At 41.3% G+C, this 288,358-nt stretch overlaps 5 protein-coding genes, 2 non-coding genes, 1 pseudogene and 1 gene segment (V, D, J or C); 5 read left to right on the top strand and 4 right to left on the bottom strand.

Moving 5' to 3' along the window:
* Positions 1 to 10,925: 10,925 nt before the first annotated feature.
* LOC126015719 (immunoglobulin heavy variable 1-3-like) lies at positions 10,926 to 11,384 on the bottom strand. The segment is given in 2 exon segments: positions 10,926 to 11,242; positions 11,321 to 11,384. Coding segments are annotated over 2 exon segments (363 nt in total).
* A 21,941-nt stretch (positions 11,385 to 33,325) lies between these two features.
* Positions 33,326 to 64,989, top strand: LOC126015903 (histone-lysine N-methyltransferase PRDM9-like). The gene is made up of 9 exons (XM_049778447.1): positions 33,326 to 33,385; positions 35,266 to 35,392; positions 43,508 to 43,588; positions 59,695 to 59,963; positions 60,364 to 60,431; positions 61,209 to 61,402; positions 63,318 to 63,762; positions 63,850 to 64,800; positions 64,884 to 64,989. The coding sequence occupies exons 1-9, from the start codon at positions 33,326 to 33,328 to the stop codon at positions 64,987 to 64,989; spliced, it is 2,301 nt and encodes a 766-aa protein (XP_049634404.1).
* Positions 64,990 to 81,114: 16,125 nt separating this feature from the next.
* LOC126016874 (U6 spliceosomal RNA) lies at positions 81,115 to 81,221 on the top strand. The gene has a single exon (XR_007498559.1). It is a non-coding gene; the product is annotated as a U6 spliceosomal RNA (small nuclear RNA).
* Positions 81,222 to 82,918: 1,697 nt separating this feature from the next.
* On the top strand, positions 82,919 to 216,343 carry IFT88 (intraflagellar transport 88). The gene is made up of 26 exons (XM_049778222.1): positions 82,919 to 83,000; positions 83,880 to 83,975; positions 86,228 to 86,290; positions 90,739 to 90,795; positions 92,398 to 92,451; positions 92,632 to 92,695; positions 95,177 to 95,246; positions 98,520 to 98,610; positions 100,832 to 100,936; positions 102,892 to 102,994; positions 103,843 to 103,957; positions 116,654 to 116,885; positions 118,679 to 118,749; positions 121,884 to 121,970; positions 126,165 to 126,264; positions 142,701 to 142,787; positions 147,287 to 147,473; positions 159,095 to 159,203; positions 161,064 to 161,214; positions 162,548 to 162,663; positions 180,076 to 180,128; positions 183,543 to 183,608; positions 186,630 to 186,736; positions 195,927 to 195,993; positions 215,765 to 215,875; positions 216,094 to 216,343. Exons 2-26 carry the CDS (start codon positions 83,886 to 83,888, stop codon positions 216,213 to 216,215), a joined length of 2,478 nt encoding a protein of 825 aa, XP_049634179.1. The 5' UTR covers positions 82,919 to 83,000; positions 83,880 to 83,885; the 3' UTR covers positions 216,216 to 216,343.
* LOC126017086 (U6 spliceosomal RNA) lies at positions 106,750 to 106,856 on the bottom strand. Its single transcript, XR_007498760.1, has one exon. It is a non-coding gene; the product is annotated as a U6 spliceosomal RNA (small nuclear RNA).
* Positions 216,344 to 229,039: 12,696 nt separating the features above from the next.
* Positions 229,040 to 243,032, top strand: IL17D (interleukin 17D). The gene is made up of 3 exons (XM_049778323.1): positions 229,040 to 229,054; positions 229,386 to 229,678; positions 242,619 to 243,032. Exons 1-3 carry the CDS (start codon positions 229,040 to 229,042, stop codon positions 242,929 to 242,931), a joined length of 621 nt encoding a protein of 206 aa, XP_049634280.1. The 3' UTR covers positions 242,932 to 243,032.
* Positions 243,033 to 255,169: 12,137 nt separating this feature from the next.
* EEF1AKMT1 (EEF1A lysine methyltransferase 1) lies at positions 255,170 to 261,618 on the bottom strand. Its single transcript, XM_049778318.1, has 4 exons — positions 261,397 to 261,618; positions 259,354 to 259,436; positions 258,211 to 258,491; positions 255,170 to 255,444 (listed from the first exon to the last, which is right to left on the bottom strand). The coding sequence occupies exons 1-4, from the start codon at positions 261,595 to 261,597 to the stop codon at positions 255,308 to 255,310; spliced, it is 702 nt and encodes a 233-aa protein (XP_049634275.1). The 5' UTR covers positions 261,598 to 261,618; the 3' UTR covers positions 255,170 to 255,307.
* Positions 261,619 to 268,529: 6,911 nt separating this feature from the next.
* LOC126015709 (60S ribosomal protein L21-like) lies at positions 268,530 to 269,009 on the top strand (annotated as a pseudogene).
* Positions 269,010 to 279,321: 10,312 nt separating this feature from the next.
* The window catches only part of XPO4 (exportin 4), a 107,244-nt gene continuing 98,207 nt past the window's right edge, over positions 279,322 to 288,358 (bottom strand). Inside the window, exons 19-23 of the mRNA XM_049778218.1 lie at positions 286,995 to 287,113; positions 285,520 to 285,651; positions 284,882 to 284,998; positions 283,000 to 283,092; positions 279,322 to 279,716 (exon numbers count right to left, since the gene is read on the bottom strand). Coding sequence (XP_049634175.1) covers positions 279,519 to 279,716; positions 283,000 to 283,092; positions 284,882 to 284,998; positions 285,520 to 285,651; positions 286,995 to 287,113 — 659 coding nt within the window. The 3' untranslated portion in view covers positions 279,322 to 279,518. The remainder of the gene's footprint in view (positions 279,717 to 282,999; positions 283,093 to 284,881; positions 284,999 to 285,519; positions 285,652 to 286,994; positions 287,114 to 288,358) is intronic.

Below are 288,358 nucleotides of genomic sequence, written 5' to 3' on the forward strand. Positions count from 1 at the left end.
GGACACCTTGCAAAGTGTGATTTTTCTCCACCTCCATTGTTGTGGAAGGATTCAATATCAAGAATACAGATTTAAAAAGGGGGGGAATGTGGATCACACCACAGTCACTTAAAATTTGAGTGGAAATAAAATAAATCATCAGAATTAAAAACCAAACCCAGAGTCAATGACAACAGAATCAATCCCCAATTTACGACAAGCTGTACACAAAGAGAACCAATTACCATAGCAGTTCAGGGGGCAAAGGGAGGAAGTATCATATGCATGCTGGTAACAGCATGGAGGGAGGACAAAACTGGTGGTGGAAATAACCCTGATATTGTCACTATGTTCCTTAAAAATAATGTGAAAGACTTGTAATTCACATTGGTCACAAAAAAAATTATAAAAATGGGGGGTGGCTGGAATGGTGGCGCAAGTGGTAAGGCATCTGTCTTGCCAGTCCTGGCCTGTGACAGATTGACATTCAATCCCCTGGTGTCTCAGATGTTCCGCCAGGCCAGGGGAGATTTCATAGTGCATAGCTAGGAATAACCCCTGAGCATCACCAAGTATAGTACAAAAACAAAAAACATTTATGAAAAAAGAAAAGAATATGGATAAAAAAAAAACATACGAAGTCATTTTAATTTATATCAGAAACTTCCTGGCAGATTGGATCTAGTAATGCTTTCAGCAGCCTAAGAAATCCAGCACTCTCAAACCCCTAAATGCAAAATTCAGTGCAGAAGCTAAAGAAGATATCTACTATAGGGGATATGGAGAGAAATTCTGGCAAATATCCAAGTCTACCTAAAACCCTAACCCTTATACATGTGGACCTAAAATCAACATTTAATAGTTTAGCGATGGAAATCAAGGAGTCACTAACTTGAGAAATAAAAAAATCTATAGAGGGCCCCGCAAGGTGGCGCTAGAGGTAAGGTGCCTTGCAAGCACTAGCCAAGGATCAGGACCATGGTTCGATCCCTCAGCTTCCCATAAGGTCCCCCCAAGCCAGGGGCAATTTCTGAGTGCTTAGGCAGGAGTATCCCCTGAGCATCAAACGGGTGTGGCCCAAAAAAAAAATCTATAGATGAGCTATTCAACCAGCACAAATAAGAACTCTTTCAGAAGATGAAATAATCTATAAAAATGGAACTGAAGGAACTAAAAAGACAAACTTGAAGACATGAAAAGCCAGTCAGGATAAAGAAGTCAAAAAATAAGGAGAGGCAAAACACTGGCAGAAAATGTAAAGTACTTAATGAACAAAGACAAGAGAAATAATCTCCAAATTATAAGAATTCCCAAAGGGGAAGAAAATGTAAAGGAGAAGAACAAATAGTGAGGGTGATAATATAGCATTTTTCCACCTGTGGGAAAGAAGTTTCTCTACAAATCCAAGACGTAAAAAGAGTGCAAAACAAAATAGATCCTAACAGAAAAACACCAAGACATTTAATAATCCAAATGGCAAAAATAAAAGTGGGAGAGAGAGAGAGAGATTAACTCTTTAAAGCAGAACAGAGAAAAAAAACCTCAAGTTTTTTCCTATATAGGAAACAAGGTAAGAATGAAACCAGATCATCCATTTGAAACATTCCAGGCAAGAAAAGAGTGTAATGGCATATTTAAACTACTGAATGAAAGAAACTTTGAACCTAGAATCCACTACCCAGAGAAACTCTCATTTATATGAGAGGGTGGATTAAAACATTCTCAGACGAAAAAGAAGTCGCAATATTTGTGCTAACCAAACCAACCCTAAATGAGCTACTCAAAGAGCAATTACACAAAACAAATAACTAATTGGAACAGCACAACCTTACACAATATAATGCACAACAGCCCTTTCTGTCGATAGTTTCCTTAATGTCAATGGATTAAACTCTCTAATCAAGAATAGATTTGTCTCTTTGGTTAAACAGGTGTGCAATCACCTAATCTTTATAGATAACTATAATATTGTTCTAATGCTTTCATCCACAGAAAACCCTGCAAAATGCGTTTGGAAGCCATGAACTCCCACTAAAGTTCTCACTGTAAGTAGTTTTAATGTCTTAATTTTACTATATTTCTAACTCCTTGATCTTTTTGTCCACAGTGATACATGGAGATATAGGTTGGTCACCCAAGTTCCAAATCGCAGTGCTATAATAGATTAGACTCAGAAGATAGGGCTCATTAGAATGTCATGACAAAAATTCTAATCTATTTTTATACTTTATTAAGCTGTTCATATCATCTAATGTTTATGTCCACAGACACCAATGGAATATGCAACAGCATGCCATGAACTCCTATTAAAGATATCATTCATTGAATGTTATTGTAATCTGTCCATTTTCAATTGTAGGTAGTTTACCATTATACCATAATGCTTGTAATTTTAGATTACTTTTCGGAAAGAAAACTGGATGCTCAAGACGAGCTACACAATATTTCATGCTATAGATTCCTCTCATAGTACTCATCACCATACCACTTAATTTTATAGACTTGAAAATTGATGGTTTTAAGAATGCTCCGTACACAATCTAACCCATGAAGCCTTTCTTCAATGAGGTTTACAATCACCAATCAGGATTGACCTAGAAAATAAAAAACCTTTACATCTGATTTGCCACCTTTATATTTTGTTAGCATTCAGTCCCATTTCACTGGGTCAGCCTTTTAACTATAACCCAGGGATCAACCTCAGTGTCTGTCTCTGTGTGCACATGAGTGTATGTGTTGGCCATCTCAATGTCTGTCTAATGTCCATCTGTAACATATATAACGTCTATATTATATATTGTCCTTCCCCTGCCATATATAACCCCTCCTTCCCCCTCTTTGCTTACCACCTTACAAATTCTTTTCTAGCCCTTTACTTTCTCACACCCCATCTGCTATTTCCCTAAATGTAAACATTTGTACTCTCAGTTCTTAACTCTTCATGAAGCAGAACAGTCCCCCACTCCAACCAGCTGCCAACGAGCTACAAAAAAGAAAACATAGGTTCTCGGCCTAAAAAGAAGGTGATACTCTACTGCTACTGTTTTGCTCTCCTAGTCTCCTTTGCTCCCACCTCCCTTCACTGTAGACTTTTCCTTACTACTAGAGTCTGATTCTGAGAAGCCCCCAGCTGGAAGACATTTCCTGATATATGACTGCTGGGAGCCATATTTTAGACTCCACGAAACAAAAATCACAGATTTTCAAGCACAGATTGAAGCTCTGATCTGCTTTTACTGCCCCCGGGCTATTTCAAAAGGCTTAAATGGTACATGTATATCTCCTTTGCATATGTCTTTAGATGTATTTTCTTAATAGCTTTAATGTTTATTGAATATCTATGTAGTGTCAATTCTCCCGATTTTCGGGGATCTGTTTAATAGGGAATTCTAGTTGTTAAGTTTCTCTAGTGTTTAGAGCTCATGTTAAAAACAGGTACTGGGGTTTGTTGGGATGGTTACATCTGCCCCGCATATGCAGTAATACTTTCTGGGATCTACCTTTTTGCATAGGCACATTAAAATAGGAAAATCTTACATGTGCAAACAAGTTCTTATCTAATAGAGATAGGAACACATGAATTTTATATTGCAGTGGGGCCTTACAGCCTGAACACTTGCCATAGTAATTGGCTTAGACTTCAGAAGACTGGACATTGACTATTCACCCCTGAACAATGGATAACATCTATGGAAAAATCACGGTTTTCTTTTTTTTAATATAATAATAATTTTTATTTTGACCAAAGTGTATTACATACCTTTCACAGTAATATTTTAGTTACATATTGACATTGAATCCAGGAATTCCCACCACCAAAGTTGTCCTCCCTCTACCCCCGTTCCCAGTATGCATCCCATATCCTCCTTACCCCCCCACCCCAAGCTGCTAGTATAAGTGGTCCCCTCTGTGTCTAGCTTGTTGTAGATTGAGTATTGATTCTGTTGTCATTGGCTTTGGATTTGGTGTTTAAGTCCGATCTTTCTTTTTTTTTTTCAAGTTATGTGGTTTTATTTGAAGAAGAGAAAAGTAATAAACTGGGGTAAAAGTCTAATATGCCGAAAATGGGGGGAATCCTTCTAGAGGCTCTCATCGTCGATTTGAGAGATGAAGGAGAAAAAGAAGGTGAAACACCCCAACAGGAACAAAAAGAAGAGTCAAATATCCAGTGAGCACTTCAGTGATAACGATAGGCACCACAAAAAAAGTCATGGTCTTGAGTTAAAAAACATGGCTGAGCACCTAAAGAAAGAAAAGAAAAGAAGAAAAAAAACAATATAAATATAAATGGGGACAACAACTTCAATAACCACACCAAAACAAAGAAATCGACATAAAGTAGATAGGTAAATAATAATAATAATAATAATAATAATAATAATAAATGAAGAAAAAAATAATACATAAAAGATAAAAATGTTTTGGGCTTTTTGCCTTTTTTTTTCCTCCTGCACTGGCACAGTAAATATTGGGGTCATTCGAAAAGGAATTCACTTGACCTTAGCGCTATGGGGTTTCTCCACCCTGGGGGTATAGACTCCATTCAGGTTCATTTACTCTACCCGTGGTGCTTTCGTGGTGTTTGGAAACAATCACGGTTTTCTACACCATCAGCAGGAATCGAACTTCTTTCAGGGAAGGACCTACTGCTGCCCTGACATCGACTTACTCCAAAGAGGGTTCTTATGAGACCCTGACGACTTATTAACAGCAACAACCTTCTTACAGGAAAGGGTTTTCTGCATTGCCACCTAATGGTGAGATGAAACCAGAAGATACTTCAAGTTATTCTATTTTTGACAAGGTTACTGTAACGAAACCAGGATATCTAGCTACAGAATCCTGACAATAACAACTGTGATTGTGAAAACCTTTTACTGGGACCTCTGAGAAAGACCTTGGGGTTGGACAATCTACTATGCCTGGAGCCTGGATTTGGTCTTATGCCAGAATACTTCATGGATAAAATCTTCCTCTTTTTGGGCCAAAGATTTTTTCTTTCTATTTCTCCCATATTTAGCTGTGCCTATGCAAACAAACACCAGTTTATTGTCTTTTTCAAATCTCTTATCTTAAAAAAAGAGCTTACTAACCCTTCTGCTATTGTGTTAATGAGTTAATGAGTTGTGTTAATATGTTAACTTTATTGGAGGTACAATAATTTTTTTTGTTTTTGTTTTTGGGCCACACCCGGCGGTGCTCAGGGGTTACTCCTGGCTGTCTGCTCAGAAATAGCTCCTGGCAGGCACGGGGGACCATATGGGACACCGGGATTCGAACCAACCATCTTTGGTCCTGGATCGGCTGCTTGCAAGGCAAACACTGCTGTGCTATCTCTCCAGGCCCCTCGTCATTCTTTATACAATTAGTTCAGCAGATCACTTTCTTTCTTTCTTTCTTTCTTTTTTTTTTGTGGGGGGGGGGCATGCCCGGCAGTGCTCAGGGGTTACTCCTGGCTGTCTGCTCAGAAATAGCTCCTGGCAGGCACGGGGGACCATATGGGACACCGGGATTCGAACCACCCACCTTTGGTCCTGGATCAGCTGCTTGCAAGGCAAACGCCGCTGTGCTATCTCTCCGGGCCCAAATACTTCTTTCTGACTAAAATATAAAAAAAAATGCTTTAGCTAAATGACCATTAGATACATACATACCAGGTTGTTCATGATTGAGTTTCAGTCATACTATGTCAACATCCATGTATTTACCAATACACATTTCCTGCCAACCAAGTTCTGAGTTCCTCCCATCTGCCCCTATGGCAAAAATTTGCCTTCTCCTCCTATTTTTTCCAATTTATTTTATTAGTATATTTATTTAAACACCTATATTACAATTATGATTGTACTTGGGTATCAATCATGTAAAGAGCACCCCCCTTCACCAATGCAACATTCCACCATCAATGTCCCAAATATTCCTCCTTCCAACCCCACTCCCACCTGTATTCTAGACAGGCTTTCCACTTTCATTCACATTCTTATGATAGTTCTCAGTGTAGTTATTTCTATAACTGCACTCACCAATCTTTGTGGTGAGCTTCATGTCATGAGCTGGACCTTTCAGCCCTTCTCTCTTTGTCTCTGAAAATTATTGCAAAAATGTCTTTTATTTTTCTTAAAGCCCATAGATGGATGAGACTATTCTGTATCTATCTCTTTCCCTCTGACTTATTTCACTCAGCATAATAGATTCCATGGATATCTATGTATAGGAAAATTTCATGACTTTACCTCTCATGAAGGCTGCATTATATTCCATTGTGTATATGTACCACGGTTCTTTAGCCATTCATCTGTTGAAAGGCATCTTGGTTGTTTCTAGAGTCTGGCTATTGTAAATACCACTGCAATGAATAGAGGTGTGAAGAAGGGATTTTTTTATTGTATTTTTGTGTTCTTAGGGTATATTCCTAGTAGTGGTATAGCTGGATCGTATGGGAGCTCAATTTCTAGGAATTGGAGGAATATCCATATAGCTTTCCATAAAGGTTTAACTAGATGCCATTCCCAGCAGCAGCAAATAAGAGTCCCTTTCTCTCCACATCCCTGCCAACACTGCCTGTTCTTATTCTTTGTGATGTGTGCCTATATCTGCGGTGTGAAATGGTACCTCATAGTTGTTTTGATTTGCATCACCCTGATGAATAGAGATGTGGAGCATTTTTTTCATGTGCCGTTTGGCCGTTTGTATTTCTTCTTTATCAAAGTGTCTTTTCATTTCTTATGCCCATTTCTTGATGGGATTAGATTTTTTTGGTAAAGTTCTATCAGTGCCTTGTATATTTTGGATATTAGCCCCTTATCTGATGGGTATTGATTAATTTCTCCCACTCAGTGGATGTCTCTTGTATCCTGGGCACTATTTCCATTGAGGTGCAGAAGCTTCTCCGCTTAATATATTCCCATCTGTGTATCTTTGCTTCCACTTGTTTGGAGAATGCTGTTTCCTCCTTTAAGATGCCTTTAGTCTCAATGTCATGGAGTGTCTTACCTGCATGATGTTCTATATACCTTGTTTCAGGTCTGATATCGAGATCTTTAATCTACTTGGATTTTACCTTCATACATGGTGTTAGCTGGGGGTCTGAGTTTGCTTTTATGCAAGTGGCTAAGCAGTTGTGCCAACACCACCTTTTGAGGAGGCTTTCCTTGCTCCATTTAGGATTTCTTGCTCCTTTGTCAAAAATTAGGTGATTGTATGTGTGGGGAGCATTTTCTGAGTATTCAAGCCTATTCCACTGATCTGAGGGGTCTGTCTTTATTTCATACCATGCTGTTTTGATAACTACTGCTTTGCAATACAGTTTAAAGTTGGGAAAAGTAATGCCTCCCATATTTCTTTTCCCAAGGAGTGCTTTAGCTATTCAAGGGTGTTTATTGTTCCAAATAAATTTCAGAAGTGTTTGATCCATTTCTTTGAAGAATTTCATGGATATCTTTAGAGAAATCACATTAAATCTGTACAATGCTTTGGGGAGTATTGTCATTTTAATTATGTTAATCCTGCCAATTCGTGAGCAGGGTATGTGTTTCCATTTCTAGCCCTTTCTCTTCCTCATTTCCTTTTAATCTCTGTGGTTTACATTATTGTTATGAAGAAGTACCTTCCAGCATCCAGTTCAGTGGGATCAATTTAGCACCTTGCAGCTTCCAGTTTAGTGGAATCAATTTCAACTATCACCCTCATAATAACATCTTATCTGCAACCTCTGCACTTCCCTGTTCTTTTTTGGCAAGCTTCCTACTATGAATGAGTCCTCCTAGCCCTGATAATTAGTCCTTGGGAATTATTATAGTAACTAATATTTGTGGGCATTGATTAAAAGTGCAGTTAAATAGTAATCGAGTACATCAGGCACAAAAGATTTATTTATTATTTGTTTTTTGCTTTTGTTTTTACACAACAGTTGTTAGCACTTATGAGTTACTCCTGGTTTTACACTCAAAAAATACTTTAGTCTCGTGGGACCATATGGAATGTCAGGTTCAAACCCAGATTGGCCAGGCATTGCCATACTACTGTGCTATTGCTCTGGTCCATTAGATTTATTTCCAAGAATACAATTTTCATAGTTTTTGATGGATTATGCCCTTGGACAGGGGCTAAACCCATATGAGTGACATGAAAGGAAGCCTGCCACCGATTTGCTGCAATTCCAATATTTGAACACTTTAATACAAGGTTTATCATCTGTGTTTAGTAACAAAAAAAACATATAAAGTATGTTATATATAAGTGGTATATTATAGACACTACACATAATCTTTATTTTAAAATTATTTTTTCCTAGGGAAGATATTTTATATTTCAATTTTTAATTGAATTACTATGAGATAATTACATGTTGCTGATTTTCAGTCATATAGTGTTCAAACATACATCCATTCATCAGTAAACATTTCTCATTTTATCTTCCATACAATAAAATATCTCAGTTTCCTTCATCTCATCCCAATTTCTCCCACATCAGACTACATCTAGGGTACAAATGTTTCTGTTATATCTCTCTCAATCTCTCTCAATTTCTTTTTATCTCTATCTCTTACTTGTCCTCATATTATTTTAGCACTTTACATTTAAAGTTGTTTCTGATCATGGAATTAATTACTTCAGAGTGAAGCCACTGAATCAGATTCCAATGTTCCATCTTATCAAAGGGACCAATTAACCTAATTGTCTGAAAGACAATCACTTTTATCAGGCAGAAAACTTTCCAAAGTTCATATTGATCCAGGCTGGTGCCACACTTGTGTACATTCCACATCATGTTCCAACTTCTGTGCCTGAATCTGGGTAATTAACTCAGCATGGGTCAGATCTCTGTGTCTCACAGATTGAAGACACTAACCAATTCTTAAACACTTAGACTGGAAATGTGGCTGACAACTTTGAAAAAAAGTCACATCTTCTCCACCTCCACTGTCTAGTGGTAGAAATTAAGAATATGGGGATGTATATATTCATGTGGAATCATGTTGCACAGAAAATCTGGGAGTTTATCTTATCAATACATGGATATCATATCTGAGAAAATGCTTCCTTACTAATATACATATATTTAAATGCATAGATTGACATTTGAATTCAAATCTGTGTAAATATTGATGATCACAAGGGTGTCACTAAGCATAAATTTTAGAACTAATAATACAGACTTGGACAATACTGATCACTGGAACATGAGGACAGATCTGTTGCATGATAAGGATGCTCAGAGGAGATTGACTTTTAACAAAGCTGAGAGCAGAAATCAACAAAGTGGAAACCCAAAAACAATCCGAAAGATCAACGAAAGCAGAAGTTGGTTTTCGGAAAAAATAAACAAGATTGATAGACCACCGGCAAAACTAACAGAGAGAGAGTGAGAGAGAGAGAGAGAGAGACTCGTATTAGGAATGAAAAAGGAGAGATCACTACTGATATGGCAGAGATTCAAAGCGTAATCAGAAACTACTTTGAAAAACTCTACGCCACTAAAAATGAGAACCTGGAAGAAATGGATAAATTCTTGGACTCTTATAATGTTCCACGGTTGAAGCAAGAGGATGTAGTATATCTAAGCACCCCCATCACTATTGATGAAATTAAAACGGTAATCAAATGTCTGCCCAAAAACAAAAGCCCAGGCCCATATGGATTCACTAATGAATTCTTTCAAACTTTCCAAGAGGAACTACTACCAATCCAGGAAAGACTCTTTCATGAAATTGAACAAACGGAAACACTTCCAAATAGCTTTTTTTTTGTTTGTTTTTGAAAAATAATATTACTATCAAACAAAACAGGGGGTCCAATATACATAGGGGAGGGGTTTCTCTCCTCCGCCCACCCACCCCTTCCCCCCCCCTCCCGAGTTGCCAGGGCTGGCCATGAAGACCCGCCTGGCGTGGGCGGTCCCAGTCTCCTGGACCAAGTGTTTAGTCCAGGAGATCTGTGGCCCGATGTCCGACCAAAGACCCTAACATATCAGAAAAAAAGAGGGACATCTTTCCTGGACTGCTGGGTCCAACTGCGAGCTCCCTCTCCAGTGTGAAAATTGAAAGGGGGGTGATGTTCTTTACATGACTTAAACCCAAACACAATCATGTATGTAATCAAGGTGTTTAAATAAAATATTAAAAAAATATATAAATTTTTCTTTCTTTTATTCATATTTTATTATATGTTTTATTTTTTCTATTTTCTCTATTTTTAATAACTTCACTTTCTGTCATCCTGAAACAAATGTATTATGATCAGTTATGACAACTATGTGATACATTTTCTTTAAATAAATTAATCTAAAAAACAATATCCTTATTTAAACACTATGATTACATACATGTTTGCCATTCAGTTTCAGTTATAAAAAAAAGAATACCCCTTCTTCATCAGAGCAACCTTCCCACCAACAATCCCCTCATCTCTCCTCTAAAGAAATATCTACAGGACAATGAACCTGCTATAAAAACAGCACATGCTTATGAGTGGTTACTTTGCTAAAATATAGGAAGTTCCAGTGCACAGTACAAGAAAGTATGAAAGAAAACATGTGATCTAGGTAAAGGTTATTGTTATCTTGGCTATTGCTGAAATATTGAGAGATATACTATCATTTTTCATCAAAAAGAGGATGAGCATATTTCAGAGTATGGGTAAAACACTTGCCTTGAACATTGCCAGCACAGGATCAATCCCCAGAACCTATATAGATTCCCAAGTCAGCTAGGAGTTATACCTGAGTGAAGAGTCAGGAGTAAACCTGAGATCACCTGATGTGGCCTAATAAAAAACAAAAATAAATAAATGAAAGTTCATTAAAATCCTTCAGCTAGAGAAGTCCTGCCAATGTCTCAGACCCTGACTCTGCTGGAGGAAGTCAGCAGTATTAGCTTCCCCGTCATCTCCTTGCCCAGAACAGCTGCATCTCCCTTGAGTTTCTGACATGCTCAGGATATGAATTGTCACATTGTGTCTCTCGTACAGTAGTAAGTGGCAGTGTCCTCAGATCTCAGATTGCTCAGTTCCATGTGGGCTGTGCTGGTGGACTTGTCTGCGGTGAGGGTGACTCTGCCCTGGAACTTCGGTGCATAGCTTGTACCACCACTGTTGGTGTTTACATATCCTATCCACTCAAACCCTTGTCCAGGACGCTGCTGCATCCAGTGCATCCCATAACTGGTGAAAGTGTATCCAGATGCCTTGCAGGAGATCTTCACTGATGTCCCAGGTTTCCTCACCTCAGCCCCAGACTGCACCAGCTGCCCCTGGGAGTAAACACCTGTGGACAGACACAGGAGTCAAAGGACTTCCTTGACTGGGCTTAGTTCCCTTCTTAGTTCAGGGACTGTGCACTTACCTGTGGCCACTGTGACCAGGAAGAGGATTTTCCATGTCCAGTTCATGCTGAGGGCCACTTGAGTGAAGAGACCAGTACACTTGTGATGTCCTCAGATACAAATGTTTCCATACTTTATTAAGTACACCAGCTTGTTTGCATATTCATGAGGGAGGTGAACTTATAGATGAAGTTCATCACCACATGAAGAAGAACCACATAGAATGCTCAGGAATAATTCTCACGTGTCTTAGAACTCAAGTCTCAGGTGTCATGAGCCCATATTCTGATCTTGGACTCTGTGGTAGAAAATCTCCCACTGGAAGACAAGGTTGACAAGAACAAGCTACTCCCAAAGAATACTCTGACAGGGCCTGATGTCAGAGGCCTTTATATGAAGTTTTTTTGTTTGTTTGTTTTGTTTTCTGGGCCACACCCGGCGGTGCTCAAGGGTTACTCCTGACTGTCTGCTCAGAAATAGCTCCTGGCAGACACGGGGGACCATATGGGACACCGGGATTCGAACCAACCACCTTTGGTCCTGGATCGGCTGCTTGCAAGGCAAACGCCACTCTGCTATCTCTCCGGGCCCGATATGAAGTTTTATATCAGGAATTTGATATCAGATGTTTGGTGTGAGGGCTAAGTGAGAACACAGTGGAAGTGTGTTTGTCTTGCATGCAGCCAACAAGGGAAGAACCCGGGTTTGACCCCCTGTATCCCACATAGTCCCTTCAGCCTGCCAGGAATGATTTCTGAGTGCAGAATCAGGAGTAACCTTTGAGCACCCCCAGGTATGTCTCAAACACAAAAATAATACAATAAAAATAAAGAAGTTTGATGTGAAACTTGTTGAATTAAATAACTACATGTTTTCATATGGGCATAGTAAAAAGGGGGAAACCATAGACACAGAAACAAGATCGTCTCTTCTAGGGATAAGAACTCACACTTTTTATAACACAGGGTGCCTCCCATCCTGGACATGTGTCATGTGGATACAACTCAGTCTCCAAGAGATTGGACAGTGTTACTTCAATCCCAAACCCCAGATCCCAGCTTAGAACTGATACAGCTCCAGGCAACAAAACCAGGAACTAAGCTCCATTGGGAGATTTATAACATCGCTCTGGCAGCAACTTGTACCAGTTTTGATATGACAACGAGGAAATGACAACTTGACCTAAGACCAGGTTGTCCTATCATATCACCTAACACTAAATGGAAATCAGAAGATGTATCATCCTTTGAACTGTGAGAAATAAGAGCACCAACTACAGAAAACTGACTTTGACAACCATGACTGGGCAAAACTTACCTTGGGATCAATAAGGAAAGCCCTACCCTAGGCTGTAGCCCAGGTCTCTTATAAAAAAAAATAATAATAACTACATGTTTTCGATTATTCCATGAAATTTGTCAAACCTGTTATAATTTTCCTTGCTTTTAAGATTACCAGAAATTCTACAAACAATATCTTAATGATTTTCATTATCTTATTTTGTTGAGTAAACTCACCAGTAAAATAAAATATTGGCAAACTACTTAGCAGACCAACAAAGAAGTCCTCTCCTGGGTGCTTTTATCGGACATTATTCTTTGTAAAACAGGAAACCCCAGAACTTATTCAAACCCAGTTCTCTGAACTTGTATGAGTGGAGTAGGTGGGCCTTCAGCGCCCCCTGCTGACCAAATCTGACCTGAAGTGAGAATCCTGTTTGGGTCCAGAGCTGCCATCCACAGCTCCTTAGCAATGACCTGTTGTGAGTCTGAGCCCTGAGTAGCATAATGACCTAAATTCAGAATGTTGCTTCACACGCGCACTTCCCCTGAATTATAGCTAAAGTGACTTTTGGTATTCGCCTGTTTTCACTTGGCCTAGTCCCTGCTTTTGGAGGTGGGCTTTGTTTTCCCAATAAAAACTGCCGAAAAAGCCCGGAACGAGGATATCTTGGCTCACCATTTCAACTGGTGAAGCAATTGGCTTATGGGTGAACAGCTTTTTGTGTGGATTCCTTGTCTGCTATTCTTTCCCAATCGTGTGTGATTATTTCCTGCAAGAGCTGCCACACTTGCCTCTCTTGTCCTACCCAGATTGGAAGGTGGGAATCTCTCTCCCTTGCTGGGGTTTGTGGAACACTCATCATATGATTTCACTAGTGACATTTTTCTAAAAGTGTCAAATTATGGTCCTGAGTACATGCATCTACCAAATGCAGCCTGTAATCCAACACAGAATTCTACTCTTCACCTTCACTACTAGGGAATATCCATTTTGTAATCATTTACACTACTAGGTTATAATCAGTGTCGTAGTCGATATTCAATGACATGTTATCATGTAATACGGTATTTCCATGTATTGTTTTTAAAACTCTTTTTATTACACTTGAGTGAAATCTTACATATTGGAATTTTTCAGTGACTAGTTTGCCTAACATGACATGATCATCTAAAAATATTAAAGAGAATACAGTGAGTAGTGTGATTAAAAAGCAAACAGACTAGTTAAGTTTAATTCCTGGCACCTAATATGGTTACACTGAGCCCCAAAAGGATATACTCAGAAGAGCATATACCCAGGAGCATATAACCTGGAGAAAGCCATGAGCAGTATCAATTTGTGACAAAACAAAAACAAATCGGTTATCCAATGAAAATTTCATTGAGTTGCCATGAACTACATGATATAATTTTTTCTTCTATCCTTGTAATTTTGAATCAGGTTTATGGCTAGAACATTTCCATGCATTCTTCTGCTTCATACCCTCAATATTATTTTAATCAAAAACGTAGTTGTGAAGCAGAACTGCTAGAACCACAAAGAATGACTTCATCATAAGCTCCATTCCTTGAGCTGTACAGACACCAAGACTCTAGATATAGAGATCTAATTTTACCATACATGATGAAGCAGAAGTCTTCCATACACCACAAAAGCACAGAGGGGAGAGTAAATGAGCATGCAAGGAGTCTATAGTTAATCCCATGACATATACTTCAGTGGTGGAGAAACCTTGAATCTCCTAGGCCAAAGGAATTCCCTATTTATTATGTAGGGAATATATTATATAGTATATGATATCCCCAATAGTTAGTATGCCTATGCAGGGGGGAAAAATTAAAAAATAATCATTTTATCCACATATATATTTATTGATTTATTTATTTTTTAGACCTCTTTATTTTGGTGTAGATATTGAAGTTGATGTCTCCAATTTTATTTTATTTTATTTTATTTTATCTTTCTCTTTCTTTTTGCACTCCAGCATGGTTTGATTTCAGAACTGAGACTATTGTGTGGTGCTTGTCTTTATTGCTGTAGTGCTCACTGGATATTTAATTTGATATTTCTTTCTGTATTGTTGTGGTATTTCAATTACCTTTTTCATGCCCTCTCTCAAACTGAGGTTGAAAGTCTCTAGAAGATCTCTGCCCATTTTCAGCTTATTTGATTTTTCTTTTATTTTTTTAATTTATTTTTTTACCCCATTCTATTGATTTTCTTTACTTCAAACAAAACCACATAACTCAAATTATCTAGCTCCACCACTCAAATAGAGGGGGAAACAAGGGAGGGTACCAGGACCAAACAAATATATGATCACTAATAGTAAGCTAGATGAAAAGGGGACCACCTACTCTAGCAGCCCGGGGGGTAATGGTGGAGAATATGGGTTGCAGGAAAGGAAGGGGAAGGACAAATTTGGTGATGGGTAATCCCCTGATTCAATGTTAATATGTACCTAAAATACTACTGTGAGAGATATGTAAGCCAATATGATCAAAATAAAAATTGAAAATGTAGTTGTGTGTGATTATTCTAATTTTTATTAATGTGTAGTTATTGGCAATGCTTGTGGAGTGTTTGATGCATAAGTATGCTATAGACACACATCCCACTTTCAATTTCAACTTCTCTCGATCAATGACACAAAATTCTCATGATGTCCTCTACGTATGCTGGTAACAAATTTATGAATTGATACTTCTCTAGTTTAAGATTCTATTCCTAGGTATCTGTCCTGTACATCAAAAAAACAAGTGGTTGTGTGAACATGGACACTTGCAAAGTGTGATTTTCTCCAACTCCATTGTCTAGTGGCAGAATTCATACTCAAGAATATAGATTTAAAAAAAAAAAGAAGGGGACAAATGTGAATGATACCACAGTCACTTGACATTTGAGTGGAAATAAAAATAAATGATCAGACCTAAACACCAAACCCAAAGTCAATAACAACAGAATCAATACCCAATCTACAACAAGCTGTACATAAAGAGGACCAGTTACCCAAGCAGTCCAAAGGGCAAAGCAAGGACTTATCAGATGCATGCTGGTAACAGCATGGAGGGAGGACAACATTGGTGGTGGGAATAACCCTGATTTATTGTCACCATATATCTTAAATATAATGTGAAAGATTTGTAATTCACATTGGTCACAATAAAAATTACAAAAAGAGGGTGGCGCAAAAAAAATTGGTGGCACAAGTGGTAAGGCATCTGCCTTGCTGGCGCTAGCCTAGGACAGACTGCAGTTCGATCCCTGGTGTCCCAGATGGTCCTCCAGGCCAGGGACGATTTCAGAGCATATGGCCAGGAGTAACCCTGAGCATCACCAGGTGTGCCCAAAAAAAAACAAAAAAAAAATTACAAAAGAAAAGGAATATGGAAAAAACCCATACGAAATCATTTCAATTTATATCAGAAATTTCCTGGAAGATTGTATCTAGCAATTCTTTCAACAGCCTAAGAAATCCAGTACTCGGGGCCCAAAGAGATAGCACGGTGGTGTTTGTCTTGCAAGCAGCCGATCCAGAACCTAAGGTGGTTGGTTCGAATCCCGGTGTCCCATATGGTCCCCGTGCCTGCCAAGAGCTATTTCTGAGCAGACAGCCAGGAGTAACCCCTGAGTACTGCCGGGTGTGACCCAAAAACCAAAAAAAAAAAAAAAAAAAAAAAAGAAATCCAGTATTCCAAACCACTAAATGCAAAGTTCAGTGCAGAAGATAAAGAAGATATCTACTATAGGGGATATGGAGAGAAATTCTGGAAAATCTCCAAGTCTACCTAAATGACCTAAAATCAACACTTAGTAGTTTAGCAATGGAAATCAAGGAGTCACTAGCTTGAGAAATAAAAAAAAAAAAATCTATAGATGAGCAATTCAACCAGCTCAAAGCACTCTTTCAGAAGATGAGAGAATCTATACAAATGGAACTGAAGGAACTAAAAGTTATCCTCCTTCCTTCCCCATTCCCATCTTGCATTTCATATCACCCAATTTTACCCCCAGGCGCTAGTAGAAGTGGTCTCCTCTATGTCTAGATTACTAATTAGTGATCATACAACTGTTTGGTGTTGGTACCCTCTATTATTGTAATCTGTTTTCAATTGTAGGTAGTTTATCTTTATATCATAATGTTTGTAATTTTAGATTGCTTTATGGAAAGAAAACTGGATGTTCAAGCTACACAATATTTCATGGTGTAAATTCCTCTTTTACTGCTCATTACCATACCACTTAGTTTCTAGACTTGAAAATTGATTGTTTTTAAGAATGCTCTGTACACAATCTAACCCATAAAGCCTTTCTTCAGTAAGATTTACAATCACCAATCAGGATTGGCCTAGAAAATAAAAAAACCTTTACATCTGATTTCCGAGCTTGACAATTTTTTAAGCATTCTATCCCATTTAACTGGGTCAGGTTTTTAACTGTAACCCATGGATCAATCTCAGTGTCTGTCTCTGTGAGCACATGAGTGTATGTGTTGGCAATCTCAATGTCTATCTAATGTCAGTCAGTAATATATCCACTACCATACATAACCCCTCCTTCCCCCTCTTTGCTTACCACCTTACAAGTTCTTTCCTAGCCCTTACATTCTCACCCCCCCATCTGCTATTTCCCTCCATGTAACAATTGTACTCTCGTTCTTAACTCTTCATGAAACAGATCAGCCCCCCCCCCACTCCAGCCAGCTGCCAACTAGCTCCAAACGTGAAAACATAGATTCTCAGCCTAAAAAGAAAGTGATACTCTACTGCTACTGATTTGCTCTCCGAGTCTTCTTTTCCCCCACCTCCCTTCAATGTAGACTTTTCCTTACTACTAGAGTCTATTTCTGAGAAGACCCCAGCTGGAAGAATTTCCTGATATATTAATGCTGGGAGCCACATTTTAGACTCCACAGACAAAAATCACAGATTTTCAAGCATAGATTGAAGCTGTGCTCTGGTTTTACTACCCCCGGGCTATTTCAAAAGACTAAAAGGGGTACATGTATATCTCCTTTGCATATTTCTTTAGATGTATTTTCTTAATAGCTTTAACCCTTTTTGACTATCTATGTAGTGGCAAGTCTCCCCATTTGGGGGCATCTGTTTAGTAGGGAATTATAGTAGGTAAGATTCTCTAGTGTTTAGTGCTCATGTTAGAACCAGGTTCTATGGATTTGTGGTATGGTTACATCTGCCCCATATGTACTAGTAATACTTTTTGGGATTGTTCCTTTTTGCATAGGCACATTAAAATGGGAAAATCGTACATGTGCAAACAAGTTCTTATCTAATAGCGATAAGAGCACATGAATTTTATAATGCAGTGGGGCCTTACAGCCTAAACACTTGACATAGTAACTTGGCTTAGGCTTCAGAAGATTGGACATTGACCATTCACCCCTGAACCTTCGATACCATCTATGAAAACAACCACGGTTTTCTACACGATCAACAGGAATCAAAATTCTTCCAGGGAAGGACCTACTGCTGCCCTGACATCAACTTCCTCCAAAGAGGGTTCTTATGAGACCCTGACGACTTACTAACAGCAACAACCTTCTTACAGAAAAGGGTTTTCTGCTTTGTCACCTAATGGTGACTTCAAACCAAAAGATACTTCAAGTTATTCTATTTTTGACATTGTTTCTGTACAGAAAACAGGATCTCTAGCTACAGTAACCTGGCAGCAAACAACAGTGATTGTGAAGAGGTTTTACTGGGACCACCAAGAAAGACTTTGGGGTTGGACAATCTAGTATGCCCGAAGCCTGGATTTGGTCTTATGCCAGAATACTTTATGGGTAAATTCTCCCTGTTTTTAGGCCAAAGGCTTTTCCTTTCTATTTCTCCTATATTTAGCTGTGCCTTTGCAAACAACTGCCCCCACACACCATTTTATTGTCTTTTTTAATCTCTTACCTTAAAAAAGGGGCTTACTAACACTTCTGCTATTGTGTTAATGAGTTAATGAGTTGTGTTAATGTGTTAACTTTTTTGGAGGTACAATAATTTTAAGCTGTTCTTTTACTCACCTCCACTCCCATACTCAGTGCTTCCTCTTCTCCATGAATTACTTTTTCAACAGCAACAAGAAGAACCCAGACAAGCACAGGTTTCAAATTGAGTGGGCAGAATTTTGTCCTGATCATTGAGTAGACACACCTGAGTAACCCAGGGAATATTTATGTCATCCATTGTGAATTAACCTTCTAGACTCTTCTTTTTTTGTGAAGCTATGGGCATTAATGAGGGTCATTGCCATTAGTTGAAGCATAAAACATTATAATTTGTTCAGCATAAAATTTCAAATTCTAAAATTTGGAGAGCACTAATGGGAAATATTTCTTTCTGATTAAAAATATAAAATAAATTTTTATTTGAATCACCATTAGATACAGTTACCAAGTTGTTCATGATTGAGTTTCAGTCATAAATGTCAACAACCATCTATTCACTAATACACATACCTGCCAACAGAGTCCTGAGTTCCTCCCATCTGCCCCTGTGGCAAAAATTTGTCCTCTCTTCCTATTTCTTTTTTTCCAATTTATTTTTTTTTAATATTTTTATTTAAACACCTTGATTACAAATATGATTGTAGTTGGGCTTCAGGCATGTAAAGAACAACCTCCTTCATCGGTGCAACATTCCCACCACAAATGTTCCAAATCTTTCTCCTCATCACCCCACCCCCACCTGTCCTATAGACAAGCTTTCCTCTTCCCTCATTCATTCACGTTGTTATGATAGTTCTCCAGTGTAGTTATTTCTCTAACTGCACTCACCAATCTTTGTGGTGAGATTCATGTTATGAGCTGGACCTTTCAGCCCTTCTCTCTTTGTCTCTGAGGATTATTGCAAAAATGTCTTTTATTTTCCTTAAAACCCATAGATGAGTGAGACTATTCTACATTTATCTCTCTTTCTCTGATTAATTTCACTCAGCATAATAGATTCATGTACATCCATGTATAGGATAATTTCATTACTTCATCTCTCCTGATGGCTGCAAAATATTGCATTGTATATATGTACCACAGTTCTTAACCATTCATCTGTTGAAGGGCATCTTGTGTATTTCCAGAGTCTGGCTGTTATAAATAGTACAGTTTTGTAGTTGATGTATAATGATGTGTTATCATGTAATACGGCCTTACCCTGTGTTGTTTTAAGACTTTTTTATTACACTTGAATGAAATCTTACATAATGGAGTTTTTCAGTGATTCATTTGCCTAACATGCCATGATAATCTAAAATTATTTTAAAAAAATAATACAGTAGGTAGGGTTTTTGACTAGCAGACAGTCAGGATAGGTTCAATTCCCAGCACCTCATAAGGTTCCACTGAGACTCAATAGGAGTCATCCTGAACATACACCCAGGAGAACATGAGCAGTACCAAGTTTGTAGCAAAACAAACAAAAACAAATTTGTTGTTCAATTAAATTTTCATTCGAGTTGCCATGAAATGCATGATATAATTTCTTCTATTCCTGTAATATTGAATCATTCATATATGATAGAACATTTTCATTGAACATTCGTTGAACATTTGGGCTGCGTCATACCCTCAATATTGTTTTAATCAAAAATGTAGTTGTAAGTATAATTTTTCTATTTTTACTAATGTAGAATGATTGGCAATGCTGTGTGAAGAGTTTGATAACAAACTTGGTAACAAATTTCTGAATTGATACTTCTCTATTTTATGGCTTATCCCTGAATATCTGTCCGCTACATTAAGGAAAACAAGTAGATATATGAACGTGGCCACCTTGCAAAGTGTCATTTTCTCTGCCCTCCATTATCTAGTGGCAGGATTTCAGCTCAAGAATATGGAGGGGGAAAAATGTTCACACACAAAAAAATGTTCATGATGCTCAACAGGCACTCCATAACCTGGTCTTGCAACATGTATATTTTATCTCAGAGATAGTTACTTCCTGATGATGTACATAATTTGAAAGATAGGTGCATAAATTTAACTTCACATATGTCTAAATTTCTTTCAGTGGTTACAGAAATGTCACTATGCCCAGATTAAGTGCTGATTTCATAAAAGCTACATATTATGACCTCTCTATGTGAGAACTAGTTCATTTCTGTGGAATAGAATGCTCAGAAGAGATTTGTGGAAAAGTGCCCAGATGCCTTGCAAGACATTTTAACTGACATCCAAGATTTTCTTATCTTAGCCCCAGACTGTAACAGCACCCGGGAGGGCACACATGTGGGGAAAGACAGGAGCAGATGAACTCCTCCTGTGTGGGCCTAGATCTCTTCTCAGACCTGGGCCTGGGATCCATACCTGTGTCCACTGAGAGAAGAAACAGCTTTCTCCATGTCCAGTACATGCTGAGTATTTTATTCTCACAGAAATGGTAGGAAGTACTTTATTTTTAGAATATCCTTTTATGTAAACTTGTCTATTTAATTCAATAGACTGACTTATTTTCATATTCACGAGAAATAATATTGCCCAAATAATAACCTGCACAACTCAAAAAGAAGCAACTGGAACACTTGAGTTTCCCTTTGAAAGTCTATGGCTAATTATTTGAGAGCATAAAACCATACCATATCCTAAGACACTGTGCAGAGGAAGTTTCTCTAACAAGATACTACGCTGACAAGACCTGCTTTCACAGAGAAGCCTCTGAATGCCAGAGATCCCTGTATTACTCTGATCTTTGATATCAGTAATTATATTTGAGATATTTTGCAATCAGTGTCTCTACAATCAAAACTGTCATCTGCTCCTTGCCATTTTCCCAGAAATACTAGGTATATATTTTTAAAATTGTCATGAACTTATTTTGTCATATACAAACTTAAGTAAAATAAAATATTGTTAAACATCTCAGGAGACTTTACACAATGTTCTCTCTGCATGTCTATTTCAGAGAGTTTTCTTTGAAAACAGAAAATCCCAAGACTTGACCAGATGCTCCCAGCCTGCTCATTGCACCTGCTCATGGTGCAATGTTTGGGTGGATTTTGAGCGCCCTCTGCTGCCCAGATCTGCCCTTCACTGAGGACCCTGACTGAGTTTCCTGCTAGGCCATCCTCACAACTCCTATTAACTATAAAATGCTGCCAGTCTGTGACATCAGAGCTTTAGGATCCGACCTCATCCACCACATTTATTTTAAATTCTAGTATATCTAATAGGGGTTCAAACATGTTCCAATTAGGGAGTTAATTCACACATCCCCTGCCCCTCCAATGTGTCCCAGACATTCTCCCACTTATCTCTGTGGATTCTATAGTCTACCTCTTCTTTCTCCTACCAACTTCTTAGTTATCAGAAGTAAAATCATTGGTCCACAAAGACAATGAAGTATCATTGTTTATTGGGAATCCTCTTGTTTCCTTTCTCTATGTGGCATATTTGAGTAAAGTGATGCATATTTCACCTTCTCCTGACTTATTTGCCTAACATGATACCATTCAACTCCTTTCAAATTGTAACTTTAAGTGGTCAGCCCAGGGGGCCTGTGGCTAGCTGCCCTGCCCAGAGCCCCCAACATACCAGTCAAAGATACCCAGAAGTCCTGGCATGCGGAGTGTTCTGAGCCCAGCCCTGCCTCTCTACAGTGACGATTCTAACCACTTTTTAACTTCTCTTTATGAGCTGTTCAACAAGGAATTTTGGTGAAAGAGTCTCTCAGTTTAATTCTTATGATTGAACCATGTCATGGGGGGGGGATTGTTGGATTTGTTCTTATGGCCCCCATATGCACCAATAACGCCATGTGGCATTGCTCCTTTTTTGCATAGGCACATTAAAATGGGAAAATACTATACATACAAATAAGATTTTATCTAATAGAGATTGGAACAGACAAATCTTGTAGTGCAAAGGGACTTTACACCCTGAACATTGACATAACGACCTGGCACAGGCCTCAGAAGAAAGGGCATTTTCCATTCACCCCTGAACCAGGGAAGCCATCCACGAAACATCCAGGTTTGTCTATAACATCACCTGGAAGCAATCCTCTACCACGGAAGACCCTATCACTGCTCAGACATCGACCTGCTCAACAGAGACTTCCCTTAACACTGAGAAGATTTAACAACAACAATGACCTGCTTACAGGACAGGGCTCTCTGCATTGCCCTTTAATGGTGAGGTGAAACAAGAGGACGCTCCACATCCTGACTTCAATGTAGGATATGCAGATTCCAGGATATTTAATACAGAAACATGATACCAACAACAGAGACTGTGTGAAAAATAAAAGTGTGTTGGCAGTACAGACAATGTCTTGGATTGGACGATCTAGCTTGCCTGGAGCCTAGAGTTGGTCTTATGCCAGGAAATTTCAGGGGTCGGGTCTCTTTGTATTTAGGCCAAGGTTATTCCTTTCCATGCCCCTCATATTTTGGTGGGCCTATGCAAACAACAAGTGCCACTCTAACACCGTTTTTACTGTGCTCCTTTGACTCTAATCCTTAAAAAAAAAAAAACACTTAAAATTTGAGGTTAACTTAAGCTAATATGCATGTACATGGAAATGTAAAAAATACTATGCCTCTAATGTTTAAGGAGTTACATAAGTTTTATGGCTTTAGATTGCCTTGTGTGCTGTTAAGAAATATTATAATGTGTTACAATCTGGGGACTTGAGGGGCAAAGTAATTGTACATGAATTCTGTTTTATTTATCTTAATGTTCTCTGGTTGAAAGTTCAAAGTTAAGATATCAGCAAGGGGACTTCTGAGAATTATGTTATGGGTGATTGTCCTTCCACTGTAACCTTGTCTCTCTCTTTGCATCTTTGTTCTCATAATTAAAAATTAAAAAATTTAAAAAATAGAGTTCCTTTCTCTCCACATCCCCGCCAGCACTGCTTGTTCTCATTCTTTGTTATGTACACCAATCTCTGTGGTGTGAGATGGTACCTCATAGTTGTTTTGATTTGTAATGATTAGTGATGTGGAGCAATTTTTTTCACGTGCCTTTTGGCCATTTGTATTTCTTTTTTGTCAAAGTGTCTGTCCATTTCTTCTCTTTTTTTGATGGGATTAGATGTTTTTATCTTGTAAAGTTTTGGTATCAAGGTGATGTTGGCTTAATAAAAACTATTTAAGGGGCCAGAGAGATAGCACAGCAGCGTTTGCTTTGCGAGCAGCCAATCCAGGACCTAAGGTGGTTGGTTCGAATCCCGGCGTCCCTTATGGTCCCCCATGCCTGCCAGGAGCTATTTCTGAGCAGATAGCCAGGAGGAACCCCTGAGCACCACTGGGTGTGGGCCAAAAACCAAAAAAAGAAAAGAAGAAAGAAAAAAAGAAAAAAAAACTATTTGAAAGTGTGCCAGTTTTTTCTATTTCATAAAAAAAAAAAAAAAAAAAAAAAACGGCCAGGATTGGTCGTAGTTTCTCTTGAAACATTTGAAAGAACTCATTAGTGAATCCATCTGGGCCAGGGCTTTTTTGGGGGGTAAACATTTGATTACCATTTTAATTTCCTCAATGGTGATGGCAGTGTGTTTAGATATGCTACATTCTCCTTATTCAAACGTGGAAGGTTATAAGAGTCCAAGAGTGTATCCATTTCTTCCAGGTTCTCATATTTGGTGGCTCCAGGAGAGTTTTTACTGGGCCTTTCCTGGCCCTGTCAGTAGAGCTTCAGGAGATAGAATAGGTCTAATTAATTTAACTAAAAATAGATATACAAGTTAACACTTACGATGTTGGTTGAAATTAAGTCTTTTTTGTCAAAAGCTTTGCATTCTTTAATATCCTATCAAAGCCAGAATTATCTACAATCATGGGTGCCCTGTTTTGTTTATTGCTGTGTTATCCTCCAACAATCCACACATCATGTTTAGAGATGTGAAAGAGGTGCCTCAAAAACATGGATAAAGTCTTCAGTAACATTAAATGGAACAGAATGTTCTGGAATTCATGGAATTAATGGAATTAATGGAATTCCATAATTCACTAAAAAGGACATCTAATATATTTATCCCAACCCATTGTTAATGTAGGTGCCTGACATTTTCCTGGGTTTAAGGATCCAAGTTTACCCATCTGGTCAGTGATGGAAGTCATACCACTCCCAGCAGACTGCAGTTTGAAATGATTTGTGTTTGGGAGACTATGACTTCTGGGTGTATGCTTCAAGATGAGGCTAGATATCCCTGTGATCCATTGTTTATATTATTCATGTGTAGCATGTGATGACCTCTGAAAATTAACAGCATCAGCTTTAAAGCAATGAACAATTTCTTCCACTCTTCTATGCACTTGGAGTGTCATTGGTTATTTTAAGGATACAGAGGTAGTACAAAACATAGTTTTGTTATGAGTTATGAGAAGAGCATCCACGACTCCTTGAGTATTGGAGGGAGGTCCTTTAGTTCAGATAAATATGCCATAATGTGATAAAGAGGCAGTTCATTGTACAGACATCTGGATAAAATCCAAATTTTGGGAATAAACAAAAAATATCCAGTTCTGGAATCACCCAAGCTGTGTTTGTTTGCTTCAAAGAGCCACCTTAAACATTTTTCATAGGGGTATCCTACTTATCACTAGGTTTATGTAGGAGAACCCCACTTAGGCTTGTGTAAACTATTTTTTTAATTTTTATTGTGGTCAAAGTGAATTACAAATCTTTCACACTAATATTTAAGACACGTAGTGCTAATGAATGAGGGGCATTTCCACCAGTGTTGTCCACCAGTGTCATTTCCACTGGTGTTTGTCCACTGGTATTTCCACCAGTTTTGTCCTCCCTTCACCCCTATTCCCAGCATACATCCCACTTCTCCCTCCTTTACCCCCCCCCTGTAATGCTAGTGCAACTGTTCCCCCCTTGTACAACTTGTTGTAGATTGGGTATCGATTCTGTTGTCGTTGACTTTGGATTTGGTATTCAAGTCTGATCATTTTTTAATTCCACTAACTGAACATAAAACTGTCTGGTCTTGGTACCATCCATTTTTCTCCCTCCAATTATGAGGCTGATCAAGGTGATTCCAGTAATGTGGCTCTATTGAAGATGTAAGAAAAGATATGGGAGGAATCCATCTAGGTGTTGTAACTATCCATTTGGAAAAAGAAAAGGAAAAAAGAAGAAAAATGTAACAAAACAAAACAAGACAAGACAAAGAAACCAATAAGGGAATAACAACAAAAGTACAAAAAGAATTAAAAAAAATAATAAATCAAAAACCAAAACCATCAGCTACAAAGAAAACAAACAAAAAGAAACAAAACCGGGGGGGGGGGGGACGGAGGGATAGCATGGAGGTAAGGTGTATGCCTTGTATGCAGAAGGACAGTGGTTCGAATCCCAGCATCCCATATGATCCTCTGAGCCTTCCAGGATCGATTTCTGCGCATAGAGCCAGGAGTAACCCTTGAGCGCTGCCGGGTGTGACCCCAAAACAAAACAAAACAAACAAAAAACAGACCAGCAACTTCTTGAAAAAGGATTATTGGGGGGGGGGGGCTGGAGGCTGGAGAGATAGCATGGAGGTAAGGCGTTTGCCTTGCATGCAGAAGATTGGTGGTTCGAATCCCGGCATCCCATATGGTCCCCCGAGCCTGCCAGGAGCAATTTCTGAGTGTAGATCCAGGAGTAACCCCGGAGCACTGCCAGGTGTGACCCAAAAACCAAAAAAAAAGGGGGAGGGGTAATGGGTTATTTTTGTTGTTTTTTTTTTTTTTTGGTTTTGTTGTGTTTGCATAGACACGGTAAATATTGGGGAAATTAGAATGGAAATTCCCTTGGCCTAAGAGATACAGGGTTTCTCTTACCTTGAAGCGTACTTCCATGGGAACAACTAAAGGCGCCATACACACCCCAAGGTCTTTTTATGGTGCCAGAAAACTTTCCGCTCAGATGTGGGTGATGACATCCCACCTCTGTAGCTGAATATCTTGTTATTTGCATAGGTCATAGGGTGAAGGCTAGATATTTTCTTTATGGTTCTAGGATTCCATCACTGTTGTTGTAATCAGTCTTCTATAATTAGTGGACTTGGTTTTTGCTCAGATCCTAGGACAGAACCTAGGCTATAGTCTTTCAGCATGATTTCAAAAGTTCTGCTCAGTCACAGTTGTCAAAGTCAGACCTCTGAGATTAGAGATCTTGGTTTTTGTATGAATCCTAGGCTGAGGCTTAGTTTAGGAACTTCCTCGTTGTTCCCTTGATAGGTTCTGTCCAGTCCATGTTTGTCAAAGTCAGTCTTCTGTAAATAGCGATTTTGGTTTTTGCTTAGGGCAAAGGATGACATGTCTCGGGCAGCCCTCTCTTAGCTCAAGTTGTCTTTTCCTCATGTCAGGATGTCATGTTAAAACTGGTGCAAGTTGGTATCTGGACAGCATTCAGAGTTTCCCTGGGAGTCTGGTTCCTGGTGATGTTGCTGGAACCTATGTCGGTTCCAAGTCTGGGATCTGGGGTTCTGTGTTGGACAGTCGCTGTCCAATCACGTGAAGTCTAAGTTGGGTCCACATGATATATGTTCAGGGTGGGAGGTGAGCTGGTCAGACGGGGAGGGACAGAAATCGGCTTGTATAATCTAAATAGTGATCTCAAGTGTTCTTATATTTTTCAAATTTCCAATATCCGGGAAAAGAATAGTCCTCCTATAGTTCTCTGTTTTATGAAATATTTCAATTCCTTGGTGCCATTTAATTCCCAGGATACAATGTTATACCTTCATGTCTGACTGAAAAAGAAAAATAGAGATTCTAGCCACCAGTCTAAATTTAATCTATTCTAAATACAGACCTTTAGCCAACTGAAGTCATGACAGAAAATTCCTAATCCCAGCAGGAAGCTGCTTCTGCCCTGCACCTGCACTGGAACTCGTCTTTATTATCCGTGATCCTATGCGCTCTTTTTACTATTGAATTTACACCTCTTAGGGCCAATTATGCCCTGCAGTGTGTTCTGAGCAAAACTTTGTAGTTCTCATTGTCCTTTGGTGGAATTCTGAGACAGCTGGAAGCTCTTGGTGTCCTGTACATCCCTTCCCTCTCCCTGTGTGAGTGTTCACTTTTCTTCACTTCAGTTGGCCTCATCCAGAGTTAACAACTGGGGACAATAGATTATGTAAACATTGGTAATGGGGGCTGACACTAATAGTGATGTTGGTGTTGAAGTGCTAAATGCATAAACTTTATATGCATTAAACATAAAAATATATCTTTCAGGGGCCAGAACGATAGCACAGTGGTAGGGTATTTGCCTTGCACGTGGCTGACCAAGGATGGACCCTGGTTCAATTCTCAGCATCCCACATGGTCCCCCAAGAGTCTGCCAGAAGTGATTTCTGAGCACAGAGCCAGGAGTAATCCCTGAGCACTGCCATGTGTGGCCCAAAAACATAAATAAACAAATAAGTAAAAATATATTTTTCATTTTATAAATCACATTTCTTTCACTGAAAAAAGTAAAGAACATAGTTTTTGCAAGCTAAAATGGGAAGACATCAGCTCATGAGAGACTTCTAGGAACCTCTGATAAGAATTGCTGCAAGATTAAAATATATTAAATGGTAATTCAAAAAGTTTGTATTTGACTCTAGTTATTAACTTCCAGATTCACCATGTTCTTGACATTGTTTCAGCCAGTTTGTAATTTGGCCCTTCACAGAGGCTATATAGATGAGTTGTTACCTGTATCAAAAATGATATCAACTTGGACTCATCACAACCTCTGGAACTGTACCCTCTGGCATACTCCAACTAAGTAGGTTAATTGCAAAGATTGACTGCCTAGAAGACTCAGAATAGGTAAAGTCAGCTAAGGAAAACTCATCTTGGATGCTGAAAACTGGGCATGCAGGGAGGATCATATGAGACCTCACTCCAGAATCTTTCTGGAGTGGTGTCCAAACACTGCTTTTTGCACCAGTGGTGTCTGATTCAGACCGGTGTCTGTACTTCTAGGAAGATTTCTAGTTTGTGTCTGTGGTTGGACAATTAACTTAGCCATAATTAAAACAGTCATAACAACAAAACTCTCAAGGATACTTGAACATTTAGTGAACCTAGGACTAGATGGAACCTTTCCCCTTGCACTGTTTGAGCTGTTCAATCCTCAGCATCCCATTTGGTCCGCTCTGAGCCTACTAGGAGTCATTTATGAGTACAGAACCTGGAAAACTGCTGAATGCAGCTAGGTGTGCCCCTAACCCCCCCTTAAAAAGAACCAAGAACATGATGACAATTTTAATGTATTTTTTTTTTGCATTTGTCGAAGAATACATATGGATCTTGAAGGTAGCTTTAGAAGAAAAATTAATAACTCACCTTCTGATGAGAGGTGAGGGGTAGGATCTGAGGAAGGGATCCAGAGCTGCTAAACCTGCCTCCCAGGAACAAGCAGCCATAGTAGCAGCTTTGGGACCCAGAAACCACTTTGGCAGTGCCCAGGTGAGGGGCAGGATCCAAGACAAAGAGCCAGTGGAGTATATTGCTCCACTCTGCTCAGTAACCACACACTCCTCCTAGTCAAGGAACTCCAGCACCAGACATAGAAAACAGGAGGGGTCTCTATTGTGTTCCCTGTTGCACTGGCAAATGGACTAGTTCCACTCCTTGGTTTTGTTGACTTCATTTTATTCTAACAGCTACATGGTATTCCAGTACATATATGTAAAAAATTACTTTTCTACTCATCTGATCTTGGGCAATTGGGTTGTTTCCAGAGTATGACTGTTATAAATAGTGCTTACCCAGTATGATTAGCAAGCACAAAGTAAGAGAAAAAAGAGCACCACCTGGTGGTACTCATCAGTTTTGGGTGCCCCCCCCCAAAAAAAAAAAACAGACAAGCACAAGACATTCATAAAGAAAAAATGCCTGCGGTGGGGTAGGGAGCTTCCAGCGTTATGGACTGAATGCCCACTAACCTCCCCCTGTAATCTTTTTTATTCAAACTCTATTCACCTGGTGGGGGGAGGGCTGATGTTGTTAAAGGATGAGTTTTATCCAATGCTTAAGTAAGCCTAGGTGGATCTTCAAAAGGGGTGGGTGAAAGAAAGAAGAAGCTAGGACAAAGTTTCTGTTTGGGGGAAAGCAGGGTGTGTGCTTTGAGTGTTTTAGATATACTATGGGTTGCTGGGGATCCAAAATGCCATCCCAGGCAGCCACGTGCATTTTCTTTTTTTTGGGGGGGGGGCAGGGACACACCCGGCCGCGCTCAGGGGTTACTCCTGGCTATACGCTCAGAAATCACTCCTGGAAGGCTCGGGGGACTATATGGGATGCCGGGATTCGAATCACCGACCTTTTGAATGCAAGGCAAACGCTTTACCTCCATGCTATCTCTCCAGCCCTAGCCATGGGCATTTTCAAATGTTCTACTGGCTGTGCTATCACTCTGACTTCATCTGGCCCTACGTTTTTTTACCCTTAATATACCTACATTTTAATATTATGTTTTTATTAATCAAATACTACTTTATTGAAATACCTTGCTGACAAAGTTGTTCATAATTGAGTTTCAGTCATACAATGTAAACCCCCTTTAGCTGTGTCCATTCCTCACTGCTGATATGCCCAGTTTTCCTCCTGCCCTTTCCTCTGTCTACCTGATCAGACATTTTACTTATCTTTCTTCTTCTCTTCCTTCATTCCTTCCCTCCCTCCTTCCTTTACTCCCTCCCTCTCCCTTCCTCCCTCCCTCCTCTCTCTTCCATTTTTCCTTTTGTGACATTGTTTTGCACTCTCGTTAATGAAGGGGAACTATGCATATCATTTTATTTCTTTTTAGCATATAATTCTTGTCCAGAGTGATAAGTTTCAACTATCATTGTCACTGCCAGAGTGGTCCCTTGTGTAACCTAACTGTACTGCTACACAATTTGTGGCAAGCTTCTACCATGACTGGTTCTCTTGATCTTCCTTTCTATTGTCTCTGGATATTCTTGCCATACTATCTTTTCCATTATATCCACAAATGAGTAAGATCCTTCTATGTCTATTTCTCTCTCCCTCTCTCTCTGCCTCATTTTACTCACATAATACTCTCCATATCCTTCCAAGTATAAGCAAATTTATGATTTCATTTTATTCTAACAGCTACATGGTATTCCAGTACATATATGTAAAAAATTATTTTTCTACTCATCTGATCTTGGGCAATTGGGTTGTTTCCAGATTATGGCTGTTATAAATAGTGCTTACCCAGTATGATTAGCAAGCACAAAGTAAGAGAAAAAAGAGCACCACCTGGTGGTACCCATCAGTATATAAAAAATTTAAAAAGAAAAATAAATTCATTGATGTTTCAGAGAATATACTATAGTGGGACCTTTGTAAAAACTTTTTTGTTTTCAGGGTCACACATGGCAATGTTCAAGAATTCCTCCTGCTCTGCACTCAGGAATTACTCTCGGCTGCCTCAAGGACCATATGGGATGCCTGGGATTGAATCCGACTGGCCGCCTGCAATACATTAGCCTTCCCTATGTCCTATCTCTCAGGCCCTAGTAAAGTATGTTAAATGGCAAATGTTGGCGTTTTCTTTTAGTTCTGTTTGGGGAATCCATCTGGCATGAGCTCATTGACTTCACATTGAGTTCTACAAGTCCAAAAATGAAGAGTGTTTTATGTTTCTTTGAAACTGAAGCTTCGGCTTCTGCATAGAAATAGATTTAAGGGCCCGGAGAGATAGCACAGCGGCGTTTGCCTTGCAAGCAGCCGATCCAGGACCAAAGGTGCTTGGTTCGAATCCAGGTGTCCCATATGGTTCCCCCTACCAGGAGCTATTTCTGAGCAGACAGCCAGGAGTAACCCCTGAGCACCGCTGGGTGTGGCCCAAAAACGAAGAAGAAGAAGAAGAAGAAGAAGAAGAAGAAGAAGAAGAAGAAGAAGAAGAAGAAGAAGAAGAAGAAGAAGAAGAAGAAGAAGAAGAAGAAGAAGAAGAAGAAAAGAAGAAGAAGAAAAGAAGAAATAGATTTAAAAGAAGAAGAAGAAGAAGAAAAGAAGAAATAGATTTAAAAGAAGAAGAAGAAGAGGAGGAGGAGGAGGAAGAAAAGGAGGAAGAGGAAGAAAAAAGAAGAGGAGGAGGAGGAGGAGGAGGAGGAGAAGAAGAAGAAGAAGAAGAAGAAGAAGAAGAAGAAGAAGAAGAAGAAGAAGAAAGAAGAAGAAGAAGAAGAAGAAGAAGAAGAAGAAGAAGAAGAAGAAGAAGAAGAAGAAGAAAGAAGAAGAAGAAGCAGAAGAAGAAGAAGAAGAAGAAGAAGAAGAAGAAGAAGAAGAAGAAGAAGAAGAGGAGGAGGAGGAGGAGGAGGAGGAGGAGGAGGAGGAGGAGGAGAAGGAGGAGGAGGAGGAGGAGGAGGAGGAGGAGGAGGAGAAGGAGAAGGAGAAGGAGAAGGAGAAGGAGAAGGAGAAGGAGAAGGAGAAAGAAGAAATAGATTTAAATCACCTGATTCAAGTCCAGAAATAAAACTCACCTTCCAGGCCAAGAAGTGTCTGATAACTAGCTAAAACCTGGCCCTTTAAGACTCCGACAGGAAGTCGTTTGACGTCACGTCAATGACGTCAAGCAATCAGACATTTCCCCCCGCCCCCCACTTCAGGCGCCAGATCCTGATCGGAAAGCTACTGTTGCTGCCTTCTTTATCCGGAGCGAAATTTTCGGGGGGGGGGGGGTTCTGGGGGAAGGGGTCCCCGTGTGCGCAGAGGCCTCTGGAGGGACGATTTCTCTCCGCCCTCCGTCAAGAAGCGACCTGAGCGCCCAGGAGATGCAGGGTCTCCGCCAGGTGAGCTGCGGGGGCGCCCTGGGGAGGCTGCAGGCTTGTGCCTCTCCTCTGGGGGCTCTTGCTCCAGCCCCGGGAATATTGGGTTTTTTTTTCTGCAGTTAATGTCCAGGGGCCACCATGGAGAGCTCAGGGTTATAGAGCGTTCTGGGTTCACTCCCAGCGGGTCAGGGGAACCCCGTGCAAGGCAAGTGGCTTTACGCTCTACTTTTATTATTTGAGGTCCTGGCTTGCGATTGTTTCCCCAGAGAAGGAATATTTCTTCTGTAAGTTGCAGAGCCTTACCACTCTTACCACTCTCCATCGCTCTGTGTCCTGGTGACCCCACTCTTTTGGGATGAGACTTTTGGGATTTTTTTGTTTTGTTTTGTTTTTGAAGAGAGGGAGTTTTATGCAAAGTAGTTATTTTTGCAAGGGAGTATTGAGCCACAACCAGCCTGGCTCAGGGGCGCATAGGTACATCCCGAAGTGTACAAGTGTACTACTTGGAGCTGGAGAGATAGCATGGAGGTAAGGCGTTTGCCTTGCATGCAGAAGGTCGGTGGTTCGAATCCCGGCATCCCAAATGGTCCCCTGAGCCTGCCAGGAGCGATTTCTGAGCATAGAACCAGGAGTAACCCCTGAGTAACCCCTGCCAGGTGTGACCCAAAAACAAACAAACAAAAACAAGTGTACTACTTGGATCAGTTGCCTGCAGGCAAAAAAAAGCCCTCCCCTCCCCACAAAGATCCACTGATTGTAAAAAGACTATTTTAGTCTACAGCTCCAAGTGCAGACACAGGTCACATCATGGTCCTTAGTAAACAATGTGGATTTTGGGATAATTTTGCTAGACAACACGCTGTGTGGGCGCTTTCCACATGTCCCCTCACAAAAGAGTAGTTGCTGGGAAAAATATTCAGATGCCCAGATCTGGTTAGAATCAAGAAAGATCCAATAGGATGCATTTGGGCAGAGGTTGTGCTCATCTTTGTTGCTCTGGGATTTGATCTTTCTCCAGGACTTTCTGCAATGGGCCTTGCTGCCGCTCTGGTGAAGATGGGGTTACAGGGTCTGAAGTCCTGTCCTCAGGTAAGGGGCTATTGTGGGCTCAGAAGAGGACAGGGTAGGGGGACAGGAGTGTGAAGCCCCCGCAGGACTTGTGGGGCCCAGAGATGTTTTAGGAAGGAATCTGGAGATGGAGTGTGGCTGCTGGCACTCCTGGCAAGGACACTGGTCTCTAGTTTGAGGCCACTGCTATCCTTGTTTGTTGTCTTCTGTTTGTTTTGGGGTTCACACCAGGTGGTGCTCAGGCCTTCCTCCTGACTCAGTGTTCTTGGGTCAATCCTGGCAGATCTAAGACCCTATTGGATGCTAGGTTCCAGGGTTGTGCTGGTAATATGGATCTGAATGTTGGTGAGGAAGGAGACCTTGATCCCAGTATTCTGCCATGAAGCATCATTTCTACCTCACGTGGGGACAAGGTTTTTGATTGATTTCCAGTTTATGGCACCACAGCTGAAAGGGGAATTTTCCTGACTCTGCACTGTGGAATCATATCTCCTGGGCTGGGGAATCATATGGAGTGTCAGGGATTCAGCCAGTCAGTCTGTGACAGCCCGGTCCGAGGCAAGCATCCACCAAATTGTCTTGTTGGTCCAGCACAAAGTTCTTTTGTACTTTGCTACTGCTCCCAGATGCCAGGTCGATGCTCATGCACAAGTCTCCTTCCTGTATTCACTCAGGACCATCCATTCAGGTATGGTGAACTCTGCCTGGGGTTCCTAACTCAGGGCTCCTGGTGAAAATTTTTCAACCTTGCCTGAAGAACGCGGCAAGGTCCTTTATAGCATGTGTGTTTTTCTCTGGTTTTTGTTTGGTTTTAGTTATGGGTGCTTTGTGCTATGCTGTGTCTGCTTGTTTTGTATTGAACTTTGTGCCACATTGTTGGTGCTCAGGGATTTTCCTTGACTACACAGAGGGTTCACTCTAAGCGACATCAGGGGACACTAGCCTTTGCCTGGGATTGACCCCATGTTGGCCCTGTCTGTCCCCTCCTGGCACTGTTGCTTCAGTCCCAGGACATGCAGTTCAGCTTTTTTGTCCTTCACTCTTCAGAGTCTCACCTTCCTGCAGCCACATTTCTCCTCAGTAAACCACTTGCACTTCCAAAGCCTCCTTGTCTGCCGTCCCATGGCTTGTGGTTCTAATTGGGAAACAGGAACAGAGGATCTTTCTGGAAGCCATAGTTGCTGAAGTCAGGTCCTTTCACCTGCACTAGAGGGATATGTTTGGGAGTGCTGATAACCCAAAGCACAGATTTGATTCATTCACTGGACCCTGCATTTCTTCTTGCCACTTGTATCCTGGGCATAGATGGGCTCTATGGGAAGGAGGGGCTAGTTTGTTTTTAACATTTTGGATCATACCAAGAGCTGATATTTTTATCGCTTTCTGGCTCTGTTGTCAGGCATTTCTCCCACCAGTATACAGTGAATCCAGTACAGGGATTGGCCTGGGGTGATCTCTGTGCAAAGAAAGTACACCTCCTGGGCCCGGAGAGATAGCACAGCGGCGTTTGCCTTGCAAGCAGCCCATCCAGGACCTAAGGTGGTTGGTTCGAATCCCAGTGTCCCATATGGTCCCCTGTGCCTGCCAGGAGCTATTTCTGAGCAGACAGCCAGGAGTAACCCCTGAGCAACGCCGGGTATGGCCCAAAAACAAACAAACAAACAAAAAAAAGAAAGTACACCTCCAAGAACCATCTAGAATACTGTCCTCATATCACATTGGCTGATGGCTTTCTAACATGATGACTGGGGACCTTCCCCTCTAGGTGCCCATGGAGAGAGGGATGTGGAGGCTGTGTGCTCGTGAGGACAGAGGGGGAGGCCCTGAGTTCTGCTAGGACCCTGTGGGGGCCCTGTCCACTTCTCAGGCCTTGGCCCTGACCCTCTCTTTTGTGTGCTCAGGACATGGTGACCTTCCCTGATGTGACCGTGAGCTTCTCCCCGGAGGAGTGGCTATGTCTGGACGCCTCTCAGAGGAAGCTCTACAGAGATGTGATGCTGGAGACCTATGAGCACCTGTGGGCAGTAGGTGAGAGCTGCCCTGGGGCCACTGCATAAGCTACATCCTGGAGTAGGGTGGTGTCGGGATCAGGCAGGAGTCTGGGTTCAACCAGGGATGTGATTCTTTTGAGCCCCAGAAACAAGCCCCTCCCCATTGTTCTGACCCCTCCAGCCCCTGCCTTTATTTCTTAGATGAGCACAACTTTATATTGTTTTATAATATATTTATTTAAGCACCTTGATTACAGACATGATTGTGATTGGGTTTCAGTCATATAAAGAACACTCCCCTTCACTAGTGCAACATTCCCATCACCAATGCCCCCCATCTACCTCCTCCTCCCACCCCCACCTGTATTTGAGACAGGCTTTCTACTTCTCTCATTGACATTGTTATGATAGTTATCAGTGTAGTTATTTCTCTAACTGCACTCACCCCTCTTTGTGGTGAGCTTCATATCATGAGCCGATCCTTCCAGCCCTCATCTCATTTGTCTCTGGACATTATTACAATAATGTCTTTTATTTTTCTTAAAAGCGCAACGTTGTATTTTTAAATATATTTTTATCAGCCAGAGAAATCATACATTGTGTCAGGGGTTTGGGGTATCTGGTGTCATTCCTGAGCACAGAGCCAGGAGTCGGTCCTGTTCACTGCAGGTTTGGCTGAAAGTGATGTGATTTCATGAATCAAGGGATCTTACCTACATCGGTATGTGCTCAGAACTTATTCTGGACTCTGACTTCAAGGATTACTCCTGATGGATTTCAGGAATCCTCGGAATCCTGGGGTGAGGTCTGGGATCATTAGCTAGTATCCTGGGTTGGCCTTATTTGTAGTCATGTGCATCCCCTCTACTATTGGTTCAATCCTCATGAGACTGACTACAGAATTTATAAGTGACTTAATTTGTTTTCATGATTTCAAAAGATCCACCTCCCCAATGCTTCTTGGGATATTTTGTTGTCAGAGATGAAATCTGATGTTCCTGCATGCAGAGCATGTTCCCAAATTCATTGTATCCTGTCCCTGGCCAGGGAGAGTTTTACTTTTTTGTTTATTTTTGTATTTGGACTCCGCAGGCTTATGCTCCAGTCTGGACCCAGGAATATCTCCTGGTGGGGCTTGTTGAAAGCTATATGGTTCTGGGGATCGAAACATTTTCAGTTCTCTGCATGGCACATACCATACGTACTGTAATATCACTCCAACCTCTCTTTTTTTTTTTATTTTACTTTATTAAAACCATTGTGATTTATAAAGTTCTTCATATTTGGTTTTTAGACAATGAGTCAGGGCCTGTTCCACCACCATTGTCAACCTCCCTCCTCTCTTGATTCTATTGTTGTTAACTTTGGTTTGGATATTTAGTGTTGTCATTCTTTTATTTCCACAAATGCACCTGAGTTCACCTGGCTCTTGCCCTCAGCTTTTCTTTATTCCACCCACTTCTTAATTTTATAGGAAAATGCAGAAATATGAAATAGGACAAAGTAATTCTTGGCCCAAAGTTCCATGAAAAAGGTGGAAATCCCTATCTAAAAGATTTTTTTAAAAATTGGATGGCAGGGGCCGGGAAGGTGGCACTAGAGGTAAGGTATCTGCCTTGCAAGTGCTAGCCATGGAAGGACCACGGTTTGATCCCCCGACGTCCCATATAGTCCCCCCAAGCCAGGGGCGATTTCTGAGCGCATAGCCAGGAGTAACCCCTGAGCATCAAACGGGTGTGGCTCAAAAACCAAAAAAAAAAAAAAAAAATTGGATGGCAGTTCTTTTGTTGCATAGGTGCAGCAAAAGTTGAGGAAAATAGAAAGGAAAAACCTTTGGTCTATAAACAGAGCATCCTGCCATACAACCAACTACAGCCTCTGGGCATACTTAGTTGTCTAACCACAAAGTCTGCCTTCATGATCTCAGGAAACATTTTCAGTCTTGGTTGTCATAGTCAGGCTTCTGTAACTAAAGATCTTGGTTTTGAATAGATCCTTTATTGAAGTCAGGGTGACACAGGAGTGTCTCCTGGTTTCATCTCACCTTTAGGTGGCAACACAGGAAACCTGCTCTGATAGCAAGTTGTTGATGTTTCCAAGTCATCAGGGTGTCACATGAATTCATCCTGGAGCAAGTTGGTGCCAGGGCAACATTAGGACCTTCCCCGGTAGAAGTTTAACTCCATGTGCTACTGCAGAAAACCATATCAGTTCCAAGGATGGAATCTAAGGTTCGGGGGTGATTGATGTCTGAGTGACTGAAGCCTAAGTCAAGTCACAATGACAAATGTTCAGGATGAATATTCCTATCTAACTTACATAAAAACTTCTTTCTCCACCTAAGGTTTCCCCATTTTATTGTGCCTATGCAAAAAGGAATAGTGCCGCATGATACAACTGGTGCATATGGGGTAAAAATAACAAGCTGATCCCTGTAACCTGGTTCTAACATGAACTCACAACCCAAGAAAAACTTACCTATTAGGATTTTCTATTAAACAAATCCAAAAAAGGGATGGAGAAAACTACAAGAATTATACCAATTAAGGATATACATCTAAATAAATATACAAAGAAAATATACATATGCCCTTTAATTCTTTTGACAGTCTTGTGGGGGTGGGGAATAAAATCTGGAGCATAGCTTCAGCCTGCAACATAATCTTGTGGAGTCAGAAAAACTGCTTACAGCAGTCAGGGATCAAGCTGAAGATCTCTCAAAATCCAAATCCAGTAACAAGCAACAATCCACAGCAAAGGGAGGTGGGAGAAAAGGGGCCGCTGAGAGCAAATTAGCAGCAGTGGTGGTGACAGCTTCTTCCTGGGCTGAGGCAAGGTGGGGTGGGAGGCTGTGCTTTCTCTTCAAGAGTCAGTTGGCAACAGGTTAGAATGGGGAGGGAGGGGTCTGTTCCTAAGGAGTTAAGAACTGAGGGTAAGAAAGGTTATATAGGGAGAAATGAGAGAATGGGGTGAGAGAGCAAATACACACACACACACACACACACACACACACACACACACACACACATATATATATATATATATATATATATATATATATATATATATACAGCATTGACATTATGTACAATACAGACAGACATTAGAAAAGTTCTTTTTGGGGTCCGGAGAGATAGCACAGCGGTGTTTGCCTTGCAAGCAGCCGATCCAGGACCAAAGGTGGTTGGTTCGAATCCCGGTGTCCCATATGGTCCCCCGTGCTGGCCAGGAGCTATTTCTGAGCACACAGCCAGGAGTGACCCCTGAGCACCGCCGGGTGTGGCCCAAAAAAAAAAACAAAAAACAATAAAAAAAAAAAAAGTTCTTTTTTATTTTATGTGTGTGTGTGTGTGTAATGTGTGCCAGTCATACCCGTTGGCACTTGGGGATTTCTCCTACCCTCTGCACTCAGAAATTGCTCCTGGCAGGCATGGAGGATTCCAGGAATCAAACCACCATCCATCTTGGGTAGGCTGCATGCAAGGCAAATGCTATCTCTCTGGCCCCTAGAAAAGGATTTTTAAAGTGATAAGGAGGGGAGGGGAAAAGGGAAAGGTTATATATAACAGGGGAAGGACTATATACAGCATTGACATTATGTACAATACAGATAGACATTAGACCTACAGGTGGTCAACAGACAGACTGATACACAAATAAAATTTTAAAAAATACTTTATTTTTATCACACTATGAAAATAAATCCAAAGGTTGCGGTTGAAAAACTGAACCAGGTGGAACAGGACAGAGCACTTTAAAAATATCTAGCAGACCCGAAGGGATAGCACAGTGGCGTTTGCCTTGCAAGCAGCCGATCCAGGACCAAAAGTGGTTGGTTCGAATCCCGGTGTCCCATATGGTCCCCCGTGCCTGCCAGGAGCTATTTCTGAGCAGACAGCCAGGAGTAACCTCTGAGCACCACCGGGTGTGGCCCAAAACAAAACAAAACAAAAAACCCTGGGTGGTACTGGCTCAGTATAGCTTGAGCTAACTGACCTTACTGCCCCACCCAGAAGTGGTCTCTGAACTCAATAAAAACAGCAGTTCTGGCAGGCAGATTAGTGGAGAAATGAAGTAGAAGACTGCCACCCTACACTTGTTTCATCCTCAGCCTGGTCTGGATTATTTCTTGCGCGACCCTGATTCAGATTCATTCACCTGGGGTTGAAGATAGGAGTGATTTTAAAAAAAGGAGTCTACACCTGAAGAAATGGGTCTTGAGATCCAGGTTCCTTTCCTGAAAGCAAACTGAAAACATGGGCATTATGATGTAATAGTAAGCTAGCTTGAATTGAAAATAAATTGCAAAAACATAAAGAAAGAACATATATCAAGTGTCTATGGCATGCAGTTGCCTAGTCCAGTGGTATATGTAGATATAAACATTAGGTCATACTAGACATAATCAAATTGGAAATGAGTAGATTAGAATATTTGTCAAGACATTATAATGAGCACTTCTTTTGAAGTCTAATATAATGTATTGTAATATGAAAATCTGGCGGCCAACTTATATCTCCAAGAACCACTAAGAACAAAAAGATTAAGGAGTTGTTATAGACATTAAAATTAAGACACTAAAACATTTTTTTTGTTTTGTTTTGGGGCCACACCCGGTAACGCTCAGGGGTTACTCCTGGCTATGCGTTCAGAAGTTGCTCCTGGCTTGGGGGACCATATGGGACGCCGGGGGATCGAACCCGGTCCGTCCAAGGCTAGCACAGGCAAGGCAAGCACCTTACCTCTAGCGCCACCGCCCAGCCCCTCTAAAACATTCTTATAGTGAGCACTGTAGCGTGAGTCCATGGCTTCCAAATGCATTCTGCACCTGTTTCTGTGGGTAAAAGTATTAGAACATTATTATAGACCTCTATAAAGAGCAGTTAATTGAACACCTGCCCAATCTAAACAACTGTATTCGTTGTGGCAGGTCTCTTTGATGTATAAAAGAGAATATAGGCTTCTCTGTTTCTCTTCTTCCACACAGTTTGTTTCCTTCTACTCACTATATTCTGGAGCCAATGGTGTTTGAGACAACTACCATTTAGAACATTGTGTTTCTTCATGCATTGATTCTAAATTCCACTATAAATGATATCATTCTGTATTTATCCTTTTGGTTTACTTCACTTAACATTCTATCTTCTCTTTCCATCCATGTTGCTGCTGATTGCATGATGGCATCATTCCTTACAGCTCTGTAGAATTCCATTGTATATGTGTACCACATCTTCATGATCCACTCATCTGTTGTTGGATATCTAGTTTGTAGCTATTGTACTGAGTGTTGCAGTGAATAGCAATGTGTATACATCCTTTTGTATGAATGTCTTTCTGTTCTGTAGTTAGATACCAAAAGAAAGATTGCTGGGGTATACGGCAACTCAATTTTGAGTTTACTGAGAACCATTTATACTATTTTCCATAGGGGTTGGACCAGGCAGCATTTCCACCAGGAGTGGATGAGTTTCTTTCTCACCACATCCTTGCCAGCAGAGATTGTTCCAAGTATTTTTATGTACCATCCTTACTAGGGTAAGATGACAAATCATCGCTGTCTTGATTTGGATTTCCCTAGTGATAAGTGATTGTAAAATAAAACCCATGAGTTGTGAGATTATCCTACGTATTTCTAAGCCCCAGGCAGACAGGCCTGAAGAAGCAGGGTAGCAGCGAAGGAATAATAAGCCAGGAGAGAGTAATGGAATCGGTGGCCCCTCCCTGGTGGTCTCTGCCAGAGCCAAAATCTAGAAATCCTCTTTCTTTTATTAAACCAATTTCTAATACACCAGGAGGGGGAAGATTGAGAATAATGTAGGTGGGCATTACATACCAAAATAGCCCAAAAACAAAACAAAAAAAGGGAGGGCGGGGAGATAGCATGGAGATAAAGCGTTTGCCTTACATGCAGAAGGACAGTGGTTCAAATCCCGGCATCCCATGGTTCCTCTTGTCTGCCAGGAGCAATTTCTTTTTTGTTTGTTTGTTTGTTTGTTTGTTTTTGTTTTGGGGTCACACCCGGCAGCACTCAGGGGTTACTCCTGACTCTACGCTCAGAAATCGCTCCTGGCAGGCTCGGGGGACCATATGGGATGCCGGGATTCGAACCACGGACCTTCAGCATTCAAGGCAAACGCCCTGCCTCCATGCTATTTCTCCGGCCCCCGCCAGGAGCAATTTCTGAGCACAGAGCCAGGAGGAACCCCTGAGCGTTGCTGGGTGAGACCCAAAAACAAACAAACAAACAAAATACCAAAATAGATTTATGGAAAGAGGAAGATGGGGAAATGCCTTTGTTTTGGTTTAATAGCTGGGTGTCATTTTACAGTTTTGGATACAAAATGGGATAGAGACTATCTCTTTCTCTTCTGAGTCGTTATTTGTATAAAGTAATGCACTGTCTTTTGGATATTGACTTTGTAGCTGGCCACTTCACTATATTGGTTTGTTGTTTCTAGGAGATTTTGTGTGGACTCTTAGGGTCTTCTGCTGTATATCATCATGTCATCTGGAAATAGAGATAATTTGACTTCCTCTTTTTCTATTTGGAATCCTTTGATTTCCTTCTTTTGTCAGATTGCTACTGCTAGGACTTCTGATGCTGTGCTGAATAAAAGTGCATTCGAGGTCCCGAAGGCGTTTGCCTTGCAAGCAGCCGATCCAGGACCAAAGGTGGTTGGTTCGAATCCCGGTGTCCCATATGGTCCCCCGTGCCTGCCAGGAGCTATTTCTGAGCAGACAGCCAGGAGTAACCCCTGAGCACCGCCGGGTGTGGCCCAAAAACCAAAAAAAAAAAAAAAAAGTGCATTCAACCTGCAACCTTGCCTAGTGCCTGACCCTAGTGAAAATGTTTTCGGTTTTTATCCATTAATAATAATGTTGGTTGGGGCCGGAGAGATAGCATGGAGGTAAGGCGTTTGCCTTTCATGCAGGAGGTCATCGGTTCGAATCCCGGCGCCCCATATGGTCCCCCGTGCCTGCCAGGAGCAATTTCTGAGTGTGGAGCCAGGAATAACCCCTGAGCACTGCCGGGTGTGACCCAAAAACCAAAAAAAAAATAATAATAATAATAATAATAATGTTGGTTTAAAAAATAAATAATAATGTTGGTTTGTAAAGGAAAAATTTCCCCTGAGTTCCCTGACTGCCCTGATCACCTACCTCCCTTCACAATTGTCGGAACTTGTAGACCCAGTTACAGTTCAACTTTCTTTCTGTTCTGACATGGTTCTAACCTGGTCATGTTAACCCTGTAAGCTTGCACCTGCACCTTGCAAAAATGTGATTGAGCAAATGCCAGATGTCTTGTACTTCCTGAAGCAAATCAATCTATTGTACCTTTCTATTGTTTGAAATACTATATACAGCTAGTAAGCTCATGGCTCGGGGCTGGCAGTTTCTGGCTTATGCTGGATTCTAGCACAGCCCCTGCATATGCTTGTAAGAAAATAAACCCCCTGCTTTTGCATGAGACTGTGGTCTTGGTGTCTTTGAATGGCGCATCATTCTCCTGGACTTAACACCAGAGAGTCCCTGTCTCCACCCAGACACAGACCTGAAATGGGGAGCAGGAGAGCAGGAAGATCAGGACCAGTATCCTCCAGCTTCTTATATTTTTTGTTTCTGGGCCATACCCTGTAACACTTAGGGGTTACTCCTGTTTCTGCCCTCAGAAATCACTCCTGGTAGGTTCGGGGGACCGTTTGGGATGCCAGAGATTGAACCCAGGTCCATCCCAGGTTGGGCATTTGTAAAGCATATGCCCTACCAGTGTACTATTGCTCTGGCCCTAGCCTCTTTTTAATATACCATTGGGCTTTGGTAGTCCTTGGTTTTATTCCTGTCTCTTCACTCAGTGCTCACTTCCTGAAAGGCTCAGAGAACTACAGAGGATGCCATGGTCAGATGCAGGCCAGCCATGTGCAAGGCCAGTGCTGTCCTATTGCTCCCCATACTCCCAGCCCACTCAATTAGACTCTTTCATTTCAACCTGTTCTCATCTGTTCAGTAACCAACATGCATATGGGGAGCAGAGATTCTTTTTCTTCATATTTTCTGTGATTTGGCCACTTTCATTAGGGATTCAGACTCATGTATGGGCTGCTATCTTCTTCCTTGTCTCTAACCCAGGATTTGTGTCCTTCTCTGGCAGGGTATTGCCAGGTGAAGCCTGCTCTGATCTCCTGGTTAGAAGGAGGAGCCTTGGGAAGACTGCAGAGAGGTGTATTTGCAGGTGAGTATGAGAAAAGTCCCCTGGGCTCAGAGTCTGGGTTAGATGTGGAGCATTGTGAACTCTGGGCCTGGGGCATTGGTCTTCTAATCAGAAGTTCAGGGCCTCTCCTGCTCCTATTCACTGCTCTTGACCCTGAGTCCCAGAATGTTCTGGAGCCTTGCTGTCTTGCCTTTTCTCTTTCTGGTTCCCTGTCTGTGAATGTTTAGAACAGATCCTGAAATTCTGAGCCTTCACTCACTGTCTGACTGCACAGCCCTATGTCAGGGTACCCTTCTCATGCTCTTCTCCTTTTCCTTTACTCAGGCTTTTGCCCTTGAATCATTATGGGGTTTCTCAGATCTCCAAGGAAATTATTTTCTTTTTATTTTATTTGAGGGTTCATTGAGGGTTCACTCAATGATGGTACTTGGGGCTACTCCTGGCCCTGTGCTTCAGGAATCACTCTTGGTGGGCTTGGGGAGCATTATGGAATTTACTGGGAAATACTGGGAATTTAACTCAGGTCAGCCTCTTGCAAGGCAAATGTCCTCCCTCTTGTGCTTTCTCTCTGTACCACTCAGAAATATATTTTGTCTGTAGTTTTAAACCATTGATGAGTGAGCCCAGCACAAAGCTAAGGTAGATTTTGCTAAGTTTCTCACCACCATCCTCCCAACCTCTTGCCTTTTTTAACAGCAGATTTAGTACCTGAAAATAACATGCAGTTAACTCCATCCATGTTGCCACATTAACCATATTGCATTCAACTTATTTTAATTTCTTTATTTAACAGAATTATTACAGAATTGTTCTTAGTTGGTTTTCTCTCATAGAATGTACACTGTCCTTCACTAGTTGTCTAATTGCACTCATCACTTTTTGTGGCAGGGTTCATATCATAAGCTGGTCCTCTAAGCCCGTCTGTCTATTGTCTCTGGATATTATTTTATTTTTCTTACATCTAACCACAGATATAAGATGAATGAGATTATTCTATATTTACCCTCACTCTGATTTATAATATATGCATAATAATCTCATGTAAGCAAATTTTATGACTTTATTTTTCTTAACACCTGCCATAGTTTTCCATTGTATAGATAAATGTACCATTGTTTCTTTAGCCACTGATCTGTTGTCAGGCACCTGGGTTGTTTCCAGATTCTGGCTATTGTAAATAGTGCTGCAATGGGCACAGGGGTGTGGAGCACATTTTTGTACTGTGATTTTTGTTGTTGTTGTTGTTCCTAGAGTCTATCCCTAGGCATGGTATTGCTGGATCATATGGGAGCTTAATTTTCAGTTTCTTTAGGAAAATATATATTGTTTTCAAGAAAGGTTGTACTAGATGGCATTCCCATCAGCAGTGATGAGAGTTCCTTTCTCCCTTCTTCATGCCAACAGTAGTTGTTCTTGTTCTTTCTGATGTGGTGTGACAATACCTCATTGTTGTTTTGATTTGCATCTTCCTGATGATTAGTGATAAGTAGCATTTTTAGCCCCTTAACAGATGGGTACTGGGTGAATAGTTTCTTCCATTCTATAGGTAGCCTTTGTATCATAGCATCTCAATTTAATTTAGTTTTGTTTGAGTATCTTTTCTTTTGCTTGCTTGGACAGTGAAATTCCCTTCTTGAAGATGCCTTTAGTCTGATTGTCACAGTGTTTTGCCTACATTTTCTTCTACATGCCTTATTATTTCAGTTCTGATAGCAAGGTCTTTAATCCATTTAGATTTGACCTTTGATCATAGTGTTAAAGAGAGGTCTGAGTTCACTTTTATGTATTGGTTGACCAGTTGTCCCAACACCAATTGTTGAAGAGGCTTTCCTTCTTCCAACCTGTGTTTCTTGCCCCTTTATCAAAGTAATTGATTGTATGTGTGAGGTCATTCTCTGAATACTTAAGTCTATTCCATTGATCTGAATGTCTGTCTATTCTAATAGCATGCTGTTTCAATGACTACTCTTTGTAGTAAAATTTAAAGTTGGGGAAAGTGATGCCTCTCGTCTTCTTTTTCCTAAGGATTCCTTTAGCTATTTATGACTGTTTACTTCTTCAAATGAATATTTTATCCACTTTAAAAAAATGTCGGGGCCGGGCGGTGGCGCTAAAGGTAAGGTGCCTGCCTTGCCTGCGCTAGCCTTGGACGGACCGCGGTTCGATCCCCTGGTGTCCCATATGGTCCCCCAAGCCAGGAGCAACTTCTGAGCACATAGCCAGGAGTAACCCCTGAGCATTACCGGGTGTGGCCCAAAAATCAAAAAAAAAAAAATGTCATGAGTATCTTTATATATTTGTATCTTAAATAATAAAAAGAAGATTCGTACTCTGTTTAAAGGAATAACAGGATGTATACTTTGTTTAAAAGAGAAATAAGGGCCTGGAGAGATAGCACAGCAGCATTTGCCTTGCAAGCAGCTGATCCAGGACCAAAGGTGGTTGGTTCGAATCCCAGTGTCCCATATGGTCCCCTGTGCCTGCCAGGAGCTATTTCTGAGCAGACAGCCAGGAGTAACCCCTAAGCACCGCCAGATGTGACCCAAAAACCAAAAAAAAAAAAAAAGAGGAGAAATAGGACATGGGCTCTATCAAGGGAAAAGACTGGATGTTGGCACTGTTAGGCTCTGTGAGTTTAACTCCACTGGAGACTACCCAGACCACCCTGCAAGTTCTCAAGGATGTCCCAGATCACATTCTGGTGCGCTAAGCCTACACCCTACAGTGCTTTGGACTACACATAGAAAAAATTTTTTTCTATTAATGTTCATTGCTTGACTCTTGGCTCTGTGCTCATGGATCATTCCTGGAAGGTTCAGAGGACCCTATAGGGTGCTATAGATCAGACCTGGATCAGCTGCATGTAAGGCAATTGCTTTGCCCACTTTGCTATTGCTCCTACCTCCTGGTAATGGGGATTAATCCCAGTCACTTCAATCACTGAGATATCTCTTCTGCACAGAACGAAACTTTTTAAAATGGAAAATTTGTTAGTAATGGAGTACTAGGGAGGTGACTAGGCTAATTAACAGATTTGACAGATTTTTACACATATCATACATTATATATGAAATAATTAAGTGGTTATTTGTAGCATATGAAAAAGTTTCCATAAGATGATTCTTGGAATTGTATATAAAAGTGTTTCCTTAGGATTGTTCTGTGACTTTTGCCCCACCTAACCCTTCCAGGTGGGGCGCTGTGGAGTTGGCAATAAATAGCTTGAGGGACAGGAGTGAGGGGTCCTTCTGTGAAAAGCTGCTGGCTGCAGGAGGATTCTCTGGCTCTCCTTGCCCGATCTTTAAAACCCTATCGTTCTTGTCTGTGTGGATTATTACTTGCTGCGGATAAATATTACCAAGGTCTTCCCCCGAAAGGGGACAAGGGGATGGGAAGTAATTTCTCATTCTGGGGACTGTTCTTGGATTCACAAATACCCAGCCAAGATAACGGCGAAGATATCTTGCAAATGGCGCCGGGAACAGGTGGACCTGGACCCTCAATAACTGTAAGTGAAACGTTTTATTGGAAATTGCCTCTGGAGATCCTTGGATGGCTTCTATGGTCAGCCGTGTTGATTGTGCCACCTTGTTACAAATTCTTTGGTTTGGCGTTTGTCAAGTGGATATTTCCATACTATTTAAAACAAATAGGCTGGATGATAGGTAAATTCATTGCTTTTGGATGGTTGTGGTCTATAGTTCAAATGACAATTGATACTCAAATATTTGCCTCGCCTGTGTTGGCTCCATTAGCCATAGTTTGTGGAATCTCTGTGGTTGCTAATATTGTTATGGCGTGCATAGGTATTGGCTGGTATTTCGGAAGGAAAAAGTGTGGGAAAAGTGAGGCTAAGACCAGCCTGGAAAATAAGGAGATCTATCCAATGAAACTCCAGGCCAAAGTGCAGGCTGATGAATCTAGCACCACCATCAAAAATATAGGCATTTTTCCCAACAAAAAATCTACTCGGAAACATAATTTAGAAACTCAGGACCCAAATCAAAATATTAACACTGATGACCAACCCCCGGTGCTAAGTCCACAAGTGAGTCCGGATTCTGTACACAGAATGGAATCACAAAATAGTGCTGGCTCAGATGACGAATCACAGGCTAGTGCTCCACATGTCAGGGCTCAGAGCCCGGTGCAAAGTACTTCTGCTAATCCGGCCTCAGTTCCGTTACAAACAGTATATAGAACCATTTACGAACCCCTTGAAATAGAAGACATGGAACGGTTTAAGAAAACATGTAAGGAATTTGGGCCAACCTCTTCATACTGTCTGGAGACGCTAAGACTTTGGTGTCGAAAATCACTTTGGACACTGCATGAATTTCAAAAATAGCTGAAATATGCTTGCCATCTAAACAGCGAATGGAATGGGAGATGTTCTATGCGGAGGGTGTGAAATCCAAATTATATAGCCCGGATGGAACAAAAAAACGAGTGGCAGGGGTCACTCTATCGTATGAATTATTAATGGCAGAAAATCAATATGCAGATATTCAGGCACAAGCTGCTTTACCTAAGGAAATCTTAAACATAATTAAAGATATTGCAGTATCCGCATGGGAAAAACTTGATATGAACAGCACAGGTGCAGGAACCTTTTTAAGAATTACCCAAGGTCCCCATGAGCCATATATCGACTTTGTAGCTAAACTCAAAGATGCTTTGAAAATACAAGTCAAAGATAAGCAGGTTAGAAAATATTTAGAAAAAAGTTTGGCTTATCATAATGCGAATTCAGCCTGCAAATTGATATTGGCCCCTTTGCAGGACAAGGCTGACTTAAATGATTTTTTATATGCCTGCAGAAATGTTTATGATTCTTCAGCAAACCTGGATCCAGTGCAAACTTTTGCAGTAAGCAAGGGAACAAAGTCTTTCTACCCCCGGGGAAAAAGCGCTGCCCCAAAGCCTGGTCTCTGCCCAAAATGCAAGAGAGGTCGCCACTGGGCAAAAGATTGCAGATCTGGAAATCTCCCTAATAATAACACAGGGAATGGTTTTAACACCACACCCAGGAGGCAATTCTTCTGTTACCATTGTGGAAAACAGGGCCATATCAGAAGAAATTGTCGTCTTTTGTTAAATCAAGCTCCTCAGGGACACACATTTCCAATGCAGGGAAACGCCTACCGGGCCAGTCCCCAGGCCCGTGCAAATCAGGGGCAAAGTCCACAAACCATACTTCTTCCGAGCCCAGCCCAAGATTGCTCACAATTAGCGAATTAATTCATGCGACTGCGGGGAGCGCTGGGCTCGACATAACTTGCCCAGAGGACATTACAATTTACCCAGGAGCATGCCCCTTCATGCTAAAAACTGGCATTGTAGGCCCGCCACCCCCAGATACAATGGGGTTGATTCTGGGCAGAAGTTCCCTCAATGTAAAGGGTATATCAGTAACCACAGGTGTCATTGACTCAGATTCAAAGGGAGAAATTGTTGTAGTAATTACGGTACCGGATACTTGGACATTCAAAAAGGGGGAGGCAATTGCCCAGATAGTAATAGTGCCGTATGTCAAATTTGGGACTTCAGATAAGACACGAATTGGAGGTTTTGGAAGCACAGATCCAGGGGCCACCCATAACCCAATTATCGCTCTGGTTACTAAATTTAAAGAGGAAAATCCGATGATTAAACTTCACTTTCAGGGGCGACCCTTTAATGGAATGATAGACACCGGGGCTCAAATCACAGTAATTTCTGATAAGGAATGGCCAGAAAATTGGCCTTTACAAGAAATTCCATACTCGCTAGAAGGAGTGGGAGGTTTAAGTTCCTGTCTGTTAAGTAAAAGGACTATGGTAGTTCATGGCCCAGAAAATCAAAAGGCCATAATTAGACCTCATGTGGGCCCATTCTCACCTTCTCTGTGGGGTCGCGACCTACATAAGCAGTGGAAAGCTGAATTCCACATCCCATTAGCTCCAGAAGAGTCTGGAACTTCTCCTGAAATGAAAATTCAGAATTTTTGGTAGGGGCCACTGACAGAAAGAACCCAGCACCGATAAAAATAAAATGGAAATCTGATGAACCAATTTGGATAGGTCAGTGGCCCCTTAAAATTGATAGATTAAAGGTGCTAACAGAATTAGTGGAAGAACAGCTAAAATTAGGGCATATTGAGCCTTCATTTTCTCAATGGAATTCGCCTATATTTACCATACAAAAGAAGTCCGAAAAATGGAGACTGTTGATGGATCTGAGAGCAGTAAACATATCTATGGTACCCATGGGAAAATTGCAAACAGGTTTACCATCACCTGTAGTTATCCCAAAGGAATGGCCACTAGTCATAATTGACTTGAAAGACTGTTTTTACCATATTCCTATTCACCCGGATGATAAACACCGGTTTGCATTCTCAGTTCCTTCTATAAACAATACCCATCCCTGCCGGAGGTTCCAATGGACTGTCCTCCCCCAGGGCATGCTGAATTCCCCAACAATGTGTCAATTTTTTGTAGATAAGATTTTGAGCCCTGCTCCAGAAAGATTTCCTCAAGCCATGATCTTTCATTATACTGATGATATTCTTATCACAATGAACAATGAAACAGATCTACAGGACGTATATTCTTTTGTTATTGACTGTTTGCAAACAGCAGGACTGAAAATAGCTTTAGAAAAGATACAGACTATGCCACCATATCAATACTTGGGTTTTATTTTGGACCGAACGTCTATACGTCCACAAAAAATCTCCATCAAAAAAGAAAACCTCAAAACACTTAATGATTTTCAGAGACTTTTAGGTGACGTGAATTGGCTCTGGCCTGCGCTAGGAATCCCAAATGCAGAACTGTCTAATTTGTTTAAAACATTGGAGGGTGATTCTGCCCTAGACAGCCCGAGAAATTTAACTATAGAGGCCAAAAATGAATTGGACTTCTTCTTGAACAGGTTGCAACAATCATTTCTCTCAAGATTCATCCCGGGAGAGAAGGTTTCTTTATTAATTTTCCCTACAAAAGAAACCCCTATGGGGGCATTGATGCAACAGGCAGGTCCGCTGGAATGGGTATATTTACATAACAAACAGCCTCGGTCTGTGATATCTTATTTGGATTTAATTTCAGAACTCATTATCAAAGCAAGACTCAGATCTATATCTTTACTAGGATTTGACCCTGATATATTAGTATTGCCAATACCAAAAAAGGAAATTGAGTCAATATTGCCTCTTAATGAATCTTTACAAAGGGCCCTTTCAGATTTCACAGGAGAAATTTCCTCTCATTATCCACCAGGAAAGACATGGGACTTTTTGAAAAAGACTCAGTTTGTTATTTCTTCTATCGTTCGAGACTCTCCTATCCCCAATGCGAAGGTTTTTTACATAGATGGGTCCAGCGGGGGTAGGGGTGGGATAACTGGAGAAAACATGAATATAACTATAGATACCAAGTATAAGTCAGCACAGAAAGTTGAATTAGCAACGTTAATTTACCTATTAGAAAATGTATCTGACGCCATGAATGTTGTCTCTGATTCTTTGTATGTGGTAAATTTATGTCCTGTGATAGCCACGGCCTCTCTCAATGCTCATAGCCCAATTATACAGAATTTACTACAAACATTACAACAGCTTATTCAAAAACGAACTGAACCCATCTTCATCACGCATATTAGAGCCCACTCAGGTCTTCCAGGGCCAATGGCTCAAGGAAATAAAACTGCAGATTTGTTGGCAATGCCTATATTCAAGTCACCTACAGAAGAACATACGGCTTTACACACAAATGCTCGCCGCTTACATGTAAATTACCAGATTTCCTGGAGGCAAGCTAGAGAAATTATAGAAAGGTGCGACATATGTGCCCCATTAGCAAAAAAGACTCACATAGCAGGAGCAAACCCAAGAGGCTTACAGTCTAATGAACTGTGGCAAATGGATGTAACTCAAACAGATTTATTTCCATATCTTATCTTCATGTGGTGGTGGACACTTATTCTCGATTTATTTGGGCAATCCCTATGTCTTCCCAAAAGTCTAAGGCAGTTTGCAGTTTTCTTTTACAATGCTTTTCAGTTATGGGTGTTCCGTATTCCATTAAAACTGATAATGGACCCGCCTATATCAGCAAAACTTTTGAATTCTTTTGTAAAGAATGGCAGATAAAACTTCTGAAAGGAATCCCCTATAATTGCCAAGGACAGGCCATTGTGGAAAGAGCACACAGGACGCTAAAAACTCAATTACAAAAGAATAGAAAAAGAGGTTTAGCACCTACTGAGCTGTTATCTTTGACTCTTCTTACACTAAATTACCTAAATTTACCCCAAGGGGAAAGTTACACTGCTGGGGAAAGACATTTTAAAGAAGATATTCAGAGACAAGAAACATCACATATACCGGTTTGGATCAAAGAGGATGAAAAATGGATCGCTGGATATCTTCTTCTGAGAGGAAGGGGATATGCATATGTTGGTACAAATGACAACCCCTCTAAGAAATTTTGGGTCCCTTTACGCCTCATCAGAAATCGAATTAGTACAAACCACCAGGATCAGGTTGCTGGGACTACAAGCCTGCCCCCACGTCAAATACAAAATGCCCAAAACACTGACAATTGTAACACTGCTGTGGCCTCTGAGAAAGTAAACAAGGGATTAACGTTTACACCCAATACCTTGAATAAGGCAGACAAGAGTAAGAAGCCCTTACATTCCAGAATGCAAATAGAGAAACAGAGACCTGCATTTACAGGATTACGAAATTTAGGGAACTCATGCTATATGAACTCAATATTACAATGCCTGTATAATATTTCAGACTTAACTCAGTATTTTTATCAAGATCATTATAAAAAAGACATTAACAAAGAAAATCCAAGTGGACATAAAGGTAAATTAGCAGAACAATTCGGTCATCTCATAAAAATCATGGGAGATGGATGTCATAGGAATGTCAATCCTGAACACTTCAAAGCAACAATTGGTTTACTTAATGACCAATTTGCCGGACACAACCAACAGGATCCTCACGAATTATTGATGTTCCTTATAGAGGGACTACATCAGGATTTGCTTACTGAAAATTCAATAGCAGATAAAACTATACACCTGATAGACAATGAAAAACATGAACAATCTAGGCCTAAACACCAAAAGGCTCACAAATCTCTTATATATGACCTCTTTCAAGGACAGTTCAAATCTACACTACAGTGTCTCACATGTCACCAAAAGTCTGAAGTATATGAGACATTTGTTCAGTTGTCCCTGGCAATCAAGCCTACAGATAAATGTACGTTACAAGAATGCCTCGTTGAATTCTTTAGAGAAGAAGATTTGAAAGGTAACAATAGAATTCATTGTAACAGCTGCAACACTAAAAGGGACTTTTTGAAGAGGACATACTTGTGGAAATTACCTCCAGTATTAATTATTCATTTGAAACGTTTTGCTTTTGATGGCAAACAAATTAAAAAACTACTCACTTATGTGGATTTTCCTTTAGAAGACCTCAACTTAGCAGAATTCACTCAGGAAAAAACTTATAAAACTGAAAAATACACCTTATCATCAGTGTCTAACCATTTTGGTAAACTTCATTTTGGACACTGTACATCATACTGTAATATTGACTCAAGACAACACTGGATCAATTTTGATGACAAGAAAATCAAGAAAATTCCTACTGCATTGGTAAAATCCACAGCAGCATACATCCTGTTTTATACTTCTCAGAGATCTACTATAAATGCTTAATAATTATTTATTTTATTTGTTAGTTGTCATTAATGCTTTATGATTCATTTCACAGGTACTCCCGCTGAATAGGATTTATTATGATGAATCCCCATTGTAGTTGCTTGTATGATGTATTTATGTCTTAACACCACTATTGATCCAGGCTCACTCGAGAGAAAGCTTCCTCATCGTACTAAGGTATTATATAGCAATATATTGAGATATACTCATCTAACAGCTTTCACTCTTTCACTCTAACGTCATTGTTTTATTTGTCTCAATTTAGGCTTCTAGATGGAGGTGAATTTAGGCTTCTAGATGGAGGTGAATTCATAATTTTGACATAACAGTACCTTTTAGGTGGACTCTCTTTACAGTGCTCATCATCTATGGTTATGATAGAATTACTTGTCTCTACTTGTATTATTGGTTTCCTTGGTCGTATTGTGCATGAAATTCTCTTGCAGAGTTACTCGACTATGCCTTAAAAATATATCTTTTGTTGTTGCTGTGAACTTGAAGATTTTCATCTAAACTGTTTGCCGGCTATTGTATTTTAAAGCGCTTTTTGTTGATTCAGCTGAATTTTTTTGTTTTTTTTTTTTGTTTTCGCTCTATTTGGGATCCTCCCAGCTAACATTTTTTGGTAAGTATGAGTGAGTGATGGCCATGTTTGTGTGAAATATGTTTATGTATGTCTTGTGTGTCTGTATGTCTTACATGTTTTGTATATAGTTCTCTTTTCCTGACTTTATCTTCCCCAATTTATTCTTACTTATCCTTCCCTCTTTTTTCCGAGTCCCTAACAGTCTATTTTCAGGAATCCCTCCACATTTGCAAATCATCGTGTGCAAATCATCACCCACTATGACAAGCCTCCTGATCTCTGACTGAGAAAGACATCGTAAACTGTTGCAGTGCTGTATCCTGCTTCTTATTACAACTGCTTTTCCTGACTCATCAAGTTTCTTTGGTGGGACTTTTGGGAGTTCTGGACTCCCTATCTTTTCATAGTAGTTTTTGAACTTGGGAGAAATTTCAGCTCTTGTAGTTTTATAATTGTAATCCTGTAAAGTTATATTTGAGTCTACACTTTTGTTGATTACTGTAATTAATGTTTTTACATCTTAGTTGTGAATTCTCAAAATTGATATGGTATTTCATTAAGGTTTTACTTTGGTTGCTTTGGATTAGGGGTTAGATACTGTCATAAATAAGTTGCTAGAGTGTAATCCTGGCTGGTATTTTGGCCTTTTGCATGGGTGCATCATTGGAAAAAATAGCAGGTGCAAAAGGAGGTTTTATCCATTTTGGATAGACCCTCAATTTTTTCATTTACACGGGGAAGTTCTCTGCCTTAAGCATTTTGTTTTGGTTTTGAACTTAAGCTCCCACCTAATAATCGGCCGTACATGGTTCTTCATTTTCGGACCTCTTATGAACTGCTGACTGGACTAGAACTCATCTTGGATTGAATTCAAGTACATATGGATCTTATTTACTTTGGCGCCCATTGTGCGGGTGTGTGTGTGTGGCTCTTCCTTCGAAATAGGGGCCTAATTCACTGCCTCCAAAGATGGGCTTTCTTCTGCTCAAACTGGACTGGAATGGAAAATGTGTGTCTTCTCACCTGCTACGCAGCCTTGTGAGCATCTCATCTAAGGATCTCTGTCTCCGAATTACTTTCGGGCTTTGTGATTGCCCCGGGAGCTCCCCATGGCCTATTAGGTCCTGAATATTGGAATTTCTTACTTGACTTCTGCTTTTCAAGGGAATACTTACTCGGAATTGATCATCTTGGATGCTGTAGATTTTATTCTACTCTGGAGCTTGTAGTTGATTTCTTTACAGCTGTTTCTGGTTTTGAACACCCTGTGTTAGGCTAAAAAATTTTTTTCTATACTTTTTCCCGTGATGCACTTATGCAAACAGCCACTCTTTTACAATTGCTTAGTTATTCTTTTTACAATTAAAAAAAATATATATTATTTATTTCTGTACATTATTATTGTTTATTGTTTCTTTACAAAAAAAGGGGGAATTGTAGCATATGAAAAAGTTTCCATAAGATGATTCTTGGAATTGTATATAAAAGTGTTTCCTTAGGATTGTTCTGTGACTTTTGCCCCACCTAACCCTTCCAGGTGGGGCGCTGTGGAGTTGGCAATAAATAGCTTGAGGGACAGGAGTGAGGGGTCCTTCTGTGAAAAGCTGCTGGCTGCAGGAGGATTCTCTGGCTCTCCTTGCCCGATCTTTAAAACCCTATCGTTCTTGTCTGTGTGGATTATTACTTGCTGCGGATAAATATTACCAAGGTCTTCCCCCGAAAGGGGACAAGGGGATGGGAAGTAATTTCTCATTCTGGGGACTGTTCTTGGATTCACAAATACCCAGCCAAGATAACGGCGAAGATATCTTGCAGTTATTAAATTAAATTATTCAGAGTTGGAGAGAGAACTTGGCTAGCATGTGGCCAACCTAGGCTTAATCTCGGCATCCCATTTGGTCCTTCACACATCTCCAAAGTGATTCCTGAGTAAAGAGCTATCAAAGACAATCTGCCAGAGATGGGCCTACACTGCCAATATCCACAAGGATCTTGCAGGCAAGACTCTAAACAAAATTTCTCAATCCATTTTAGTAGAGAAGCCAGGGGCCTATGACAAAACCCTAGACCAGGAGAAAGATATAGAGGGGGCGAGAGATAGATTTGGGACCAGCATAAGATCAGATTGAGAGCCAAGTAAAAGGAACAGGTATATGATGTAAAGCAAAAGGATACAGCCAAATGTAGCCAAAGGTTTGTCCAGAGCAGGGAAATATCTACTGTAGCCAGGGCTAGAAAGAGTTCAATCCAATCGCTGTTTCAAATGTCTCTTCTAACTGCCAATACCTCTCCACCCTAACTCTTTTTTGTGGGAGGGGGGCTAGTTATAGACTCAGCCAGCCAATCATAATTAGGGTCTTACTTAAAAGGGCGGTCCTTTTATATGGCTGGCTGGTGCTGGACTGATGTTGGGTAATACAGTAATGTAAGATCTCCCCCTTATTGTATTTGTCTTTAGGATAGGTAGTTCCTGTCTTTAGGATAGGTAGTTCCAGGTAGGTCAGATGCAAAGGGCTGAAGTTTGATGATGACTGCAGATCCAATAATAGGGGGGCGGCTTGTTATTTTGTAGTTAAGAGCTTCAACATATGATGTCATAAAATCTGCGCAGAAGAATCATGAACCAGCAGATTATAGAGTCCTTTGCAAGTCATGTTTTAAGTTTCAGTTTTTCACCTCTATTATCAAGAGAAGAGAAAGAAAAAAATGGATACTTTGTTAAGTAAATATAGGATATCAACAAGAGTTTATATACCTATAATTAGATTTCTATTTCTTTTTTTGTTTGTTTGTTTTTTTGTTTGTTTGTTTTTTGTTTTTTTGGGCCACACCCGTTTGACGCTCAGGGGATACTCCTGGCTAAGCGCTCAGAAATTGCCCCTGGCTTTAGGGGGGACCATATGGGAATGCCAGGGGATCGAACCAGGGTCCTTCCTTGGCTAGCGCTTGCAAGGCAGACACCTTACCTCAGGGGTCTCAAACTCAATTTACCTAGGGGCCGCAGGAGGCAAAGTCGAGGTGATCCTTGAGTGCAAAGTCAGTAGTAAGCCTTGAACATTGGGGGGTGTGACCCAAACAACTAAAACAAAACAAAACAGGGGCCGGGAAGGTGGCGCTAGAGGTAAGGTGTCTGCCTTACAAGCGCTAGCCAAGGAATGGACCGCGGTTCGATCCCCCGGCGTCCCATATGGTCCCCCCAAGCCAGGGGCGATTTCTGAGCACATAGCCAGGAGTAACCCCTGAGCGTCAAACGGGTGTGGCCCAAAAAAAAAAAAAAAAAAAAAACAACAATAAAAAGATTCCTCTAGGGCAAGGCCACAAAATGTACAGAGGGCCGCAAACGACCCACGGGTCGCGAGTTTGAGACCCCTGCCTTACCTCTAGTGCCACCTCACTGGCCCCTAGATTTCTATTTCTAAGTTTCATGTGATTGTGAGACTATCTGAAAAAGAGAGAAATTGAAACAACTATTTGCAACAAATTATATACAACAATAAAAAAATTACTAAAATTTTATAAAATTAAATTCTAAAACTAAACTCTGATTTCAGAGTATAGGAATGACTTCACAGCCATCTTGGTCCAGACACAGACACTAAGGGAATTCTTGGGGTCTCTCAGACAAGTGGATGCAGGATTTGGTGAAGTGAGAAGAATAGACCACTCTCAGCAGTTGTGATGAATCTGAATTCTAGTTTATTGAAGAATACAGGGGCTATTTAAGCAAGATTTTTGCAACATATGTTTCTTGGTTACAAAAGCTTATCAGTACATACTATTTGATCTATGAATTTCTTCTAAACAATTCACATGCCAATAAGGTGGATTACAAACCTTCTAAAAGAAAGCTTTGCTCTAAAGACAGAAAGGAGAGTCTTTTTGAGCCAGAGGCTTCCTGGGATCAATGAGAGCAAATTTTTGTTTTTTAATTGGGAATTTTTATTTAGATCATTGACATTTAGCATAGTCGTTTATACAATTATTAATCTAGTTAGTTTTAAGTCTACCATCTTTTTTTTTAAATAGTATTTTTTATTTAAACATCTTGGTTACAAACATGATTGTGGTGTGTTTCAGTCATATAAGAGGACACCCTCCATCACCAGTGCACCACCAATGTCCCAAATCTCCTTCCTCCCCACCCGCCCCCATCTGTACTCTAGACAGGCTTTCTATTTCCCTCATGCATTCTCATTGTTAGGATAGCTTGCAATGTAGTTATTTCTCTAACTAAATTCATCACTCTTTGTGGTGAGGTTCATGAAGTGGGCTGTAACTTCCAGCCCAATGAGAGCAAATTCTAACATCTCAAAATTTTTCCCTCTCAGTACAGTCCCTGGGTATCAATTCCGATAAAAATTAAAAGATTAGCAAGATACCAGGTGTTCCAACAGAGTTTCCTCTTATCTGAGGGAACAGGCATTTTACTTTTAGGGTTTTGACAGATGATCATAGTTCTTAAGTCTCCACTAGATTCTGACTAAAGGGATAAACTTTATTAAAAGGGGAGCAAATCTTTACCTGGGAAAACATGCGTTACTTCCTGGCCAAACCTTGGATGTAAAAGATTAGCAAGTCACTCGGAGGTCCTTAACAAACATTCCTTTCATTTGAGAGGACAGGGCAGCAGAGCAATAAGGTGCAGAACATTCTATCAATAACTAACTGTTATTGAACTACCTAAATAACTATTAGTTATTTCAGCTTCAGTATGTTTTCTCCTGATGCTAAGTTTTCCAGGTAAAGAGGTGAATGCACAAATACTTAGCACAGCAGAAGGAAGATTAATATTCAGGCCAGATAAATGTTCACAACTATAAATAAACTAAGCATGAAATAATTCAACAACCACTTACCAGGGGAACAATTTCATTTTTCAGACCTGGCCTCAGCAATGCCATTCCACAGCAGACCTATTGGTTTCCAGCTTTCCCTAAACCAGTGGTTGGCAAGCCGTGACTCTCGAGCCACATGCAGCTCTTTACACTCTTTAATAAGTGTGCCTGGCGGCTGCTCCAGGAGTCAAAACTCTGCTCCTAGCCTCTGTCAGTGCGCGCCTTGTGTGCAGCCCCAGTGGCTCTCAAAATAAATTTCTTTTTTGTTTTTGTTTTTGTTTTTGGGCCACACCCGGCGGTGCTCAGGGGTTACTCCTGGCTGTCTGCTCAGAAATAGCTCCTGGCAGGCACGGGGGACCATATGGGACACCGGGATTCGAACCAACCACCTTAGGTCCTGAATCGGCTGCTTGCAAGGCAAACACCGCTGTGCTATCTCTCTGGGCCCTCAAAATAAATTTCTATCGTGGTTTTGGCGAGATTTGGCTCAGTTGAAAAAAAAGGTTGCCCACCACTGCCCTAAACCATGGCCATGATACGACATGATCTTTTTCTTTTACTACTTCCTGCTGACTCAGGCTTTGTAATGTCATACTTTAATTATTAAAGGGAGGATGCAAAACCACTTTATTGGGACATGACCATATCATAGTCCTGCCAATATTCCAAAATGAAATCGAATAAATACTACCACTCACTGAATTTCTGCAAAGAGCTTTTGCTGACTTCTCATAGAAACTTTCTTCACACTATCCACAGGAAAAAATTGAGACTTTCTTAGAAGAACACCTTTTATAATTTCATAAATCATAACTCATACATTCGTAACATTTCAGGCTCTGTTCTTAGGAGAACATGTAGTACCAGGGATAGAGCTGGGGTTATTCAGATCAACTGTCTTACTCTGGTATTGCCTCTCTGGAGCCCAGAATTATGTATTATACCTTTTGTAATCCCTCTTTTCTTCCATTCAGATTGTGAGAACTGTCAGAACTTCGTCGACAACTGCTCTGTTCATGAATCTCCTATATTCGTAAAGGACAGAGCAGTGGCAAAGGGGCATTGTAACCATTCAGCCAGCACTCTGCCACATGGGTTGAGAATCAGACCATCAGGCATCTCTGATGCTGGACTCAGAGTATGGAATGAGGCATCTGACTTGCCAGTGGATCTGCACTTTGGCCTGTATGAGGGTCAGATAACAGACACTGAAGAAGCAGCTAACAGTGTGTACTCCTGGCTGGTGAGAAGCATTTTTGCCCTGTTATCTGACTTCCCACATGCCCCCGACTACTCGAGAATTGGTGGGGACTCACCTTTTTTGTGCTAGCACGTGGACAGATGGGATGATCTTAACAGCACATCTACTGAGTGAACTCTGCTTGAATATAAAGCTCCTATGGAAAGGGTAATTAAAAGTACAGTGCTTCCAACCGAGATGTGACTCCAACGGTGAGGTTGTCCTGCTCTTAGTACTCAAGTTGACTGGATGAGCAGATGATGACTAAAAAGCATATTGTGTGTTCTCAATTAGAGACTGAGACTATGCAGGTGGAAAGCACAGCTGACAGTAGAGATCATTCTTCTACTTCCTATTCACCAAACTCTACTCACCTACTCTTAACTTCCTTTTCTAAACTCAGATCAACAAAGGGAGAAATTGCTGTGAGTATGTGGATGGAACAGATGAATCTTTGGCAAATTGGATGAGGTAAGACCAACAGGCACTACATTCCAGAGAAAGAACTTCCTCTTTTACAATCCCAATTCCATCTCACCCACTCTCCCTCAAAGGTCTCCTTGGATCCATGCTTCCTTCAGTCTTCTTCATTTTTCTACACTGTGAGAAATTCCTTCACAGGATATTAGGGAGAAGGAGGGAGATACATTCTTCCTAAATATAAGTTTCTATTCTGGGGGGAAAAAAACCTGTACATAAAAAATATAACCCTGGACGGGCAAGGGTGATAGTAAAGCCGGTAAGGTGCTTTCTGTGCATGCAGCCAACCCGGTGTTGATCCTAGCATCCCATAGGGTCCCTGATCCTACCAGGAGTATTCCTGAGTGCAGAGCCTGGAGCAACCCCTGAGCACCACCAGGTGTGTCTGTGATGTCAGCAAATTAGAACAAGGATGAACAAAATCTGGTCCTGGAATAGAACTTGATGCAACCCTCGAACTCTAGGGATATTCTTTTTTTGTGGGGAATACACCTGGCAAGACTCAGGTGTTACTCCTGGCACTGTGTTCAGGGATCACTCCTAGCAGTAAAGGGATGAAGGGTTGCTGGAGATAAAGCATAGATGGGCTGTGTGCAAGGCAAGCACCCAATCTGCTGAACTCTCTCTCTGACCCCTAACATTGGATTTCTGTTTTATATTTTGGTCACTGGGTTTTATGTGTAATTCTCGTGGAAATAAGTCTGAAATGAATTTAGAAAGTAGAAACTTATGTTTATGCTCTACTTTTTATTGCTGCTTCAATTCCAGGTCTGTGAAGTGCGCCAGAGATGATGAGGAGCAGAACCTCTTGGCCTTTCAGTATCGCCGGCAGATTTTTTACCCAACCTGCCATATCATCAAGCCAGGCTGTGAACTCTTGGTCTGGTATGGAGATGAATATGGACAGGAACTGAGCATAAAGTGGGGTAACAAGTGGAAAAGTGAATTTACAGCAGAGAAAGGTAAGGATTGCTGAGCAGAGACAGGAGATTTAGACACTAAAACAGGGATAAGGGAAGTGGATAAGGATTTTGGATTTGCTTTGGAGAGTAAATGAGTACTGCAAGATGAGAGCAGGAGTACATCAGGCATCATGAGGGCTGTTGGGGAGGTGGAGAAGGAAGCGGGTAAGAAGGGAGCTTAAATAAACACATGATCTATGCAGAAATGTAGAATATTCTTTCTAGTATTTTTTCCCATTTGGGGCCACATAAGCTGGTGATTGGGGCTTACTCTTATATTCAGGAATCACTCGTAGACATGCCTACTCACTGTACTATCTTTCCAACTCCAGAGCATATCTTTTCTTGAAGAAGCTCTGGGTGTGATACTGTAAACCTTGTCTCCCATCACTGAGCAAGTAGTAGAGCCCTGATCACAGCTTGGTAGGGCTTAATACCTAGGAAAGAAAGTTAATGCAAATAACTAAAACTAAATTTCCTATCATATGAGTTAAGGCCAGGTGAAATAAAACATGCTCTGAGACTTCTGAGAGAATATATTTCACTTCCTAATTTGCTAAAACTGAATGAACAATTCATACTGAATACAGCAGGACTCACTTCCTCAGTCAGTGGGGCCTAGAACACACCTGTCCGATCTGGGACACTTCGTGGTTGAAGGGGGGGGGGGGGTCAATAAATTATTTATTTTTTGATCATCACTTTAGTTTTTAGGCTTTGAGGTCAAACTCAGTGGTTCTCAGAAGCTACTCTTCATACAATGCTTGCAAGTAGCTTCCAATGATACTGGGGATTATACAGTACTGGGAATCTAAGCTGCGTGTAGAGTTGACTCTTCTACCCATTTTTATTGTGGTAGGGGTTATGAGGTCACATTCAATAGTACTCATAGGGTCACACAATGCTCTGGAAATAAAACTAGGGCCTTATCACTTGAATTTATGATCTACCCCTAAGTTTGACTTTAGGATATTTTGGAGAGATTGGCTATACCCCTACACCCATTTATATTCAGATGTTACTCATGGATTTGTGCTTAGAAATCACTTCTGGCATTGCTTGAGGACTGTATAGAGTGTCAGGGATTGAACTGGGGCTGGCCACAGGCCTAGCATGCACTGTAAACCTCGTTCTATGTCTCTAGGCACTAACTGACTTTTTAGATGACAAAACTCAATTTTAATTTATTCACACATAATGTCTAGCTATAACCTTATCCTGCCTCCGTTACTACAACTCCAAGCTAGGTGCTTCCTAACCACATTAATACTTTTCCCCTCAGAGGAAGTCACTAGAGATGATTTGACATTGATAAAATGTCACTGTGTCTCAGGAGAGTTTGCATCATAAAGTGCTGTGTATGGAAAGATCACTTAAGACCTCCTGTCAAAAAGTTCTAGATGGAGTTCAAAGTGATAGTACAGTGGGTAGCGTTTGCCATTCATGCACCAACCCAGATTTAATCCTTGGCAATCTACATGGTCTTTCCCCAGCTAGCCAGATGTACTTGCTGAGTGTAAGAATGGGAGTAATCCCTGAACATTGTGAGGTTTGGCATAAGAACAAAAAGTTTCAAGATACATATTTTCTAAATTTTGTTCAATTTAATAAATGCAAGTGAATGACAAAACACTGTTTAGGGGACAGAGGTATAGTAGAGCATTCCGTACAGTTCTCCAGGCTGCCAGGGGAGATCCCAGAGCACAGAGCCAGAGGTAAACTCAGCACCTCCAGTGTGGCCACAAAATCCAACCAAACAAAAAACTCATCAGACTATTTTGGAGTATGAAGATTTTATCTTGCTTTATTAACAAAATAAAGTAAGCTAGGAGAATAGACTTTAGCAGGTGAGAGAGCTATGTTTCAGACAGCTGTATCAGCTTCTACTTTAACCAAAACCTTCCTCTTTCAGCAGAATCAAAGCCAAAAATCCATCCATGCCCCTTCTGCTCTGTCACCTTTTCCAGTCAGAACTTCCTCTGTCAACACATGAAACATAGTCATCTGTCTCGTATCCTCCCAAGAACATCTGCAGGAAATCACCCTCAATCAGAGAATTCCTGTCCACAAGATCAGAACCAATGGATGCAACATTCTGATCCATATAATGACAAATTTGACAAGCCAAGGAATGACATAATTGAAAGTGAAAAGCACAAAGAAAGTTCCATACCTTTGACTAAGAAGATAAAGCATAAAAGAACATCAGCCTTTTCTAGATTATTTTGCAGTCAAATAGGGAGCTCTAATAAGCATGAGATGTTAATGGAGGAAGAAACTAACACACGCCAGAAAGAAAATCCAAAGGACACAGGTATAGTAGTGGCAGGGATAGGAATGTCAAAAATTTTAAGAGACAAGTATGTAAAACCTGAGCAAGGCTTCAATGATGGATCAAGTATCATCACACACCAGAGGACTCACATAGAGAAGCCCTATGTTTGCAGGGAGTGTGAGCAAGGCTTCAGTGACAGTTCAAATCTCAGGAAACATCAGAAGATGCACCCAAGGGAGAAGTCCCATATTTGCAAGGAGTGTGGGCGAGGCTTCCATGTGAGGTCACAGCTCATCATACACCAGATGACACACACAGGGGAGAAGCCCCATATCTGCAGAGAGTGTGGACGAGGATTTCGTAGGAGGTCACATCTCCTCAGACACCAGATGACACACACAGGGGAGAAGCCCCATGTTTGTGCAGAATGTGGGCGAGGCTTCATTCAGAAGTCACATCTTATCATACACCAGAGGACTCACACAGAGGAAAAGCCCTATGTTTGCAGGGAGTGTGGGCAAGGCTTCAGTGACAGGTCGAATTTCAGGAAACATCAGAAGATGCACCCAAGGGAGAAGCCCCATATTTGCAGGGAGTGTGGGCGAGGCTTCCATGTGAGGTCACAGCTCATCAGACACCAGATGACACACACAGGGGAGAAGCCCCATGTTTGTGCAGAATGTGGGCGAGGCTTCATTCAGAAGTCACATCTTATCATACACCAGAGGACTCACACAGAGGAGAAGCCCTATGTTTGCAGAGTGTGTGGGCGAGGCTTCTGTGTGAGGTCACATCTCCTCAGACACCAGATGACACACACAGGCGAGAAACCCCATGTTTGTGCAGAGTGTGGGCGAGGCTTCAATCAGAGGTCACATCTTATCATACACCAGAGGACACACACAGGGGAGAAACCCTATGTTTGCAAGGAATGTGGGCATGACTTCATTGACAGTTCAACTCTCCTGAAACACCAGAGGAGACACACAGGGGACAAGCCCCATGTTTGCAGGCAGTGTTGGCAAGGCTTTGGTTACAGGTCAAGTCTCATGAGACACCAGAGGACACACACAGGGGAGAGACCCTATATTTGCAGGAAATGTGGGCATGGCTTCATTGATAGGTCAACTCTCAGGAAACACCAGAGGATGCACACATGAGAGAAGCCTCATATTTGCAGGAATGTTGGCAAGGCTTCATTCACAGGTCAAGCCTCATCACTCACCAGAGGACACACACAGGGAAGAAGCACTATGATTGCAGGGAGTGTGGGCATGGCTTCAATAACAGGTCAAGTCTCAGGAAACACTAGAAGATGCACAGAGGGGAGAAGCTCCATGGATGCAGGAGTGTTGGCAAGGCTTCCGTCAGAGATAAAGTCTCCTCACACACCAGAGGACACAGAGAAGCGTCATTTTTTCAGGAATGTGGCAAAGGCTTCACACAGAAGAAGACATAGAGGGGAGAATCCCCGTGTTTGTAGGGAATGTGGGTGAGACTTCAGTGTGAGGTCAAGTGCCAAGAGACCAAAGGTCACACAGGATTTGCTTAGAGTGGGCATGGCTTCAGTTAAGAGATCATATCATACACCAGACACGGGAGAAGCCTCATGTTTTCAGGGAGTATGGGCAAGGAATCAGTCAGAAATCAATTCTTATCACACACCAGAGAACACATGGGTAAAGCTTCATGTTTGCAGGAATGTGGGAGGAGCTTCAGTCTGAGTTCAAGTCTCATCACACCGAGGACACACAAAGGTTAGATTCCTTATGTTTGAAGCAAAGGTGACTAATAATAACATCTCAGTATTCACAAAGAAAAGAATGCAGCCTATGGGGCCGGAGAGATAGCATGGAGATAGGGCATTTGCCTTATATGCAGAAGGACGGTGGTTCAAATTCTGGCATCCCATATGGTCCCCGAGTCTACAGGAGTGATTTCTGAGTGTAGAGCCAGGAGTAACCCCTGAGTGTGACCCAGAAATCAATAAAAAAGAATGCAGCTTATACCAACTGCAAAAGATACTCAAGGTGTCCAGAGAAGTGTACTGACCTCTAACTCTTCCCATATTTTGTCCTGTGCACTAGTAAACTGTAACTCCACCCTGGATTTAGGTGTATCTACCTGAGACCCGCCCATTTCTGGGAGGGGTCTTGGGAACCAGATATTACGTGTAACCTTACCTGCATGACCCCTCCCATTCCCGGGAGTGGTCTTGGAAGATTATATAAGGCCTTTGACCCAGGGGATTAGGTGGCTTTTGGTCTTTTGCCAGCATGGAGGTCAAAGGGAAGATGGCTGAAAGGAGTTAAGATGCAGGGCTAGCTAAGAATGGCTGAATGCTTAAAAAGTTATGATATAGGCTACACATGTGGTGGATAGGGCATGAATAAAGTTGATGCTTCCTGATGCCTGTCTCTGGATGAGTCTAATTCCGCCATTCACCTAAACCTGGGACCCACCAACTGAATGGGGATTGCGGAGCCACATGTCCTGGGATGGCAGAGAAAAATCCATCCATCCACCTCTATCCAATTCCATCATTAATTATTTAATTCTACAATAAACTATATTGTTCTGATCTCTAATGTTTTATTTCCCCCTTAAAAGCAGTGGGGAATAGAATGGACCAAAAACTCATACTAACACCCAATTCTAAACAGAATCAGTCCCTGATGAAGTATTTGAGATTAATCAAGTTGTTATTGATTCCTAAGCCAAGGGAGAAAAATCTCAGATTTAAGATGAAGTCGATGAAGGAAACATGCAAATGTTCACCAATGCTTTGTTTTGAGCTTGAGTGGACTTTAGACTTCTTTCCAGCTGCTTTGCTGGTTCCATCAGAATGTGGCTTGTGGAGAGTAAGAAGAGCAAGGTCCTCCCCGGCCTGCCAAGAAATGCCATTTTCATTCATCTTGCATGACTAAAAAGCTGTTCAGGGACGTTTAATATTTTGAACTAAATTTCATTCCCCACATGCCCTTTCTCCCTCCACAACTGGATAGAGTCCTGGCAGAATTAAGAACCACTAGGAGATGCCCGTGCTGAGAATAATTAAAGTAGCCATAGAGATAACAGCAGGTGGGCTTCTTGTCTATGTGGCCTCCCTGGGTTCAATCCTCCATAGTCCATACTGTTTTGTTCAAGGCCAACCAGGAATGGTCCCTGAGCACAGACTCCAGAGCATAAATTGAAGTGGCCCTAAACAGACAGACTAAACTCAAGCTAATGAAATGATCTTGCTCAAAAATGCAAAATTCCCTCCACAACTATTTAGTATGAGTACAGGTACTAAGTCTGAGAGGGTCCTTAAGAAGCCCCCTTCTTAAAACTAAAAGTTACTGTGGAGGGGGTTAATTACTTCTCTTTATCCAACCGTTTCCCCCTTTATCCTGAGCATTTGTAACAACCCCACATCCTGCCCATGAACATGTGAGCTGCACCGTGTGACTTAATTCACACAGTGATAGTGTCATGGTGTACTAGCTTGCTGATTCTGAGAACTGGTGGGAGAGCTGTATCCAGATGAGTGCCAGGGTTGAGTCCATGTTCTCATGTTAGGAGGGCATATTAAAATATAAGTGTGGAATTAACTGCTGTTTTGCTTCTGTAACACTGGCTTTACTTAGACACGTAAGACAAGCTCAAGTTCTAAGGAACAAAGAGTAGGCCCAGAAGAAGCAAGATACCGGAAATACAGCAATATGACAATCATATTCTAGGTCTGAAGACGATTACAGAAACTGACTACGGCACCCTGGGTCTTAGAACACATGATTTTCTTTCACGAAGCCTACCACCCACCACAGCCATTTGTCAGATGCAACATATATCCTACGACCAACCCTACCTGTTTGATGCAAGATATATGACTAATGACCAATCCTAGCCAGTTGATGCAATATAGAATAAGAATCTGTAGGGGTTTTTTTGTTTGGTTTTTGACCCACACACAGGGGGGTTACTCCTGGCTCTACGTTCAGAAATCACTCCTGGAAAACTCGGGGGACCATACGGGATACTGGGATTCAAAACACTGTCCTTCTTGTGTCGGCTGCATGCAAGGCAAACAAACTCCTTACTGCTGTGTTATTTCTCCAGCCCCAGAACCTATAGTTTTAAAATTCAACTTCCCAGAAAGGAATGCCCTAAATTCCCTATAAAAAGGGGGGCTGCGAGTCCACTTGGGGTTACCGTTTTCTTAGGAAGTGGTTGACCCCAGCATGCTGGAATAAAGCTCCCTTGCATTTTCACAATACTATCTCTCTTGGTCCTTGTGGGATGATCTCGAATCGGGAGCTAACACCCACTGGGAGGTCCCACTAACGTGAGATCTGTACAGATTCTGGTGCCTATTCTCCAAGAAACAGCGGCTGTGGCAGAGAGAGGCTGAGGTCTGCATCTTTGTGGTCTAGTACTCATGAGCATCTCTGTCCTCCAGTCCACACTGGACTGTTCTTACCCCATGCAGTGTAGACAGGTTCTGTGGGTCTTTAGCCCTGCCATGGGTTCTATGTGTCATCGTTACTGCAGGACTAGACCCTGAAGCTTGTTCCATATTTCTCAAATGGGACCTTATTTGGCCCTGGTTAGGGCTCACTCCCAGCACAGTATTCAGGGGTCCCCAGTGCTTGGAGACCACTGCTAGCCCAGTCATAGGCAATCACTCTTGGCCCAATGCTCGAGGACCACTCTTGCACTAGTGCTCAGGATCACTCCTGGCTCTTTTCTCAAGGATCACTCCTGGCTTCATGCTTAGGTATAACTTGCCTCTGATGGATTTGCTCCCGGCTCAGTGTTCAGGGCTCACTTCTGGCTCTGTGGTCAGGCTATTGGATGCTCTCTGACACTGTTTCCTAACCACCTAGCTAGTAAAGCTATTTCTTCCAGGGTCCTGTAGAAGGATTGTTCTGGTGATTCTCCTTGAGGTTGAAATCTTCAAAATCACCACATCAGAGATGGGGAAGGGCAGCACAAAACTTAATTGGGCTTAACTTTGGGCCATCCCTCCTCCCTCACAGAGTTCTGGTCATAATGTCTCAATACTGCCTTGCTCCAGGGCATTTATAAACCCCATTGATTATGCTAAGCTTCTCCCCAGTGCCTCACCTACCCCTGCTTTCCTTCAGATATACCAATTCTTTTGGTCCTACATAAACACTGTTGTAAAGGAGTAAACTATCTCTGGTTAACAGCCTGGGACCCATTCTTTTTCTGTCATGAACTGGGGTGAATGTCCTCAGTCCTTGAATGCACCAGGAGGAGAAAATTGACCCTTGACAGGGTCAGCACACATGGCTCACTCAGGACCATATGTTGTGTTAGGAATCAAACCTGGATTGGTTGTGAGCAAGGAAAGTGTCCTACCTGCTATATTACAACTATTTCAATGTTTGAGTTTAGTCTTTATTGAAAACACATTTTTAAAAAATTTAACTTACAGGCATTTAATGTAAGGGGTCTTCTTTTACATCCTATTTGTATATTGTTAAGCAATTCACATTTAGCAACCTATGGGCTCTCTTGCCAGTGATGCATGCTTCAAATGGAATGTTTCCAAACTTCTTTCCCATTTATCCTTTAAGAATATGTGAAGAGGATGTCAGGCTGGGAAAACCCACGAAACTATGCTTGCCCAGTGGGGCCCAACTGTGAAAAATTGTGAGTGCTGCCTCTGTGTGTCTGTCTACTGTCCTCTTCCGTGAATCTCTTGGTAGTGGGCCGAAAAGAGGCTCCAGAAGAGCACATAGCTCAACTTCGCTACACGGCCGTGTACTTTTCTAAGAAAAGAACACCATTGCAACAAGAAGAAAAATATCACACTGTGCTGGGTCGCTGAAGCCCAGCATTTTTCTCCAGACTGTCTTCTCTGTTGCGTGCTCAGGCCTAAGATTTAATCCTGTGTGAGGCTTCATCCACGGAGGACTACCCTTCCTTGGAGGCAAGTCAACCCATCCAGAAAGGGCGGAGCCAGAGGAGTGTGGCTGCCTGCATCATTTAGCCAATGAATACCACCACAACACGTAGAAAAACCCACAATACAAGTGTGACAATGGGGAAACAACGCAGGCCAGCATCAGACATAGAGAATGAAGAAGACAATTCTGAACACCAGATAATGACCAACCAACTAATCAACCTCTCAGATAAAGACTTTAGATTAGCAATATGGAAGATGTTCAACAAACTCAAAGAAACCATGGATCGAGTTGAACAGAACACTAATAAGAACCAAGAAAATATGAAGACAGAAATCACAAAACCCCAAACTGAAACAACATGTCAACTAACAGGCCTGAAAACTCAGTAAACGAAGTGAATGACAAAATGGATAAGCTGTGGGACAGAGTATCAGAAGCTGAGAATAGACTTGGTGCTGTGGAAGATGAGATACATAACAATTCCATACAGCAGGAGAGATTGGAAAAAAAAACTTAAAGCAAATGAACAGACAATGGAGAAATTAGTCAAATAATGGGAACAGATGAAAATAGAAGTCTATGATAAGCTCAACAGAAACAACTTAAGAATCATTGGAGTCCCAGAGACCCAGGACGAAAATTTCCAGGAAGAATCAACTGTCAAGAACATCATTAAAGAGAAACTTCCAGAGCTAAAGAATATATGTGATCAAATCCTGCATGCTCGAAGAGTACCAACCAAAAGAGACCCCAGAAAAAATACCCCAAAACACATCCTAGTCACAATGATGAATCCCACAGATAGAGACAGAATTCTGAAAACAGCAAGATCAAAAAGGGAAATTACATTCAAGGGAGCATCCTTGAGATTTACAGCAGACCTATCACAGAAACACTCAATGCCAGAAAGCAGTGGTGAGATATTGTGACAAGACTGAATGAAATGAATGCTTCACCGGGGCCGGAGAGACAGCATGGAGGTAAGGCGTTTGCCTTTCATGCAGGAGGTCATCGGTTCGAATCCCAGCACCCCAAATGGTCCCCCGTGCCTGCCAGGAGCAATGTCTGAGCCTGGAGCCAGGAATAACCCCTGAGCGCTGCCGGGTGTGACCCCCCCCAAAAAAAAAAGAAATGAATGCTTCACCTAGAATACTGTACCCAGCAAAACTCACTTTTCGGTTTGATGGAAGAATACATGGTTTCACAGACAAAAAAACAGCTCAGAAACTTTACAGACTCAAAACCAGTCTTAAGAGAAAAACTGAAAGACCTAATTTAAGACAAGACTAACCAAAAGACACAAAAACAATCCGAAAGATCAAAGAAAGCAGAAGCTGGTTCTTTGAAAAAAATAAACAAGATTGATAGACCACTGGCAAAACTAACAAAGAGAGAGAGAGAGAGAAACTTGATAACTCATATTAGGAATGAAAAAGGAGAGATCACTACTGATATGACAGAGATTCAAAGGGTAATCAGAAATTACTTTGAAAAACTCTACGCCACTAAAAATGAGAACCTGGAAGAAATGGATAAATTCTTGCACTCTTATAATCTTCCACGGTTGAAGGAAGAGGATGTAGCATATCTAAACACCCTCATCACCATTGATGAAATTAAAACGGTAATCAAATGTCTGCCCAAAAACAAAAGCCCAGGCCCAGATGGATTCACTAATATATTCTTTCAAACTTTCCAAGAGGAACTACTACCAATCCTGGCAAGACTCTTCCATGAAATCGAAAAAACAGGAAAACTTCCAAATAGCTTTTATGAAGCCAACATCACCTTGATACCTAAACCAGACAGAGATGCTACGAAAAAAGAAAATTACGGGGGCCGGAGAGATAGCATGGAGGTAAGGCGTTTGCCTTTCATGCAGGAGGTCATCGGTTCGAATCCCGGCGCCCCATATGGTCCCCCGTGCCTGCCAGGAGCAATTTCTGAGCCTGGAGCCAGGAAAAACCCCTGAGCGCTGCCGGGTGTGACCCAAAAAATCCAAAAAAAAAAAAAAAAAAAAGAAAAAAGAAAATTACAGACCAATATCGCTGATGAATGCAAATGCAAAGATCCTCAACAAAATCCTGGCAAATAGGATTCAATGCCTCATTAAGAAGATTATCCACTATGATCAAGTAGGTTTCATCCCAGAAATGCAAGGATGGCTTAACATCTGTAAATCTATCAACATAATACACAACGTCAACAAGAAAAATAAAAATAACATGATCATATCAATAGATGCAGAGAAAGCATTTGATAGGGTCCAACACCCATTCTTGATCAAAACTCTCAGCAAGATGGGAATGGAAGGAACCTTTCTCAATATAGTTAAGGCCATCTAGCACAAGTCAGTGGTAAATATTATCTTAATGGAGAAAAACTAAAAGCCTTCCCTCTAAATTCTGTCACAAGACAAGGCTGTCCTCTCTCACCACTCCTATTCAAAATAGCACTGGAAGTACTCGCTATACCGATTAGGCAAGAAAAAGATATCAAGGAAATTCAGATAGGAAAGGAAGAAGTCAAGCTCTAACTGTTTGCAGATGATATGATACTCTACTTAGAAAACCCTAAAGACACTACCAAAAAGCTTCTAGAAACAATAGACTCATATAGCAAGGTGGCAGGCTACAAAATTAACACACAAAAATCAATGGCCTTTCTATACACCAATAGTAATAAGGAAGAAATGGACATTAAGAAAACAAACCCATTCACAATACTGCCACACAAACTCAAATATCTTAGAATCAACTTGACTAAAAATGTGAAGGACCTATACAAAGAAAACTATAAAACTCTGCTCCAAGAAATAAGAGAGGACACGTGGAAATGGAAGCAAATACCCTGCTCATGGATTGGCAGGATTTTTTTTTTTTTTTTGGTTTTTTTTGGGCCACACCCGGCGGTGCTCAGGGGTTACTCTTGGCTGTCTGCTCAGAAATAGCTCCTGGCAGGCACAGGGGGACCATATGGGATACCGGGATTCGAACCAACCACCTTAGGTCCTGGATAGGCTGCTTGCAAGGCAAACACTGCTGTACTATCTCTCCAGACCCGGATTGGCAGTATTAACATAATCAAAATGGCAATACTCCCCAAGGCATTATACAGATTTAATGTGATCCCTCTAAAGATACCCATGACATTCTTCAAAAAAGTGGATCAGGCACTTTTAAAATTCGTTTGGAACAATAAACACCCTAGAATATCTAAAGCAATCATTGGGAAAAAGAATATGAGAGGAATTACTTTCCCCAACTTTAAACTTTACGACAAAGCAATAGTTATCAAAACAGCATAGTATTGGAATAAGGACAGGCCCTCAGATCAGTGGAATAGGCTTGAATACTCAGAAAATGTTCCCCAGACATACAATCACCTAATTTTTGATAAAGGAGCAGGAAATCCTAAATGGAGCAGGAAAAGCCTCTTCAACAAGTGGTGTTGGCACAACTGGCTAGCCACTTGCAAAAAAATGAACTTAGACCCCCAACTAACATCATGTACGAAGATAAAATCCAAATGGATTAAAGGCCTCGATATCAGACCCAAAACCATATTATATATAGAACAACACATAGGCAAAACACTCCAGGATATTGAGACTACAGGCATCTTCAAGGAGGAAACTGCACTCTCCAAGCAAGTGAAAGCAGAGATTAACAGATGGGAATATATTGAGCTGAGAAGCTTCTGCACCTCAAAGGAAATAGTGCCCAGGATACAAGAGCCACCCACTGAGTGGGAGAAACTATTCACCCAATACCCATCAGATAAGGGGCTAATCTCCAAAATATACAAGGCACTGACAGAACTTTACAAGAAAAAAACATCTAATCCTATCAAAAAATAGGGAGAAGAAATGAACAGACACTTTAACAAAGAAGAAATACAAATGGCCAAAAGACACATGAAAAAATGGTCCACATCACTAATCATCAGGGAGATGCAAATCAAAACAACGATGAGATACCACCTCACACCACAGAGAATGGCACACATCACAAAGAATGAGAATAAACAGTGTTGGCGGGGATGTGGAGAGAAAGGAACTCTTATCCACTGCTGGTGGGAATGCCATCTAGTTCAACCTTTATGGAAAGCGATATGGAGATTCCTCCAAAAACTGGAAATTGAGCTCCCATATGATCCAGCTATACCACTCCTAGGAATATACCCTAGGAATACAAAAATACAATACAAAAACCCCTTCCTTACACTTATATTTATTGCAGCACTATTTACCATAGCAAGACTCTGGAAACAACCAAGATACCCTTCAACAGACGAATGGCTAAAGAAACTGTGGTACATATATACAATGGAATATTATGCAGCTGTCAGGAGAGATGAAGTCATGAAATTTTCCTATACATGGATGTACATGGAATCTATTATGCTGAGTGAAGTAAGTCAGAGAGAGAGAGAAAAATGCAGAATGGTCTCACTCATCTATGGTTTAAAAAAAATGAAAGACATTCTTGCAATAATTATTTTCAGACACAAAAGAAAAAAGAGCTGGAAGTTCCAGCTCACCTCAGGAAGCTCACCACAAAGAGTGATGAGTTTATTTAGAGAAATAACTACATTTTGAACTGTCCTAATAATGAGAATGTATGAGGGAAATTGAAAGGTTGTTTAGAGTACAGGCAGGGGTCGGGTGGGGAGGAGGGAGATTTGGGACATTGGTGATGGGAATGTTGCACTGGTGATGGGTGGTGTTCTTTACATGACTGAAACACAAACACAATCATGTATGTAACCAAGGTGTTTAAATAAAATATAAAAAAAAGAAAAAAAATGCCTGTCTCGAATACAGGTAAGGATGGGGAAGGAAGGGGGTATTGGTGGTGGGAAAATTGCACTCATGAAAAAAAGGAGTGCTCTGTTTATATAAAAAATAAATAAAAATAAAAAAGGAAGAGAAGAAACTTTTTTTAAAAAAAAAGCAAAAGAAAAATAGAGAAGCAAGCATATTTTTGAAAATTATGTATGTCCAATTAATGCAATGGCAGAAGGTTTAGTAAGCTCTAGCTAGCTGTCCATTTTGTTAAGTTGATGTGATCCTATAGGGATAACAGCATTAAACAAATAAAGTTGTCCAGAAATGAATAGCACTATTAGTGATACTACAAAGTTTGTGGGTGTGTGCTTAGCTGCCAAGCCTTCCAAAAGAAGGTAGATGCAGAAGCAAGGATTAAAGAATCCCTGCTGATAAACCAGTGTACCTGAAGTTTGGTCAGATCATTGTTCCCGAAGGGAATCTTAGAGGTTCAGTGATGAGGCAGAGTCATGGGGAAAACATGTTGTGGGTAATGGAGACAGCAGGCATGTCTTCATGCAGAACAGGGGCTTGGCCTGCCCTCTTCTCCAGAGATGATCACCTTCTGATGTATGGAGCAGTGTACCCATGGTTTTTTACATCTCAGTTTACATATCATTTGAGAAAAGAGTGAGTCTATGGAGCCAACCCAATTCAAACATGGCAATTGCATTTATGGTCATGGTTATAGCTGTCAGGCTTCCTAGAAGAAGGAAGATATGGGGGAAGAATATCTGTACTCACTCCAAGAAATCCTGGTGATAACAGCCCCAGAATCAGCGTACCTAAAATTTGGTCAAATTAGTGTCCCCAGAGAGAATTGGTCAGTGATGAGGCAGGACCATCAGGAAAATGACAATTATAGTTAAAAGAGGCAGAAGATATATCTTTGGTTTACTTTGAGAATCTTCATGCACAAAATGAGAGAACCTGGAAGAAATAGATACATTATTATACAATAATGTATTCAAATCTCTCTAGTTTGAACCAAGATGATGTGGAATACCTTAACAGGCCTATCACTATCAAGGAGATTGAAATAGTAATCAAAAGACTTTATAAAAACAAAGGACAGGCCCAGATGGATTCGCTAGTGAATTATTTCAAGTTTTTAAAGGGAACACACTACCAATTCTTTTCATACTCTTCCTGTAAATTGAAGAAACTAAAATACTTTCAAACCATTTCTATTCAGTTAATATCATCCTGATAGACAAAGAAAACAGAAATACCGAAATCCATAAAATAGAGAATTACAGACCAATATTTATGATGAATAAAGATGCAAAGATTCTCAAAAAAATATTAGCAAATAGATCCAACAATTTATCAAGAAGATTATAGACCATGAACAAGTAGGATTCACCCAAGGGATGCAAGGATAGTTTAAAATACAAAAACAAATCAATATAATACACCATATTAATAAAAGGAAAAAATCCTATGATCATAGCAATAGATACAGAGGATGCATTTGACAACGTCCATCATCCATTCATGATTAAAAACTCTTTAGATGGGAATTGTACTTCAACATAGCCAAAGCTATTTAAAACAAGCCCCTGAAAAACAGTATACTCAATGGTGAAAAACTAAAAGCATTTCTCTAAGTTCTGGCCCAAGACAAGGACACCCATTTTCACCACTCCTATTCAATTTAGTACTGGACATACTTGCCATAGCAATTAGTCAAGAAAAAGATATCAAGAGCATCCTGATAGGAAATGAAGAAGTCAAGTTCTCATTGTTTGCAGATCACATAAAACTATATTTAGAGACTCCTTAAGACTACCAAAAGCTTCTAGAAACAATACATGTAAATAATAAAGTAGCAGTCTATAAAATTATATACAAAGTATGGCTTTTCTATGTATAGATAGTAAAAGAGAAGAGAAAATATACTTGGGAGAAAATTTTAACTTAATTACCTCTTTGAAGACCATATCTCAAAATACAGTCTTATTTAATTATCAGGAGTTAGGGCTTCAACATATGAATTTTAGAGAATACAATTTAGACCTTTATACCTATTTTATGTTGGATCCTATATATTGTTTGTGTATATTGCTGATTTTTCACTATGTAGTTCTTGTGTATTTATAAAAGTTTTTTTTTTTTTTTTTGGTTTTTGGGTCACACCCGGCGGTGCTCAGGGGTTACTCCTGGCTGTCTGCTCAGAAATAGCTCCTGGCAGGCACGGGGGACCATATGGGACAACAGGATTCGAACCAACCACCTTTGGTCCTCGTTCGGCTGCTTGCAAGGCAAACACCGCTGTGCTATCTCTCCGGGCCCGTATTTATAAAAGTTTTACCCAATGGAATACATATTTCTTCCACTCCTTGATCACCACCTCAGAATGGCAAAACTTGGTCATTCTTGTAAGTAATTAATTGGTCCCTATGGGATTTGGGGTCATATGGTAGCTTAATTTTGAGTTTACTGAGAACCCTTGAAATTGTTTTCCGTAAATGTTGAAACAGGCAGCATTCCCAACAGCAGTGGACGGGAGTGCCTTTCTCAGCACCAAGAGATTGTTCCCATTATTCTTGATATGTGTCATCCTCACTGTAAGATGATACCTCATTGTTGTCTTGATTTCCCTAAGGATAAGTGGTGATGAGCATTTTTTTTTCATGTGCCTGTTGACTATCTATTGGTCTTCCTCAGAGAAGTGTCTATTTATTTCCTCTTCCCATTTTTTGATGGGGTTTTTAGATTTTGTGCAGTTAAACTTTGTGAGTACTTTGTCTATCCTAGATATCAAACCTTTATCTGATGTGTTGAGCGTACATATTTTCTCCCATTCATTTAGCTGTCCTCTAATTTTAGCCTGTTTCATTTGCCAAGCAGAAAATTTTTAATTCAATGTAGCCCCATTTACTCAGACCAAATCAAATTTAATTTCTTATTCACATTTATTAAGTTATCAGGTCCGAAGCTGTTGGGACGGTTTTCTGTCGCCGATCTTTAAACAAAAATACCTGGAGAGCTTTGTTTTACAAAGAAAGGCTTGAAAGTGTTCTCCGGACAGCACAGTGAGGACCAGAGGGCGTGCTTAGGAGCCCAAACGTCCTCAACAGGTTTCCTAGGCTTTCTAAAGTCACACACACACACACACACACACACACACACACACACACACACACACACACACACACACACACACACACACACACACAACCAAAGTCACACACACACACACACACACACACACACACACACACACACACACACACACACACAACCAAATCGGCTCCAAGCTGATGCTGGGGCTCTTCATGATGAGCTCGGAAATCTACTTTCGGATTGATTTCTCCAAGACCTGTCAGGCTCCGACGTCCTTGCCCTTCCGCTCTAGGTGCCCGCTCCCCGCCGCCTGGAGCCTCCGGGCCCAGTTCTCCCAACCTGCAATCAACCAGCACCTCACCTCCGCCTCCCGCGCCCGCCCCTGGGACGCCGCGCCCCGCCCCGTGGCCCTGCCCACCGATCGCCGGGTCCCCCCCGCCCCGGACTGCGCGGAGGACTCTGGGACCCGCTTCCTTGGATTCCGCGTGGCAACGACGCGGGCTTGACTCTGTGGCTCGTCGCCACCGCCGCGTCGTCCCGGCCAGCCCCCGCGATCGCTCTGCTCCCGGCGCCGCAAGGTAGGGGTAGGAGCCGAGAGCGACGCCAGCTCGGGCGGAGGGCCTGGCGCGGGGAGGTTGCTCGGAGACTGGGCCCACCCTGGCCCGCGGCTGCTGAGTGCGGGGCTCGGGCGCGGGGAGCGGGAGTCCCGTCCCGGCGTGGGCTTGCCCGTCCCGGCGGCGTTCTTGTGCGGATCGCTGGCACCTCCCTCGGGATCAGGCGGGGCCGCTCAGCGTGGACGCCGCCCCGATCGCAGTGGCCGGGTGTCCCCCCTGCTGTGAGGCCTTTTGACTCCAGACGTGTTGCCCGGCCCTCACACAGCCCTTAGCAGACCTTTCGAGGCGGTCTCAAAATGTATCGCAGGAGGAAAAATTAAAACTCTAAACGCTCCAAGCGCTGTTTCCCCATCTCCAAGGATCATTTCTTGGTGCCAGTCAGGCTTTCTGCTAGGGAGCTTTGGAGCGCAGCCGTCCTGGACACGCACGGTCTTGCAGGGCCTCTGGAAGAGCCGCAGAAAAGAGCCCCAGAAAAACCCAAACACACACACACACACACACACACACACACACACACACACACACACACACACGGCACTCCAAGATAGACACAAAATAAAGCAGTAGTTCTCGAATCTTTGAAGACATCATGGATATCATGGATGGAGATATGGGAGGATTGAGGAATGTTAAAGGGTCTTTTTTTCGTTAAGGGTTGGATTGGCACCACATTGGGCAGAGCTCAGGGTTTTCTCCTGGCTTTGCACTCAGGAATCACTATTGGTGATGCCCAGGGAATCATTTGGGTTGAATGATTTGTGGTAATAGTTGAATAATCTTATGACTTTTTTAAAAAGTACTAAATTATGAGACTTTTCATAAAAGATTGTTTTATATTATATGAATTATATATCAGTATATATGTATACATACATATATGTATATGTGTGGGGTTTTTTGTTTTAGTTTTTTTGGGTGGTACTCAGGGGTTTGGCTCTGCGATCTGAAGTCGCTGCTGGCTGGCTGGGGGTGTCCATATGGGATACCGGGGATCGAACCTGGTTCGGTCCCAGGTTGGCCGCATTCAAGGCAAATGCCTTACTGCTGTGCTATTACTCCAGCCCCCTGTGTATGTGTTTTGGGCTATATTTGGCAGTGCACTTAGAAATTATTTATGTCAGTTCTAGGAGGACCGTGGGATGTCGGGGACTGAACCGGGGTTGTTTGTATGAAAGGCAAATGTCCTACCTGCTATTCTATCACTCTGACCCCTCAATTTATACAAAGATTTCTTTTTTTTTCTTTTTCTACCCTCATAGCATCTTTACAGGGAGTGAAAGAGGAAAGCCAGGAAAATTGAGGTGGGGTTAAGTTTTGGGCCACACCTGGTGTGCTCGGGAAACTATATGTGATGGCAGGAATCAAACTGTGGCCTGCTGTGTGCAAGACATATGCCTACCTACTGTACCGTCTCTCCAGCCTGGTGATAAAGACCAACCCATTCAACACATATTCTGAATGTCTTGCTGAATGCTGGTATTCTGAATGTCTTGCTGCTGATTTGATCTGTGAGGCCAGGAGAGAGTAATAATGACCAGGATGTGGTATGAGAGCTAATCGGAAATATTACATCTTTCTGTAATTTCAGTGACATAGCTTGAGGCTGAAGAGAGACTTGGGGAGAGAAACATGGACTCTTCCTTTCTTATGAAGAAGCCAGCCCCAAAATGGAAGCACTCTTGGGGCCAGAGCGATAGTAATATGTAGGGAGTTTGTCTTGCTCATGGCTAACCTGGGTTCAATCCTCAGTATCCTATATGGTCCCCCGAGCACCACTGGGGGTGATTCCTGAGTGCTGAGGCAGGAGTGAAAGAAAAGGAAAAGAGGGAAGGGAAGGGAAGGGAAGGGAAGGGAAGGGAAGGGAAGGGAAGAGAAGGGAAAAGGAAAGGAGAAAGGAAAGGAAAGGAAAGGAGGGAAGAAGGGAAGGGAAGGGAAGGGAAGGGAAGGGAGGGGAGGGAAGAGAAGGGAAAAGGAAAGGAGAAAGGAAAGGAAAGGAAAGGAAAGGAAAGGAAAGGAAAGGAAAGGAAAGGAAAGGAAAGGAAAGGAGGGAAGAAGGGAAGGGAAGGGAAGGGAGGGGAGGGGAGGGGAGGGGAGGGAAGGGAAGGGAAAGGAAGGGAAGGGAAGGGAAGGAAAAAGAAGAGGAGAGGAAAGGAGTGGAGGGAAGGGAGGAGAGGAGGGGAGAAGGAAGAAAAAGAAAGAGAAAGGAAGGAGGAAGGAAGAAAGAAAGAAAAGAAAGAACAAGAGAGAGTAAAAAAGGAAGGAAGGAGAAAGAAAGAAAGAAAAGGAAGGAAGAAAGGAAGAAAAAGGGAGGGAAGGATAAAGAAAAAGAAGGAAGAAAGCTATACAAAGACTTCTTTTTTTTTTTTTGGGCCACACCCGGCGGTGCTCAGGGGTTACTCCTGGCTGTCTGCTCAGAAATAACTACTGGCAGGCACCGGGGACCATATAGGACACTGGGATTCGAACCAACCACCTTAGGTCCATGATCGGCTGCTTGCAAGGCAAACGCCACTCTCCAGGCCCACAAAGACTCCTTAAAAGATTATAAGAAGCAGTATTATCATTATATGCATCTGAAGTTTATATAGAACTTTACTGGTACACTTAAAATTGTAGACTTTAGGGAAAATAGGACAGTAGTAACTTGATTTAAATGAGTGTTCTTGGAATCCTTTCCAGATTCTTAAGTGATTACTATGTTTGTGATATATAGTTGTTACATTTCTCCCAAATTTTGCCTTTTTTGTCATAATTTTCTTAATGTTAATTTCTTTTTTTTTGGTTTTTGGGTCACACCTGGCAGTGCTCAGGGGTTACTTCTGGCTCCGTGCTCAGAAATTGCTCCTGCCAGGCATTAGGGACAATATGGGATGCTGGATTCAAACCACCATCCGTCCTGGATCAGCTGTGTGCAAGGCAAACACCCTACCGCTGTGCTATCTCCAGCCCCAATATTAATTTCTTAAAATGTTGAATATAATGCACTTAAAATTTTTTTAAAGATTGTGCTCGCTTCGGCAGCACATATACTAAAATTGGAACGATACAGAGAAGATTAGCATGGCCCCTGCGCAAGGATGACATGCAAATTCGTGAAGCGTTCTATATTTTTATTTTCAGACACAAAAGAGAAAAGAGCTGGAAGTTACAGCTCACCTCAGAAAGCTCACCACAAAGAGTGATGAGTTTAGTTAGAGAAATAACTACATTTTGAACTGTCCTAATAATAAGAATATATGAAGGAAATGGAAAGCCTGTCTAGAGTACAGGTGGGGGTCAGGGAGATTTGGGACATTGGTGATGGGAATGTTGCACTGGTGATGGGTGGTGGTCTTTACATGACTGAAACCCAAACACAATCATGTATGTAATCAAGGTGTTTAAATAATATATATATACATATATATATATATATATACAAAAGAAAAAAAAGTAGAAATAGAATCAATGAAGACTAAATGGTCAGGTATGTCAAGAGATTCAGCACACAGATAATGCCTGAGAGAAATGGGTAAAAAAAAATTTTTTTTTAAAGATCTACTACATAGATACTTCCATTTGCACATATCTGTCTAGTTCATCAACTGCAATGCAAGTGCTATAATTGCTGGGCTACATTCCTGGCCCTTTTTAAATTTATTTAAAGATATATTGTTTTATCACTTAGTGATCAACTTTTCCCTCTGTACATTTTTATGCAGTTCAAACTAAATTACAGATATTAAGCTTTTCATTAAATAATTATTCATATTGCTCAATATTTTTTCTGAGAAAATACTTACAATTGAAAAGCAGAATTCTCAACAAATGCATAGGACTTACAACTGCATACACCTTACAACTGTATACAACTGAATACCCCATCAAGATAGAGAAAACCAAGCTAGAAAGATAGTAACAGGAAAATGCTTACCTTCCTTGTGACCAACTCATGTTCAATCCCTAGCACCTTAAATGGTCTCTGAAACAAAGTCAGGAATAAACCCTGGCCCATTGCTGTGTTGACACAAAAACAAAACAAAACAAAAAGATACAGAATATTTGTTAACCCCAGAAAATTCCATTTAGCCTCTATTATCTACTTCTAAGAAGCAACCTTTGATTGTTCTGAATCTAAAGCTGATCTAGATTACTTGTTCTAGAACTTAAAATCAGTGAAACAGGTACTTTTATTGTTTGGCTTTTTTTATTCAGCATAATTTTTGTTTTGTTTTGTTTTGTTTTGGGGTCACACCCAGCAGTGCTCAGGGGTTACTCCTGGCTCTATGCTCAGAAATCACTCTGGCAGGCTCGGGGGACCATATGGGATGCCAGGATTCGAACTACTGTTCTTCTGCATGCAAGGCAAATGCCTTACTTCCATGCTATCTCTCCGGCCCTATTCAGCATAATTTTGATTTCTTCATTTTGTTTTATATATATAAATATAATATATGTATATATACATATATATTTGGAAGCAGGGGACCATACCTGGCAATGTTGAAGGCTTATGCCTGGTTCTGTGCTCACTTCTAGTGAAGCTAAAAGGATCTATGTGGTGCTAGGGATAAAATTCAGGATAGTCAGGTACAAGGCAAGCACCTTACTCATTATCTCTCAGGTCCCAGGCATATCTTTTTTATTGCTGAATAGTACTTCACTGCATAAACATACCTTAATTTGGTTATCCCTACTATTTATAGAAACTTCTTTTATTTCTAATTTTCAACTAGTATGATAAAGTGTCTATGAATATTCTGCACAAATAATTTTATAAACATACTTTCATTTCCTTTAGGCAAATATGGAGTGAAATTACTGGGCCATAGAGCTACATATTAACTTTATGAAATATTTATGAATTTGGACTTCTTTTCAAGATTGTACAGTTTGACTCTCCTGCCAGAAGGTATGAGTATCCTTATAGTTTGTGTTGCTGATACTTTTTGTTGCTGTATTTAATGTTGCTATGGGGACCATTCCCAGGGATGTGTGGGGCCACCTTTATATTCAGAAGTACTCCAGGAAGCTATGTAGTGCTAGAACTCAAACACAGGGTCTCAAATACACCAAGTATATGTTCTTCCACTTTTTTTTTTTTTTGGTTTTTGGGCCACACCCGGTAACGCTCAGGGGTTACTCCTGGCTATGTGCTCAGAAGTTGCTCCTGGCTTGGGGGACCATATGGGACACCGGGGGATCGAACGCGGTCCGTCCAAGGCTAGCGCAGGCAAGGCAGGCACCTTACCTTTAGCGCCACCGCCTGGCCCCGTTCTTCCACTTTTAATCCCACCTCTACCACTGTTGCTGGCCTTTATAATTTAGTTAGGTCCATGTCTAGTGGTTTCTGCCTTGCTCTTTTTTATTCTGTTTTTTTGTTTTGTTTTGTTTTGTTTTGTTTTTGTTTTTTCTTTTTGGTCATGCCAAGCACTGCTCAGATTTACTTATATTTTTGTGCTCAGAGATCACTCTTAACATTTTTTTTACTTTATTTAAAGAAATGCATTGCATAGTTGACCATAATACATTTGTGTCCAGATAAATAAGAACAAAGTTATTTTAAAAAAGAATAGAAAGAAAAAATAGAAAAGAAAAAGGAAGAGAGAATATTTAAAAGGGCAACAAGTGAATGTTTGACATCTTATTTTGAAGATTTGATGTGAAAAATACTTTCAATTATAAAATAGATCGAGATAAATTTGACCAGAAAGGAATTTAGATATACTTTGTTTTATTTAAGAATTATATTTTATACTAAGAAAATTTTTATGGTGTTGACTTTTCATAGGTACAAATGATGCAAAATGTACACCTGGCCCCAGAAACAGATGAAGGTGATCTTTATTCTGGTTATAATGACTACAATCCAACCTATGATACTGAGGTAAAAATGGATGACTTTACATTGATCATTTTTTGTTTTTGTTTTTGTTAACTTGCTGGTTCATCTGATCTTTTGAGTTTCAAGGTTCTACTTTCCTGGTACTTTAGATTAGGTGTCATGAATCAAAAAGTATAAGTATTAAGGACTCACTTCCACTAGTAATAACAGTTGTAGCTGAAAGGAAGATGATGCTTAAAGTAAATACTCTAAATTTAGAGTACCATGTTATTTATTTTCTCTTTTTTAAATTAAATGGTTCAAGTAATTTTTAGAAAATTTGGTAAATAGATTTAAGTCCAAAGAAACATGAAGATCATTGGAATTGCCACTACCCAGAAATAATCAGGAACAAATGTAATAGTGTTTACCCCCAAGCAGTTATATCCCTATGTAAATATATATAGCACTGCATAGTTTTTAATAAAATGATATTGTATTTGTGTATGTATATAGCCTGCTTTTGTTTTTAAATGTCTGTATCTAAAAATCTTTATTTGTTAAATAGTTAATGCTCTAGTTACATAAATGGTGAACTTAGTATGAAGAAAGTTATTGGACATTTTAAATCTGTTGACATTATTGTGAGATTTATAGTTTCCAAAATGTTAAAAACATTCTTTATAAAGTTATCTTCAGGGGCCGGGAAGGTGGCGCTAGAGATAAGGTGTCTGCCTTGTAAGCGTTACCAAGGAACGGACCGCGGTTCGATCCCCCGGCGTCCCATTTCTGAGCACATAGCCAGGAGTAACCCTTGAGCGTCAAACGGGTGTGGCCCAAAAACCAAAAAAAAAAAAAAAAAAAATAAAAGAGAAAAAGTTATCTTCAGCTAGTGCATTACGTAGGAAAGATTGAGTAGGAGAATAGTATGGAAATTAAGGTCCTTATTTTGAATGCCTCCAACTCTACTTTGATTTTGACATCACTTATAATTCCCTGAGTACCACCAGAAGTCAGGAGTAAGCCCTGTGCACCACCAAAAACTATAACTAAAACAACAAAACGTCCATAATCTCACATTCAGAAATAACTACTGTAGTATATTCTTTTGTCTTTTCTTCTTGCATACAGATAGTTTCTTTTCTCATGTTTGGAGTTGAACAGCATTTACTTTTGTTTTAATTTTAACATTTCATTATATCCTCTGTTCCATCTTAATAAGATATTTTAAAATAAAATTTATTATATATAAATATACATAATGCCCTTAAATATATTTATATTGTGTGTGTGTGTGTGTGTGTGTGTGTTTGTGTGTGGTTTAGGGGCTACACCTAGCAGTGCTCAGGGCTTTGTCTCTGCACTCAGGTTGGGCTCAGGGTATCATATGGATTGCCAGGGATCAAACTTAGGTCCGCTACATCCAAGGCAAATGTCCTTTGTCTATTATCGCCACAGCCCTTAAATTAATTTCAATAATCAATTTAGAATTACTTTTTTTTTTTTTTTGGTTTTTTGGGTTGCACCTGGTGACACTTAGGGGTTACTTCTTAACTCTAGTGAAAATTGTGGTCTGTGAATTCGAGGCTTGTATACACTGTATAAACCATTATATACTGTATACATTATATACATTTAAAATATAACACTGTACATACTGTTAATTAGAACTATTTTCTAGACATATGATTTTATTTTCAGTTTTCTATTATGATAAATAAAAAGAGTATAGTAAGTAATTTTCTACATAAGTAATCACTTGCATTTTATTTTCTGAGTATCATCATTTTTAAACACCAAAAGAGACTTCTTTTTCACCTAGTCAAACAGTAATGGAACAAGAAAAAGTGCTCTTATAAAATGGCTTTTCTGTTTTACAACTTCCTCTGGAAGGAAGCTATGTTATTAGTATTTGGTAGCTGTGGTCCCAACATGTGGAAGAAGAGGGAAAGAGATTGAGAAGCAGGGAGGAAGAAAACAGGATGTGATTCTCTGTTATAGCAGCTTGAGAAGAAAGAAGAAAGGCCTTATCCTTTCTTCTAACCAGATGTACCCCTTCAAATAGTGTCCAGTAAAATATCCTTAAATTTGATCTATATTGCCAGTTCTCCTCTTCCTTTGGCAGGAAGAAACATTGATAGTTTGAGTTGTTAGAAGGGGATAGATTTGGGAGGACTTTCTGAACCCTGCCTGAATGTCAGGAGATGCATGGGAATTATATATAGTAGAACTTGAGTACTATTGGAAGAGGTTGGTTGAACCATTCTAGAAAATGTCTCAGTATGTTGAATGTTCAGTTTGCTTTTCCATTTTAGGAATTGGAGAATGACACAGCTTTCCAGCAAGCTGTGAGAACTAGTCATGGCAGAAGACCTCCAGTAAGTAAAATTTTATTTTTATGTGTAGTTAAAAATATTTAAAATTAACCACCCTAACCATTTTTAAGTGTGTAGTGTTAAATATATTCTCATGGTTGTAAAACACATTTTTAAACTATATCTCTCCATCTTCCACAAGTGAAACCATTAGAAACTTTCCCCATTCTCTTTCCTAACGTCACACTTATTCTCTGCTTCTTGGACTGTGACTTTCACTGCACTGAAGCATTTCATAGAAGTAGAATCTTGCAATATTTATTCTTGGTGTCTGGCTTATGTCACTTCATGTATTTTCTCTTTCAGAGTTCATCCTTGCTGTAGCATGTGAGGGTATTTTCTTCCTTTTCAAGGCTAGAAAACATTTTTTTTTTTTTTTTTTTTTTTTTTTTGGTTTTTGGGTCACACCCGGCAGTGCTCAGGGGTTACTCCTGGCTGTCTGCTCAGAAATAGCTCCTGGCAGGCACGGGGGACCATATGGGACACCGGGATTTGAACCAACCACCTTTGGTCCTGGATTGGCTGCTTGCAAGGCAAACGCCGCTGTGCTATCTCTCCGGGCCCTAGAAAACATTTCTTATTTGTTGACCACATCTTGTTCCAAGGTCACAGTAATTGTTCTTATGAATAGTACTACTTACTGTATGTGGATATACACATACTTCTCTGAGACTTTTTAATTTTTTTAGACATACAGGATGTAAGATGACTTGTCATATGGTATTTTTTTAATTTTTTAGGAATTTCCATGAAGGTTTCTATAGTAGTTGCACCATTTTATAATCCACTAACAAAAGTGCTCAGATTTCCCTATATTCTGTTTTTCTTTATTTATCATGCATAATAATAAATTTATTATTATGCACAATAAACAATAATTTGTTATTTACTTATAATTTATTATTACAGTGGTTTTATTTGCTTTGATAATTAATGGTATTTAGCATATATTTTTGTTGTTTTTTGTGTTTTGGCTTTTGGGCCATACCTGGTACTCAGGGCTGACCTCTGGCTCTGCACTTAGCGGTCACTCCTTTTTTTTTTTGGGGGGGGGTCACACCCGTCAGCGCTTAGGAGTTACTCCTGGCTCCAGGCTCAGAAATATCTCCTGGCAGGCTCAGGAGACCACATGGGATGCCGGGATTCAAACCAATGATCTTCTGCATGAAAGGCAAACGCCTTACCTCCATGCTATCTCTCCGGCCCCTCAGGGATCACTCCTGGCAGGGCTTGCTTATTGGAGAAACTGGCCTTTCCCATTGTGTGATCTTGGCACTTTTGTGGAACATCATTTCATCATATATATGACTTTTGTTTGAACTTTTTATTCTATTCCATTGATCTATTTGCCTTAATCCTTTGCCATACTATCTTACTTTGTAATATATTTTAAAATCAGAAAGTATGGGGCCGGAGAGATAGCATGGAGGTAAGGCATTTGCCTTTCATGCAGGAGGTCATTGGTTTGAATCCCGGTGTCCCATTTGGTCCCCCGTGCCTGCCAGGAACAATTTCTGAGCCTGGAGCCAGGAATAACCCCTGAGCACTGCCGGGTGTGACCCAAAAACCACACACACACACAAAAAAAAAAAAATCAGAAAGTATGAGCTCCCCCAACTGTATTCTTCATCAAAATTGTTTTTGGCTATTCAAAGTACCTTGCAATTCCAAATGAATTTTGTATTTCTTTAAATGTGTGTATATATGCATATAACATGTATGTGCACATAACACAACATTTTATTGGATAACTTGCTTGCCGACTTGAGATGGACCTGGGTTCAATACCTGGCATTCAATATGGTTCCCCAGCCTGCCAGGAGCAATTTCTGAGTGCAGAGACCAGAGCTTTGCTGGGTGTGGGCCAACCCCTCGATCCCCAAAGATTGACTTCCAGATATGTGAAGAAAGGTATTATGGAAGAAAACATGTAGTATTCTTCACTCTGAAGAGTTTGTTTAATTTAAAATAAAAACAAGCAAAGCAAAAACAAGCAGCATTTAATCATTTGCTAGAACACAAAAGAAGAACAGAATGATCCTTTTTTCAGTTCTTGTGAAAAATATTGCTAAGACCCATATCATTCTTTCAAAAAAAAAACCTGTTGTCTGTCATATAGATTAAATTGGTTCCTGGTTTTGTTTATGTGCTCTGTATGTGTACTGATTTTTTGGGAGGTGGTAGGTAACTAATTATGTTATTAATTGAGAAAGATAAGGTCAATTTTTACACTGTATGGGCTTTTAATGGGGAGAAGAAATGAGCAGACATCTCTGAGGAAAATAGCAAACAGGCACAGGGAAAAAATGCTCATCATCACTTTTTTTTTTTTTTTTGGTTTTGGGGCACACCCGGCAGTGCTCAGGGGTTACTCCTGGCTATCTGCTCAGATAGCTCCTGGCAGGCACAGGGGACCATGTGGGACTGCGGGATTCGAACCAACCACCTTAGGTCCTGGGTCGGCTGCTTGCAAGGCAAACACCACTGTGCTATCTCTATGGCCCCATAAACACTTTTGTTTTTGTTCTTGTTTTCTTGTTTTGGGGCCACACTCTGTGACGCTCAGGGATTACTCCTGGCTAGGTGCTCAGAAATCGCTCCTGGCTTGGGGGATTGAACCTTGGTCCGTCCTAAACTAGCAAAGGCAAGGCAGACGCCTTACCATTTGTGCCACTGCTCCAGCCCCATCATCACTTATTATTAGGGAAATCGAAATCAAGATGACAATGAGATATCATCTTACACTGAGGGTGGCACATTTAAAAAATATTGAGATGAATTTGTGTTGGAGGGAATGTGGTAAAATAGGAACTCTCAGTGAGTGTAGGGAATGCTGTCTGGTCCAACCCCTATAGAAAACAATATGGAGGGTTCTCAGTAAACCCAAAATCGAGCTGCCATATAACCCAGCAATCTCACTTTTTCACCCAAAAGGATGTATGCACACATCACAACATTCAGTACAATAACAAAGAGTTGTAATCAACCTCGATATTGTAATCAACAGAGGAGTAGATAATGGTTGGGACTTCTCAGGTCAACATTGTTGCCCCCATGTTCTTTCTCTTTTTTTTTTTTTTTTTTTTTGTGGTTTTTGGGTCACACCCGGCAGTGCTCAGGGGTTATTCCTGGCTTCACGCTCAGAAATTGCTCCTGGCAGGCACGGGGGACCATATGGGACGCCGGGATTCGAACTGATGACCTCCTGCATGAAAGGCAAACACCTTACCTCCATGCTATCTCTCCGGCCCCCCATGTTCTTTCTCTATGCATAGTGTTGGCCTGCATTGTTTCTCCATGGTCATGCTTGTAATGTGTGTTTTGCGTGTTGTGCTAAGCGAAGCATCCATTTCATTGAGTTTTGTCACTCCCAGAAGATGTGCAGCAAAGCCGAGCAGCTAGCACCGCCCTTTGTAGGTGGGGACAGCTCACCTCTGAAGAAGTGCCTTCAGGGAATTTCTGGTTGGGATGGATTGAGGTCCAGAGAACAGAGACAGTCACAATGTCTGCTGTGTGCTAAAGCACAAAGCAGGAGTCTGGCCCTATCAGATGTTCTTAGTTTATAAAAAAAATTGTGTTTGACTTCTCAGAATGCTTGACTATTGCATATTTATTTAGAATAGAGATACTTCTAGAAATAAAGCAGTCCCAAGTGCTCGCTGCTTTTTCTCATTTTTACACCTTATAATTCTTCACTGCCATGATTGTTCTCTAATAAATTCAAACATAGTTTACAGAATGATTTTTGTCCTTACCTTTTTATCATTGTTAAAACAAGCAATACACTGATCTAGAGAAATAAAGGGTAAGATTCTTGTCTTGCATGTAGTAGAATTGTTCAATTTCCTATACCACATATGGTCCCCTGAACCCTGCCGAGGACTGATCCCTGAGCACAGAGACAGGAGTAAGCCCTTAACATTGTCAGCTGTATCCCCCAAAAATAAAAACAAACCAAGAGTAGCCAGAAATAGAAATTCTGTTACACTGTAACTTCAAACAAATATGCCTATTGTCTAGCACCATTTTTACTTTTGAGATCCTATTTGATTCCAGCTGTGGTCAATGTACTTTATATTTTACTTCAGCAATGAGAAAATTTAGATTTCAAAAGATTAAACAAATGGTAAAGCTGAGATTTACATCTAGAGTCTGTGATAAATTTCATGATTATAATTAGATCTAGTGACTGTCCTAATAAATTTGGATAATGAGTTATAACTTCAATCTTAGAAACTAATTTCAAATTTACCTCAGATCATTCTGAAGTCCCTTTCCCCATTTAAAGTAAGTTCCAGAAATCTTTTCAAAACTTAAAATAATTTAATTTCTTAATATTTGAAATATTCTAAAATAAATTATTCTAAATATATTTGTGATTAATCTATATTTTCCAGTTTACTAGTATATAACAATCCAAATTTTATTAACTGTTTTCTTTCCTCCACAAGATAACTGCTAAAATACCAAGCACAGCAGTTACTAGACCTGTAGCTACTGGATATGGGGTAGGTTTTCTTAAACTAAAAGTGTTAAGATGTTATTTTTCACATACATAAGTTCACTCGAGGCAGTTCTAAATTTTTGCTATCTTTTTTTAGTTTCTAATGAACATATATTTTCTATTGTGGGTAGTTAAGTGTATTATAAAAAGTCTAGTTTGATTTATAGCTTTGAATATTTTGTTCATATCGACTTAAAATATATCAGAAAATGTTTTTCTATTTAATTATAAACCTTATGTTTGTTGATTGACTTCTTGTCTTTGTATAAATAACCAACTCATGTATAGTTTATTTATGCAATATGTGAAGTTGGATGTTATGTAGATATAACAACATTTAAAACTTTAAAAAAATCAAATTTAAGAGAAGTTTGAGAGCCTTGTGTTTGGGTCCTTCTTTTATTTAATCTTCAGAGGAAAGATGCTATAAAAATTCATGAAGAAAAATGTCTTCTAAATCTTATAAAAATTACTTATAATTTGAATATTTTAGCTTATATAATCATAGATAAAAGAGGAAGAAATATAATAATGAGATAGTTCTTTTTTTTTTGGTGATAAAAGAATTTTATGTTTTTAATGTATCCATCATATATTTTCTCTTTATTTATTTTTTTTTTTTTTGGTTTTTGGGCCACACCTGGCAATGCTCAGGGGTTACTCCTGGCTGTCTGCTCAGAAATAGCTCCTGGCAGGCACGGGGGACCATATAGGACACCGGGATTCAAACCAACCACCTTTGGTCCTGGATGGGCTGCTTGCAAGGCAAACGCCGCTGTGCTATCTCTCCGGGCCCTCTCTTTATTTTTTAAATAATTTTTATTGTAGCCAAGTTAAGACCCCTCCCAGAAATGGGTGGGTCTTAGGGTACACCACAGCCAAGTATTTCCAAGTTCTTAAAATAATATTTCTATGAGTTTAGAAAAATAGTTTCAGAACATCAAAGTCCAGAACACTTCCCTTTATAATGTCTTATTTATTTATTTTGGAGTTTGGGGGGCCACACTCAATGGTACACAAAGCTTATTCCTGCCTCTGTGCCCAGAGATGACTTCTGCCTGACATGGGGAACCATATGAGGTACAGGGATCAAACCCAAGCTGGCCGTGTGCAAGGCAAACATCCTACCCACTTTCTCTATCCCCTATAATGTCCACTTCATGTGAATAAAGAAAATTTGCCTTATGCCTAACATAACTGTACAACATATGAAACATGCTTTTATTAATCAACCTAAGCATGGATTATAAATTTTATTTTTGGTGGAGTTTCAAATAGAGGATAGCAAACTTTTTCTTTGAAAACTAGATAGACACTTTAGACTTGCAGGTCAGATACTCTGTCATAGATTGCAATTCTACACTTATAGTGCAGAAGTAGAGATAAAATGTGGGCAAATGGAGCATAGTTGTATTCCAATAAAGTTTAGTTATAAAGGATGGTTGTGATAGTTTACCTGAGGTCTTGTTGGGATTTTTATTCTTTGATCCTATATTGTTAGGTGATAAATGGGGCTAAAATGGGTTGCCAGTAAAATTATAAAGTAATTGGTATATAAAATTAAATGTGATTTTGACTTGTTTAAATTTTCTTTTCTGTTTATTAGTCTAAAACATCTCTTGCATCATCAATGGGAAGACCAATGACAGGGACTATCCAGGTATTTCTGTTATATGGTTTTGGTATGTGTCTAAAACTTAGCTATGAATAATATAAATCACAATGCTTTAAATAAAAATATACAATATAAAATTGGAATTACATAAAGATCTGTGTCATGTATAGAGCTGTTAAGAGATTTTATTTAATAATGCTTAAAATATGATTCTTGTTCCTAAAGGATGGAGTTACTAGACCTATGACAGCAGTGAGAGCAGCTGGTTTTACAAAAGCAGCTTTGAGAGGTATGTTATACAGACTCATACTAATAATTTTTCTCAGAATCAACCAAAACATTTATTATCATACAATACATTGTTATTTTAGGTGCCCTTAAAAAAGAAGAGTGGAGTGTAAAAATATTCAGTATTTCAGTTTGGATGGTAGTAACATTGGCATGCAATTTATAAAAATGTACTGTGATGGTGGGGCCGGAGCGGTAGCACAGGGCATAAGGCGTCTGCATTGCGCGCGCTAGCCTAGGACAGACCGCGGTTCGATCCCCGGCATCCAATATGGTCCCCCTAAGCCAGGGGCGATTTCCGAGCACATAGCCACGAGTAACCCCTGAGTGTCACCGTGTGGCCCAAAAACCAAAAAAAAAAAAAAATAATAATAATAAGTATTGTGTTGTAAGGGGCCAGAACGATAGTGCAGTGGTAGGGCATTTGCCTTTCACGCAACTGATCCAGGAGAGATCTCTGTTCGATCCCCTGCGTCCCATATGGTCCCCCAAGCCAGGAGTGATTTCTGAGCGCATAGCCAGGAGTAACCCCTGAGTGTCACTGGGTGTGGCCCAAAAATAAAAAAAAAATTTAAATGAAATAAAGTACTGTGGTGTGTTTTGGGGTTTTTTGTGGTCACATTCAGCAGAGTTCTGGAGTTACTCCTCACTCTACACTCAGGAATCACTGCTGCTAGACTTGGGGGAACACAGGTATTGAACCCAGATCAACCACATGCAAAGCAAGTGCACTACTCGCTATACTATCTCCCTCAACCCTGAATGTAGTGTACATTCAAAATTTATGAGTTTTATTTATGCTAGATTAATTAAATAATTTAAAGTAAAAATATTTAAATGTGTAAGTCACACAAATGATTTTTAAAGTAACATTATTTTGTGCTGAAGTGATAGTACAGTGAGTAGGGTGTTTGTCTTGCATGCAGATGATCTCGGTTCAATCCTGGCATCCTATATGGTCTCCTGAGCTTGTCAGGAGAGATTTCTGAGCACAAAGCCAGGAGTAGCCCCCAAGCACTGCCATGTTTGCTCAAAAACAAACAAAATATTGAATACTGTTTGAATATATAATTTTGGGTTTTATATATTAACACAGTTCTTCTTTTGTTATTGTTGTTTGGATTGGTTTGGTTTGGTTTTGAGGCCACAACTGGTGGTGCTCAGAGCTTACTCCTGGGGCTGTGCTCAGGAATCACTCCTGATGGGCTTAAAGGACCATATAGGATGGCAGGGATTGAGTCAGGTCGACCACATGAAAGATAACAACCTATATTATGTACTCCAGCCCCTTAACACAATTTTTATTGACATATTTTATGTTAAAAATATTACTTTCGGGGCCAGAGAGATAGCACAGTGGCAGAGTGTTTGCCTTGCACATGGCCAACCCAGGACGGATGGTGTTCGAATCCTGGCATCCCATATGGTCCCCTGAGCCTGCCAGGATCAATTTCTGAACACAGAGCCAGGAGTAACCCCTGAGCATCTCCGGGTGTGGTCTAAAAACCAAAAAAAAAAAAAAATTAATTTTTTAACTACATCAACAACTATCATGTTACTGATAGTGATAGAAATAAAATGCCTGGGCCACACCCAGTAACGCTCAGGGGTTACTCCTGGCTATACGCTCAGAAGTCGTTCCTGGCTTGGGGGACCATATGGGACGCCAGGGGATCGAACCACAGTCCATCCTAGGCTACCGCTGGCAAGGCAGACACCTTACCTCTAGCGCCACCATGCCGGCCCCTAAAATGCCTGTCTTGAAGACAGATAGGCGGAGGGTGGGACAGGAGGGAGATAGGGAACATTGGTGGTGGGAAGGTTGCACTGGTGAAGGGGATGTACTTTTTGATGACTGAAACCCAATTATAAGCATATTTGTAACCATGCTGTTTAAATAAAGATATTAATAAACAAAAATAAAATAAAATAGGGGCTGGAGCAATAGCGCAGCTGTAGGGGGTTTACCGTGCACAAGGCCGACCCAGGACAGACCCGTGTTCTATTCCCAGCAAACTATGTCCCGTCCCCCCCACTCCACCCCCAACCTGCCAGGAAGGATTTCTGAGCTTAGGGACAGGAGAAAACCCTGAGTGCTGCTGGGTGTGACCCCCACACCAAAATAAATAAATAAAATAAAATAAAAATCTTAATTTCTTGTGGCCAAAGCAATCGTACAACCTGGTTCCATTTGATCTCTGGCATTTCATAAGGTCCCCAGAGCACCATGAGGAATGCCCTTGAGAGTAGAGCCAGGAGTAACCCAAGTGCTGCCAAGTGTGGCCCAAAAGACCAAAACAAAACAAAGAAAAAAAATCATAATTTCTTGATGAATAAATTATTTGTGTAGAATAATAAGTGCCATATTTTAATAAGTGGATGTTATAAACCTTTAATAAATAGGTAAATAATTGTAAGTGTTTGATAATTATGCTAGATTAAATATTGAATTGTTAAATATTGACTAAGTATTTTGTCTTAGGCTCTGCATTTGACCCTCTTGGTCAGTCAAGGGGACCTGCTCCTCCTTTAGAAGCCAAAAATGAAGATAAGTATGTATATCCTTATATTGCTATTTTATGATTGTTTTATATTTTAAAGTTTTTAATTTTGAAATACATTGTTTTGAGAAGTCCATGCTGGCAGAATAATAATTATAATCTTAATCTTTGTCGGGCTAGAAATTTGATTGTGCTATGGAGCACAATTGTGCTATGGCTCCACAGGAAATAGAGAAAAAAAGCACTTGTGTTCTATGTGTATTATATTATTAAAAATCTTGTGACTAATTTGGCTTGATAAAATTATGTTTGGTTTTATTCTTTTGAGGACAATTGGTATTATAAGAATTGATAGAATATAATTTTAGGATATTTAACATAACATGATCACATGTAAGAAATTAGTTTATCGGTGGTACATATACACAATGGAATATTATGCAGCTGTCAGGAGGGATGAAGTCATGAAATTTTCCTATACATGGATGTACACAGAATCTATTATGCTGAGTGAAATAAGTCAGAGAGAGAGAGAAAAACACAGAATGGTCTCACTCATCTATGGGTTTTAAGAAAAATGAAAGACATTCTTGCAATAATAAATTTCAGACACAAAAGAGAAAAGAGCTGGAAGTTCCAGCTCACCTCAGGAAGCTCACCACAAAGAGTGATGAGTTTAGTTAGAGAAATAACTACATTTTGAACTGTCCTAATATTGAGAATGTATGAGGGAAATGTAGAGCCTGTTTAGGGTACAGGCGGGGGTTGGGTGGGGAGGAGGGAGATTTGGGACTTGGGTGATGGGAATGTTGCACTGGTGATGGGTGGTGTTCCTTTTATGACTGAAACCCAAACACAATCATGTATGTAATCAAGGTGTTTAAATAAAAAAAAAATTAGTTTATCGGGCCCGGAGAGATAGCACAGTGGCGTTTGCCTTGCAAGCAGCCGATCCAGGACCAAAGGTGGTTGGTTCGAATCCCGGTGTCCCATATGGTCCCCGTGCCTGCCAGGAGCTATTTCTGAGCAGATAGCCAGGAGTAACCCCTGAGCACTGCCGGCTGTGGCCAAAAACAAAAACAAAAACAAACAAAAAAAAGAAATTAGTTTATCATCCATATTAAGAATAATTTTAATTTTGGTTTTTAGGCCACACAGGGGTTACTCCTGGCTGTGAGCTCAGAAATCATTCTTGGCTATATGCTCAGAAATCATTTTTGACTTGGGGGACCATATCGGACGCTGGAGGATTGAACCACAGTTCGTCCTAGGTTAGCCATGTGCAAGCCAACACTCTACTGCTTGTGCCACCTTTACGGCCCAAGAATAAATTTTTATGGAATTAATTTTGTGCTCATGATGAGAGAGTAATCAAAAACCATGTTAGATACTGAGCTGCATTGAATCCCCAACAACATTTAAGTACAAGGCAACATTATTACTTTTTTATTAAATAATTTATTTAAATAGCGTGATTACAAACATATTTGTACTTGGATTTCAGTCACAAGAACACCCCCCTTCACCCATGCAATCTTCCGCTCACCAATGCCCCCATCTCTTCCCTCCCCTACTCCCACCCGCCTGTCTGGTCGAGATGGGTTCACTAGTGATTTCTACCAAATTTCAAGGAAGACTGAGTGCCCATACTCATCAAGCTTTCAAAAAATATCAAAGAAACAGAATATTGGGGGCCGGGCAGTGGCGCTGAAGGTAAGGTGCCTGCCTTGCCTGCGATAGCCTTGGACGGACCGCGGTTCGATCCCCCGGTGTCCCATATGGTCCCCCAAGCCAGGAGCAACTTCTGAGCACATAGCCAGGAGTAACCCCTGAGCGTTACCGGGTGTGGCCCAAAAACCCAAAAACCCCCCAAAAAAAAGAAACAGAATATTGCTTACCAACTTCTATTACCCGAATACCAAAACAAGACAGCTATCACTAAAGAAAATTATAGACCAGTATCTCTTATGCACATAGATTCATAGGTCCTCAGTTAAATCAATTAGATAAAGTCAAACGTTTATCAAATTATACAACACTATTTGGGGGGGGGGTTTGGGCCACACCCGTTTGATGCTCAGGGGTTACTACTGGCTAAGTGCTCATAAATTGTCCCTGGCTTGTGGGGACCATATGGGATGCCAGGGGCTGAACCGTGGTCCTTCCTTGGCTAGCGCTTGCAAGACAGACACCTTACCTCTAGTGCCACCTCTCCAGCCCCATATACACAGGTTTTATCCTAGGAATGCAAGGATGGTTCTATATACACAAATCAAACATTGTAAAATGTTACTAATAAAAGGAAATATTAACAATCATGGTAATGGGGGCTGGAGAGATAGCATAGTGGTAGGGTATTTGCCTTGCAAGTGGCCGACCCAGGACCAAAGGTGGCTCAACTCCTGAAAAATCAGGAGAGGAGGTGAATAGGTAGATCCTCAAAGATAATGTAAAGATGGACATATGAAAAATATTCATCATCACAGAAATTATCATGGAAATATAAATCAAAACAATAGTGGTATCACTTCATGAGTGAAGATCATCTTTCTAAAAATGTTTACAAATCTAAAGTGGAAACTTAGGAATTCTTATTCACTACTAGTGGGACTGTTGCCTCTGAAAAGTGGTTTGAAATTTCTTTTAAAGAAAGTTTAAAAATAGGGGCTGGAGTGGTGCTGTAAGCGGTAGAGCGTTTGCCATTTGCCTTGCATGCACTAATCTAGGACAGACCAAACAAACAAACAAATAAACAAAAATGTTTAAAAATAGAGCTTTAATATAAAGTTGCAATTTCACACTGAGGCTACTTCAAGAATACAAAAACATCTGAAAGAGCACATATGCATTTACATTCACAGCAGCTTATTTACAGTAGTCAAGATCTGCAAACAAATGTTCAAAAATTGAGTGGATGAAGTAATTGTATTATATATACACAATGATAATACTACTAAGCTATAAAAATAAGATATTTTAATGTGCTGCTACTTGGATGGAACTAGAGGAAGCTAGGCTAAGTGCAGTGAGTTAGAAAGAAAAACACTAAGTAATCTCACTCATATGTTGTTTATAAAGAAAAAAGGGATTAGAAAATCCACAGTGGTAATTAACTCTAAAGTATGGTTAATAGAACTATGATTTGAGGGTGTTAAGTGGAAAAGGAAGGGACCATTGCATTAGTGCTTAAGGAATTCGCATGCTCTGGTGGGGGCATGATTTAGCAGCACCATGTACCAACAATAAAGTTGGTACTGTTTTAGAATTAAGAATTATAAGATAATAGTTGGTGGTGAACCCTCTAACATATACTTTTTTTTATAGTCCTGAAGAAAAGATTAGACAATTAGAGAAAAAAGTAAATGAGTTGGTAGAAGAAAGCTGTATTGCCAACAGTTGTGGAGACTTAAAACTGGTAAGTTTAGAGGGACTCACTATTACATAAATTGCCTGTATTTATAAATAAATAAATAAGGATATATATAGATAAATGTCCCAGTTTTGCTATACACTAGACTTGGGTTTTCACTGAAGCAATTTCTTGAGAGCCTGCTCTTGTAAATTTACTTCATAAACTTTGATATCACTACAGTTGTCTTTATGGTAGTTGATGTCGTTTGGTGGTAGAGCATGTTTGAGATCCTAAATGGTCCCTGGCAATGAATGCTCTCCTCTATCAATATTGTCAAGGTTCCCTGAGTACCCTTTGAAGGTGTTCCATATTTAAAAAAAATTTTTTTACAGTGGGAGAGATAATACAGTAGGTATTAGTAGTAAGTAGGCACTTACTTTCCATCTTTGTACTCTATCTCCAACTCCGTTTTGTAATTGATATTGGTTGTTTCAGTTAGGAAAAATATCTGATGTATTGATTGATTGATTCAAACATTGGGTCAGGGTAGGACTGAGCCATACCCAGTGATGCTTAGGACTTCCTCCTGGTTCTTTGCTCAAGCAAGTGTCCAGGAATACTGGGGTAATGGAGATTGAATTTGACTTTAATGAGCTTTTGAAAAACATTTTTTATATTTTTATTTTATTTTATTTTTGGTTTTTGGGTCACACCCGGCAGCACTCAGGGCTTACTCCTGGCTCCGTGATCAGAAATTGCTCCTGGCAGGCTCAGGGGACCATATGGGATGCCGGGATTTGAACCACCGACCTTCTGCATACAAGGCAAATGCCCTACCTCCATGCTATCTCTCCGGCCCTGAGCTTTTGAATTTTTCGGTTTAGCTCTTGTTATTTTTATCTCTGATGTTTATTACTTCATTCTGACTTTTTTTTTTTTTAAGTTCAAAATGCACACCTGGTGATGCTTAGGGGTTACTCCTGGCTATGCACTCAGAAGTCATTCCTGGTTCAGGGGACCACATGGGACATCTGGGATCAAGCCCAGGTTTGTCCTGGGTTAGCTGCATGCAAGGCTACCCTACCACTGTGCTATTGCTCCAGCCCTTTCATTCTGATTTTTTTTTTTTTTTTGGCTTCTTTTGGGCCACACCCGGTGACGCTCAGGGGTTACTGCTGCTATGCACTCAGAAATTGCTCCTGGCTTAGGGAACCATATGAGACCCCAGGGATCAAACCAAGGTCCATCCTGGATCAGCCACATGCAAGACAAACGCCCTACTGCTGTGCTCTCGCCCTAGCTCCCATTCTGATTTTTTAATACTATTTATTATTCCTCTTCTAGTTCCCTTAGGTGTGGAATTAGAATATTTGAGGTTTTTCTTATTAATTGATGTGGGCCTATATATTATCTCTGAATTCTTATCCTATGAAAATGAATACCAAGAATTTATGAATTGTAAGAAAAAAATAAACAGACTGGAGAGATTTTACCAGGTGTGGGCAAAAACCCCAAAATAAATAGACATGGTGAAATTTTAGAGGTGGTGGAAATATGGTGATAAAGAAACTTAATTTTGCAAATATACTATATTTTTTATCCCTAACATTTTCTATTTATCAAAAAAATAAAACAGCAGGACTTTTTTTGGGGGGTTGGGAGAGTTTGGGCCACAAACTCCTGGTTACTCCTGGTTCTGCGCTCAGGGTTCATTTCTGGCAGTGCTCAAGTAGACTATATAGGATTCCAGGGATCAAACCTGGGTCTACTGTATGCTTATGTATGTAAGCCAGGAGCAACTTCTGAGCACATAGCCAGGAGTAACCCCTGAGCATTACCGGGTGTGGCCCAAAACCCCCCAAAAAAAAAAATCAGAATGGGAGCTAGGGCGAGAGCACAGCAGTAGGGCGTTTGTCTTGCATGTGGCTGATCCAGGATGGTTTGATCCCTGGGGTCTCATATGGTTCCCTAAGCCAGGAGCAATTTCTGAGTGCATAGCAGCAGTAACCCCTGAGCGTCACCGGGTGTGGCCCAAAAGAAGCCATAGGTAAACACTATGCTATCACTTTAGTCCAGCAGGAAATATTTTGATGGATGGTGAGTTCCAGTTTAAATACACACTGTTGGTTGTATTCAGAAAGAGTCTTTGTTTTGAGAAGCGCACAGCATCCTGGGAGTCTAATATGTTCAGCATCCAACAATGCTTTATGTGGCTCTCTCAAAATGCAAGAAATGCTCATAATGAATGCTCAAAGTAATTTTCATTGTATACATTTGATTTCAGGCTTTAGAAAAAGCAAAAGATGCAGGAAGAAAAGAGAGAGTTCTAGTGAGACAACGAGAACAAACCGCAACTCCAGAAAATATCAATTTGGATTTAACTTACTCAGTAAGTTTGAAAGTTTTGTTGAATAAAATTGTTTTGATTAGTATTTTTAGATTTAAGAAATCCTTTTTACTTTTTTTAAAGCAATTTTTTAATTAGATCTTATTTGCTCAGAATATAAACCTTAGTTCATGAGACACTTTATTTTCTTTTGATCTGTGTGAAGAATTTTAGTATTTAATTAGTCATGTCTGTTAAGTTTCTAAGTATTTGAAAACTTAGCAAGTAGTGACTCTGTAGAAGATTTATTTTCCTTATGATATCCAGTAATGAGCCAGAGCAATAGCACAACAGGTAGGATGCTTGCCTTACACATTTGATTCTGGGTTCAATTCCCAGAATCCCATAGAGTTCCCAAGCACTGCCAAGAGTAATTCCTGAGTTTATTACCAGGAGTAACCGCTGAACACTGCTGGTGTGGTCCAAAAACCAAAAAAACAAAAAGAAAGATTTCCAGTAATTTAGTGTCATTATTAGTTTCATGATATTCTAATTTGAATTTTTAGGTTGTGAAAGTTGAACACTTAAAACAAGGAAAATAAGTAATATTCTGTATTCTTTTTTAAAAGCTAATTAATTTCTAGCAGTATTTTTTTAATTCTGAAAGATAGTTCTTTGATGTTATAGTCATGTTTAAAATGGCCTATTTTTAGTAGGAAAATTTTTTCTGTGCTGCAAATAAACAAATGGAAAAAGGGACCCTGGAAATTTTAACTAAATATTTTAGATGTTTATAATCTAAAAATTTTCAAGCACATGGAATCCTTGGGTAATAGATTATAATGAACTTTTTTTTTTGGGGGGGGGGGCACACCCGGTGATGTTCAGGGGTTACTTCTGGCTATGCGCTCAGAAATCGCTCCTGGCTTGGGAGACCATATGGGTCGCCGGAGGATCGAACTGTGGTTTGTCCTAGGTCAGCCACGTGCAAGGCAAACACCCTACCACTATGCCACCGCTCTGGTCCTTATAACAATCATTTTTAAATCTCTTACATCATTATATATTCTGACTTAAATATATAAATTATAGTTTCATGTATAAAATAAGGCCTAAGATAATTCAAAAAATAAAGATTAAGATATTTCCTCAGGATGCTTGATTTTTTTTCTTTGTAAAGAATTGTCACCTATTGGGCTTTTTCTTTTTATTACCAACAACATTTATTTATTTATTTATTTATTTTTAATAGATATGTTTTTTTTTGGGGTTTTTTTTTTTTTTTTTTTTTTTTTTTTGGTTTTTGGGTCACACCAGGCAGTGCTCAGGGGTTATTCCTGGCTCCAGGCTCAGAAATTGCTCCTGGCAGGCACGGGGGACCATATGGGACGCTGGGATTCGAACCGATGACCTCCTGCATGAAAGGCAAACGCTTTACCTCCATGCTATCTCTCTGGCCCCTACCAACAACATTTATATCACATATTTATTCTAAGTCTCCCTGAGACCACTACTACCTAAACTATATACATAAAATGTTAGGGAGAAAGTTTAGGGGATAACAGTACAAATTTAATATTCATACTTATTTGGGATGAAAACTGTTTCTCCTTATACTAATTTTATTATTGGTCAGATATCTTGATATAAACATCAAACTTTGTTATAGAAAGATGAAGTCGGGGCCGGCGAGATAGCATGGAGGTAAGGCGTTTGCCTTCCATACAGAAGGACAGTGGTTCGAATCCCGGCATCCCATATGGTCCCCAATGCCTGCCAGGGGCGATTTCTGAGCATAGAGCCAGGAGTAACCCCTGAGTGTGCTGGGTGTGACCCAAAAACAAAAAAAAAAAAAAGAAAGATGAAGTCAATGGGGGCTGAAGCAAAAGTACAGTGGGCAGGATATTTACCTTATATGCAGCAAAACTAAAAAAGGGAGGGAGGGAGGGAGAGAAGAAGGAAGGAAAGGAGAAGATTGATAAATAATTTTTTAAATTTTAAATATTTGTATTCTATAGGTACTTTTCAACTTGGCAAGTCAGTATTCAGCTAATGAAATGTACGCTGAGGCACTAAATACATACCAAGTTATAGTGAAAAATAAGATGTTTAGCAATGCAGGTAGGTATATATAATCAATTTTTCCAATAGTTATTTCATAGAGTAGTTTACATTTCATTTTTAATTTTTATGAAATACTATGAATATAAAAATGTATGTAAATACAAATGAGTAAATAGAATTGATGCTATATTTTGAGTGGAGTATATATTCTGACATTAATAAAATTAATCATGTTTTCACAACACACATTCTACATTACATGATAGAATGATTTGCCATGGCAAGCCAATAGAACATACTTAATCTGGGGCCAGAGAGATAACATGGAAGTAGGGTATTTGCCTTGCATGCAGAAGGACAGTGGTTCGAATTCCAGCATCCCATATGGTCCCCCCAAGCCAGGAGCGATTTCTGAGCGCATAGCCAGGAGTAACCCCTGAGTGTCACAGGGTGTGGCCCAAAACCAAAAAAAAAAAAATCTTTTATAAGTTATACCCAAAATGTCTTGATATAGCTAACATTGATATAAGAAAATCTTTATGATATAGGAATTTAATTTTTAGAAGGATTAAACAGACAGAATCTAAAATTTATGATTTTTTCAATATTTTTATTTTGTAGCTGCTTTTTAGTTTGGCTGGTAATGTTAAGCTAATGAAATAAAGTCTGTATATAACATTTGAATTGTGTAGTATTTTTGGTATCAGTGTTTCCTCAGAGAAAATTAATATGTAAACATAGAAGTAGTAAAAAAGAAATTGAGTATTTGGAGTAGTATGTATATAAAGCTTTATAATTTTAGAAAAGCTTCAGATTCTCTGAATGTCATCTAAAATAAAGATGTTATTTAAAATTTAGGAAAATTTTTTAAAAATTGAATAATTTACCTTCTTTTTTTAAATTAGGAAGATTGAAAGTGAATATGGGAAATATTTATTTGAAGCAAAGAAATTATTCCAAAGCTATTAAATTCTATCGAATGGCATTAGATCAAATTCCAAGTATTCATAAAGAAATGAGGTAAGTTGGTAAAACAAAAGTATTTTTAAAATGATGTTTCTCATTTGTGGTCAAATATTTTTAGGTATTTTTAAATGAGATGTTTACGTTATATATGTTTACATTACATATGTTTTACATTATAGCCTGTGGTATTTAGGTGTGATTACTTTGTAAATTTTTGTACATAAAATGGTAATATGTTGACATAAAACTAAACTAATGGGCCTATTCTCTCAGGGCTAAACTTACAGACCATAATACAATTGCAAAAATGAAATGGTCTGGAGAGAGTGTTCAGGAGTCAAAGGCACATGCCTTGCATGCACCAGTTCCTAATTTCAATCCCTCACACTACTTGCTCCTCCCACTTAAACTGCAAGTATCACAGGGAATAGCTCTGGAAAATGCCAAGTACAACTGGCTGTGACCCTGAGTGGTCCTTAACACTGCTTATTCAAATAGCATTCCTGGTCCTTGCATTGAATCATTCAACCCAGTTGACTGAGTATCACCAGAAGTGACCCTGGACTAGGGAAATACTCCACTGCTAAACTACCTAGTTTGCCTACTCTAGTAGGCAAAATTATAAATTAAGAATTCCAGGGCCCGGAGAGATAGCACAGCGGCGTTTGCCTTGCAAGTAGCCAATCCAGGACCAAAGGTGGTTGGTTCGAATCCCAGTGTCCCATATGGTCCCCCATGCCTGCCAGGAGCTATTTCTGAGCAGACAGCCAGGAGTAACCCCTGAGCATTGCTGGGTGTGGCCCAAAAAAAAATTCCATATACTCTTTATTTTGCTTAAAAATCAAATAATGCAGGGTCGGAGCAGTGGCACAAGTGGTGGGGCATTTGCCTTGCAGCATCCCATATGGTCCTCCAAGCCAGGAGCAATTTCTGAGCTCATAGCCAGGAATAACTCCTGAGCCTCACTGGATGTGGCCCAAAAACCAAATAAAGGAAAATCAAATAACAAAAGGAAGGAATTACTTTTGGATATCAGAAGTGGGGAAGACTAGGATACTTCCTAGTCAATATTTCAGGAGCAAATATGGTAAATTATATTTGCTAACATTGAAACTATGGAGCATAAGAGGTTCCTAGAATATTCCCTAGAATATTCGTATTTATTCATATGAATATTCATAATTTCCCCAGGCATAGTATACTCAATTCCTTTGTGAAAGTTAAATTATTTGAAAATGTTACCTTTCATCATTTAAGAAACTTCTTTATGATATGTAATTACCTTTAACAAATATCTAGTATTGTCCTTGAGGTGCTTGAACCCAAATGAGGCCAAGAATTAATTAAAGGGATAAGCCAGAGTAGTAGCAGAGGTGACAGAGAGGTAGGTTGTTTGCCTTGTATGTGGCTGACCTAGGACAGACCGAGGTTTGATCCCTTGGCATCCCATAAGGTTCTCCAAGCCAGGAGCGATTTCTGAGCGCATAGCCAGGAGTAACCCCTGAGCGTCACCAGGTGTGGCCCAAAAACCAAAAAAAAAGGGCTGACTTTTTTGTTTTTGTTTTTTTGTTTTTTGGGGGCCACACCCGGCAGCGCTCAGGGATTACTCCTGGCTCTACGTTCAGAAATCACTCCTGGCAGGCTTGGGGGACCATATGCGATGCCGGGATTCGAACCACTTACCTTATGCATGCAAGGCAAACGCTTTACCTCCATGCTATTTCTCCGATCCAAGGACCGACTTTTTGAGAGCTGAATTTAAACTAGATTTAATGAACAAATACTCCTCCAAAGAAGATATATAGATGGCCAAAATGTACTGAAGAAAGGCCCTGTATCATGGATTATCATGGAAATGAAAAATTATGAGATATATATAACCTCATAAAAATGAGTATCCGATATCAAAAAGTCTAGTAACAGCCTGGGTTTACAGGGATGCCATAAAAAGAAACCATTCATTGTTAATTAGATTGTCACTTACTTCAGCCTCTATGGAAAATAGTTTGGAGACTTTTCAAAAACTTAAAAGTAGTTTCCTAATGATCTAGCAATTGCACTGCTGGACAACGATCAAAGAATACAAGTATTCCTATTTCAAAAGATATATTCACAACATTGTTTATTGCATCACCATTTCTAAGTACTAAGATCTGGAAATAACTCAAATGCCAACAATAGGATGAGTGGGTAAAGAAATTGTAGATAAACACAGAGGAATCTGATTTAGATACAGGAAAAGATAAAAAAAAATTTTTTTGCTACTAGTTTAGTTGGAAATAGAAGGTGTTTTTGAGAAAGAAGACAGAAAGACAATATATGCCATTCATACATATCCTATTTATGATCATAATGCATGACATGTATCCATTTGTATTCTGTATCCAGTGGTCGTCAACCTGCGGCTCGCGAGCCACATGTGGCTCTTTACACTTTTAATTTGGCTCTTCTGTGTGCTGGTTGGCCGCTCCAGGAGGCAGGACTCCGCTCCTAGCCTCTGTCAGTGCGGGCCCTGTATGCAGCCCCTGAGCCTGCCAGGAGCGATTTCTGAGCATAGAGCCAGTAGTAATCCCTGAGCGCTGCCAAAAAAAAAAAAAAATGTGGCTCTCAAAATTAATTTCAATTGTGGTTTTGGCGAGATTTGGCTCAGTTGAAAAAAAAGATTGCCAACCACTGGCTATACTATACATATGTGGGATATTAAAAAACAAGGAATGTCTGTTGAAACAGAGACCTTTGGACTCTGACAACAGAATTAAGGTTACAATGTCAGGGTCTTGGGCAAGGAGGGGAAATGTGCCAGGGATGGGGTTGACCAAAAGAATGGGGGGGGTATTGTTGGTTTTTTCTGTTTGTTTGTTTGTTTGTTTTTGCGTGTCATCCTTGCTCAGGGACCATGCTAATCTTCTCTGTATGGTTCCAATTTTAGTATATGTGCTGCCGAAGTGAGCACATTGTTTGTTTTTTTGTTTTGTGATGATGCAGGGTAACGCTCAGGGGTTACTCCTGGCTATGCGCTCAGAAATCGCTCCTGGCTTTGGGGACCATATGGGATGCTGGGGGATCAAACCAAGGTCAGTAATAGGTCAGCGAGTGCAAGGCAAATGCCCTACCACTTGCACCACCGCCCCAGAATGTGGATTTTTAGTGCTTTGTTGATTGTTATCATAACTTGAACTCAGTAATAAAATTAACAGGGTTTATGTTAGGGAATAGTTAGAAATAAGCTAGGATTATCTGTTGAAATTGCCTTTATAGAAAGAAATCTACTTTTGCATCCTAGGATCCTTGCTTTGAACCAATGGCTGGTGGGGAAAACTCAGAAAGGATTATGCAAGTTTTTTATTATTATTTATTTACTTATTCACTTTTAGGCCACGTCTAGTGGTGCTCTAGGCTTACTTCTTGCTCTGTGCTCAGGAATCACTCCTGGCTATACTTGGGGGCCCATATGTTGTGCCAGGGACAGAATCTAGGATGAAAACTTGCAAAGGAAGCATTTTACCCACTGTACTTTGACTCTGGCACAGATTATGCAAAATAAAACAAGCCAAACCCAAATATCATGATACCTGGCTCCATAACCACGCAAGACTAGAAAAAGAAAATCTACAGAGATAGTAGATTATTGATTGTATAGGCCCTAGTGATAAAAATGAGGACTGCTCATTGGCACAGGTTTTCTTTTATTTTTAAATATTTTTGTTTTTTATAAAATAAAAATGTTTATTAGGAAATAGAAGCAAAAGGAAACAAACTGCCAGGCTAGGAAGGAACTTAATATAGGACTAAATTAAATATGGCTGTGTGGGTGTGTGTGTGTGTGTGTGTAGGAAAATGGTTTTCGATTTAATAACTTAATGTAATTAATTCACAACTGGACACTGAGGCCTGTGTCTGGGTGAGGAACAGGGAGGTTCCAGTCCTAATCCCCTCTACTGAACTTGAACAAACAGGGCCTCCTCTCTTCTCCAACCTTCCTTCAGTCTCATTCTGGATTCCAGTGCCATCATTATTCGTCTGCCCTTCGGGACCAGCCACGTTGGTGCTGGAGAGGGAGTAGGGAACCTCACTCCTTAATCCCTTCCACCAAATGCAATGTCTTTTTGGATCTTTCCCAGCATCCTTAGGGTCCCACTACCATTGCTGAGTCTTTGTTCTAGGGGACAGTGAGGCCTCCTGTCCTCTCCAGCCTTCCCTCAGTCTCCTTCTGGGTTCAAGTGCCATCAATGTTTATCTGCCCTTTGGGCCACACAGGTTGGTGCTGAGGAGAGGATAGGGAACCTCACTCATTAATCCCTTCCACCAAATGCAAATGTCTTTTTGAGTCTTTCTCAATATCTTTCCTTCTTTCCCTTCAGTCCTCATTTTCCCAAAGCACGTGGACTCTAATGCATCCACTTGAAGTCATTCTAATTTATATCATAGACTTCCTGGCAGATTGAATCTAGCACTAATTTCAACAGCCTAAGAAATCCAGCACTCCAAATCACTAACTGCAAAGTTCAGTGGGGAAGCTAAAGGAGACATTTACTGTGAGGGAATACGAAGAGAAATCCTGGCAATTTTCCAAGTCCACCCAAATGCCTGAACTTTATAGAGGAAGACCTAAAATCGACACTTAATGGTTTAGCAATGGAAATCAAGGCGGCACTAGCCTGTGGAATTAAGAAATCTATAGATGGGGCCGGAGAGAGAGCATGGAGGTAAAGGCTTTTGCCTTACATGCGGAAGGACGGTGGTTCGAATCCCAGCATCCCATATGGTCCCCTGTGCCTGCCAGGGGCGATTTCTGAGCCTAGAGCCAGGTTTAATCCCTGAGCGCTGCCAGGTATGACCCCCCCCCCCCAAAAAAGAAATCTATAGATGAACAATTCAACCAACTCAAAGAAGAACTCTTTCAGAAGATGAGAAAATCCATACAACTGGAACTGAAGGAACTAAAAAAAAGCATGTTAGCAAGCCATAATAGAATTACACAGGTGGAGAATCGCATAGACTTACTTGAAGACAAATTACAAGCAGCTGGGATAAAGAAGTCAAAGAAGATAAAGAAGTCAAAGAAAGAAATAAAACCCTGGAAGAAAAGATGGAGTGTCTTCCGATTTCATATCACTGTTAGGTGACGAAGTAGGCAACCTGCCTTTAGATCAAGTTGCTGTTTTCTTGTCATCAGGATGTCTTATGAACAGGTCTTGGCGCAAGTTGGTGCTAGAGCTGTATTAGGGACTCCCCCAGGCGAAATTTGATTCCTGGTGTTGTTGCAGGGAACTTTGTCAGTTCTAAGGTTGAAATCCAGGCTTTGGAGTTGGATAGTCAATGTCCAATCACGTGAGGTCTAGTTCGAGTTCCCATGACGAATGTGTTTTTTTTTTTTTTTTTGTGGTTTTTGGGTCACACCCGGCAGTGCTCAGGGGTCCTGGCTCTAGGCTCAGAAATTGCTCCTGGCAGGCACGGGGGACCACATGGGGTGCCGGGATTCGAACCGATGACCTCCTGCATGAAAGGCAAACGCCTTACCTCCATGCTATCTCTCCGGCCCCCATGACGAATGTTTTACTGTATTTTTTAAACTCTCATCATTTAAAAAAAATAAATGTGTATGTAAACATTTTAATGGGATTATTATGTTACTGACCCTACCCTGATCGGTGATTGTGCCCTACCCTAGGGAGTGACCTGGCATTCTGCTCCCACCCTACGGTGGTACCTGATCCCACCATTGGGTGGTACCTGATTCTGGGGCATAAAAACAAGGGTCTGTGGAAGGTGAGAGGCTTTTTTTTCCTGGCCTATTCTTAGGCCTTCTGGCTTCAGCCTCTTCACGAAATAAAGAGCTGTTTTCTTCGGAAGCCTGACTGCCTGTTGCCTTTCTTCTCACCGCATTCACCTCAGAACCTCAGAACCGCTGAAAAGGATATCAGTTGCGTGGTCCGAGCTGGAGGAGAAAGGCCTCATCCTCCATCCCTCCATCAGTCAACCTCTTCAGGGGCTGACTTGCAACAAATAAGAGCTTCCTAAACTTTCTGCTAGTGAAAAAAAAAAGGTGTCCTTTAGCTTTGGGAGCTGGATGGTGGCCTGTTGGGGCAGTCATGGTTCCTAAGGAGTTAAGAACTGAGGAAGAAGAGGATTAAATAGAGAGATATAACAGATCAGGATTGAGGGCATAAAAGGATAAAAGAAGTTCTGAATGAGGGTGGGAGGAATAATATATGAGAGGGGCGATATACAATATGGTCATGGATTGTTTACAGTATAGATTAGGCAAACAAAGAGGAGTATACTGCATACAAACCCATGCCCACTTATAGAAAAACATTAAAGATCTATTCATAGTTGTAGTTGGAGGCCTGATCCTTATGGGATAGTTTGGAGTTTTAAGAAATAATTGAGTTGGGGCCGGTGAGGTGGCGCTAGAGGTAAGGTGTCTGCCTTGCAAGCGCTAGCCAAGGTAGGACCATGGTTCAATCCCCCAGCGTCCCGTATGGTCCCCCCAAGCAGGGGCAATTTCTGAGTGCTTAGCCAGGAGTAACCCCTGACCATCAAACGGGTGTGGCCCGAAAAACCAAAAAAAAAAAATTAAAAAAGAAAGAAAGAAAGAAATAATTGAGTTAAGAAAAAATTGGAGGGGCCGGAGAGATAGCATGGAGGTAAGGCGTTTGCCTTTCATGCAGAAGGTCATCGGTTCGAATCTCAGCATCCCATATGGTCCCCCGTACCTGCCAGGAGCAATTTCTTTTTTTTTTCTTTTTTTTTTTTATATAATTTTTTATTTTGATCATAGTGGTTTACATGTTGACAATAATATTTTAGTTAAATATTTACATAACATCAGAGGGGATTCCCATCACCATATTGTCTTCCCTTCACCTCTGTTTTTGTCGTATCTCCCATATCCACTTCCTTCATCCCCAGGGCTGCTAGAATATGTGGTCCCCTATGTACCAATCCTACCACCTAGTTGTCTTGCATCTGATTGGTCTAGGTGTCTCCCTAATTTCCCCCTCTAACTGGGAGGTAGGCCTAGCTAGTTAAGTTTGCGTGGTTTGGTCTGAAGAAGAGAAAAGTAGTAAACTGGGGTAAAAGTCTAATACTCCAAAAGTAGGCAGAGTCCTTCTAGAGGTTCTCATCATTGATTTGGGGGGCGATGGAGAAAAAAGAAAATGAAACATTCCATCAGTACAAAACAAAACAAAACAAAAAAAAGTGTCCATTATCCAGTGAGGACTCCAACAATAATGGTAAGCACCACACATGCACAAAACAAAAAAAACAAAAAACAAACAAACAAATAAAACAAAGCAAAACAACACAAACAAATACAAAAAAAAAAGAAAGAAAAGAAAAAACCGCCATGGTCCTGATATAAGAGACATGACTTAGCCCATAAAGAAAGAAAAGAAGGGCCCGGAGAGATAGCACAGTGGTGTTTGCCTTGCAAGCAGCCGATCCAGGACCAAAGGTGGTTGGTTCGAATCCCGGTGTCCCATGTGGTCCCCCGTGCCTGCCAGGAGCTATTTCTGAGCAGACAGCCAGGAGTAACCCCTGAGCACCGCCGGGTGTGACCCAAAAACCAAAAAAAAAAAAAAAAAAAAGAAAGAAAGAAAAGAAAAGAGGAGAAAAAACTAGGAATATCTGGGGACAACAGCTTCAATAACCACCCCTACACAGAGAAATCGATCAAAAAAAATAGTTATGTAAGTAAAAATAATAGTAATAATAATAAATGAAGGTACAAAATAATATATAATAAGTAAACAATGCTTTGTGCTTTTTTTTTTTTTTTCCTCCTGCCCTGGCACAGTAAATGTTGGGGTCATTCGAAAAGGAATTCACTTGGCCTAAGAGTTATGGGTTTCTCCGCCCTTGGAATATATTGTCATGGGATCAACTATAGACTCTGTTCAGGATCATTTACTCTCCCGGTGGTCTATTGTCGTGTTTGGGAGACTTCCGTTCTGTTCTGGGTGGTACAAACAAACCTCTGTGTCTTGAGATCTCAGTATCTGCACAAGTTCAGGATTGGGATTTACGATGACGTCAGTCTTTGTGGTTCAGGAGTAGTTCTGTTCCCTCATTGTCATTTTAATCCATCTTCTGTGGTTGGTGGTCTTGGTCTTTGCACTGTACCTAGGATGGCACTTAGGATAGCATCTTTCTTTGTGCTTCCAGAAGCCAGATTCCTTTACGATTGTCTCTGCTAGACCTTTGGAAGTGGGGTTCATGGTTGTTGTGCAGGTCGTAGTTCAAACCCTAGATTAGGGCTTTTTTATTGGTCCCACGGTGTATACCGTCTGGTTATGGTTCTAGCAGCCAGTCATCTGTAAATCGCGATCTTGGCTTTTGGATCTACCAAAGGGTGACAGCTCTTCTGATTTTGTCTTATTGTTAGCTGGTAAGGTAGGGTAACCTGTTCTTAGATCAAGTTGTTCCCATTTTCCTCGTTGTCAGCATGTCGTACTGGAGCTGGGACTTGATGGTGACCCTGTCGTATTAAGGCTGTCCTGGCTGGGATTTGTTTCTTGTAGTTGTCACGGAGGACTGTGCCGTTTCTATGTCTTGGACCCAGGGTTCAAGGCTGGACGGATGGTATCTAATCATCTGAGGTTTAAGTTGATTCCACATGACGTTTTTTCCAGGTAGGAGATATCCCTGTATTGTAAACAACTATGAGTTCCCATCTCTAGTAGATAGGAGCTCTTTTTTGTATGTAAGATTTCCCCTTTTTTTTACTGTGCCTTTGCAGGGGGGAAATGGCGCTACATTCATTATATTGTTGGTGTCTTTGGGGGTGGACAAAGGGGAAAACAAAAACAGGTCACATACCCAGAGAAGGTAAAAAAAAGAAGAAAAAATAATAAGAATATATATATATATATATATATATATCAAGGAATAAGAATATATGTGTTCTCATATGTATGTGTAGGACCGACACATTTAAAAAAATATAGTAAAAAAAAAACACAAAAACACACACACACCAAAAAAATCAAAACAAAACAAAGAAAACAACGAAATAAGGAAGTATTTAAAGGACCAAAGTGATGCAATAGACTACTTTACATTTGGGGACAAGCAAGTAAAGGGGTGGTGTAATACAGGTCTTATGCTTATGTTGGGAGTACAGTTTTTCTCAATGTCTTTTGGGTTTTTCTTGTGGTGTGGTTTTTCTTGTGGCACTTTTCCATTATGCCCCCTGACCTTCTTCAGATTGGCAAATGGTTTGCGGCAGGGAGGTCCTGGAGGAGATCTTGCCTTGGGGCTACTTTTGGGAGTAAGACCAGTTTCAAGTAGCAGTCCACATTAGGGGGAGTTGATAGGGAGGGCCGCGCAGCATGAGTCCGCAGGGGAGTTGGCTGCCTTTTCTTGCAGGAGGCGAGGTGTGGGATTGACTGGGTGTTACTTCGCTTAGGTGCTGGGTACTGGGTCGTTGGGGTAGGAGGTCAATCTTGTTGCCTAATAGATTAAGGACTGAGGGTGAAGAGTTTTAATATGGTGGGAGGTCTGGATGGGAGTGGAGGGTGGAGGGATAGTTGGATTTCCAGAGGGGGGAAAGGAGAAGGCATATGGGAGGGGTAGGAAGGGAGAAAAGAGAAACTACCTTGGGAAGAAAGGGAGAAGAGAAAGGAGAAAAAGTAAAGAAAAGAATAAAAAAAGGAAAAAAATAATAAATAAATAAATAAATAAATAAATAAAATAAAATAAAATATAAAAATGTGGTGGGAAGAGAGGAGAGAATAGCAAGGGGATGCCAGTTTGCTTGAATGTGTTCGTTGAATAGGGCATGTAGTTTGTGTCTGTACGTCGCCGATACTGCTTCGGTGGTCTGTCTGGTCACGTGCTTCAATCCCTAAAAGAAGGTATAACCTAGAGATAAAGTGTAAGAGAGTTTTCTCGGGGCCGCCTTGTAGTGCAGACTAGGTATGGTATCTCGTGTGGTATCCCGAGCTGCCATCTTAGATTGTCCGCCTTTTGTATCTAAGAACACCTGTGGACAGAAAAGCTGAGTGGTTATTTTAAATATAGTAAGATAGAGGCATTAATACGTAGTGATATGGGATGTTTCTATTGGAGTCAGTGGTTTGCCGTGGTATTCTTTACCTGTGTTCCTATATACGATCTCTGAGGGATTATTGTGGGCCATTGTTGTAGAAGGTTGATTACATACCTGTTCTCTCTATGCTGCTGTTTCTGGTGTTGCTGTTTTCTTTGTGGTATAATGTGTAGTCAAGAGTTTGTGTTGTTCCTTTTTCATGTATTTTGGGCACTGTTCCCATGTGCATGTCGACTATTCCAGTGTTTGGAGCTTCTACCGTTAGACCCTGTTATTTGATTATTAAGTATTAGTTTTGTTTGAGATGTATGTTCTATGTGCTTCAGAATAGTGCTACCATTCTGTGTTTATCTTTTGTCTTCTGACTTACTTCGTTTAACATAACATGATCTAGGTCCATCCACGTTGCTGCAAAATCTGTGATTGTATCGTTTCTGACTCCCATGTAGTATTCCATTGTGTATAGATACCACATCTTGATGATCCATTCATCTGTTGTTGGACATCGCTATTGGTTCCAAGATTTGGCTATTATACTGAGTGCTGCGATAAATAGTGGGGTGCACACGTATTTTGGGATGAATGTTCTTCCCACTTGGGGGTATATACCTAGGAGTGCAATTGCCGGGTCAAATGGGAGCTCAATTCTGAGTTCTTTGAATACTCTCCAGACTGTTCTCCATAGGTGTTGGACTAGGGGGCATTCCCACCAGCAGTGGATGAGAGTTCCCTTCATACCGCATCCCCGCCAACAAAGATTGTTCTCAGTATTTTTGATGTGAGCCATCCTCACTGGTGTAAGGTGGTATCTCATTGTTGTCTTGATTTGGATCTCTCTGATGATGAGAGAAGGTGAGCATGTTTTCATGTGTTTGTTGGCCATCCTTTTGTCCTCCTCAGAGAAGTGTCTATTCTTTTTTTCTCCCCATTTTTTATGGCTTTATTTGGTTTTGAGGGGCTCAGTTTTCTGAGTGCTTTGTAAGTTCTAGATATCAGCCCTTTATCTGATATGTCTAGTGAAAAGATTTTTTCCCATTCTGTTAACTGTCTTCTTGCATTAAGTAAAGTTTCTTTCGCCATGCAGAAGCTTTTTAGTTTGATGTAGTCCCATTTGTTTATGTTTGCCGCCAGGAGCAATTTCTGAGCATGGAGCCAGGAGTGACCCCTGAGCACTGCCGGGTGTGACCCAAAAACCACAAAAAAAAAAAAAAAAAAAAAAAGTTGGAGCCGGAGAGATAGCATGGAGGTAAAGCGTTTGCCTTGCATGCTGAAAGACAGTGGTTCAAATCCTGGCATCCCTTTTGGTCTTCCATGCCTGCCAGGAGCGATTTCTGAGCACAGAGCCAGGAGTAACCCCTGAGCGCGGCCAAATGTGACCCAAAAAAAACAAAAAATAGAAAAGATAAAAAATAAATATAGGACCGGAGAGATAGCATGGAGGTAAGGCATTTGCCTTTCATGTAGAAGGACGGTGATTCGAATGCTGGCATCCCATATGGTCCCCTGAGCTTGCCAGGAGTGATTTCTGAATGTAGAGCCAGGAGTAACTCCTGAGCTCTGCCAGGTGTGACCCAAAAACCAATGTGTGTGTGTGTGTGTGTGTGTGTGTGTGTGTGTGTGTGTGTGTGTGTGTGTGTGTGTGTAAACAATAACTTAGGAGTGAAGAGGAAAAAAAGAAAAGAAAAAATAAATAAGTTGGGTCAGTGCCTCGATGAGTAATGGGTTTTCATGATTTCCTGTGCTTCATTGATGGCAGAGATGAAACGTGCTAAATGAAGCTTTAAGAATTAGATTGTGCTTGGAGCATTTTAGAATAAACACAATTTTTATTACTAGAGTATTATGCAAAATGGAAGTTAGCACTATAAGAGGAGTCTACCTTATGTAGTATCATCTCCACCGTGTTTTGTGCATCGAGGTTCCTTTCCTGGAAAGAAGCTGACAGTGTATGCATTATGATATAATAGTACCATAGCTTGATTGAAAATGAAGAAGGAAAGAGAGAAAAATGAAAAAGAAGAAAGGAAAATAATTAGAAAAAAGAAAAGGAATAATAGTAATTTGCAAAATCATACATAATGATTGGGTCCTCTAACATAAGTCTGTAGTATGCAGTTGTCTATTTCAGTGGTCTCTGTGTAGGATCATAAGCTTTAGGTTATAGTAGAAGACATAATCAAAAATAAAATGCGTAAATTGAAGTATTTTGTCAAATATTGTCATAGTAAGAATTGTACATGGAGTCTAATATGATAGAGCATCTAACATTAGGGTGTCCAGACAATATCTCTACGATCCTCTGCAGAGAAAGAATTTGAAGAATTATCTTATACATACTAAACTTAAGGTATTAAAACATACTGATAGGAGCCGAAGCGATAGCACAGTGTGGTAGGGTGTTTGCCTTGCACTCGGCTGCCCAGGATGTACCTGGGTTTGATCCCCGGCGTCCCATATGGTCCCTTGAGCCAGAAACAATTTCTGAGCACATAGCCATTAGTAATCCCTGCCATCACTGGAGGTGGCCCCCAAACGAAGAAACAAACAAATATATATACTGATAGCACTGGAGCATATTTTCTAATATTTAAATTAAACTTCAATGTAGCTTTAACAAAATAAAACCTAAGTTAAAGAAATATTTGTGCAATGTCTTTGTACCTTTAGAAACTAATCTACATTTTTATTTTTAGGATTAAAATTATGCAAAACATTGGAGTTACATTCATTAAGACTGGTCAGTATGCAGATGCCATTAATTCACTTGAGCACATAATGAGTATGGCACCAAATCTGAAGGCAGGTTTCAACCTAATTCTTAGTTATTTTGCTGTTGGAGATAGAGAAAAAATGAAGAAGGCTTTTCAAAAGCTCATTGCTGTTCCACTAGAAATTGATGAAGATGATAAATATATTTCACCAAGTGTAAGTATGAGGACTATTTGGTTGCCATATCTTAGTTAATTGTGTTTACCCATTTCTAGAAATGAGACTTCATGGGTTTATATCTTCATAGGTTTATCTTAGCCATATGTTATCATATATCATTAACTAAATTTAATTGTATTTTATTTTCATGTATTTTAAATTATATTTAGAACAGTATTCTATTACAATAGGAATAGAAACTGCATAATTTCACTTTTACTTAAAGAATTTATGAAAAAATAAGATTAAATGTCATTTTGTTTTGTTTTATAGTTTGTTATTTTGGGCCATACCCAGCAGTGCTCAAGGGTTTCTCCTGGCTCTGCACTAGAATCATTTCTGGTGGTGTTTGGGGGACTATCTAGGATGCTGGTGATTGAACCTAGGTCAGCTGCATGCAAGGAAAATACCCACTGTGTTATTGCTTTGGCCCAAAGATCACATGTCATTTATTAAGAGTAATATAATAAGAGCTGAAGAGATAGTACAGTAGGTAAGATACTTACTTGCCTTGCATGTGCCTGGTCCAGATTGATTCCAGCATCCTATAAGGTTCTCTGAGTTCTTTTTTTTTTTTTTTTTTGGTTTTTGGGCCACACCCGGCGGTGCTCAGGGGTTACTCCTGGCTGTCTGCTCAGAAATAGCTCCTGGCAGGCACGGGGGACCATATGGGACACCGGGATTCGAACCAACCACCTTTGGTCCTGGATTGGCTGCTTGCAAGGCAAACGCCGCTGTGCTATCTCTCCGGGCCCGGTTCTCTGAGTTCTATCACAAGTAATTCCTGAGCACAAATTCACTGGGTATATAGAAAAATAAATAATTAAAAATTATAATTTATAAATTTATATGATTTATAAATTATAAATAATTAAAAATAAATAAGTAATTAAATATTTGCACAATTTCTGAGCTTGCCACAACTGAGTGTAGCTTCAAACTAAAATATGTGTATATGTATAGACACATGACAAATGTGACATATATGTATAATGTGACATATATATTACTAGGCTATTTTATTTTATATTATTATAAGGCTATTAAAAATATGTGGTTGGACCAACAATTTAGTTGTACATGTGTTTCAGTTTTATTATATATTTAAAACTGAACTGATTATAATAACCTCTGGTTTGGGATATGAAATATAAGGTAATATTTATGAATTCTTTAAAACAGTACCAAAACATAAAGCATACAAGTCCTAGGTAAACATAAGCAATGTACATTTCTTTTATATTGAAAAAATAGATATTATTAAAATATTTTTATGAGAAATAGTTATATATCAGACTAAGAAATGATCATTAGAACATTTTACAGTTTACTTTGGAATATATAATATCTCACTTTTGTTTTGGTTTTTGGTTTTTGGTTTTTGGGTCACACCCGGCGTTGCTCAGGGGTTATTCCTGGCTGTCTGCTCAGAAATAGCTCCTGGCAGGCACGGGGGACCATATGGGACACCAGATTCGAACCAACCACCTTTGGTCCTGGATTGGCTGCTTGCAAGGCAAACGCTGCTGTGCTATCTCTCCAGGCCCAATATCTCACATTTGTGATAAAAGTCTTAAATTCTGTTTGTTTTGTTCCATTCTTTCTTGATCTTTTATCAGTTGCTCATAATCTGTTAGTTCAATAGAAATGTAATTAGAAATAGAAAAGAAGATATTCTACTCTACATATGGAAAATAGTTAAGTTAATTTGACAATTAGTTTGTGATAAGACTGATTAGAAATCCAAATTCTTGGTGAATATATTTATTTTTTTAATTTCAATTTTTCAGGATGATACACATACAAATTTAGTGATTGAAGCTATAAAAAATGATCTTCTACGGCAAATGGAACGTGAAAGGTAAACTTAAATTTTGTAAACTTTTGTAAACTATGTAAAAATATGTTTTATTTCTTACTAATGAATCTGTTTTTTCTTTAAATATATAACCAATATAGTTTTCATTAATTGTGAACTGCATTGAATTTTATTTTATATTTCAAAATAATCTAAATCCTCTGGTTTTTGTTTTTTAAATAATATATTTAAGCACCATGATTACAAATATGATTGTAGTTGGATTTCAGACATAAAGACATTAAAACCTCTTATACTGAGCACTATAGTAGGAGTCATGGCTTCTAAACTCATTGTGCACCCTTTTCTGTGGATAAAGCATAGAACATTATTATAGACATCTATAAAGAGCAGTTGATTGGACACCTACTCAAACTAAACAGCTGTATTTGTTCTTGATGGGAGAGTGTAATTCATTGATATTTAAGGACTATTGACAGAAAGGGCTGTTGTATCATTATGTGTAGGATTGTTGTTACAATTGGGAATTTGGTTTGTGTAATTGCTTTGAGTAGCTCATTTATGTCTGTTTGGTTAGCACAAATATTGTGAATACTTTTTTGTCTGAGAATGTTTTTAGCTCTCCCATGTAAATGAGAGTTTTGCTGGGTAGTGGACTCTAGGTTGCAAGTTTCTTTCATTCTTTAGTCTGAATATCTCATTCCACTCTTTTCTTGCCTGGATTGTTTCAAATGGAAGATCTGGGTTGATTCTTATGTTGTTTCCTTTATACTTGAGTTGTTTTTTTTTTTTCTCCCTTACTACTTTAGAGTGGATCTCTCTCTCTCTCTCTTTCTCTCTTTCTTTGTTTTTTGCCATTTGTCCTGGTGTTGTTCTGTTAGGGTCTATTTTGTTTGGCAGTCTTTTTTTTGTCTCTTGGATTTGTAGAGAAATCTCTTTGGCAAGGGCGGGGAAGTTCTCTGCTATTATCTTTCTCACTACTTGTTCTTCCCCTTTCCTGTTTTCTTTCCATTGTGAAATTCTTATAATTCAGATATTATTTCTCTTGTCTTTATTCATTAAGTACCTTACATTTTCTTTCAAGGTTTTTGTCTCTCCTTTTTTTTTTGACTTCTTTTTCCTAGCTGGCTGTAGTTTGTCTTCAATTAAGTCTATGCGATTCTCAACCTGTGTAATTCTATTATGGTTTGCTAACATGTTTCAGTTCTAGTTGTATGGATTCTCTCATCTTCTGAAAGAGTTCTTCTTTGAGTTGGTTGAATTGTTCATCTATAGATTTTTAAATTTCGTAGGCTAGTGACTCCCTGATTTCTATGCCTAAACCATTTTTAGCAATGATTTTAGGTCCTCATTTATTCAGGTGTTTGGATGGACTTGGAGATTTGCCAGGATTTCTCTCAATATCCCCCATAGAAGATGTCTTTGTTAACTTCTCTGCATTTATTGGTTTGGAGTGCTGGAGTACCAGCGAATTGAAAGTAGTGCTAGATCCAATCTGCCAGGAAGTCTATGATATATATTGAAATGGCTTCACACAGACACACTAGAGTGTGAGCAGTTTGGGAAAAGGAGGACTAATGGGAAAGAAGGGGGTTTCAGTAATGGCACTTGAAGGCTGTTTGAGCTTGGTAGTGGGAATTAGGACTGGAGCCTCCCTGTTCTCGACCAGACACAGGTCTCACTGTCCCCAGGGAACAGAGATTCAACAATGGTGCTGGGACCCTGGATAGAGTCTTTCTTTATGGTCCCACAAGATCTGCTCAGTCACGTTTGTTGTAGTCAGTTTTCTTTAATTAGTGATCTTGGGTTTTTGCACAGGATGGAGTGTCTTCTGATTTCATCTCACTGTTAGGTGATGAGATAGGGCAGCCTGCCCTTAGATCAAGTTGTTGCTGTTTCCTCATCTTCACAATATCATATGAACCTACCATGGTGCAAGTTGGTTCCAGAGCAGTATTAGGAACTCCCTTGTGGGGAGTTTGATTCCTGGTGCTGCAGAAGGGAATTGTGCCAGTTCTAAGTTGGGATTTGGGGTTCGAGGTTGGACAGTCTATATTCAGTTACATGAAGTCTAAGTCAAGTCCCCATGACAAATGCTTAGGGTGGAACATTATAATAAGTATTATATAATATTATAATATATTATATAATATTATAAAATTTATGGGTTCTTATCCCTAGTAGATAAGAACTTGTTTCTATAAATAGATTTCCCTATTTTAGTGTGCCTATGCAAAAAGGAACAATGTCATATTATATGATTAGTGCTTTTGGGACTAAAAATGACAAGCTATACAATCTGTGCCTGAGCTTTTTTTATCCCAAGCAACAATTTTCTACTAGAATTTTGTACTAAGCAGAACCAAAACAAACTAAATAAAGGGTGGGGGGATGGAGGAGGCTACCTTTACTTTTGGAAATAAACACACTAAGAGGTATAACTATTAAGAAATTAAATTAAACATACAAAGAAAATATAAATATCCCCATTAAAGTGTTTTTTGAGGGGCCGGAGAGATAGCATGGAGGTAAAGCGTTTGCCTTTCATGCAGGAGGTCATCGGTTCGAATCCCGGCGTCCCATATGGTCCCCCGTGCCTGCCAGGAGCAATTTCTGAGCATGGAGCCAGGAATAACCCCTGAGCACTGCCGGGTGTGACCCAAAAACCAAAAAAAAAAAAAAGTGTTTTTTGTTTGTTTGTTTGGGGTTTTGGGCCATACCTGATGATGCTCAGGGGTTACTTCTGGTTATGCGCTCAGAAATCACCCCTGGCTTGGGGGATCGTATGGGATAGCGGGGGATCTAGCCACTGTCTGTCCTAGGTCAGCCCCATGCAAGTCAAATGCCCTACCACAGCACCACCACTCTGGCCCCCCAATTAAGTTTTTTTGAGATAGTCTTTAATCACCATTTTCACTCCATTTCTTATGTTCATGGATTATTTGGCTCAGTTTCTCAGCATTCTCTCTTTCCATTGTTTCTTCAGTTAGCCAGAATGCACTATTGAGAATAGATCAATAACCTTCTACTCCCATTGTCTTTTCTTGGTTTTCAACCTGACTTAGAAACAAAAATTTTGTATAGTTCTTTTAGTATGCTGCCTTCTACATTAGACTTTTATTTTAAGAATAAATACACATTATTTATGTTTCTGATGAAAACTTTGTTTTCTCTAGGAAAGCCATGGCAGAAAAATACATCATGACAGCTGCAAAACTCATTGCCCCTGTAATTGAAGCATCTTTTGCTGTAGGTTATGACTGGTAAGAGAAAATCAGTGGAACTGTATTGGATATATTTTGTAATAATTATTTTTATTACTATATTTTTCAGGAATAGCAAATAATTGACAAATATTGATTTCTATGTATTAAACAAATTATATTAATTGTAAGCACTAGTGAAAATTCAGTACAATCTATTGATTTGCTTGCATCTTTTGGGAGTGTGGGGGTCACACTGTCAGTGCTCAGTTCTTACTCCTAGCAAGCTTGGGAGGACAATGGGATGTTGGGGATCAAACTCAGGTTGACTGTGTGCAAGGCAAACACCCTACCCACTGCTCTATACCTCCAGCCCTTAAGTTGCTTGCATCATTTTGTAAATTAAATCCTTGTCCATTGTGCAATCATTTGATTCAACCTGTTCTATCTTTATATCTCTCTTCTACCTCATGTTCATCACTAATACATTTTATCCTGAGTAATAGCACAAACATAAGAGGGTATTAACTTCTGTTTAGATAGAGTAAAGAGATGTAGAATTAGAAATATCTGAGTGCATTTGTTGAATATACCGTTGTATTGTTTCTTACTTTCATTCATTATGAGATCCTCTCTACAGCATCCATGGTAAAAGTCTATTTACTCTTTCTGTGATTCTTCTGAAATTTAGTTTTTTTTAAATCTTTAAAGGTTAGGAGTTATTTTTATTAAATACTAATTTGATTCTCTTGAAACTGCTATCTGTGCTCTTTTGAACAAAGTGAGGCTGTGCTCTCTTCTACTAAGGTATTGATACCTTACTAAAATTTTTAAAATGTAATAAAATAGTTAGAAAATCAAGTTAATTATAGAAGAATTAGTCAGTTTTCAATCTTTTTGTTTCTTTTTGATAGAACCATATGCTTTTTTTTTACAGTATCCTTATATGTCTTTTATATTTTTATCCATTTTGTTTATTTTCTGGAATCTATTCTTTTAAGCCCTTTATTTTCTTTAGTTAATTTATGCTGAAAGCCTCATATTTGGCTTATAATGTATTAATATATTAAATTATCTGATTCTTTAGGGTGTTTGAGCAACATCTAGCAGTGATCAGGGCTAAATAGTGGCATTGTGCTTAGGGGACTTAGGTAGTTCTGGGAATCAAACCAGGTTTGGGCAGATGTAAGACAGATTTCTTTTTTTTTTTTTTTTTTTTTTTTTTTGGTTTTTGGGCCACACCCGTTTGACGCTCAGGGGTTACTCCTGGCTATGTGCTCAGAAATCACCCCTGGCTTGGGGGGACCATATGGGACACCGGGGGATCGAACCGCGGTCCTTCCTTGGCTAGCGCTTGCAAGGCAGACACCTTACCTCCAGCGCCACCTACCCGGCCCCGAGACAGATTTCTTACCCCCCCCCCCAACTGCCTCTCTGAGTCACCTTGATTTTTTTATTTTTTATTTAATTAACTTTTTGTTGTTGTTTTTTGGTTTTTGGGGCCATATCCAGTGACACTCAGGAGTTACTTCTGGCTATGCACTCAGAAATCACTCCTGGCTTGGGGGACCATATAGGATGTTGGGGGATGGAACTGTGGTCCGTTCTAGGTCAGTCACGCGCAAGGCAAATGCCTTACCGCTGTGCCACCATTCTAGCCCCTTATTTAATTTACTTTTTTAATACACACATTAACAAAAGGGAAATTAAAAACCATATGATCATATCATACTGTGTTGTTATTGCTATCTTTCTAATCTGGCAGAAATTATTTTTGTTTGTTTTTTGTTTTGGGGTCACACTCAGTGGCGCTCAGGGGTTACTCCTGGCTCCACACTCAGAAATCACTCTTGGCAGGCTTGGGGGACCATATGGAATGCCAGGAATCAAACCAGGGTCCATCTGGGGTTGACCACATGCAAGGAAACACCCTATTGCTATGCTGTTGCTTCAGCCCCTAGCAATTATTTTAAATATTTTGCTTGCCCCTCATTGGATGCATTTATGTTTAGAAATATAATTTCTTCCTACACCAGGAACACAATCTTGATTGCCAAGAAATGTCCATTTCTTTCTCTTACCTTTTTATTATGTCTAAAGTCTATGTGTTCTAATATTTGTACGGCCACCCCAAACTCCTTAAGGCAGTTGTTTGCTTACATGATTTTCCTCCAACCTTTGCCTTTCAGTCTAAGTTTGCTCTGAGTATTCAGATGTGTTTCTTACAGGCAGCAAAATGTTGGATTCAACGTTTTTTGATCCATTTTGCAATTCTGTGTCTCTTAACTGGTGCATTTAATTCATTAACAAAAAAAATTTTTTTTTGTTTGCCAGTTTTTGTTTTTGAGTTACACCTGGTGGCAAAGAAGATTACTCCTGGCTCTGCACTTAGAAATCGCTCCTTCAGGCTCTGTGGACCATATGGGATGCCAAAGATCTAACCTGGGTCAAATGCCCTACCTGCTGTACTATCACTCTGGCCCTGGAGAGAGATTATTGTCATAGGATTTTGTGTCATCTTTTTGTAGGAATTTGGTGTGTGTGTTGGGTCTACCTTGCTTTACAACAGGGGTCTCAAACTCGCGGCCCGTGGGCCGTTTGTGGCCCTCCATACATTTTGTTGCCTGTGGCCGGCCTTCAAATATCACAGTATTCACAATTATTCACTTACCGAATAATCACAATAAAAATCGCATTAGTAAGAAAAAAATCGCATTAAACATTCACATACCCTAAGCAGTTCTGTTTGGGGTATGCAAATGTTTAATGCGATTTTTTGCTATTTTTTTCTTATTAATGCAATTTTTTATTGCGAATATTCGGTAAGCGAAATCCCTTATGCGGCCCTGCCTCACCCTGATTTTGCCTCCTGCAGCCCCCAGGTAAATTGAGTTTGAGACCCCTGCTTTACAGTATATCCTTCATTCTTCTTTAAGGCTTTTTGAGCCTAATTTCTGAGCTGATGTTACTGGAAGTCTGGCTGGGTGAAGTGTTCTTGGTGAAGCATTTATTTCATTGAGTTGTTTATTTGTTTGTTTTTCACTCTATCCTACCATGGTCTTTGTCTTTTGGCCTGGAGGGTTGTTTGTGATAAATCAGCTGTAAATCTCAAGTATGCTTCTTTGTATGTAACTTCCCTTTTTGTTCTTGCTGCTTTCAGTAGTCTATCTCTTTCTGAAGTTTTCATCATTGTGACTAGGATGTGCCTTGGGGTGCTTTTATCTGGGCCTTTTAACTGGTAACTGGTACTCCACAGGCATCCAGGAAGTAGTTGCATGATTTTTTTTTTTTTTTGGCATTCTTTTTTTCTGGGTATTTCTCAGCAATGATGTCCTTGCTTGTTGATTTTTCATGAGGGTTTTCCTCATGGGTCTCTGGGATTCCAATGATTCTTAGGTTGTTTCTATTTAATTTATCCCAGATATCTATTGTCTGTTTGCTTGTTTTGAGGATTTTTTCCATCTTCTGTGTGTTTATTTCAAGGCTCTTTTCCACCCTCTTCATGTTGTATGAAGTTATTATGCAGTTCATCTTCCAGACTCTTTCAATCTGTCCTCAGCAGCTATTGCTCTGCTGGTGAATCTTTCCAGTGAATTTTTCATTTCACCTATCAAGTTTTCAGTCCTATTATTTCTCTTTGAAGTTTTCTCATTTCTACTTTTTTATCTTCATGTGTCTTATTTGTGGTTCATTCAGTTTATGCCATTGAGGTTTTTGAACATCCCTCTCATGTCCTCTCTAAAGACCTTATTGGAAAGGCATATATATGTGGTGGTACTTTTTAGGTCTTCAGAACTACCATCTTTATATCTAAGCATGGTGATGGTGGGTTTCTGCTTTGTTTTGCTTTACAGTGTAGGTTTTTATATGTTGTATTGAGGCTTATTGACTAATATATGGCCGTGGAACAGAGCAGAGCAGCCATGCTCATCTAATTTCATCCCTTCTTGGCATGGCCAAGCTTATCTGAATGTCTGGTTCCATCAGGGTCAAAGCTATGTAGCTGGGCTGCCTGCTGATCTGGTTTTGTCCTTTCCTGTTCATGGCCATTCAGACCTCAGGGATGAAGGAGTCAATTCAGGTTTTCTGAGACCTGGTTTCCACTATCTAGGACCACAAGAGATGGGCCTCAGTGCCAGTGGAGTTGCTCAACAGCAGAACCTTAAATTGTTTTTCTTATAAGACCATAAATATTTTATAAGACCATAAAAATATAAATATGCTAAAACAATTTTTTCACATTTTATATTATAGGTGTGTTGAAGTTGTGAAAGCTTCTCCATATGTTGAGCTAGCAAATGATCTGGAAATAAACAAAGCAATTACATACTTAAGACAAAAGGACTTTAACCAAGTAAGTTTTTTAATAAACCTTAGGATTGAATTTTATATGCTAATTGCTCAAAGCAATATAATATTGGAAAGCCCTTTTCTAGAATTAGTAGATAGTTAGCACTGTTTTTTTTTCAATTACTATTGAGCTATCATTCTGGCCCCTGATAATGGTATTACTTTAATTTTGACCTGTAAGTCCAATTATGTAAAATGAAAGTACTTCCCATGTGAAATACAGTTGCTAAATTTCTAAACCAGAGACAGAGCCTCTTCAGAGGTTTATAAACTGTTTTCTCAAGAACTAAGGTCTTTATGAGTTAAGCTTTCTGTGTAGGAAACAAGAAAGGGCAGGATCGGAAAAGTAGTCAAACAGTCTGTCCTTCATTCTCAGCAGAGCATTCTGTATATTTAGGCTACTCATTACTGTTACAACACTAGATACTCATACTGTTACACCGTTACATTACGCATGCAGGACTCACACTCGCTTTGGCAGGCACAGGGACCTTATGAGATGCTAGGATTCGAACCACCATCTGTTCTAGATCACTGCCTGCAAGGCAAATGCCCTATCACTCTGCTATCTCTTCGGCCCCAAGGACTCACACTTTTGACAGATACCCCCATTCAGTATCTGTCTCTTTTTTTTCTCCCTCTGACTAACATTATTCAGCATGATACTCTCCAGATCCATCAAAGTATCAGCCAATTGTTATGACAGTATTTGTCTTAAGTAGAGTTTTGACCAGGTCAGTAAAAAAAGACAGCTTTAAAAAATAGGGTGGAGGATCCAGAGAGTCTGGGTGCTTGCCTTGCATGCAGCTCACCAAAGGTCCCGAGCATCCCATTTTCTCCTCCAAGCTCCATCAAGAGTCATTCCTAAGTGCAAAGCCAGGAGTAATTCCTGAGTATTACCAGGTGTGGCCTTAAAACTAAAAGTATGGGGCTGGCATAGTACGATAGCAGTAGGGCGTTTGCCTTGCACCAGCAGATCCAGATGTACCCGGGTTCGATCTTCAGCATCCCATATGGTCCTTTGAGCCTGCCAGGAATGATTTCTGAGTGTAGAGACAGGAGTAATTCCTGAGCACCGCTGGATGTGGCCTAAAAACCGAACAAGGGGCTGGAGCAATAGCACAATGAAGGACGGGCCCTGGTTTGAATCCTGGCATCCCATATGGTCCCCTGAACCTGCCAGGAGTGATGTCTGAGTGCAGAGCCAGGAGTAACCCCTGAGCACATCCAGGTGTGACCCAAAAACCAAACCAAAACAAAAAACAATAACATAAAAACCAAACAACAAAAAATACCTAAAAGTATAATAGTAAAATTAAAAATTGGTGGGGGGGGGCCTAAAAAAGGAGTATAAATAGTATTAAACTTGATATCCGGGGTCCGGAGAGATAGCATGGAGGTAAGGCGTTTGCCTTTTATGCAGGAGGTCATCGGTTTGAATCCAGGCGTCCCATATGGTCCCCTGTGCCTGCCAGGAGCAATTTCTGAGCCTGGAGCCAGGAATAACCCCTGAGCACTGCCGGGTGTGACCCAAAAACCACACACACAAAAATTTTTTTTTGATATTCCACTTTATGAGACCACTGCTGTGTCATATTATCTACCCTTAGACAACTCAGCTTCTCCAAGTTTATACCATAAAACAAGAGCCAGAGAAAACCAGTGTTTTCTCCTCTGAGGCTCGAACTCAGGACCTTCAGATTATGAGACTGACGTGCTGCCTGCTGCGCTAAGAGGGCCACCAAAAAAAAAATGGGGAGAAGAAATGAACAGACACTTTGATAAAAAAAAAAAAAAGAAGACATACAAATGGCCAAAAGCACATGAAAAAATGCTCCTCATCACTAATCATCAGGGAGATGCAAATCAAAACAACAATGAGATACCATCTCACACCACAGAGATTGGCATACATCACAAAGAATGAGAACAATCAGTGCTGGCAGGGATGTGGTGAAAAGGAACTCTTTTTTTTTTTTTTTTTTTTTTGTGGTTTTTGGGTCACACCCGGCAGTGCTCAGGGGTTATTCCTGGCTCCAGGCTCAGAAATTGCTCCTGGCAGGCACGGGGGACCATATGGGGCTCCGGGATTCGAACCAATGACCTCCTGCATGAAAGGCAAATGCCTTACCTCCATGCTATCTCTCCGCCCGAGAAAGGAACTCTTATCCACTGCTGGTGGGAATGCACCTCGTCCAACCTCTATGGAAATCAATATGGAGATTCCTCCAAAATTTGGAAATTGAGCTCCCATTCGACCCAGCTATTCCACTCATAGGGATATGCCCTAAGAACACAAGAATACAACACAAAAACCCCTTCCTCACACCTATATTTATTGCAGCACTATTCACAATAGCCAGGCTCTGGAAACAACCAAGATGCCCTTCAACAGACGAATGGCTAAAGAAACTGTGGTACATATACACAATGAAATATTATGCAGCCGTCAGGAGAGATGAAGTCATGAAATTTTCCTATACATGGATGTACATGGAATCTATCATGCTGAGTGAAATAAGTCAGAGGGAGGGAGAGAGATGCAGAATAGTCTCACTCATCTATGGGTTTTAAGAAAAATAAATGTCATTTTTGCAACAATCCTCAGAGACAATGAGAGGAGGGCTGGAAGTTCCAGCTCACCTCATGAAGCTCACCACAAAGAGTGGTGAGTGCAGTTATAGAAATAACTACACAGAGAACTACCATAATCATGTGAATGAATGAGGCAACTGGTAAGCCTGTCTGGAGTACAGGTGGGGGTGGGGTGGGATGGAGGGAGATTTGGGACATTGGTGGTGGGAATGTTGCACTGGTGAAGGGGGGTATTCTTTTCATGACTGAAACCTAATCACAATCATATTTGTAATCAAGATGTTTAAATAGGGCCCGGAGAGATAGCACAGTGGCGGCGTTTGCCTTGCAAGCAGCCAATCCAGGACCAAAGGTGGTTGGTTCGAAAATGGTCCCCTGTGCCTGCCAGGAGCTATTTCTGAGCAGACAGCCAGGAGTGACCCCTGAGCACCGCTGGGTGTGGCCCAAAAACCAAAAAAAAGAAAAGAAAAGAAAACCAGTGTTTTCCTACTCAATTTTCCAAGCTATTTTTATATTTTCACTTCACCTGTGGACTTTTATTTTCTTGGCAAGACAAAACAAATCCTTCTCAGGAATGGGGATAAAAACATTTGTTCCAAGAAAGAAGAAGAATATAGCAACCCCAGTAGTATTTATATTGTCGTTGAAGACAAATACAATGCAATACACTGGTTCAATTGTGTATAATTAATTTAGTATGCTTAATAATTTTTTAGTATTTGCATTCAAAGCACAGTCAACAATACTGAAAACATGAGATCCAAGCTGCAACCACATAACTTTGAAACGTGCCTGCTAAGGTGGAAGACAGCGGGTGACAGTATGGGAGTTGGCAGTGGTGGTGGGATTGGTATTGAAATATACTTGTAAAACATAACTTTCAATAACTTAGTGAAACCATATGTTTTTTATATATATAATATATATATATATATGTTTTCCTGAACTGTTATTAAGGAAACACAAGAAAAAACTACTCAACAATACTTTTTTATTATTTGTTTTTGAATTACAGCTAATTTTAATATTTTAATTGTATTTTGATCAAGTGCATTGTACATATATATGTTAAAGTTATGAAAACAGCCTTTTTTTTGGGGGGGGCACACCCGCTGACATTCAGGGGTAGCTCAGAAATCGCTCCTGGCTTGGGAGACCATTTGGGATGCCGGGAGATCAAATTGAGGTCCTTCCTAGGTCAGCTGTGTGCAAGGCAAATGCCCTACCACTGGCTACCACTCCGGCCCCAGCTTATTTTTTCTTTTCTTTTTTATTAATTACTTGATTTAAACACCATGGTTACAAGGTTGTTATTAATACAAGTTGGTATTTTCTTTCCCATGTACAAAGTTATTTATTATTGAGATTCAGTCATATAACACCCTTCACCAGTGCACATTTCTCACCATCAATGTTCCCAGTTTCCCCTCCAATCCTCCACACTGCCTGCTGATGGGGCAGATATTTTTCTTCTCTCTCTCTTCATATATATGTATATTACATACATATATATTATATTCTTTTAGACACTGTGGTTTGCAATATTGTTATTGACAGGTATCATGCCTTTTCATTTTTTCTCCTTTCAGCACTCAGTTCTTGTCCAGAGTGATCAGTTACAACTATTATTGTCATAGTGGTCCCTTCTCTGCTCTAACTGCACTCTCTTTCTATTTGTGGGATGCTTCCTATCATGGACTGGTCTTCCTGGCCCTCGTCCCTCGTCTCTATTCTCTGGATATTATTACCATACTATTTTTTTTATAGAGATATAGATATCCCACAATAAGTGCCATCATTCTATGTCTATTTCTCTTCCTCTGACACATTTCACTCAATACTTTCCACATTCATCCATGCATAAGCCAATTTTATAACTTTATTTTTCCTAACAGCTGCATAGTATTTAATTACATAGATGTACCAAGTTTCTTTATGCTCTCATCTAAAAACAGCTTTCGTTTCTTTGTTTGTTTGGGAGCCACACCCAGCGGTGCTTAGGGGTTTCTCCTGGCTCTGCACTTAGGAATCACTCCTGGCTGGCTTAGGGGACTGTATAGGATGATGGGGATCTAACTTGGGTTGGCTGCATGCAAGGCAAATGCTCATCATGCTGTGCTATCACTCCCGCCAAAACAGCCTATTTTAAACTCAAATTCCTAAGAATGGGGGCTGGATCGGTGGTGCAAGTGGTAGGGTGTTTGCCTTGCATTCGCTAACTTAGGACGGGCCGTGATTCGATCCCTCGGCGTTTCATATGGTATGGTCCCTCAAGATAGGAGCGCTTTCTGAGAGCATAGCCAGGAATAACCCCTGAGTGTCACCAGATATGGCCCAAAAAGCAAAAAACAAACAAACAAAAATTCCTAAGAATGTTCCTTTAATTAGAAAATATATGGGGTCGGAGAGATAGTGAAAAATCCGGACGACCCGACCCCCCAGTTGCCCAGCACAGAATAGTGAAAAAGGCACGTGCTCAGCAAATTGCAGGCAAGTTCCAAGTTTAATCTGATCGATCAGAGGTTCGAAACGTGCTCAGAGCAGAGCAGAGGTTGCGAACCCCAAAGTCTGAAATCAAGGGGTTTTTATACAGTTTTCAGGTGGGCTGTGTTATTTTTACAGAGGAAACAGGAATGGGCTTTGATATGGGGGAATCCGGAGGTTTTGGGGGTAGGTGTGAGTAGGGTCCAGACTTCAAGTCTCCAAGTGAGCGGGATCCAGACATTAAGTCTCCAAGATGTCTTCAGCACAATTAATGCAGGGTCTGTAAAACCATGGGGAGCCAGCAAATGGATCAGCACCTGTAACTCAGTAGATAAAAGACAAGCAGGTAGTTAACACAGAGGGGAGGTTGAGGGGGGAACATTGCATTGCATGAGAAAGAGACAGACAACTCCCATCAGGAATGTGTAGGGGAAAATATGTTTTTCACTTCTTTCATTTCCCACTCCTTCTTGTTAATAATTCTATTCTTAGAATTAACACAGAAGTAACCGAAGTAACCACTGCTAGCCAAGAACATTGAAGGGATTTTGGGCAGACGTCTCTTCTGTAACTACTTCCTGCTGAGGTGGGGCGGAGTTGGTTTCAGGGGTTAAGTTCAAGGTGCAGCAAGTGGTTACTCAGAGTTTTGTGGGTACTTCCTGATATTGCTGTCTTAGCACCATTAGCTTAACTTCCCCCACTTGAGTGCGGATAAAAGTTACAACTCTGTTTACGATACAGGGTCCTACTGCAACTATTAAGAGTACACTTAGCAGTGGACCAAGTAGAGGCAGGAGGTAGGGGAGGATTCCTCCCCATAGAGACCATAACGGTTGATCATAGAGTTCCTCCCTTCGCTTTGCTAATTCTTCCTGGTGTTTCTTTATTCTGTCTCGTACTATTCCGGATTTATTAACATAAAAGCAACATTCTTCTTGTAAAGCTACACACAATCCTCCTTTCTCGGCTAGGATTAAGTCTAGTCCCCTCCGATTTTGCAGGACCACCCGGGCGAGTGAGTCATGCTGGTCTTGTAGGTCCTGGATAGACTTGTAAACCTGCCGGATGTCTGAGGCCAGTCGATCAGATAACTTATTATACCGGTCCAATGAAACTCCTAACCCTGCAGCTCCCATTCCTAATCCTCCGACCACACCTAACGCAGCCAGCAGGGGTAGTAATACTACAGCCCTACGAGTTCGAGTTCGGTGTCCTCCCAGGAGGTCTATGCTGGGAAGAGGGACTGGTTCAGTTCCTGGGAGAACATCAATGTTGGGTAGCAGGAAGGCAGGTGCACAAATGCCTGTGCTATTTCTGGGTAACACTGGATAAGCCAAATTTCCTCCACAGACCCAGACCTGTCCTGGGGGGAGGCATCCCAAGTCCAACGAGACTTCGGAGATGTTAGAGCACCTTGTTGTTGGTACTTGCCCTAAATCTATGGTTAGTGAGTAATTTCTAACATAGCAAGTGGAGGAGTCAAATTCCTGAGGGATTACCTTAAAGGGCTTGGTATAGGTGCAGTTTGAAAAGCTACTTATATTTGGTTTAGGCACAGGTATTGCTAATGGCCAATCGTTACTCATTTTCATGCATAGCCAGCAGTCAGCCGCTAAGCTTGGGTTGGTTTGATTTAAGAGCTTGTGAGTGTACTTTAGAATCTCGTGTATATTTGAATCCAGATCCTCATTTAGCACCCTAGCTTGAAGGGAGGGGTGCTTGGGCCAGTTTGGCATTAGGTTATAAACTTCCTTTTCGGCCCATTCTATGGCTTCCTTTTCTTTTTCTTGATCTGTGGGCCCTCCCCCATCTGATATATGTAAAGGGGCCTTTAGAGGCCAGCAGACCACATCTCCAATATTTGCTAGACAATGTGCTGCCCCGTATGGAGTTTTAAAAGTTTCAGGACCCCATTCACCTCCAGTGCTCCCCTTGTAGGTATCAGTTAGTTTCGCCACCAGGTAGAGTTGGCCATTTTTAACGCACTGCTGATAGGTTTTATAGCACCGTGAGTGTACCTGAGTTAGCTCTACACATCCTGGGGGGCAGGTTCCTTTCGTGTCCGGGGGAAGGGGTTGGGGTTTTTGCTTACATACCCACTGAGCCTTGATTTCACCTGTGGAAGCTGTTGGCTTGAGCTGGAGATAGGCCGTTTTAGTGCCACAGTCGACTGCCTGTGTAGCTCGGTACTCAGGTTTGAACTGATGACCTCCGGGGCAGTCACAGGGGTTACCGTAGAGAGTCCTTAGCAGCTTTTGGTGTTCCACTGGCCGATCAAACCCCCCTAAGACTGGGGGCATTAGAAGTAACCACAGGAGTTGAGGCAGGAGGAGCAGTTTGCTGGCGTTTAAGCCGGATTTTGAGCGGGTTTTCTGCTCGCTCCACTGCCCACTCATTCTGATTAAATTCTATTGGTGCTGGCTTTAAATGTGAGGCGTGTATCCACGCCGCAATACCGTCTACCTTAACTGCAGTAGGGGTCGTGAGGAGGACAACATACGGTCCCTTCCACCTGGGTTCTAGTGTTAGAGCACGATGTCGCCGCACGAGGACTGAGTCTCCTGGCTTGTAGTTGTGTGGTACTGTCAGGTCCCCGGGCTCGTATGCCTGCTGAAGATTTTTCCAGATGCACTTTTGCAGCGTGGTGACAGCAGCCAGTCGGGCAGCCAAGGGGGAAGAGGAAGCAAGAGAAGGTTCATAAGTATCAGTTATAACTTTTACTGGGGGAGGAGCCCCATATAGGATTTCAAAAGGGGTTAAACTACACTGGGAGGGGAGAGGGGTGTTTCGAGCCCGGAAAAGGGCTGAAGGGAGGAGGGAAATCCAGTCACTTACGCCAGTCTCTAGAGATAATTTAGTTAAAGTCTCCTTAATAGTTCTATTCATACGCTCTACCTGTCCTGAGCTGTGGGGATGATAGGCACAATGTAGCTTCCAATTGATTCCCAGAGCCCTGGCCAATCCCTGACTTACCTGGGCCACGAAAGCAGGTCCGTTATCGGACCCGATTACCTGGGGAAGTCCGAACCTGGGGAAAATATCATCTAGAATTTTCTTAGATACCATTTGCGCAGTTTCATTTTTACAGGGGTAGGCTTCTACCCAGCCGGAAAAAGTGTCCACAAAAACTAATAGGTATTTCAGTCCATATTTGGTGGGCTTGATCTCGGTGAAGTCAATCTCCCAGTGCTGTCCAGGTCGTGTTCCTCTTAATCGTTTTCCCATTTGGATTCTTCCAGGGTAGGCATTTACCAGCTGACATGGCTGGCACAACTTAACAACTTGTTCTGCAAGTCTTTTTATTTCCTCGGGGCGCGTGTCCCCCAGCCAGTCTCTTGCAATTTCTAACATTTTCCTGGGCCCTAGGTGGGTGAGGCGATGGAGTGTTTTTAGGTACTCTTGAATTCTTGAAGTTTTCTCTTGTCTAGGTACTTCCTTGAGTGGCAACAACCTTCTTGCCTCTGGGTCAGGCTCTTCTATTTCTTCCGGATCTAGTTCAGCAATTTTTGTAGTTTTCCACTCCGGCTTGAGTGGAGGTATAGGGATGTCTTCTCTGACCCATACTAATGCCTCCTCCTGAAGTGGCCTTGGTCCTGCGACGGGGCAGGGCAGTAGTCCCTCAGCTGCAGCCTTTGCCTCTGCATCTGCTTTTCGGTTCCCTGCTGCTACTGCTCCATTTCCTTTTTGATGTCCGGGGCAGTGAACGATGGCCAGTTCTTTGGGGAGTTGAAGGGCAGATAATAATTCCAGTATTTCCTTTTTATTTTTAATGTCCTTTCCCGCTGAAGTCAGCAGCCCTCGTCTTTGATAAATTATGCCATGGACGTGGGCGGTTCCAAAAGCATACCGACTATCTGTGTAGATGGTGGCTTTCTTCCCCTTTGCTAATTTTAAAGCTTTTGTTAATGCAATTAGTTCTGCCCGCTGAGCAGAAGTTCCATCTGGCAGCCGTTGGGCCCAAACCACTTTATGATTGCTTACTACTGCTGCTCCGGCTCTTCTTTCTCCTCCTTTTACAAAACTGCTCCCGTCTGTAAACCATATCACATCTGACTGCTTTAACGGCTGGTCCTGGAGATCTTTTCTGGTACTGCTTTCCTCAGCCAGTATGTCTTGGCATTTGTGCAGTACCGGCTCTGCTTCTTCTTCAGGCAGCAGAGTGGCCGGGTTTAAGGTGGCGGGTACTCCGATATGAATTCTGTCTTTGTCTAGCAGAATACTTTGATAGTGTGTAATTCTTGCGTTTGAGAGCCACCGGTCCGGAGGCTGGCGGATGATGCTTTCCAGTGCATGTGGGGCTACTATAGTTAGCTTTTGCCCAAGGGAGATCTTGTCAGCATCTTTTACCAAAAGGGCCGCGGCTGCAATTGCCCTAAGGCACTTGGGCCAGCCACTGGCTACTGTGTCCAATTTCTTTGATAAGTAGGCAACCGGTCTTTTCCACGGCCCGAGTGTTTGGGTTAAGACGCCTCTGGCCACCCCGCCTCTTTCTTCCAGAAATAAAGTGAATGGCTTACTCACATCAGGTAGAGCCAGCGCTGGGGCGGACAGCAGGGCCGTCTTGATTGCATCGAAGGCTTGTTGGCAATCAGGAGTCCATTCAAATGCTGCATCTCCCTTTGTGAGATGGTATAGAGGTGCTGCCAGGTTGGCAAAACCCGGAATCCATAAACGGCAAAACCCTGCTGTTCCCAGGAACTCACGCAGCTGTCGCCGTGTTGTTGGTGGCGGGATTTGGGCAACTACTTTTTTCCGAGCCTCCGTCAGCCATCGTTTGCCATCACGTAGGGTATATCCTAGGAACGTTACCTCCTGTCTGCATAATTGGGCCTTCTTGGCAGAGGCCCGGTATCCCAGCTGGGCTAGCTCTTGTAGCAAATCTAGAGTGGCTTGCCTGCAACTGCCCTCGGTTTCGGCAGCGATCAGCAGGTCATCGACATACTCTAACAGAGTTACCTGTGGGTGTTGTTCGCGAAAAGCACTTAGGTCCTGATGCAAAGCTTCATCAAAAATGGTGGGGGAGTTTTTAAATCCTTGCGGGAGTCGTGTCCATGTCAGCTGGCCTGAGATGCCGGCCTCCGTGTCTGTCCACTCGAAAGCAAACAACGGCTGGCTAGCTGGGTGCAAGGGTAAGCAGAAGAAGGCGTCTTTCAAATCCAACACAGTGTACCAAATTCTGTCTGGACTGAGGGTACTAAGCAGATTGTAGGGGTTGGGCACCGTAGGGTGAATGTCTTCCACCCGGGCATTAACTGCCCTCAAGTCCTGTACTGGTCTATAGTCCCCGGAGCTAGGTTTCTTGACAGGGAGGAGTGGAGTATTCCATTGGGACTGGCATTTTACCAGAATTCCTTGCTTATAGAGCTTTCTGATGTGGGGAGTTATTCCCTGCTTTGCTTCTTGACTCATGGGGTATTGCCTGATTCTTACAGGGGTTGCGGTTGCCTTTAATTCCACCACTACTGGTGCCTGTAGTTTTGCCAGCCCTAGTCCAGCAGTCTCGGCCCATGCTGCTGGTGCTATTTCTAACCACCAGTCCAGATCTGTTTTGGAGGTATGGATTTCTTCCTCAAATATTCTATACTCGTCTTCAGCTCTCATGGTTAAAATGGATGTTCCAATAGGTTGGACTTTTGGATTCCTAAAAATTACCTCAGGGCCTGTTTCCTCAAAAGTAATTTGTGCCCTTAATTTAGTTAATAGGTCTCGACCCATTAAAGGTGAAGGACAGTCTGGAATGACCAGGAAGGAGTGCTTTATTTCTCCTCTCCCCAGATCCATTGTACGACTAGTAGTCCAGGGTCTGTACTTGCTTCCATTTGCTCCCTGTACTAAAGTTATTTTGTTTGCCAATGGCCCTAGTGGTTTCTTCAGGACTGAATATACTGCTCCTGAATCTAACTCAAAATCCACGGGAGTCCCCTCCACTTTAAACTTAGCCCTGAGCTCCGGGAGGGGATTGGAGCCCCGACCCCCTCATTCGGAGTCTATTGCTAGGGTCTTTGTTGAGCGAGGTTTCGGGGGTTGGGAGCACTCCCGTGCCCAGTGCCCTATCTGTCCACATCGAACACACTGGTCCTTCTCGAGCTTGCGCGGCTTCCGTCGTGATCCTAAATCGCGACGCGGGCCTGAGCCCCATCCCGGGTTCTTACGTGGGCCCAGGTCCCTGTCTGCCCTTTCTGCACTGACTGCTACGGCCAGGGCTCTTGCTATTTGCTTAGTTCTCCTGTAATCTCTCCGATCTTCCTTCCGCTCTCTCTCTAATCTTTCTTTCTCTTCCTCTTCCTTCTTACGCTTTTCTCTCTCTTCTTCCCACTCTCTACGTTCCTTTTCTAACCTTTCTTCTCTCTCTTCTTTTGTTTCTCTTTTCTCATATATCTTTTCTGCCTCTTTTAACACATCCTGCAAATTTTTGCCTTGTATGTTTTCTAGCCGCTGTAACTTCCTTCTAATATCTGTTGCTGACTGTCCTACAAAAGCCATGATTACTGATGCCTGATGGACCTCAGAAGCAGGGTCAAATGGGGTATATCGCCTATATGCCTCCATTAGTCTTTCTAGGAAGACAGCTGGTGGCTCCTCTGGCCCTTGTATTATTTCTTTTACCTTGGCTAAATTTGTGGGTTTCCTAGCAGCTTCCCGGAGACCTCTCATGAGTGTCTGGCGATAAGTGGACAGATGTTCCCTACCTCCAGGAGCGTTGGGGTCCCAGTCAGGTCTGCGCAAAGGAAAGATGTCATCTATTTCATCAGGCCTGTCGGTGATTAAACCACCATTCCCAATCACATTTTTCCGTGCTGCGGCCAGGATTCTATTTTGTTCCTCAGTAGTAAAGAGGGTTTTTATCAGTTGTTGGCAATCATCCCAGGTTGGTTGATGAGTGTTCATTAGGGAGTCAAAAAGGTTGATTAATTTAGTAGGGTCCTCTGAAAAAGAAGGATGATTTAGCTTCCAATTGTACAAATCAGAGGAGGGAAAAGGCCAGTACTGTAAGGTAGGCATATTTCCACCATGCCCATCGGGCAAAGGAACGTTGGGGACCACTGGTCTTAGTGGCATTATAGATGCTGCAAGAGGGGCAGAGCTTTGTCCTCTTAGCTGGCTCCGGGTCCCTGCAGCTGGTCCTGTGCGTCCATCCCCTCCCTCTGAGTCAGGGGGGGAGGGTGGATAGTATGATTCCTGTCCGTCTGTTGTTAAAACAGAAGGCAGGCAAGGGGCCCGGTCATGCCCCTTGGTTAATAGTGGTGGTGGTGGCTGGGGAGGGGCAGTGGGAGCTGACAGTGTGGATGGTTCCCCTCTCCCAAATGCAGGCGCTGCGGTGAGCCGCAGCGTCCCCTGGTCTGCACTTCCTGCATTCCCGCAGATCGAGGCAGGCGCTGGGGTGACCCACCACGCCCCCCCGTTTGCCCTTCCCTTCTCCGAACTTTCACAAGTTGAGGGAGACGCAGGTTGGGCAGACGCTCCCCGCTCTGCAGACCCGGGAAGCGGCCACGCCCCCTGACCTGCTCCCTGCTTCTCTGAACTTTCGCAAGTTGAGGGAGACGCAGGGGAGACAGGTGCCTCCCGTTGTGTGGATGCAGGCTGGGCGAATCTCCGTTCTGTGGGCCTGTAAGGGGGGGGCTCGAAAAGAAGAAGATCAGTTGTATCTGGATAAATGTTGGGGAACTGTGGTGGGCATAGAGGTGAGCCGGGAGGGGCTGGCTTCGTTATCTCCTCCGGGGCGCCTCCTTCTTGGGTTCTTACGGGAAGAATGCTATGGTTAGTAGGTGGGGGTAAGGAAGAGCGCTCAGGGTCAGGCGGCAAGGCGACCAGGCTGTCGGGAGCTGTTGGAAACAGAAAGGGGCGCATCCATTCCGGGGGGCTTTCACACAAATCTTCCCAAACAAGAATATAGGACTCCTGTTCTGGGTGTCCCTCGGGTTTGGCGCGGTAGATAACGCTTTTTACTTTCCGTACCGATGGCAAATGAAAAGAGCCTTCCTTAGGCCACCCTACACCAAAGGAGGGCCATTCAGAAGAGCAAAATGCCTGCCATTTTCTCTTCTTTATAACCCAAGACTGTTTTTTTGCCCTTTTATTAACTTCTTTCCAGTGCTCTAGTGTAAGAGCAAGTGGTGTGGATTGTACCTGTCCCATTGCTGCCTGGTCTCACCAGCCTTATGCACAAACAGCTGTTACCAAGCCTCTCTTTCACACAGCAATATATCAAGCCCTCTTTCCACACCTAACAGTGTAACAACCAACAAGGAATAAAAAAAACACAATACAGAGTCCGATTTGGAACACGAAAACAAGGGTAGGGTGTTCCGTAGAGAGAAAACAACAAACTGGGATGAGTGTACCAGAATATGAGGCTGGATTAGTCCAGTTACAAGTAAGAGGACAGAAAGAACTAGTCACAGAAGACATAGAAAAAGAGAATGTCCGACCACTTGAGGGAGAAGTGTATTGCTTAAACCAATGTGTTCCTAACCGGAGCTCAGTTTGTCTTGCTGGAGGGCAAGTCTATCTGGAGAGACTTGACTGAGACCCTTTATTCTTCACCAGGATTTATCTATCGGACCACGTCTTTTATGGAGAAGACGGGGTACCTGGCTCCGGGGGACTTTTGCGGTCGGACTCAGTAGCGTTAGTTTAGATACAGTTAGTGAGAGATCTTAAACAGAAAGTTTTTCGGCTCAACAATCAAAGGACGAGCCATAAGGGACTCACAATAGAGAAACACAATGACGATATCAGAATTGCCAGATATTCAACTCAAATCGCAAGCCAATATTCCAACAACAGTTTCAAATTCAATAATAGCGACAGAAAGCAAACCTACGACGCAGACAAACCTTTACACAGACAGACCTCCTTCCTGCAACCAGGGAACGTCTTCCCCGTTGCTTTAAATCGCCTCCTAGGCACCCTGGTGCGCGCGGCCAGGGATGTGACTTTGCGTTGGAGTTCGTCAACTCCTTTGCCACTCGGTATACGCATCGAGTGGGAACCTCAGTCTGGGATTCCAAAGTCACACACTTCCACGACTAAGCCCCTTAGTCGATTATCAGGTCTGTTTGCAATAGCGCTTCCCACAGATAAACCCAGAGCAAAGCACACGGGGAACTAGAGAGTGAGCTAAGGGGAGGAGGAGGGAGAAGGGATCCCAGGGAACTCACCAAGCAGACCTTGTTCACTCGTCCGGCTCGGGTGGGGTGTGTAAGGGTCTCCTGGTGGCTCGCCAAAAATGAAAAATCCGGACGACCCGACCCCCCAGTTGCCCAGCACAGAATAGTGAAAAAGGCACGTGCTCAGCAAATTGCAGGCAAGTTCCAAGTTTAATCTGATCGATCAGAGGTTCGAAACGTGCTCAGAGCAGAGCAGAGGTTGCGAACCCCAAAGTCTGAAATCAAGGGGTTTTTATACAGTTTTCAGGTGGGCTGTGTTATTTTTACAGAGGAAACAGGAATGGGCTTTGATATGGGGGAATCCGGAGGTTTTGGGGGTAGGTGTGAGTAGGGTCCAGACTTCAAGTCTCCAAGTGAGCGGGATCCAGACATTAAGTCTCCAAGATGTCTTCAGCACAATTAATGCAGGGTCTGTAAAACCATGGGGAGCCAGCAAATGGATCAGCACCTGTAACTCAGTAGATAAAAGACAAGCAGGTAGTTAACACAGAGGGGAGGTTGAGGGGGGAACATTGCATTGCATGAGAAAGAGACAGACAACTCCCATCAGGAATGTGTAGGGGAAAATATGTTTTTCACTTCTTTCAATAGCACAGCAGTGGGGTGTTTGCCTTGCTAGTACCTCTTTGTTTTTGGTTTTGGAGACTCACCTAGTGATGCTTGGGGGATGTTCCTAGCTCAGCACTTGGGAGTTGCTCTTGGTGGTTCTCAGGGAACTATTTGGTGCTGGGGATCGAACATGGGTCTCCTGCATGCAAAGCATACACTGAGCTCTACTTACCCTTTTGTTTTGATTGAGCCACAAATTAACAGATATCAAACATTTGGAATTCATCTATTTGACTACTTTCTGAACATAATTTGCTTTTTATATTCTTTTATATATTGCTTTTTATATTCTGCTTTTTTGATGTTTTTAGGGAACAAATTTCTGTCACCTTACTATTATGCTGAGCGAAGGGAAAGGGAGAGAGATAGACAGAAAAACCTCATTTGTGGAATATAAGGAAAATAAAGATAGTAAGGTAATAATAAATAGAGACAGTGGAGATGAGGGCCAGGAGAACTAGTCCATGGTAGGACCACAAATAGTGCAGGAGGGGCTTGAATGATAGTTCAGCAGTTAGGTCATTTGCCTTGCATGCTGCTGACCTGGGTTTGATCTTTGGCTTCCCATATGGTCCCTGAGCACCACCAGGAATGAATCTTGAGTGCAGAGCCAGGAGTAACCCTTGAAAAAAAAATAGTGGGGGAATGCAGTTAGGGCAAAGAAGGGACCACTATGACAGTGATAATTGGAAATGAATACTCTAAACAATTACTGGGTGTTGAAAGGAGATAAAGTAATAAGCATGGTGCTCCTTTAGTAACAACAGTACATGCCACAATGGCTAAAAGAAATAAAAAACAGGAAGAGAGAGTAGAAAAATGTCTGCCACAGAAGCAGGCAGTTAGTTAGAAGGCAAGACAGAAACCAATGGGAACATTGGTGGCGGAAAATGTGCATTCCTGGTGAAGGGATGGGTTTTGGACATTTTTTTTTTTTTTTTTTTTTTGGTTTTTGGGTCACACCCGGCATTGCTCAGGGGTTACTCCTGGCTGTCTGCTCAGAAATAGCTCCTGGCAGGCACGGGGGACCATATGGGACACCGGGATTCGAACCAACCACCTTTGGTCCTGGATCGGCCGTTTGCAAGGCAAACGACGCTGTGCTATCTCTCCGGGCCCGGGTTTTGGAAATTTTGTGACTAAGACTATGCTATGAATAATTTTGTAACTTCACCATGATGCAACTGTTGGATTTATTTTAAAAAATTTAATGGAACCAGAATGATAATACAGCAGGTAGGGCATTTGTCTTGCAAGCAGCCAACCCATGTTCGATCCCCAGCATCCTATATGATTCATTCGTCTGCCAGGAGTGATTTCTGAGTGCAGATTCAACAGTAACCCCTGAACACCGCTAAGGTGTGGTTCCTCACCCCCACCCCCCAAAATTAAAACTCTCTTTAATTTTGTTTCATCCTCCTTTAAGCCCACATTTATGTTATTAATTTTAGGTATTACACTTAGTTTTGTTCTTTTTATTATTTCTTGTTCTGAAATAAAATTCTGGTCTTATCAGTTTCCCCAGTTTTAAGTCTGAACACTGACATATTATGGTATTAACATTCAGATATTCTATTTCTAGGCTATCGAGACCTTAAAAATATTCGAAAAAAAAGACAGTAGAGTGAAAAGTGCAGCTGCAACCAACCTTTCTTTCCTGTATTACTTGGTAAGGGTCTTTTGTTTTATTATAACTAAGTTGATTATGTGATATTTTCTGTCACTAAATTTCAACAAAAAGTGCTTGCCTAAGGAGATGCTCTGAAGACACAGGTGGAAAGTATCAGTGGATTGAGATGTGTATAGGATCTAGTTATTTAAGTATATAAGAACGTAGCTAAAATACAATTGGGGTTTGAGTGATAGTTCAGTGACAGGGTGCCTGCTTTGCATGCAGTCCACTGGTATTCAATCCCTGCCATCCCATAGGGCCTCCTAAACCCTACCAGAAGTGATCCCTGAGTGTACGTCCTGAGATCCGCTGGGTTTGGTGTGAAAACAAAAACAAAATTACTTGTAATGTCTTTGCTATGAAGGTAGGCATAAATAAGTACATAATAGAGAAGTCAGATATAACACAAGAGAATGAAGGCTCAGATCAGACCAGTTGCTAGTGACATAGCAAACTCAGCAATGGATATCAGCCTGGAGAAGCTTCAGAGAGCACCCAGAGGAAGGCAGTAAGTGGTATGTACAGAGGGAGAAATTGAGTTGTGATTCAGTCACCAGGATTGGACACTCTGAATCTGGCACGATATCTCAGTCCTCTCCCTGTTAGGGTGTGGAGATTTACTCTTTATACATGCTCCTGCACCCAGCAGTAATTGGGTAAGACTTGCTCATCAGAAATTAACTCACCAGAAGAAGAGCTCACTTTCTCTCTGCCCTCTCCCTTCTCTCCTCCCCTCCACTCCCCTCTTCTCTCCCACTCCCCACCTTTTCTCACCTCTCCCCTCCCCTGACCCCCTCAGAAATCACAGAGGCCTGATAGCAGTACCTGGTGGTCAGCAACATTTCCTGCTCATCTGAAGGCCAGGTGTAGTGGGTAAATGTAATGCCCACTAGAGCCCTTACATTTGAACTTGATGAAGTTAGTAGTGACTTTTATGGAAATGGTTTAATTAGTGACCACATCTCTACTAGCTTAGATAAATGCAAGGGAAGAAATCATTATAAAAAATGAAAGAATAGTTAGACTTCTTCAATGAACAGAACCTTTGGAACATCTGTTTAATAATTTATATGTCTGATTTTAAGTAAATTAATTTTTTTGAGTCAGTGATGAATCTGGGTCAATGAATTTTGAGTCAATGTGTAGTGGTATTATATTATATTGTTTATATTTTATTAAATATATATTTTTATATTTAGTATATAATTATAATAGTTTTCTGTTGCTTTCTAATAAATTATCTCAAAACTTCTTGGCTTAAATAACCTATATTTGTCTATATTCTACCTGAAGAGGCTGTGTTCACCAAAGTGATGATTCTTTCTACTTTTTTTTGCTGATTCATTTCTTTTGCTGATTTCATTTTGAACTTTGTCTCTCCCTTTAATTCAAGCTGGCAATATTTTTGTTATCACAACTCTCTTAAAACTATGGAGAGAGCTGAAGAGAGTACAACAGGCAGGACACTTGCCTTGCATACCATCAGTCAAGTTTACATTGGTTAAAATTGGACCATCCAAATGGTCCCCTGAGCTTGCCATGTATAGCAATATATATATTTGATGAGATTTCTGTAAATTCTATTGGTGTTTCTTTCATACCTTAAAGCCACATCTTTAATTTTCCACATAAGTGTTATTTGGAACTAAGCTCCAAATATACTTAGAAATCCCGGGGCCAGAGAGATAGCATGGAGGTAAGGCATTTACCTTTCATGCAGAAGAATGGTGGTTCTAATCCCTGCATCCCATATGGTCCCCTGTGCCTGCCAGGGGCAATTTCTGAGCATAAAGCCAGGAGTAGCCCCTGAGAGAGAAGGCTTGAATAAGTTGCGTTAGAGATGTTTCTAAATGTGTCTCAGTCCTACCCTTGTTTTAATTTCTACCCCCAAATAATTTAAGAGTCCTTGATTTTCCAACTCAGCAAGCCCTGATTCTTCTTTATTTCTTCTAAATTTCAACCTGAAGTTATTTCTTTAACTGCTTTCTCTCTTTAAACACAAGTTAAAATTAATTGGCACTTGAAGTAGTCTTTGCCAAAATTTTCTTTAGATACATAGCTACACTCATTATGTATACCTGTCTTCCAAACCAACATAGATGCCAGGTTTTACAGTTGTTTCATAATTGTAGAACATGACTTTTCTATAACCTCTAACAATTTCATACTCCTTTTCAGTAGCCATTAGCTCTCATGTTCACTGCTTATCTAAATTATACCTTGCTGCTTGGTTTAAAAAAAAAAAAGTTGTGTGTTTTTTTGATGACTGCAGCACTTAAGATGCTAGTTAATTTTTAGTGCCAGCAATCAAATGAAGGGTCCAGTTTTTATATCTTTTTTTTTTTTTTTTTTTTTGGTTTTTGGGCCACACCTGGTGGTGCTCAGGGGTTACTCTTTTATATCAATTTTTAGAATCTATGTTCACATGAATTTTTTGTTTGTTTTTTTTGGACCACACCCGACGGTGCACGGGTTACTTTTCTTTTTTTTTTTTTTTTTTTTTTTTTTGGTTTTTGGGTCACACCCAGCAGTGCTCAGGGCTTACTCCTGGCTCTACGCTAAGAAATCACCCCTGGCAGGCACAGGGGACTATATGGGATGCCGGACTTGAACCACCATCCTTCTGCATAAAAAGCAAATGCCTTACCTCCATGCTATCTCTCCAGCCCCTCGGGTTACTTCTGGCTCTGCATTCAAAAATCACTTCTGGCAGGTTCAGGAGACCATGTGGGATGCCAGAGATCAAACCTGGGTTCGTCCCAAGTTGGCTGCATGTAAGGCTAATGCCCTACTGCTGAACTATCGCTCCAGCCCCTATATTCATAGCAGCTCAGATTAACCAAAAGTTAGTGGAAATGATCCAAAAGTTCATCATTGTGAATAAATAAAACAAAATGTGTGGGGCCGAGTGATAGCATGGTGGGCCGGTGTGGCCCAAAAACTAAAATAAAAAAAGTGGCAGATCCATATAATGGAGAGGGTGTATAAGAGTTAGAGCTTTGCCATGTATTAGAGAGATAGAAGAAAATTTAAAAGCTATCGTCAAAGATCACCAATTCTTGAGTGTCCACCCTATCCAGCTTCCATTCATTCACCCAAAGGGGGCTATTATGGAGATATAGAAAGTGGTAGACTCAAAACAGCTATCTCTGCATTGTGTCCAAAGCCAAGCATCATGGTGGTTCTAGGCCACTAAAATCGTCAGGGACAACACTTTTGAATAATTTCAAACAAATTCAATAACAAAAAAGCACTTGGGCTGGAGCAGTGGCACAAGCGGTAGGGCATCTGCCTTGCATGCACTAACCTAGGACAGACCGAGGTTTGATCCTCTGGTGTCCCATATGGTCGCCCAAGCCAGGAGCAATTTCTGAGCACATAGCCAGGAGTAACCCCTGAGCATCACCAGGTGTGGTCCAAAACATAAAAACAAAAACAAAAAAAAAAACTGAATGTGGAATAAAAGTGATGAGGACAATTAAGGACCCACTTGTATTTCTACATATAATCCCCAGAAAAATATCTTTAGAAAGTAAAGACTTGGACCGGAGAGATAGCATGGATATAAGGTGTTTGTTTTACATGCAGAAGGACTGTGGTTTGGAATCCCAGCTTACCAAATGGTTCCCAGAGCCTGCCGGGGGCGATTTCTGAGCCTAGAGCCAGGAGTGGCCCCTGAGCGCTGCCGGGTGTGACCCAAAAACCAAAAAAAAAAAAAAAAAAAAAGAAGTAAAGATTTACTTCATGACTAAATTTATCATGTCCTAGAAATTTCTTTTAGTTATTTCTAGACAAGAAGACATACAGGGAAAAAGAAGTCTATGAAATGTGGTGTAGAGAGCTTTGTTTAACTCACAGATCATTTGGCAACAGATGAAGACTTTTTTGTTGTTGTTGGTTTTTGGGTCACACCTGGCAGTGCTCAGGGGTTACTCCTGGCTCTTCGCTTAGAAATCACTCCTGGCAGGAGGCATGGGGTACCATATGGGATGCTGGGATTTGAACCACCCTCCATCCTGGGTCTGCTAAGTTCAAGGCAAATGCCCTACAGCTGTGCTATCTTTCTGGCTCCAGATGAAGACTATTAATTGCAAGAGACAAAAGATGATGTTGTAGGTGATATAACCAATTTGATAGGGAACAAAACAGAGCAATGCCTTCATAGTTATTTTGGTGTTTTAAGTTTGGGGTGGAAAGCATAGCAATTAAGTTTTTATTGATTATAACAACATAAAATTTGGGCATTCAAAATAGAAACACTTACATAAAAATAATTTAATTATTCAACCCGGATTCTTTGGAAACATCAATCGTAGAAAGTTTGGCTAGTGGAAAGAGCTTGGTGATTAAAAATATTTTGTAGAATAAGCCTGTGAAACCATGGTGTGTAAAATATTATATTTCTATATAGAAGTCTTAATATGTTTATAGACTCAAAACAGCCAGAAAAGATTTTTCATGAACTTCAATTTGTATATATTTTGCACTGTGTTTAGGAAAACGAATTTGCCCAAGCAAGCAGCTATGCAGATCTAGCTGTGAACTCTGACAGATATAATCCCTCAGCTCTTACCAATAAAGGAAATACAGTTTTTGCAAGTGGTGATTATGAGAAGGCAGCAGAATTCTATAAAGAGGCTCTAAGAAATGATTCTTCTTGTACTGAAGCACTTTATAATATTGGTAAGTAAAACTGGTAGAAATTATGGGACTTTTGGGCTGGAGAGATAGTACAGCGGTTGGGCATTTGCCTTGCAAACCAACGGTGTTTCAAATCCTGGCATGGTCCCCCATACCTGCCAGGAGCTATATCTGAGCACAGAGCCAACCCCAGAGCGCCGCCAGGTGTGGCCCAAAAACCAGAAGGAAAAAAAAAAAGGAAAGAAATTATGGGAATTTTTCCCCTTAATGAGCTCTGACTCATTAGAAAGAGGAACTGACTTTCTTATAACAGAAAGTTAAGAGGCTCAGATTATATATTATTTTAAGTGGAATTGGAATTAGTGATTCAAGTTATACAGAAGTAATATTTGAATAGATGCTGCCATCTTGCCCTCCAAAAATATTTCAGTTTATATCTAAATTGGGTTATAATACTGATTTCCCAAATTCCTAGTAGTACTTGATATTGTAATTCACCTTTTCCCAAAGTAAGAAAGAAAAACATCATATTTTTCCACTTTAATTTTGAATAATTTTGAATATATAAAATGTATACAAAACTATGTTGGCAGACAGATTAAAGTATTAAACTTTTTTAAAAAATAAGTAAATATTTATGTACATATAGCAAATTTTACCTGTTATATTTATTTTAGTTATTGATTTTTTTCATTTTTTTCTTTTTTAAACATCTTGATTACAAATATGATTGTGATTAGGTTTCAGTCATGTAAAGAACACCCCCCCGGGCCGGGCGGTGGCGCTAGAGGTAAGGTGCCTGCCTTACCTGCGCTAGCCTTGGACGGACCGCGGTTCGATCCCCCGGCATCCCATATGGTCCCCCAAGCCAGGAGTGACTTCTGAGCACATAGCCAGGAGTAACCCCTGAGCGTCACCGGGTGTGGCCCAAAAACCAAAAAAAAAAAGAACACCCCCCCTTCACCAGTGCAACATTCCCACCACCAATGTCCCAAATCTCCCTCCAATCCACCCCACCCCCACCTGTACTCCAGACAGGCTTTCCAGTTGCCTCATTCATTCACATGATTATGGTAGTTCTCTGTGTAGTTATTTCTATAACTGCACTTACCACTCTTTGTGGTGAGCTTCATGAGGTGAGCTGGAAGTTCCAGCCCTCCTCTCATTGTGTCTGAGGATTGTTGCAAAAATAACTTTTATTTTTCTTAAAACCCGTAGATGAGTGAGACTATTCTGCATCTCTCTCTCTCCCTCTGACTTATTTTACTCAGCATGATAGATTCCATGTACATCCATGTATAGGAAAATTTCATGACTTCATCTCTCCTGACGGCTGCATAATATTCCATTGTGTATATGTACCACCGTTTCTTTAGCCATTCGTCTGTTGAAGGGCATCTGGGTTGTTTCCAGAGCCTGGCTATTGCGAATAATGCTGCAGTAAATATAGGTGCGAGGAAGAGGTTTTTGTGTTGTATTCTTGTGTTCTTAGGGCATATCCCTAAGAGTGTGATAGCTTGGTCGAATGGGTGCTCAATTTCCAGATTTTGGAGGAATCTTCATATCTCTTTCCATAGAGGTTGGACTAGACGGCATTCCCACCAGCAGTGGATAAGAGTTCCTTTCTCTCCACATCCCCGCCAGCACTGATTGTTCTCATTCTTTGTGATGTATGCCAATCTCTGTGGTGTGAGATGGTATCTCATAGTTGTTTTGATTTGCATCTCCCTGATGATTAGTGATGAGGAGTATTTTTTCATATGCCTTTTGGCCATTTGTATTTCTTTTTTATCAAAGTGTATTCATTTATTCTCCCCATTTTTTGATGGGATTAGATATTTTTCTTGTAAAGTTCTATCAGTGCCCTGTATATTTTGGATATTAGCCCCTTATCTGATGGGTGTTGGGTGAATAGTTTCTCCCACACGGTGGGTGGCTCTTGTATCCTGGGCACTGTTTCCTTTGAGGTGCAAAAGCTTCTCAGCTTAATTTATTCCCATCTGTTGTTCTCTGCTTCCACTTGTTTGGAAAGTGCAGTTTCCTCCTTGAAAATATATTTAGTCTCAATGTCATGGAGTGTTTTACCGATGTGTTGTTCTATATACCTTATGGAATAAGGTTTGATATCAAGGTCTTTAATCCATTTGGATTTTACCTTCATACATGATGTTAACTGAGGGGGGTCTATGTTCGCTTTTTTGCAAGTGGCTAACCAGTTCTACCAGCACCACTGTTGAAGAGGTTTTCCCTGCTCCACTTAGGATTTCTTGCTCCTTTGTCAAAAATTAGGTGATTTTATGTCTGGGGAACATTGTCTGAGAACTCAAGCCTATTCCACTGATCTGAGGGTCTGTCTTTATTCCAATACCATGCTGTTTTGATAACTATTGCTTTATAGTACACTTTAAACACTTTAAAGTTGGGGAAAGTAATGCCTCCCATTTTCCTTTTCCCTAGGAATGCTTTAGATATTCGAGGATGTTTATTGTTCCAGATGAATTTCATAAGTGTTTGATCCACTTCTTTGAAGAATGTCATGGGTATTTTTAAGGGGATCGCATTAAATCTGGATAATGCTTTGGGGAGTATTGCCATTTTAATGATGTTAATCCTGCGATTCCATGAGCAGGGTATGTGTTTCCATTTCCGTGTGTCCTCTCTTATTTCTTGGAGCAGGGCTTTATAGTTTTCTTTGTATAGGTCCTTCACTTCTTTGGTCAAGTTGACTTCAAGGTATTTGAGTTTGTGTGGCATTAATTTGAATGGGATTGCCTTCTGTTTTCTGTTTTTTCTTTTTTCTTTTCTTTTCTTTCTTTTTTTTTTTTTTTTTTTTTTGAGCCACACCCGGCAGTGCTCAGGGGTTATTCCTGGCTATCTGCTCAGAAATAGCTCCTGGCAGGCATGGGGGACCATATGGGACACCGGGATTCGAACCAACCACCTTAGGTCCTGGATCTGCTGCTTGCAAGGCAAATGCCGCTGTGCTATCTCTCCGGGCCCAGGATTGCCTTCTTGATGTCCATCTCTTCCCTATCATTATTGGTATATAAAAAGGCCATTGACTTCTATGTGTTAATTTTGTAGCCTGCCACCTTGCTATATGAGTCTATTGTTTCTAGAAGCTTTTTGGTAGAGTCTTTGGGTTTTCTAAGTATAGTATCATGTCATCTGCAAACAATGAAAGCTTGACTTGTTCCTTTCCTATCTGGATTCCTTTGATATCTTTTTCTTGCCTGATCGCTATAGCAAGCATTTCCAGTACTATGTTGAAGAGGAGTGGTGAGAGCGGGTAGCCTTGACTTGTACCCGAATTTAGAGGAAAGGCTTTTAGTTTTTCTCCATTGAGGATAATATTTGCCGTTGGTTTGTGATAGATGGCTTGAACTAGATTGAGAAAGATTCCTTTCATTCCCATCTTGCTGAGAGTTTTTATCAAGAATGGGTGTTGAACCTTATCAAATGCTTTCTCTGCATCTATTGATATGATCATGTGATTTTTATTTTTCTTGTTGTTGATTTTGTGTATGATGTTGATAGATTTATGGATGTTAAACCATCCTTGCATTCCTGGGATGAAACCTACTTGGTTGTAGTATATGATCTTCTTGATGATGCATTGGATCCTATTTGCCAGGATTTTGTTGAAGATCTTTGCATCTGCATTCATCAGGGATATTGGTCTGTAATTTTCTTTTTTGGCAGCATCTCTATCTGGTTTTGGTATCAAGGTGATGTTGGCTTCATAAATGCTGTTTGGGATTGTTCCCGGATTTTCAATTTCATGGAAGAGCCTGGCTAGTATTGGTAGTAGCTCCTCTTGAAAGATTTGAAAGAATTTAATAGGAAATCCATTTGAGCCTGGGCTTTTCTTTTTGGGCAGATGTTTGATTATAGTTGGGGGTGTTTAGATATGCTTCATCCTCCTTACTTAACTGTGGAAGGTTATAAGTGTCCAAGAATTTTTCCATTTCTTCTAGGTTCTCATGTTTAGTAGCATAAAGTTTCTCAAAGTAGTCTCTGATTACCCTTTAGATCTCTGCAATATCTGTTGTGATCTCCCCCTTTTCATATCTAATACGGGTTATCAGGTTTCTCTCTCTTTCTTTGTAAGTTTTGCCAATGGTCTATTGTAGCATTAAATAATTAATGATGGGGCTGGATGGCGGTGGATTTCTTTTCGTGCCATCCCAGTCCACGTGGCTTTGCAACCTTCATGCAGTTGGTGAGTCCCAGGCCCAGGTGAAATCACTCACTCACAGTCAGGTGTCAGGAAGCAACAACTTTATTCAAGCCCTAGCCACCACGTGTGTGTGGCCTATACATAACCTTTCAAGCACAGCAATATTTTGCTAGCCCTGCATCTTATTTCCTGTTAGCCATCTTCCCTTTGGGCTCCATGCTGGTCAAAGACCAGAACACAGAAACCCAGAAGCCAGAGCGCACAGCAGCGCAAAAAGGGCAAAGAGCCAAAAGGGCAAAAAGCCAAAAGGGGGCCCGAATTCCCTTGGTTCAAGCCTTATCTAACATTTCCAAGACCCCTCCCAGGAATGGGAGGGTCTCGCAGGTAAGGTTACACCTACTATCCGGTTCCCAAGACCCCTCCCAGAAATGGGTGGGTTTCAGGTCGCTACACGTAAATCCAGGGTGGAGTAACATTTCCCCCTTCTTTAAAATATAAAAAGAGCCTTTTGTAATTTTGACTCCACCTTTAGCCAAAGGTGGGTTAATATTTTCATGCAGCAACGTAATAAAGTGAAAATTAATATACCAGCCCTTTTCAAAAATATATTTTTGCAAAATATACTTTACACCTGTAACCTAAAACTTTATTAATGCTTTTTTACCAAGCACTATTTCGGAACTTTTATGTTCCTATACTTTTAAACTTTATTGGGGGAACTTTATTGTTCCTATACCTTTTTTATACACAAGTACTGCAGCATACATGCATAACATACATTTTAAAAACAGGCTAAGTACATTAAAATACACAGTAAAACATTTTGCAATTGAAAATATTAACTATGAAAGACAACAAAACACATTTAAATTATAAAGAAAATGACTAAGACAAAGATGCAGGTGGTTAGAAATTAGATGTTAAACTGTATTACCTCCCTTTTATTTTTATTTTTTAACCACTAACTAACTAAAATTTATCCCATCACCAACTATGAGTAAACTATAAAATTACCTGCTAAGTTCCTACACCTAAAATCATAGTTTAAATGATTAATTTGTTTCACGCTGATCTCATTACGTTGATTTTACCACGTGGCTTTTGTAAACTTTTAAAGTTCAGATGTTGGTTTGTTCCACACTGATTTCACCACGTGGCTTCCTTTCATAGTTTCAGGCCCCGTAGACGGTTCTGTTGACCATGAGGTTGCAGGTTTGCTTTTGCTGTTTCACCTTTCCAGGCTTGCAGCGGAGCAAAAGCTGAGCTGAGCTGAGCTGAGGCGTTCCAGCTTTTGGGCCGATAGGAGCTTTTCGCCGCTTTTCCCCTCAGGGCAGCACTTAGCAAGCCAGTTTTTGGTCACAGCTTTTTTGCAGAGGGCTTTTGGATGTTCAAAGTTCAAAGTTATTTAAACTAAAAGTTCAGTCCGAAATTTCCAAAGCCGAAATTCAAATTCAAGCTGAAGGTTGTTCTCAGAAAATCAGTCCACTTTAAATACAGTCTTTTTTCTCCTTCGTTTCCAATTTAAGCTTTTAATCAGTTTTTGTACAGGCCGAGGTTTTTGTTTTTTGTAACAAAGTTTCAGTTCTGGGCCTGGGCCTAGGCTGGAGGTGATGCAAGCTTTCATTTTTCTCCTTTCAGTTGCCCTTTTGCCCCTAGAAGGGGTCGCGGCCATCTTTGAACATGGCTCCACGTGGCCATACACTTTGGGCTGACTGCATGTGAACAGAGCGAAAATCAAACAGAAGAGCAGAAATCTTACCATATTTGCTGTTTTCTTGGGTTCAGGATTCAGGTCCCTGTTCGGGCGCCAAGATGTAGCATTAAATAATTAATGATGGGGCTGGATGGCGGTGGATTTCTCTCCGTGCCATCCCAGTCCACGTGGCTTTGCAACCTTCATGCAGTCGGCGAGTCCCAGGCCCAGGTGAAATCACTCACTCACAGTCAGGTGTCAGGAAGCAACAACTTTATTCAAGCCCTAGCCACCACGTGTGTGTGGCCTATACATAACCTTTCAAGCACAGCAATATTTTGCTAGCCCTGCATCTTATTTCCTGTTAGCCATCTTCCCTTTGGGCTCCATGCTGGTCAAAGACCAGAACACAGAAACCCAGAAGCCAGAGCGCACAGCAGCGCAAAAAGGGCAAAGAGCCAAAAGGGCAAAAAGCCAAAAGGGGGCCCAAATTCCCTTGGTTCAAGCCTTATCTAACATTTCCAAGACCCCTCCCAGGAATGGGAGGGTCTCGCAGGTAAGGTTACACCTACTATCCGGTTCCCAAGACCCCTCCCAAAAATGGGTGGGTTTCAGGTCGCTACACGTAAATCCAGGGTGGAGTAACAGTCTATCAATCTTATTTATTTTTTTCAAAGAACCAGCTTCTGCTTTCGTTGATCTTTTGGATTGTTTTTTGGTTTTCCACTTCATTGATTTCTGCTTTCAGCTTTGTTATTTCCTTCTGTCTCCCTATTTTTGGTTCCTTTTGTTGGTCATTTTCTAATTTTATGAGTTGCATCATTAAGTTATTCAGGTATGCCCCTTCTTCCTTCCTGATGTGTGCTTGTAGAGCTATAAATTTTCCTCTCAGGACCACTTTTGCTGTGTCCCATAGATTCTGGCAGTTTGTGTCTTCATTGTCACTTGTTTCCAGGAAAGTTTTGATTTTCTCTTTGATTTCATCTCAGACCCACTGGTTGTTCAGTAGCAGGGTGTTTAATTTCCAATTGTTAAAGTTTTTCTTCTGTGTGCCTTTGTAGTTCACATCTAATTTCAGAGCCTTGTGGTCAGCAACGGTAGTCTGTAAGATTTCTATCCTCTTGATTTTATGGAGGTATGTTTTATGTGTGAGCATGTAGTCTATTCTGGAGAATGACCCATGTACATTGGAGAAGAATGTGTATCCAGGTTTTTGGGGATGGAGTGTCCTCTTTCTTCCATTACTCTTTTCAGGGCTAGTATGTTTTTGTTGGGTTTCAGTCTGGTTGACCTATCAAGTGTTGATAGGGCCGTGTTGAGGTCTCCCACATTATTGTGTTGTTATTGATGTCTTCTTTCAGAGTTGTCAGTAACTGTATTAGATAATTTGCTGGTATCTCATTGGGTGCATATATGTTTAATAGTCTGATTTCTTCCTGTTGCACATATCCCTTGAGTAGTACATAGTGTCCATCTTTGTCCCTTACCATTTTTCTGAGTGTAAAGTTGGTGTCATCAGATATTAATATGGCCACCCCAGCTTTTTTAAGGGTGTTGTTTGCTTGGATGATTTTCCACCAGCCTTTGATTTTGAGTCTATGTTTGTTCTGACTATTCAGGTGTGTTTCTTATAGGCAGCAGAAGGTTAGATTCATCTTTTTGACCCATTTTGCCACTCTGTGTCTTTTAATTGATGAATTTAGTCCATTGACATTGAGGGAGATGATTGTCATAGGATTTAATGTCATCTTTGTAGATAGTTTGCTGTGTTTGTTGATCTTTTGTCTTAAAGTAGACCTGTCAGTTTTTCCTTTAAGGCTGTTTTTTCATCTGTGAAGTTTCTGAGCTGTTGTTTATCCATGAAGCTATGTATCCTTCCTTCAAACCAAAACGTGAGTCAGGCTGGGTGCAGTATTCTCAGTGAGGCATTCATTTCATTCAGTCTTGTCACAATATCCCACCACTGTCTTCTGGCCTTGAGAGTTTCTTGTGACATGTCTGCTGTAAGTCTTAGGGATGCTCCTTTGAATGTAATTTTCCTTTTTGATCTTGCTGCTTTCAGTATTCTATCTCTATCTGTGGGATTTGTCATTGTAACGAGGATGTGTCTTGGGGTGTTTTTCTTTGGGTCTCTTTTAGCTGGTACTCTTCGGGCATGCAGGATTTGATTGCATGTAGTCTGTAACTCTGGGAGTATCTCTTTGATGATGTCTTTGACAGTTGATTCTTCCTGGAGATCTCCTACCTGGGCCTCTGGGACTCTGATGATTCTTATGTTGTTTCTGTTTAGTTTATCAAAGACTTCTATTTTCATCTGTTCACATTCCTTGAGTACTTTTTCCATTGCCTGATCATTTGTCCTAAGGTTCTTTTCCAATTTCTTCTGCTGTGTTGAGTTTTTCTGCATCTCATCTTCCAGTACTCCAATTCTGTCCTCAGCTGCTGTTACCCTGCTGTCGAGGCCATCCACTGAGGTTTTCAGTTGAGCTACTGTGTTTTTCAGATCCGCTATTTCAGTTTGGAGTTTTCTGATTTCTGTCTTTGTGTTCTGTTCAGATTGATCTATGCTTTCTTTGACTTCTTCAGACATCTTCCATATTGCTATTTTAAGTTCCTTATCCGAGAGGTTAATCAGAAGGTTGGAATTTTTTAGGTCATTCAAGCTATTGTCTTCATTTTCTGTGCATTGTGTTTGCCTGCGAGTTTTCCCCATTGTCATGCTAGTAGTGTGGTTTTTCCTGCGTGTTGTGGTAGGGTTTATTGGTTAGAAAGAATGCGCGGCTGCGAAGCGGAGTGCTCTTCTGGGGCCTCTAGGTGACAGTTTTTGGGTGTTTTCTTCCCAGGGCTCTGAGGACAGCTTCAAGAATTCAGGAAAGACAGAGAAGCACAGGATAGAGCTCCCTTTACGTCCTCAGTTTCCTCAGAAAAAGCACAGCAGGGCAGAGTCTCCAAATGTAGAGCAATCAGCACTCCACCTGGCAATCCCCACAGCCAGCCATTTCTTACTCACTCACTCTCTCGCTGGGCAGCTTCAGAATGCAGTTTTTTGGGGGTTCGCTTCCCAGGGCTCTGAGGAGAGCTTCAAGAATTCAGGAAAGACAGAGAAGCATAGGACAGAGCTCCCTTCAGGTCCTCAGTTTCCTCAGAAGAAGCACAGCTAGTTATTGATTTTTAATTACCAAAATGTTTTACCCCTGAAGACTCCCTAGATCTTACTCTTTCCTTCACTTAATGGTCCTCACCAAGTCTTGGAATTACAGTACCCACAAACGTATTTTGAAATAAAAGTGTCTTACCTTTGGGGAAAAGGAAGTATTTATTTTTGCTTTCATCTTTTGATATTTGAGACATACCTGGCAATGCTTGCGGCCCTATCCTGGCTTGGGGCTCAAGGGTTGCTTTTGATGGTACTTTGGGAACTGTGCAAACTAGGATTCAAGCCATGGTGCTTTCTCCCTTTGAACCATCTCCTGTGTGTCTTCCTTCCTTTTTCCTTTCTTTCCTTCCTTGCTTCCTCCCCAGAACCATGGATATACCACATGCAAAACAGAATGCCATATCCACTGTACCATCACCCTGGCCGTGACCCTCTCAGTGTCTCAGTTCTTTAATGAAGTTTTTTGTGAAGTTATTTTTTTACTTGCTGAGAGAGAGAGAGAGAGAGAAATTAGTTGCTGTTGCTTTTTGCCCTCTCCCCACACCAGTCACCCACACATTTGTTTGTTTTACCCTTATCTTTTCCCATGGTTGGATGTAATGCTTTAAGGAGTATGCTGCTAAAAGCTAAGTGGGCCTCTAAGGCCAGGACTGCCTCCATCAGTAGCACCACCTTTCTGATGTAGACGGCTCATGAGTAAATGGGATCTTCTGTCTCAGAAGAGACTTTGTCACCTGCCTGAAGGAGAAGGGAAAGTCCGGATGGGTGGAAGAAAGGAGCAAGGCAAGAAAGAGTCATCAATTTCAGATGAAATCAGCAAATTTCTTAGTGGATGTGACTTTTAAAGTCTGGAAGGAAGGGTAGAAATGATTTTTTGGCTGTTTGGGAAAAAACAATTTTCTGGCAAAGGAAAATGAATGTAGCAAAGACCATGAAGCAATAGTTTGCTGAAACAAATATTTGTTCTCCTTATAGGTTTTAAATGTTTTTTATAGTCCATTGCTTTAGTTGCTGCTTTATCATTTCTTTTGTCAAACAGAATTTTTCATTTTTCTTTTGATTAACAAGACCCTTCTTTTCATATGTTAATTCCTTTGTTTTTTCTATTCTACTTTAAAATAAATGTTAAAGGGCGGAGAGATAGCATGGAGGTAAGGCATTTGCCTGACATGCAGAAAGTCAGTGGTTTGAATCCCGGCACCCCATATGGTCCCCTGAGTCTGCCAGGAGTGATTTCTGAGCATAGAGCCAGAAGTAACCCCTGAGCACTGCTGGGTGTGACTCAAAAAATAAATAAATAAATAAATGTTAAACATATTCAAAACTGAAGGCTAGACTTATAGGTAAGTGGTATAAAGTATGCTTTACATATATAATGTATATACAATATATATATAATTTTTAAGGAATTGTTTTCCAGAAAGGCTGGACTAGATGTCATTTCCACCAGCAGTGAATAAAAGTTCCTTTCTCTCCACATTCACGCCAGTAATGGTTGTTCTTCCCACTTTCTATGATTAACAACTTTCTTCTGGGGCCAGAGAGATAACACAGCAAGGCAAACACCCAATCCAGGACATAAGGTGGTTGGTTTGAATCCCAGCATCCCATATGGTCCCCCGTGCCTGCCAGGAGCTATTTCTGAGCAGATAGCCAGGAGTAACCCCTGAGCACTGCCGGGTGTGGCCCAAAAAAAATTTTTTTTTCTTCATCATAGGAGTCATATAATATGACTTCTATTTTCATGGCTTTATAAACATTTGAATTATGTCCCATAACATGATTTATTCTGGAGAATGTTCTGTGTGTGGTGGAAAAGAATACTTAGCTTTGGAAGTGGAGTGTTCCGTGTTTTTTTTTTTCTGTGATTCTCTTATATTTAGTTTTCCAAATTTTATTTAGAGCTCTTGTATATTTATTAATATTCTGGGTATTTCTCTATATATAATATATAATTAAATATATAATCATATAAAGCATAATGTATACTTTACATATATAATGGCCTGATTTTATTCCTATATATATTCAGCACGGAAATAATTTAACATGGATTACATTTTTCTTCATATATAGACAGTTGACATCAGATATTACCTTTTCTTAATTATCTTTTGAAGCTTTATATAACAATCTCTGAAGTATTTATTCTATTTCATTGATATGTTTGTCAATTTCTGCTCCTCTATCACACTTAAAAATCACTAAACTTGGGGTTAGAGAGATAGTACAGTGGATAAGGCACTTGCCTTGCATGCAGTCAATATGAGTTTGATAGCCTATATCCTTTAAATCACTAATTCTTACAGCATTTTATTTTTGCCTATCTTTAGTTAACAAGTCTCTAGTCCCCACTTTTTAAAAAATTGTTCATATTGGACTGGAAAGATGTCTAAGACATGTCATACCTTTCTTGGCCCTGAGTTGGTCCTAAGCATTGTGTTCTCCCTCTAGCACCTCCAGGTGTAGCTCCAATATCTCTCTAGGATGTATGTACAGGGAATGACTCTTCCCATATTTGTTTTCTAGTTAAGATGAATTTTTCTATTTCAGTCATTTTGTTCTTTTTTTAAAAAATTAGTATAGTAGGAATGTTTATGTAAAGTACTTACAGCTTTTCTTTTCTTTTCAAGGCCTTACATATAAAAAGTTAAATAGACTTCTTGAAGCTTTGGACTGTTTCCTGAAACTTCATGCAATTCTAAGGAACAGCGCCCAAGTTCTTTACCAGATTGCAAATGTGTATCCTCTGTAAAAACTAAGGACAGCTATCCATTTACTCAATTAATAATTAAGTACCATTTATTAAATAAGCTTAACCAATTAAATAATTTATAATGACATTATTAAAATGAAATGTATGAAGTTAATGTGAATTGTACTGTTTTAAAAGACGTGTGAATGAAGTAAATGTAAGTGTTTAAAGGAAAAAATCATTTATTAATTTGGGGAAATTAAACTTAAGTAGTTGAGTATGACATTTTGAGTACAAAAAGCTATTCATTTGAGCCTTAAAGAGCAGCATTCTTGGGGCCGGAGAGATAGCACGGAGATAAGGCATTTGCCTTGCATGCAGAAGGACAGTGGTTCAAATCCCAGCATCCCATATGGTCCCCTAAGTCTGCCAGGAACGATTTCTGAACATAGAGTAGTCCCTGAGCGCTGGGTGTGACCCAAAAAAACAAAAAACAAACAAAACAAAAAAGAGCAGCATTCTTTATCTTTTATACCAGTGAGCCAGCACCTTCCCTGCGAACAGTCCTCTACTTCAGCACTTAAAACTAGGGCAGTAAACCAATGATGTGGTCTTTGTATCTTGGTCATTTTTATTTTTGAGGTGCAGAAGCTTCTTAATTTAATATAGTCCCGTTGATTTATGAAAGAGGCCTGACTTCATTTTTTTTGCACATAACTGACCAATTTTCCCAGCTCCACTTGTTGAAGATGCTTTACTTGCTCTACTTCATTTTTTTCTTCTTTATCAAAAATTAACTTATCAGGGGCCACAGCAATAGCACATCAGAATATTGATCTATAATTCTCTTTTTGTTATGGAGTCTCTTCTGCTTTGTGGCTGATGACACTTTGGGAAATAGCACTGCCTTTTGATTTTGGGTGTGAGCCAATTTCCACAGCTACTCTGCTCTCTATGGTCCTGTACTAGGGTTATGTTAGAGGGAGTGTGGCTTGCATTCATAGGTACCTGCTTCTTGTGCTGCCTTCAGACATATTTGAATGCTTGAAGGAAAGTTATAAGGAACAAAACTATAAAAATAAAAACTCCATGTTTGAGACTTAAAAGTTTAGGGAAAGGGGCCCGGAGAGATAGCACAGCGGTGTTTGCCTTGCAAGCAGCCGATCCAGGACTAAAGGTGGTTGGTTCGAATCCCGGTGTCCCATATGGTCCCCCGTGCCTGCCAGGAGCTATTTCTGAGCAGACAGCCAGGAGTAACCCCTGAGCACTGCCGGGTGTGGCCCAAAAACCAGAAACCAAAAAAAAAAAAAAAAAAAAAAAGTTTAAGGAAAACTCACAGGTTTATATTATTTTTCTAAATGTATTGAGAGTTTAAAGAGAGATATGGTTGAATATATATGCAGGAATTTTTGTTTGGGACAAATTGTCAATAATGCTTAGAATAAAATCGCAAACCTTAATTCTACTAGACATTTGAAGTTTTTTCTTCATGAATACTAATGAGGTACACTGTGTATTAGGAAAAGGGTGTTATTTATAGTACTTTGCCACTTTCTATAAATGTAGAATAAATTGAATTAATTAGCATATTGCTATAGACTAAACTTTTTTTTTTTTTGGTTTTTGGGCCACACCCGGTGACGCTCAGGGGTTACTCCTGGCTATGCGCTCAGAAGTTGCTCCTGGCTTGGGGGACCATATGGGACGCCGGGGGATCGAACCGCGGTCCATCCTAGGCTAGCGCAGGTAAGGCAGGCACCTTACCTCTAGCGCCACCGCCCGGCTCCTAGACTAAACTTTTATTGTAGTATTTTTATTGTGTTTTAATTTTATTGTAATATATAAGATTTGCTGTTTTATCAATAAGTATAGAAATAGTATTTTATTCTTAACTGAAATTACCCAAGATATGAATTAATGGAAGATCCTAATCAAGCAATTGAATGGCTAATGCAGCTGATAAGTGTTGTCCCAACTGATTCTAGAGCTTTGTCTAAACTAGGAGAATTATATGATAGTGAAGGAGATAAATCCCAAGCCTTTCAATATTACTATGAGGTAAGTAAAATCTTTCTAATTTTTTAGCTTTTTAGGTTGAATTTTTTTTTTTTTTTTTTGGTTTTTGGGCCACACCCGGTGATGCTCAGGGGTTACTCCTGGCTATGCGCTCAGAAGTCGCTCCTGGCTTGGGGGACCATATGGGACGCCGGGGGATCGAACCGCGGACTGTCCGAGGCTAGCGCAGGCAAGGCAGGCACCTTACCTTTAGCGCCACCGCCCAGCCCCTTGAATTATTTTGTTTTGTTTTGTTTTGTTTTTGGGCCACACCTGGTGTTGCTCAGGGGTTACTCCTGGCTGTCTGCTCAGAAATAGCTCCTGGCAGGCATGGGGGACCATATGGGACACCAGGATTCGAACCAACCACCTTTGGTCCTGGATCGGCTGCTTGCAAGGCAAACACCGCTGTGCTATCTCTCCGGGCCCCCTTTTTTTTTTTGGTTTTTCGGGCCACACCCGTTAGATGCTCTGGGGTTACTCCTGGCTATGCGCTCAGAAATCACTCCTGGCTTGGGGGGACCATATGGGATGTCGGGGGATCGAACTGCGGTCCATCCTACGCTAGCGCTTGCAAGGCAGACACCTTACCTCTAGCGCCACCTTCCCGGCCCCGATTGAAATTGTTTTAAATTAAGGCAGGCTTCTTAATTCTTTAAGTTTTGAGGTAAGTTTTAAATAATTTAAAATATAATTAATGAAATATTGAAATAATGAAAAATATATCATTTCAAATCTTATATAATCTTCTAAATCTTATATAATTTCAAATATTATAAAGTGCTTATGAACATTCATGCTTTTTTATTAAGAAATTTTGGGCCCGGAGAGATAGCACAGCGGCGTTTCCCTTGCAAGCAGCCGATCCAGGACCAAAGGTGGTTGGTTCGAATCCCGGTGTCCCATATGGTCCCCGGTGCCTGCCAGGAACTATTACTGAGCAGACAGCCAGGAGTAACCCCTGAGCACCGCCGGGTGTGGCCCAAAAACAAAAAAAAAAAAAAAGAAAGAAATTTTACCCTAGGGACTGGAGAGATAGCACAGCAGTAGGTTTGCCTTGCACGCAGCCAACCCAGGACAAAACTGGGTTCAAATTCCCAGCATCCCATATGGACCCTAGAGCTTGCCAGGAGCAATTTCTGAGCACAGCGCCAGGAGTAAATCCTGTGCACCTGAGTGTGGCCCCCCCCCCCAAAAAAAAAAAAAAATCAAAAACACAAAAAAGCAAAAAACAAATTTTTACTCTAGATAAAATAAACTATACAACACGTTAAACACTGAAGAGGTATAAATTGAATGTTGTCACTAATGTTATCATATTCTATATTTTTTCCAGTCATATAGGTATTTTCCTTCCAACATTGAAGTCATTGAATGGCTGGGAGCCTATTACATTGACACCCAGTTTTGTGAAAAAGCCATTCAGTACTTTGAAAGAGCTTCTCTTATACAGTAAGTAACTATTATTACTTTATTATTGTTTGGGGTCAGAAAGATAGTACAGAAGATAGAGAGCTTGACTTGCTTGTGACTGACCCAGATTCAATCTTCAGCATCACATAAGGTTCTAGATCGCACTCTCGCTTGAACATTGATCCTGCCAGAGTCTTCCTGTAAGCATCAGTAAGAGAAAGAGAAATTTGCTTGCACTGATCAGTGAAGACAAAAAATTGGGATGAAGCCTGAGTATGTTGGAACTATGTCAGCTCCTCAGTAAATAATGCAAAGCAACTGTCTTAATGATGATCACTGAATTGAGCACATTAATGGGAGAGAAGTATGAAAAAAATTCAGATCATTCCATTAAAGGATAGAGTAGTTGAAGGCTGAAAAGATTGTGCAGATGGTACCTTGCATGCCACTGTCCCAAGTTCAATCGCCAGCATCTATATTGTCCTGTAATATGGCCAGGAGTAATTCCTGACTGCATAGCCAACAATAAGCCCTGAGCACTGCTAGGTATGACTCAAAACAAGCAAACAACTAAAATACTAGTATACTTGAGCAAAAAAATTCAATAGAAGTTGAAGATAGAGTCAGTGAACTTGGAGGATAAAATAGGGGAAGCTCTTGAGAAGTGGTCTACAGAACTGAACTTACCATGGCAGGTGATTGAGATAGAGTGGACTGTTGAAATATGGGACACTATGGTGAACGGTATGGTATTGGAACACCATATGAAAACACTACTATCAACAAGAGTGTAAATCCTGGTTTTAAAATTTTAAAATGGTATTTTAAAGATATAGAATATTATATAAGTATCCAAACCTCAGAGTCAACAAAACTGAAATCATGAGATTTCAGACTTTTACTTCCAGACTTAAAAAAATGCTGTCGGGGCTGGAGAGATAGCACAGTGGTAAGGCATTTGCCTTAGATGCAGAAGGATGGTGGTTCAAATCCTGGCATCCCATATGGTCCCTCGAGCCTGCCAGGAGCGATTTCTGAGATGTAGCCAGGAGTGACCCCTGAGCACTGCTGGGTGTGACCCAAAAACCAAAAACAAAATGCTGCCAAGGGGCCAGAGCAGTGGCACAAGTGGTAAGGCATCTGCCTTGCCCACGCTAGCCTAGGACGGACTGTGACTCAATCCCCGGACATCCCATATGGTCCCCCAAGCTAGGAGCAATTTCTGAACCCATAGCCAGCAGTAACCCCTGAGCATCACAGGTATGGCCCCTCCAAAAAAAAAAAGAAAGATGAGGCAGGTACATGAAACAATGTATCTTTATATTGTTTTTACATCACTTTTTTACATTGTTTCTATTAAAAGTTTTGTACAATGTTTTACAATTTCCAATAAATATGAAGTGAAAAAAAATAAAACTTGGGGCCGGAGAGATAGCATGGAGGTAAGGCGTTTGCCTTTCATGCAGAAGGCCATTGGTTCGAATCCCGGCACTCCATATGGTCCCCCAAGCCTGCCAGGAGCGATTTCTGAGAGTGAAACCAGGAGTAACCCCTGAGCACCGTGGGTGTGACCCAAAAACCAAAAAAAAGAAAAAGAAAAGAAGGGGGTAGGCGTGGTGGCGCCAGAGGTAAGTTGTCTGCCTTGCATCCCCTGGTGTCCCAGATGGTCCCCCCAAGGCTTAGCCAGGAGTAACCCCTGAGCATCAATGGGTGTGGCCTGAAAAAAAAAACAAAAAAAAAAAACTTTGGGCCCGGAGAGATAGCACAGCGGCATTTGCCTTGCAAGCAGCCAATTCAGGATCAAAGGTGGTTGGTTCGAATTCCGGTGTCCCATATGGTCTCCCGTGCCTGCCAGGAGCTATTTCTGAGCAGACAGCCAGGAGTAACCCCTGAGCACCGCCGGGTGTGGCCCAAAAACAAAAACAAAAAAAAAAAAAAGAAAAGTTAAACAGAAATCCTCTCCTGTGCAGAGAGAATCAAAGACTGGAATATGAAATGTACTTGGTTGGAAAAGTCTAATCATACATACATACATATACACACACACACACACACACACACACACAATCCTATATATATATATATATATATATTGGTTTTGGGACCATTCCTGGCAGTGCCCAGGGGCTATTTCTGGCTCTGTGCTTTCACTCCTGGCAGGCTCGGGGGACCATATGGAATGCCGGGTATTGAACCCAGGTCCATCCCAAGTTGGCAGCATGCAAGGCAATTGCCCTACCACTGTGCTATCCTCCAGCCCCTAATTATATTTTAAATGTTTAAATGGCAGTGTCAGTTCCAAGTTTAAGAACTATTAGAAGCGTTGGAGTAATAGCACAGTGCATTTGCCTTGTATGCAGCCAACTGGGCTCAATTCCCATAATCTCATAATGGTTCTCCAACCACCATCAGGAGTGATTCCTTAGCACAGAGTCAGGACTAACCCTGAACATCACTGAGTGTGATCCCAAAACAAAAGAAAGCAAAACAAGACAAAGGTGTTCCTAAAGGTTAATTAAATAGAGAAAAAAAAAAAGATTTAAATTTAATCCTATGAACTGTTAAAGTAAATTAGCCTCTAAATCCACTAAAAATTATTTTGTCTCATTTATTCAATGTTTGATAGATTTTTTTCATATACTTCAGTTTTTTGTTGTTGTTTTTGGTTTTTGTTTGTCAGGGTTTTTGTTTGTTTATTTATGTTTGGTTTTGGGGCCACACCTGGTGACGCTCAGAGGTTACTCCTGGCTATGTGCTCAGAAATTGGTCCTGGCTTGGGGGACTATATGGGACACCAGGGGATCGAACCATGGTCCCTCCTAGGCTAGCATGCAAGACAGACTTTGCTTGCACCTCTCCCTAGCTTCATACTTCAAGGGTTTTTTTGTTTGGTTTTTTTTTTTTTTTCTTTTTGGTTTTGGGGTCACACCCGGCAGCACTCAGGATTACTCCTGGCTCTATGCTCAGAAATCGCTCCTGGATGGCTCAAGGGACCATATGTGATGCCAGGATTCGAACCACCATCCTTCTGCATGTAAGGCAAACGCCCTACCTCCATGCTGTCTTTCTGGCCTCTATACTTTAGTTTTTAATGTAATCTTTTACCAACTAAATATGAAGGATCTATGTCTGATAAAAAAAAAAGAGTAAGTTGTAGAAAAAGAAGACTTCTTAAAAATAAAATTAACATGAGAGATTTATGAAGTAATATCAATAGGAACTATTTCTGATTATATGAGTTCCAGAAGAAGAAAGAACAGAATTTTTTATGAATATTTAGTAGCTGAGGAATTTTTCAATTTAGAAGATACCAAGAAACTGAAAGATCAAAGAGTTCCAAGCAAAATAAATTCAGACACCAGAATGCATTATAATTAAATAGTTTTGAATTGAAGTTTAAAATGAAATGAAACTTACTAGAAGGATGTGTTAATTGAAAATATACTGACAGAAAAAATAGATTGAACCTGAAACCAGGAATATTTTCTTCACTTAGGTTATCAACTCATATTTTAAGGAATGATGAAAGGCTGTCCAGACAAACAACAGTTTAAAGGAATTCATAGGCCACTAAGCCAGCTCTGCAATAAATTCCAAAGGATCTTTATAAATGGAAAAGAACCTTCACTCAGAGTAGTAAAATACTTTTTCAAAATGTAGGGAAGATGGAGGGACTTAAAACTCCAGATGTAAACAAAACACCAACACAAAAATAGTTAGAAGAAACAAACAAGAAGCAAATAAATCCTAATCAGTACAAGGGGAAAATAAAAAAAAAAATACAACAGAAAAACCCCTATAAAAATGGTAATAAATTCTTTATAACAATAATCTCATTGTAGATTAGTAGCCTGAACTCAACCAGATGCCAGAGTACCCACCATGGATTAGGAAACAAAAGCCAATGTACTGTTGAGATCTAACCTAAATTGTAATGATAACATAGGTTCAAAGTAAAGGTTTGGAAAATAAGCACACAAGCAATGAAAAAAAGCAAAGGAAGAGAAGAGGGAAAAAAGTACAACAACAAACTATTTGTGAAAATTATTATATGTTCAAATGAGGTCATTAAGTCACTAGACAGGAGATTTTATAAGCTCTTGTTGCTACCTGATCATTTTGTTACTTCATTTGTTTCTGAACATTAAGTGACTTCATCTAGACATGGCATCTAAATTGGTGCGTTCCTTTGGGGAAAATATTAAACAAAAATGGAGTTGTCACACAGTCCAGGAATTCCAAGCACTGTTGTTCTTACTGTGGCTTTTGTGGGGTGTGTTTTCAGCTGCCATGTTTTCTAGAAGTATGAGAAGGTGGGGGTGCCAGCACTCACTCTGAAAAAGTCCTGGTGAAAAAGTCCCAAATACTGGAAAACCTGGAGTTTTGCTCAGATTGGTGTCTCTGCAGAGAGCCATAGAGGAGTGGTGAAGCAGTCATTGGTAAAATGGAGATTGTGGTTATTAGATGCATCTGGTGTAGCTTTGGTCTACCCTCTTTACCTCCCCCCTCCCCAAGATTACCAGCTTTCAGCTGCATGACCAGTGTACCCATGATTTTTCTTGGTTTGGTTTACATCTTGTTTGAGAACAGAGTGAGTCTATGGAGCTGGCTGGTACAGACAGGGTGATGGCTTTTGTGATATATATATATATATAGATATATATATGTATATATCTATATAGATATATACATATATATATCTATATATATATATATTTGGGCAGATGAGGGTTTGGATCATACCCAGTGGCACTCAGGGCTTACTCATGACTTTGCGCTCAGAAATCGCTCCTGGGTCAGCTGCATGCAAGGCAAATGCCCTACCACTGTGCTACCACTTCGGCCCTGTGATAAATATTTTTTAAATAAAAATTTTTTCAAATATCAAAGCCACTTTCTTAAATACTAAGTTCTTCAAGGAATTTTAAAAGGAAAAAACACAATTAGAACAGATGTTTAAATAAATGTTATAGCAGAGATAGATTTTAAAAAAATAACAAAACGGGGCTTGTGGGGCCAATGAGGTGGCACTAGAGGTAAGGTGTCTGCCTTGTAAGAGCTAGCCAAGGAAGGACCGCAGTTCAATCCCCGGCATTCCATATGGTCCCCTCAAGCCAGGGGCAATTTTTGATCATTTAGCCAGGAGTAACCCCAGATCATCAAATGGATGTGGAAAAAAAAAAAAAAAAAAAAAACAGGGCTTGTGGGAGGATGCTTGCACCTTGCATGCAGCTGACTTGGGTTTTGACTCCTGACACCCATTTGGTCCCTGAGCACTGGCAGGAGTAATCCCTGAATGCAGAGTCAGAAGTTAGTCCTGAACCCAAAGACCCCTCAAGAAAAAAAAAATTAGAGTGGTGGAATTGCAAAGCATAGAAGTTAAGGTGCTTGCCTTGCTTGCAATCTTTTGTACCTCATATGGTCGACCTAGCTCTACCAGAAATAATCTTTGATCACAGGGCCAGGAGTAAGCATTGAGTATGGCTAAGTATTGCCTCAAATATCTCTAAAATATGTAATGTATACTTTTATATGTTTATCCAATTTGATTCATTGTCTTTAGAGAACCCTGTATAAGACAACTGACAAAAAATCGTTTTCTAATTTCCTATGAGAGTAGCTTATCCAAAAGTGAGACAAAGACAGTATTAGAAAAATATAGGCATGGGTCGAAGTGATAGCACAGCATTTAGGATATTTGCCTTGCTTGTGACCAACCCATCTATGTTCTATCCCTAGCATTCCATATGTTCCCCACACTTGCCTTGTATCCTGTTGACCCTGGTTCAGATCCCCAACTCTACATACAATCCCTAAGCTCTGCCACAGCTAGTCTAGACCCAAGAGTAGCTCCTGAGTGCATTCAGGTATGGCCTAACACCAGAAATAAAAACCTGATAATTAAAGATTATCTCTGAAAATATCCTTCCTCTCTGGGGATGAGTGGAAGGGGCATTTGGAGAATTATTTTAATTGTCACGATAATTTGTAAACTTTATAGTAGTTGGACTGCTTCTAAGGATTGTAAACATTCATTAGTTCAGGACCTTTTCAAAGAATGTTTTCTGACTCAAAATTCTGGTAATACTGTCCACCAAGTGCTGTGTTTGAACTATTAAATTGACTGATTCTCAGGGAAATGTAGTTTTAAAATTCTGAAGTCTTTTCTCTGGCACTATTTAGTATACTAGAAAATCATCCTCTGTTCTGCCTTCAGAGTTGAAACCTGGCCAAGAAAATTGTTCCAGTAGCAGACTCTTTTTCATTTTTAATTTTTATTTAAAGCACTGTGATTTACAGTTATTCTTAGGCAGATTTTAGCCATAGTGTTTCAACACCAATCCCACCACCAAGGTCAACAACTTACCTCCAAAAATGTTCCCAGAGTTGAAACAATATCCCCCCCTCTCCACTTGCCTGCCATCTTAATAGGCATCTTTTTTTCTATTTTTTTTTTAATTTTATTTTTATTTTGATCATAATGGCTTACATATCTTTCACAGTAGTATTTTATATTTAGTATAATAAGAGTCCCCCAAAGGGCCCGGAGAGATAGCACAGCGGTGTTTGCCTTGCAAGCAGCCAATCCACCAAAGGTGGTTGGTTCGAATCCAGGTGTCCCATATGGTCCCCATGCCTGCCAGGAGCTATTTCTGAGCAGACAGCCAGGAGTAACCCCTGAGCACCGCTGGGTGTGGCCCAAAAACCACACACAAAAAAAATCAAATAACAAAAACTAAAACAAAACAAAACAAAAAACAAACATGAATAAAAATGAACAGGGATAAAAAAAAAAGAAAAAAGAAAAAAATACAAAGAAAAAGGGAGAAAGTGATACAGGAGATTACTTTACATTTGGGGAGAAACAGGATAAGAGGTAGTGTTTTATAGGTCTATATTTATGATGAAAGTACAGGCTTCCCCATTGTCTTTTGAGATTTCCTTGTGAAGTGTGGGGTCCAGGCAGGGAGGTCTTGGGTAGAGTTCTTGCAGTGGGGGTCCTTTGGAGCTAGTTCTGGTATCAAATTCTGGTACCAAGCTAGTTCTGGTACCAAATTCGGGAGAGGTGATTAGGAGGGCCACACTGCATGTGTCAGTCAGTTGGTTGTAATTTTCTTGCCGGAAACGAGGTGAGAGTTTGGGTGGGTGTCTCTTCACTTGTGTAGTGGGTACTGGCTCATTGGGGTAGGAGGTCGGTTTTGAAGCCTAATGGATTAAGAACTGAGGGTGGAGGGTTATAATGTGGTGGGGATATCAGGGGTGGGATTGAGGGGTGAAGGGATAGCCGGATTTCTGGGGGAGGGAGAGGGGATTGTATATGGGAGGGGTTATATAGGGTATAGGTATGGGTTGTTTGTGGTTTAGGTTTGTTTCTTAAGGAGTATTCCTATCTCTGTGTGCTCCTGCCCATATATAAACATATAGAAGTTAGCTTAGGTGTATATAACGTAGAGAGGTCAGGAGGGCAAGAGGTGCACTGAGTACAGAAAAATAGGTAAGTATAGTACTTGAAAGGAAAGGAAACTAATAGTTCAACTTTTGGATATGTATAGGTTTCGTGTCTCGAGTACTGACCATTGTGTTAGTGAGGTCTATCTATATAGGTGTTTACCCTTTGCAGTATTGTCCACAGCGCCCTATATGTCAGTTTTCCTTTCCTATAGAGGGGGTAACCTTGTGATTTTTATTTGATATAGATTGAATTGATGATAGTGAGGAGGAGATGGTGGAGGAAGAGGGAGACAAGAAGAGAGAGTAGGAAAAAAACAAAACAAAATAAATCAACAGTCAAACAACAACAACAACAAAAATACGAAGTAATGAGAAGGGAGGGTATAAGAACAAGTGCATGTTAGTTCGGTTAAACGTGTTCGATGCTTACGCCCTGTGGTATAACTCTGTAGGTCACGGTTGTTGCTTCGGTGATATGGCTGGTCATGTGCTTCAGGTCCTAAAAGAAGGCATAATCTAGGGATAAAGGGTATGTTAAAGAGTTGTATCCGGCCATTTTTATGGTTCAAGCAGAGTATGGTGCCTTGTGTGACTGAGCACCGAGGTACCACCGTAGGATGTTCACCCTTTGTATCCAGGAACCCCTATGGACAGAAAAACTGAGAGGTTATTTTAAATGTGGTAAGGTTAAGGCATTCAAACATAATGTTTTGAGATGTTTCCAATGGACTCAGTAATTTTCCGTCCTAATCTTTACCTATAATCCTATATAAGATCCCTAGTTAAGTTATTATGGGCCTTTGTAGTAAAACGATAATTACATACCTGTTCTCTCTACACTGCTGTTTCTGCTGTTGCTGGTTTCTTTATGATATAATGTGTAATCGGGCCTTATGTTGTTTCTCTTCCCTTTGTTTTGGGCTCTACTCCCAAGTATATGGTGATTATTACAGTGTTTGAGATTTCTATTCTGTTACCCCCTGTTATTAAATTGCAGGGTATTGGTTGTATATCTGGTATATATTCTAGGTACTTCAGAATAGTGCTATCATTCTGTGTTTATCTTTCGTCTTCTGGCTTGCTTCGTTTAATTAATATGTTCTAGGTCCATCCACATTGCTGCAAAGTCTGTGATTATATCATTTCTGACTGCCATGTAGTATTCCATTGTGTATAGATACCACATCTTAATGATCCACTCATCTGTTGTTGGACATCGAGGTTGGTTCCAAGACTTGGCTATTATAGTGAGTGATGCGATAAATAGTGGGGTGCACACATACTTTGGGATGAATGTCCTTCTGATTTGGGGGTAGATACCTAGGAGAGCAATTGCTGGGTCAAATGGCAGCTCAATTCTGAGTTCCTTAAGCACTCTCCAGACTGGTCTCCATAGGTGTTGGACTAGGCGCAGTGGTCCTCAAACTATGGCCCACGGGCCACAGATTGTATTTGTATCTGTTTTGTTTCTTCATTGCAAAATAAGGTATATGCAGTGTGCATAAGAATTCGTTCATAAGTTTTGTTTTTTTTTTTTTTTAATTTTTTTTTTATTTAAACACCTTGATTACATACATGATTGTGTTTGGGTTTCAGTCATAAAAGGAACACCACCCATCACCAGTGCAACATTCCCATCACCCAAGTCCCAAATCACCCTCCTCCCCACCCAACCCCCGCCTGTACCCTAAACAGGCTCTACATTTCCCTCATACATTCTCAATATTAGGACAGTTCAAAATGTAGTTATTTCTCTAACTAAACTCATCACTCTTTGTGGTGAGCTTCCTGAGGTGAGCTGGAACTTCCAGCTCTTTTCTCTTTTGTGTCTGAAAATTATTATTACAAGGGTGTCTTTCATTTTTCTTAAAACCCATAGATGAGTGAGACCATTCTGCGTTTTTCTCTCTCTCTCTGACTTATTTCACTCAGCATAATAGATTCCATGTACATCCATGTATAGGAAAATTTCATGACTTCATCTCTCCTGACAGCTGCATAATATTCCATTGTGTATATGTACCACAGTTTCTTTAGCCATTCATCTGTTGAAGGGCATCTTGGTTGTTTCCAGAGTCTTGCTATGGTAAATAGAGCTGCAATGAATATAGGTGTAAGGAAGGGGTTTTTGTATTGTATTTTTGTGTTCCTAGGGTATATTCCTAGGAGTGGTATAGCTGGATCGTATGGGAGCTCGATTTCCAGTTTTTGGAGGAATCTCCATATCGCTTTCCATAAAGGTTGAACTAGACAGCATTCCCACCAGCAGTGGATAAGAGTTCCTTTCTCTCCACATCCCCGCCAACACTGTTTATTCTCATTCTTTGTGATGTGTGCCATTCTCTGGGGTGTGAGGTGGTATCTCATCGTTGTTTTGATTTGCATCTCCCTGATGATTAGTGATGTGGAACATTTTTTCATGTGTCTTTTGGCCATGCGTATTTCTTCTTTGTCAAAGTGTCTGTTCATTTCTTCTCCCCATTTTTTGATGGGGTTAGATGTTTTTTTCTTGTAAAGTTCTGTCAGTGCCTTGTATATTTTGGAGATTAGCCCCTTATCTGATGGGTATTGGGTGAATAGTTTCTCCCACTCAGTGGGTGGCTCTTGTATCCTGGGCACTATTTCCTTTGAGGTGCAGAAGCTTCTCAGCTTAATATATTCCCATCTGTTAATCTCTGCTTTCACTTGCTTGGAGAGTGCAGTTTCCTCCTTGAAGATGCCTGTAATGTCCTGTAGTGTTTTGCCTATGTGCTGTTCTATATATCTTATGGTTTTGGGGCTGATATCGAGGTCTTTAATCCATTTGGATTTTACCTTTGTACATGATGTTAGCTGGGGGTCTAAGTTTAATTTTTTGCAAGTGGCTATCCAATTGTGCCAACACCACTTGTTGAAGAGGCTTTCCCTGCTCCATTTAGGATTTCCTGCTCCTTTATCAAAAATTAGATGGTTGTATCTCTGGGGAACATTTTCTGAGTATTCAAGCCTATTCCACTGATCTGAGGACCTATCCTTATTCCAATACCATGCTGTTTTGATAACTGTTGCTTTGTAGTACAGTTTAAAGTTGGGAAAAGTAATTCCTCCCATATTCTTTTTCCCAATGATTGCTTTAGCTATTCGAGGGTGTTTATTGTTCCAAATGAATTTCAAAAGTGTCTGATCCACTTCTTTGAAGAATGTCATGGGTATCTTTAGAGGGATGGCATTAAATCTGTATAATGCCTTGGGGAGTATTGACATTTTGATGATGTTAATCCTGCCAATCCATGAGCAGGGTATGTGTTTCCATTTCCGTGTGTCCTCTCTTATTTCTTGGAGCAGAGTTTTATAGTTTTCTTTGTATAGGTCCTTCACATATTTAGTCAAGTTGATTCCAAGATATTTGAGTTTGTGTGGTACTATTGTGAATGGGGTTGTTTTCTTAATGTCCATTTCTTCTTTATTACTGTTGGTGTATAGAAAGGCCATTGATTTTTGTGTGTTAATTTTGTAGCCTGCCACCTTGCTATATGAGTCTATTGTTTCTAGAAGCTTTTTGATAGAGTCTTTAGGGTTTTCTAAGTAGAGTATCATGTCATCTGCAAACAGTGAGAGCTTGACTTCTTCCTTTCCTATCTGGATTCCCTTGATATCCTTTTCTTGCCTAATCGCTATAGCAAGTACTTCCAGTGCTATGTTGAATAGGAGTGGTGAGAGAGGACAGCCTTGTCTTGTGCCAGAATTTAGAGGGAAGGCTTTCAGTTTTTCTCCATTGAGGATAATATTTGCCACTGGCTTGTGGTAGATGGCCTTCACTATATTGAGAAAGGTTCCCTCCATTCCCATCTTGCTGAGAGTTTTGATCAAGAATGGGTGTTGGACCTTATCAAATGCTTTCTCTGCATCTATTGATATGATCATGTGGTTTTTATTTTTCTTGTTATTGATGTTGTGTATTATGTTGATAGATTTACGGATGTTAAACCAGCCTTGCATTCCTGGGATGAAACCTACTTGATCGTAGTGGATGATCTTCTTAATGAGGCATTGAATCCTATTTGCCAGGATTTTGTTGAGGATCTTTGCATCTGCATTCATCAGTGATATTGGTCTGTAATTTTCTTTTTTGGTAGCGTCTCTGTCTGGTTTAGGTATCAAGGTGATGTTGGCTTCATAAAAGCTATTTGGAAGTGTTTCTGTTTGTTCAATTTCATGAAAGAGTCTTGCCAAGATTGGCAGTAGTTCCTCTTGGAAAGTTTGATAGAATTCATTAGTGAATCCATCTGGACCTGGGCTTTTGTTTTTCGGCAGACATTTGATTACTGTTTTAATTTCATCAATGGTGATGGGGGTGTTTAGATATGCTACATCCTCTTCCTTCAACCGTGGAAGATTATAAGAGTCCAAGAATTTATCCATTTCTTCCAGGTTCTCATTTTTAGTGGCGTAGAGTTTTTCAAAGTAGTTTCTGATTACCCTTTGAATCTCTGTCATATCAGTAGTGATCTCTCCTTTTTCATTCCTGATACGAGTTATCAAGTTTCTCTCTCTCTCTTTCTTTGTTAGGTTTGCCAGTGGTCTATCAATCTTGTTTATTTTTTCAAAGAACCAACTTCTGCTTTCGTTGATCTTTCGGATTGTTTTTTGAGTTTCCACTTCGTTGATTTCTGCTCTCAGCTTTGTTATTTCCTTCTGTCTTCCTGTTCTTGGGTCCTTTTGTTGAACATTTTCTAGTTCTATTAGCTGTGTCATTAAGCTACTCAGGTAAGCTCCTTCTTCCTTCCTGATGTGTGCTTGCAAAGCTATAAATTTTCCTCTCAGTACTGCTTTTGCTGTGTCCCATAAGTTCTGAGAGTTTGTGTCTTTATTGTCATTTGTTTCCAGGAACCTTTTTATTTCCTCCTTGATTTCATCTCGGACCCACTGGTTATTGAGCATGAGGCTGTTTAACTTCCAGGTGTTAAAGTGTTTCTTCTGAGTCCCTTTGGAGTTCACAAATAATTTCAGAGCCTTGTGGTCAGCGAAGGTAGTCTGCAAAATTTCTATCCTCTTGATCTTATGGAGGTATGTTTTATGTGCCAGCATGTAGTCTATCCTGGAGAATGTCCCATGTACATTGGAGAAGAATGTGTATCCAGGTTTCTGGGGATGGAGTGTCCTATATATATCCACTAGGCCTCTTTCTTCCATTTCTCTCCTCAGGTCTAGTATATTCTTGTTGGGTTTCAGTCTGGTTGACCTGTCCAGTGTTGACAAAGCCGTGTTTAGGTCCCCCACAATTATTGTGTTGTTGTTGATATTATTTTTCAGATTTGTCAGCAGTTGTATTAAATATTTTGCTGGCCCCTCATTCGGTGCATATATGTTTAGGAGAGTGAATTCTTCCTGCTCTACGTACCCCTTGATTAATATAAAATGTCCGTCTTTGTCCCTTACAACCTTCCTGAGTATAAAGTTTGCATTATCTGATATTAGTATGGCCACTCCAGCTTTTTTTATGGGTGTTGTTTGCTTGGATAACTTTTCTCCAGCCTTTTATTTTGAGTCTATGTTTGTTCTGACTATTCAGGTGCGTTTCTTGTAGGCAGCAGAAGGTTGGATTGAGTTTTTTGATCCATTTAGCCACTCTGTGTCTCTTAACTGGTGCATTTAGTCCATTGACGTTGAGAGAAAGAATTGTCCTGGGATTTAACGCCATCTTTATTTCAAAATTTGGTGTGTCTTTTGGGTAGTCTTGTCTTAGATTAGGTCTTTCAGTTTTTCTCTTAAGACTGGTTTTGTGTCTGTGAAGTTTCTGAGCTGTTTTTTGTCTGTGAAACCATGTATTCTTCCATCAAACCGGAAAGTGAGTTTTGCTGGGTATAGTATTCTGGGTGAAGCATTCATTTCATTCAGTCTTGTCACAATATCCCACCACTGCTTTCTGGCATTGAGCGTTTCTGGTGACAGGTCTGCTGTAAATCTCAGGGAAGCTTGCTTGAACATGATTTCCCCTTTTGATCTTGCTGTTTTCAGAATTCTGTCTCTATCTGTGGGATTTGTCATTGTGACTAGGATGTGTCTTGGGGTGGTTTTTCTGGGGTCTCTTTTGGTTGGTACTCTTCGGGCATGCAGGATTTGATCACATATATTCTTTAGCTCTGGAAGTTTCTCTTTAATGATGTTCTTGACCATTGATTCTTCCTGGAAATTTTCTTCCTGGGTCTCTGGGACTCCAATGATTCTTAAGTTGTTTCTGTTGATCTTATCATAGACTTCTATTTTCGTCTGTTCCCATTCTTTGACTAATTTTTCCATTGTCTGCTCATTTGCTTTAAGTTTTTTGTCCAATCTCTCCTGCTGTATGGAATTGTTATGTATCTCATCTTCCACAGCACCAAGTCTATTCTCAGCTTCTGATACCCTGTCCCAGAGCTTATCCATTTTGTCATTCACTTCGTTTACTGAGTTTTTCAGGCCTGTTAGTTGACATGTTATTTCAGTTTGGAGTTTTGTCATTTCTGCCTTCATATTTTCTTGGTTCTTATTAGTGTTCTGTTCAACTCGATCCATGGTTTCTTGGAGTCTGTTGAGCACCTTCCATATTGCTAGTCTAAAGTCCTTATCTGAGAGGTTGATTAGTTGTTCAGTCATTATCTGGTCCTCAGAATTGTCATCTTCATTCTCTATGTCTGATGCTGGCCTGCGCTGTTTCCCCATTGTCACATTTGTATTGTGGGTTTTTCTACGTGTTGTAGTGGTATTCATTGTCTATATGATGTAGGCAGCACACTCCTCTGGCTCCTCCCTTTCTGGATGGGCTGACTTGCCTCTAAGGGAGGGGAGTCCTCCGTGGATGAAGCCTCACACTGGGTCAAATCTTAGGCCCGAGCATGTAACAGAGAAGACAGTCCAGAGAGAAATGTTTGCTTCTGTGATATAGCGCCGTTCTTAGTGTGATTTTTCCTTCTTGTTGCAATGGAGTTCTTTCCTTAGAAAGAGTGCACGGCCGCGTAGCGAAGCGGAGCGGCCGTGCTCCTCTGAGCCTCTTTTTGCCCCACTCGCAAGAGTTTCACGCAAGAGGACAGTAGACAGACATAGACAGGTCACACTCACAGTCTTTCACAGCTGAGCCCCACTGGGCCGGTGTACTTTCGCGGATTTTCCCCCGCTTGGTGTCACACACAGGGAGCCAGCTTTTGCAAAGGATAGCCGGCTTTTATGCTCTGAAGTCCCTCCCTGAAAATGGCGTCTGGGCGAGCGAGGTTTCTGGAGGCTCTTTTTGCCCCACTCGCAAGAGTTTCACGCAAGAGGACAGTAGACAGACATAGACAGGTCACACTCACAGTCTTTCACAGCTGAGCCCCACTGGGCCGGTGTACTTTCGCGGATTTTCCCCGCCTGGTGTCACACACAGGGAGCCAGCTTTTGCAAAGGATAGCCGGCTTTTATGCTCTGAAGTCCCTCCCTGAAAATGGCGTCTGGGCGAGCGAGGTTTCTGGAGGCTCTTTTTGCCCCACTCGCAAGAGTTTCACACAAGAGGACAGTAGACAGACATAGACAGGTCACACTCACAGTCTTTCACAGCTGAGCCCCACTGGGCCGGTGTACTTTCGCGGATTTTCCCCGCCTGGTGTCACACACAGGGAGCCAGCTTTTGCAAAGGATAGCCGGCTTTTATGCTCTGAAGTCCCTCCCTGAAAATGGCGTCTGGGCGAGCGAGGTTTCTGGAGGCTCTTTTTGCCCCACTCGCAAGAGTTTCACGCAAGAGGACAGTAGACAGACATAGACAGGTCACACTCACAGTCTTTCACAGCTGAGCCCCACTGGGCCGGTGTACTTTCGCGGATTTTCCCCCGCCTGGTATCACACACAGGGAGCCCATAAGTTTTGTTTTTACTATAGTCAGACCCTCCAATGGTCTGAGTGACAGTGAACTGGCCCCCTGTTTAAAAAGTTTAGGGGGCATTCCCAACAGCAGTGGATGAGAGTAATAGGCACCTTTTTAAGTTTGGTTGTTGACATTTGTTTCTCATGATATAAGTGTTATTGACTCTATGGATATTTCTGTCTTTTCTTAATCCCACCAGTGTACCTGAATCCCATTGACCCTTGTTTCTTGTTATTTCATGTCTGTCTCCCCTTTCATATTATTTCTTTTCATTCTCACTATAATCTAGGGCCAATAGTATTCTAGATAACACCCACTTAAAAATGCGATGGCGCAAGCAGTAGATAATCTGCCTTGCATGTGCTAGCCTAGGACGGACCACGGTTCGATCCCCCAGCATCCCATATGGTCCCCCAAGCCTGGAGCGATTTCTGAGCGCATAGCCAGGAGTAACCCCTGAGCATCACCAGGTGTGACCCAAAAACCAAAACCAAAACAAACAAAAAAAGCTACAGTAGCAGATTTGTAATACTGTATCTTTCTCTGACTTTTACTTCTAGACTTCACTTTTGTTTTTACTTTGTACAATATAAGCCCTTGACAGAAACTCCATGGGCAAGTCTGAGGATAAAGGATGGCTAACAACATAGGTTGTAGCCTATTTTACTTAGATTTTTCAGTCGGTTTGCATTTCTGTGTATAGATACTTCATTGGTAATTCCATTGCTTAAGCATTTCTGATAATTTTCAGAGAAGCTTTTTGTGTTTCTCTTGTATACCCTTTTAAAAATCCTCGAGATGTACCTTTCTTGGCCCTACAAAAGATAGCTTTTTATCTCCTTCATGTGTCATTTGTGTATGATTTTGTATGCTTTGTGTTCCATTTGAGATTTTTGTTCATCTTTCACATTCAATTGATCTTAAGTCATCAGTCTTTTTCCGTATTCTTTTTGGCAGGCTAATTAAAAAAATAAAAAGACATTATGAAGTAAAAGTTGACATCTTGGGCTGAAGCAATGGTGCAAGCAATAGGGCATTTGCCTTGCACTTGCTAACCTAGGATGGATTGCGGTTCAATTCCCAGGCATTCCATATGGTCCCACAAGCCAGGAGTGATTTATGAATGCATAGCCAGGAGTAACCCCTGAGCATCGCTGGATGTGGCCCAAAAAAACAAACAAACAAACAAAATGATAATAATAAAGTTGACATCTTTTTTTTTTTTTTTTTTTTTTTTTTTTTTGTTTTTTTGTTTTTGGGCCACACCCGGCAATGCTCAGGGGTTACTCCTGGCTGTCTGCTCAGAAATAGTTCCTGGCAGGCACGGGGGATCATATGGGACACTGGGATTCGAACCAACCACCTTTGGTCCTGGATCAGCTGCTTGCAAGGCAAACGCCGCTGTGCTACCTCTCCAGACCCTAAAGTTGACATCTTAAAACCAGAAATTATGGCTTTCTGGTGCCCTCTTATTCCAGATATGAAAATAACGGTTCTTCCCTATGTCACTTTATATATTTATTGTAACTCGGTTATTTTCGATTCTTCTCTGGATGAAAGCAGGCTCATAGTGCTTGTACTCTGGGGTGCTCACTTTCTCTTTTCTCCTTTATTTCTCCATTCCATTTGGGCTCCCAGAATCAGGCAGAAGGTACATGGACACTTTTTCTTGCATTTGTAGTGGGAACCTTGGAAGCATCCTGTTTTGATTTTTAAACTGTGTTCATTTCCAAAAGTGTGAAAGAGGCTGCAGTGACAGTATAGCAGATTGGGCATTTGCCTTGTAAGTGGCTGACCTGGATTTGATCTCCCACATTCCATATAATCAATCACCTGACCCCCACCAGGAGTGATTCCTAGGTGCAGAATGAATAGTAACCTAAGTACCCCAAGGTGTAGCCCAACCCCCCCAAAGTGTGAAATAAGAGAGATATAATAGGTTATTATATTGGTAAATAGTATTAGAAGAGTAACCATTGATATAATTCTTAACATCTGTAAAAGAAATAATATGTTTTTAATAATAAAGGTTTGATAAAGACAAGTTATGAAAAGCATATGGCATTTAGTCTAGCTATGTTGTTTTTTTATAGTGTTAGGTTATTTTTGTTTCATATCTGATTTCATGTAATTTATTTTTTTTATAGGCCTACACAAGTGAAATGGCAACTGATGGTAGCTAGTTGTTTTAGAAGAAGTGGTAAATAATCTGCTTTTAAAATATTTTCTTTCTCTCTTTAGATAATTAAATGTGTACTAATTGCATTATTGAATAATAGAATGATTAATTTGTACATTATGTGAAAAATCTAATTATTACATACAGAAATGTGAAAAATCTAATTATTACATACAGAAAAAGATTATTTTAAAAGTTGGTTATAGTTTTTCCTCTTTTCAGGATGTTACCTAGAAGAGATTCAACCCATATTCACATAGAGCATGTTCTCCATACTCAACTACAACTAGACACAAAATGTGTCTCAATCACATATTTCAGCACCCCTGAAAAAAAACCACTATTAAAGAACAGATTCTTTTTTAAAACTTGATTGATTGATTGATTGTGCTACCCAGTGGCACTCAGGGTCACTCCTGGTTCTGCACTCAGAAATCATCCCTAGCAGGCTGGGGGGATGTCAGGAGTCGAACTGACTCCCTCCCAGGTTGGCTGCTAGCAATCAAGGCAAATGCCCTACCACTGAACTATCTCTCCAGCCCCTAAAAAACAGACTCTTTATTTCTCAAGATTAATGTGATCATTGTCAGCCTTACTCACAAATTCTGAAATATTAATTTATGGGCCTGGAGCAATAGCACAGCAGTAGGTAGTTTGCCTTGCACACAGCCTATCCCGGGCAGACCTTGGTTCGATCCTCAGCATCCCTATTGTCCCCCAAGCCAGGAGCAATTTCTGAGCACAGAACCAAACCCCTGAGCATCACTGGGTGTGGCCCTGCCAAAAAAAAAACATTTATATTTATATCTTCTACTTAACACTTTTGTAGGATGTTTTTTTTTTTCCCTGTGATTTCCTTCACAGAATACATGCATACTAGAGGTGCTTACATCATTTAGTGAGTAAATTTGTCATATTAAGGTCTTCCTTACTGGAATAGGAACATAACTAAAATATAGATGCTTTATTTTTTAATACAATTCTAAATTACCTGTAGTTGTGTCATTGTCAATCATACATAAAATATCTAAGACATGAAGTATTGGCCTAATGAAGAGTTAGTCTGAAGTAATAGTGTGACATTCTTGAGGCATTGAAATGTGGGTTAGAAAAGTAGGTCCTCCCAAAGGTGGTTGGTTCGAATCCCGGTGTCGCATATGGTCCCCTGTACCTGCCAGGAGCTATTTCTGAGCAGACAGCCAGGAGTAACCCCGGAGCACCGCCGGGTGTGGCCCAAAAACCAAAAAAAAAGTAGGTCCTCGGGGCTGGAGTGGTGATGCAGCAGTAGGGCATTTGCCTTGCACACAGCTGTGGTTTTATTAAAACCCCCGGCATCCCATATGGTCCCCCTAGCCAGGACCAATTTCTAAATGCATAGCCAGGAGTAAACCCTGAGCATCATTGGGTGTGGCCCAAAAACAAACAAACAAAAAAAAAGGGAAAAAAAAGTAAGAAAGAAAAGTAGGTCCTAATTGTTTTGAGAATCTACTGTGTCCTGATGCTTTTCTTGCTGTTTCACTTGATCCTCATGACTACTTGAGGCAGCACAGTCCATCCCAATGACTTCCAGCTTAATTTCTTTAGTGAGAAGATCTTTGACTCCAATTAATTGCTCTTTTCATTGCTGCTCTGTGAAGTAGGATAATCTTATTACTAAGTAAAATGCTTTTTACATCTTTTTAATGTTTAAAAATAAAAACTACCAGGGCTGGAGCAATAGCACAGCGGTAAGGCTTTTGCTTTGCATGCAGCCAACATAGGATTGACTCCAGTTCAAATCCTGGCATCCCATATGGTCCCTGAGCCTGCCAGGAGTAACTCCTGAGCACTGCTGGGTGTTATTTCCCCCAAATAAAATGAAATAAAATAAAAACTACCACCAAAAAGATAATTTTTGTCTTTTCCAACTAAGGAGGTGACATTGAGATTAATAGTACACTCATTTAAATTATCTTAAAATTTACCATTTATTGGGGCCGAAGAGAGAGCATGGAGTAAGGCATTTGCCTTGCATGCAGAAGGACAGTGGTTCGAATCCTGGCATTCCATAAGGTCCCCTGAGCCTGCCAGGAGCGATTTCTTTCTTGCTTGCTTTTTTTTTTTTTTAGGAGCGATTTCTGAATGTAGAGCCAAGAGTAACTCCTGAGCACCTCCGGGTGTGACCCAAAACAAAACAAAAAAAATTTACCATTTATCTGGAATATTGTTTAATTTTTAGGAAATGTACTGTATCTTAATTTTTATGTATAAAGCAAATGCTTTACTTATATTCTAGATAAGGACTACTGCTTTTCCATAGACCCATAGAACTTGAATCACTTTATTCTGTCTCATATTCCTATGTCTTTTTACAAATTGAGGAAAGAAAAATAATGTGGATGGGCCCCAGCAGCCAACTTGTCTCAGTAACATTGAGTGGAAAAAGAAAAAGAGGTCAGATCTAAATTCCCAAGCCAAAGTCAGTGACAACAGAATCCAGAAACCCAAACTATAACAAACTAAACAATTAATGGACCTGTTACACTAGTAGTCCAGGAGGCTAAGGGTGGAGGGTTGGGATGCATGTGGGGAACTATGATGGAGGGAGGTCAACACTGGCGGTGGGAATGGCTCTAATTCACTGTCACTAAACACCTGAAATACAACTGTGAAAGATTTGTAATTCACAATGGCCTCAATAAAAAAAAATTAAAAATAAATATAATAGAGGCTAGAGAGATACCATGGAGGTAGGCCTTGCATGCAGAATGACCGTGGTTCAAATCCCGTCATCCCATATGGTCCCCCGAGCCTGCCAGGAGCGATTTCGGAGCATAGAGCCAGGAGGAACTCCTGAGAATTGCCGGATGTGACCCAAAAAACAAAATAAATAAATATAGAAAGCAAATGCCTGAATTTTATTTTTATTTTTAATGCATTCAAGTGATTAACAGAAGTGATACAAGACAAATGAAAGTCTCCCTTCCATGCTTAAGCCACAGTACATAGTAATTTCCCTCAACATCAACAAATACTTATTATTTGTGTGTTCTTTCGGAAGTAATCACATTCAAGCAAATATATTTATGAAGACCTGAATGTGGTTGACTTCAATATGGTCACTTGTGCTGCATATTGTCCCATGAGCAGCTACAGGTGTGCCCTAAGCTCCCCTCTAAAAAGAAAAAAAAAAATTAAACCTTCTTAGCTATCACAGGTCAACTTCTTTCATCCTTTTCAAATTGGCTTTATCTGTAGATTTCCATTCAGAGCTTTTATTATTTGGCTACATTTTAAATTAAAGATGGTTATTATATTTGTAGCAAACTAAAATTTTTCCTGCTAAACCTGCTAAGTGTGTTAAAATTAATTTTTAACAAATCTTATTAATATTGATAATTTACTAGTATTTCTTGCCTTGCTTTTTTGTTTTGTTTTGTTTTGTTTTATTCACAGGTAACTACCAAAAAGCATTAGATACATATAAGGAAATTCACAGAAAATTTCCAGAGAACGTTGAATGTAAGTGAAATTATACTTTATAAATTAGACTTATGCTTCCTGTCCTAATATGATGATTACATTTGGGCCACACCTAGCAGTGTTTAGGGCTTACTCTGGGCTCTGTGCTTAGGGATCATTCCCAGCAGGTTCAGACGACCATAGGTGAGTGCTAAAGGTAAAATCTGGGTCATTGGGGCTGAAGCGATGACACAGCAATTGGGCGTTTGCCTTGCATGTGGCTGACCCAGGACAGACCATGGGTCAATCCCCGGCATCCCATAAGGTCCCCCAAACCAGGAGTGATTTCTGAGCACATAGCCAGGAGTAACCCCTGAGCTTCACCAGGTGCGGCCCAATATATCAAAAAAAAAATATATATAGGGGCCGGTGAGGTGGGCTAGAGGTAAGGTGTCTGCCTTGCAAGCACTAGCCAAGGAAGGACTGCGGTTCGATCCCCCGGCGTCGTCCCATATGGTCCCCCCCCCCCCAAGCCAGGGGTGATTTCTGAGTGCTTAGCCAGGAGTAACCCCTGAGCATCAAACGGGTGTGGCCGAAAAACAAAATAAAAACAAACAAACAAATATATATATATATATGGGTCAGTTGCTCATAAGACAAGAACCCTGGGCCAGGAAGGTGGCGCTAGAGGTAAGGTGTCTGCCTTGCAAGCGCTAGCATAGGACGGACCACGGTTCGATCCCCCTGCATCCCATATGGTCCCGCCAAGCCAGGGGCGATTTCTGAGCGCATAGCCAGGAGTAACTCCTGAGCGTCAAAAGGGTGTGGCCCAAAAAACAAAACAAAACAAAAGACAAGAACCCTAACTGCTATACTGTCTATCTCTTAGGCCCTTTAAAAAAATACTGTTTTAAAAGTGCTATGTGACTCAACAATAAAAAAACAACTTTTGAAATGGGCAAAAGTTGTGAATAGATACTTCATCAAAGAAAATATACAGTTGGGCCCACAAGGGTTTGGGGGAAGAAATATCCCATGCCTACACTGAACTGTCTTCTGAACTCTGCTATGACAATTGTATGCTAAATAACAACTTGCAATACATGTGCTTAATGTTGCTCATAGAATGATAAAAGAAAACATTCCTTTTCAGGAATAAATAGTACAGTGGGTTGGTCTCCTGTTTTACATGTGACCAAACCCAGTTTGATCCCCAGCTCTCTATATGGTTTCCTGAACCTTACTAAGAAGTAATCCCTGTGCCCAGAACCAGGTGTGGCCAACAACAACAACAACAAAAAAAAAAAAATAGCAATTATCTTCTTATAAATTATCAAGTTAAATAATTCTGTAGGCATCGGTATAGTGATTTTAACCATTTTCTATTATTCCAGCACTGTGACTTTTGTCATATTAACGGGCATGAATTTATCATTCACTTGCAAATTCTTATGGAATGTGGAGCACAGTGGGTAGAGCGCTTGCCTTGCTAGTGGCTGACCCTGGTTTAAACCCCAGCATTCCATTCAGCTCACCTGGGGTGATTCCAGACTCCTGGTGAAAGGCAGGAGTAACCCTGAAGCACCACCATGTGTGGCCCAAAAACAAACTAAAAAATCTTATGGAATGAGTAGTCTATTGGTTACATCAGGGGTGGCGAACTTGCGGCTCCCGGCCAAAATGAATGCAGCTCTTTGCCTCTTATTATTTTGTATACTGTGGCTCTTTGCCAAGTTTGGATTTTGTTCAGCTGCTTCTGAGGAGGGACTTCTGAGAAGAGATCTCTGAGCGCGTAGTCCCGCCCCCAGGCTGCATCATCCCGTCTCCCATCCCTCGGAAACAACTGCATGGGCTATGGAGGGGGGGGACCCATGTGTTGTGTCACATCTTACCGTTAGTTCTTAGTGTGGAGGACGCAGCACACCCTCACCATCCCTGCAAGATTTTTACCCTCACTCAAAATGGCAAAATGCAATATGTGTTTAATATATTATTGTTAAAATTAGATGCTTTTGTGTGAGTGTTTGTCTGTTTTGGCAGGTCACTGCATGGTGTGGCTCTCTGACTCTCACAGTTTAAAATTTTGGCTCTTTGTGTCGAACTTGTTCGCCATCCCTGGCTTACATAATTTTTTTTATTGAGGTTCTAACATTGAAAAATCTTTGCTTTCATGGAGCTTGGATTGATTCTATGGAAATAAAAGACATTGAGTAGAACTTTAATAAGTGATAGTCAAAAGTTATTTTAAAAATTAGGGGCCGCGGGCCCGGAGAGATAGCACAGCGGCGTTTGCCTTGCAAGCAGCCGATCCAGGACCAAAGGTGGTTGGTTCGAATCCCGGTGTCCCATATGGTCCCCCGTGCCTGCCAGGAGCTATTTCTGAGCAGACAGCCAGGAGTAACCCCTGAGCACCGCTGGGTGTGGCCCAAAAACCAAAAAAAAAAAAAAAAAAAAAAATTAGGGGCCGGGAAGGTGGCGCTAGAGGTAAGGTGTCTGCCTTGCAAGTGCTAGCATAGGACGGACCGCGGTTCAATCCTCCGGCATCCCATATGGCCCCCCCAAGTAGGGGCGATTTCTGAGCTCATAGCCAGGAGTAACCCCTGAGGGTCAAACGGGTGTGGCCCAAAAACCAAAAAAAAAAAAGAAAATCAGATAAGGAGGGGCCAGAGCCGTGGCATAAGCGGTAGGGTGTCTGACTTGCACCCACTAACCTAGTAGCTAACCTAGGATGGACCGTGGTTTGATCCCCTGGTGTCCCATATGGTCCCCCAAGCCAGGACCAATTTCTGAGCGCATAGCCAGGAGTAACCCCTGAGCGTCAGTGAGTGTGGTTCAAAAACTTAAAAAAAAAAAAAAAAAAGAGTGGATAAGGAATCAAAGTCTAGGGCAGGGGTCTAACTGAATATAGTATGGTCCTACTGAAGGACAGGGCATCATTTCTCCATACCCTAAGAACAGTGTTCTCTGTCAGAGAAGCACTGTTCATTGTCCTCCTGTGTCCCAGAGAACTGAGTTCATAGTTTTGCTGTACTCACAACATGGGACAGAAATACTTTCCTAAGTGTATTTTTTGCGATTTAGGTCTGCGTTTCTTGGTTCGTCTGTGCACAGATATTGGATTAAAAGAAGTTCAAGAATATGCAACAAAACTCAAGAGATTGGAAAAAATGAAAGAGATAAGGGAACAGGTATCTCATATGGGCCGAAAACTTCTGTCTATTAATTTTCAAAATGTCAGCCTCCTATAGCTCAGTTGAGCTACTTTTCCTCTAAGAGTGGTGATCCACCCATCACCACCACCCTACCACCACCACCACCACCACCACCACTACCACCAAACCACCATATCACCAAAAAAAAAGAGAGAGAGAGAGAGAGAGAGAGAGAGAGAGAGAGAGAGAGAGAGAGAGAGAGAGAGAGAGAGAGAGAGAGAGAGAAAGGTGACATTTTTCTGCTCTGGCATAAAATAAAGAATAGCTCCAGTTCTTTAAGAAAAAGTTTGTCCGGTCACACTCCTGGCAGAAACGTGTTCTCTCTCTCTCTCTCTCTCTCTCTCTCTCTCTCTCTCTCTCTCTCTCTCTCTCTCTCTCTCTCTCTCTCTTTCTCTCTCTCTCTCTCTCTAAAAGGTAGTATAATAGATTTTAATAGTCATTAGTGAGCAACTGGTAATATATCACACTTATTTTCCACACTACAAATTAAGTATTACCTTAATTTTTGGACTTTTGTTTCTGTTTTGTGTCCACAACGAGCAGTGCTCAAGACTTATTCCTAACTCTACGCTCACTTATCATTCCTGGCAGGGTAGGGTTTGGGGACCATATATGGTGTTGGGCATTATACTGGGTCAACTGCATATTGAGGTGTTATCAGGAGTAACCCCATTGGCTCCTGAGCAATGCTTTTTCCCTCAAAAAATTGTTAGTGCCATGAAACTTTAAGTTTCAGGTACATGCCATTATAAAGCAAGATCTATAAATTATTTATAGATGTTTAAAATAACAATCACTTCTAAATGTGAGCCTAAAATCATTCAAATTTTGGCCTAATGTTTGAGTGCCTGCCTTGCATAGAAAAAAAGTATATTCTCTAAGCTTACATTTTGTCAAAAATTCATTATCCTCAGCTATGACAAAAGTCTAAATTTCATGTTTGCTTTCAAAATGTGAGTATTGCTTTTAAGATGTGGCCTGATTGGTTTTTTTTTTTTTTCAAAGTAAATGAATTGTGACTCCAAATTTTTTCAGTGGGGCCTTCCCAACGGTGTTCAGGAAGTGAACACCTATGAGTCTTAACCAACCTGACTGGAGGCACAAGGCAGAGTCCTGAAATATTGGGGATACAGGCCAATAACCCAGTTCAGAACTTTGCATTGTTGGTGGTGCCTAGCAGTGCCCAGGTGCAAGGGACAGCACCAAGGTAAGGGCTGCACATGTTTTCATTGCAGCCTGGCCTGTTTCAGCCCCCAGTACCATCGTCATATCGTGTTCTGAGCATCACCTGGAGGGGCCCCCAAAGGCCCCTCCCTGCTGCTCAGGTAGTCTCCACCCAAACAGCACTGCATCCTCAGGCCCTCACATAGGACCTTGGGCCCATTTGGATAAGAACCTCACTCATATAATGCTCAGCTCCGAGCTCTCCTCTTGGAGACCCCACCTCCAAAAAATATAAGAAAATACAAGAACAAAGTTCAAGTCAATATTTTTTAAAACACAAAATTAGTTGCCAGACTGGAGAGATAGTATAGTAAGTAAGGTACTTGCCTTGCATGTGGCTGACCTGGGTTCAAATTCCAGCACTACTTATAATCCCTGCCCTCTCCCCGAGCACTTGCAGGATTGATTCCTGCACATAGAGCTAGAAGTAAGCCCTGAGCTGCTGAGTGTGGCCCCAAAACAAAGCCAATCCAACAAAAAATTAGGTGTCATTTAAAGTCACCTAGAATAGGGTCAGAGTGATAGTACAATGTAGGTAGGACACATGTCTTGCATGTACTAACCCATGTTCAAACCCTGGCATCTTATATGGTTCCCCTGTGTACCACCAGGAATAAACCTGAGCACAGAGCCAGAATAACCCATGAGAATCACCATTCATGCCCCAAAAACAAAGTCACCTAGTATAGAATTATAAGTACATGAGAAAAGAGTTCTTGTGACTTTATGTGTTTAAGATTCAGTAGTTTATACTAAACAGAACTCATAGTTTATACTAAACACAAAATTAATACAAGTTATGCATCTTAACTGGAAAAATTGTTATTAACATTACAGTCTCTGGTTAAGTAAACTCAATGTGGGCCCGGAGAGATAGCACAGCGGCATTTGCCTTGCAAGCAGCCAATCCAGGACCAAAGGTGGTTGGTTCGAATCCCGGTGTCCCATATGGTCCCGTGCCTACCAGGAGTTATTTCTGAGCAGACAGCCAGGAGTAACCCCTGAGCACCGCTGGGTGTGACCCAAAAACCAAAAAAAAAAAAAAAAGTAGACTCAATGTTAACTCCTTTTAAACTTGTACAGTGCTTACTTAACTCCTTAGCATTATCCTTGTTTTTCACACCTTAGGAGACTTTAATTCAAGGAAATCTTAGGAAACAAATAAATGGTAAAAATCAAAACATTTTGTATTTAAAGATATTCACACTTATTTTTACACAATTTTCTTAGACCTTATCATTTAAATTTTGTTTATCTATATTCTGTAATGATAATTATAAATATTATTCTCTTTGATCTTTACAGTACTTGTGACTTGCCTGTATATTTGCTTCTCTCTTCCTTTGACTTTGGTTCTTCTGCCCTTTATTACAGTCTGTGTATTGTTAAACTCTTTTTAATGACTACTGTGAACTGATCGTCATATAGTGCAATGAATTTTACTATTTATAAATGAATATATGGAAATGGCTTTCTTTTGGGTGGACATGGGGTTCCTTGGCAACACCCAGCATTTCTCAGGGATCACGCATGGCTCTGCACTCAGGGATCACTTCAGCCTGTGAAATGGCTTTTTCTTTCATGTTTATAAATTTATTGATATAGTGAATTTGTTTTTTCTCATTGATGTGAATCTACTCAGTAAAATGAGTGATTTAATGGCTGAATTAAGAATCATAAAGGGGGGGGGGTCCGGCGAGGTGGCGCTAGAGGTAAGGTGTCTGCCTTGCAAGCGCCAGCATAGGATGGACCACGGTTCGATCCCCCGGCGTCCCATATGGTCCCCCCAAGCCAGGGGCAATTTCTGAGCGCTTAGCCAGGAGTAACCCCTGAGTATCAAATGGGTGTGGCCCGAAAAAAAAATAAATAAAAAGAATCATAAGGGGGGGCCGGAGAGATAGCACAGTGGTAAGGCATTTGCCTTAGACGCAGAAGGACGGTTTGAATCCCAGCATCCCTGAGCCTGCCAGGAGTGATTTCTGAGCATAGAGCCATGAGTAATCCCTGAGCGCTGCTGGGTGTGACCCAAAAATAAAAATAAATAAATAAATAAATAAAATAAATTAAAAAGAGTCATAAAGAATGGAGCCAGTGAGACAGTACAACAGGTAGGAGACCCAGGCTCATTATCCTGCATCCCACATGGGGTCCCCCAAGCTTGCCAAGAGTAATTTCTGAGCACAGAACCAGGAGTAATATCTGAATGCCACTGGTTGTGGCCCAAAATACAAGACAAAACAAGAAGAATAGTAAAGGCTGGAGTGCTAGTACAGTGAGTATATGATGCTTACCTTGCACACAGCCAATTTGGGTTTAATCCCTGGCATCCCATATGATCCCATTGTCCTGATAGTTGTGCAGAGCCAGGTGTAAACTCTGAGTCAAATGTGCCCTCCCCCACAAGAAATAATAGTAAATACCTATGATTTCCTTTAATGCATTTAGATTATTCAATGTTTATTACCTATTCAGATTATTTTACTGTTTGAGTAATGCCTTTTTCACTAATATTTGTTCACTGTTCTTTTTATAATATGTGTAAATATCTGTCATTTAGATCTTTCATTTTAGCTTCTCCTTTTTTTTTTTTTTTTTTTTTTTTTGGTTTTTGGGCCACACCCGGTAACGCTCAGAGGTTACTCCTGGCTATGTGCTCAGAAGTTGCTCCTGGCTTGGGGGACCATATGGGACACCGGGGGATCGAACCGCGGTCCGTCCAAGGCTAGCGCAGGCAAGGCAGGCACCTTACCTTTAGTGCCACCACCCGGCCCCTTAGCTTCTCCTTAATTCACTATTTTACTGCATAAGTTTTGCAGATTTTGACAATTTTTTGCAAAAATGTGGTTATGTGGAATATGGTTATGTGAAACTTTTCTATTGTATATTAATTAAAACTGCAATAATTATGCTGTGAAACACATTATTTCTTTTTTTTTTTTTTGGTTTGGGGCCACATTTGGTGGCACTCAGGTATTACTCCTGACTGCTCTCAGGAATCAATCCTGGCAGGCTTGAGAGACCATATGAGATGCTGGAGATCGAACCCAGGTCCATCATATGCAAGGCAAATGCCCTGCTTTACTATTTCTCCAGACTCCACTATCTATTTCTTAAATACTGTTACTTTTGAAATTCAAAGTCATAGCACTTGTCCATAAAACATTTACTTTCCTATTTCTTTAAATCCATTTATCTATTATTCTTCAGTACTTTTTCTTAAAGTTTACACAGACTTATTTTTATGTTTCCTCACTTATATTTTTCTCATAAGCATAAAGTGCATGGGAAATATTAGTAAAAAAAAATAAAAGGAAGACAAAAAGAATCTTAAAGAGAAGAGGATTAAGGAGAAAGAATTCTTTTTTGGGGTGAGGGGGCTAAGCCATACCTAGTGGTGCTCAGAGGTTACTCTTCGCTCTGCACTTAGGAAACACTCCTGGTGATGCTCGGGAGACCATGCAGGATACTGTAGATCAAACCCAAGTTGGCCAAGTGCAAGGCAAGTGTCCTAAGAACTGTACTACCACTTCATCCCCACCCCCAGAATTCTTATGTACTAAGAGAATTTACTTCTTAGATAATTGTTGTATGTCTCATTTCAGTTGTCTTGCTTAGATTGTGAGCCCATGGGCAGAGAATTCTACTTTCTGGATTTGTAGTATATAAAACCTTAGTAGTTATTAAAACATAATAAACTTCTGAATTAACAATACTCTCTAAATTTCAACTTGAAAATTTTTGTTACTTTTTCTTTGTGTTTCTCATTTAGATTATATCTCAATACATAAAAGACTTTCCTATAATTAAAATTTCTTTATAAAATTATTAATGCCTGAATTGTAATGCTATAATCTTAATTTTTTAAAAATGTCCACAGTTAGCTAAATAGCTCTTTTATAGTTAGTAACTTTCTATAACAATACTAATTTCAAGACTTTATTACTAAAGATCTTTATACCTCTATAAATATTGGTAGGATAATTCTTCTATATTGAGTAAAATATTTTATAATATGTTTGTGTAAGTGAAACCAGGGATGTCATAAGTAATCCCATCGGATTTACCCTGAACTGCTGAAAAGAATACAAAATCAATCTCCTTGGGGCTGGAGAGATAATATAGTGGGTAGAGCATTGACCTTGCAAGTAGTCAACCTGGGTTCAATTCCTCGCACCCTATAAGGTCTCCCAAACCCTGCCAGGAGTGATTCCTGAGTATAGATCCAGAAGTAATCCATGAGCATTGCTGGATATGGCCCCCAAAACAAAACAAAACCCCTAGCTTTTTTTTTTTTTTTCTTTCCTCTGGAGGCAATAATAATGGCAAAAAGGAGAAAGAGAAGAAGCCTATTACCTATTCTTTTTTTTTTTTTTTTTTTTTTTGGTTTTTGGGCCACACCCTGTGAGGCTCAGGGGTTACTCCTGGCTATGCGCTCAGAAGTTGCTCCTGGCTTCTTGGGGGACCATATGGGACGCCGGGGGATCGAACCGCGGTCCGTCCTAGGCTAGCGCAGGCAAGGCAGGCACCTTACCTCCAGCGCCACCGCCCGGCCCCCTATTACCTATTCTTGATTTAAGAAGCTCTACATGTATTTTTTTAAAAACATTCTCCAAGTACTTTTTAGGGGGTGCTCAGGCTTATCCTGGCTCTGCACTTAAGAATCATTCCTGGAGGACTTGGTAGACTTAATGGGATCCCAAAAATGGAGCCTATGTTAGCCATGTACAAGGTAGGCATCCTAATTTCTGAACTATTACTTCTAGTTTGAGGTTTGATTTGAGGTTTCTGGCCTAGAATTTATGCTCCTGAGGGTTTACCTTGCAAATGATCAAATGCCAGTTTAGGAAATGGGGTCTGATTTAAGGGAGAAGGAAACTAAAAATAAAATAAATCAGACTGAATTTTTAATGGTTATAAAACCATTTATGTTATAAAACAGAAAAGAATTTGTATTGACCACAAAAGACAGATATGTTTAAATAAATCACAACAACCCCTATTTTGTTTTTGTTTTTGTTTTTGGGCCACACCCGGTAACGCTCAGGGGTTACTCCTGGCTATGTGCTCAGAAGTTGCTCCTGCCTTGGGGGACCATATGGGACACCGGGGGATCGAACCGCGTCCGTCCAAGGCTAGCGCAGGCAAGGCAGGCACCTTACCTTTAGCGCCACCGCCCGGCCCCACAACCCCTATTTTAAAAGGCTAAAGTTTAAAGTTTTTGCAAACCAGGTTTTCAGAAGTATGAATAGAATCCTCTTCTATATACTAGAAGTATATTCTAGAATATATAGAAGTATATACTAGTATATTCATACTAGAAGTATGGTGGAAAAGACGATTGTTACCTTCTTTGTCATTGGGGTCACAGTCATGAATAAGAAGAAGTATTTATACATTGTATATTCATGTATTCATTAATGCCAGCAGTAAGCAATTCTAGGCCTAGAACTGTTGCCAGGCAAGAAAGACTTGCTCTGTCATGTCTGGATGCTCTGAGGCAGAAGTTTGAATTAGGAACATTATGAATTAGCTCCTTGAAAACTGTCATCGCTTTAGCAATGCAATTTTTTTGTTTTGTTTTGTTTTGTTTCTTTGGGCCACACCCATTTGATGCTCAGGGGTTACTCCTGGCTAAGCGCTCAGAAATTGCCCCTGGCTTGGGGGGACCATATGGGACACCAGGGGATCGTGGTCCTTCCTTGGCTAGCGCTTGCAAGGCAGACACCTTACCCCTAGCACCACCTCACCGGCCCCTCCAGGAGGGTTTTTGACATGTAAAGAAGAAGCCATCTTTGTTTAGAGTGAAAACCAGTTAACCCAACAGTGAATAAAATACACTGGGGCCGGAGAGATAGCATGGAGGTAAGGTGTTTGCCTTGCATGCAGGACAGTGGTTTGAATCCTGGCATCTCACATAGTCCCCCGAGCCTGCCAAGAGCAATTTCTGAGCTTAGAGTGAGGAGTAATCCCTGAGCACTGCTGAGTGTGTCACAAAAAACAAAGAAACAAAAAAAAAGAAAATGAGTTTGGATTACTAAAAGAAAATGTTATTTTTCCCTAGAAGACTACAGTGTCAGTAATCTAACCCAAGTGTCAGGGTTGTCATAGTAATTACATTAATATTTTACATAAAAGAAAAATTAGGGGGCAGAGCAATAGCACCAACGGTAGGGCATTTGCCTTGCACACGACCAACCTGGGACGGACCCAGGTTTGATCCCTGGCATTCCATATGGTCCCATAAGATTGCCAGCAGCGATTTCTGAGCACAGAGCCAAGAGTAACCCCTGAGCGCCACCAGGTGTGGCCCAAAAACAAAAAAAAAATTAATTTGCTTTAATTAATCTGTGACATTCTTTTTCTGAGGTACTCAATAAGTTATCTAAGTTAAGATATTTTCATTTCAGTTATAGAGTAAATATATATGGTTATCAAAATCTGATGCCATTTACTATCCTGTATCTTGAAATTAACCATTATACACATGTGTGGTACTATCACTACGACTTGAGGTATATTAAATGATAATACAGATATCCTAAAACCAAATCAAAACACAAAATAACCATAAAATGTTAAAGAAGCTTAAGAATGTTACAGCTTTGGGTATTTCTTATATTTTACGGATGGATTTTTTGTTTGTTTGTTTGGAGGCTCCATAAATGTTCAGGTCTTAATTCTGAATCTGTGCTCAGGAATCACTCCTGGTGGTGCCTATGGGATCATAAGTATTGGGGATAATGGGCCCGGAGAGATAGCACAGCAGCGTTTGCCTTGCAAGCAGCCGATCCAGAACCAAAGGTGGTTGGTTCAAATCCCGGTGTCCCATATGGTCCCCCGTGCCTGCCAGGAGCTATTTCTGAGCAGACAGCCAGGAGTAACCCCTGAGCACTGCCGGGTGTGGCCCAAAAACCAAAAAAAAAAAAAAAAAAAAAAAAAAAGTATTGGGGATAAAACTCAGGTCAGCATATAGAGCAAGGGTCTTACCCTCTGTACTACTGCTCCAGCACAAGAGTGGATTTGCAACTAAGAAACTAGACTGTGAACAGGTTTTAGATATTTTGTAAGTGTGTACTTACACATACTTTTGTAGTATACTGCAGAAGTTGAATTTTAAAAATTCACACACACAACAGTTCAGGTCCAGCCATTATAGAATAGGAACAGTGTGGAAAATAACTCTTTTTCCTTATATCCCTTTCCCCTCAAACTAAGATGCTTAAGGCCCGAATACATTGGGGGAGGGGAGTGTTCCTACACTCGGTGACGATCAGGGGTTACTCCTGGCTTTATGCTCAGAAATTGCTCCTGGCTTGGAGGACCATATGGAACACCAGGGGATCAAACCACGGTCCATCCTGGGTCAGCTGCATGCAAGGCAAATGCCTTACTGCTGCGCTATCGCTCTTGCCCCGTGAATACATTTTTAAAAAAAACTATTTGAGAGCCAGAAGACAGCAGATAGGATATTTGCTTTGCATGCTGCCTACCTGGGTTCCCATATGATCTTCTGATCCACCATCAAGAGTAATTTCTGAGTGCAGGAGTAAGCCCAGAGCACTCCTAGATGTGGCCCAAAAACCTAAAAATCTAAATAAATATATTTGATTTTCAAGATATTTGTACAAAAAAATATCTGCATTTGTAACATTTTGCCAGTGGAGTATTTACTGTGGAGTGATTAGTTATCCTAGATATTAGGGAGCAGATTGAACAATTGCCCTCCAAACCAATTTTATCTTCTCACCAATAGATTTAACATTCAAATAATCATCAGTTTGAATTTAACTTTTAGGAAAGTAGAACAGTAAATCTTTGGAGTTTCAGTAATGTTAATTTTTTTCTTTTTAGTAATGTTAATTTTTTTAAATGAGTTTTTATTTATATTCAGGTTTATAGGAATTTCTCTTAATCTTCTAAATGCAGCTTCTTTTCACTCTAGCGCATGAAATCTGGTAGAGATGGCAGCGGGGGTCCCCGCAGCAAACGAGAGGGGAGTGCAAGCAGCGGTAAGTGTTATCTGTCAACATGGAACATTGGACTGCATGGATTTCCATTACCTACACTTCTAAAAAATGTCTTAAGATAATCTAAAAGTATTCTTTCTGTTTGTTTGATATACAGGAAAATATACTAAATCTGATTTACTTTTTGAGTAGCTAATGTAATGTGTAAATGGGATGGTTGTAAATATCAGGATTTTAACACTATTCTGTTCTTATTTGGGGGGCCATACCTGGTAGTGCTCAGAGGCTACTCCTGGTGGTGCTTGAAGGACCATGCAGTGCTGAGGATCTACCCCTGCATGCAGCCACCTATAGTCCCCTGAGCATTACCAGTTCTTTTTCTTATTTCTGTTTTTGTTTGGAGGGGGGGGGTCACACCTGGCGTTGCTCAGGAGTTACTCCTGGCTCTGTACTCAGAAGTCACTCCTGGCAGGCTCGGGGGACCATATGGGATGCCGGGATTCAAAACACCATCAGTCCTGTGTTGGCCATGTACAAGGCAAATGTCCTACTGCTGTGCTATCTCTCTGGCCCACCAGTTCTTTTTTTTTTTAATTACTTAATTTAAACACCATGATTTACAAGGTTGTTCATAATACATTTTTTTTTTTTACGGTTACAAAGTTGATCATTGAGTTTCACTCATATAGTGTACAACACCTTTCACTAGCCCACATTTCCCATCACTATTGTCCTCAGTTTCCCTCATACCTCTCTAACTCTATCTCTTTCTTTCTCTCTTCTTTTTTTCATTTTAGATACTGTGGTTTACAATATTGTTACTGAAGGAATATCATGCATATCTTTTTATCTCCTTTCAGCACTCAAATCTTGCTCAGAGTGATCATTTCCAACTATTATTGTATAGTGGTCTCTTCTCTAACCTAACTGTACTCCCTCACTATTTGTGACAAGCTTCCTATACCATGGGCTGGTCCTCACCCAGGTTTAGAGTCCCTGGATATTATTACCATACTATCTTTTTCATATTCCACAAATGAGTGCAATCATTCTATATCTCTCCCTCTTGCTCATTTTGCTCATCGAAATACTCTCCATATCCATCCATGTATAAGCAAATTTCATGACTTTATTTTTTCTAACAGCTGTGTAGTATTCCATTGTGTTGATGTACCACAATTTCTTTATCCACTCATTTATTCTTGGGCACGGCATCACCAACTCTTAAATAACAGTACTTGTTTCCACAATTGGCTGATAAGCAGGTGCACAATGAGTAAGTTACAGAGGTCTATACTAATGAAGCCTTAGGTAAGTTACAATTTTTACATTTTAGGACCAGGATCTAGTTCAAAGGCTGGAGCTATCTAGCACATATTAGGTATTGGTTTTCTCTCTGGCTTCACGTGGTCTCCTTTCCCTAGCACTACAGAATAATTCCAGGGGCCTATAAGCACTCTAGGATGTGATCCAAAGTACAGGCTATACTCTGTACTGCTCAGTGGCATACTGTTATGCCAAGCTTGAAACCTCTGAGCCACATAGTCCAAGTGTCATAGAAGAGACTTCTGGTCCCTCTGAGCTCTGCTTGGGAGGAACCCCCAAAATTACCTTCTAAGGATGTACATACATAAGGCTAGAACTTTGAGATTTTATTTGCCTCACTTTTGGTGTCAAAATAATGCTGGTCCATTAGAGTACCTTCGTATATCAGTATGAATCATGATACCATGTCTTTGGACCAGCAATATAATCACTTTAGGTGATTTCTAAAGTTCTTTGCCTTTCTAATTTTCTTGACTTTGACCTTTTATGGTATCATTATGGAAAGATTCTATAAATTTTCCTTCCCTTTTTATTATTCTTAGTTTTTTGAGGTTGTTTTTGTTTGTTTGTTCTTGAATTTTTGGGCCACACCCAGTGACGCTCAAGGCTTACTCCTGGCTCTGTGCTCAGAAATCGCTCCTGGCTCAGGAGACCATATGGGACGCCAGAAATCAAATTCCAGTCTGTCCTGGGTCAGTCGCATGCAAGGCGAACACCCTACTGCTGCACTATCACTCCAATCCCTTTTATTATTCTTAGAATCTCTGTTTTATTACTGGTAGTATGGGAAAAGAACAGGTAATGTAAATAAAACAGCAGAAGTATGACAGTTTTAAATAATTTGAAAAAATAAATGTTGGGGCCGGAGTGGTAGTACAGTGGTAGGGCATTTGCTTTGCATGAAGCTGACCCAGGACAGACGTAGATTTGATCCCCGGCATCCCATATGGTCCCTGAGCCAGGAGCAATTTCTGAGTGCAGAGCCAGGAGTAACCCCTAAGCACTGCTGAGTGTGCCCCCCCACAAAAAGAAAAAGAAATGTTAAATTGGTATCTAAAAGATATACATAATTTTCATGCTTCTAAAAATATTTTTTCTGAAATATGTATCTTTTATAATATAAATATATCTTTATCTAAAAATAAACCTACATTCATGCTTCTTTCATACATATCTGATGTAGGCTCATCAAACTGCCCAATTATATTCTATATTATTTATGGTCTATGAATAAAAACAAAGGAAATATAGCCCTTAGTCTAAATAGGCCTTTTATTTGTTCACAAACATTTGTTGGTTGCATACTAGGCACCAAACACTGTGCTAAGTGCTAAGGACCTAGGAATGACCCCCTTCTTTCAGAGAAATGAATATCTTCTTGGGAAGACACATGGTCTAATGCTGTGCTACCATGTGAAATGCCCTTGTGATTCCAAACTTATGTAGGGATGGAAACAGTAACAGGGATTTCCCCCTCTTGGTTCAGTTTTCTGCTTTGCCAAATATGTTCAGTTGCATTCACTTCTAATAAGACAACATGATTCTCCAAGTGTCAACTCAACTTCTCCAGCAGAACGTCATAATCCTCCTACCCTGCACTTTAGCCCCTTGTTACCAAGATCTTAAGAAATTAGTTAAAGCAGCAATAAGCCTAAGTCACAAGAGTGTCCAAGACAGTACACACCAAGGTGTAGCCATTTCATGTCTCTCAGCCATCCATGAATATGGCAGACAATTGCATCTCTAATATATCCCCAGATATCAGAAATCTCTTCACTTTTCCCATTCCCCAATGCCTGTTTTAATGTATTCAAATGTCCGCTTGGGGTTGGGTTAGTTGCCTTCTGAATCTCTGGATCTCTGCAGAATCTATCCCAGATATACTTAAACCAGATATACTCAGCAGGGCACAGCCTTTGTCAGCCCATGAGGCCAAATGTATTATGGCATTCAGCTGTTTTTTGAGAGTCTAAAATTAGCTTTCACATGACTACCCAAAAAGAGCAGCTCATAGTCAAAATTGTTAATTTAATATAACATAGTTATTTACACTAAGGATTAATAAAGACAAAATGGTTCAAATCAAGTCATTGTTTATGTGCAAGAAGTTAGATTTTTATGCCACCTGAAAATGGCTTTCAGAGCTCTTCGGAGGGCCAGAGCAATAGTACAGCATGTAGGGTGCTTGCCTTGCACGCCGCCTGACCTGGTTTAATTCCTGGCATCCCATATATATATCAGCAAATCTGCCAGGAGTGATTCCTGAGTATAGTCAGGAGTAACCCCTGAGTACTGCCAAGTGGGGACCCAAAACAAAACAAAAAACTGGCTTTTTAAAGTCTGTAATATATATTAGAGACCATGGTCAACATGCAGCAAAAATGCTCTTAAACCATGCAGTCATCAGATAAGACTCTGTACGTCGGTTAAAATAGGCTTCGCAAGGTTCATTAGATCAATTGGTTTGCTCTCACAAGGCAAGAAACCTGTGATAGAAGTTCTTTGGAGATTGAATGTTTCTTTAAAAATAGTTGTCTTTAGTAATTCCTTGGGAAATATTATTTACTGAAATTCTAGAATTAAATTCACTATCTTTTAAAGACCCTACACTATACGGTAAATCTTAAATTCAGAGTTGCCAGTAGTAATTCTGAAAGCAGCACCAATTGCCTATTACATTCTCAGCCTTCCTAGGTAATTACTAAGGTTATGAAATGTCTTTAGTGCTAACCTCTAAACTTGCTGAATAACCCCCTTCCTTATTTTAAAAACCTGCTTTAGAGGCAACAGAACTTCTAAAGAGATGACTAGATATGACCTGGGAACTGCTGAATAGTTCTGCTAGAAAGCAGAGGACAGTGTACAGAGATAGAGTTCAAATCAAAAAGGGGCCAGAGAGATTAGTACAGTGGGTAAGGTATTTGCCTACACGAGGTCAACCAAGGTTTGATTCTCAGCTTCCCATATAGTGCCTGAGTCCTACCAGGAGTGATCCCTGAGTACAAAGCTAGGAGAAAGCTCTGAGAACAAGTAGGTGATGCCTAAAACCAAATAAAAAACAAGTATCCTTAAGCAAATCCCCCCACTACACTTTGATGACTGTCCCTTGAAGATGCCAGAAAGACCAGATTTGCCTCAGAAGAACCTGATTCTCTAATGTGAAGACATCCTGAGGTAATTATCTCCTCATCCTTCTTCAGCTGTGCTATGCTTCTAAATAAAATGACACTTTTTCTCTTGAGCCTGGATCTTTTCCATGGTCAGGGTTAAGTTGCTAAAGAAACACTGATAATAAAGGAGAAGTCAAACTGTCATGGATTATTGAAAGACCTTTCTGTTTAAAAAAAAAATGTGCCTTCTGGTCCTGGCCTTCTCTCAGTGCTGCTTTTTCTTTCTAAATATTTTCCTGTCTCTGAACCAGTCTGCTTCAGTCCAACACAAATAGTTTTAGTGCACAAGAAAACTTTTCTCTTACAAGTGAATTTCATAGCAGAAACTGGGAGGCATTTATACTAGCTGGTGTGGTTTCATGTTGCTTGGATTTCTTGGCACAAATCTAACGTGCTAAACAGTTCCATCCCATGTTACAGTCTCACTTTCCCCCATTTGCCTTTTTTCTGTGTTCCTTATTTCCTAATATCTTGAATTCCATATCATCTTAGGCATCATCATTTCATCTCTCTGCAACTCATGTTTGAAAACCTCTATCTAGATACTTTAAAGAATTACACATCCCATCCACTGTTTTTCCTTTTTTGGCATAACTATTCTGAACAGTTACCTCTAGCTTTCAGATCTGAGTAGCCAAGGATGAAGATTTTCTCTTTTCTTTGGTTTTCTGGGCTCTTATTCAGAAAAGCCTGTGGCACCTTAGGATGCACCCTTACCCACCCAATCTCCCCCAGTACTACCATCATGGAGAATAGACACCCCGCCATTCCTCATAATCCAATAGGGAAATCCCAATGTCTGCCACACATCCTTTAATTTATCTTCTTAGGCCTTTACAACTAGACCTTTACATTCACATGGAAGTAGTTGGTTGTTCTCTCTGCTTCACAATATAGAAGGGGAAAGGACAGTTTTGATATGAATATTTACGAAGTCAACATCACATCAATTGAAGTGAAAATGCACATAAGTAATACAATCAATCATTTTATTTGAAACCATTTTCTTTTTTGTTTTTTAGTAAATTTCATTATTTTAAACACCATGGTTTACAAAGTTGTTCACAATACAGTTATTTCTGGCATTCAGTATTCCAACATCAATTCCACCACCAGTGTATCATTTCTTTCATCATTGTCCCCAGTTTTTCACCCTCCAAACCTGCCCCTTGGCAGGTATAAATAATTTACTTAGTACTGCTTGCTACAACTAAATGGTAATGGAATTATCAGGGGGAAAACCATTAAGAGAAAAATTTTGAAAATTTTCATCTGACAGTAAAATCAATGTCATTGTCTGAAGATCTACTAAGCTGTTTATTGCTAGTTGAGCCTCCTATTGTTGGTTTTGCTTGCTGATTTTTAGATGACGCCTATGATAATTTCACATCTAATATGGTGCATTCCTACTGGAATGTCGATATTAAAACTATTGAGGTGTCACATAGCTGAATATGTGGCCACATAGTCCAGGACTTCAAGAATCTGTGGAACTGGGCCTATGCGATCATATGGTGGCACCAGTAGATCATGGGAATAGGCTGCTAGAAGTTTAGGCGGTTAGGTATCCCTGCAGAATTAGTGGGAAAGTGATGAAAGTGGGCCATTGGCTTTGTGGCACTGGATTTATGACAGCTTTGTAGCTATATAGGGATTCCAGAGCTATCAGCTGCAAGAACGCTACATCTATGAGTTCTGTAGCATGCTTTGCCCATCTTTCAAGAGTTAGATTTTTTTTTCCTATGGCTTTAGTCAAAGGGCAGACATAGTGGCTCTAGATGGTGAGCCTCAAAATAGATTTTAAACATGTTTAAGGGTCAGGGAAGCAACTGACTAGCAACTGCAAAGTTGGCATTTCTTTTTCTTTGAAGGAGTGGGGAATTTGGGACCAGCCTCTGCAGCATTCAGGCCTTACTCCCATCACTGTACCCAGGGATCACACCTGGTTTTGCTCTGGAAATTATAAATGGTGCTGGGAATCAAATCCAGGTCCACCATGGGCAAGGTGGACCACTATGGCAAAGTATACACTATACTATCTCTCTAGCCCTACAAGGTTCGCAGTCTGCATTTCTCTATGCTCTTAACTCTGTGAGTGAGACCTGTGACCCCTGAGTACCACAAGGCCAGAGAAGGCTTCAAAACATGACCTAAGCATTAGATTCACACTATCAGAACTTTGCAGGAGAGGCCCCTTAAGATCTACTGAATGTGGGGCCGGGAAGGTGGCGCTAGAGGTAAGGTGTCTGCCTTACAAGCGCTAATATAGGACGAACAGCGGTTCGATCCCCTGGCATCGCATATGGTCCCCCCAAGCCAGGGGCGATTTCTGAGTGCATAGTCAGGAGTAACCCCTGAGCATCAAACGGGTGTGACCAAAAAAAAAAAAAGATCTACTGAATGTGACCTCTACAAAATAAAAACAAAGGTTGGGGGGGGGACTAAAAAAAATTAAAATAAAATCAAAGGAGAAATATATAGAACTTAAATAACAGAACTTTTTGTTTATAAAATAGTTCTTTCTGAAATGCTTGAGGGCCCAGAAAGTTCTTTATGTGTGTCTTAGACTAGTGTCACTGCCACCTTTTTCTGTTCATCTGGTAAAACCCAACTCCCTTCCTCTCTAGTTGTTCTAAAACCTTGGCATGTCTGTGAGTCACCTGGAAGCCCTATTAAAACAGACTAATAGGCATAGCAACCTGCATTTCTGATAATTTGATATTGATGCCATCGGTCTTGGCACCACTTTGAGAATCATTATTATGTCATAAATTATCTAACACAAAATTAAATGTGGGGCCCAGAGTGATAGTACAGCGGTGTTTGCCTTGCAAGCAGCCGATTCAGGACCAAAGGTGGTTGGTTCGAATCCCGGTGTCCCATATAGCCCCCCGTGCCTGCCAGGAGCTATTTCTGAGCACACGGCCAGAAGTAACCCCTGAGCACCGCCGGGTGTGGCCCAAAAACCAAAAAATAAATAAATAAAGTGTAAAACAAAATTAAATGTGATTAAAAAAAAAAGTTGAAAGCTGTGGAACAGGAGCAATAGTAGGTCAGGGTGCTTGTTTTATATGCAGCTCACCTGGTTCTATCCCTGGCACCCCCAAGCTCACCAGAAGTGATCCCTGAGTGCAGAATCAGGAGTAAGTAGTGAGCACCATTGAGTGTGGCCTAAAACAAACATACAAAATCACAGTCTATGCAGTCTACCCATTCAGCCCTCTGGCCTCATGTACTAATTCTGTCACTTCCTAATACTGCTGCAGATGGCGGGGTGAGAGTGAAACATACACATTGCCTCTTATATTTTGGATGCTCAGGATGTGACAACTGCTATTATTGTTATCATTATCATTCTAAAGATTACTGTCATGTAAGAATCAAGATCTAACTTTTGAGAGGGTGGAATATATGTGATAATTGCTGTCTACTAAATCTTCTCTTTGTATGGAGGGAAAAGTTCTACAGAAAACTGGACTCTGGTCATGTTAAAATTGATGACAGGAAATTTTTTTTTTTTTTTGGTTTTTGGGCCACACCCGGTGATGCTCAGGGGTTACTCCTGGCTATGCACTCAGAAGTTGTTCCTGGCTTGGGAGACCATATGGGACACTGGGGGATCGAACCGCGGTCCATCCTAGGCTAGCACAGGCAAGGCAGGCACCTTACCTCTAGCGCCACCGCCCGGCCCCGATGACAGGAAATTTTTAAGACCAGGGTTATCATCCATAAAAGTAGTCAACCAAGAAGAAAAGTTACTACAAACTGAATGTATGGGATTCAGAAAGAATAAACAGAAAGAATCTAGATGTTATCCTGGTGCTAAGAAAGGAGGCTCACAAGAGGAACAACTTACAGTGCTCAAGAAAAACAACTCTTTGTAGATTGTAGGATTGCCACAGCCTGGGTGAAATCAGAGTTGAGTGCAGACTTCTAGAAGGTACTAGATAACATCATATGCCCCTGTGGTAGTAGAGGGAAATGCCTCTACTAGAGTAGAGTGCAGTACTGCACTCCAACCAAGACGGGAAAGGAGAATGTAAGTAGCATAGAAGCATCTCCTGGATTCAGATTGAAGACCATATTGAGAGGCAACCCAGATCAAGCCTGGAGAAGATGCTGCAGAGTACACCCTACAAAGTGCACTCACACTAAACTAGTGCCAGCTTCTTTTGTTTGTTTGTAGGCCACACCCAGTTGGGCTCAGGAATTACTCCTGACTTTACTCAGAAATCACTGGCAGACTCAGGGAGCCATATGGGATGCCAGGCATCGAACCCAGATAGGCTATGTGTAAAATAAACACCCTACCTGCTGTTTTATTGCTCTGGCCCCCAGTGCATGTCTTACAGCAGACAGAATAAAACTCAGAAACTAGGAACCCAGAAAGTATATTCATATATGGAGCTACAAACAGGCCATAGAAGGATCATTCTATTCCTATTTCCTATACTGCTCACATAGCAAGAACAATTACAGATCTGCTTACCTATGACCAAGCAAGTGGAAGCAAGCATAAACAAATAGAGCTGCATTAAATTAAGAAGTTTCTGCACCTAAAAGGAAATGAAAATCAGAATATATAGACAGCCTCTAGACTCAGAAATTATTTGCTTACAACTCTATGATAAAGGGTTAATATCCAAAAGATATAAAACACTAGTAGAACTGTACAAGAAAAAAACCCAGGGCCAGAGCAATAGCACAGCAGTGGGACATTTCCCTTTCGTGCTGCTGTTGAACCGGGTTCAATCTCTGGCATCCCATATGATCTTCCAAGCCTGCTAGGAGCAATTTTTGAGCACAGAGCCAGGAGTAACCCCTGAGTGCTGCCAGGTGTGGCTCACACCCCACCAAAAATCCAACCCCATTAAAAAATGGAAGAACAATGTTTCTCAAAGAAATAAATATGGCCAAAGGGCATTTGAAAAAATGCTCTATATAACTAATTATTGAGGAAATGCAAATCAAAACAATGAGATTTACACCAATGAGACAGACATTTATTGCAACAATAACCAATGTTGGCATGGATGTGGAGAAAATGGGACCTCATTCACTGATGGTGAAACTACTGACTGGTCCAGACTTTTGGGAAATAATATAGACTTTATTTTAAAAAATAAACTAGGAATTGGAAACTGCCCCAGCTCCATAGACTCAATATATTCTCAGAAGAGATGCAAACCAAGCAGTGAAAAGTAATGGGTACACTGGTCATGCAACTGAAAGCTGGCAATCTCAGGAGAGGTGGGCCAAGTCTTCACCCTGTCGAAGTCATGCTTGCTGCACCCATCACCCACAATTGCCACTTTGCCAATGGTCCTTCAAGAGTCATCTACAGCTCTCTACAGAGAGATCAATCTGATCAATACTCCAATTATTCTGATATTTGGGCTGATATCACCAGGGCTTCTTGTAGTGAGTGTGGGCATCCTCTCGCTGTCTCATACTTCTGTAATTCAATTTTTAATACTGTCATCCCATAGGAGCACACCAATTTAGATGCCAATATATACTTGAGGCCACCTAATAATCAGAAACGAGTAATGACGGTCAACTTAAAAAAAATGGAGGGGCAGAGCAATAGTAGAGCAGGTAGAGCATTTGCTTTGTATGCTGCCAGCCCAGGTTTAATCCCTAGCATCTCTGAGCCTGTCATGAGTAATTTCTGAGCACAGAGCTGGAGTGACCCCTAAGCAATGCCAAGTACCCCTCTCCCCCAGAAAATAAAGAAATAAAGAACTAGGAATTGAGCTTCCAGTGAACCCAGCAATACTGCTCCTGGGAATATACCCTCGGGTCCCAAAAACACAATTTAGAAAAGATATCTGCACATCAGTGTTCATTGAAGCACTATTCACAATAGTCAGAATCTGGAAACAACCCAAGTGCACATGAACAGATGAATGGATAAAGAAATGATACATCAACACAGTGGAATACTACACAGCTGTTAGGGGAAAAAAATGAAGTCATGAAATTTGCTTATATATGGATGTACATGTAGAGTATTATGCTAAGTGAAATGAGTTATAAGGAGAGGTAAATAGAATATTTCACACATTTGTGGGGTATAATAAATTTTTATATAAAATTATTATACTTGAGGATGGAGCAGTGGGGCAGGGCATAAGGCATAGGGCCTTGCAGGCGCCTAGCCTAGGATGGACCACAGTTTGATCCCCCGGTCCCATATGGTCCCCAAGCCAGGGGCAATTTTTGTATGTATAGCCAGGAGTAATCCTTGAGCGTCACTAGGTGTGGCTCAAAAACCAAAAAATAAATGAATTATTATACTTGGGGCTAGAGCAATGGCACAGTGGTAGGGTGTTTGCCTTGCCCACTGTTGACCCAGGACAGACCGTGCTTTGATTCCCCCAGTGTCCCATATGGTTCCCCAAGCCAAGAGCGATTTCTGAGCGCATATCCAGGAGGTTACTCCTGAGTGTCACAGGTATGGCTCAAAAAAATCAAAAAAATTATTCATACATATTATGAGTATAATACCCAGAGACAATAGAAACAGGCCAAGAGTATTTTTCCATAGTATAAAGCTTAACACAGTGAGGGAAAGAGGAGTCTTATTAGGACAGAGAAGGGACCACTATTGTAATAGTAGGAAGTGATGACTCTTTGCTGTGAGCCAAATTTTGTTTGCAGTCTACAGCACCTGCAAACAAATCCTTCGTGGAGTTCGGGAAAAATTCCACGGGAAAAGGTGGGCACGCGGAATGGCTAATGACGGAAAATATATTGTAGAAATGAATGAAACCACACAGATAGTATGGGGACTCACGTTTACAAGGAACGAGAAACAATTTTATTTTTTAAGCTGGCAGCTTTTAAAAGGTAGAGGCAGGGAAAAGCGGGTGCAAATTCTAGACATCAAAGAAACTGGGAGAGAAAGGAGGACTCTGGCTTAGATTAGCATATTAAAGAGCTGAATACTGAAGGTGAAAAAGGCAGCTTGTTTTGGGTTCGCTTAGCTTTGGGTAAAACAGAAAGAAAAGGTAATTATCAGGTGGAATGTGAGGAATGTATCAGAGTTTCGGGGGGGAAAAGTGAAAATTACTTTGTTTTGAGCTAAGTAATGGAAAAATCTGTTTCTTGGCGCCAAGGTAGCAAAAATTACAGGGAGCTGTTGAATGGGAGACTTTTGGCTGGATTGATTGCTGTCCTTTGTTGTAGGAAGAAATTACTAAGGCCTGATTTCTAATATTGGTTAAAAATAAAGAGAGAGATAGTTATAGCCACTATTTAGAATTATTGTCAAACCCTCCGCGCAAAGGGTTAAGTGATTTTGACTGCTCTAAGCAGGCCTTTTTGGCAAATAATTCCTTTTCAGGAGAGCACTACATTTTGGTGTGTGCTCTTCCTGAGTGGGGTGTGGCATTTCACCCTTTTTTTTGTGTGTTTGTGTGTGTGGGCCCCTGGTGGCAATTTTAGGCTTTTATGGCTGTGAGCTCAGAATAGCCTTTTGCACACTAGCCAATTCTTGCATTACATAATTAAAGATGAGGCTGGATGGCGGTGGATGGCGATGGATTTCTTTTTGCCATCCCAGGCCACGTGGCTTAGCAACCCCATGAACCGGCAAGTTCCAGGCCCAGGTGAAACGCGAAATCACTCACTCACAGGCAGGCTTCAGGAAGAATCATTTTTATTTAGGCCCTAGCCACCACATGTGTGTGGCCTATCTCATAACCTTTCAAGCATACAGCCATTCTAGGCTTGCCCTGCGTCTTATCCTCTTTCAGCCATCTTCCTCAGAGAGCCCAGCAGGGCCAAAAGGCAAAAGACCCTTAATCCCTTGGCTTCCGGGTTTATCTACCTATTCCAAGACCCCTCCCAGGAATGGGCCGGGCTTTGCAGGTAAGGTCACACCTATTATCCGGTTCCCAAGACCCCTCCCAGAAATGGGTGGGTCTCAGATAGGTACCCTACATTTCCTTCTTTTTTGAAATATAAAAAGAGCCTTTTGTAATTTTGACTCCACCTTTAGCCAAAGGTGGGTTAATATTTTCATGCAGCAACGTAATAAAGTGAAAATTAATATACCAGCCCTTTTCAAAAACATATTTTTGCAAAATATACTTTACACCTGTAACCTAAAATTCTATTAATGCTTTTTTACCAAGCATTATTCCGGAACTTTCATGTTCCTATACTTTTAAACTATATTGGGGGAACTTTATTGTTCCTATACCTTTCCTATACACAAGTACTTCAGCATACATGCATAACATACATTTTAAAAATAGGCTAAGTACATTAAAATACACAGTAAAACATTTTGCAATTGAAAATATTAACTATGAAAGACAACAAAACACATTTAAATTATAAAGAAAATGACTAAGACAAAGATGCAGGTGGTTAGAAATTAGATGTTTAAATGGGCTAATTTGTATTACCTCCCTTTATTTTTATTTTTTAACCACTATCTAACTAAAACTTATCCCATTACCAACTATGAGTAAAATATAAGACTACCCGTTTAGTTCCTATACTAAAAATGATTAATTTGTCCCACGCTGATTTCACCACGTGGCTTCCTTTCAGTTTCAGGCCCCGCAGATGGTTCTGTAGACCATGAGGTCGCAGGTTCCGCTGCCTGTTCGCTTGCTGTTTCACCTTTGTGACCTGGAGGATGGATTCCAGGTTTTTCGCTTTTCCGGGCCAAGCTGAGCCCAGCCCAGCCCAGCCCAGCCCAGCCCAGCCCAGCCCAGCCCAGCCGCCGCTTGGAGCTTTTCGCTGCTTCTTTGATGCTGGATGGGCTTTACCGCTGCCTTTTTTTCCCTCTGGGCGCACTTTGGAAGCAGCTTATGGCCCACATCTTTACAGGGCGCTTTTGGATGTTCAGAGTTTCAAGTGATTTAAACTAAAAGTTCAGTTCGAAATTTCCAAAGTCGAAATCCAAATTCAAGCCAAAGGTCATTCTCAGAAAATCAGTCCATTTTCAATAGTTTTTTTTTTCTCCTGCTTTTCCAATTTAGACTTTTAATAAGTATTTGAAGAGGCCCAGGTTTTTGTTTCTTGTAACAAAGTCTCAGTTCTGGGCCTGGGCTGGAGGTGATGCAAGCTTCCACCTCCCTTCTTTCAGTTGCCCTTCTTCCCCTAGAAGGGGTTATGGCCATCTTTGAACATTGTTGCACGTGGCCCAGGGTTTTGGGCTCAGTGCACCCGAAAAGAGCCAAAATGAAACTGAAAAGCAGAAGTCTCACCATATTCGCTGTTTTTTTGGGTCCAGGATTCAGGTCCCTGTTCGGGCGCCAATTGCTGTGAGCCAAATTTTGTTTGCAGTCTACAGCACCTGCAAACAAATCCTTCGTGGAGTTCGGGAAAAATTCCACGGGAAAGGTGGGCACGCGGAATGGCTAATGACGGAAAATATATTGTAGAAATAAATGAAACCACACAGATAGTATGGGGACTCACGTTTACAAGGAACGAGAAACAATTTTATTTTTTAAGCTGGCAGCTTTTAAAAGGTAGAGGCAGGGAAAAGCGGGTGCAAATTCTAAACATCAAAGAAACTGGGAAAGAAAGGAGGACTCTGGCTTAGATTAGCATATTAAAGAGCTGAATACTGAAGGTGAAAAAGGCAGCTTGTTTTGGGTTCGCTTAGCTTTGGGTAAAACAGAAGGAAAAGGTAATTATCAGGTGGAATGTGAGGAATGTATCAGAGTTTCGGGGGGAAAAGTGAAAATTATTTTGTTTTGAGCTAAGTAATGGAAAAATCTGTTTCTTGGCGCCAAGGTAGCAAAAATTACAGGGAGCTGTTGAATGGGAGACTTTTGGCTGGATTGATTGTTGTCCTTTGTTGTAGGAAGAAATTACTAAGGCCTGATTTCTAATATTGGTTAAAAATAAAGAGAGAGATAGTTATAGCCACTATTTAGAATTATTGTCAAACCCTCCACGCAAAGGGTTAAGTGATTTTGACTGCTCTAAGCAGGCCTTTTTGGCAAATAATTCCTTTTCAGGAGAGCACTACATTTTGGTGTGTGCTCTTCCTGAGTGGGGTGTGGCAACTCTTGGCAAGAACTGGGTGCATTATTTCAGTAACTATTGAAAAACCATAGAGTCTAAAAGAAAAAGCACCATAAAGGGAGGTGGGTGGCAGGCAAAAGAGAAACTGGGTACATTGGTGGAGATAAGTAAACTCTGGTGAATGGATGGGTGCTTGAACATTGTAGGACTAAAACTCAATCATGAAAACTTGGTGACTGTTTATCTCATGGTGACTCAATAAATATAAATCTATTAATAAAAGCATTACCTTAGAGAACCATCCAAACCTAGACAAGGAACTAAATAAGTGTATGAGAGTACCAGAAAACCTGATTATCTAAAAATAAAGGGTCTTCACTGCCCCCTGACACTGAGTAGGATGACCAGTGTCAAAAGTATAGCCTTCAGCACTTCACAAGCAAGTATGTGAATTCTAATGAAATGCTGCAAGTATGTGGCTGACCACTCAACAGTGTTGCTGCACTTGAAGGGAAGAGAAAGTGTAAGAAAGAATTCAAGGCAAAGGGGGGAGGTATGAGATGCATGCTGGGAACAGGGGTGGAAGGAGGTCAACACTGGTGGTGGAAATTGCCCTAATTCACTGTCACTATTTATATACCTTAAATATAACTGTGAAAGACTTGTAATTCACATTGGTCACAATAAAAATTAAATTAAAAAAAAAAACACAAAGAATTCAAGGCAAAGAAAATTAAAGTAACAAGGAAAATACAGCAGATAAGTTATAGTTATTTTGTCACACCTTCAGCAGACTTAGGAATTCTACACCCCAGGAGAGAATCAGATAGCATATTTCCAGTATGCAAAGATGAGCATTGCTTGTTAAAGAATGCTACTGCTTGTCCTCTATGGGATTTGTTCTCCTCATGCTTGAAAGACTCCTCAGGCATAGAGAGAAATAAAAGTCCTCTACAGATAAACAAAAGAAGATCAGACATTGGTCATTCACCCCTGAACCTAGGATCCCATCTATTGGAACCAACATGGTCTTCTGCACCAACGCCAAAAATCGTATTTCTACCAGTGACAGCATTAATGCTGTCCTGGCACTGACTTGCTCCAGAGTGGATTCATATGTCACCCTGACGACTTGGTAACATGAACAACTTGCTTTCAGGGCAGGGTTCCCTGTATTTCCACCTAATGTTAGATGAAACCAGAAGACACTCCATGACACCATGACTTCAACATAGGATCTGTGCAGAAACCAGGATCTCTACCTACAGAAACCTAACTGTGACAACTGATTGGGAAGAGCCTTTACTGGGACCACAATGAAAAACTTTGGAGTTAGACGACTTAGTATGCCAAAGCCTGCAGTTGGTATTATGGCAGGATGTTTCATGGGTAGGGCCTCCCTGTTTTTAGGTCAAAGGTTTTTCCTTTCTATTTTCCTCATCTTTTGTTGTTCCTATGCAAAACAAACAAACAAACAAAAACAAACCTGCAACACACACCCTTTTTTAAATCTTTATTTTATTTCTTATCTTTTAAATAGGGGCTCCCACCTTTTTCATAGAACCTTGGAACACAAATTACTTTGTTTTACCACATATTTCTGCATGTTTCTATAAAACCAAGAAGGGTCAGAGAGAGAGCATGGAGGTAGGGCATTTGCCTTGCATGCAGATGGACGGTGGTTCGAATCCCAGCATCCCATATGGTCCCCTGAGCTTGCCAGGAGAAATTTCTGAGTGTAGAACTAGGAGTAACCCCTGAGTGCTGCGGGGTGTGACCGACCCCCCCCAAAAAAAGAAGGAATAAAGAAAAGCTGGGATCCAGGGACCAAGTGGTCTCAGGTGCATTGTAGGGAAAAAATAAGAACCGAACTAAATATCCAAGCCAACATTAACAATAGAATCAAGAGACCTAAACTTTAACAATCTAAACTTAAATGAGCCTGTTATACTGGCGGGCCAGGGGGCAAAGGGTGGTGGTATAGGATGCACTGTGGGAACATTGATGGAGGGAGATTGACACTAGTGGTAGGAATGGCCCTGTCTCACTGTATATCTGAAATTCAACTATGAGAGTCTCTAGGTTACAATTGTTTCAATAAAATAAAATTAAAGGGAAAAAAAGGATTATACATTAAGATTTAAAGAGGAAAATGTCAAATATTTTATATTCATATCAATAATTATATGAGAAGTGAAGTTAATTTTCTGAGCATATAGTTCAGCAGAGAAACAGTTATGTCTTACATGTGGGATACCCTGGGTTCTATGACCAGTTTCACAAAAAAAAAAAAAAAAGTTTTATATTGACTAAGAACCATGGTTTTGTTTTATTTCCTTTTTCTTTGTTTTATTTGGGGACTACAACCAGCAGTGCTCAGAACTTATGTCTGGCTCTTCACTCAGGGATTATTCCTGGTGGGCTTGGGGATTTGATATATCAAACCTAGGTAAGCCATTTAACCCAGGTACAATGCAAGCACTGAACTATTTCTCTCATCCCCAATGGTTTTGATCTTACCTGACATTTATAGACATTTATATATCCTGACATTTTTTGCTATAATGATCTCATTGTAACAGAGAGGAACAAAATAAAAATCAAAGTATGTAGACATATCCAAAACATTAAATTGAAGCATTTTATTTTTCAGTAATAACGACATAGAGGACAATTATGTTTTTGATAATGTACCAGAAAGGACAATTTTGTTAAGTTGGCCAAAATTGATTATTTGAAAGACTATATTGTACTGAATTATTCCCAGAAACACCATCAGTACACTAGAATGTGAAGTGTACTAAGAAAAGATTTGACCATTGTTATGTTTTTATTTTGTTTGGTTTTGTTTTTTGTTTTGTTTTGTTTTGTTTTTTGTTTTTTTTTTGGTTTTTGGGCCACACCTGGCAGTGCTGAGGGGTTACTCCTGGCTGTCTGCTCAGAAATAGCTCCTGGCAGGCAGGGGGGACCATATGGGACACCGGGATTCGTACCAACCACCTTAGGTCCTGGATCGGCTGCTTGGAAGGCAAACACCGCTGTGCTATCTCTCCAGGCCCTTTTATTTAATTATTATTTTTAATATTGTCTAAGAACTGCTCTCATTGAAAGTGAAGCTTCTGAGCTGGGGATGTTGCTAAGTAGTAGAAAGCATGTCTCACATGGTATGTCCTGGTATTAGAACAAAAAGATATGAAGTTCAAAAATAATAATAATAATAATAAGGGGCTGGAGGTATAGTCTTTTCTGCATACAGCCTACCTGGGTTCAATCTCTAGAAGCAAGTAAGGTCCTCTGGGGAGCCCCTCCAATAGCAATCCCTGAGCACAGAGCCGGGGTAATCCCTGAGCATTGCTGGTATGACCTAAAAACAAAACTAATAAAGACAAGGGTGGGAGAGGGCAATGTAGTGGAAGCTATGATATTGGAATATTTATATGCATGTAGTTCCATCATTAATAGCATTGTAAATTCTGGTGCCTACAATAAAAAGATTTTTAAATAATAAAGCATTGTAGGAGTTTTAAGTGGAAGAAATTTAAATTGTAATGCTAAAGAAATGGTTCTTTTTTAAAAGATTGTTGGACTTTAGAGTTTTAAATTACCAGTAATATTTTCTACTATTCAGTCCTGTCTGAAAATCATTACACTATTTCTCATAGCAACCATTCCATATTGGGAGACACTATAATCATTTTTAAAAGTCTTTCCTTTTATTGAGCCAAAATATGTCCCATATGTAATGAAGGAAGTCGATCCAAATCTAATCCTCTTCAAGTGTCTGAAGGAAGTTATTTTGTGAGTTAGACTTTCTCCCTACTTGGATTCAGCTTACCCAGCTTTGTCTCATTTTTCACCAGTGAGGTTAATGAGCACCTCCTACTGACCTAATGACTTCCTGTTATTTCCATTGCTCTTTGTTCTCTGCTCTTTAAATTGCTCTCTAACTTCTCACAATTAAATCTATAAAATTTAAACCTTTAACTAAGCACACATTTAAAAAAATGTTTATAAGTAATGATTTCTGTATAAATTTCTTTTATTTCAAGGTCTTTAATCCATTTGGATATGACCTTGTACAGATGGAGGACTGAGTTCGCTCTTTTGCAAGTGGCTGACCAGTTGTCCCAACACCACTTGTTGAAGAGGCTTTCCTTGCTACGTTTTGCATTTCTTGCCCCTTTATCAAAGATTAGTTGATTGTATGTCTGGGAAAAATTCTCTGAATACGCAAATCTATTCTACTGATCTGAGGGTCTGTTTTTATTCTATTACCATGCTGCTTCAATGACTATTTTAATAAAATTGGGGAAAGTGATGCCTCCCATATTCCTTTACCCAAGGATTCCTCTAATTATTAATGGGTGCTTATTGTTTCTAATGAATTTCAGGAGTGCTTGATCCACTTTGAAGAATGTCTTGGGTATCATTAGAGGAATTGCATTGAATCTGTACAATGCTTTGGGGAGTATTGTCATTTTAATTATATTAATCCTCCCAATCCATGAGCAGGGTATGTGTCTCCATTTTCTTGTGTCCTCTTTTATTTCTTTCCCCTTTTTTTGGGGGGGGTCCATACCCGGCAGCGCTCAGGGTTTACTCCTGGCTCTATGTTCAGAAACCACTCCTGGCAGGCTCAGGGGACCATATGGGATGCTGGGATTTGAACCACCAACCTTCTGCATACAAGGCAAGTGCCTTACCTCCATGCTATCTCTCCAGCTCCCCTCTTTTATTTCTTGAAGAAGGATTTTGTAGTTATCTTTGTATAGGTCCTTCACCTCTTTAGTTAAGTTGACTCCAAGATATCTGAGTTCGTGTGATACCAGTGTGAATGGGATTATTTTTTTAATATCCATTTCTTCTCCACAATTATTGATGTATAAGAAGGCCATTGATTTTTGCGTGTAAATTTTGTAGCCTGCCACTTTGCTAAATGAATTTATTGTTTCTGGAAGCTTTTTGGTAGAGTCTTTAGGGTTTTCTATATATAGTTTGTCATCTGCAAACAGTGAGAGCTTGACTTCTTCCTTTCCTATCTGGATGCCCTTGATATCTTTTTCTTACCTAATTGCTATGGCAAGAACTTCCAACACTATGTTGAATATGAATAGGAGGGTAAGAGAGGGCAGCCTTGTCTTGTACCAGATTTTTGAGGAAAGGTAAGAAATTTCTTTTAAATAAGAATTACATGTCTAAAATATTAGCTTCCTAATAAAACAGCCTGCCTAATTCGTGGCAAATAAGCCTTTATTATTCATAATATCATGTCAATGCTTTCTCAACATATTAAACAGATGCATTTTTATTTTTGTTTTCAGATAGTGGCCAGAACTATAGTGCCAGTAGTAAAAGTGAACGACTAAGTGCCAAACTCAGAGCTTTCCCTGGGACCAATGAGCCTTATGAAAGTAGCAGTAACAAAGAAATAGGCAAGTGCTGGTGCTCCCTTCCCAGTTCCCTACAGGCATGGCAGGACTGAAGAAAACTGTGGTTGGGAATTTTAAGAATTTTATTTACATCGAGACAAACTTTAGATGACTTGGAAGAGTACTTCTGAACCCTCTGAGTCCTTCTGTTTTGATTATGAGATCAATTATCTTCTCTTCTATGTTGACCACTAATATGACTCTTCTGCTTTGAAACCTAGATGCCTCCTATGTTGACCCACTTGGCCCTCAAACAGAAAGACCAAAAACTTCAGCCCAAAGAAGATCCGACAAGGATGATTTTGCTGATGAAGAATTGGGAGATGACTTGCTTCCAGAATAATATTTGTTTTCATATGTTACTTATTAGAGAAAAGAAAGTTACTCTTTAAAAATAGTACTCATTAATCATTGGTTAAATATCCAAACTTTGCATAATGTCAAAACATTCAATAACTAATCTTCCCATATGTATTTAAGTGTTATGGTTTTTAGTGAAATAAAAATTGTGAAGCACATTAGACCAATGACTTCCTTACCCATTTGAAAATATTGACAGTAAAAATGAATATTGATGGCAGACACCTTTATCCTTCTTCACATCTTTCTACACACATACATATACATAATGTTCTCTTAATACTGCATCGTGTGCAGATATTGTCTATAATTTATTTAGAAACACATTTAAATGATGAATTATAGCTTGAAAATTCAGTGCTAGGTTGTAGCCCTTATGAATTACTTGGAATTGGAGGATAGGGATGGCCAACTACAGCACATGCCTTGTATGTATAAGGACCTTAATTTGATCCCTGTATGGCCCTTGAATATTGCCGGATGTGATCCTTGTAACTGAGCCTCCCTCTAAGCTCCACTAGAAGGGACCCACAACAGACCAACAGAAAAATTTTTGGAAGATGTATAGAAAGTTCCAGATTTTTTTTGGGGGGGGGGCGGTTGGGTCACACACAGCAGTACTCAGGGGTTACTCCTGGCTCTGCGCTGGAAGATGTATAGAAAGATAGGACTACAGGTATGTTACCTGCCTTGCATATGGTCAATCCAGGTTCAGTCACTGGCATCTCATGATTCCCTTAACACCACCAGGAGTAATTCCTGATTGCAGAGCTGGAAGTAACTCAAACCACAGCTCCAGCCCCTGACTGCTCTTTTCTATAGCTCCATTCTTCATGACATGTACTAATACAGGTGATCAATACAATAAAAATAGAATTTTATTCCTATTTGTTGCTCAGGAAATAATATGGAAGGCAGGACTGCCGTCTCTTTTTTTATTTATTTTTTATCAATGCATTTGGTTGTCTAAACACTGCTCAGAGAAATTGTAGATGGAATTACAATTATAAAAATGGCTGAGCAGAATCTGGAAACAACCCAGATGCCTGACAGCAGATGAGTGGCTAAAGAAACTGTGGTACATATATACAATGAAACTATGAAGTCGTCTGGAAAAATGAAGTCATGAAATTTTTCCTATACATAGATGGAAATGGAAACTATTATGCTGAGTGAAATAAGTCAAAGGAAGAGAAATAGACACAGAATAGTCTCAGTCATCTGTGATTTAATAAAAATAAAAGACGATGGGGCCGGGCGGTGGCGCTAGAGGTAAGGTGCCTGCCTTGCCTGCACTAGCCTTGGACGGACCGCGGTTCGATCCCCCGGTGTCCCATATGGTCCCCCAAGCCAGGAGCGACTTCTGAGCGCATAGCCAGGAGTAACCCCTGAGCGCCACCGGGTGTGGCCCAAAAAAAACCAAAAATAAAAATAAAAGACGAGGCCAGAGCGATGGCAGGGAGCAATAAGGCATCTATCTGCTTTGCTGGCGCTAGCCTAGGCTGGACCACAGTTTGATCCCCCAGTGTCCCATATGGTCCCCCAAGCCTGGCACGATGTCTGAGCCCCTGAGTGTCACTAGGTGACACACACGGAAAGAAAAGAACGAAAGAGAGGGAGCACGAGAGAGAGAGAAAGAAAGAAGAAAGAAAGAGAGAGAGAAAGAAAGAAAGAAAGAAAGAAAGAAAGAAAGAAAGAAAGAAAGAAAGAAAGAAAGAAAGAAAGAAAGAAAGAAAAGAAAAGAAAAGAAAAGAAAAGAAAAGAAAAGAAAAAAGAAAAGAAAGGAAAAGAAAAGAACGGCCCGGAGAGATAGCACAGCGGCGTTTGCCTTGCAAGCAGCCGATCCAGGACCAAAGGTGGTTGGTTCGAATCCCAGTGTCCCATATGGTCCCCCGTGCCTGCCAGGAGCTATTTCTGAGCAGACAGCCAGGAGTAACCCCTGAGCACCGCCGGGTGTGGCCCAAAAACTAAAAAAATAAATAAATAAATAATAAATAAAAGAAAGGACAGTATGTTGGGCCAGAGAGATAGCATGGAGGTAGGGCATTTGCCTTGCATGCAACAGGATGGTGGTTCAAATCCCAGCATTCCATATGGGTTCCCCCCCCCCCCGAGCCTGCCAGGAGTGATTTCTGAGCATAGAGCCAGGAGTAACCCCTGAGCGCTGCCAGATATGACCCAAAAACCAAAACAACAACAACAAAAAATCTGTTAATAATACGAGAGACAATAGAGATAAAGGCTGGAAGGACCGGCCCACAAGATGAAACTTACCACAAAGAGTGGTGAGTACAGTTAGAGAAATAACAAATATCATGACAACGGTAGTGAGTGAGAAAAATAAAGTTTCTTCCATTCTCATTTTGTTGAGGTTTTTCATTAATGGGTGTTGTCAAATGCTATCTATCTCTGAATCTATTGATATGATCATATGAATATTTTCCTTTTGCTGATGTGGTGTATTATATTGACATAATACCACTTTTGCTGTGTCCCACAAATTCTGATAATTCTTGTCTTCATTCTCATTTGTTTCCAGAAATCTTTTTATTTCCTTTTTGTGTGTGTGTGTGTGTGTGTGGTTTTTGGGTCACACCCGGCAGTGCTCAGGGGTTATTCCTGGCTCCAGGCTCAGAAATTGCTCCTGGCAGGCACGGGGGACCATATGGGGCGCCGGGATTTGAACCAATGACCTCCTGCATGAAAGGCAAACACCTTACCTCCATGCTATCTCTCCGGCCCCTTTATTTCCTCTTTTATTTCATCTCAGATCCTCTGATTATTCAGTAGTAAGCTGTTTAATTTCTTGGGCCCAGAGAGATAGCACAGCGGTGTTTGCCTTGCAAGCAGCCGATCCAGGACCAAAGGTGGTTGGTTCGAATCCCGGTGTCCCATATGGTCCCCCGTGCCTGCCAGGAGCTATTTCTGAGCACACAGCCAGGAGTAACCCCTGAGCACTGCTGGATGTGGCCCAAAAACCAAAAAAAAAAAAAAAAAGTTTTTTCTCTGTGTCTGTAATTCACTTCTATTTTCAGTGCTTTGTGATCTGCAAAGATAGTTGATACAATTTCTATCCTCTTGATTTCATGGATTTTATGACTCATCATGTGGTTTATTTGGAGGCTGTCCTATGTGCTAAGCCACTCTCTTCCATTTCTTTCTTCAGAACCAGTATATCTTTGCTGATTTTTAGCCTGGTTGATCTATCAATAGGGGACAGTGTGGTGTTGACGTCTCCCACATATTGTGTTGCTATTGATATCTTTCTTCAGGTATATCAGCAATTGTTTTAAATGTTTTGCTTGGTAAATCTACGTTTAGGCATGTGATTTCTTCCTGGTTTACATAACCATCGATTATTAAGTAATATCCATCTCTTTCTCTTATAATCTTTTTAAGCCTAAAGTGTGTGTTCTGGTATTAGTATGGCCACCCCAGTCTTTTTTAAGAGAGTTCTTTGCTTGAATGTTTGTCCTCCAACCTTTGACTCAGAGTCTATGTTTACTTCGACCATTCAGATGCATTTCTTACAGGCAGAAAAATTTTAATTTTTGATCCATTTTGCCATTCTGTGTTTCTTAACTGGTGCATTTTGTCCGTTGACATTGAGAGAGATGATTGCCGTGGGAATTATTGTATCCTTTTATAGAAATTTAATATGTTTGTTGGGTCTGCCTTGCCTTAAAGTAGACATTTCAGTTCTTCTTTTAAGGCTAGATTTCAGAGCTGTGTTTATCCATGGAGCTGTTTATCCTTCCTTCAAACCTGAGTGAAGCCTGATGGGGAAAGTATTCTTGGTAAAGCATTCATTTCATTGAGTTTTGTCACTATATTCCACCACTGTCTTTAGACCTTGAGGGTTGCTTATGATAAATCTGCTATAAATCTTAAGGATGCTTCTTAGTATGTAATTTTCCTTTTTGATCTTGATGCTTTCAGTATTCTATCCCTGTGTTTTTTGTTTTTTGTTTGTGTGTGTGTGTGTGTGTGTGTGTGTGTGTGTGTGTGTGTGGTTTTTAGGTCACATCCGGCAGTGCTCAGGGGTTACTCCTGGCTCCATGCTCAGAAATTGCTCCTGGCAGGCATGGGGGACCATATGGGACACCGGGATTCAAACCGATAACTTTCTGCATGAAAGGCAAATGCCTTACCTCCATGCTATCTCTCTGGGCCCATCTATCCCTGTGTTTTTTATCATGATTAGGAAGTGCCTTTTCTTTGGGTCTCTTTTAGTTGGTATATTTTGGGCATCCAGGATGCGGTTGCATGCACTCTTTAGCTCTGGGAACTTTTTGGTAATGATTTCCTTGACTGTTGATTCTTCATGGAGGTTTTCTTCCTGGGTCTCTGAAACTCCAATGATTTTTTTGGGGGGGCCACATCCATTTGACACTCAGAAATCGCTCCTCGCTTGGGGGGACCATATGGGATGCTGGGGGATCAAATCGTGGTCCAATTTAGGCTAGCACTTGCAAGGCAGATGCCTTACCTCTTGCAACACCACTCCGGCCCCTCCAATGATTTTTTAATCTTGTTTTTATTGATTTTTTCCCAGAGTTTTAAAGTTGTCTGCTTTGAGTTTTTGTTTTTGTTTTTACTTCTGATTGTTTATGGTAAGGCTCTTTTCCAGCCTCTTCTATTATATAGAGGTGTGATGCAGCTAATTCTGTTCTCACCAGCTGTTACTCTGCTGGTGAGTCCTTCCAGTAAATTTTTCATTTTGCTTTACCATCTTTTCATCCCCACTATTTCAATTTGAAATTCTCATTTCTATTTTCATATCTTCTTGAGTCTTAGTTGTGATTTGTTCAGTTCATTCCATGCTTTCTTTGAGTTCTTTGTACAGCCTCCACATTTCTTCTCTAAAGTCCTTATTGGCAAGATTATATAGGTGTCTGGTTCTTGTTGGATCTTCAGAGCTACTATCTTTATTCTCAAACATGGTAGAGTTCTGGGTTTTTTTCCCCATTGCTACCTTTGCAGTGTGGTGTTTTAAGTGTTGTGCTGGGATTCATGGACTAACAGAAATGTGCAGCCATGGAGTGTGTTGGTTTGCTGGTCCTACTGTAATCAAAATACATACTCTACCCAAGGATGTGATCTGGTGATAGGATATTGAATTATTCCCTACTTGGTATTCCTCTCCCACCCTAGGGTGGGGCCTAATTCTTGTCAATAAAAGCAGGGGTCTGAGAAGGCAGAGGCTCATTCTTTGCCTTCTTCCACTGAGCTACGTTTTTTTATTAGGAGCCAAAAGCTTGGGTGGTTAAATTCATTGCTTGAGTACTGGATTTCTTAAACTTGTAGCTCTTCACTGTGTGGATTATTTCCTGTATCAACAACTTTTACTTCCAGACCTTCATCTCACCAGATCCTCATTTTGGAGCCCTCGGCTCCACTAACAGAAGTGGATTGGCTATGCTTGTCTCTTTGCACCAGTTTTTTTTTTTAATTTTTTTATTTTGAATTATGAGAACAAAAGATGCAAAGAAAGAGGACAAGGTAAAGTTACAGTGGAAGGACAATCACCCATAACATAATTCTCAGAAGCAGTCCCCTTGCTGATATTTTAACTTTGAACTTTCAGCCAAAGAACGTTAAGATAAAATAAAACAGAATCCATGTGCGATTATTTTGTCCCTCAAGTCCCCAGATTGTAGCACATTATAATATTTCTTAACAGCACACAAGGCAATCTAAAGCCATCAAACTTACGTAACTCCTTTAACATTAGAGGCATAGTATTTTTTACATTTCCATGTACATGAATATTAGCTTAAGTTAACCTCAAATTTTAAGTGGGTGCGTTTTAAGGATTATAGTCAAAGGAGCACAGTAAAAACATTAGAGTGGCAATTGTTGTTTGCATAGGCCCACCAAAATATGAGAGGCATGGAAAGGAATAACCTTGGCCTAAATACAAAGAGATCCTACCCCCTGAAGTTTCCTGGCATAAGACCAGCTCTAGGCCTCAGGCAAGTTATCATCCAATCAAAGACATTGTCCGTAGTGCCAACACACTTTTCACACAGCCTCTGTTGTTGGTATCATGTTTCTGTATTAAAGATTCTGGAATCTGCATGTCCTACATTGAAGTCATGATGTGGAGTGCCTTCTCGTTTCACCTCACCATGAAAGGGCAATGCAGGAAGCCCTTTCCTGTAAGCAGGTTGTTGTTGTTAAGTCTTCTCAGTGTTAAGGGAAGTCTCTTTTGAGCAGGGCAATGTCTGAGCAGTGGTGGGGTCTTCCGTGGTAGAGGATTGCTTCCAGGTGATGTTATAGACAAACCTCACAATTAAGGGGCAATACAGCAAGCCCTGTACAGTAAGCTGGTCATTGTTCTTTTTGTCTTCTCAGTGTTAAGGGGTGTTTCTTTTGAGTAGATAGATGTCAGAGCAGCTGTAGGGTCTTCCCTGGTACAGGAATGCCACCAGGTGATGTTATATACAACCTTGGATGTTTTGTAAATGTCTTCTGTAGATCAAGGGGTGAATGGAGAATGCCCATTCTTCTGAGGCCTGTCTTTGCACCAGTTTTTGCCTTGCTGCATCCTGTCATGGGTCCCGATTGCCGAGACTAGTGTTTTGGATGAATGAACAACCTGTGTGGATATTAAAGATGCCAGGAACAATTTCATTCACAACTATTTCTCAAAAAAATCAAGTACCTTAGAATAAACTTAACTCAAGAAGTGAAAGAGTACTTTAAAACACTACATCAAGAAATAAAAGAGAAAATGGAAATACACCCCCTAAGTATGGATTGAGAGGATTAACATAATCAAAATGACAATACTCACCAAAGCATTATACAGATTCAACGCAGTTCCTTTAAGGATATCCATGACATTTTTCAAAGAAATAGATCAAACACTTCTGAAATTCATATAGAACAATAAACCTTTGTTGGATTCCCATGATGCTGTTTCCTGAACTGCCTGGCAGACAGAACCCCTGGTAGAACAACTGTTCTGGGGGACCAGATAGAGCCATTGCTTCGGTGATTATCCTTGATGCAAAAGTCTCAGATTTATTGTTCAGGAGTTTGGGAAGAACAGCACAAAGAGGGACACCATCCCCCCATAATCAGATGTCACTCACCAGCTTAACTCTGGGCCTTCCCTCCTCCTTCTAAAGAGTTCTTGTCAAGAGCCATAAGGTTACTTTTTGTTGTGTATGTAAACATTTTTATGGGATTATTATGTTACTGACCCTACCCTGATCGGTGACTGTGCCCTACCTTAGGGTGTGACCTGGCATTCTGCTCCCACCCTAGGGTGGTACCTGATTCTGCTCCCACCATTGGGTGGTATCTGATCCCACCATTGGGTGGTACCTGATTCTGGGGCATAAAAGCAAGGGTCTGTGGAAGGTGAGGGGCTTTTTTCCTGGGGCCTATTCTTAGGCCTTTTGGCTTCGGCCTGTTCACGGAATAAGGAGCTGTTTTCTTCGGAAGCCTGACTGCCTGTTGGCTTTCTTCCCACTGCATTTACCTCAGAACCGCTGGCTGAACAGGATAACAGAGGTATGGTCCAAACTGGAGGAGAAAGGCCTCATCCTCCATCCCTTCATCAGTCAACCTCATCAGGGGCTGATTTGCAACAACTTTTATTATCTGTTGTGTTGCTCCCAAACATTCCCAATCCTCAATGTTTATGTTTAACTTCTCCCTGGTAGCTCACATCCCTGGCTGCTCATCTCTGGTATCCTAGGCCCTGCCACTCTGCACATATCACAGTTCCCCTTCTCCTATAGAAGCTTTGTTATAATGGAATAAAGTGTCTCTTATCATAGTCTCAGATCCATTCTTTCTGAATCATCACCTGGGGAGAATGTTCTCAGTTCTAGACACACCAGAAAGAGGAAATTTGACCCTTGTAGCTAACCAGGACTGACAGGGACAGCACAAACCTTCACTAAAGAAATCTTTTGGAAAAAAAGATGGGGCATCACTTTCCACAATCTCTACTAGAAAGAGGTGGCAATTAAAACTGTATTGTATTGAGATAAAGACACTTTCAGATTAGTGGAATAGAACTGAAAATACTGAGACAGATCACTAGGTATATGCTAAGTTAATTTTAGATAAAGAAGCAAAAAAAATACTAAAGTGGAGCTGGAAAAACTCTTTAGCAACATGCAAGAAACTGAACTTAAACCTCTTCCAGACACCATGCACAAAAGTCAAATCAAAATGGATTAAAGATCTTGATATCATACATGAAACTATAAGGTTCATAGATGACAAAATAGAAAAAAAACTTGAAACTAAAAAGCATCATCAAAAATGAAACACCAGGGCCCGGAGAGATAGCACAGCGGCGTTTGCCTTGCAAACAGCCAATCCTGGACCAAAGGTGGTTGGTTTGAATCCCGGTGTCCCATATGGTCCCCTGTGCCTGCCAGGAGCGATTTCTGAGCAGACAGCCAGGAGTAACCCCTGAGCACCGCCGGGTGTGGCCCAAAAACCAAAAAAAAAAAAAAAAAAAAAAAAAGAAACACCACTGACCAAGCAAGCAGAAGAAAAGAAAAACTAATAGGACTATATTAAATTAAGAATCTTCTGCATTTCAAAGCAAACAATGACCAGGCTAAAACGATTGCCCATGAATAGAAGAAATTATTCTCTCCACACCTATCTGACAAGGAGTTAATATCTAAGATATATAAGGCACTGGTAGAGAAAAAGAAAAAAATTCCAATTCCATCAAAAAATGGGGGAAAGAAATAAACAGACGCTTCTTCAAAGATGACCAAAAGGCACATGAAAAAATGCTTCACATCAGTAATTATAAGGGAGATGCAAATCAGAACAACAATGAGATTATTTTACATCACAGAACACACATCAAGAACAACCAATGCTGCTGTGGATGTGGGGAGAAAAGGACTTTTATTCACTGCTGGGGGGAATGTTTACAGGTCCAGCCTTTTGGAAAACAATATGGATATTCCTAAAAAAAAAAAAAAAAAACAACCTAGAAATTAAGATTCCACATGACGCAGAAATACTGCTCCGGGACCATAACCTAGTGGCCCCAAAACACAATGTAGAAAAGGCACCCACACTTCTATGCTCATCACAGCACTATTCATAATTGCCAGAATCTGAAAACAACCCAACTGTCTAAGAACAGATGAGTGGGTAAAGAAACTATGGTACATCTACACACTGAAATATTATGCAACTGTTAGAAAAATGAAGTCATGACCTTTTCTTATACAGAGACATGGAGAGAATGTCTCTCCATGCTGAGTGAAATTAGTCAGATGGAGAAAAACATAGAATGATCTCATTCATCTGCAGGATATTAAAAAAATCCATAGTATGAGAATAATACTCTAAGACAATAGAAATTATGGAAGGCAGGAAGTGCAGTTAAGACAGAGAAGTGACCACTCTGATAATAATTGGAAATGATCAATTTGAACAAGAACTGAATTGAATTGAAAAAAGTGACATATATGATATCACTTCAATAACAGTATTGCAAACCACCATGCTTAAAAAAGGGGGAGAAAGAAGAAGATAGAGGTGAAGTAAGAGAGGGAGAAGGAGAAAGAGAATGTGTGTGAGAGAAAGGAAGGAAAGGAAGGAAGGAAGGAAGGAAGGAAGGAAGGAAGGAAGGAAGGAAGGAAGGAAGGAAGGAAGGAAGGAAGGAAGGAAGGAAGGAAGGAAGGAAGGAAGGAAGGAAGGAAGGAAGGAAGGAAGGAAGGAAGGAAGGAAGGAAGGAAGGAAGGAAGGGAGGGAGGGAGGGAAGTAAGGAAGGAAGGAAGGAAGGAAGGAAGGAAAGAAGGAAGGAAGGAAGGAAGGGAGGGAGGGAGGGAGGGAGGGAGGGAAGGAAGGGAAGGAGGAAGGGAGGAAGGGAGGAAGGAAGGAAGGAAGGAAGGAAGGAAGGAAGGAAGGAAGGAAGGAAGGAAGGAAGGAAGGAAGGAAGGAAGGAAGGAAGGAAGGAGAGCAAGAGATGGAAGAAAAGTGTCTGCCAAAGAGGCAGGCTGGGGTTGGGTGGAATTAGGTGAGATTGGGAGGGAGACTGGTGGCAGGAAATAAACAATGATGAAAAGATGAATGTTGGATCAAAGCATGGTTGAAACTCAACTTTTATACTCTATTCCAGGGGTGGCGAACACGCATGCGGCTCCCGGCCAAAATGAATGCAACTCTTTGCCTCTTATCATGATTTTGTATGCTGTGGCTCTTTGCCAAGTTTGGATTTTGTTCTGTTGCTTCTGAGAAGGGACCTCTGAGGAGAGATCTCTGCGCATAGTCCCGCCCCCAGGCTGCGTCATCCCATCTCCCATCCCTCGGAAACAACTGCACGGGCCAGCGAGCGGGGGACCCATGTGTCACATGTTGTGTTACATCTTGCCTTTAGTTCTTAGTGTGGAGGACGCAGCACACCCTCACCATCACTGCAGGATTTTTACCCTCACTCAAAATGGCAAAATGCAATATGTGTTTAATATATTATTGTTAAAATTATATGCTTTTGTGTGAGTGTTTGTCTGTTTTGGCAGGTCACTGCGTGGTGTGGCTCTCTGACTCTCACAGTTTAAAATTTTGGCTCTTTGTGTCGAACTTGTTCGCCACCCCTACTCTATTCTATGGTGATTTAATTAAGAATTTCTTTCTAAAAAATGCAAGGAAGAATGAAGCAGGAGTAGCAATATGTCCAGTGGTAGGTGTCCAAGATGACAGCAATCAAGAGTAGAAAACCTGGGGCCGGAGTGATAGCAAAGCAATAAGGCGTTTGCCTGCACATGGCCAACACAGGACAGATCTCGGTTTGATTCCAGCATCCAGGAGCAACTTCTGAGTGCAGAACCAGGAGTAACCCCTCAGCGCTGCTGGGTTTGACCCCCCCAAAATAAGCGTAGAACACCTTTAAAATGGTGAAAGTGGTTTGGCTACGTTAGTAACCCAATCAGATCAAGTATGGAAGTAGGCAAGGTGTGTGTGTGTGTGTGTGTGTGTGTGTGTGTGTGTGTGTGTGTGTGTGTGTGTGTGTGAAAGTGGTTTGGCTACGTTAGTAACCCAATCAGATCAAGTATGGAAGTAGGCAAGGTGTGTGTGTGTGTGTGTGTGTGTGTGTGTGTGTGTGTGTGTGTGTGTGTGTGTGTGTACTGACCTTTTGAGTTATGGCGGTGTCTTAAAGATATTTTCCTAGGGGCCAGCGAGAAAACACAGCATTTGTCTTGCATGTGGCCAACCTGGGACGGATCCAGGTTCAATTCCTGACATTCCATATGGTTCCCCAAGCCTGGCAGGATAGATTTATGAACGCAGAGCCATAAGTAACCCCTGAGCTCTACTGGGTGTGACCCAAACGCCAAAAAATAAATAAATAAATAAATAAAGAAAGAAAAGAAAAGAAAAGAAAAGGTATTGACATTGACGACTGGGTGAAAGGAGAAGAGTAACTGCCAAGGGCTTCAGATTAAACCTTAGTGACTACAGAGATGGTGACCACTGAAGAGGAAGCCTAAGGGGCTTCAAAGTTTCTAAGGGACTGTAATGGGATTCCATTTTAAGTATTTTAACTGTTTGTTTCCAATTGTATGCCTTACATTTGGGTTTATGTATTAACATGTTTATGTCGCACGTTCATCATTAGATAGCAGAAGCAACTGGCACCTGTTTAAAGACATTTTCTCGGTCTGCTTAGTCTCTCAAAGCTAAACTTTCTGTCAAAGGAGTATTTCCAGCAGTTTGTGATTTGTTCAAAATGAAAACTATTGAAAATCAGCCTCTTTGCTGCTTCTAAATAATCATGGGAGGAAAGAGGCAGTGTCCTCTTCCAGACAGCAGAAGGTATTTTGTGGAATGATTCACAATGCTCAGACTCAGCCTCTGTCTGGTATTGGGAAGGGCCGGGGTGAACCTCTGAACGCTTCCTTGAAACTACCCTCTCTCTGATTGATTGATTGATTGATTGATTGCTCTTCTGAAAGACCAGCACGCTTTAGAAAAATCTCATTCGAACAAACAGGTTTGAATATTGATCTTTTTATTCCCATGTGACTAGGAAGGAAACAAGGAACTAAACAACGTATCTATGAGTCAGAAGTGTGTTATCGCCACAAAACAAACGCTTACTCACCAGAGCTGTAAATTGGCTAAATTACTTCAAGTACACATTTCGACAGGGTGTTTTCTAAGCACGAAATGATTTCCAATTGCTTTTTCTACACCGTAATTTGAAGGTCTACAAGGTAGTCTAATGCCACCCACAAGCTGCCAACTCTTTGGAATCCACAGGCTAGGTGTTTCTTCCGTTGCTAAACTGCAACCCGGGTCTGCCCTGACGGGTTGGGTGGGTGCCGAGAAGGGGCCGCGGGGCTCGGCTGTCCCGAGACGCCCCGAGCTTGGTCTCGTGGCGCGAGGCTGTGGTCCAGAGTCCCGGGGCTCCTGCACGCGCGGGCGCTTCTGCGGGCCGGGACAGCCGCGGGGAGTAGCTTAGCCGCGGCTACTCGCGGGCACGGACGTGCAAATGGGCGCCAACGCCCGGGCGCTGGCTTTCGGGCTGATGGGCGTCGAAGGGCCGAGTCAGCGGCGTTTGGAGAGAGGACTCGCCGGCCCGCCCCGGGGCCCAGCTTCGGCCCCTCGGACCTCGCAGAGGAGGGCGTCGCCGGGAGGGGGCTGCAGGACCGTCCGTCCCCGCCCGGAGCGCAGACACTTGGCGGGGCGCCCCGCGCTCCCCCGGCGCCGGGCCGGGGGCGGCGCCGTGACGAGGCGGCGGGGGCGGGGGCGCGGCCTGGGGCGCGGGCGCGGGGCTCGGGGCGCAGAGGCCGCCGCGGGGGACGCGGGATGGCGCGCGCGGGGGTGAGCGAGCGGGCGGGCGGGCGAGCGGGCGAGCGGGCTCAGAGGCACTCGCAGCCCGCCGCGCAGCAGCCGGGCAGGCACAGGCACACGCGCACCCCGCAGCCGCCCCCCGCGCGCCCCCCGGGCCGGGGCGGCGGCGGCGGCGGGGGCCGGGGGCGCGCGGGCCGGCGCGGGGCGGGGGCGCCGGGGCCCCGCGGGCGGCGGGAGGCCGGGGAGGGCGCGCGCGGGCTGGTCTGGTCGGCGCCCATGCCGGCGGGCGGGTGCGGGGCGCCCCGCGCGGGCTCCCCGGGGCCGGCGGCGCCAGGCGCTCAGCGCGCGGCCTGTCCCGCAGGTCTGGCTGCTGGCGGTCGGCGTCCTGCTGGCGCTGCCGCCGCGCTCGGGCGCCCCGAGGCCGGGCCGGCGGCCGGCACGCCCGCGGGGCTGCGCGGACCGGCCCGAAGAGCTCCTGGAGCAGCTGTACGGGCGGCTGGCGGCGGGCGTGCTGGGCGCCTTCCAGCACACGCTGCAGCTGGCCCCGCGCGAGCAGGCGCGCAACGCGAGCTGCCCGGCAGGGGGCAGGCCCGCCGCCGACCGCCGCTTCCGGCCGCCCACCAACCTGCGCAGCGTGTCCCCCTGGGCCTACAGGTGAGCCGCCCCCGAAGGGACCCCGCGCCCCAGGCAGAGCCGCCCGGCACTCGCGCCTGCCGCCCGAGACGGCGTGGAGGAGGGAGGTGGCACCTGAAGGGCGCTTGGGTTTCAGGGCGGCTGGCGGAGACCCCCTCCGCGGGCACGTAGGGGAAAGGCGGCTCGTGTCCTGTGCCCTGTGTCCAGGGCGCGAGGCCCCCTGTCTGCCACTCCCTGGACACCTGGGCTGGGCCCTCCACAGCTCCAAGGGAGGAGAAGAGTTTTTGGTGGACTAGGACCTATAGGACAAGTAGGACAAGGGTGTGGCCAGGAGAGGGGGGGTAAGGGGAGAGAGAAGAGAGATCCTCAGTATTGCTTATAGGTCCCCTGAACCTGCAATAGTCCCTCAGTACAGAGTCGGGCACGGACAAGGACAAATTAAAAAAAAAAATCAGTTATTTGAAGGTAGTCCTGAGGTGATGGGGGGAGATGCGGGACAGACACTTTCAACCGCACACACGGAGTAAACTTGAGGATGGTGGTGGAAGAGGTGGAATGATGTCAGCTGGACGGATAATTATGCAAAGAATTATTTTTTTTTTTTGTGGTTTTTGGGTCACACCCGGCAGTGCTCAGGGGTTATTCCTGGCTCCGTGCTCAGAAATTGCTCCTGGCAGGCACGGGGGACCATATGGGACGCTGGGATTCGAACCGATGACCTTCTGCATGAGAGGCAAACGCCTTACCTCCATGCTATCTCTCCGGCCCCTGCAAAGAATAATTTAATAGATGATATAGGGTTTAATAGGCGATATTTCTGTATGGGAATGACAAAAAGAGGGACATACGATGTCTGTGCTTTAGTCCTTACTTGCATGTGATTTTGTGTGACAAATAATTTTGGCTAAAGTCACTCAAGGTTTCCCTGTTAGCTAATGGCTCTCTTCCCTCCTGCGTATAAAGGACTAAGTTTTCCTGAGTCTAAACCCACATAGTCCTGATGAAAGTGGGTGCTCCTTTCCCTCCTCTGGTGGGTGTGCTTCGGACTCAACTCTCAAACCACTTCTGCTTCCTGTTCTTGCTTTTCTTCTACTATGCCAGGCCCCTAAACGAAAGGGCATGATGCTGTACTTATTAAGCTTTCTATGATCCTGTTGACATGCTAACTTATGTGGAAGAAACTTCTAGAATCTCTCAAGGCAGCAGCTGAGCTCTGCAAACTGCATTTTTCACGAACTCCATCTCTTCAGGTAGTGGATGCCTTCCCAGACTCTTTTGCACTGCAAGGTGCTGGAATCGCGTGTAATAGGCTTTCAGGACCTGTTCCTCTGGATCCCCTTCGAATCCTCTTTTGGGTAACATTGAAGCAAAATAGGATAGCAGAGTGAGCAGTTAAGTTGTTGCCCTTTCTTGTTTCTTTTTTTTTCCTTTCTTCTTATTTTTTAAATGTAGCAACTCCATTACCAGACAGATGAAGTTTATATTCTGAACCTGGAAATGACTGGCATGGTAGTGTGACTGAAGCACTGTCAGGAAACTATTGATCTGATGCTTCTGCCTACTCAAAAGATTCAGTAGCTTTGCCCTTGCTGAGAATTGTCAGTCTCCCTAGGAAAGAAGACAGCTAGGCAGAAGGAATGGCTGAGCCCAGCATCATAGTGAGTGTCCTGATAGCCTCAGAGCAGGAAGAAAACTGGCATCGGATGACTTGTTCCTGTTTGTAGTGTGGAACCCCAAAGGGAATTGTTTCTCCAGTGAGGCGTGAATCAGGATAGTCTAATAAGGAGGGGGACTTGAAATACTGGTTGCTGGCTGTGAGAACTTGCCCTTTTCTACTGGACACCACTTCTGTGCACTGCTGGCCTCTCTTCATGAACCACAAGAAACTAAATAGAAGTTAGCACAGGTGACTCTGGAAACAGCACTGTTGGAGGGACAGGTATCCCTGGCTGGAAACATAGTTTTAGAAGCGCTATTTTAAGGCTGAAGCAAAAGATTCCTTTTTTTTTTTTTTTTTTTTTTGGTTTTTGGGTCACAACTGGTGGCACTCAGGGGTTACTTATTCCTGGCTTTGCTCTCAGAAGTTGCTCCTGGCAGATTCAGGGGACCATATGGGATGCCAGGAATTGAACCAGAGTCCATCCAGGGTTGGCCATGTGCGAGGCAAATGCCCTATCATTGTGCTATCGCCCTGGCCCTGAAACAGAAGATTCTTAAGCTGTATGGCAAGCGAAGCATGCTTGCAAGTTTCAAAAAGTTTACTTTTTTTGTTTTGTTTTGTTTTTTTTGTTTTTTTTTTTTTTGTGGTTTTTGGGTCACACCCGGCAGTGCTCAGGGGTTACTCCTGGCTCCATGCTCAGAAATTGCTCCTGGCAGGCACAGGGGACCATATGGGACGCTGGGATTCGAACCGATGACCTCTTGCATGAAAGGCAAACGCTTTACCTCCATGCTATCTCTCCAGCCCCTTGTTTTTGTTTTGTGGTCACACCTGGCAGCGCTCAGGGGTTACCCTAGCTCTATGCTCAGAAATCCCTCCGGCAGGCTTGGGGGACCATATGGGATGCCGGGATTTGAACCACCGTCCTTTTGCATGCAAGGTAAATGCCCTATCTCCATGCTATCTCTCTGGCCCCACCCAAATTTACTTTAAATGACTAAGTTTTCAGGGGCCGGAGAGATAGCACAGCAGTAGGGCTTTTGCCTTGTATGCGGCCGACCCAGGACAGATCTGGTTTCGATCCCTGACATCCCATATGGTCCTCGAGCCTGCTAGTGCAATTTCAGATGGCAGAGCTAGGAGTAACCCCTGAGCACCTCTGGGTGTGGCCCCCCACAATAAAAGGGTAAGCTTTCAACTAGAAACGTGGATGAGTTTCAGTTTACAAAAGTGGCTCATTCAAGGTCCAGAGCAATAGTATGCCAAGTAGGGTGCTTACCTTATACACAGCTGATCCAGGTTTAATTGCCAGGAGTAAGTCCTGAGCACTGCTAGGTATGACCCAAAATTAAACAAACAAACAAAAAAAAAAATAAAGAAATGGTTTGTTCAATAAATGGTGTTGAGATAGCTGAGTTAGCACTCATTCTCATAGGAAAATAAATTCCAAAGAATTTAGAGACTTACATATAAAAATAAAGCTATAATACATTTTAAGACAATTGGGACTGGAGAGATAGGATGGTCTTTCATTCAACCTGTACCCCAGTTCAAATACCCAACACTACATAGTGCTCCCTGAACTCTATTGAACATCACTTCTGATCACAGAGCCAGTAATAGCTTCAGAGGTTGTTTCCCAACTTCCTAACACAACAACAATCACAATAAAAAAATATTGATTATATTATCTTGTACTAAAGAGAAACCCATTTAGTGTGGCTCACTGACCACTCTTCCCATGGAATCATCAATGATGAGATCTCTAAATTAAATTACATTTCTATTTTTTTCTGACAAAATAAAGTGAGAAAAATAAAAGAGCAGGGGCTAGAGTGATTATTGTACAGTGTGTAGGGCTTTTGAATTGCTCGCAGCTGTTCAATCCCCAGTATCCCATATAACACCCCAAGTCTACCAGGAATGATTCCTGAGTGCAGAGCCAGGAATATGCCCTGAGCACTGTTAGGTATGACCCTAAAATAAACAAAAGGAAAAATATGGCACTTGACTTGCATGTGGCGACTTGGATTTGGTACCCTGAGCACCACTAGAAGTAATTCCTGGGTGCAGAGCAAAGGTAAACCTATGTCATAAGGACTCAGTTCTTAAAGAGTAACCGAAGACAAAAAGCTGTAACCTAAGGAAAAGACCAGGAAAGATTGCAGATCTTTGGCACATGAAATGCTTCACCCTTGGCTTAAAAGCTGGGGCAAAAGTGGCTAGAAAAAGGAGCCGGGCGCTCCTGTAGTCAGGAAGCCGAGGCCAGAGGATTGCTTGAGTCCAGTTCTGGGCTGCAGTGCGCTATGCCGATCGGGAGCAGGGGACCACCAGGTTGCCTAAGGAGAGGCGAACCTACCCAGGTCGGAAACAGAGCAGGTCAAGGATCAGTAGTGGGATCTCGCCTGTGAATAGCCACAACATTCCAGCCTGGGCAATATAGAGAGACCCTGTCTCTTAAAAAATAAAATAAAATAAAATAAAATAAAAATTGGAAAAGATGCCTCTCAGTCACAGAGATAAGAATGTGCATTGTTTACGGAGGGCAACTGACTGGGACCGGAGAGATAGCATGGAGGTAAGGTGTTAGCCTTTCATGCAGAAGGTCAGTTCAAATCCCGGCATTCCATATGGTCCCCCGAGCCTGCCAGGAGCAGCCCCTGAGCAATGCCGGGTGTGACCCAAAAACAAAACAAAACCGGAGGGCAACTGAGTATTGATTTCACACACTTTTTGCCACAGTAATCTCAGTTACTGGTCTTTCTCTCAGCTACTCTTGTCCACATGTCAAACAATGAGTACCCTCTGAGGGTAATAGTAAGGTATTAGAAATCAGAAAAACAGCCACTAGTAAGCAAGTTTGAGCAAAAATGCTATCAAAACAGCTATAAGAAAGGATGGAGTACTCTGGATTTGCCAAAAGTTTAAGAGGAATAGAAAGCCAGAGTCAAATATGTGTACAAGACACTTGTGTCTGCTGGGTACACTGCATGTTGAGGGACAATTTTAAGTGCTCTGTAGTATGCAGGCTAGAGTCATTTTTGGAACCTGGTAGTCATGGTGCCTCCAGAAGGGACTATGTGGCTGGAGACAGGAAGGAAGGAGTCTTGCTCTTCCCTCTTTCATATATCTTCTAATTTTCTACTTGCATTGTGCAAGAATTTATTTCCAAAAAATCTCAATTAAGGGCCAGAGAGATAACACAGCAGTAGGGAGTTTGCCTTGCACACAGCTGATTCATGACAAACGGTGATTCAAATCCCAGCATCCCACATGGTCCCCTGTGCCTGACAGAGATGATTTCTGAGTGCAGAGCCAGAAGTAACCCCTGAGTGCCGCCAGGTGTGACTCAAAAACCAACCCCCACCCCCCAAAAAAATCCCTCAATTAAAAATTTTAGAAAACAGAAAAAAACTCACTAGCCATGAGGGAAAGCAGATACTGAAATATAGTTTCAGAGAATATCGGTGGCATTTAATTATCTGAAAGACAGTAGGAAGGACCTTGTTTCTGAGGCCTGGGGGTGCCCAGAAGAGATTCTGCTTGCAGCCTGATAGAGTTCACATAGCCCCTGTGACCCCACTCAATCTGAGCCAGTGTACCTGTCCTGAAAGATAAAGAAACTGGATCTGAAACCAGGAAGCAGTGGCCTGGTCCCAGGCCATCTGTATCCCCGAAGGTTCCTGACCTAGGATGTGCTGATAAAAAAAAAAAAAAAGCAATATCTGGTCCAGAGAGATTAGTACAGCAGGTAGGGTACTTGCCTTGCTCACAATTGACCCAGGTTTGATCCCCAGGATCTCCTAACCTTCTGCCAGGAGTTATTCCTGAGTACAGAGCCTGGAATAAGCCCTGAGCATAACCAGATGTGACCCAGAAACAAAAATAAAATAAAATAAAAAAGAAAGAAAAGAAGAGCACATCTAATTCCAGAATAAAAATATATTTTCTCATTTATTCTGTGGCATCATATTTGCTTCTCTTCAACTTTAAAAACTAAAATGCCAAAAATAAAGTCAAAGTAATTGCCCAATAAGATTTTCTAAGCCACATGACAGACTCAGAAATATATTGAGAGCATTTAAGTTTATGAAGGTTTCAGAGACTCATTTGTCTGGAAATAGCTGCCAGCACTCAGCTTTTTAATTGTTTACATTTTCCCACATGAGGGAGTTGTCTGAAGAGAACCTTTCTCTTCAATGTGAACAGCACACTAACTTGTTTTTAGGTTCTGTTACTTAACCAACACGCCCTCCAGACCATGGCAAAGACGACTGACGCCTAAGTGGGTTTTGCAGTAAACAACTTCAGAGATGCAAATTTCAAGGAGGGAATCAGGGAAAGAAAATATGTGGGAGAGGATGGACACAGGGTCAAGGCCTAAAGGGGGAGCAGACCCCAGGTGCTAGAGAAGAACAGGGTTGATCTACAACTGGGTCACATTCCCTAAGCAATGGGATGTGGGGTGGCCTGAAGGTTCCTTGATACTGGTGTTTTTCTATGGGTGCCCAGCTGGCACTATTCTGAAAGGACTGGACAGTGCTGTGGGGAGGAGGTACAGTAGTGTTCGAGGGACTGGGGGGAGTCCAGTACAGCCCATTTGGGGGATACTTTTCATGGTGGAAATTCAGCAAGGCTGGGTCTCACACAGGGTTTGTTCTGAAGGTTGGAATAAGAAGTATTTGCGGGCCCGGAGAGATAGCACAGCGGCGTTTGCCTTGCAAGCAGCCGATCCAGGACCAAAGGTGGTTGGTTCGAATCCCGGTGTCCCATATGGTCCCCCGTGCCTGCCAGGAGCTATTTCTGAGCAGACAGCCAGGAGTAACCCCTGAGCACCGCTGGGTGTGGCCCAAAAACCAAAAAAAAAAAAAAAAAAAAAAAAAAAAAGAAGTATTTGCTTCACCCCAGTCATCCTCATGTGGCTGTCACAGATACCCTTTGGGTCTATTTGGGAAGAGCCTCACCCTTCACCAGACACCTCTTGTGGACATACACTCTTTTTTTCGGCTAGGTCACAGGTGTCTGCAGCATCTTTCTGTTGGAGGGGTTCTGTTCTATTTTGAATTTTGTTTTTATTTTGGGGACACAACCAGTGGAACTCAGACTTATTCCCAGCTCTGTGCTCAAGGATCACTCCTGGTAGGGCTCAGGGGAATATATGGGGTACCTGGATAGAAGCAGGGTTGGTTGTATGCAAGGCAAGGACCCTACCCTCTGCATTATCACTCCCCCTATTTTATTATGATTAATATAAAAGGAATATAACTTTCATTAGGAAATTAGGACAGTAATGTTTGGGTGACTCCATTACAGCATAAACACAGACTCACACATGCTCACTCTCGCCACCTTCACACATTTGACAACACCAAGAACATGAATGTCCTCAGTGCTATGTGGCAGCGCCTGAGGCTGGGGTATCTTAGACAAACATCACATGGATTGTGACTATGGAGGGGCAGCTTCCCTTGCCTCCACACTTGGCTTCTGTAGGGAGTTTCAGAAGGTGTGATTTCTGCAATATGGGGATTTTTACTTTCCACGGTGTTTCTCAGAAAGCTCACACTTCCTTGGTTACTGCTTCAGTCTCCGAGTTACTGACTACTTAGAAATGAACCAAGTCTACCTTCCTAAGCTACTCTTCCCACAGCCGCTACTCTGTTCTGCACAGAATCATAGTGATTCCCTTATAGCAGAGAAAAGATAACATGAGGGGAAAACAAGAGGCTCTAGCTCCTGGGGTTCCAGGACAAATCCAGTAGGAGGAAAGCTGACCATGAGAACTGTAGGACTGGAAACACTCCTTCAAAGAAGCAGCTTTTTTTTTTTAGTTAAATTTTATTTTTTATTTCAGCTAGATATGTTTTCAGGTTTCTTGGCAAGCTCTTTGGCTTTCTTGGGCCTTAATGAATATAGAATATTACCATATTACTAAAGGCCGGAGCATTACCATGTCTTCAGTGATCTCCTGATCACTGCTTCCCAAGACCATGGTCTTCAAGGGCCATCTCTTCCTCGGTTCATGAGGGGACAATGCGTGGCCATTAGACCAAGTGGGGAGTGAGTCTTTATCTGTAAAGAAACTCCCCCACCACCATCACCACAGTTCTGAACAGGTGCTTGGAAATGCCCCAGTTTAGAGATCTTGTCTTTTTAGTGTTCGCCCACATACCCAAGCGCGCGCACACACACACATACACACACACACACACAGACATATATATATTTTGTTTTTAGAGAAATCTCAGCTCTTGAGAAAGGAGACTGGTTGCCCACAGCTTTCTAGGGGACTGCATGTGTCTCCTTGTTGCCAGAGCTCTCCACAGGCATGACTTCTGCTTGAGTGAGTTCCTACCTTACTCTTTAAAATTGTCCAGACTCGTCTTGGTTTTGCAGATTAAGATCAGTTTGAGGGCCTAGATTTGATCTCTGGTAACACTCAACTTCCTGAGCACTGGGTACAGCCCTATACTACAAGGCCTGAGCAGCACCACATCCCAGGCTGAGCTCTGAGCCACTCCCTGAATAACTGAGAACTGATAGAAGTAACATTTGGAGGCTAGAACACTTACCATAGAGCCCTCTCTCAGAAACAGGCAGGCCTGCTGAGGCAGGAGAGAAATCTGTCTGGGATGTGGCTTGGACCTACAGTGAAGTTGATTTGAGGATTTAACAATATAGCAGTGCCAGAGAGCTGTTAGCTCTCATATAAGCAGAAGATATTGATGCAGAACATGTCCTCAGCCTTGTCCTCACAGGAGTACATAATCTGGCTGTCAAATACACCTTGGAAGGCTCATGATTTGACTAGTATCATTGGCAGTCAGATGACATCTTAAGGGGCTGGAGAGATAGCATGGAGGTAGGGCATTTGCCTTGCATGCAGAAGGATGGTGGTTCGAATCTCCGCATCCCATATGGTCCCCGAGCCTGCCAGGAGTGATTTCTGAACGTAGAGCTAGGAGTAACCCCTGAGCACTGCCAGGTGTGACCCAATAAAACACAAACACACACACACACACAAAACTGATGACATCTTAAAGTTCTAGGCTCACTGGCACTGGTTCCAGTGACACCTTCCTGAGTGGCCTATCATATCCTTTGTTAGAAAAGGAAATGATCTCTGTGGCGCTGCTACCAAAATGGAGTTAAAGTCCTGGGCAGGCCACATTCCTGTATGTCTTTCCTGCAATTGCACACATGTGCACACATACACACACATCTGTACATGCCAGCAGCAGGGCTCTCTCTATTGTTCCACCAGAACATGAAATTGTTTCCTACCAAGTTTGGGGTCTGGAGCAGGGCTCCTCTCACTTGCTGTCACTTGCATTCCTCCCTGAGCTCAGTTTCCATCACTGCATATCATCTAGAGTAGACCCTGGGATCAGCTGGACCAACTATCTTTACCCAGGTCAGGCTGCACATGTGGGCACAGAGACTTGGCTGGGCTCCTTTGGAAAGTGTGATTTGTGTCAGTGTGTCTGAAGTGTATTCAGCAGAGAATTGCGCAGGCTAATAATTCTCACTCCCTCTTCCCTCTGAGAGGATAATCTTCATTTGAGGTTTCAATATAGTGGCTTGCTTTTTTGCTCTCTTGTAATTATCATCTTTTAAATTTATTTTCCCCATCTTTATTGAGCTGCCATAATTTACAGTACTGTTAACAGTAGTTTCATGCATACATTGTTCTAGTCCCAGACCTGCCACCAGTGTCCGCTCTTCCCTTCATGGGTATCTCAAAGATCTTCCCATCTAGCCCTGTCTCCCAATACCCCTTGCCCCCTGTTAATCAGTTCTATTAAACAACTGTCTAGTTTGTTGCCTTTGGCCATTTGTTGTTCCCTGCTGTGTGTCTTTAACCTGGGAGAGATATTATCTGTCCCTCTCCTTCTGACTGACTTCACTCAACTTTATACTCTCCAGATACTTCCACTTAGTGCTAAATTATAGTCTTCTTTTCCCCCAACCCCAAATTGTAGTCTTTCATCTTTTCTTACAGCTGCACAGTATTGTTTTATATTGATGCCATCATCATCCATTATCTATGGCTGGGATATTTGAGTTATCTCCATATCTAAGGACTGCAGTGAACATAGGCATGCATATATCCTTTGAATGAATATTTTTGTGTTTGGTAGGTAGATACAAAATAGCAGAATCTCTAGGTTATATGAGAATCCTATTCTTATTTTTTTTTTTTGAGAAATCTCCATACTTGTTTCTAGAGGGTTAAACCTAGATGACATTCCCATCAATGGTTCTTGGCAGAACCCTGCCAACATTAGTGGTTTTTTGTCTCTGAGCCAGTAGCACTCCCAGTTGATAATCACAGTCCCAGAATCTTGTACAGGAGGTTGGAAGGGCAGAAGGATCCATGTTGTATGTGTTCCCTATCACCTGAGTCTTCCAGACTGTTGTAACCAATCCCATCTCAGTGATATCTAGAACTATCCCTGTGATTTTTATGATGTCTGCAATCCTCCCTACCCAGATCTGGTGTCAAGGGTGGCAAGTGTGGGCCTGCTCTTCTCATAGTACATTGTTATGTTAGGTGTAATCTCTTGGGCCTAAATACACACTGAAGAGGATTATGTCTGTGTACATGGCAGAGGCAAGGATTGGCAGTGCCTTCTCCCACTGCAGTGTCATTCATTGTGACAGTGACAGTTACTGAGGTTTAAGTAAGGATTTAGTTGGTGAAGAATGTGTGGTTCTGTTGAACAGTGTCAAAGAAAACACATGAGACCATTCCCAGTGGCTTCTGAAAGCAGCTCCAAGGCTCTCAACTCTGTCTGCCAGTGAGCAGGTCATCCTGGCACTGCACTTGCCTCTGACTCTGTGCGTCAAGAAAGAAAATCCCAGTTGTGAATTGGGAGCATCTTTTCTGAGGTCCTTAATGGTCTGAGGATGTAGTGTCCTCAGGGACCATGTTCTCAGATAGAAGCCAGGTCAGATGCTTGCTTGTCAGGTGTAAGCTCTAACCACTGTCCTCTCTCTTGGCCCAGAAAAAGGTCCTGACCCCAGGTCCTCATGAGCTTCCCTAATCCCCACACTGATTCATCCCTGTCTTAGACTCCTCAGGATGTTCAAAGCTCTGAATTAATGATCACTTTAACCCACTTCCTGAGATATTCAAAAAAACAGGTGGTGACTTCCCTGTACTTCCTACACATACTTGGTTGGTCACTGTTCAACAGAACCATATGCTCTCAACCACCAAGAGTTTAATTCATCATCATAGCTTCAAATGCTCAGTCAGGGTCAGAGTCTCCTGATTTTCTCACAAACCTTTAAAAAAATTCTTGCCCCACTGTTGTACAATAAAGCAGTGAAATGAACAGAAATTCCCCTACAGCTGTTCCCCCACATTGTGAGTCAGCAAAAGGACTGTCAGGCTGATGAAAGTGCTGGCAGATCTGTGTCCCCTCCCAGAATCCTCTCCCCTCCCCAAGCGCTTGGCATTGTGCTTTAGGCTGCAGGCTGTCCCACTGCCTCTGTGTTCAGGGTCACCTGTTTCTGTACTGCCTTGCCCCTGGTGCCACCCTTCAGGTTTGGAATTTGCAGTCTTTTCCCCTGATCTTAGCTCCAGAGTCCCCATAGTGCACCTCAGCTGAGACCCCTTGGCTCTTGCACCACCTGCTTTCTTCCCATCATGCTTAGCAGCGCCATTAAGAGCCCACCTGTAGCCTGGAGGTGCATAAACCTCTCTCCTGGCCCCATATAAGCAGAATCAACTGCACTGGATAATTTAGAGTGGGCAAAGATGCTTTATTTTGATTTTTCTCATTCCAGTCCACTTCAGTCTACTGAATTTGCTAGGGGATGAGGCGTTTCTGGGGTCCCTACAGGCTGGAGCACTTGTCCACCCGAGTGGAGTGTCACTGAACTCTAACCTAAGCACATGCTTTCTCTGTCGTTCAACAGCTGGAAATCCAGGCCACCTAGTCCTGCATGCCAGACCGAGTTTGCCTGTACCCCTGCCTTGCCAAGCCTGTACCCTGCCACACCTGCATCCATCTTTTGCACAGGTGCCTACTAACTGCCGCATCATCTGCCCACCTTCCTCCCATTGTTGCCCTTCCTTACCCAGCCTAAACACGCTAATCCTGCTGCTGAATTTCAGTCCCTTATAGTGACACAATTAGTTCTGGATGCACCTCCAGGATGGATAGGCTCCTGAAGCTAGGCAGGTGTGGCTTGGAGGTTGGGGAAAGTCTATTCTGGATGAAGAAGCAGGACTGAAGCTGGAGTTCCTGGGACTAGATATGGGCAGCACATTGGGGCCTTCCTGACTACTTCTGCTGGAGAGTCAGTGCGGTCAGGGCTGAGTCTCAGAATTAGGACTCAGTGCAGAAGAGGGACATTCTTGAGGACTATACACTGCTCAGACGGCCTATCAAAAGTCAGAACTGGGGTCCTGGGTCTCTATGAGTGAGACCTAAGTGACCTCCAGGCATGTTTTAGGTGCATTTTGTAGGGCATATTCCCTGGCGGTTTCTCCCTCCAGGTCACCTGGCCCTGCTGGCATGCAAATTGCCACTCCCCACCCTAGCTCGCTGCTTTGCAAATGGCAACTCTCAGTTCTGGGTGTTGAACCAAAACCCAGAGACTTGGAGGTGGAAAGATGGTCAAGTCTGGAGCGTTTTCCCATTTTCTGCTTCTTAAATGACCATGCCTGGCTGCTCCTGCCCTCCTGGGGACTGAGGGAGAACAGTCTCTCACCTGAGCTTCCAGAATTGGCCAGGGACCTGTATCTGCAGGGACCTACACCTACATTGTGCAGACCTGTTAGGACTTGCACTGTGGGTCAGGTAGAACCATAGCTCTCTGTGGCTAGTAGCACTACTGTGGCACTGGGACAACTGGCCTTTCCTCCATGATGGTGGCATACCCTGGAGACCAATGTGGAAGCACATCTGAATTCTGTGTCACCTCTTGGAGGTGGATACTGCCAGGACTGCAAAATCTGGAGAGGCCCCCTGGACATTTGTCTTTTTGTGCTGGCTGTTTGTGTGGTCCCTGCCAAGTGTGTGGGAAGTGTGCACTGTCTTTTCCTGTGCCCCTCAGGTTAGCAGGGGGAGCTGGAAATGTCCTGGCTGTTGGACAGAATGTGGGTAGGGATGTGGCTTGTGAGCATCAAATTGGGAGCTAGAATAACACGAAGTATGGCATGAGCATTCCTTGTTCCTGCCATTCATGTCCCAGTATCCTCCCCAGAGGGTGCCCTACCACATGCTCCCTTTCCCCAAGAACCCCTTCTCCAGATGTATTGTGCCACCTGGCTCCCTTTTCCTGCAGGGTGTCATATGATGCAGCACGCTTCCCCCGGCTCCTGCCAGAGGCCTACTGCCTGTGCCTGGGCTGCCTAACAGGACCAGCGGGAGCTGAGGATACTCGTTTCCGCAGCACCCCAGTCTATGCACCCGCTGTGGTGTTGCGCCGCACACCAGCCTGTGCTGGGGGTCGTGCTGTTTACCGGGAGGACTACGTTGCCCTAGCTGTGGGCTGCACCTGTGTCCCTGAGCCTGAGGTCACCACCAGCCCCAATGCCAGCATCGACAAGCCAGGAGCCAGGCCACCTCTACAGCCTAGTGACAAGCCAGCCGGGTAGTGAGTGATCCTCATTCCCTGGTGCCCTCTGCACCACCACCCTGCTTCTGCTCCTGGATTCCCTCAAGGCCAAGCCCACCGCTTCTGGGTCCCTTCCCTATCCCTACCCTTCCAGCCTACCAGCTTCTCCCCATCTCCTCCTCTTTCCCCCTCTCCAGGCTCCTCTAAGGACAAAGAAGACGAGGAAGAGCCAGAGCTATAAGAGAGTCCAGGAGAGCTTCACGTGATGGAGGTTTCAGCAGATCTTTCTTCCAAACAGCACCTTTTACACCTGCATTTTTGTTATTCCCCTCAGTGGCAGCAGCTCTCAAGACTGTCAGCCTATCTGATAAACTTCTGGTCAGAAGTCTGATAAACTTGTTTGTGATCTGCGCCCAACTCAGGGTAAATCATGAGTGCTCTTGCTTTGGGTGCTGCTGTCTCTCCCTGTCTCTTAAACTCTTTACTGGGAGCTGGGTCTGGTTCCTGCTTGAGGCCCTGGCTGAGCAGTGTGGTCTGAGCACAATGGCCCTCCTGCATGCTTCATGGCAAGAGTTCAGGGCTCCTGGAGACTCAGACTTGGTTTCATTTATAAGAATGACACAATTAAACATGGTTTTTGCTGTTGAATTTTAAGAGTTCCCATTTGTGGATATGTGGTGATGTGATAAAACCAGGCAAGAGCAGGAATGAACATCTTTGCCACGTCTCAAGAAGATGCCAAGTACTGGATGAGTGTTAAGGGTTTGTGAAATGAGCCCCAAAGGAGGAAATGGCCCAACTTATAATAATTACAAAACAGGTTTAAAGGCTTTTTGTCTACATACTGCAGTGGGAGTAAAACCCTGACTCCTCCCTTTAGGCTGCAAGCTGTGACTTTTTCTAAAATCATTCTAAAGTGATAGGTGATGGCATTGCTGAGGGCACCCTTCTCTCTGGAATTAGATCTGATGAAACTGATTGGTTTTATTTAAACAAACAAAATTAAGTTTAATAAGATTTTCATTTTAGAGTTAAAATATAAGATTTGAGTTAGGGGACCAGAGAGTATAGTAGGTAGGATGTTTGATCCCTGGTACCCTATATGGTCCCCCAAGCACCTCCAAGAATGATCCCTAAGCATAGAGCCCTGAACACCAAAAGTGGCTCAAAAACAAAAAACAAAAGACAATTAAGTGAGGACCCAGGAAGGACACAGTTGTCAAGCACATGCCTTATAACCCAGAAGGCCAAGAGAGCAGGAAGGACAGAACCAGTTCAGATCACCAACAAAGATACACCCACAAGTACAAAGAAAAGTTGTCCTTCTCACCAGTGATCAGAGTTTTAGTAATTGGAAATTAGTAAAATTACTATTTTGGGGTTATATCACCATTTATACTAAGCACTGACTTGAACTTAGGGTGTGTAAGGTGGCATTAGCATTTGGCCAATGAAGAAAATCAACTGGTTCTTCCCCTTTGAATGGAACACTCATCCCTTATGAAAAATCTGAGCTGTCAGGCTGGGAAGGCAAAGGTCAAGCATAAGGATATCGTCCTGCACTGAGACTTTAAAAAGAAAAGAACTTGGGGCCGGAGAGATAGCACAGTGGTAAGGCCTTGCATGCAGAAGGTCGCTGGTTCGAATCCCAGCATCCCATATGGTCCCCCGAGCCTGCTGGGGGCGATTTCTGAGCGTAGAGCCAGGAATAACCCCTGAGCATTGCCGGGTGTGACCCAAAAACCAAAAAAAAGAAAAGAAAAGAACTTAGGGTTCAAAGACCTCTCTTCACAGCACGGTGCCTGAGAACTATCTTCATTTTGAAAGGTCAAACTTTTCATTTTGACAGGTGAATCGGGGCAGAGCACAGGGATGTGCAGCCCTGAACTCCAGCCTCAGCATCATGGGTGGAGTTCACATTAGGGTTGGTAGGGATGTGCTTTCACTGAGATATGGTAGGGGCACCTATGTGGCGGCAGTGCTGGCCAGTGTCAGAGCATGTGTAAAGCATGTTGAGTGGTGGGGCCTGGAAACAGCACACTTCATTCTGGCTCTTCCAACTGAACTGTGGTATCTGAAAAAAACCTAGCACAGTGTTGTGGCCTTCAAGAACAGGCTTATCCCATGAAGGTGGTGACAGGGATGGAAGTCAAGCCTTCATGCTTTCATAAGGGTCTTTGGTTACTAGGCCACCTTCCTGTGGAGAGGAGGTGGGGTTTGGGGACTTTCCAAGTGATGCTTGTCTCTCAATACAATGCTGGAATTCTACCCAGCCTCTACATTTTGAGTCAGGAACAATTCAGAGTTGCCCACTTTCCTTCTATGATAAGACCATCATCAGGACACACTAAGTCTAATTAATCATTTTGAAGGAAACATAGGAACAGCTGCAGGTAGTTTGTGAAATCCTGAACTGGACAAAAGAGCAGATGAACTTAAGTTAGTTAGCATGGAAGGGCCAGAGCGATTAGTGCAGTGGTAGGGTGTTTGCCTTGCACGTGGCTGACCACGGTTCGATCCCTGAAGTTTCATATGGTCCCCAAAGCCAGGAGCAATTTCTGAGCACATAGCCAGGAGAAACCCCTGAGCATCATCAGGTGTGGCCCAAAAACCCCCAAAATAAATAAAGCATAGTATCTGTCCAAAACAATAAAACACAATGCCTACTTTGTTACTTATTAAGCAAAACATAACTAAAATTTTAATGAGTCAAACTTTGCTCTTCTCCTCTCACATTATCTTTAAATTTTTTTAAATGTTAAAGGTTTTTTTTTTTTTTTGTGTGTGTGTGTGTGTGTGTGTGTGTGTGTGTGTGTGTGTGTGTGTGTGGTTTTTGGGTCACACCCGGCAGTGCTCAGGGGTTATTTCTGGCTCCAGGCTCAGAAATTGCTCCTGGCAGGCACGGGGACCATATGGGAAGCCAGGATTCGAACTGATGACCTCCTGCATGAAAGGCAAACGCCTTACCTCCATGCTATCTCTCCGGCCCCATTAAAGGTTTTTTAATGCTAACAAATTGGAAACCCTAGAAGAAAATTAACACTCACCTGAATTTTGAACATTCAACCTACCACCACTCAATCATGAAAAAAGTAGAAACCGAACAGACCAATCACAAATCAAGCCAAGCAACTGAATTGTTAATCAGAAACCTCCTGGGGCTGGAAAGATAGCACAGTAATAGGGCTTTTGCGCATAGCCTATCCAGGTGGTTCAAATCCCAGTATCCCATATGGTACCCCCAAGCCTGCCAGGAGTGATTTCTGAGCACAGAACCAGGAGTAACTCCTGAGTGCCACTGTGTGACCCAAAAACCAAATAAATAAATAAACTTCCTAAGGCCAGATAGCTCAATAAATGAATTATATAAAATAACCAAAAAAGAATTACCATATGTAGTTCTCAAACAGTTCCAAAAAATAGAAGAGGGTCAACACTTTTTAAATTATTTTATGTAGACAAGATTAGGCTGATAATAGGTCTAGACTAGAACACAAGGATTGAAAATTGCAAGCTAATATCCTAGATAACAGAAAATTTTCAATAAAATATTTATAAGCTGAATTCAACTATAACTAAAAGCATCATATATCATGATCAAGTAGGATTTATTACACAAATGAAAGGATGTTTCAATATCTACAAATCAATGTGATGAACTGTATAAACAAAATGACTGAACATTTCAGTAAATAAAAAATATTGAATCTGTCAAAACTCAGTAAGCTCTAGGATATTTCAACAAAATAAATATGCAGGGAAGACATCTCAGCATAATAAAGTTCTCATGTGTCAAGCTTACAGCTAACAATTCTGGTGAAAAGTTGAAATCTGGGGCCGGGCGGTGGCGCAAGAGGTAAGGTGCCTGCCTTGCCTGCGCTAGCCTTGGATGGACCGCGGTTCGATCCCCCGGTGTCCCATATGGTCCCCCAAGCCAGGAGCAACTTCTGAGCGCATAGCCAGGAGTAACCCCTGAGCGTCAACGGGTGTGGCCCAAAAAAAAAAAAAAAAAAAAAAAAAGAAAAGTTGAAATCTCTGCGGTCAGGAACACAACAAGGATGCACACTCTCACCACTTTAATTAAATATTATATTAGAAGTTCTAGCCAGGGAGCAGAATGATAGCGCAGCTGTACGGCATTTGTCTTGCATAGGGCTGATCCAGGATAGACCTCAGTTTGATCCTCAGTGTCCTATATGGTCCCTCAAGCCAGGAGCAATTTTTTTTTGTTTGTTTTTGTTTTTGGGTCATACCCAGTAGCACTCAGGCCTTACTCCTGGCTCTATGCTCAGAAATCGCTCTTGGCAGGCTCAGGGGGAACATATGGGATACTGGGATTTGAACCACTGACCTTCTGCATGCAAGGCAAATGACCTACCTGCATGCTATCTCTCCGGCCCCTGCCAGGAGCAATTTCTGAGTGCTGCGGGTGTGACTCCCCCCCCAAAAAATTAAGAGTTGAGAGATCCCGCTTTCACATTTAAATTACAAGACTAGAGTAATAAAAATAATATGGCATTTGATATAAAAACAGACACAAAGATCAACATAAAAATAGAATCCAGAAATAAACTCAGAACCAAAGAGACAGTACAGAGCATAAAGTATTTATTTATATTACATATACCTGGAATAGAAACTGATCCCCAGGATCATATAGGGCCCTTCAGCCCCCTCGGAGTGATCCCTGGGTGCAGAGTCAGGAGTACATACTAAATACCGCTGAGTATGGTCCCCAAACAAAAATAAGTATTTTGTAGAAATCAACTTGACAAAGGAAGAAAAAAACATAAAGAAAATGATAAGGGGCCAGGAAGGTGGCGCTAGAGGTAAGGTGTCTGCCTTACAAGTGCTAGCCAAGGAACGGACCGCGGTTCGATCCCCCGGCGTCCCATATGGTCCCCCCAAGCCAGGGGCAATTTCTGAGCACATAGCCAGGAGTAACCCCTGAGCGTCAAACGGGTGTGGCCCAAAAACCAAAAAAAAAAAAAAAAGAAAAGAAAAGAAAATGATAAGCTCCTGTTAAAAAGAATAGTAGACAAATAAAATCAAAACCTTGCACATGTATTTAAAGAATTAAAATTATTGAAATGATTTCTACAGATTCAAAAACCTATACTATTTACATCCAAACAACTAAATGCATTAGTGGAGTCAGGAAAATTTCTTCAACAAATGTGATAGGCAATGAATGAGGGAAGTAGAACGCCTGTCTTGAATACAGGTGGAGTAGGCGGGAGGAAGAAGATGGGGGCATTGGTGAAAGGAATGTGACACTGGTGAAGAGGGTGTTCTTTTTATGACTGAAACCCAACTACAATCATGTTTGTAATCACAGTGTTTAAGTAAAGATATAAAAGAAATAGAAAACAAAAAAATTTAATGTTAGGAAAACTGCCTAACTACATGCAAAACGGAAACAAAATGAAATAAAAAAAATCCATGTTTTTTTTTAAAGTCCATAATTTTTGTGAGGTTGGCTATCTCACACTGTAACCAAAAGTTAACTCAAAATGAATTAAAGACCTGGATTTTAGGGGCTAGAGATTTAGTATAGGTGTTAGATATGTATCTGACCTCAATTTGATCCCTAGAGCCACAGGGTGTTATTTGGAAGCACACACTCCTTTCCTAGCCCTTGCACTGCCAGTGTGGCTCTGGTAGATTCTAGCACTGGAAGGATTGAGCTTAACCAAATCTTCAAGCCCTAGTACTAAACCATTAGCTTGATTGGCTGAGTATCATGTGGCCAGGAGGTGGAGGGGGATAACATTTCCATGATACTGAAATTTATGGATTTATAGATCCATGAATTTCATGGAGAAATTGATACTGACTTCAGAAACAGCATCAGTGATCCAATGCCACTAACAAGCAAAAAAATTAAGCAAATAGAACATTAAGCCAAAAAGTTTATGTACTATGTAACAATAGCTAAAAGATGCCTTATTGAATGGGAGAGAATATTGTCATACCATACATCTGAAAAATATCCAAGACATTCAAAAGCACACACAAAACTGAACAACCAAAACACAGAGATGAACAGAAGTGTCCTTACTAAAGATCTGGTGTGTGCTTTGCATTTATCCCAGGCATCACTGTGACCCCTGTTGCATGTGAGCCCAAGACACAAAAGAAAAAACAAATAAAAACAAGGAGACATGCAGATGGTCAAAAAGCATAAGATAAAGTATTCAGCTTTACTAACTAATAGTGAAATGCAAATCAAAATGACTATATATCATCATACCAGTGAACATGGCCTACATCAGTCAGTCCAGAAAGAGCAAGTGTTGGTGATAAAGAGAGGATCAAAGAGAAGCTCGTTGGTGGGGATTTAGCCTGGGTATGCCTCCTTGGAAAATAGTATAGAAACATCTCAAGATTCTTGAGCACTAGCAGGTGTGGCCGAAAATAAAAACAAAGATTAAAAAGCAACAACAACAAAAAAAGCAATAGAACTTCTAAGGCAGGGGTCTCGAACTCAATTTACCTGGGGGCTGCAGGAGGCAAAGTCGGGGTGAGGCAGGCCGCATAAGGGATTTACACACAAAAAAAAAGTCTTCAAACGTCATTATTAACAGTTTTAATTATTTCTTCTGAACATGAATAGAACATTGAGTGAAGATCATGAACACTTCTTCTGAATATGGCATCTTTTGCCTATTCTTTGCTGCCAGAGACTTGACAGTGCTTCTCACAAATCTGAACCACATTTGGCTTTAGAGAGGAAGCAGTTGAGACCCTCAGTATGGCTTGAAGATGATCATCATTAAGTCTAGACCTGTACTTTGACTTATTGAAGTTCAATGTGGAGAATAACTTTTCACACAAATATGTGCTCCCAAAAAGGCACATGGTGCGCTTGAACATTTGGGAAAACTCAGGGAAGCTGGGGGGCATGTCTGCTTTTCCACTAATCTCCCTGAACTTGGCTTTGAGATCAGAGTTGCATTGCAGGTCAATGAGCTCCATTTGAAGCACAGGAGGGGCATCTTGCACATCAAAGGAAAAGGGGTCCACAAAAACTTGGAAAGTGGCTCTGTGCTTTTTGAAGTCTGCAATTCTGTGATCAAATTCCTTCTCTAGCTTAAAAATAGCATCAACATATTTCTCACCACTGAATGGTATTCCTGCATCCACAAGTTCCTTGCATGCTGGGAAATGGCAAAGGTTTTCTGAGAGAGTTGGGATTTCCATAACACAAGTTTTGTGGAGAATGCTCTCCCGTTGTCATAGGCAGCGCTGATAAGCTGCCCCAGGCCTTGTAACATCTTGTTTAGTACATTCAGCTTATGTGTGATGTCAACAAGAAAAGCTAAGTCCATGAGCCATTTGTGATCACTCAACTCAGAAACAGCATTCCCATCCTTCTCCATGAAGGCTTTCACTTCTTCTCTCAACTCAAAAAATCTTTTCAGGACATTTCCCCTGCTGAGCCAACGTACCTCGGTGAAATAGAGCACATCTCCATATTCTGACACCATTTCCTCTCAAAAAGCACGGAACCTCCTGTGCTTTAAGCCCCTGGATCTGATTTGGTTGATGCATTTCACAACAACAGATATCACATTGTCACACGGCAGTCATTTACTGCAAAGGGCCTGCTGATGGATAATGCAGTGAAGAGCAATGGCCTTCTCTACACCCTCCTCTTCAAGTTTTTTTTTTTTTGAACAAGTGCCACCAGTCCATTTTTCCTCCCTGTTATTGATGGCGCTCCATCAGTTATTATTCCAACAAACCTCTTCCATGGCAAACCTGCATTCTCAATGGCATCACACAGATGCCAAAATATCTCATTAGTGGTGGTCTGGCCATGCATTGGAATTATTGTGAGCAACTCCTCTGTCAATTCAAAATTGCAATCAACACCACGGACATAAATTGTGAGCTGCGCAGTGTTTGTGCCCTCGTCAAGAGCAACTGAGTATGTATCAAAATATTTGGCTTTCTCACACAGTTAATGATAAATGTCACTTGACGTGTCAGAAATGCGCTCTGCCACAGTGTTGGCAGAAAGGCTGATTTTGCTAAACTGACCTTTCTTTTCCGGACAGATAATACTTGCAGCCTGTAACATGCATTTTTTAACAAACTCTCCTTCTGTGAATGGTTTCCCTGCCTTAGCAATCATCTCACTAACCATGTAACTAGCTTTGACTGATGCAACATTCTCTTTGGTTGCTTTCTTGAAGAAATCTTGTTGCCTCATGCTTTAAGACTGGAAACCTGCTTGTCTCTCTCATTTCCTTGACATTTTGCACATTCCTCAGCATGTTTAGTTGAATAATGGCGTTTCAAGTTGTATTCCTTGTGCACTGCAACTTTCTCTGAGTAAATAAGACATGTGGGGATGCCCCTGTGCTCAACAAAGAAATACTGCTTCTCCCACTTTTCTTGAAATTGTGCTCATCATCAATCTTTCTCTTCACTGCAGGCTTTGATGAAGTCATGATGAAGGTATGACAAAATCTAATTCTGTAATAAACTTCTTTGCCTTCTCTCCCTTAAGCCTCCAATAATGCAAGGGACAGCGGGCAGGAGCAGCAGAAATGACGTCTGCACTAGGCGCAAAGTATTCCTGATTATTTGCTTACCGAATATTCGCAATAAAAAATCGTATTAGTAAGAAAAAAAATCGCATTAAGCATTTGTATACCCTGAACAGAACTGCTCGGTATGCGAATGTTTAATGCGATTTTTTTTATTACTAATGCCATTTTTATTGCGATTATTCGGTAAGCGAATAATCGTGAATACTGCGATATTTGAAGGCTGGCCGTGTGCCACAAAATGTTGTACGGAGGGCTGCAAACGGCCCGCGGGCCATGAGTTTGAGACCCCTGTTCTAAGGGCTAGAGAGCTCAATGGGCTGAGCACCTGCTTTGCATACAGTAGGCTAAGGAGTTCATTCCTGGCATGTGGTCCTCTAAATGCTTCTAGGAAGAGCCCCTGAACACTATTAGTGTGACCCTAAACCACAATCCAAACTATAAAGAACTACTCTAAGCCAAGACAATGATTCCACTACTTGGAACCTATCCCAAGAAAGCAAAACATTAATTGGAAAAGATACTTAGATATTTGCATACCTATATTCAATGTAGGGCTATTTACAATCTCCAAAACTTGTTAACACCCCATAACAGACATATGGATAAAGAAACACATATCAAAGATCATGGCTTCACATGGAGGAGGCCCAAAATTGAACCCCAGCACTTCGTTTTCTGAGTATCACTGTTTTGGTGGGTGGGGGAGGGTTAACTCAAAATACTAAATAAAAATTAATATATGTACACAGTGGAATAAGATGAAATCCTGCATTTTGCTGCACTCTATAAGTGGAAGATGTTTTGCTATGCAAAGTGAACCTAACGGGTATATATGTTCTTATGCCCATTTCAAGTATAAACATAGTAAGGTTTAGGGAGCAGCCAATGGAAACACACATTGAGATCCTGCCTATACACTTTGGCTAACTCATGGGTGGTAGGGGAATGAGAAGGAACCAAAGGACATGCAGGGATAGTGCTGAATTGGTGGGTGCATTGGCACTGGATGCCTAAAACATCAATAGTTCAGACAAATTGCAAAATAAAGTAATAGCCACCTACACACCACAGGTATCCTGGTCTGGCTGATATCCTTGTAGCATTCTCAGAAAGACAAGGAAGGGGCAAATTCCCATTTCTGTATTAACTACAGCAGTCCAATGCTGCATTCTACACCCTTCAACAGAAATGGCCTATTGGTTCACAATTTACAACTTGGTTTCACCCAAAACAGAGATTTTCCTACTTATCTTTTGTTTTGTCTTAAGCATACCTGGGTGGGACTGACTCAAAATAGACCTTTTGCCCTTACTCCCCAGTCCAGCGGTGGTCTCTGTATTCAATAAGAACTGCAGTTCTGGCAGACAGCTTTCTCTCTCACTGGAAATCAGAAAGTTACCCGACCATGTGTGATTCACCTTCTCAGCCTGGTTTGCATTATTTTCTCTGACAACCTGTTCCAAACCTGCTTTCCTGAGATGGAATCACGGTGTGTGGAGCATTTACGTGGCCCAGCTCCACAACTGAAATGAAATATGAGTAGATGAGATCTAACTACAGGGCTGAAAGCTCTGCAACTTTCCTTTTGAAAAGGATTGGCCAAGACATCCGCCCCCTCCCCCCACTTCAAACCACCAGAAAATCCAACTGCTCTACCCATCACCATCATCTTCCTGGCAGAGGAATAGCCCATCTTCACCATGCTCCAAAACAGTGGTCCTCAAACTATGGCCTATGGGCCACATATTGTATTTGGTCCCATTTTGTTTCTTCACTTCAAAATAAGATATATGCAGGGTGCATAGGAATTTAATAATTTTTGGTTTGCCTTTGGTATTTTTGGGTCACACTTGTTGACGCTCAGGAGTTACTCCTGGCTATGTGCTCAGAAATCGCTCCTGCTCAGGGGACCACATGGGATGCCGGGGGATCAAACAGTGGCCTGTCCTATGCTAGCAATTGCCACCTAGGCTAGCCACCGCTCTGGCCCCAATAATTTTTGTTTTTACTATAGTCTGGCCCTCCAGTGGTTTTAGAGACAGTGAACTGGCCCCGTTTAAAAAGTTAGAGGACCAGGCCCGGAGAGATAGCGCAGCGGCGTTTGCCTTGCAAGCAGCCGATCCAGGACCAAAGGTAGTTGGTTCGAATCCCGGTGTTTCGTATGGTCCCCTGTGCCTGCCAGGAGCTATTTCTGAGCAGCCAGCCAGGAGTAACCCCTGAGCACTGCCGGGTGTGGCCCAAAAACCAAAAAAACAAAAGTTAGAGGACCACTGCTCCAAAAGAAAATAATGGCCACCCATTATTTATAATCCCCAATAATGCTCCCCAGCTAGCTCAGTCCAAGCTGGTACCTCTGTGGCATTCTCAGAAAGGGGTTTGGGGTTAAGGAGCAGCACAATTGCACACTCCACCCCCAAATTTGTCACCAAGTATGTTTCAGTTATATAAATCTAGGTCCACACAAGGCCATGTCATACCTCAGTATTTTATAGTAGTGTCAGCCTAGTAGTATAGCAGGAAATGTGATATAAAAATTACACAGAAACCTACCATGCTCAGTGAGCCTACACTGATTCAAACACCATATGAGCACAGTTTACAATGGGCATGAAGGGTAGATGGAGCAGTCCTGGATTTAACAGAGAAGGTACCAACCACAGCCCAGTAAATCCTCAGAGACTGACTTTAGTAATACCATGGAAAGATATAACAACCATTTCAAATTGGCCCTGCTGATATAAATTTTGATAATTCCATTTAACTCTGTTATAACAAGCAATATGAAGTAAATTTGTTAGTGCAAGCATGGAGGCAGGCTACGGTGGTGGGTAGGAAATTAGGGATATTGGTGGTAGCACTGGTGTTTGAATTATTTTTTTTTTGGTTTTTAGGGCCACACCCGTTTGATGCTCAGGGGTTACTCCTGGCTAAGCACTCAGAAATTGCCCCTGGCTTGGGGGGACCGTATGGGATGCCAGGGGATCGAACCACAGTCGCAATCTTTCTTTGGCTAGCACTTGCAAGACAGACACCTTACCTCTAGCGCCACCTCACCGGCCCCAAAACAGTTAGCTTGCACCTGTGAGGCCTTACGTTTTTTTTTTTGTTTTTTTTTGGGGGGGGGGTGTCACACCCATCGACACTCAGGGATTACTCTTGACTATGCTCAGAAATCCCCTCTGGCAGGCACAGGGACCATATGGGATATGGGGATTTGAATCACCGTCCTTCTGCATGAAAGGCAAACACCTAGCTCTCCAGCCCCTGGTGTTTGAACTCTTTTTTTTGTTTGTTTTTGGGCCACATCCGGCGATGCTCAGGGGTTACTCCTGGCTGTCTGCTCAGAAATAACTCCTGGCAGGCACGGGGGACCATATGGGACACCAGGATTCGAACCAACCACCTTTGGTCCTGGATCGGCTGCTTGCAAGGCAAACGCCACTGTGCTATCTCTCAGGGCCCTGGTGTTTGAATTCATAATACCTGAAATGACTGTATTATAAACACCTTGGTAAATCATGGTGTTACAATAAAAATTAGAAGAAAAGAGCATTTTTTTAATTGAAGAAAGAGCATAAAGATATAACCTGAATTTACAAAGTGATACAAGTAATACAAATTTTTTCTCATTGAGAAACAAAACAATAAAACTCCCTCAACAGTAATATGACCATACAATCTGGTGCTTTGAGAGAAAAAGGAAATGAAAGAAATCACAAAAAGTTGTATGTTTATTTTAGAAATTTGGTGAAGGTCACTCCAGTTTTAGGGTAGAGGTAGAGGTCATAATTCGTCTGTTAAGAAATAATGAGAGACGTCACAAGGGGTCTTGGTTGTAGTATTTTCTGCCCACATTCAGATGTCACTGTCTAGCCCAGAATCATAATTCACATAACAGCGGAATTCATTGCCCAATGTCCGAGTGTGTTTTGGAATAAACTTGCACATCTTCACTCCAAGAAGTTTTGCTGCCTCATCTTCCATGACAGCACCTGAAGAGAACAGACTTACTGAACACATCCTCAAGCTCTTATCCAGGTATCTGGACTAATATGGGAAACAATTAGCTGACATTATTACCCAAAGGGTGGGGGGTATAGTACTTTAGAGTCCTTTTAACTTTCGCTAGTACTGTTGTCAATCATCATCTGTTTCTTTTATTTTTCAGTTCATAAATATGATAGTCCAAGAATACATCAGGAAACTGGGGTTAGAAGCACTTCCAACTTTTAGTTAAGAGCCTGTTTAGTGATATCTAATCTTGTAATCATATAGGAACACATTCCCACTGGTTTTGGCTGACAGAAGCCACTTTCTTCCTCTAGTCCAGTCCTCACGTACTGCTCCCTTGTCCTGACACATGGCTCCTCTCCTTCACTACCCCTTTAGCAGCTACAGTCACCAGGCATAGCAAGGATTCCTCTGGATCCTTCCATCATCATTACCTTTCACATTCAGAGCATGGCAAGTTCATCCAGCTTTTTCTTTAAAGTGTCTAAGCCACTCTGCCTCCACTGCAACAACCTTGTCCCAGCCATGGTCTCAGCTGAACAGTAAAATAATCTCCAAGGGTAAGGGGAGATGACTGTTTAATCAATTCCTTTGAATATAAAGTTCAAGTGAACTTTAGACAAATCACATCTTGCCACTTTGGTACTTTTGTTTTGCTGTTTGGTTTGCTGTGCCTGGATCAAACCAGGGTCCTACACTTGGTAGACAAGTCCTTTCCCAATGAGCTTCATCCCTGGCCCTCAGGTAAGTACTTTGGCACTCACTAACTGTTTTAAATTAAAGTCCCAGCTCCTAGTCAGTACCTGCAGGGGATTGCTTTGCTTTGCACAGGACCACTACACAGTCCCTGTCCTGAGAGTTCATGAAATGCTATTCTCCTAAGATGTCTCAATCCATCTACAAAATTGTTTTCATGGTTCCCAGCCTTTAGCTCCTGTTCTCATTACAATTATCAGTATTTATGTCTTCTATTTTGCTAGAACTCTAAACTTGTTCCCTTAAACTATAATTTGTGCAAGGAAGGCTGGTAGACCTGCCTGTGAGCTGGAAAAAAAAAAAAAAAAGACTATTAACAAGACTGAAAAATCAGTTGAGCCCATTTTATTTTTTTTCTTTAGTTTTTTTTCAGGCCACACCAAGCCAGTACTCAGAGCTCTGTGCTAGGTAGTCACTCCTGACAGGGCTTGAATCCAAATAACTAACTGCATGCAGGAAAAGTACCTTAAACTTTATACTGTCTCTCTGGCCCCAGAATCTATCTTTTGACTAATAAACAATAACACCAAAGAATATATTCCCAATAGCTCTGGGCTCTGCAGTCAACACCAGGCAATGGCTTTATGGTCCCAGGTGGCTGTGAAGGACAGCATTGAGGACCTTGACACCCAGTTGATCAGAAGACGGCATATGGGAACTTCAACTTTTAGCTGTCAAGAGTTTAGAATGTCTACCTCAAGAAATAGTTCAATCTTACCAGCATGGATATTCTTCAATCTGATGTGTAACTTTGTAACCTTAAGCAAATCACTCTAACTCTGCTGATGTAAATTTTTCTATCAAGTAAAATGCCAGATCAAACCCTACATCCAATGATTATGATGATGATGAAAGAAATAAAATTCTGGTAGGCCAGTAAATAAGGTGCTTGCCTTGCATGCTGCAAATTCCAGATTAATCTCTAGCATCCCTGAGTCCCATAAAAAAATGATCTTTCAAGGGACTGGAGAGATTGCACAGCGGTAGGGCATTTGCTTTGCAAGCGGCCGGCCCAAGACCGATGGTGGTTTGAATTCCAGCATCCCATTTGGTCCCCATGCCTGCCAGGAGCAATTTCTTTTTTTTTTTTTTTTTTTTGGTTTTTGGGCCACACCCGGCAGTGCTCAGGGGGTTACTCCTGGCTGTCTGCTCAGAAATAGCTCTTGGCAGGCATGGGGGACCATATGGGACACCGGGATTCAAGCCAACCACCTTTGGTCCTGGATCGGCTGCCTGCAAGGCAAACGCCACTGTGCCCCAGGAGCAATTTCTGAGCACAGAGCCAGAAGTAACCTTTAAGAACTGTTGGGTGTGGCCAAAAAAAAAAAAAATCTCTCAGTAGAGTCAGGAGTAAGCCATGGGCACCATAGGGGTAGCTCATAAAACAAAATTAATTTAAAAAAATAACAACTCTGCTGGGGAAGGAGAGATAGCACAGTGGGTAGGGTGCTTGTGCAAATGGACAAGGTTAAATTTGCATTATATATGGTCTCCAGAGCCTGCCAGGAGTAATTCCTGAGCATTACTCAGTGTAGCCCAATAACCAAACAAAACAACAATAACAAAATCAAAAAAATCTGCTCATTCACTCAGATATTCTGAGAATTGTGGCACTCAATTTTCAACAATCCTGAAAGTCAGGTAGTAGCTTCAGTCCCAATGCAGAGAATAAAGAAACTGAAACATAGAGATTGAAATAACTTGATTAAGGTTATGGACAAGTATTGAATTTGGCATTAGAGTTCTAAAATCTCTTCTCATTCTTTTTGTTTGTTTGTTTGTTTTTGGTTTTGGGTCACACCTGGCACACTCAGAAATTGCTCCTGGCAGCCTCGGGGGACCATATGGGATGCGGGATTCGAACCAATGACCTTCTGCATGAAAGGCAAATGCCTTACCTCCATGCTATCTCTCCAGCCACTCTTCTCATTCTTAAAACCCATCACCTGAATATCTGCCATCAACTCTTGAGATATGCCATCTGCACCCACCTGTGCACAGCAGAATCTTGCCCTTTGTCAGATATTTGATGGTTTCTGATACTTTTCTGAGACATTCCTCAGAGAGATATGGAGGATCGGCTATGACAATGTCAAAACTATGTGCAGTGACCTTCTCAGGTAACTCCAATGGATGATTGTAATCATAGAAGACAAACTCCTCCCCGTATATGGCAAATCTTCTATCATATTCGAAAACACACACAGAAAGGTCTTCACTGTATAGCTCTCGCAGTTTCTGGTAAACACTGGGGGCACTCACACAGGCAATTCTAGAACACAAGAGGAATATGAATATTCTTTAGGCTCGATGTCACAGTATCTGGAAAGGTGTGTGCTTCTGGTAGTACTCAGAGTCCACAAAGGCAATGCTGAGAGGTGCTGAGGGGAGAGAGAGATACGTGGTCTGAAGAATCACTGAGGCCATGTACTCTACTACTGGAGCCATAGCCCCCTGGCCTGAATTTTCTTAAAGGAATACTGCAAACTAGTGAAGTTGTAAATTTTGATAAAGACACGGCTGACTGACCAGCTGGGTGACCATCAGGAGTCACTTACTCTCTTTTTTTGTTTTTGGGCCACACCCAGCTGTGCTCAGGGGTTACTCGTGGCTATCTGCTCAGAAATAGCTATTGGCAGGCACGAGGGACCATATGGGACGCCGGGATTCGAACCAACCACCTTAGGTCCTGCATCGGCTGCTTGCAGGGCAAAAACCGCCGTGCTATCTCTCCGGCCCGTCACTTACTCTTGGGCTTTAGTTTATCTTCAGAAGCATGAATGAATATGGTCATCACCTCACAGAGGTGAGGATTAAATTAGATGAAATCTGTACTCAGAACAGGGTACAGAAAAGAACTCAATAAATGCTACTAGTATTAGCCAGCTCTGAAGTTGCTTTCCAAAAAAAAAGAGAGAGAAGATCAGAGTATGACCAGGAATGACATCTGAAGGGATTTCTGAATGTGTCCCTAAACCCCATATTGAAATAGTTCTTAATTCTTATGTTTAGCAAACCATGAACTATACTTTTTGGAAACTGTACTTCAGACTTCATATGATCTATCTATCCTCCAGCAAGAATACCTAAACCACTACTTCAGAAGATAAAAAAGAAACAAAACAGACTCTTACCTGCCATGTTCTCCAGCAGCACTAACTGCTTCCTTTGCAAGCCGCAAAACAGTTTCCTGATTGTACCAAAACTGGCTTAATTGCTATAAGAAAGGAAAGGGTGTTTATAACTATAATCATACTTGTAATTATGTTATTTAAATAAAAATTTCATATAAAAAAGAAATTATTTATAAGTTGTCATAAATTTTGTTCTTTTAATGTACTGCCATTATATATATTCTTCATTTTGTGTGTCTGTGTCTGGAACCAGAAATAGAATCTCACTTTCAAGAAAATATGTGCTCTATCACTGAGCTCTATTCCCAAATTTTCTTCTTTCTAGAAATAAATTGTCTTGTTTTGTTTGGGAACCACACCCAGCAGTACTCAAAGTTTTACTTTGGGTTTGCATTCAGAGTTATCTCCTGTCAGCGCTCAGGGGACCTAATGAGGGATTGCAGTGATTGAACCTGGGTTGGCCATATGCAAAGCGAGTGCCTACCCACTGTACTATCACTTTGGAAAAAAATTTTTTTTCTTTGAGATTATTTAACATTGGTAAAGGGTTTTAATGAATGAAGGGAATCTAGGCATTGTCTATCAGTGACCACTAATATACACTACTAACGTATATTAGTTAGTAGTGTATATTAGTAATATATATTACTAATACTACTAATATCTTCACAAAAGAGAACAATTAGTTGGTAAAATAATACACTTTTACTTCTGTGTGAATCTTGCCAAAAGAATAAACCTAAATCTGATAAGCCTCTAGACCACGGGTCTCAAACTCGCGGCCCGCAAACAGCCATCCATACAACATTTTGTGGCTCTGCCCTAAAGGAATCTTTTTTTTGTTTTTTTTTTGTTTGTTTGTTTTAGTTGTTTGGGTCACACCCCCCATGTTCAAGGCTTACTACTGACTTTGCACTCAAGGACCACCCCTACTGCCTCCTGTGGCCCCCAGGTAAATTGAGTTTGAGACCCCTGCCTAGACTCAACTTCCAATGAACAAAATAACTGAGAGAATGGAAGGATACATTACAGTATCAAGACAGATTCAACAGCAAATTACAAAACCCAAACTATGTTATATTTCCATCTAGTTTATACCTTTTTTTTTTTTAATAATTTCTTTATTTAAACACTGTGTTTACAAACATAGTTGTAGTTGGATTTCAGTCATAACAAGAACACCCCCCTTGACCGTGCAACCTTCCCATCACCAATGCCCCATCTCTTCCCTCCCCACCCCCGCCTGTATTCGAGACAGGCTTTCTACATCCTTTACTCACTGACATTGTTATGTTAGTTCTCAGTGTAGTTATTTCTCTAACTGCACTCAACACTCTTTGTGGTGAGCTTCATATCTTGAGCCGGTCATCTCTGAGAATTATTTCAATGTCTTTACTTTTTCTTAAAACCTATAGATGAGCGAAACTACTCTGTGTGTCTTTCTTCCTCTGACTAATTTCACTCAGCATAAAAGACTCCATATACATCCATGTATAGGAAAATTTCATGACTTCATCTCTCCTAATGGCTGCATAATATTCCATTGTGTATATGTACCAGTTTCTTTAGCCATTCATCTGTTGAAGGGCATCTTGGTTGTTTCCAGAGTCTGGCTATTGTAAAAAGTGCTGTGATGAATATAGGTGTGAGGAAGGGATTTTTGCATTGGATTTTGTTTTCCTAGGAGTGGTATAGCTGGGTCAAATGGGAGCTCAATTTCCAGTTTTTTGAGGAATCTCCATACTGTTTTCCATAAGGGTTGGACTAGGCGGCATTCCCACCATCAATGAATAAGAGTTCCTTTCTCCCCACATCCCTGTGAGCACAGACAATTTCCAAAACCAACCTATGAGTATGCACTTAATACCATCTTAAAATGTTCATAGAATGCTTTTTGTGTTAGCTCCCCATCCAGATGATACGATTCCTAAATTATAGGTGAGACAGACGTGGCTATCAGTTGGGATACAGACAAACCCTTTTTAAGGACAGAATGAATACCACACTAGTATTTCCTGATGGATGTGGAATGTAGTTGCTTACCCAATTCTCTTCTATGATTCCAACGTTATATTTATTTACTGACCCACCTGGGTCAGTCTGTTGCTTCTGCTCAGCATAAAATTCCTGGAGAGCTGCTAGAGTTTGGGCTGAAAGCTGGGGGAAATCATCATCCTCTAAGTTACTCATTACAAAACTGTCAATGACCTGCAGATAAATAAAAAATGCTATTAGGTGTACCATCCCTTCATATAATTGTTAAATTATATCCCATAGCAAGGTTCCCAATTGCAAATATTGCTCAGGGAGCCACAAAGCCACACCCAGGGGTACTTTACCAACCAGTTTAATATAAGTTAATGATTCAGTGTTATCATGGTGGCCATCCCAGAAATCATTGCACCCTATCAGGGGTCTCAAACTCACCGCCTACTGGCCGCAAACGGCCTTCCATACAAAATTTTGTGGCCCTGCCCTAGAGGAATCTTTTTTTGTTTGGTTTTGTTTTAGTTGTTTGGGTCACACACCCCCAATGTTCAAGGCTTACTACTGACTTTGCACTCAAGGATCACCCCAACTTTGCCTTCTGCGGCCCCCAGATAAATTGAGTTTGAGACCCCTGCGTGATATTTACAATGCTCAGGAGCCCCGCGGAGAGATAGCATAGGGATAGGAGTAACCCTGAGGGCTGCCAGGTGTGACCCAAAAAACAAAAACAAAAAAAGACTGAAGTTAAAATGAGTACCTTACCCAAATTATTATAAAGATTAAATCCAATCAGCATCAAAATTACAGTGTCATTTTTCAAAGACTTCGAACTCGACAAAAGTTTCTATGGCTTCATAAAACTCCCAGAATAACCAGACTAAATCTAAGGAAAAAAAAAAAAAAGCGAAGTGCAGCATTTCCTTACTTTAAATTATGCAATAAACAACAGTATCAGGGGCCAGAACAATAGTACAGTACAGTGGGTAGAACGTTTGCCTTGAATGAAGCTGAGCAGCAATTGATCTCTGGCATCCCGAGAACATCTAGGAGTAAGCTCTGAGAATTGCAGGCTGTGACCGAAAACAACAAAAATAACAAAAACCATAAAACAAAATAACAAAAATATATATAGTAACAAAATAACAAAAAATATATAGTATCAAAATTGTGTGATACTCTCAGGTCAATGTAACAACAAAAAGAGCCCAGAGATACAGTATTCCTAGATTTTTTCTGTTTTGAGGCCACACATTGTGGTCTCTGCCTTACAGTGGTTCCAGAAATCGAACATAGATCTGCTATGTACATGGCAAGTACCCTAACCCCTTTACTATCACTCCGCCCCTTTACTCTAAGGTTTATGGACAAAGGAGCTAAGTGTATTAAATAGAGCAAGGAAAAATCTCTTCAATAAATGGGGATGGAAAACCAGATTAGTGCATAGGCTGGAGGAACCCCTTCGCAAAAAAACAAACAAACAAACAAAACAACCAGCCAAACAAAACACTACAAAATTAACGTGACAAAGTGAAACCGGACTGTATCTCACAAAATTCACGTTAACTCGTAGTGGATCAGACTTGTGAATTAGACAAGAATTCATAAAGTATATTTAAAAGAAAACAGTCAAGTCTTCGATATGCTCTTCAGAGATGTCTTCAATGATTTGACTCCAAAGAGACAGACAAGATGAGCAAATATGAACCAGTGAGGTTATATCAAGCTTTTTTTGCACAGTAGGGGCAAAATGATAGTACAATGGGTAATGTACTTGCCTTTCACTAGGCCATCCAACTTCTTTTGCATCAGAACACCAAAAGGACTAAATCCAGAGAACAAAGCCAGGAGTAACTACTCCAGAGCATTGCCAAGTGAGACCCCCAAACAAACAATTAAAAATAAGCTTTTGGGGGGCCGGGCGGTGGCGCTAGAGGTAAGGTGCCTGCCTTGCCAGCGCTAGCCTAGGACGGACCACGGTTCGATCCCCGGTGTCCCATATGGTCCCCCAAGCCAGGAGCGACTTCTGAGCGCATAGCCAGGAGTAACCCCTGAGCGTCACCGGGTGTGGCCCAAAAACCAAAAAAAAAAAAAAAAATAAGCTTTTGGTCGGAGAGATAGCATGAAGGTAGGGTGTTTGCCTTGCATGCAGAAGGACGGTGGTTCGAATCTGGGCATCCCATATGGTCCCCCTGAGCCTGCCAAGGGCGATTTCTGAGCGTAGAGCCAGAAGTAACCCCTGAGCGGTATCGGGTGTGACCCAAAAACGAAAAAATAAGTATATACAAATTTTAAAAAATGCTTTTGCGGGCCCGGAGAGATAGCACAGCGGCGTTTGCCTTGCAAGCAGCCGATCCAGGACCAAAGGTGGTTGGTTCGAATCCCGGTGTCCCATATGATCCCCGGTGCCTGCCAGGAGCTATTTCTGAGCAGACAGCCAGGAGTGACCCCTGAGCACCGCCGGGTGCGACCCAAAAACCAAAAAAAAAAAAATGCTTTTGCATGTTCAAAAAAAAAAAACTCAGGCTAAAATGAAAGATACCTTACTTACTAAACATGAAAAAAATATTTGTATTAAGTTGGAAGCGCTAATAAAGCACTTCCAACTTAACAGATAACCCAATCCCATTAAAACCTGGGAGATGAACACACGCCTAGGGTAAAGTGATCGGGGAGGAAGGTTTATTAAGTAAGGCCAGAGGGAAAGGCGGTTTCCAGCAAGGAATAGGGTCCTCCCAGCGTCCCCCCAAAACCAACCCAGAACCCCGTCGGGTGCAGCACTCCCCCGACCCATGAAAACAAAAGTCGATGGTCTGGAAACTGCACAGCCACGGGAAGCTTGCCATTCACGCAGCCGACGCGGGTTCGATCCCCGGCACCACGTAAACACCCAAGAGAAACCGAGTTCTGGCCCGATGGGCGCCTCCACGCCACCCAACCCACCAAGTAGTCGGCGCCCACCAAACGGGCCCCTCGCTCCTGGTCCCCGCGGGCCACTGGAGACCGGCCGGGCAGCGAGGCTCCAGGCCCCAGGCCCCAGGCCAGTCCCACGGGAAAGGCGTCCTTCTCTCCGACCACGTCGTAGAGCCCACGGCCCAGCCTCTCCCCACCCAAGATGAGAACTCCCAGCTGGTCACAGCGGGCCCCCGTCCGCCCCCAAGATCGGAGTACGGGCCGACCACTCACTCACCAGCTACTGGAGAGCCAGGCTTCCGGAGGTGCCGAGCAGCCGCTCACGCCTGCGCACTTCAGCCGGAGCCGGGAGGGGAAAGGGGCGGCTGCGGCGCTCGGAGGTTCCTCCTGGCTCCACGCTCAGAAATCGCTCCTGGCAGGCTCCGGGAGACCCTACGGGATGCCGGGATTCGAACCACCGTCCTCCTGCATGCCAGGCAAACGCCCTACATCCATGCTATCTCTCGGGCCCCCAATCACATACTCTTAAGAGCTGCCCGGGAAACGGGAGAGTTAGCTCTGAAGTCCTGAGCTTAAGTCCTTTTGCCTAGGGAAGCAAGTGGTGGTTTGCTCTCCGACTCACGGGGAGTGGCTCCTGAGCAACGCTTGGGGCAAAGACAAAAACCCGACTGTTTTTTATTTTTTATTTTATTATTATTTTTGTGTGTGTGGTTTTTGGGTCACACCCGGCAGTGCTCAGAGGTTTTTCCTGGCTCCGTGCTCAGAAATTGCTCCTTGCAGGCACGGGGGACCATATGGGACGCCGGGATTCGAACCGATGACCTTCTGCATGAAAGGTAAACGTCTTACCTCCATGCTATCTCTCCGGCCCCCTGACTGTTTCTTTATAAATAAAAAATTAAGCTTATTAAAAAATATCGATCCCCTAGGGGCCAGAGAGGTAGCACGGAGGTAAGGCATTTGCCTTGCTTGCAGAAGGACGGTGGTTCAAATTCCTGCATCCCAGGTCCCCCGAGCCTGCCAGGAGCGATTTCTGAGCATAGAGCCAGGAGGAGCCCCTGAGCGCTGCCGGGTGTGACCAAAAAAAAAAACCCAATACAAATATACATACATATATATTATTGATGGGGGGGGGCATAGCGATAGCACAGAGGTAGGGAGTTTGCCTTGCACGCGGCTGACCCCGGATGAACCGGGGTTCAATTCTGGCGTCCCATATGGTCCTCAAGCCAGGAGCGATTTCTGAGCGTATAGCCAGGAGTCACCGGGTGTGGCCCCAAAACCAAAAAAAACCGTATGTATGTATGTATGTATGTATGTATGTATGTATGTATGTATGTATGTATGTGTATATATAGAGAGAGATTAGAAAAACGCTTATGCCCTGTACTCCTGTCTCCTTTTCTCATCAGTATACAGCTGTCTTCCTAAACGAGGTGGTTAGTATGTCTTAGCATATGCATTTTTATTTAATATTTGACCAACTGCAAAGAATTCAAACTCCAAGTGTTGAAATAAGATCACCTACCAATTTGACCATTTTCTGAAAGTTGGGGTAAGCCACACCTAGTGACACTGAGGGGCTCCTGGAGATGTTAGGTTGCTCAGGATGTACTGTCAGACAGGGGCTCTCTATCTATTCCCCTAGCCCACCCCAACCAAGAACCGATTTTTGAAAAACAATTCTTCAGAATGATTCGTGAGTTATCTTCTAGCACTGTATCTGAGACATAAATGGCACTAATTAGAGTGCTCCTTACACACGAGTAGTTACCAAACCGTGATATACTTATTTTTAATTTCCAAGGTAATTCATGTACAAAACATTCCTAACTTCCTTTTACTTCATTTTCTTTGCCAGACATCAAATCTTGCTGTTTTATACATTTTTCTCAGTAACTTTAATCCTTTTTTGGTATAAGGCAAGTGCATAAATGAATCGAAAGATGTCAATGATGCACTCAGTAGTTTGTTCACGGAGGTATAGGAATTTGGAGTGCCATATTTTCTTTCTTGGGGATCACACCGTGGTGCTAAGAAACCACTCCTTATTGGTCAGGGACTATATGGGATGCTGGAGGTCTTACTTGGGTCTACCAAGTGCAAAGCAAGTGTCTTATAATACAGTACTATTGGATTAGCCCCTATATATATTTTTGGATCTTATAATTTTGTAATTAAAATTTTAAAAAGTCTTTTAATTATGGGCCGGAGCAGTGGTGCAAGCTGTAAGGCGTCCACCTTGCATGGGCTAGCCTATGAATCCACTGGCATCCCATATGGTCCTCCAAGCGAGGAGTAATTTCTGAGTGCATAGCCAGGAGTAACCCCTGCACATAACTGAGTATGGCCCAAAAACCAAAAAAAAAAAAAAAAAATCTTGTAATTAAAAGAATTCAAAGAGCCGTGATTTACAAAGGTCAGGTCTCCAGTAATTAAGACTATTGGTTGGTTGGTTGGGGTTTGGGAGGACCGTATGGGATGCCACGGATCAAACCCAGGTCAGCCTCATCCAAAACAAGTGCCCTACAATCTCCAGGCCCCACAGTCAAGGCTTATCTTTGCTTTGAGCAGATGACAGATCTGTTAAAGCAAGTATTATAACATGAGACAAAGCATCAATACATGAAAAATATAAAACAAATGAAATTCCTCATCCAGTCACTGAGCCTTACTCAGACCATCCATGTATTAAAAAAAAAATTCAAATGGGGGGAATGTTACACTGGTGAAGGGGGGTGTTCTGTTTGTGACTGTAACCCAACTATAATCATGTTACTTAAATAAAAAATATTTTAAAAAAATGACCTCAAATGCTAGGCTATGCTTCAATTGTGGTAGATACTCAATCTTTACTGTTGAAACTTGTTTTCCTGTTTCTGGAAAACCTCAACTTATTTTGATCTCCTACCATGCATCTCAGACGTTCTACGTCCCAGTCTCCTCAATGGCTTCAAATTGCCATATCCAGGACCATGTCCATTAGTCCAAGATCCTTTTTTTTTGGGGGGGGGGTTTGGGTCACACCCAGCCACGCTCAGGGATTACTCCTGGCTCTATGCTTAGAAGTCGCTCCTGGTAGGCATGGGGGACCATATGGGACACCGGGATTCGAACCAACCACCTTTGGTCCTGGATCGGCTGCTTGCAAGGCAAATGCCGCTGTGCTATCTCTCCGGCCCCAAAGAAGATCCTTGAGAACAGTATCTATATTCACTTTCCCAAGAGAATTGTGCAAATGTTGACAACTAAAAAGCAGCCCACAAGACATGAAGACCACAAGAATGCAGAATGCTATATAAGTGTACCATTTGGTACATAAATGTCAAATTTATCTAGAAATATATCATGAATTAGGAAATGCATACTCTGAAAAAAATGAGAAATGCATACTCTGTATTTTTCATCTTTCCAGTTTTACTACTACTAAAAAGTCAAATGAGGGGCCCGGAGAGATAGCACAGCGGTGTTTGCCTTGCAAGCAGCCGATCCAGGACCAAAGGTGGTTGGTTCGAATCCCGGTGTCCCATGTGGTCCCCCGTGCCTGCCAGGAGCTATTTCTGAGCAGACAGCCAGGAGTAACCCCTGAGCACCGCCAGGTGTGACCCCCTCCCCAAAAAAAAAATGTCAAATGAATCTAAACAAGCTGCTATGAACAGTCCCTTGAAAACCAGTTTCAGGTCACCATGTGTGCACCTGGCCAGCTCCAAAGACTCATTGTCTTGAAAGAGATATAAAACATCCATAAAAAATTATGGGTACACCAACCATGCAGCTGCATGCTGGCAATCTTGGAAGAAGAGTGTGCCAGGTCTCCACCCTGCTGAAGCCATGCCTGTTGCACCCCATCACTCACAATTTCCATTTTGCCAATGGTCCTGCTTCACCACTCCTCTGTGGCTCTCTGTACAAATACTAATCTGACCAAAACTCCATGTAAGCCAGGGCTGATATCACCAGGACTTTTTTTGGAATTAGTGCGGGCACCCTCTGGCCTCCTCCATCCCCTCTCCGCCTTCTTATACTTCTGAAAGCACTAGTAGCTAAGAACATGCTCCACAAAATCCACAGCAATAGTGCTTAGAATTCTGGACCGCAAGGCAACTCCACTTTTAATACTGTCAACCCTGTATGAACACACCAATTTAGACACCCATTGCCAGATGCAATGATTTTTCACAATTTTTCTTGTTGCTGTACTTTTCTTTTTTCTTTTCAATAATTTCATTTTTGGGCTGGAACCGCCATCTTCCAGTTTTTTCCAGTAAATCACAGTCATGACCAAAACAAAGGGAAAGAGGAGGGCACAGTTATATGTTTTCTAGGCCCTTTAGAAAACATGGAGTTGTTCCTTTGGCCACATACATGCAGATTTATAAGAAAGGTGATATTATAGACATAAAGGGAATGACATTGTTCAAATAGGAATGCTCCACAAATGTTACCATGGAAAAACTGGAAGAGTCTACAGTGTTACCCAGCATGCTGATGGCATTGTTGTAAATAAAAAAGTAAAAGGCAAGATTCTTGCCAAGAGAATTAATGTTCATATTGAGCATATGAAGCACACTAAAAGTCAAGTCAGCTTCCTGAAGCATGTGAAGAAAAATGATTAGAAAAAGTAGGAAGCCAAAGAGAAAGGGATTTGGGTTCAGTTGAAGAGCCAGCCTGCTCCACCCAGAGAAGCACATCTTATGAGACCCAATGAAAAGGAGCCTGAGCTGCTGGAATCGATTCATTATGAATTCATGGCATGAGAGGCTTTTTTTTTTTTTTTTTTTGGTTTTTGGGCCACACCCGGTAACGCTCAGGGGTTACTCCTGGCTATGTGCTCAGAAGTTTGCTCCTGGCTTGGGGGACCATATGGGACACCGGGGGATCGAACCGCGGTCCGTCCAAGGTTAGCGCAGGCAAGGCAGGCACCTTACCTTTAGCGCCACCGCCCGGCCCCATATCTCTGAACTATAAAAAAATTTTTTTCATTCTCACCTGGAAACAAATGTATTGTGATCAACTATGTGATACATGCTCTTTTTTTTTTTTTTGGTTTTTGAGCCACACCCGGCGGTGTTCAGGGATTACTCCTGGCTGTCTGCTCAGAAATAGCTCCTGGCAGGCACGGGGGACCATATGGGACACCGGGATTTGAACCAACCACCTTTGGTCCTGGATCGGCTGCTTGCAAGGCAAACGCCGCTGTGCTATCTCTCCGGGCCCCAATACATGCTCTTTACTTATTTATTTGGTTTTTGGGTCACACCTGGCAGCGCTCAGGGGTTCCTCCTGGCTCTACGCTCAGAAATCACTCCTGGCAGGCTCAGGGGACCATATGGGATGATGGGATTCAAACCACCGACCTTCTGCATGTAAAGCAAACACCTTAGCGCTATGCTATCTCTCCGGCCCCAATAGATCCTCTTTAAATAAAACAAATTAAGTTAAAAAAAGAAAAGAAAAAGAAAAACAGAAAGCCAGTTTCATAAATCCACTGAGTAAGAAGCACCAGGAGAGAGTAACCCCTGAATTCTGCTGGTGTGACCCAAAAACCAAAAACCAAAAACAAAACAAAACAAAAAAAAAGAAGCACCAGGAGATATACTACAGTAGAGGGGGATTAGGCAACATGCCTTGTATGCATTTACCCTGGTTCAGTCCAGGTCACCATTAGCCTCCCCAATCCCAACACTATTGGATGTGGCCATGAGCATGTATCTAGGATCTGAGAGGTAAAGCAATCTCAGGCCCTGCTGACCAGGAATAGCTCCAGAGCACGGTTTGGGGGAAGCATAAACATTCCCCTGCCCCCTGATGGAAAGCTGAGGGAAATGGAACTATGTTCTTCTGATAAGTTTCCAAACTGGTTTCCTTATGGAAGTACCTGGGGAGGTAGCAGAAACCAGGGCAGTGTTATTCACTGAAAGAAGGTAGATAGGGGTGCAGGTAGGAAGAAATAATTGATTTTTCTTTTAAGTTTTGAGAACCTGTTTTAGAGCTTCACATTGTTTTTTTTTTTACATTGTAGTAAAAAGTTTTAACTTCACACAAAAAAGAAAGGCTTCTATTCAATTTATTTGATAACAGCTAAGTTAATTATTAATTATTGATGAAATGAGATAAACATATTCAACAGAAACAATCACTGACTAAACAGATCAATTTTCTTCTTTGAAAAAGATATGGCTGGGGGCTGGTGAGGTGGCGCTAGAGGTAAGGTGTCTGCCTTGCAAGCGTTAGCCAAGGAAGGACCACAGTTTGATCCCCGGCATCCCATATGGTCCCCCCAAGCCAGAGGTGACTTCTGAGCACATAGCCAGGAGTAACCCCTGAGCATCAAACGGGTGTGGCCCAAAAAACAAAAACAAAACAAAACAAAAAAAAACCACAAACCCAAAAAGATATGGCTGGGGCCGGAGAGATAGCATGGTGGTAAGGCGTTTGCCTTTCATGCAGGTCATTGGTTCGAATCCCGGCGTCCCATATGCTCCCCCATGCCTGCCAGGAGCTATTTCTAAGCATGGAGCCAGGAGTAACCCCTGAGCACTGCCGGTGTGACCCAAAAACCACCAAAAAAAAAAAAAAAAGAAAGAAAGAAAAAAAAGAAAAAGAAAAGAAAGAAAAGATATGGCTAATAATATAATGATCTCAGAAAGAAAATAATGGTAATCAATACATCCCAGATAGTCTGGTCTAGACGGAAAGCTCTGTGAAAATTTCAGAACAGTGGAGGCAGATTTCTCTTTACACATGAACTGCACTGCACTGCTCCATGTACACCCTACACCTGACAGAACAGCCCATTTCGACTGAACTCAATATGAAGAGCTGAACCAGACTACGAAGCTGAAAACTCTGAAACTTTATTCAGAATGGGATTGGCCCGAATACCCCTCTCCCCAACAGAAAACCGACCAGCCTCCATCCACATTTTTCTTGGAAGAAAAATGGATCAGCTTCTCTACTACTCTAAAAGGTAATAATGGTGGCTGATATTTCCCAGGTAATTCAGAGTGAGCTGTTTTCTTTGTGGAATTCTCAGAATGACTGGGGACAGACACTCCTTTCTGTATGACACAAAGCAGCCCAGAGCCACATGCTACAAATTTTGAAAGAAAAGATTTACCTTATCAAACTGCCACGCTACTAAGTTTATTTCAGACCTATAACTTGTGGACTGTGCAACCACAACAGACACTCACCTATTCAAAATTTTATAGTAGTATTAGCCCAGTAATATCACAGAAAATCTGATGGAAAAGTCATATAATACTCTACCAAATCTAGTGAGCCTAAACAGCAACACACAAAGCTCAACTAGAACCAACCACAGCCTGGTAAGCCCTTAAACACTGACTCCATGGGGAGATAAAACAATTATTTCAAATTAACCCCTACTGATCTAAATTTGGATAATTCGTTTTACGTTTGTGTTATAACAAACAATATAAGGTGAATTCTTTTGTGGCTACATTAGGGCAGGCGAGGGTGGCTGGTAGGTAACTGTGGTCACTGGTGAAGGTGAGGTCACACTAGGATTGGTGTTTGAACACTTAATGCCCAAAACAACATTATGAACAACTTGGTAAATCACGTGTTATAACAAAACTTTTCAATAATAACATAATGCTTCATTGCCACCCTGAGGACTGGATTATTAAAGACAGAATCATACTATATTTGAAGTTATCAAAGTATTTAAAGATAGTGATGATCAGGTGTTAAGTACGTATTTATGTAATCCAGCAAAATGTGTTCTTAGAAATCCAAGGAGGTAATCAGAACTGAACAGTTTAAAAACTTAGTACTTAGTAACAAAACTATTTGCTATCATACTCAAAGTACTTAACACATGCTGTTCTATGTTTTCTTTGTCTTGGGGATTTTTTTTTCTCATTAAGTTCTGTGAAGCAATTTGCCTCAGTTCCCTCTCAATAGGATGGGGCTGCCTATTGTGAAGAATCACCATAGCGGGGCTGGAGAGATAGCATGGAGTAAGCTGTTTGCTTTGCATGCAGAAGGTCAGTGGTTCGAATCCCAGAGTCCCATAGGTCCCCTGAGCCTGCCAGGAGCAATTTCTGAGCATAAAGCCAGGAGTAACCCCTGAGCGCTGCCGGGTGTGACCCAAAAACCAAAAACCAAAAAAAGAAAAAAGAAAAAGAGGGGCTGCCGCGCTGGTCAAGAATTGAGTGCTGAAAGATTAAAATAGTGTGCTAAGGGGCCGGGCGGTGGCGCTAAAGGTAAGGTGCGCCTGCCTTGCCTGCGCTAGCTTGGACGGACCGCGGTTCGATCCCCCTGTGTCCCATATGGTCCCACAAGCCAGGAGCAACTTCTGAGCGCATAGCCAGGAGCAACTTCTGAGCGCATAGCCAGGAGTAACCCCTGAGCGTTACCGGGTGTGGCCCAAAAACCAAAAAAAAAAAAAAAAAAAATTGTGCTAAAAGTCACCATACCCCTCAGTAACAATATTGCATGCCAGTGTCTAAAACTGGGAAAAAACAAAAAGGAGACAGAGACAGAGACAGAGAGAGACAGAGAGAATTAAAATATCTCCCCCAGAAGATGGGGGAAGGGTGGAAGGGAAACTGGAGGTATTGGTGGTAGGAAATGTGCACTGGTGTGAAGATTGTATGACTGAAAATCATCAACAAATTTTATCTGTGAAAAAACCCAACTGTGCTATGAACAGCCTTGTAACTACAGTGTTTTTAAATAAAGTAATTTTAGGGCTGGAGAGAGCACAGCGGTATGGCATTTGCCTTACACATAGCCGATCCAGGACAGAGGTTGGTTGACTCCCAGCATCCCATATGGTTCCCCGGAGCCTGCCAGGGGTGATTTCTGAGCACAGAGCCTTGAGTGCTGCAGAGTGTGACCCAAAAAGAAAAAAAAAAGTAACTTTTAAAAATGAAAATATTGGGGGCCGGCGAGGTGGCGCTAGAGGTAAGGTGTCTGCCTTGCAAGCGATATCCAAGGAAAGATCGCAACGCGGTTCGATATCCCGGCGTCCCATATGGTCCTCCCAAGCCAGGGGCAATTTCTGAGCGCTTAGCCAGGAGTAACCCCTGAGCATCAAACGGTGTGGCCCGAAAAACAAAAACAAAACAAAACAAAAAACCCAAAAACCAAAACAAACAAAAAAGAAAATATTGGGGTTAGAGCAATAGCACAGTGGATAGGGCATTTGCCTTACACTCTGCCAACCTGGGTTTGATATCCACTATTCCATATGGTGCCTTGGGCACAAAGCCAAGAGTAACCCCTAAGGACTGTTGGGTTTAGAGCAAAGAAAATAAAATAAAAAATAAAATAAATATGGGAAAGAAAAACATGATGCTATAATAAGGGAAAAACCCAACAAATATTTTAAATATAAAATTCTTTGCAATTCATTATAAAGATAATTCAAAAAATTATATTTTACATATTTTAAAGACAATAAATACGAATAAATGAAAATTATGAAGAAACACAAATATAAATGTGTGGTGGGTGGAGAGATAGTACAACAGGTAGGAAATGTGTGTCATATGTGTCTTAGGTTTGACCCCCAGTACATATACATATGGCTCCCAGGGGAACTGTCAAGAGTCATCTCTGAGCACATAGCCAGGATAAAGCAAGCCCTGAGAGCCATTAGGTATGATCAAAAAACAAAAACAAAACCAGAAAACCTCACAAAAATTCAGAAATGTGATTAATAATTAAGATTTAAAAAAACATCAAAAAAAAGGGGGGGGCCCGGAGAGATAGCACAGCGGCTTTTGCCTTGCAAGCAGCCAATCCAGGACCAAAGGTGGTTGGTTCGAATCCCGGTGTCCCATAGGGTCCCCTGTGCCTGCCAGGAGCTATTTCTGAGCAGACAGCCAGGAGTAACCCATGAGCACCGCCGGGTGTGGCCCCCCCCCAAAAAAAAGTCGCTCCTGGCTTGGGTGACCATATGGGACACTGGGAGATTGAACCGCAGTCCGTCCTAGGCTAGCACTAGCAAGGCAGACACCTTACCTCTAGCGCCACCACGGCAGCCCCACCAATTTATTTATTTTAATTTTGTTCGTTTCTATTCGGTCATACTGACAGTACTCAAAGGTTACTCCTGGGGCATCCCTGCAAAGTAAATGACCTACCTATTATACTATCACTCCAGTCCCCCACAATTTATCCTATCTAAGCAGATATTCTATTTAGCAGCCTGTATTGCATTAAAAACTGTTTAACGATTGGGTAAAATCCTGTGCCTGTCAACTTTATCTCTCCAGCCCCTATAGTAATACATAAACTAGCACCATTTCATTAAGGTTCATAATAGTCTAGCCAATTGGTTATGAATAAATCATATATGATCAAAACAAAAATGTAATAGAAGTATTTAGTGGAAGAAGTATTTAGTGAAAGTGATACTGTTTGTAACCATAGCTATACAAGACTGAATTTATTAGAATTACATTAAGCAACTTTAAAAAAAATGGAATACATTTTCAATGATATATTATTTATATAGGTAAATTTATTTTATTTTTTTGGTTTTTGGGTCACACCCGGCGGTGCTCAGGGGTTACTCCTGGCTGTCTGCTCAGAAGTAGCTCCTGGCAGGCACGGGGGACCACATGGGACACTGGGATTCGAACCAACCACCTCTGGTCCTGGATCGGCTGCTTGCAAGGCAAACACTGCTGTGCTATCTCTCCGGCCCTATATAGGTAAATTTCTAAATAGCATAATCCATCCTGGTTTTTAAAAATAAACTACATAAGGGGTTGGAGTGGTAGTGTAGCGGCAGGGCGCTTATTTTGCATGTGGCTGATCCAGGATGGACCTTGGTTCGTTCCCCAGTGTCCCATATGGTCCCCCAAGTCAGGAGCGATTTCTGAGTGCATAGCCAGGAGTAACCCCTGAGCACAGCCGGGTGTGGCTCACCCCCCAAAGAAAACCTACTTAAGCTTAGTATGTTTAAAACTTTAATATTTATAAATTCTTATAAAACTGTACATGTGCTGAATGGTAATAGTGCTAGCTCTTCAGGTTGTTTTTGTTTTAATAATATATTTAAGAATAGTGCTAGCTCTTTGTGACCATTAAACTACAGATTCACTTCATGGAGCTTCTTTCCTTGCACAGAGAAATAAATAATATTTATATTTTGCATTTATATTTAATTAATATATATAATATATAGTATATAACATAACCTATAATATATCAACATATACTATTTTTTATTTTTTCTGTTTTTGGGGTCACATCTGGCAGCACTCAGGGGTCACCTCTGGCTTCTGTGCTCAGAAATCGCTCCTGGCAGACTCAGGGACCATATGGGATGCTGGGATTCGAACCACCATCCGTACTGAATCAGCTGCATGCAAACTCCCTACCACTGTGCTATCTCTCTGTCCCCATATATTATAATTTATATGTTTATTAATAAGTATATTTATATTTTGCAATCTGTCATGACTTTATGTGCTCAAAAATACCACACATCAGTCCACTAGAACTCAAGCACACCTACAGTCAGAATCCCATGAAATACACAGTGCAGATGCAGTAATTTACATTAGAAAAATTAGCTTTTACTTTATACATGACAGTTCCCTATAACTAAAAGACCTAAGAATATAGATGGAAAAAAAAAATACAAAACACAAAACCTCCCGACTGCAAGAAAGGCCTAGGGAAAGATGAAGAGCGAATCACAACGGTGAGAGGGATGATGGATTTCACTTGAAATCCTTAAAAATGACATTTCCCTTTCAAGTCTCATTCGAAACCACACCTCCTAAACACCACCAAAGACATCCTAAAATATCTGTCTTTTCAAAGTTACGTAGGAGTGGGAGATCAGAAACTAAACAATCTATCCCATCCGTTATAACAAAAAGAATGCCTCTATCTTTACCTGAACCAAACAAATTCTTTGGCTAAATATAGCAAGGTTTTGGTACAATTGATCAGGTCTACTTTACATTTCTTAAAAGCCAAATGAAAATGTTTAACGAAAAATTTTGAGCCATGACACTTCAAATAAATTTGAGGTAGGCAATTTACCTAATTTGAACATTTTTCATTTTAAAAAAATTAATTTTGAAGGAATTCTTTAAAAAACAATGTTTTGGGGGCCAGAGAGATAGGGCCTCTATCAAATTCCTTTTTCCAGAGAAATTTCCACACCAAATAGTAAGACAGGTTTGGTCTCTTTCTGTCAGCCTATTTACTCCTAAAGGCCAAATTAAACCATAGCATCTTAAAGACAATGTCTTCTCTCCATGTCTTTGAACATCATAGAAGGATGACTTTACCTCAGGGACGTTACCTGTCACATTGAATACCTGCTAGCAAATAGATTTGGCCAGTGTAGAATTAGGCTATTGAATTTACTAGGTATAATTTTGTACTCCTTTCATATAAGTTTTATCTCTTTCTATAACCAGACCATAGGAAGTTGACCTTAGCCCCTAGCTAGAAAACTATTCCCTTAGGTTAAGGATATTTGTTGGGGGCCGGGTAGGTGGCGCTGGAGGTAAGGTGTCTGCCTTGCAAGCGCTAGCCAAGGAAGGACCGCGGTTCGATCCCCCCGGCGTCCCATATGGTCCCCCCAAGCCAGGGGCGATTTCTGAGCACATAGCCAGGAGTAACCCCTGAGCGTCAAACGGGTGTGGCCCAAAAAACCAAAAAAAAAAAAAAAAAAAAAAGGATATTTGTTATTAGGAAGGAAACCAGGATTCTTGCAATCCCTAAATTTATATCAGTAATGACATCTTGGGTCAGGAACTACTTTGATATGTAAGAAATTAGCCTTCCTTTTATCCTCTGACTTCTAACTGAAATCTATTCTATTTTTTTTTTTTTTTGTGGTTTTTGGGTCACACCCGGCAGTGCTCAGGGGTTATTCCTGGCTCCATGCTCAGAAATTGCTCCTGGCAGGCACGGGGGACCATATGGGACACCGGGATTCGAACCGATGACCTCCTGCATGAAAGGCAAATGCCTTACCTCCATGCTATCTCTCCGGCCCCAAATCTATTCTATTCTAAGATTACAAACCACCTAAAGCCATGTGGATTTGTTTTAAAAATCAAAAAAAACATACATTGATAATTTCTGTACTTCGAAAAGAAACAAATGTGGGCATTCCTTTCATGATATGACTGTCCCTTTACCCTTTATATACTCCCAGCCTGGAAATTAAACTTGTCTCACGTCTATTGAAGACAAGGATCCCCATGCAATTTATTTTGTGTGGTTCCATTATTTCATATTCGGCCACCCACATTACTTGTTTTCCTCTTGTGAGGAAACTAGAACTGCTGAGACACAAGACGCCTGCAGCACAAGACTTCAGTTTTTAACAGAGAACAAAACATACATTTGAAAAAATGATCTTATCAAATATTTTTAAAAATACAGTGTCGGGCCTGGAGAGATAGCACAGTGGTGTTTGCCTTGCAAGCAGCCGATCCAGGACCTAAGGTGGTTGGTTCGAATCCCGGTGTCCCATATGGTCCCCCGTGCCTGCCAGGAGCTATTTCTGAGCAGACAGCCAGGAGTAACCCCTGAGCACCGCCGGGTGTGACCCAAAAACAAAAACAAAACAAAACAAAAAAAAATACAGTGTCATACTAAGCCTTGAACTGAAGGTTGATATGCTAAATGTGATTCAAACACAAACAGTATATTTGAAGGACAGATTAACACATAAGTGTCGGGAACACAACAGGATCAATCTACCCCTGAGAAGCAGTTCCAGAGTGTGTTTTCCTCAGAGGACATTATACTGTGTGGTGTTGGCATTGCATTGGTGAAATTTTCCTACTTGAGGTACTGGGGTGGGGTGGGAGATTTTGGGCCACACCCAACTGTGCTCCAGGCTCTGTGGTCAGGCTCAGGGATCAATCCTGCAGGCCCACTTCCCAACCCACCCCGCACATGAGGTGCCAAACCCCGCACATGAGGTGCCAAGATCAAGTGCATGCATACAAATGCCCACCTACTGTACTCTCTGACCAAAGGGGAGTGTCCTATACCTTCCATTTTCTAAACCCAGTCATTCAAATTGGGATACAGAACTAAAGGGAGAATAGCAGCTGTACAAAAATCCCAATTATAAAAATCAAACTAGAGGCTCTGAAAGTGAATTTTTTTAATCTCTTTAAATTTCCGAGGCTCCTGTGAAATAAGAACAGCACGAACGCGAGCATAATTATTGCCCCTCATGCCCCAATGTATAATAGTTGTATGAATCAGTAATTCACATCCTTTAAAATACTTATTGCTTAAGCAAACAATTCAGAGTAGGTTATTAGCCATGGGCTCCGTGGCTGGATTAAAAACACACTCAAGAAGACTACATTTGAATGAGTCTTTCACTTCACTCATAAACCACATAAATACACGATCAAAGGGCACCAGATTCATAGCAGCTAACACCCTAAACTCTGAGGCATCAAAACTTGATTCCTTACTAAAGCAAGCCATTTGTTTTTTATTTTCTTCTTAAAATTAAGGCAATGAAATGGCTACAGTTCCTACAGTTGTTATGGAACAAAGAAGAAAGATGCATTTTCCTTCCCCAATCCAGGCATCAAAGAAGGATCAGAGACCAGAATCAGAGATGCTGCAGTACCAGGCTGACATTTCAAAAGAATATGTAAGAAAAAGTCAGCTGGTGTTTCTTTTTATCCGCTGAATTACAAACCTAATCACAACACTCCTCCCCAATTTGAAAGCAAACTCCATTAAGCGTTTCCAATGTCCTTTGCATTGATTTTCAACTTAGGGGGTGGCCAGAAGACTTTCAGAATGAGGAATCCAAGATCCATCAGAACTCTTGACTCTGAGAATCTGTTCAAGAACTCTGCCGTTTCAATCAGCTCTTCGAGAGACACAGGTGACCCAAGGGCAGTATTTTGAGAAATACTGTTGAGCACACAGCCACCAAGGATTGAATCATGAAAGATGGAGACTTTGGTCAGACACTGAATATTTTGATACTGGGGGAAAGGCACTGAATATGTATTTCATGGTGCCCGTATCTGTCTGCACATATATGGAATTTCATTTTGAGAATTTTATATCATCATTCAAAATCTATGAAACAGATTGTGGCTAACAGCAGAAGTTAATTCAAAGTTGACCTCTCCTGTATTACATATCAAACTTTTGGGCCCTCCAAAATTCAAAATGGCCAAAGAAATTAAGAACAGATCAAGAGTCAACTTTTAGCAATTCAGTGCACTTCGCAGAAAGGATCTAAATTAAGCTTAAAGTTTTGTCTTTTATTTTACACAAAGGAGACCACCAACATTTGCCATAAATTCTTCTAAACTTTTTAAGAAGGCCATCTTCTGCTTTCGATCCAGCGTTGGAGGAGTGCTGCTTGCAGTGAGCTTGTTGAAGGCATCTGCTAATCTTTGATAAATAACTGGGTCCTGCTGACTTGACAGTAAGGTTTCAACCAATTCAGAGTATTCTGCCTATCAAAGAGATAAAGTAGAGATGATCACACATATCTTGCTTAAATTTCACATAAGAGATAAAGCAGACAAGATTACACATACCTCCCTTACTCTTCACATATGTAGGTTAGTTAGCTCTCTTACTAGACAGTGAAATTCCAACAGAGTATGGCTGGAGAGTCCTGTCTTAATGGTTAAAACATTCTAAAAGTTTATTATGTTCTGGGTCCTATGTACTGTTTAAACTTAAATGACCTTATTCCTATACAGAGTAGACGGATTTTTTTTTGTTTTTGGGTCACACCTGGAGGTGCTTGGTAGGTACTTCTGGCTCTGCGATCAGAAATCACTCCTGGCAGGCTCTGAGGACCATATAGAATGCCAGGAATCTGGGGTCTGTCCTGGATTGGCTGCCTGCGAGTCAAACACCCTAACGCTGTACTACCGCTCCAACCCCCTACAAAGCAATTCTATAACAAGCACTGTTTATCTTCTGGTATTTCATAGTAACGTTGGTTTTTTTGTTTTTTGTTTTTAATCACACCCAGCAGTGCTCAGGGGACCATATGGGATGCTGGGATTTGAACCACCGACCTTCTACATGCAAGGCAAACGCCTTACCTCCATGCTATCTCTCCGGCCCCCGTAGTAATGTTTTTGAAACAGAAGTTAGTTAATAAGTTTAAGACCACACTACCTCAAAGAACTGGAGTTGCTTGGCTCTAGACCCCATCCGACCCCCCACTATCCTATTGTATGCATGTGCATACTGGCTAGCACGCACGCAGAGTACAATCAAAAGGCTGTGAATGGCAGCACAAAGAACTCCAACCAGGACTGTACCCCATAGTTGTTGAAAAGGGGACAGGGTCAACTTCATAAATGCAGGAGTATGGAATATCTATTAGTAGCTTTTCTTCTTTTTCCCCAGGGTGAACAAACCCAGTAGTGCTCAGGGTTTACTCCTGGCTTACATTCAGGGATCCACTCCTGATGGAGCTTAGAAAACCATACGGGGTATCAGGGATCAAATCTGTGTGCAAATCTGTGATCAAATCTGTGTGTTGTATTATTGCTCAGACCCCAAGTTTTCTATTTTTAACACTGTCCATAATACAGTCTTATATACGGTGACATGAAGGAAAACTCAGCAAGAAAATGTTTCTAAGTTTTCTTGGGGAAAAAAACAGTGTTCTGGTTACTGTTTTGCATTAGCTTCTTGGAAACCCAGAACAGTTAAAGCAAATTTTTCATGTGGAATCTTCAATTTCCATTCTAAATTGCTTCATCCAACTAGCAAGTCTGTTCATAGGGAAGCAGAGATATTATTTCTCTACACAGCAGAAACAACAGGGATGAGAGAATCAAGATGCTCGGTCCAACCCCAAGTTCCTGTTCACTCTCCTAGAGTATGAGAATATTGTTTTCTTTTCTTTTTTTTTTTTTTTTTTTAATTTGAGAACCACATCTAACAGTGCTCAGGGTTTACTCTTGGCTCTGAACAGAAGGGGAGCATATAGTATCCTGAATCTAACCCAGGTTAGCCCTACTAGCTCCAAATGTGTGAATGTTTTTTAATAGACTGCAGGGACTAGAGAGAGAGAACAATGCTTAACTTGCATACAACCAACCTGGATTCAACCCTCAGGGCTCCACATAAACCCTGGATAACAATAGTGATCCTTGAGCAGAGAGCAAGGACAAAGCCAAGTATAAATAAATATATAATAATATATAAATAAAATATATAAATAAAAAATATATAAATAAAATATATAATAAATATAAAATAATAATAATAATAATAATATAGAAGATTAAAAACCTCCAGAATATACTGACTATATATGTGGGGACAAGAAGCTTCTCTTCCTAGCAAACCTAAGGAAGCTGATGGCAGAAATGGCCACAGACTTGAGATAGGAACCATATGGTTTCTAAGGCAGAGAATAAAAATACATCCAAGAGGGGCTGAGGAGATAGGGGGTAAGGCACTTGTCTTATGTGCAGCTAATTCAGGTTTGGTCTTTAGAATCCCATATAGACCTCTAAGCTCTGCCAAGATTGATTTCTTTTTTTTTTTTTTTTTTTTTTTTTGTGGTTTTTGGGTCACACCCGGCAGTGCTTAGGGGTTACTCCTGGCTCCATGCTCAGAAATTGCTCCTGGCAGGCACAGGGGACCATATGGGACGCCGGGATTCGAACCGATGACCTTCTGCATGAAAGGCAAACACCTTACCTCCATGCTATCTCTCCGGCCCCCAAGATTGATTTCTGAACAAAGATTCAGGAGTAACCCCTGAGTACTGCAGGGTATGACTTCCCCCGCAAAAAAGAAAAGATAAGTTTTCCAAAGCATCTCTGACCTGGGGCAAAGGTGGTCTCTGAAGTCTGGAGAAAGGGAGCCTATAAATAGCATGAAAATGTTCCTCAATTCCATTGATTTTTGTAAAGAGAAATAAAATCACAGCGAATGTTATGGACTCTATTAAAATAATGCCAAAGCTTCTCAAGCTAATCAGTTGGTCATTCTGGGAAGGGTACATATGGCAAGGTGGAGGTAGGTGAAAAGCAGGAAGTTGAAGTGACTGATGACCCAATATAGTTCTTCTAATACATCTAATCTAATATTGTAGTGCACTAGGGGAGGGAGATGGGTGAGCTAGCATATGTTCTTCTATTAAACTAAATTCAAAATTTCAGAACAAAATTAAATAAGAATTTTCATAATGAATTATGAAACACTATATTGCTTCTATGTTGTAAATAGAAAGTAAAACTATTTTCTGATGATCTCTGGTACTGAGGCTTATGTCTTACCTGCCTCATAAAACTAGAATTTTCTAGGGTAGAAACCATGTCTCTGTTATATTTTACTCTCTGAATCCTATTCCTAGCTAAGTTGTTTAAGGATAATCTTTAGCAATCAATGTAAAAGGTTGTTTATAACTATGAGAAAAATAAATGCTTACAAATAGACAACAAACTAAATAAATGCAAATTAAAAGTCAGAACCAGGTTTGGAAATAGTTTAGGAATAAAGTGCATGCCCATGGGCAACCTGAGTTTGATCACTGGCACTCCATATGGTCTCCTGACCCCTGCCAAGAGTGATCCCTGAGCATCAATGAGTATGGTCCCCAAACAAACAAATTCAGAGAACTACAGCCTCACTGAAACAAATGAAGCATTAAGTCATGGACTCTTAACAATGAAGAATCATAGATTTGGGTCCAAATCTATCTGAAAAATCTCCTTGCAAAAGGATTGAAAAGGATCAGAAGAAACATTTGTCCAGTACCTGATGTAGGCACACCAACGTGTAGAAAGCTTCCCCAGCAGCAGTGGTCATCTCGGTATTGTGCTTTTGTAAAACCAGCATATCAAAAACCAACTGAAAGTACATGATAAGACCTCTAAATAAAAAATACATGATGGTCATAGACTACTCCTGCCCCACACATTTCCAAAATAAAAACATGTAACAGTCATGTGTACTTATTAAATAATCTGAGCAATAGAGAAACCAAGGTTTAAAATTAAAAAAAGAAAAAGATTGATATGTGACTGCTGGGAGCCATTTTTCAGACTCCACAAGACTATGTCACAGGATTGCAAGCTGAAGCTTTGCTCCAGATTTTATCCATATACCCACCCCCCCAGACTATTTCAAAAGACTTAAAGGAGATATGTATATCTCCTTCAAATATTTCTTTTTGTTTGTTTGTTTTTGGGCCACACCCGGTAACACTCAGGGGTTACTCCTGGCTATGCGCTCAGAAGTTGCTCCTGGCTTGGGGGACCATATGGGACACCAGGGGATCAAACCGCGGTCCGTCCAAGGCTAGCGCAGGCAAGGCAGGCACCTTACCTCTAGCGCCACCGCCCGGCCTACCTTCAAATATTTCTTTTTTTTTTTTTTTTGGCCACACCCAGTAACGCTCAGGGGTTACTCCTGGCTATGCGCTCAGAAGTTGCTCCTGGCTTGGGGGACCATATGGGACACCGGGGAATCGAACCGCGGTCCGTCCAAGGCTAGCGCAGGCAAGGCAGGCACCTTACCTCTAGCGCCACCGCCCGGCCTACCTTCAAATATTTCTTTTTTTTTTTTTTTTTGGCCACACCCTGTAACGCTCAGGAGTTACTCCTGGCTATGTGCTCAGAAGTTGCTCCTGGCTTGGGGGACCATATGGGACACCGGGGGATCGAACCGCGGTCCGTCCAAGGCTAGCGCAGGCAAGGCAGGCACCTTACCTTTAGCGCCACCGCCTGGCCCCCAAATATTTCTTTAGATGTATTTCCTTAATAGGTATAATTCTTTTTGTCTATTTCCTTACATAGAAGTAGCTTTCCCCGTTCCTTTTTTATGGATTTGTTTAGTAATAAATTCTAGTAGATAAGTTCCTCTTGGGTTCTGAGTTCAAGTTAGATTATCAGGATTGTTTATCTTGTTATTTTTACCCCCATATGCACCAGTAGTATCATGAGGCACTGCTCTTTTTTGCATAGGCACATTAAAATGGGAAAATTAGACTTCAAAAGTCCATAATTGATTGTCTGGGGGCCATACTCAGCTCAAGAATTACTCATGGCTCTGCACACGGGAATCCCACTGGTGGTGTTCAGGGAACTAGATGGTCTGCCGGGGATCGAACCCAGATCAGCTGCATACATGGCAAGTGCTCTACCTGAAATACTATCGCTCCAGACCCATAGTAATGATCTAGTAGAGTACTCTCAAATAATCAAATTATCAACATTCCAATAGAATTTAACACATCAATTTTATGAAAACAAAATCAAAGTGGAAACTAGTGTGTTCAGGAAATGTTTCAGAAAACATAGAAAGCAATCATTCTCTATGCTCTGAAAGAATGAAAGCAGCTCATCACAATGGGGCCGGAGAGATAGCACAGTGGTGTTTGCCTTGCAAGCAGAAGATCCAGGACCTAAGGTGGTTGGTTCGAATCCCGGCATCCCATATGATCCCCCGTGCCTGCCAGGAGCTATTTCTGAATTTCTGAGCAGATAGCCAGAAGTAACCACTGAGCACCGCCGGTTGTGCCCCAAAACCAAAAACCAAAAACCAAACCAAAACAAAACAAAAAATCAGAGAGTTATGGGCACTGACAGTACTGGTCAAAGCAGACGATTTTACAACACACTACCCAAACATGCCTTACCTTAAGAAAGTGCCGAGTTGCCAGAAAAAGTGGTGAATCTGTTTCTTGTGCTTTGGCACACTGCTCTGCTAATGGTGTCAATGCTTCAAGGCAAAGCTGGCAAACCTCCGAACTCATTCTGATCATGAATGTCAAAGAACAAACATATTTGATGCAAAAGATAAAACAGTATAACATTATCAAATAGAGGGTTGTTTCTAGAAAGAAATGAGTATATTACTATGCAGTACAGGGGAGAAAAATTCTTTGCAAATGTGTTTGAGGTGACCCCTTAAGTGTCTGTAATCCAGCAAACCCTACATTTCTGATTAGAAACCATACAGTTAACAAAAGAATGAATTTGGACCAGGACCAAATTCAGTACTTTTACTTTTTTGGGGGGGAGGGTTGTCACACCCAGATATGGGATGCTGGGATTCGAGCTCAGTACTCTTACTTTATGTAAGGCAAATAAGGCAAACCAATGGGAGGAAAATAGTCTAATAGGGTAGAAAGAAATGGCATGTTCTGAAAATAAACAAACAAACAAATCCAAACCACATATAAAAATAAAGAAAATAAAAACATGTAAAACTTTCCTTTAGATAAGATCGTATTTCCCCAAGTGACAAGTGATAATGATGTTTTTTTAAAGGATATGATGTCATTCCTAGTTCTAGAGAATACATCAGGCTTTTGAAGAGATCTTCAGGAAGCTGCGGAATTTTTTCAGGGAAAATCTCACAGATGAATGTGATTAATTTGTAGTACTGATTACAAAGGGTTGGAAACTGAAAAAGAAATATTAGATATTTAAATGCTTTTCCTAGCACCAAATTTCCATTTGTATCAATCCAATAAATACGGTAATGACCAACAAGTTTCTAATAATAACTATTATTTTAAAATACACACACAAGGTACAGAAAACAGAAAGACATTTAAATGCAAATATAACTTAAAATAAAGAGAATACTACAGTAATACAGAATCATCAATTATCATCTGGACACTTAAACACTTTAATTAGTAAATGTACTCAAACCTCAAATTATCAGAACTAGGAATAAAACCGCTTGGCAATGTTGATTTGCATTCAAGCCATAAGATACAAGAAGTTAATGCAAACTGTTGAGATGATGCAGAGTGCTCAATCTTCCATATCTCCAAAAATAAGTTGTCTAGTTAAAGGTTTCTGGAGAACTGAGGTTTTCAAACGTTTATACTTTAGAATTTAACTTGCCTAAGTAAACCGGCACCTAAATGCTTAACACTTTCATGACACAAACAAAACAAAGCCCCTAAATCCTAAAAGCAAGTCAAAACATACAACTGATCATTCTCTGTGATCTATGGCAGTGTAGCACCTGTGGTTTGTTGCGCAACTCCTGGCCTAGTTCCTAAGATTCTTTTCCATCAGAGACATTTCATAAGGATAGAAATACCTGGTTACACCCTGCTCAGTCTGGACTCTAACTAAACAAGCTTATTCTTAAAGTCAACTTCCCAACTCTACAATTCCCACATTATTTCCTCCTACTATGTAGGTTCTTCCTCTCACACTTAAATTCTGGATATGTGTAGCCGGTACTTAAAACAGCATTCATGAACACACATTCCTATTACTTTTATTCCATCCATGTGTTTGTTCCTATCCCTAGTACCCTATGGAAACTGCTGAAAAGATACTCCTCTGGCAAGTGATTACCACCACATCCTTATCACTGAATGGTAAAACCAACACAACATAGAAAGCACATCCCCTTACATTTAGGTTTTGGGGCCATACCCAGTGGTGCTCAGAGCTTACTCCTGGCTCTGCTCAGCAACTGCTCCTGGAGCTGCTTATGATGTGTGATACTGTGGATCCAGCCTGGGTCAGCTATGTGCAAAGCAAATGTCCTATATTCACTGTACTATCTCTCTGATACTTTTTTTTAAATGAAATTTTAAATTCCAATTTCTACCTGGAATAGCTTGAAAAATGCCTTTTGTTGCTCAGTCCCCAAACCCAGAAATGACCAAAAAAATCAGAAAAAGGCCAGAGTGAAAGTACAGTGAACGGGTGCGGGCGCACATACACACACACACACAAACACACGTTTTAATGCTCATATGCAGTTTCTTTAATTACCTTCAAAAGATCCTGTGACATGAGAGGCAGAATCAGGTTGACTCCATATAAAACAACATCTGCTGCTGAAACAGCTCTGTTTGCTGTCTGCCCTGGCTCATGTCCTCTAAACACTTCATCTGTTAAAATAAAAACAAGGCAGCTTCAGAACTGTACCATCAAAATAATCCTCTATCATCAGTAATGAATCATCAGTAAAAATGAGTCAGTAAATAAAAAAGAAAAGAAGTTGGAAATTTTCTATCCTGAAAATAATAAGACTCAAATTCTAAAGACAATACAAAGCCAAGAATGATGATAGTTGTGTGTAAAGTTTTATTACTCTGAAGCCCTATGCTTTTCTTTGTAGAATTTGAGTGCGCTATGCAGGTATTTTATATTAAAATTATTCTATAAGGCTGAAGAAAAAATTAATACATGGACAATGTTTCAAAAAGTAAAATCAAATCTATTAAGACACTGGTTTAGTTACCTTATTTCTACAGAAACATTTTATTTCTCTCTCAGGAGCATGGAATTTTTCTAAGCTACATGGCACAGGAGGATCATAAAGGAAATATTACACAGAAAAGAAGCTTCCAGAGCCTGGGTGATAGTACAGCATCAGGGTGTCAGAGCCAAGACTGAGCCTCAGCACCACAGCCCCATCAGCTCTGGAGAGTAACAAACCCCAAGCACCACCAAATAGAGACTTAGTGGGCCCCCAAACCAGGGTCTTGGGTGCAAGCAGAGAACTATTTGGCTAAACCAAGTGTGATCCTCAGACACACCAAGTATACTTCATTTTATCAGAGTACAACGCCTACCCCTGCCCTACCAATATGATAAAACAGCTACCAATTCAACAAAGAGTAATTCTTTGTTTAATTTTGAGGTTTTGGCCCACAGCCAGCAATTCTCAGGGGTTACTCCTGGCTCTACACTCAGAAATTATTCCTATTACAAGACCATATGGGATGCCAGGGATCAAACTTGAGTAGGTCGAGTGAAAAGCAAATATACTATCTGCTATGATCTAAAACTTAAGATCTAAACACTTAACACTTAAAGTTAGCAAACCCAGCCTGCCACTAAAAAGCAGTCCATTCTAATGATTGAAACCATTCAAAATTCCAATATTACTTTTTATTTGGGGAGGGGGGAGGTCACACCCGGCAGCACTCAGGAATTACTCCTGGCTCTATGCTCAGAAATCGCAGCCGATCCAGGACCAAAGGTGGTTGGTGTCCCATATGGTCCCCCATGTCTGCCAGGAGCTATTTCTGAGCAGACAGCCAGGAGTAACCCTGAGCACTGCCAGGTGTGGCCCAAAAACAAAACAAAACAAAACAAAACAAACAAAAAAAAACTGTACAAACTCAGGC

Source organism: Suncus etruscus, chromosome 8 (genome assembly GCF_024139225.1).
Source record: "Suncus etruscus isolate mSunEtr1 chromosome 8, mSunEtr1.pri.cur, whole genome shotgun sequence".
Classification (NCBI taxonomy): domain Eukaryota; kingdom Metazoa; phylum Chordata; class Mammalia; order Eulipotyphla; family Soricidae; genus Suncus; species Suncus etruscus.

What these genes read in the sequence shown, in the direction of transcription:
- LOC126015903 (XM_049778447.1), top strand. Translation starts at nt 33,326, where the DNA reads ATGGGCCTTGCTGCCGCTCTGGTGAAGATGGGGTTACAGGGTCTGAAG. An exon ending in ACAGTGTGTACTCCTGGCTG is followed by an intron (nt 59,964 to 60,363) that starts GTGAGAAGCATT and finishes TTCTAAACTCAG; the next exon opens with ATCAACAAAGGGAGAAATTG. An exon ending in TGAATTTACAGCAGAGAAAG is followed by an intron (nt 61,403 to 63,317) that starts GTAAGGATTGCT and finishes CTCTTTCAGCAG; the next exon opens with AATCAAAGCCAAAAATCCAT.
- IFT88 (XM_049778222.1), top strand. Translation starts at nt 83,886, where the DNA reads ATGATGCAAAATGTACACCTGGCCCCAGAAACAGATGAAGGTGATCTT. An exon ending in CGGCAAATGGAACGTGAAAG is followed by an intron (nt 118,750 to 121,883) that starts GTAAACTTAAAT and finishes TGTTTTCTCTAG; the next exon opens with GAAAGCCATGGCAGAAAAAT. An exon ending in ATTTCCAGAGAACGTTGAAT is followed by an intron (nt 183,609 to 186,629) that starts GTAAGTGAAATT and finishes TTTGCGATTTAG; the next exon opens with GTCTGCGTTTCTTGGTTCGT.
- IL17D (XM_049778323.1), top strand. An exon ending in GTGTCCCCCTGGGCCTACAG is followed by an intron (nt 229,679 to 242,618) that starts GTGAGCCGCCCC and finishes CTTTTCCTGCAG; the next exon opens with GGTGTCATATGATGCAGCAC.
- EEF1AKMT1 (XM_049778318.1), bottom strand. Translation starts at nt 261,597, where the DNA reads ATGGTACACCTAATAGCATTTTTTATTTATCTGCAGGTCATTGACAGT. An exon ending in GAATCATAGAAGAGAATTGG is followed by an intron (nt 259,437 to 261,396) that starts GTAAGCAACTAC and finishes CCTTTCTTATAG; the next exon opens with CAATTAAGCCAGTTTTGGTA. An exon ending in CAAGATTCTGCTGTGCACAG is followed by an intron (nt 255,445 to 258,210) that starts GTGGGTGCAGAT and finishes TGTTCTCTTCAG; the next exon opens with GTGCTGTCATGGAAGATGAG.